The sequence below is a fragment of the Sminthopsis crassicaudata genome, chromosome 2, assembly GCF_048593235.1.
Source record: "Sminthopsis crassicaudata isolate SCR6 chromosome 2, ASM4859323v1, whole genome shotgun sequence".
NCBI classification, from domain to species: Eukaryota; Metazoa; Chordata; class Mammalia; order Dasyuromorphia; family Dasyuridae; genus Sminthopsis; species Sminthopsis crassicaudata.
The window spans coordinates 137,527,036-137,781,095 of record NC_133618.1 but is presented as its reverse complement, the minus strand read 5'-3'; the positions used below and the strand labels follow the sequence as shown (position 1 = coordinate 137,781,095).

The 254,060-nt window shown below is 34.8% G+C and overlaps 3 protein-coding genes and 1 pseudogene across 17 annotated transcripts; 3 read left to right on the top strand and 1 right to left on the bottom strand.

The window, feature by feature from the left end:
* Window positions 1-21,985: 21,985 nt before the first annotated feature.
* On the bottom strand, window positions 21,986-119,916 carry HOOK3 (hook microtubule tethering protein 3). 2 transcript variants are annotated; one of them, XM_074287386.1, is made up of 22 exons: window positions 119,565-119,916; window positions 109,473-109,558; window positions 86,090-86,162; window positions 79,640-79,690; window positions 79,174-79,306; window positions 70,053-70,120; window positions 69,101-69,163; window positions 57,898-57,981; window positions 55,980-56,143; window positions 51,189-51,329; window positions 49,490-49,691; window positions 47,837-47,947; window positions 42,000-42,087; window positions 40,461-40,530; window positions 37,706-37,846; window positions 35,515-35,602; window positions 31,931-31,965; window positions 29,341-29,423; window positions 28,760-28,860; window positions 26,863-26,967; window positions 26,469-26,540; window positions 21,986-23,456 (listed from the first exon to the last, which is right to left on the bottom strand). In XM_074287386.1, exons 1-22 carry the CDS (start codon window positions 119,619-119,621, stop codon window positions 23,316-23,318), a joined length of 2,157 nt encoding a protein of 718 aa, XP_074143487.1. In that variant the 5' UTR covers window positions 119,622-119,916; the 3' UTR covers window positions 21,986-23,315. The 2 variants fall into 2 exon arrangements, with proteins under 2 accessions (XP_074143487.1, XP_074143488.1); XM_074287387.1 differs by lacking the exon at window positions 119,565-119,916 and adding an exon at window positions 118,629-118,767.
* Window positions 119,917-120,138: 222 nt separating this feature from the next.
* Window positions 120,139-170,520, top strand: RNF170 (ring finger protein 170). 11 transcript variants are annotated; one of them, XM_074287395.1, is made up of 8 exons: window positions 120,423-120,647; window positions 136,962-137,102; window positions 147,877-147,952; window positions 150,574-150,685; window positions 155,599-155,750; window positions 159,557-159,630; window positions 166,728-166,838; window positions 168,167-170,520. In XM_074287395.1, exons 2-8 carry the CDS (start codon window positions 136,969-136,971, stop codon window positions 168,201-168,203), a joined length of 696 nt encoding a protein of 231 aa, XP_074143496.1. In that variant the 5' UTR covers window positions 120,423-120,647; window positions 136,962-136,968; the 3' UTR covers window positions 168,204-170,520. The 11 variants fall into 11 exon arrangements, with proteins under 11 accessions (XP_074143492.1, XP_074143489.1, XP_074143496.1 ...); XM_074287396.1 differs by having other exon boundaries at window positions 120,559-120,691; window positions 150,577-150,685; XM_074287394.1 differs by having other exon boundaries at window positions 120,559-120,691.
* On the top strand, window positions 162,162-163,085 carry LOC141554945 (splicing factor 3B subunit 2 pseudogene; annotated as a pseudogene).
* Window positions 170,521-191,831: 21,311 nt separating the features above from the next.
* THAP1 (THAP domain containing 1) lies at window positions 191,832-205,185 on the top strand. 4 transcript variants are annotated; one of them, XM_074287383.1, is made up of 3 exons: window positions 191,832-192,426; window positions 201,626-201,821; window positions 202,160-205,185. In XM_074287383.1, the coding sequence occupies exons 1-3, from the start codon at window positions 192,356-192,358 to the stop codon at window positions 202,532-202,534; spliced, it is 642 nt and encodes a 213-aa protein (XP_074143484.1). In that variant the 5' UTR covers window positions 191,832-192,355; the 3' UTR covers window positions 202,535-205,185. The 4 variants fall into 4 exon arrangements, with proteins under 4 accessions (XP_074143484.1, XP_074143486.1, XP_074143483.1 ...); XM_074287385.1 differs by having other exon boundaries at window positions 191,888-193,849; XM_074287382.1 differs by lacking the exon at window positions 191,832-192,426 and adding an exon at window positions 192,632-193,859.
* The last annotated feature ends 48,875 nt before the right edge of the window (window positions 205,186-254,060 follow it).

Sequence of the window (254,060 nt, the reverse complement as noted above, 5' to 3'; positions counted from 1 at the left end):
AGTCAGCAATCAATTGAGGAATGATCTATTCAGAATCAGACAGCTTGTTGTTAGATTGGGAGTATGGGAAGTCCCTGAGGATTATTGACTTACTGTTAGAACCCCTCTAAATTCAGGGGACCTCAAATGCTATACTACATCACAACACATTCAGTCATTCTCCAACTGATGGACATCCCTTGAATTTCTAGTTTTTTGCCACCACAAAAAAAGCTGCCATAAATATTTCTGTACATTTAAGACTTATCTCCATTTCTTTGATCTCTTTTAGATATGACTGTTTAGATATGATAGCTGAGTCAGATGGCAAACACTGCTAAATAATTTTTTGTGTATAATTCTAAATTGCTTTTCAACATGGTCATAGTCATTCACTAGTTTACCAATAGTTCATTAACTTGACATAGCACCTCTGATATTTATCATTTTTTAAATCATCTTTTCCAATCTATTGGATGTAGAGTCTCAAAGTTGTTTTCATGTCATTTTTCTAATTAGCAGTAATTTGGAGCATTTTTTCTTATGATTATATATATCCTAGATTTCTTCCCTTAAAAACTGCTTGAGATTTTTTTATCATTTAAAGAATGGCTCTTATCAATTGGAATCAGTTCCTTATGCATCTTGGATTAGAGATGTTCATTAGAAAAACTTACTGTAAATATTTTTTTCTTAATTGTTTGCCTGATCTTAGTTTTACTAAGTTTTACTTAATTTTACCATGGAGATACTAGAATCATTTTGGATTCTTTAATTATGCTATTCTGTGATCTGCAAAGAATATGATAATTTTATGTCTTCTTTACCTATGCTTATTTCCTCAATTATCACATCAAATAGAAGAGGTAACACTGGAAATACTTGTTTCACCTCTAATTTTATTGAAAAGGATTTCTAGAATCTCCATTACATATCATGTTAGCTCTTAGTTTTTTTTTTTAATTTATCTTTTTAAGAAGTTTCATTTATTTCTATATAATCAAGAGAATTATATATAGATGTGTGTATGTACATATATATGTGTACATAAATATATCAGAAATATATATTATATATTCTATAATCAGGAGGACAAAAAAGGAACAGAGTATGTGTCTTAAATAAGTTCATTTAGAAATTAGGTTTCATGGTGTCTCTTAGCCTAAAGAGATCTATGTCCCAAAGAGATTATAAAAAAGGGAAAAGCAGTGAAAGAACTCTGGGAAAGGAGTGTGAACTACTACATAGCATTTCTAATCCTTCTGTTTTTGTCTGCTTACATTTTTTACAGGTTAATTATGCATCATTTCAAAGTCTGATTCTTCTTGTGTAGCAAAATGGATATGTATACATATATTGTATTTAACATATACTTTAACATATTTAATATGTATTGGTCTACCTACCATCTGGGGGAGGGGGTAGAGGGAAGGAGAGGAAAAATTGGAAGAAAAGGCTTTTCAATTGTCAATGCTGAAAAATTACCCATGCATATATCTTGTAAATAAAAAGCTACAAATAAAAAAAATTAAATAAGGACCCACATTTGCAAAAATGTTTGTAGCAGGCCTTTTTGTACTGTCAAGGAAGTAGAAAGTGAATGGATAAACATATACCATTCTTCTATACATTATCATGCTACACAAGAAAAATCAGATTAAAAAGGAAAACAATGAGAAAGAAATAAAAAAACAAGCAAACAACAAAAAAGGTAAAAATACTATGTTGTGATACACATTCAGTGGATCTCTCTGGATACAGATAGCTCTCTCCATTACAAGTTTATTGGAATTGTCATGAATCACTTCATTGTTGAAAAGAGCCACATCCATTGGAGAATGGTTGGGTAAATTATGGTATATGAAGGTTATGGAATATTATTGCTCTGTAAGAAATGACCAGCAGGAGGAATACAGAGAGGCTTGGAGAGACTTACATGAACTGATGCTGAGTGAAATGAATAGAACCAGAAGATCGCTTTACACTTCAATGTTGTATGAAGAGGTATTCTGATGGAAGTGGATATCTTCAACATAAAGAAGATCCAACTCACTTCCAGTTGATCAATGATGGACAGAAACAACTACACCCAGAGAAGGAACACTGGGAAGTGAATGTAAATTGTTAGCACTACAGTCTATCTACCCAGGTTACTTATACCTTCAGAAGCTAATACTTAATGTGCAACAAGAAAATGGTATTTATACACATATATTGTATCTAGGTTATATTGTAACACATGTAAAAAGTATGGGATTGCCTGTCATCAAGAGGAGGGAGTAGAGAGGGGAGGGGATAATTTGGAAAAAAATGAATACAAGGGATAATGTTATAAAAAAAAAATTACTCATGCATATATACTATCCAAAAAAAAATTATAAATAAAAAAAAAAAAAGAAGAAAAGAGCCACATCCATCAGAATTGATGGCTGAATAATTTATGGCATATGAATGCTATGGAATATTATTTTCTATAAGAAATGATCATCAGGATGATTTCAGAAAGGCCTGGAGAGAATTACATGATACTAAGTGAAATGAGTAGAACCAAGAAGAACATTGTACACAGCAACAACAAAATTATGTGATGAGGTAGGCAGCTCTGCTACTTTGCACTCCCTCTTTCTACCTCTCCTCCATAAGAAGTGGGGATAGTAGGGGGAAGGCTCAGGATCTTTGCCCAAACCATCTTGGTGATTTTATAGTGAGATTGAGGGACCAACTATATAAACAAAAACAAAAACAAAAGCACGGACAGTTAAGGGATTTCTAAAAGCTTAAACTGCATTCTTATTTTGATCTGCAGCCCTGACAAGTGGGGACATGCCTATCCCTAGACCCTGCCTCACAAACAGATCAGTGACTGTTTTTAATCAAGGTCCTCATATTAACCCCAGGGATTCAGAGCATTTAAAAAAAAAAAAAAAAAAAAAAAGCCTATAGACAAAAGTGGCTTATTAAAACCTAATAGGTATCAAGGCCTCCTGCCTAGCCTGACTCTCTGAGTCCACACCCTTAATCCCTGTCACCCTGACCCAAACCCAGGAGAAATTAACTTTCCTGGAAATTGGAGTGAAAGGGCTAAACTTTTTGCTCCTAGCATTTTCTCTTATATTTTTCTTTGGCATTCGATATTGTTAGAGAGGCCATCAGCATTCTTACAGGCAGCCCACAGAAGGGACCTGATGCATTTCTTGCTAAAGGCCGCATTCTTGAATGTCACCATCTCCACCCCGGATCACACCCCATTTTTAATCTGCTCCTGAGATCTGTTTTCTCTAAGCTTCAAACTTTGGATTCTCAACTGCCCTTCAGCCAGGAGAACATGGGATGACTGATTGGGGACGACTGACTGGGACAAACACCCCTTAGATGCCCTGCTGCCATCCCCAAACCCCACACCTCATACCTTACCTCCTGGCATTAACTCTCTGAAAACTTTATGACCCTTCCCAGCTCAAAGCAGTTCCATGGAGATCTTCTTCCCTTTATTTCAAATGCATTTGGAGGTGACTGCTTGAGGGAGGAATGAAGAGGGGACCCCAAAACTCTAAAAATCCTTACAGAAAATCTCCTTCAACTCTGCCTCAGTGAGGGACCTTGCCCCGAGGGACAGTTTCATCCTTGTTATCTGGATGGGGTTCGGCTCAATCCTGAAACTCATTGAATTCAATTCAAATTCCAGCTCAAGCTGAAACCCATTGAAGAGCCAATTTGGGACTCCATCTACAAGTTCCCTTCAGCTTGTAGCCAAAGCTTCTATTATAAAAGAGCCAAACTAAAACCCTCTCTTCCCAGAGGTTCCAAACATGCTAGTTTGCTATGCTATGCCATGCCATGCCAAGGAGCCTCTGTCCACTGGAATACTCTTTCCAGTGCCATCCTCTCTTTATCTCACCTATTTCCTAACCAGACTTTATGTCTCTCTGTCAGGATTTCTAATCTTACTTCCAATTGCCATAATAAACCTCTTTTTATCAATGTAAGTTTTCAGTCTGTAAATTCTTTTACAGAGAACCTCTGCACTGCCAGAAGGGAATCGCCAAAACTCTCTCTCTTTGCGCCGAATCCCAAGGGGGTGCAGGGGAGCCAAACCTCTCCATTTGGTTCCCTGAAACCAGAACATGCCACTAGACCTTATCATTTAACTCCCTGACTACTAGAAACCCTAATTTCATTTTGATTCTCTAAATCTAAACCTTATCAAAAACACTCTGTTCCCACAGTCCTCTTTCTGGATACATATGGTTCTCTGTATCACAAGTCTATTGGAACTGGTCTGAATCTCCTAATTGTTGAGAAGATCCATGTCCACCACAGTTGATGATCACATATTCTTATTATTACTGTGTATAATGATCTTCGGGTTCTGTTCACTTCACTCAGCATCAGTTCATGTAAGTCTCTCTAGGCCTTTCTGAAATCATCCTCCTGATCCTTTCTTACAGAACAATAATATTCCTTAACATTCATATACCATAACTTATTACATTCATGTACCCATAATTTATTCAGCCATTCTCTAAGTGAAGGGCATCCACTCAGTTTCCAGTTTCTAGCCACTACAAAAAAGGGCATTTTTGCACATGTGGGTCCTTTTCCCTTTTTTATGATCTCATTGGGATATAAGCCCAGTAGAGACACTGCTGGATCAAAGGGTATGCACAAATTTGATAGCCCTTTGGGCATAGGAACCAGTATCTTTGTTCCCTCTGTGAGATATACCCCATCAGTAAAAGGATAGAAATATGTATCTTCTTTCAAAACAGGTAATAGATGAGCACAGTACCTGGCACATAATAAGGAGTTAAAATGTTTCTAGAAAGATAAAAAAGAACTTAAAGATTATTGAGTCCAATTATCCGCTTTATAAATAACTAAAGTAAAATCCAGAAAGTGATCAACAGCCTAGTTAGGAGGGTAGAAGATTATGTTGGGGTCTATGAATCCACAGATCACTGTTTAGCCTGGTACTTAGCAATCTGCTATACTTAATTTTATCATTCTGAGCTTCAAAGAAATCTGGGGGCATCAATGAAATTTTTCTTATTAATGAAAATTTAAACCTCTCTCATTAATTAGCCCAATCTTTCATCTAATTATTTAATGAACTAAAAAAAATCTTCCTTTCCCAATAGTAATTTTATTGTGCAGTAAATATTAAAGTGATTGAATATGTATATTTTGAAATGTTGACCTTTTTACAAAAGTTGTACTCTGTATAATCAACTGATAAAATCACAAATCACTGAAGTGATTTTAAAATTTTTATTAACATAGAAACTACTTTTAGTTTTCTATCATAAGCCTAAATTAGTTAAAATGAAATTTTAAAAATTATGTTCTCCTTGCCCCAATTTTATTATTCATTAATGATGCTAGCATGTAATTCTCTTTTTCTAACTTATCATTCTTTGGTTTAGGGCACAGATCCTAATTTATCTTAAATACTGAGTAAAATGCTAATTTTTTCTACTTTTGAAAGCAAATAATAATGTAAGGATTATTTTTAAAATGATTTTGGTAGGCAATGTTGCAACAAAGGAGACAGAAAAAGAATAGTCAGATAATTAAGAGAAGAATAAAGAAAGAACAGAAAGAAAACCAACAGGAAAATGAGTAATCAATAGGAGAGGACAATCAGTAGCATTTAATGCTGGAGTTCAAGCAGAATGAAAATTGAAAAAAGGCCCTCAGATTTGACAATTAGGAGATCATTAGTGACTTTGGGTAATATTAGCTGGGTGAAGACATTAGAAGCCAATTTGCAAGTTAAGTGAGAAAAGAGGAAGTAGAAGCAATGAGTACATATAGTTTCCCTCCTGCCTCCAGATTTGGGATATAAAAGGATAACTTGAGAGAATGTTTGGGTTTAGTAAAGTTTTCTCTTTATAAGAATAGGGAAGGCTTCTTTGTGTTTATAGGCAGTAAGGAAAAAAGCCAGTAAATATGGAACAATTTTTTTTGTGTGTGTGTGTGTGCGGGGGAGTGAGGGCTATGCTAAAGACAAAAGGTAGGAGTCAAACAAAATCCACCCAGGGAGGTTGAACTTTGCAGTGAGAATGGCTACCTCTTCAGAGACTGAAATAAAAGGAGAGAATGAGGAATGGTGCCAAAGGGTTTTGGAATATGCAGGAGAAGAAGGGATCTATGGTTAATAGTTTATATTTTTTCCCTTTTTATTAAACAAGAATTTAAATATATTTTTCCAGTCACATGCAAAAGCAATTAACATCTTAAAATTTTGTGTGTGTTCCAAATTCTCTCCTTAGGAAGGCAAGTGTCTCAATATAGACAATGTATATGTAGTTATACAAAATATATTTCCACAGTAGCTATGCTATGAAAGAAAACACAGACTATGAAAATAAAGTTTTTAAAAAATGCCTCTGTTTGCCTTTCAACTCCATCAGTTTTTTTTCTCTGCAGGTGGATAGCATTTTTTCATCAATAAGAGTCCTTTGCAATCATCTTGGATATCAGCATCCTGATAGCTATTTTTATTTCTACCATTGCTGAAGTAGGAGAGAAACTGTTCCCTTTATTGGGAATTAAATTGTGTCCCCTTTTTGATCTCAGAGATCAGGATCTCCCAGGCTCCAAGGAGTCTAGAGGGCCCATCTTCCCAGGATGAGAGAGGCAACACTATTCAAGGGCAAATCAACTCCCACTGATCTTTTTGAAATTCTAAATTCTCATTCATTTGAGAAATCCTGTTCTGATCAGCTCAGGCTGTCCCAGCCCCCCACCAAGAGCTACCCATATTCCTTTAAACTCACTCCTTGCAAAAGGCCTAACGTAGCTTGCTCAGCTGCTAGGACTCTCTATCCGCTGAGAAGGCATTCTCAATGCCACATTCCATTTCCCTAATAGGACTCTGCCATTATAGAAGTCAGTCTCTTAGCAAACTGGTTTCTATTCAAAAATAAACTTTCATTTTGCAACTAATAATTCGGGAATAAGTGAATTCTTTCACTTTGAACTTGCAGCCGACCAAAAAGGGGGCTTTTAACAACTCTCTTATTGCCACTAAGCTCATCATCACCGGGAATTGAAGGGATACAAACCTCATCAATTTCTAGTGCAAAAATCATACTGTTTGGAAAAGAAAACCAGAAGCAAGTTCAGTTCTTGATCTAAACATGATTGATAAATTGCTTTTTAGTCTCTATCTAGGCTTTTAATCACTAGACAAATGTACATATGGATCGTAATGGGTTGTCATGAATAGGATACCCTAACTCATCAACTAGTGAGCAACCTATCTCTCCATATTTAATTGGGTTGTGTGTGTTTGTTCAGAACAGAAGATTCAATCCATACCTGGGACTATATTCAAAGATCTATAATGGCTAAACTTGCTCAAACTTATATTCCTCTGGCATAGCCTTTGGGAGTCCGGATCAGCATAAGCTGCATTAATACATTTCCAATGCACAAAGTGATTTATCATTTAGGAAATGTGAAGAGACAACTAGGTTTTTCCACCTACCAGAATAGAACCCAAATCAGATTTTGATGTTGACAGATATGCATAATAATGTGGGGTAAGTGATAAACCTGCTTAGTTTACCTTTGTTCTACCTCAAATTAATTTATATACTAGGTCAAAAGGATCTTAGGAATGTCTAATCATGAAATAGGGATTTGGCTATAGGTCAGCTAGTTGGCTTATTTGCTATTCCTCATACATGTCATTTGTTCCTAACACTTGGAATGCACCCCTATTTCACCCATTTCCTTCCATCATTATCTTAGATGCTTATTTTTTAAAATTTAATTTTATAAATTTTTTTGACAGTATATATGGATGAGTAATTTTTTTTATAACATTATCCTTTGTATTCATTTTCCCACATTATCCCCCCCTTCCCTCTACTCCCTCCCCTTGATGACAGGCAATCCCATACTTTTTACATGTGTTACAATATAACCTAGATACAATATATGTGTATAAATACCATTTTCTTGTTGCACATTAAGTATTAGATTCCGAAGGTATAAGTAACCTGGGTAGATAGATAGTAGTGCTAACAATTTACATTCACTTCCCAGTGTTCCTTCTCTGGGTGTAGTTGTTTCTGTCCATCATTGATCAACTGGAAGTGAGTTGGATCTTCTTTATGTTGAAGATATCCACTTCCATCAGAATACCTCTTCATACAGCACTGAAGCATTGATCTTCTGGTTCTATTCATTTCACTCAGCATCAGTTCATGCAAGTCTCTCCAAGCCTCTCTGTATTCCTCCTGCTGGTCATTTCTTACAGAGCAATAATATTCCATAACCTTCATATACCATAATTTACCCAACCATTCTCCAATTGATGGATATCCATTCATTAGATGCTTATTTTCTTCAGGAATCCTTTCTTGTTTCTTAGTTGCTTGAATCTCCCATCCCTTGGAAATTCTTTTTAAATATTTTATATTAATTTATATGACTACATGTTCCTCTATAAAATAACAAAAAATGCTTGGAAGGCAGGAACTATTTTATTTTTGTTTTTGTGTATGTCCAGTAACTGGCGGGTAGTAGGCCTAAAAGACAATCTAGCTAATTTTTGTTAAATGGTTGTAGCAGCTATGACTAAAAAGCTTTTCACTCATACTTCACAGAGACAGGATCTAGTCACTCCATCCTAGAAATCTGGAGCTAAGACAGAGCTTTTAGGTAGTTCTGAAGGTCATAGTGAGAGAGATATGGGCTTAAAGTTGGAAAGAGCCAAGTTCAAATCCTGCTTCAATGTCTGGCTATGTATGTTTGAGCAAGTCAACTTTTTTTAGCCCGTTTTCTCATTTGAAAAATGATGGAGTTACGCTTAGTGGCCTCTGAGGCTGCTTCTAACTTTAGTTGCCAGCAGCCAACACGAGACCAGTAGTGCAATTCTCAGACCGTAAGTAAGCTCAGCACAGTCACTGGCATTCAAGCATAGGAAGCACTTGGGGAACAATTGTAGTAGAGGTTTCACACCCAGGGGAAGATGGTGCAATAACATCATCAGGAGACAGATCTGAGTTGCCTTTCTACATACACTCTAGTCACAATGTTCCCCATCACTCATCTTGCTGGCCCACTCTCCTAACTAATGGATTCTGACAATATCTAGCAGTGACAGAATACTCCCCATGACTGATGAGGTCAGATGAAGAAACCTCTGGGACACCGGCCGCAAATCACTTTGCCTTTTATTTCTTACTTAATCCATAATTTTATTACATTGCCCATAGATAATTGCAACTTGTTTCATCCACTGTTTCTTCTTTTCAATTTAAGCTAGTTTTTATGTTACACCAGATTTTCCTTAATTTCATTTATGCCTATTATCTTCAAAGATGAATTGGTTTCTAAGGGGTTTTGATGATTTTAAATTGTTCTTTCAAATAATCTTTTAAAAAATCCTTAATATTAACTGCACTCTTGCTCTTTTATTTCTTGCTAGTCTTAGAGGACAATAAAAATCTAGTATATAATCAACGTTAAGTTGTGTGACATAGCCAAGCAGCTTTTTGAAAGCAGGGTGTTTTTCATTTTATCTTTGCATCACCAATGCTTTGCATATTAGGAGATGCGTTGATAAACAAACAAGAGTCAGATCAGTTTGTAGGAGATATATGGGAATTAGATGGACAGGATTTGAAAAAGTAGGCAGATTATTGAGCAAGGTAAGTCTTAAGATAAATGAACCCAGGTAAAAATATGCTTGTAGCAAGGATAAATGTGCTTATGGGATATTAAAAAGTTGGCTTTATGGAAATAAAAGTTTCTACTGGACATGATAGTAGGAGGTGAGCTGGGGACAGATTATATATGTGGTATAAAGGATCAAAGAGCAAAGTTCAGACTTGATGAGAGGGGAAGAGAAGGGAATAGCATTTGTGTAGTGCTAACTGTGTGGCAACTCTGTACTAGTCACTTTACAAATAGAGGACAAGAAAAATTAGAGGATAGAATGCTGATCTTGGAGGTAAGATACTTATTAAATGACATTAAAAAAAATCCTCTTAACCACATACACACAAAAATCCAAACTGAATTTTTATACAAGTCTTTATTTACAACTTGTTTCACAACTGTACACTTTTTGCAGCCTTGAAAACATTAATGTATTCATAATGGGAAAATATAGTTTGACCAAATCTTGTTTTAGGTTTCATATACACATAGTTTATATGTATATATATAAACACACAATATCCTTAATAATACCGTAACAATTTGGCAGTTATAAGACTAAAATGAAGACAAAAAGCAATACAATATTTCAACATATTACAAATCCATTTTCTGATAGATTTCTGGACAGTTTTGGGGGAAAGGGAGAGGTGTACATTAATCAAAGTTTTACTGAAGACTTTCAAACAAATTCCTGCTCAGAAAATAAAAATGGAAAATTCAACGATACTCAGCATACAATAAATCAGCAAGTTGGAAAAATGCTTAGACTCAATTACATATAGATAACTCCATCATCAAGAAGAGCCCTGTATCATTTACAACCATCACTTTCAATCATGAATGAAATTCTAGCATCATGTTTGATTTCCAGCAGGAAATTAGAACACTATATCCAGCAACTTCCATTTAGAAAGAGGCAAAATTCAGGGTGGTTATAAACTGTCAGATTACAAATAAACAACAATCCACAGAAAATTCTACAATATTTAAGACATAAATAAGGCTATACCAGAATTGGAACTGTAAGTAAAATACAATTCCAAATCTAATGTATTGTCATTTTTCAGATCATCTGAAAAGCTTTTAGCACTAAATGGCCCCCCAAAAAAAGAAAAAAAAAAGAAAAAGAAAAAAGTTTATTTTAAAAACTCAGGTTTTTTGTTTTTTTTTTTAAACTATTCATTTATCTTCCCCCCAATCCAAAGGCAAAAGTAGATTAAGGCAAATTATTAGTTCACGTTTGAATTTACTATTTCATGTCCAAAATTAAAATCTTAAGTGATGCAAACTGGTAGATGCTGAAATATTAAAAATAATAAACGACAGTTTTGAAAATGAATCTCCCCTGATAGTACAAAGAACTGTGGTGCTTCTGTACTGGCAAATGTGACATCTTAACAGAAAATGGAATATTTTAGTGCATTTTAACATTAAACAAGACTTGTTAAGGAAAAAAATTGTGCATTTTGAACTAATTTTTTTGTATTTATGCTGATTTATTTCTCTTAAGCAAATTGAAATTTTTCCTTAACCAAAAAAGTTTTTCAGTAAAACATGACATTAAACTAAGTACTCTATTAACCAATGCTCAAATCTAAGACTTTCATGATTTGATTTATATGGATTTGAGTTACAAGAAAAATTTATTGTTTATCTAATTTGTTTTCTTTAAAAATGAATAGACAAACACAAAGACAATAGGATGGCTTGAGGTAACAGTAACTAAATTAATGGAAAAAATCATTAGTAATCTACATCACTTCACCAAACATCCTTAACAGATCAGCATAGATCTTTATGAATATACAAGTGCTTCAGTAATAGGATTTATGTTATTTCAAAAATGTTAAAAGATGTATTATCCCAAGTTATTTGCTTTACACATAAAAGTAAATGATAATGTTAATAATTCAAATTAGACTACAAAGATAAAAACTACCAATAAAAACATTAAGAGTTTGTTTGAATTTCACTATACTTTAGTAAGGGTGAGAGGCATTAGACGACTTGAAAACTGAAGACAACTGAAAGAGCACTAAATCAGTTGAAAAAGAAAAAATGTGGCAAATTCCATTATGCTGTAATATACTACAGAAACAAAGCATTTTTTGACGTTTTAAAGACAAACTTGAAAACAGATTATGTACTTAACAGTTGGTGAACAAATCATATTATAGTTATATAACCATTATCCCAGACATAATAATAATAAAATCAACAGTTAACCACTATTAAAAATGAAAACGGTTCACAATATTTATGTGATGGATAAAGATCTACTTCATTGAGAAATAAAGTGCTAAGAAAACATTAATTTTCAGTACAGGCCACATAATTAAAAAAAAAACAACCATATTAAAAATGAGTTTAAAAGGTGCGAGCTTCTTCTTGTGACTTAAAAGGCTAGGTATGAATTTCAGGAATAATAGGTGAAACAGCTCTTTTAATCTGTGGTACAAGATACCCTAAATGGCCTAAACTAATGAGAGGACTGCCTCTCATTCCTTCTGGGATAAGACATTTCTCTAGTTCTCTGAACACCAAAAATGGAGTACAACTGCATGCTAACTAGTTCAACAATATGCTACATTAAAAGCTACATAGAGAAGGGATTTGAACCAAAAATGCTATTTGGCCCCAGTTGTTATTTTTAAAAAAATATCTTAAGTTCTGTTCATTCACTGAAATATCTGAGCAATTCCTAGACAAACTCATGCTCAGTGATGCCTATTCCAAAACAGTTTGAATTCCTTTTCTGAACAGATTTCAAATAACAGATTTCCTATTTTTGTTATAAAATAGCATTGCTGTTGAAAGAAAATAGACATCTTTTGCCCCACTATCTGCCTCTCTTCTACCAGATCAGATTCATTTAATTACCACAGAATTAGAAACAATACTGCAGATAAACAGTGGAACAAGTAACTAAGCCCAAGAAAATGTTGTCTATTACTCTTATTAACTGACTCTTTGGCAGTTACTAGAAAAAGCAATGCTCTATGGAGCATATACATTCCAGTGATTTGATTATAATGTGACTTTTACCTTCACATTGATTCCTAATATAAAATTAGAGATGTGATTGGAAGAGGAGTGGGTGGCGGTGGCAGCTAACACAAAACTCCTATAATAGACTGAGTTGAAAACTTTGGCAAGGAAAACATTAACGTAGTAGCCAAGTTTACCAACAAAAACATTAAAACACTTTAAGGAGGCCATAGCTTCTCAAACTTTGCTTCCCTTTTTATATTTATGATGACATAGAATTCTATTCAGAACAAAGTGAGATCTTTCATTTTAAAAATCTCCTTATGTTAAATGTCTACAAAGAAAGTTTTAAAATTATCAATTCAATGGGGAGTGAGTTTGGCGCTTGGTTAAGTACTTTTCTTTGTTAACAATTTAGAAGAAAAGAGACTCTTATAAGTTAGTTTCTTTTTTGGGAATGGGAGGTGGCAGGAAAAGATAACTCTAGGGTGTGATCAATGATTTGCTTTTATTCTGCAAGATTCAGGAAGGATTTCTTTTAAAGTTAACTTGATGTAGATCTGTAAATGCAAAGCTTGATGATCTAACAATTCAAAGCTAGCAAATAAGTGCTATATAATTATAGCATCAGAAAAACATATGGCTACTAGGCCTATAGTTTAAAAAGGACTTCATACTTTCTGCTAAATTGATGTGCTCTATTAAAATGGCAACTAATTACTGAAAAGGAAGATATTTTTGTTTTAGGCTTAGAATTTCACTCATTTAGCAATACGTAACATGTTCATTATTTGGGCCATCCCTCTAGATTATTCTCGTGGAAAAAGACAGAAATACATGTGGAGAAATAAAGGGGGAATCAAATGATGTATTTGTAAAGTGCAATGAGTGTTGAAGAAAAGTATAAATAATATGTAAATGATTAATAGGTAAAACATTAAAGACTCACTTGTATTATTATGAGTGTCTATACAACTTATATGTTGAGAGTATATAGAATGTAAATATATAAAGGCCATGTAACAAATATACTACAAAGAATATTTCTCCCAGTTCCCTCTTTGTATTTTAATATTAGCACCTCTTCGGAAATCAAACTATCACTTTTTGCAGATGACATGATGGTATACTTAGAGAACCCCAAAGACTCTGCTAAAAAGCTACTAGAAATAATTCAAAATTTCAGCAAAGTGGCAGGATACAAAGTAAATCCACATAAATCCTCGGCATTTTTATATATCACTAACAAAATGCAACGGCAAGAGATACAAAGAGAAATTCCATTCCAAACAAATGTTGAGAGTATAAAATATTTGGGAATCCATCTACCAAAGAAAAGTCAGGAATTATATGAGAAAAATTACAAAACACTTGCCACAAAAATAAAATCAGATTTAAATAATTGGAAAGACATTCAGTGCTCTTGGATAGGCCGAGCGAATATAATAAAGATGACAATACTCCCCAAACTAATCTATTTATTTAGTGCTATACCAATCAGACTCCCAAGAAACTATTTTAATGACCTAGAAAAAATAACAACAAAATTCATATGGAAGAATAAAAGGTCAAGAATTGCAAGGGAACTAATGAAAAAAAACTCAGAGGAAGGTGGTCTAAGTGTACCTGATCTAAAGCTATATTATATAGCAGCAGTCACCAAAACCATTTGGTATTGGCTACAAAATAGACCGGTAGATCAGTGGAACAGATTAGATACAAAGGACAAAAAAGGGTACATCTATAGCAATCTAATCTTTGACAAACCCAAAGATTCCAACATTAGGGATAAAAATTCATTATTCGGAAAAAACTGTTGGGAAAACTGGAAATTAGTATGGCAGAAATTAGATATGGATCCACACTTAACACCATATACCAAGATAAGATCAAAATGGGTCCATGATTTAGGCATAAAGAGGGAGATAATAAATAGATTGGAGGAACAGAGGATAATCTACCTCTCAGACTTGTGGAGGAGGAAGGAATTTATGACCAGAGGAGAACTAGAGATCATTATTGATCACAAAATAGAAGATTTTGATTACATCAAACTAAAAAGTTTCTGTACAAATAATACTAATGCAAACAAGATTAGAAGGGAAATAACAAATTGGGAAAATATTTTTAAAAACAAAGGTTCTGACAAAGGTCTCATTTCCAAAATATATAGAGAACTGACCCAAATTTATAAGAAACCGAACCATTCTCCAATTGATAAATGGTCAAAGGATATGAACAGACAATTCTCAGAGGAAGAAATTGAAACTATATCCACTCACATGAAAGAGTGTTCCAAATCACTACTGATCAGAGAAATGCAAATTAAGACCACTCTGAGATACCACTACACACCTGTCAGATTGGCTAAGATGACAGGAACAAATAATGACAAATGTTGGAGGGGATGTGGGGAAACTGGGACACTAATACATTGCTGGTGGAGTTGTGAAAGAATCCAGCCATTCTGGAGAGCAATCTGGAATTATGCCCAAAAAGTTATCAAATTGTGCATACCCTTTGACCCAGCAGCGCTACTACTGGGATTATATCCCAAAGAAATACTAAAGAGCGGAAAGAGACATATATGTGCCAAAATGTTTGTGGCAGCTCTTTTTGTTGTAGCTAGAAACTGGAGGATGAATGGATGTCCATCAGTTGGAGAATGGTTGGGTAAATTGTGGTATATGAAGGTTATGGAATATTATTGCTCTGTAAGAAATGACCAGCAGGAGGAATACAGAGAGGGTTGGAGAGACTTAAATCAACTGATGCTGAGTGAAATGAGCAGAACCAGAAGATCACTGTACACTTCAACAACAATGCTGTATGAGGATGTATTCTGATGGAAGTGGAAATCTTCAACATAAAGAAGATCCAACTCACTTCCAGTTGATCAATGATGGACAGAGGTAGCTGCACCCAGAGAAGAAACACTGGGAGGGGAATGAAAATTGTTAGCACTAATATCTGTCTGCCCAGGTTGCATGTACCTTCGGATTCTAATGTTTATTGTGCAACAAGAAAGTGATATTCGCACACATGTATTGTACCTAGACTATATTGTAACACATGTAAAATGTATGGTATTGCCTGTTGTCGGGGGGAGGGAATAGAGGGAGGGGGGGTAAATTGGAAAAATGAATACAAGGGATAATATTATAAAATATATATATATATATATATATATAATAAAAAATATAATAAAAAAAAAAAAAAAAAAAAAAAGAAGTAGACTCCCAAATATGTTATATTGTCTATATTATTATTCTAAATGTAATTTCTCTTTCTATTTCTTCTTGTTACTGGGCTTTGTTGGTAATATAGGGAAATGTGGGGGATTTGTGTGGGCTTGTTTCATATCCTGAAACTTTGTTAAAGTTATTATTTCAAGTGGTTTTTTTAGTTCATTCTCTAAAATTCTCTAAGTGAACCACTATCATCTGCAAATCATGAAAGTCTTATTTCCTCATTATCTAGGTCAATTCCTTCAATTTCTTTTTCTTTTCTTATTGCTCAAGCTAACATTTCTAGTACAATATTGAATAGTAGTAATTATCATGGTCACCCTTGCTTCACTTATGGATCTTTTGGGGAAGGCTCCTAGCTTACCCTCATTAAAGATAGTGCTTGCTGATGGTTTTAGATTAGATGGTACTTATCACTTTCAGGAAAACCTCATTTATCCCTATACTTTTTAGTGTTTTTAATAAGAATGGTAGCTGTATCATTGCTGTTATTGGGATTATATCCCAAAGAAATACTAAAGAGTGGAAAGGGACCTGTATGTGCCAAAATGTTTGTGGCAGCTCTTTTTGTTGTAGCTAGAAACTGGAAGTTGAATGGATGTCCATCAATTGGAGAATGGTTGGGTAAATTGTGGTATATGAAGGTTATGGAATATTATTGCTCTGTAAGAAATGACCAGCAGGAGGAATACAGAGAGGCTTGGAGAGACTTAAATCAACTGTTGCTGAGGGAAATGAGCAGAACCAGAAGATCACTATACACTTCAACAACAATACTGTATGAGGATGTATTCTGATGGAAGTGGAAATCTTCAACATAAAGAAGATCCAACTCACTTCCAGTTGATCAATGATGGACAGAAATAACTATACCCAGAGAAGGAACACTGGGAAGCGAATGTAAATTGTTAGCACTACTGTCTATCTACCCAGGTTACTTATACCTTCGGAAGCTAATAATTAATGTGCAACAAGAAAATGGTATTTACACACATATATTGTATCTAGGTTATATTGTAACACATGTAAAATGTATGGGATTACCTGCCATCGGGGGGAGGGAGTGGAGGGAGGGAGGGGATAATTTGGAAAAATGAATAAAAAAAAATAAAATTAAAAAAAAAAAAAAGAATGGTAAAAAAAAAAAAAAAAAAAAAAAATATTAGCACCTCTTCCTAATCTTAAGACATCAACCATCATCATCAGTTTTTAGAGCTCAGAAAGGCCATTACTCATCTATAGAAATAGATATGTTTGCATATATGTATCTTTGCCTATCCTTTTGCCTAGTTCTTCCTGTTTTCACTGCTGTGATAGACAACTTTCTTCTCACTATGGCACTATTAACTATTCTTAATCTTCTAAATGGGCATATAGGCTAGAGGATTTCCAATCATATTAAGTTCATTCATTTTAATCCTCAGAACTCCTTAACACCTAGTGCCCACACTCTAATGTCTAATGTAGTCTTGGGGTAGGGCCTGGAAAAGACAGCAGAGTCAAATTAAATGACCACATTGATTTTTAAGGTGCTTCTTAAGTTGTTACTTTGTGGAAACCTATAGTTCATGAGAAGCCCTTTTGAAAATTGGAAGAAGAAAGTAGCAGGAACAGAAGGTAGTTGCTTTAAGGAAACCTGAGAACCAATTTGGCCATGCTTTCCAATCATCAAATCATTCTCACCATATCATGGACTGTAATAAACTAAGGAGAATCTTGGAAATGACTTTAGAAGAGCACTTGAATTGCTCACCAAAAAACATATGATTAATGTATACAGAAGTAAACAATTAAAAATTCTATAAACAGTGCTTCTGTCCAAAGATTTATTAAAAAGGTTAAATATTTGTTTCTCTAAATAACAAATGAAAGGAACAGCGCATGAAAATATTATCAGAACTGAGGAGGAGTAAATGATGAGGAGTAAACTGTGGTCTAAACCGAGATGGGTCAGTTCCTTTTCTCTCTCTCCTTCCTTCCCCAAAGTAACCAATGGCGGGTTCAGCAGCAAAGGAATTTGCTACTTAATGCTGTATGGAAACATAATCTTTATTGATTAGAATGGAAACACCGGAGAGCCGGTGGGCAAAATAACTGCATGGTACAAGGCCATTTTTGCCAAGAGCAGATCCCCGAGTTCTCTCTTTTATACAGTGATGTAAATAAGATAAGGATTCTCTTGTTATCTTTTGAGTAGAGACAGAAGTCTCTTCCCCTGCTGTGACATTTGGTCTGTTTGAGCAGATTAGAATGGGGGGCTGTAAAACCCTGGCCAGCTCAGATAGCCCAAACTAGTTTGACCACATCAAAGTCCAAGTCCCAAATGGAGTTGGAGATCAAACAAGGAATACCAAAGGGCTACCGCCCTCAACAAGAACTAATTCACATCTGCAACAGAAGCATAACTTTTTTTTTTTTTTTTTTACAGAAATATTACTTTTGGGAATGTATATAAGTATATAATGTGTTAAATCTTATTTCCCCCTATTATTGGACATTATCTATTTCTTATCCAAATAAGTTCCTTTCTCCTGAATTTTGTCCCCGATATCTTATTCTCCTAGTTATAGATCTAGAAAAGTATCCTCAAATTACACCTGACTAGTGTGATGTTACATAAAGATTTCTGGATCTCAGCATTTCCAAAATTCATACAATTGCCAAGGCCAGCTTGGCTTTCACTTCCTAAAGAAGTGATTGAGTGACATTTTTGATGTATCTTATTGTAACACAAGAAAAGCAAGTAGTTCCCTATTTCAAAAGTATCATGCAACATTTTTATAAATATTCATATCCACAAAGGTAACAGCGCATGAACACTTGAATAAATAAACAATTTTAGGAGTGGGAAAAGGTTATTAATAATGATTACATAATTCCTCTGGGCATATGCATCATTAAAAAACAAACAAACAAAAAACCATGAAGCCATTACTACTTGTGCCATATTACAATTTACTCTCAAAAAGGTCACTTTTATTTTGCCTTACCATTATATTTAACTTTATCTTTTCTGTGGGTGAATTCAAAGAACAATTTGTTACAAAACAGAAAAGACTAAGGATTTTTTTTTCTCCTAAACAGAATAGTTCACCCTTCAAATTGGATGAAAATTTCCAACAAAAGGAATGATGCTTTAATGAAAGAAAAAATTAGTCATTTAAAATATTTTCCCTTCCAAACTATATGATGCAAAATAGTTTAGTCAAATATAAATATAAAGAATTACACAAAATCCAATTTTATTATACAATAAAAAAAAGAACCAACATGAAATAAACTGCCATTTTGGCAAGCTGATGACTTAGCAGGAAATCATATTATTTTGATTTAATGGATTGCTCAGAAACTCTTTATTCTCTTGAAATGGCTTTAAGTCAGCTTGCTAATGAAGAAAAACACAGAAAGTATACCAAAAAATATGCCAAGAGTTTTGCTTTCTTATTTTCCCTTTAGTTTAAAAGTCTCTCTTAAATTTATGTGAAGCTGTTTTAATTTTTAACAAGCCTACTTGCTTTAAAGAAACATGACCTTATAATGCAGAAATATTCTAAAGCCTGGAAAATTTGGTACCTTTTCCACAGTTTTATAGCAAATATATTCTCTATATAGCTGTAAAACTAGTTTGTTCATTTTTTTGACTCAGTTTGAATGGTTTCAGATAAGTTTCAAACATAGCAACTGAATATGTGAGAGGAAAAGGCCTTTTCTGTTTCTGAGGCCTAAGATTTGTATACTTGTGAAATTAAGATTTCTGTTCCAAAGTAGGTTTCACATTCTCAAGATTAATAGATGGATAAGAATGACACTTATCTAAACAAGAGGATCATAGATTTAGAAGTGGAAGAACTTAGAAATGAATTGAGAAAACTAAGGTCCAGGATATTGTGGAAAGATAAGTATGGATTATATAGATCCAAGACCACACAACTACAGAGGGAGGATCTAAATCCAGATTCAGTTTTTCTTTCCCCTATTTAATGAACTGTTATTTTAGAAAGTTTAAATATATAAGTACTTTCTATAGATTCAATAGATTTTCAAGATGACATCTAATCTTAACAATTACTGGGCTTTAGCCAAAAAGCTACTTAAAAAAAAAAAAAAAAATCAATGAAATAATTCATCAATAGAACATGTTCTACCCTCAAATGAAATCAAAATTAATTTAAAAAGGATATCAATCAATATTCTAGGCCCTTGGGAGATAACAAATGGTACTGAGTTCCAGATGTTACTAGTTTTTTTTTTTTTTTTTTTTTTTTTTTTTTAAAGCTGGAACCTTGGATAACTGGATTGCTAGGATAAAATTCTCTAGAGGATAGTTTACATAGTGATACTTCAATGCCATTCAAATTCTACTCTCACCTTTTGTTATTTTTCATCTTATTCCTCTGCTCAGAAAAATAATCCTTTGTGTAAAAATGGGTACCTGTGCTTATAAATTCCACTTGCTTATACTAATAGCTCACCCCAACTAAATAGAATAATACTGTATTTTTACTCACAATTAAATCTCCAGAAACAGATTATAACTGCAAGTGGACAATACCCATAAGAAATTTATGAAAGAAGGAAAAAAGTAATAGCACTTATAAATGTATAATTACGAACTTCTAACCTCATGATTCTGAGCCATTATTTTATAGAAGAGGAGATATATAAAGACTCTCAACAGCCTTGTGATTAGGAACAATAAAGCTGAGAGAATGAAAAGTTAAAAATGTAACTCTTGGCCCTCAAACTTATAGCATATTTAGATCCTGGTTCTTATAAACATTATGAAAAAATAGAATTTTTACAATTTCTTCTATGTATCAAGACATTATATATTAAATGGAAACAAGAATTCAAAAGAAGGCCAGCATTACAAATATAAACACATAGATAATAGCATGCAAAAAGATGCCAAAGAAACACCAGAAATAAATCTTCCTGCTTTAAGTTTGACATCTTCCCAGGCCAACTTCTGTCCCTAGGCTGACAGTGGTTACAGAAATAGCAAACTACAATTAAAATCTAGTTATTAACTAACTCACAAGATCCTCCTTCCTTTTAACGTATCTTAACTAGACTTGCCAAGGCCTATCTTTAAAAGTAGTTTCTGTTTCCAATTCTGTGTTAAGATACAAGAATAAGTTGCAACAAACAAAAACAAAAACAAAAACACCTCCCCCAAAACAAACCAAAAAGCCCTGTCAAATTCTATTCCCATTAAAATATTATGCATTTTATAATTTCAATAGCTTGAATCTATGGATCTCCAAGAATATTCCTCTGTGTGTATCTCCTCTCCTATCATCACCTCTGTTTTCTTGCTGATGAATGTATGATCTAACTGAAAATATAGATTCTCAGCAGACAATTGACAGAAAAGGTGTTATAATAATGTTAATAATTTGCATATTATCGAATGTAACTTTCTTTGCTTTTAAACTTGCAAGATAAATATTACAATACAAATAAAAAAATTAGGGCTTCTTTTGAATCATTTTAAAATATATTCCAATACATTATTCTATCTTTCCTTGGGAGTTTAAAAAGATTTTTTTTAAACTACTATTTAATATTTGCATGGGTGTTGTATATCAAAGAGTAAAGTACTGAAATAAAATTTTTTGAAAGTCTGAATTAAACTTCAGTCTTTGATAATAAAATTATAAAATTTTCATTAATTAGTTCATGTATGGAGTTGTGTTTAGAAGCTCAAATATAGTGCTTTATGTCAAATTCAAACTCAAACTAAACATAAATTGTTGTACATAAGTACTTAATAAATGTTTACTGAAGTAATGTTTCTATCTCTATGTTATCTGGGCACAGAGGTACTTAACATAACCAAACTCAGGCAACAAATATGATCAATTCATGAGTAATGAACAGCTTCTTTCAAAAAGAAGTTATTATAAGGAGATTCATTTAAAAAATTACCCCCAATTTTACATACATTGTGCTCTTTTAAATTAGGCCACCTTTTGAGAAAAAAACAAAACAAAACAAAACAAAAAAAAAAACAGAGGGATGATAAGGAAATTATACAATTAAATTACGGAACTTAATTCAACAAAGTGAAGGCATACAATTTCTAAATGAATGACATTTAGCATTTATATAGCACCTCATACACTTATTCCAAGTACTTTCCAATCAACACTTATTTTACAATCATTCCTTATATAGGTAATTATGACTTACAATCTGTTTGTCATAAATGTAAGCACTTTGAGGCAAACCAAAAAAGGATATTCTGTAACAAACCCCCAGACTAGTAGACTTAGATGGTATTAAGAAAAATTCTTAGCCTGCAAAAAATTATACATATGCACAAATTATACAAGACTTTACAAGGATGAAATCAAAATGGAATATAAACACTGGAAGCCAGTCACCTATCTAAAGGTGCTAAAAAAAAGATTAAGAAATAAATGATCAGGAAAATAGTAAAACAAATGTGGGGAAAAGTCAACAATGAAAATGCTTAGAAGACTATTTGTAAATATATTAAAGGAATCTTTTAGTTGGTGAGGATAGGTGAAACCATCAACATTAACAACAGCCAAATAGAGCTTGAATCTGTTACTGCAATAATCTACAATTAAGAGTTAAATAAAAGCCTTCATTTAATTTCATGATGCAATAACCAAACATACTTCTTGATTTTGCTTCTAATAAAGTATTCACTTCTGCCAATAAACAATATAACAGGAAATAAATGAAAGTATTAAAAAAACAACAACTGGCTATTAGCCAAAGTTATTTTGTTTTTATCAATGTTTCATGTAAGAGAACAAGAAATTCTGCAAATCAAAGGAAAAATTCATTTTCTTTGAAGAAGAGTTCAATCAGGTGCTTCAGATAAGATTTAAATTTTTAGCACCTCTGCTTATATAGTCAAGTCTTTGCAAAAAAAGTACATTTCTTAATCATTTTATGAAGTATACTTATTATTTGAGGAGCTTCCAGAAAACAATTTAAAACAGATTAATTAATATATCTTAAAAAGATTATTTCCCTTTAAACAAAGACATTCTTATAAAGCATGGTAACATATAGGAACAATGAAAAATATCAATTTCACATTAATTATTGACAGGAAATTTAGTGTAATTACAAAGCTTATATCATTGGGCAAGTGGTGACATTTTTATACAAATAAAGAAAATGTTATACAACATTCTTTATTGGATATCTCAAAAATTTTGGCACATTAAAAGGAAGAAAAAAGACTCAAAGGAAATAACAGACGAAACTCATTACAGATATAGAAAAAAATGCCTAAAATGCAGAATAATTGAGCTATTACCATCATACAGAGACAGAAAAGAAGCTGGCTGAATTTCCTGAAATGTTGTCACGTGCAACAGAAGCCTGATTTAAAGGGAGGTTGGTTACTTTTCCAATGGCCATAATGACCAGGCTTCTCTACCTTGCTGTAGCTGGCTGGACGTGGCCAGGGTAAGACCTTCTTGCGCTTGTTGCCTGCCTTTGTCTGGCCAGGAAGGACTGTCCTGAACCTGTACTAGCAAGTCTGTCTTCAGCTGCCTTTTTATGAAGTGTCATTCCCTAGAAAATTGAAAAATGTAAATATAAGTTACTGAAGCATAGTAGCATTAAAGTTCCTCATGCAAAATTTGCTTCTTTGCCTTATTATCAGAAACAGGAATGCAGAAACAGATATCTTAGCTCAACAATTAGGTGCAAACCTTCCTTTTGGAAAAAAGTACTTAATTTTATAGTCTGCAGGGAACAAGCAATAGATTATGAAGGCAGAAACATATATTAGAATATATCTTATCCATTTTCAATTATAATCACCTCAGAATTAAGCTTATATTGATTTTATAAGAAAAAAAATTATATAATCAATTAGTAGCAGTTGATTTGTTCCAAAAGTCTATAAATCATGAGAAAATACAATTGCTTGTATTTTAGAAGTTGGGACAACAAACATGGGGCCATACATACCACTATGCTGTTGTTGCTCGTTTCTGGCATGCTTGTGTTTTGAAACAAATTAACAAAGTTCTTGAGAGCCCAATACCAGAAGGTCCAACTGAGAAGTTAAAAGGTATTTCTTTAAGAAGTGAAAAAACTGCTAGACTAACTTGGAAGGAAGAAGGGTTCATATCATCAAGACCATATTCAATTCATGGAGAGCCAAACTGTTGAACCCATAACAAAACCAAGGGGAAGCATTCTCAAAGGAAACCTCTGAGTTCAGAGGAAAAAATACCAACGGCAGGAGTCTGTGAGCAGATCAGAAAAGAAAGTGAATGGGAATAATATTAGCTAATGTTCCTTTATTCTGTCAGGGCTGAATACAACTAAGGAGGAGATAAGGAAAAAAGAAATGGGAAGTAGGAGGAAAGGCAAATGGCAACTTCAATAATGTGAAAACAGCTAAAGACCTTATTATCTAAAAAGAATATCTGTTTTGAACAAATGATTCAATCCAGAAGAGATGTTAGTTTATCTGAATTTGTGCAAGGGCCATTAAATAGGAGGGATTACACTTCTATATCTTTTTTCCTAAATATTTCTGTTCACAGAATAATTTTGGTGGCCAGACACAGTGGAATATAATCATCAATCAAGGCTGGTGGATCTTTTAAGCCCCGGAGCTTTGAGCTGCAATAGGTTAAGTTGATGAGATGTGTACAAGTCGGACACTAAACAATGAGCCTTCAGGAGCTAGAGATCCTATTAGGCTACATGGGGAAGGGTGAGCTAGTTTAGGTCAGAAATATAATACATTAAAACTCTTGTGCTAGTCATAGTTGGATTGGGCCCATATACAGACATACTCTCCAAAAAGAAAAGGAAAACCCAGACTCATTGTCTCTCTATCCCCTTTATCACCCAATTCTCCATCATCACCTGCAACTAATCGACTCAAGCAACAGTCATAAGAATGTCTCTATGTTTTTAAGATTCTTTAGTGATGATTTTTACAGAAACCTTATTTAGACAAAGACCGAGTCAATCTACTTTTATTCATGGATTTACCCACTCTGGAGATTTGTTAAAAATGATTGCTCCAGAATATCACACCAGAAAATCAAATCAGACCTGAAAATATAATAATACATAAAAAACAAACAAATCACACTCAACAGATAGTATGAAATCATTCTTTTGGGATGTTACAGTTCAATACTAAACTACAGATGATGATAAATAGTACATTCTGGTTTTAAATTCAGATAAAAAAATGCATTACAAAGAGGCCAAATAAGAAAGATGTCCTTGAAAGTCTGAGTTGATTCCTAATAACATTCCTTAGAGATAAAATGTTAAAAGCAGGACAGAAACAAACAACAATAAATGGAATGAAATTTCTTTTGGGACTGTGTGGCAAAAACCCAATTATAAATCCACAAGGACTGTCTATTTGAACCTTCCAGAAAGAAATGGATGTTGATGGTAACAGCAAAAAATGAAGGTAATGGGTAATAAAGATGTTTAGAACCATATTTGATTAAATCTCTTGGTTCAGTAAATATTATACGTCTATATTATAGAAAGGCATATTCTGACAAATTTAGTCCACTGGCAACATTCAGACTACAAAAAGTTAAAAATAGGAATAAAGGAAAGGGGGAGAGAGCTAAAAGAAAAAATAATTGACAAGTACAAGGAGAAGAATCGGAAAAGTTTACAAAGACACCAAGGAGAAAATTGCTTTCCTCTTGCAAGCACCGTTCCTTTTTTCTTTTGAAGAATAAACTTTCATAGGAAGCTATTTTCTGATAAGCTGAATTCATTATCCCTTCTCAAAGAATACAGGAGTATTAGTATGATAGATCAGGGATAGGAAAAGGAAAGAACAAATGACTTGGAGAAGACATAATTGTTAGATGTAAAAGAAAGCAGAAAAGAAACCATAAAGAAATGATAGACTCAATAAAAAGAGGCCCAGTAGCCTTCAAATTCTCTAGCCATTCACAAAGAAAATGTTATACAAGTATCCAGAATTACAGGTTAGCACCTTGTTCCAAAGTGCATTTAAACTATTTATATCAAGGGAGGTCAATTTAAAGTACCTTTCCCAGAAGAATCTGCTCAATGGTTTGATACTGAAAAATTTCCCAGCCTATTACAATGGAAGAACTTTGGAGAAGAGGCTGATTTTACAGCACTGCAACTATCAGTCTAATCCTAAATATGAAGGCTATTGTTACAAAATGGAGCAGTGAAGCAGAAATCATACCATGTTATAGAGTCCTCTCCTTCTCATCTTACACAACCACAAAATGGCTTAACAAAAAGGGTACCAGACTAATGGTATTTACTTTCTTTCAAGTCCCATCTTGGTCTCTATTATAATGCCATATATAAGCTGTCCTTTCTAAAATTAATTTATGGGATGTGAGCCTATCATTTATTCACAGATTTGTTTCTTAGCTCCCAGGGCAGCATCAAGCTTTTGTTAGTGTGGGTTAGAAGAGAGTATTCTTACTAAAAAGCAACTGCCTTCAGATTCAGTTGGTAGTGGTACTTCTAGAGTAAATTCAATAGAGCTTCTATAAATTATTGGAACCTGGAAATCTATTTTTGAAATGTTATTTTTCTTACCATATTGTACCAGGCACTAACAATAAATTTTTCTTCCATCTCTCTTTGACTCTTCGTTTTCTCATATTCTTTCTAATGATAATAATAAAAAAAAAAGGGTATTAAAGAGTTTGACAATAGTGCAAAATTCATAGGATGCAACTGTATGGGACAACATTGCAGTGTGCAGTGGAATGAAAAACATGGGATTAAATCTAGCTATCCTATTGTGTATCTTCAAGATAAATAAACTGTTTCACCCTCTACACAGCCTGTTTCTTGTTTATAAAACAAGGGGTTTGAACTAGCTAGTCTGTACACTTCCTTCTAGGTCTTAAAACCCATGATGATTCTAAGATACCTAAATAAAAAATGCCCCAAAACACAAATACTAACTGAAGAGTATAGAAATTACCTCTAATGAATGGAACATCCGGTCTCGCTCTTGTAATTGGTTTTTCAAAGCCTGTATTTCTGGAGCTGCTCCTTGATTCTGCTTAGGATCTAAAGTACGAATAACCTATAAAAATGAGAATAGAAATTATGCCAAAGTTTGTAATACAGGGTTGTAGAACATATTGATGTGAGGAATTATAAAACATAGTAGCTAAGTCTTATGAGAAACTATTATGTGTACTATGAAAGGGCAGTTTTAATAAAATTACCAATTATTCACTATAATCTGAATGTAGCACATAACAAATAAATAAAGCAATATAAAGTGCTATGAGAAAAACTTCTCAGCTTTTATTCTATTCTACTTTGGTCATCTACTGAGCTGGCCATAACATTATCATTCATAAACATGCTATTTCTAATTTGTTTTAATCGATAAATTTTAACTTTAAGTGACATATCTATATCTTTATCTATATATATATATATATATATGAAACATCCAAATAGTTAACAAGATTATAAGTACAAGCAAAACCAAAAACAAGAATAAAAAAACCCCCAAAAAACATTAAAAAAAGTCCTCAAGTTAATCAGGATATAAAGTGTTGGTGAATGATTGTACATACTTATGCTAGAAATCCAGTCTGAGCACAATCTCGCCTGACCTTTCTCATAGAATCACTTTTACTGAATTATATTTTAACCTTTGAAATCATTACCTCAGCTCTCCACTCCCTGATCATGTTCCTCCTCTATCACCTTTATTGCACAAGCTTCTTGTTATTCCATGTTAAGTCATTTCAATCTCTTTTCTGCCTGATACCTTGCTAAACCCAATTTGTGGTTCATTCCCACCATATACTTTTCTGTTCCCACTACAATGTTGCTGATTCTCTTCTGAGTCTCTTCACTTTCAATAGCATTAAAAATATTTCTAATTCCTGCATCATTAATACACCAACTCCTTCCCTTTTATTTGTTTTAAATGACCTTTCATCAAGTTTCTTGATAGCAGGTGAAGCACATTTCAAAAATTAATACTGGCTACAGGGCTTTATAGTTCTATGTATTAACTTGCTACTCTGGATCAATATTAGGGGGATAAAGAGAAAAAAGAAACAATAGGCTTTTGAGGAACTAGCATTCTAGTGAGCAAAAGGCAGAGAGTTTGGAACCAGAGAACACTTCTCAGGTAATTGGACCAAATTCATTGCTGCCAGAGGGATGTAGGGGCTTTTATTGAGTGGGTGAAGGTTGATGCATTTTTTTGGAGGAGCCTCAAGAGGTCCTCAGAAACTTCATTTATATATCTGACTGAACACTCACGTTTTCTCTAATTAACTGAGGTTTGCCACGGTTGCTTCTCCTAGTTTTCAGTGTCTGCTTCTCATCTCCATATCATTCACCTCCTTCTCTTAAAGCCCTTGGAGGCTGGGTAGGCAGTGGCTGAATGGCACGCTTCCCTTATGGTGAGTAAAAAGGGGGAATCTTGCTTCTCTAAAAGGCCTTCTCAGAATGCCTCACAGTAATCTCAGAGCTTCATTTTTTTTTTTTTTTTTTTTTTTGGTTCTCTGCTTAGCAGCTTCTCTGGCTGCTGCACTCAACAAATCAGTGGTTTGAACCATTTTTTGGGGGAGAGGGATGGAAAGGGTTATAACTATATAAATTTATTTATGGTATAGTATTTTATTTTTCCAAATACATGCAAATATAGCTTTCAACATTCACCTTTGCAAAATCTTATATTCTGAATTTCTGTCTCCCCCTTCTCCCAAGCAAGCAAATATAGGTTAATTATGATTTGTACAATTCTTGATGTTTGCAGCTACCAGAGGGCTGACCTAAGTGAAGTTTCTAAAACCTCTGAGTGACAGAAGATGAAGCACAAAGGGAAGACACATGAAAACACCTACACTTTTGGCCTTCTCCAAGTACTTCTTATATCGTTCTTCCATTTGCTTCATTTCTTCTTCTTTCTTTCTCAAAGCTTCCTGTAATTCTTCAATTTTTATTGCTATACAAAGAAAATCAAACAATGAGAAAATCACTTTTGGCTCTACAACCCCTAATTCACATAGTAATGGAAAAATTTCAAAACTTTGGAATCATTTAGGGAATTGCCTGGTTTATTATTATAATGCTAGATTCTAAGTTTACAATGCACCCCAAACTACAGCAGTGTTGAATATGTAAAATGTTTTCCTTGTTAAAAGTTTTTAAAAATTCCTAATACGAATACATCTTAGAAATTGAACACATTAATATGAGTTCTTCAATTAATATACTAATAGAGAAATCTATATATATAAAAATAAAGTGTCTCATTTCTGGCTGATTGGTGTAGTAAGCTGGCTTTTATCATACCCATGTTGTTTATAATACATTTTCTTTTTACAGTCAATTTAATTTGGAGGCAAAATTATCAGAGAGCTCTGTGATTCTAAAAAATTATTTATATATATTTTGAAAGTTCTGTTCATTATGAAAAACTCACAGCTGTTATTATATCTTGGTTCCAGGTCTTCAATAATGGCTCGTTTCTTCTGTAATTCATTATTAGCTTCATGTAGCTTCTCTCTGTTATTGTAAAACCATATGTCAAATATTATTGGTTTTTATCTTTTTCCATCTCAAGTGAATATCTTCCTGAAATGGAAGTTGCACAGCAAAAGGCATGCTTTGAGCAAAAAGATTTAAAACATTACCAACAAATAAGATTTCTAAAAAACTGGAAATGAATAAAAACAAGTCAGAATCTCTTCTTTCAGTCATATATATATTAGATATTTTGCAATATTCCAAAAACAATAACAGCACTCTAAGGTTTGGAAAACATTTTATGAATATTGCCTCATATTAAACTCATGACTCTCGGGGGAGATATTTTATCTCTATTTTATAGATAAGGAAACTGAAAAAGCCTGAAGCTAGGTTTGAAATTCTATCTTCCTGATTTTAAGTCCTGTCCTTTATCCACTGTATAATTTAGCTGCCTCTAAAAGAAAATTTTTATATCTTTTCTATTCCCCTGCCCTTGCCAAGGAATTAGAACCATTTAAAAATCAAATTTCAAAATCTCCATAAGGAACACACTGATGTAATATACTGATAGAAATAAATGTAATTATGAAAATGAATAAACATAATTAAGTCATCAATGTAGCTTTCCATGTGGTAGGTCTTCAAATAAATAACTGAATTTAGCAATCATGTTCCCCTTCAAACTAATCTGTTTCAACCTAAGCATACTAAATAGCTCCAAATAGTTTTTATTCTATGTGAACTTAGGATACTTTTTACTATTCTGATAACCCTATTTTGGCTTTCTTCAGCTTATTTACATTCTAACCAAAATCTAGAGCCCAAACCTTATAATATCTGGAATGACTAGGGTTGACTAGAGAAGAATACATTTGGCCTGTTAGCAACCTAGAACTAGACACTATACTTCTCAATTCAGCTAAGAAAATACTATTTTGGGGGGGCTGCTATATCACTTTACTGATTTTCATAAATTCAAAAATATTTATACTTTTCAAACACAATAAAATTCTCCTTACTCTCTTTTTGCTATTGTATGAGTACTTCCTAATTTTTATAAAGAAATGTAAAAATTCATCAAGATTTTGTGCTACTGAGATGCAATATATAGTTGCAATATTTTCTAATGTTCTTCTTTAGGTATCAAAAATAAAACCACATACAGTGATAATTTGGTGTTAATCAAAGTGCTCTAAACTGGGAGTTCAGTCTATATATAGCTTCCATGTCTGTAAAAGGGGCTAGGAGGAGGTTAGACTAGATCTCCTAGATTCTTTTTAGATTTAACATTTAAAAATATATTTTAGAGCAGAAGTTTATGAACTGGGATCTGTGAACTTAAGAAAAAAAAAGTGATAATTGTACTCCATAGCTGATTTTTTCTGTAATCCCACTGTTTAAACTAAATGAATAAAAGTATGCATTTAAAAAGATAATTCTCACTATTGATTAGAGAAATGCAAATTAAGACAATTCTGAGGTACTGCCACCCACCTCTCAGAATGGCTAAGATGACAGGAAATGATAATGATAAATGTTAGGAGGGATGTGGGAAAACTGGGACATTAATACATTGTTGATGGAGCTGTGAACTGATCCAACCATTCTAGAGAGCAATTTGAATCATAAAAAAGGAAAAAGGACCATATATGCAAAAATGCCCTTTTTATAGTGGCAAGGAATTGGAGACTGAGTAGATGCCCATCAGCTGGAGAATAGCTGAATAAGTTATGGCATATAAATATAATGGAATATTACTGTTTAATAAGAAATGATCAGCAGGATGATTTCAGAAAGGTCTGGAGAGACAGGAACTTATGCTAAGTGAAGTGAGCAGTACTAGGAGATCATTATACACAGCAATGGCAAGATTATACAATGATCAATTCTGATGGACTTGGCTCTTCTCAACAATGAGATAATTCAGAGCAATTTTAATAGACTTGTGATGGAGATAGCCATTTACATCCAGAGAGAGGACTATGGGGACTGAGTGTGGATCACAACATAGTATTTTCATCTTTTTTGTTATTTGCTTGGTTTTTTTCCCTCATTTTTTTTCTCTTTTTGATCTGATTTTTCTCATGCAGCATGATAAATGTGGAAATATGTATAAAAGAATGGTACAGGTTTAATATCCCTGGTAGGGATGAAGGAGATTGCTGTAAATCTTCCTTGCATTCTTACTCAGTTTCAGAATGGATTTCTAAAAAATTTGCACTGCTATATAACACAGCTAGAATCACAAAATTAAAATTGCAAAACTAGAAAACTCTTATGCAGACTTTTTTGAGAGCACAAGGATTTGAATTACAACCTCATGAAAACAACTTGTTCCAAACAAAAAAAGAACAACCTGTCAAATAAAACAAACCCTAAATTTTTAGATTTTAAAAGCACATTTTCCTGGTGTATGCTTTATATTTTTCTCATCTAAGTTTCCTTATCACTCCCTCTGTGCTTCCCCTAGCAATTCGCTAATGTGGGTACACAAGACACTTAGAAAGAGTTCAGTTAACAAGGAGGAACAATTCCATACTTACAAATGTTCTTCAAGCTTCTTTTTCAGAAGAACTGACTAAAAATAGAAAATAGTCTGTTACTTCATACTATAAGTTTAGATTAATTCAAACTTTAATAAAATAATTTCAGAAATGATTTGGTTTTATATACTAACTACATTTTTGCCTGCTAAATATAAACCTGTAGGAAACAGGTTAAAATTTTAGTACAGCAAAATATTCTTCAGTACCATGTCTGTGTCATAAAAGAAATTTGGAAGTAATTCTCCTTTCCCTGTTTTTTCAAATAGTTTGTATAATATTGGAGTTAATTGTTCTTTAAATGTTTGGTAGAATTCACATATAAATCCATCTGGCTCTAGAGATTTTTTCTTAGGGAGCTAATTAATAGTTTTATTCTATTTCTTTTAGGTCATCAAATTTAGTGACATAAAGTTGGGCAAAATAACTCCTAATTATGAGCAAAATATTCTTTATTACCACATTATAACAAAAATAAAGGAAACTACAAAACTGTTCCCATTATAAAGAAGCAGACTGGCTGTATAAATTAGGGCTTCTTAAACTTTCTCCACTTGTGATCCCTTTTCACCCAAGAAATTTTTACATGACCTCTGGTATATAAAATAGGTAAACAAATAAAATATTTACTGCTAATAAATCACAATTTTGTGAACTCCGCATTCAGTTACAAGACCCCCCATAATTCTGCAAACCACTAAGAATCTGGGATATAAATGACGACACTTATTAGTTCTAAACTTTGTATTTTTCAGAAGATATACCTTCCTAATATTGCCTGACCTATTAATAAAATATGTATTCTCTTGGACACATACCTAAATGAAGATGGAGACAAATAATTCAAACATGTTGATGGACTAGAAAACTTGTTTCTGAAATCTATTGTAACTGGACATATCAACTTAAAATGGAGACAGAATAATTAAGATAGACTAATTAATCAATTAACTAAGGCAATATGGATCAAATGCCCACTCTTTGGTTTGGTCATATGTTTACTAATACTTGATAATAATAGTACCAAATGCAAAGGTTAAAAACTGAAAGGTTAAGTTATATCTAAGAAACTATTATGCATAAAGATTCTTTAATTTCATCCATCACTGTAATCTACTGTGATGCTCAATTCATGTATTTCTAACTAAAAAAACTAAGTAGGGTATAGTGTCTAATAAACAGGAATAAATAGAAAGCCATACTTACAATAGCCTTGAGCAGAAACCCATGCCAAGAGACAGAGAGGACATATTAGTATGAAGCAAACACAGCAGCCAAGAGAAGGAACGATTTAGTAACTCATGAACAGAAGGAAAAGATATGCATTTTTTTTTTCAGAAATGTACATTTTTCTTTCTTCTATGTTCTCCTCATCCTGTTTTGTTCTCTGCAGTTTTATACACTGTGGCTAGCTCAAATTATCCATGTGACTGGATATAACAATGCTTTTCTGCATCCATGCTAAAAACAAATGACATAAAAATAATAATAAAAAATATGTAAACCAGCCCACTCTCAAGACTTCTGGTCACATGAAAGGACAGTCTGTTTAACAGAAATGAGGCTGCTCTTTCTCAGAGGATCACTTCGATTTGGGAGGCAGCAATGTATGTTATATATTCCTGAGGAACAACTATATGTTAGTGAGGAAAAAGAAGAATAAGATTCAAATGCTGAGAAGGAAAGATCATATGTCTTGTATTTCACTTAACACTACTTTTTTGGTTGCTTGAAAATATAGTTTAATTATGATGTACTTGGCTCTTTTCATTAATGAGATGATTCAAGACAATTCCTATAGATCTGTGATGGAAAAAGAGTCACCCACATCCAGAGAGAGGAATACAGAAACTGAATGTGGATCACAGTATAGTATTTTCATTTTTTTTTTTTTTTTTTTTGGTTGTTGTTTGCTTTTTTTTTTTTCCCTTCTCCTTTTTTCCCCTTTTGATTTGATTTTCCTTGCATTAAATGATAAATGTAGAAATATGTTTAGAATAATTGCACATGTTTAATCTATATTGGATTACTTGTTGTCTAGAGGAGAGGGAAGTGAAGAGGGAGGAAGAAAATTTTGGAACACAAGGTTTTGTAGGAGTAAATGTTGAAAATTATCTTTGTATGTATTTTGAAAAACAAAAAGCTATTATTTTTTAAAAAAAGAGAAATTATAGTTTAAAAAGGAGGTAAAACTGACCAGAGTATCTAGAAATAAATTTTAAAATTTATTTGAATTATCAGTATCTTGTTTGAAAGGTACATCATATCGCTTCATATTAGAGAATCAACAATACCACAAATGTTTTTATAACTTTCATTAAAGAATCTAGTCAATTCTTTTATAATATAACCCCAAAAGAACAAGTGTACACACATTAAAAGCTCTAGATAAATTGTGACTGGAAAATTATAGAAAACTTTTATTTTAAATAAAGTTTTCTATATCCAAGTATAGCTAAATGGAAATGGAAAAGGGGCACACCTGTAAAGAATAAAATACCTGCCATAAGTGGACAGTAGTCATAATGACAATTAGCCTCGGGGGTATAAGGCTAAGTTCTGTTCCCATTCAGTTACCTCTAATATTTATAATCAATTAGGTTCCACACTGGGCTTGCATACTGTAATGAGAATTGGGTTATTTAGGTGAGACAAAAATCTAGTCTAGAAATTTAAATAAGGCAGTGCCCCAATAAGCTTTTATTGAATGAATGCACTTATAAAAAAGAGAAAAATTTGTGGGTATTGCTATACCTTTAGAGACATGACAATTACAAGAATTTAGATGATAATATCTTCTCAGCGTATCCACTATTTTGAGAAATCTCAGAAGATACTGTTAGGGAATATGAGAGGGCTTTAGAAGGCAACAGTTATATGAAATAAATTATTTGCTTTTTAGAAAAACAGATTTAAATGCCCATCTTAGCATCAAAATAGACCCTGAGCCCAAAAGACTTGGGTTGAGGTTGGATTCCCTAAAGTTCTGAAGCAAAACATACAAAATTGGATCCTTCTAAGAAATGGTTCTATTTATGCTACAAAATGCAGTCCAAAAAGATCAGTCTTTGTAAGCAAGTCAAAAGACAATCCAATTATAATTCTTCAGTTTTCTGCTGAACACTAAATAAAACTAAATTCTCCATTCCATACCAGACTGAAGAAGTTAACAAATGTTAAGGTCTTATTCGTAAGTTATAAATCTTAATCATAATCACAAAGTCTCTCATAGTAGAAGAGGAAAAACTAATTTTTGCTTATGAATCCGGATGAATACTATCAACCCATAGCACATTCTTTTGCACATTTTAAAAGGTGAGATGGAGAAAAGGACTGCATTTTCATATTAAGAAAATGCTGTCCTCTTCACAATACGCTGTGACAATACATGTGGTAGAGTCAATCTAAGAAAGAGTCCCTATGATACAGCAGGGAATGTTTCAAAAATAGGAAATATTTGTGATTTTTTTTTCCCAGAGCCATGGGAAATTATATAAAAATTAACAAAACAGAACAACTAGTTCTAAATTTTCTTATTAATATGCAATTGCTAAAACTTCTAAATATTTATTATGAACACTTACGTCTTCTGCTTTTGAGCCTTGTTCCTGTAAAGATTTCTGTAATTCTTCAACTTGTGACTGTACTTCTAGAAGTCTTTGATTCACCAGTCTAGAAATAAACAAACACCTTATTTTGGGGATTCAGGATAACTTATGCCTTTTTTTAATGATCCAATGTTGGACAGAGGAGATAGTAAGGCACACAAAAATACCCTTTTATGTTGTTGATGGGGATAGACTATAGATCATAAAAAAGTCTCACAAATTATAATAATTGAAAATACACAAAATGTTTTTCTCATAAGAACTTTTTATCAAGTAAAGTGCAAAAATAATTAACGTGATTTAGTATGAAAAAATGGAGACCCAGAAAGGTACAGATGAAATGTCTTGCTCCAAATTGTATATAAAGTATGTCAGAGGGCTATTCAAACTCATTCCCTCACTGCTTCCAATTCAAGTGTGTTCTTTAAAGTACAATAAAGCAAAAATGTAGGTTTAAAACTTACAAAGGCATTGTTTAATGGATAGCTGAGTTGGAACATCTTTACAAGTAAACTTAAAAACAAATCCAAAAGAAAGAATAAAAGTAAGCGTAACCCAAAGAATAAAGCACCAAAAATAAAGATGGATAATTTTGATTACATGAAGCAAAAAATAAAATCAATGCAACCAAAATTAGGAAGATAGCAGATAACTGGGGGAAAAAAACTTTATAGCAAATTTATCTGAGGTCTCATTTCTAAGGTATACTGAAAAGTTACTCAAAGAATAAGCCTTTTCCCAACTAATAAATGGTCAAAAGTTATAAATGGGTAATTCTTAAGAGAACAAGTTCAAGCTATCAATATTAATATGGTAAGATTATTCAAGTGACTAATAATTGGAGAAATGAAAATATCTTCTGAAGTTCTACCTCACACCTATATGATGACAAAGCTGACAAAAGGAAAATGATAAATGTTGAAGGACTATGGGAAAATCAGATACATGAATACTGTTTGTGGAGTGATTCTGGAAGGCAATTTGGAAATAGTTACTAAAAGTTACTAAGCTTTGACTGACATATAACTAGGTCGAAATCCCAAAGTAATCAAAGGAAAGGTAAAAGGATTCATATTTCATAGAAATTGGGAAAGATTTGTAAGAATCAATACAGAAGAAACTGAGTAGAAACAGACTAATTTATATAACAATAATGTAAAAACATTGAGGGGCTTAAGAACTTTTATCAACTCAATGATTAACCATGACTCCACAGGAACCATGATGAAATACACTCCCGACAGAGAATGATGTCCTCAGGGGACATCATTTTTTGGACACAGTGAATATAGGAATTTGTTTGGTGACTGCACATGTTACAATGGGTTTCTTTATCTTTTTCTTTCTTAATGGAGAATGGGATGGGAATAGGGAAGAACTAGTAAGAGGGAGAAAATGGGCTTCTTTTAAGTGAAAGAAATAAAATTTAATTTAAAAAATTTTAAGCAAAATATCCTCTACCATAAAAAGGAAAGGTGTTTTTCAAGCATATTGGAAAATATAAAATGTCTTATTATGAATAATCTATTTATCCCTCTCCCACAATCCCCCATCTGAAAAAGAAAAGAGTAAGTTGAAGATTCTAGTATTTCTATCATTAGGAATAGAATAAAGTCAATAATAAAGTCAAATTAGCCTGGGGGGGAAAAAAGGGACATTGTTTAACAACCTAGCAAAAACCCGTCAAAGTGACCCAGGGGTAAAAGATTTTGGAATTCAATAATTTATTAATTGCTTATATTTAATCAGTAAGAATAAAAATGAGAGAAATAGGATGGTTCAGATATTGCTACAATGTGACTAACAAGGAAGCATATAGAATAAATTCATAAAAAATGTGAACAGGCACTTTCTTTAGCCTACTGTACTTAACCTACATTGCTTAAAATCGTTTACGTTCTTATTGAAGGGAAGAGGTGAGGGAGGAAGAGGGAGAAAAATTGGAACTAAATTTTTTAAAAAAGAATATTAAAAATTGTTTTTATGTGTAATTAAAAAAAAACTGAAAATAAGACAAGTCTACAAAAGGTCATGGAAAAGTTTAAGGCACTCTGAAGAAGAAACAATACTTGCTTCATCTCTAAAAATTTAAATACTGGATTTCAAACTAATCATGTTCATATAATAGGAATTACTTAAGTAATTAATACTATTAATATCTTCCTACCTGTTTTCTGTCTCTAGTTCATTCTTACGTAGATTTGCATCATCAAGCAGACTCTGCAGCAATGCAATCCGTTCATTGTCAGAACCCTCTTGATTAAGTTTTAACATCTTATTTTCATGCTGAAGACGAATAAGTTTCTCCCTGGATAAGTTAAAAAAAAATTTGAAATGCATTAAGTGTTTAATACAATTATTAAAAATATTCAATATATAGCCATGTATTCAAAGCAAAGACTGGATTTCAACTAAATGGAAAAAGGATTATTACTGAAGACACTGGCTATGAGATCAAGGTGTTTAAACCATTTTTGTTTACCACTTTCTGAATTTTTCTAATGAATGGATCTTCTTTCATTTCAGATTTAGACACTTGGATCTTAGATATGTTAACATAATTAATTCTTTGAAAAATTTTATACTAAGTGCCTACTGAATAAAAGACTGGGAAAAGTACTGTGCTAGATCTTATAGGCTCTGTGACACAAATCTGTTTCAGTTTCCTCATCTGTAAAATGGGAATAACATCAGCCATTGGTTGCTGTAGGATCAAATGAGATAATAATAGTAAAGTATTTTAGCAAAGTGTCTGGCACATAATGTGTGCTATATAAATATTAGCTATAATTACTTCCAGTAAATAGAATAATTACCTTAAATATGTAAAATATGTTTTCACTGATGAGAGGAAAAAATATTTTTCTTTTATTCCCTCATAATACTTTTTGTATTTTTACATGTTCAAAAGTTTCTCCATGATATTTTTTAAAATTATAATTTTAAAAGGACATAGCTACTTACTCCAATTTAATAAACCACAGAGTGCCTCTACAAAAATAAAATAAGAGAGTTCTTCCCTTCCAGAAGCTTAGAGGCTGATGGGGAGAAGAGATATATACCCAAAACTACGATAAAGTCAATGGGCCATAGCATATAGATGTAGATGGGACCTAGAAATTATAGTGTAGAGAGGAAGTAGGAACCATAATCATTTCAAAACATCTTGATTTACTAATAATGCAGAAATCCTTTAATTGCTTAGTGGCCTCAAAGAGAAAATCTTCAATTTTTACTAAAAGAGGAATAAAATATAACAAACTACGCAAAGACAAGATGAAGCAAATGGTCCGATTCATTACTGTAACAACTATTTGTTGTCCTTAGATAAGAGACATTTGAAATTTTGTCTAAATGGACTTATCGTAAAAATATTTGGTCATCTCCCTGTGTCTTTTACCCTTGAACACAATTAAGTTGTGTTTTTATTATGATAATAAATTGTGACAGTTTCTAAATAGTTCTCTTTTCTCCTTTGAATTATTCCTCCTTTCTCTACTTTTCTCCCTGTCTATGAAAGTCTATATCTAATCTAAATTACCACAAAATACTGCTGCCTGGCTGTTATACTCTGAGTGACCCTGAAAAATGATAAAAAACTAAATAGGTCCCCTAGGAAACTAAAGCTTCTATTAGAAAGCAGTCTCCCTTAGCAAGCTAATGAATTTCTTTGCTTTCAATTTGGTTTCTTATTGTTGACCCATATTCACTGGATTTCTTCTGGCAGTAAAGCAGTAAATCTTTCCTAAATCTTTATGAAGTCCTTTCTTAGGGTTAAGAGAAATAGAAACCATCCTATATACCCGAAGTATTTGCAGCAGCACTTTTTGTAGTACTGAGGAACTAGAAACAAAGTAGATGCTCAATAATTAGATTTCAACATATATCTCCCATACTTCATTAAAGAGATAGAAAACTACCAATGTAGAAGTTCATATTTCAGAATTATTGAAAATAAGAAAAATATTCCTACTTTTTGTCTCTAAAAAAGTCACTAAATTTTTAAGTGCTAACCATGCCTCAGGTAATACCTACAAGGGTAAGAACTTAAACCTGAGCTGTTTTCTTTTTTTCTTTGTTCCTGAGGAGATAAGAGGGATAGAAAGTATATCGTGAGAAATTTAGGTGATGAATAAAAGAAATAATTCACTTGTACCCTTACTCTCTAAGGTCCCAGAGCTGTGAGATGCAGATTGTAAGTTCATTAATGATAAGAAATTAACTAAAGGATCTTCCCATCCTTGTTTTAATTTGTCATGATGACCAAGCCCAATGTGGCAGAGATCACAACTACATGGAAAGTATCCCATGTATGTTTGGACCAATCACTTGTCTAACAGGAGTAGGACCATCTTATGATCATTTAGATCATTGACTGTGACAGCTTGCACCATTTTCTTGTCCTGAACCTAAGAACCCTGTCCATCTTGTGTGGAATTATTTCTTGCTTCACCTAACTTTTGACCCTGCTGATGTTATTTTGCTTATTTAATGAAAGTGCTTTGTATTGACTAGATATGTTCAGCCTTATAAAAATAGGGTCCTAAAAGGAAGAGGCATTATAGATCATTAGGAAGATCTGAGGTCCACTTCATTGAACCATAACTCAGAGCTCTGTGTCAGTCTCTTTTAATATAGTTGGGATAATTTTAATCCCCACATTAGTTAAATAAATAAATAATAAAAAAATTTTTTTAAAAATCAATTTTCAGGAGAAATCAACTGAAGAATTGAAGTCAAGGAAGATTCAAGGAAGAAGAAATAACTTCTACCTGAGGGTTATCAGGGAAACAGCTAGTACTCAAGTTAAGGCTCAATGAAAAAGAAAGTTGTCAATAAGAAGGGTTCCTTTCACATATGGGAGATGGCATGTGTCAAAATACTCTGCATAGGGTAACTACAAACCATTATAGTATACTTACTTTATTTCAGGTGTAACAATCTCTGCTGCCAGACTGTCTGAAGACTCTTGACTTCCCAGAGGCATTAACCCTATACAATAAAAACGATACATATGATGAAACAGAGTAGTTAGAAAAAAAGATGACTTTTTTCCTTTATTTAGGTTTTTCCGTCCTCCTTCCTGGATAAAAAGCCCTTCTCCATGTGCACAGCTAAAAGCCAAAGTCTTTTATGTTTGGTTCATCATAATAATCATTATAAGTTTTTTGGTGGGAAGAAGAAGAGTTACTTGAGAAGTGAAAGTTGTGGTCTTTCTTGTTCATAAAAGTTAGTAGCATTTAAGATGTAAAAACTCTTATGAATATGAAACATGAAGATCAAACTGTGGAAGAACATTTCCTTATGTATTTTTTATATTTTTCTAAATAAATCAACTATTGGGATCTTGTTTCAGATATTTGATATAGATAGAATTAGTTTTTCAGAGAACAATTTTTGAAAGGCGCACCAAAACAAACATTCCAAGCATTTTCTCAACCTCTTTCTCAAAGTTAGTCTGCATTTGTCCCATGAGTATAAATTCCCTTTGGGAGGCCAAGTGGAAGAAAAATTAACAATGCAGAACATAATGAAGTAAAACATTATAGGAAGGTAAGCTGTATGCAGGAGGAAATGGAAGGGATACACAATCTCAAGCGTACAACTAACAAAGAGACCAGATACTTGACTATGACACAGTGAATTATTGATCAAATTTCCTAATTTATTTCTATAATATAATGATGAAAATAAAACTAAATTTTCACAATTTTTAATACTTTGCAAAAAATAAAATCCCATTTTATTAACATGAGCTAAAAATATCTTCCTATTAAGAAAGCCATTCATATAATGTTTATATAAAATGTTGATATGAGATGAAAGTTAAATCTTCTACTTTTACAGGGTTTCATGCTCTAATAAGTAGTGGAAAATTGTTGAAAAGATTTTTGTGAAGTCACTTAACAAATGTTACTCTATCTATTTAACGTTTCCTATAAGAATACTACTAGATTACATTTAAAAAACCAGATTCAGCAACTATGCTCATAACTCAGGAGCTCTAGCCTTAAGCTTTCAAATCTTTGTTTTGTTTAAAATAGTTCAACAATTCCTTGAATGGACTAACTTTCCCCCTCTAGTAAAGGAAAAATCTTTAAATAATAAGAATCAAGAGTTCTTGATTTTTTTTGTGTTATAGATGCTTTTGAGAAGTATGTAAAAATATTCTCTTTACATACTGAGAAGAAGTATGTAAAATATATAGGATTATAAAGGAAATCAAATATTGAAAACATGTAAAATTTCTTCTATCCAAGGTTCACTGAAGTCCATGAAATTTATCTATTGACTTCTAAGGAGACCTAAGAACTACTTTAAACAAGTTTTCCTATATAAAAAAATTATTTCAATTAAATTTTAGTTAAAAGAAAATTTAAAGAAAACATTTTGCTTATACTTGCACTACAGAACTTAAAGTTTAATATTGTTTTCAACTCAAGGTATTTAGGGTTGGCTACCTTGTGTAGTAAGCTGTCCTTCTTGAGCCTGTACACATCTAAGTTCTTCAATAGTTTCTTTAAGAGAATCCCGTTCAGTTCTTAATCTCTACAGAAACAAAAAACAAGAAAGATTAAACTTAGATTAATTAATTAAAAATAAAATGTAAAAATCCAGGTATCAAGAGTTATTTTTATTGGTCCACTGTATTTGCCTTCAGAAATACCATACTTTAATGTTTGAAGTAATATTAACATTACTAAATTGTATTCAGAAGAATAGTTATTGGGAACTCATGTACTTTTAATGTAATACAAACACATTTTCACAGTCCATTTAAAAACTGATCCCTAAGACTTTAAAAAATAGAACAAAACTTCTAAATGGACAGTCACAAATGAACAAATATTACCACAGGATTATAGATTAAGAGCTAAGAGGAACTTTAAATACTGTCTAATCCAAGCCCTCCATTTTCTCACTATGATTGAAACAGAATTTAAAATGAGGTCCTTTAAACACTGAGCTAAGTCTTTTCCTATTACATGGTATTCAGTCAGTGCCTGTTTTATGCAGAGCCCTGTTTATAAATAAGGCCTAGTTTCTACTTTTACAAAGCTTACTTCAGCAGATGGAGAAGATACAAACATAGATGACACAACATTAAATTATTGTTGTATAGAAGCTGAAAAAGTTTACTGTGTGAGGTCAGAACAGAGAGGTTGTTGAGAGAAAGGCTTTGGAGCAAACAACCTTTAGGCAGGGCTTTTATTAAAGGATGGTGTCATGCAGTGAGTAGGTAAAGTGGGAGGGGGAAAAGAGTTCTGAACAAAACAGCAACTCACTGAGGTGATACTGCACAAGATACCAATTTGGTAGCAGTGTTGTCCATATATATAGTTTCTTACATTTTTTAGGAAACATTAAAGCTTGATCTGAAATTTTCAATTAATTTGATTTGTTTTTTAAACATAAATTTTATAATATAAATTTCACAAAGCACTGTGCTATGTTGAGGTATATCAATACTCATCATTTTCTTTATTCATATTATATCTCTACAGCCTACAGATGGCTCTAAAGAGACTTCCCCCCCCTTTTTCATTCTGATATTTTGGGGTTTACTGGCTAGTTTTCTTTCTTAAGGATCAGGCCTTAAACCAAAACCAATCTGATTCTAATTGGCCAACAATAGGTCCTAGGCCAAGCTCTATGTGCTTAAAGTTTTTTAAGGGGGGGGTGAGGTGAAAGAAGATTTTTTGCCTCAATTATTACTTAGCTTTAAGCACTGAATTGGTACGCATCAGTCAAACTGAGACTAATTGAAGACCTCAGCTTAAAAAGCCCAAAGTCTCCCACTGCATCCAGGGTCATCTCCAGTCCTCTTGATCTTTATGTGGCCACTGGACCCATATGGCTCTAGAGGGGAAAGTGAGACAGGTGACCTTGCACAGCCCTCTCTCACTGAAATCTAATTTACTGGCATGTTATAGCATCACTTCCCTGATGTTATGGTCCTCTTTGAAAACAAAGGACAAATAATAATAAGAAAAAACTATACTTCTATCTCTATCACTTCTTAAATTAAAATATCCCCTCCTCCCTATCACTTATATGTGTTATGTTATTATGCTAAGCTATCACATGCTGGGACTATCTAGCTTTTGTATTGTTATTGATAGCACTTAGCATATAGTTCACTATGGTACAATGTTTTTTCATTCATTCATTAAATCTGAAGAAATAAGAATTACAACTCTTCAATCCATGGGCAAGAGTTTTTATAAAGTTGAATGAACTGACATAATAGTCTTTTGATATTGCTAATGTCAAAGCAATTATAATAATGATTTATGGAATGCTTAGATACAATATTTCAGTAACTTTGATTCTTTTATAAATAATGAGTTATAAGTGCCGCTCTTGAATGTAATTTTAGTTACATTTATAAATAAGAAATAAGTCTGAAACCAAAAAGTCAAAATAAGTTTCTCACTGGTCCTTATTTTATTGTTGTTCTAACACTTAAGGAAAAATAAAACCCTGTTTTCTTTTTGGTTGGAATTAGTTTTTATAAGAAAAAAAAAAAAATTGGACCCTAAAGTCTTTTAAACAAGCAAATTTCTTAGTGTTTTTAATGTTTAAAATAAGAAATGACAAAAGTTAAGATATCTTAAAGTACTATATCAATTTGTAAGATATTGTAATCAATAACTTGTTTGACAACATTTTTAATGCTTGGTAGCATGGTCCATATAAGTGAAAATTAATATTGGAAACATTTTCCCTCCCTGATTTAACAAATGTTTTTGTTATTGTGGCTCCTTATCACTTTGCTCACTTTGATGTCAATTGTTCTGGCCTTTTATTTCTAGTCAACAGTTCCTAGATAAAATTAGCAAAAATTGCTATGAATTAAAAGCAAGAGAATTTTATTACTTTTTACGTTAGAAATCAGCATTAGGCCTGGGAAAATGCCAATGCAGATAGAAGTTTAGAAGAAACTGTAGAAAGGAAAAAAGGCATTTTCATAATGAGGAAAAATAATCATAGTAGAGCTGATGAGGTATGGGGGTGCAGAAGCATCAAATCTCCAAATACATGGGATCTTAGGACTCTCCTGTGCCAAATATATTGGTGTTTAAGGCCAAGGTGTCTCAAAAGAATTTGTAGCCTCAAACCATTGCCAAATCAAGAAGCCATGGTTTCCTTCTAAATCACTATTGATTAGAGAAATGCGAATTAAGACAATTCCATACCTCAGATTGGCTAAGATGACAGGAAAAGATGATAAGTGCTCAAAGGGATATAGGAAAGCTGGGACACGAATACATTGTTGGTAGAGCTGTGAACTGACACAATCATTCTGGAGAGCAATTTGGAACTATGCCCCAAAGGCTAGTGAACTAAACTTTTTGATCCAGTAGTGATTCTACTGGATCTGTAACCCAAAGAGATCCTAAAAAAAGGAAAAGAACCCATATGTGCAAAAATGTTTGTACCAGCCTTTTTTTGTAGTGACAAGGAATTGAAAACTGAAAACTGAGTGAATGCCCATCAGTTGGGGAATGGCTGAAAATAAATTATAGTATATGAATGTTATGGAATATTATTGTTCTATAAGAAATGATAAGCAGGCTGGTTTCAGAAAACTCTGGAGAGAATTACATGATGCTAAGTGAAGTGAGTAGAACCAGGAGAACATTGTACACAGCAAAAAGATTATGGATGATCAATTGTGATGAACTTGACTCTTTTCAACGATGAGGTTGGGGTTCCAAACTGGTATTGTGAGATGTCACAAAAAAATTTTTAGACTTGAACCCATCTCCAAGTCAAGAGGCAAAATTTATTATAATTGTAACGCCAACTGAAGCGGGCTGTTCCAAAAGGATTTAGCAGAGAACCAAGAGCAAGAAGATAAATTTATAGAATAAGTTAGAGAGACTATAGCTTCATATTACTTATTTGCTAGTTTTAAAGCTTACAGGTAGGTGAGTAGTCTATTCACTATTCACTATTCACTATTCAGGAACTTAGCTATCACTGACCAACAAATTGTTTATCTGACAGTCAACAATATTTATAGGACTATACTATTATTCCTAAGGCCAGGAGGCTTTAGAATCATTGACAGATTGTTAAAACAATAGCACTCCTAAGGTCAGGGAGCCTCAGAATTACTGTTATAGTTTCCCTAGAAATTTTCCCTTCACTCCATCAGCAAGAGTCATATGTATCCAGAGAAAGGATTATAGAGACTGAATGTAGATCACAACATAGTATTTTTACTTTTTTTTTTGTTTTTTTGCTTCCTCCCTCCTCCCCTGACCTATTTTTCTTGTGCAGCATAGTAAGTAAATGTGGAAATATGTTTAGAAGAATTATGAGTGTTTAACCTATATTGGATTACTTGCCTTTTGGGGGATGGGGGAATCTGGAGCACAAGGTTTTTCGAGGGAGAATGAACTTGCTGTCATAAAGCAGGCAGTTCTTAATGAACCTTCAATAAGATAGGCTAAATTTCTAAAGTTAAAAAAAGGGGCAACTGAATAAAGACTCACTTAAGGAGAGATAATCCTTTCAGCTTTTCTTAGCTTGCCACTGGGAGTAGCCTGAATTCTCCACAGTTTACAATATTTTAGGCCCTCTCCAATTAATGTCTCTCCACATGACCTATCCAGCTACTAAGGACCTGGGGTCAGAGAGAAATAAGATGAGAAGAAAAGGAGAAAAACTGAGTTTAGTTTATTTCATCTGTAGAATAGAAGAGCAATTTGTTGAGGGCTTGAGCTAATATATGAGAGAAAGAAATCTTCTGGACATGATTTTAAGAGCCTCAAGTGAGAAAACATGGGGAGATTCCCAATTAAATTAATTTTATTATTCAAGGGATTCTTGATCAAGTTTATCAGAAAATTTCCTATAAATGATCTTAATTTTTCAGAGGTAAGTAAATAGAAAGAAATGAAAATTAAACATAAAAAAATAAAATCATCAATAGATTTTGAAAGTAAAAACAATATGCTTCTTTAAGTGATAAAATAAAATTATATACTCTATTAGAAATGTTTTTCTTATCATCTGTTCTGTTACCATTATCCCATTTCTCCAAACCTGGAGCTATTATAGAGAATCCATGGTCCAGTTCCTGATTTGAAACTCCTGATTAGGGAATAGGCCAGTACAAACTACAAATGTTAGCCAGCCCCAAGACCAAGCTTTGGTTCACATCCTATCAAGTCTTATATCCAGGTTATCTGGCTCTATACAACAACTATGCAAAAACCATAGCCCTGCCCATTTCTTGCTCCAGGCACAGCAACCAAACAATTAATACCTTTGGGAAAAAGGACTGACCTATGAAATATGATATACCCATAACTCCCTAGGGAAACACACACACACACACACACACACACACACACACACACACACTGTGGTCTTCCCCCATTAGGATTCTTGAGGACAGGAACTTTTTCATACTTTTATATGTGTATCCCAAGTCTTAGCATAGTAAATTGCACATTATAAATGTTTAATATTTTTAATTCATTAAATGAATGTGGCTTCAGGCCCCTTTAACAAACTTAAAAATTATGGAGGTGGAGCAGCTAGATGACACAGTAGATACAGCACTGACTCTGGAGTCAGGAGGACCTGAGTTAAAATCCTGCATCAGACCCTTACTAGCTGTGTGACCCTGGGCCAATTCACTTTACTCTGATTGCCTCCAAACAAAACAATAAAACAAAAAATAAAATATAAACTTCAAATAACTGAGGACCTTGAAAGAGCTTGTTTATAAGCTATGCCTGTCAATACCTACTTTCATTAAAAACCAAAACTAATATTAGAAAAAATCTATTAAATGTTAACATACACAAAAAGTGAGAAGAGTTGTACAAGTCTTACATATTTTCCCACATTTCTTTAAGTTCTGGCTTAATAGATGCTAATTTCTTGTATGTGCTTCTGCATCCAATTTTTTGCAATGTTGTTTTGCTTGAAATACATTAGAAAATCAGGCCTCACAGAGAAATGCAGTTGGAAAAGAGAGGAGTATTATAATAATAATAAAAAAAGAATTTCTTATCATAAATATTGAAATACTTTTGACTTACCTTATGTCTGGGACTCTTTGGGGTTTTTGGACTATACTTTGAGAATGGCTGCTTTAGACTAAGATTAAAAACAATGACCTGACAGGTTAGTCCCAGAGAAGTGGTTTGCCTGGGATCATATAATTAAGTGACAAAGGCAGAATTCAATCTAGATATTCCTGATTCCAACTTCACATTCTAATCATCATGCCAAGTTGCTTCAATTTATAAGAATAATCACAATTTTTACTCACGTCCTTTTCTTTTTGAAGACTGTCCACTTTTTCTTTCAGTCGTTTATATTCAAAATCTAATTTATCTGCTTTCTTTGATTCTTCAGATAATCTATTTTGTAGTTCTACTACCTGTTACAGAAATAGGATGTTATTAATAATAACAATAAAAATTATTTAAAAAGAGAACTATACATACACATATCTTTTTAAATATTATTTCTCAATCAAATGTGTACAGAGAGTCTGATTTAAACGAAATGCATTGGAGAAATAGGTCAACATAATTATTTTCTCTAAGAGACCCTTTAGGAAGCTTTATTTATTGTTCTAATTATATTTTCAATAATGGTTCACTTTTCATAATGCTTTGAGGCTTACAAAACTTTCCTTAAAAATACCTTGCTGGGGCAGCTAGGTGGCGTAGTGGATAGAGCACCAGCCCTGAATTCAGGAGGATCCGAGTTCAAATGTGATCTCAGACACTTAACACTTCCTAGCTGTGTGACCCTGGGCAAGTCACTTAACCCCAGCCTCATTTAAAAAAAAAAAAAAAAAAAACAAAACCTTGCTGACTTAGGTGGTGGCATATAATATTATTACTATTTTAAAAATGATAAAACTGAAGCTCAGAGAGGCTTGCTGTTGTGTTGCACATGTAGTATGTGATTATGGGCAAATTAATATTGATCCACAGGGAAATTAATCAATCAATATTTCCTTTCCAGAAACAATAGTACTTAACCCAATTCCCAAGCCATTCCCTAAAATGGGAATAACATTATAAGGCCCAAATAAGAATGTTTGCAAAATGCTTTGTGAACAATGAACCATTAAAAGGATGTCAATTAATCAATTGATCTTTGAGTACTTACTGTGCTGGGTGCTGAGGATATAAATATAATCAATTAAATAAGTCTTGCTCAAAAGGAGCTGCAGTCTAATGGGTGGGACAACAAGGAAATATATAAGCTTTTAGAGATTAAATATAAATATATAGAATTGTCATTATTAGTACACTATGTTGCCTGAAACTTAAATGAATAATGAAGCTGAAAAACTGGATTTAATCTACCTAATGCCTCACAGACAGCTAACCAGCACAAGGTAATAGAAGAGGTCTGGGTGTAAGAATTTACTGGGCAGATTCAATTTTACCTAATAACCAGAATTTTTAAAAAATCTATCCAATATAGAGCCATGCAAATGAGCACTAGAATTAAATCAGGTAAAACACATTTAAAAAAAATTATTATAGCTTTTTATTTACAAGATATATGCATGGGTAATTTTACAGCACTGACAATTGCCAAGCCTTTTGTTCCAATTTTTCCCCTCCTTCCCCCCACCCCTCTCCCCTAGATGGCAGGTTGACCAATACATGTTACCTATGTTAAAGTATAAATTAAATACAATATATGTATTCAATATATGTGTCCAAACAGTTGTTTTGCTGTACAAAAAGAATCGGACTTTGAAATAGCATATAATTAGCCTGTGAAGGAAATCAAAAATGCAGGGGGACAAAAATAGAGGTATTGGGAATTCTATGTAGTGGTTGATAGTCATCTCCTAGAGGACAACACATTTTTAAAAAATTTAGAAGAAATGTCTTGAAAATGGGCACTGTGATAAAATAGCAAATTTAACCAATATAAAAGAATAACCTCTCACCTGTCTCTTATATGTTTCAAGCTGACTGCGAGCTGCGTTGGCTTTCCTTAACTCCTCCTCTAGACTTACAGTGTTCTGCATGTACATTGTGTTCTTCTCCTCTAAGAGTTTCACCTGACGCCTCAAATCACCAAGATCTTCTAGTTTCTTTTTATATGATTCTACTTGGCCTTCAAGTTTAGCCACTTTATCAGAAGAATGCCTGGTGAAATTGGGAATTAAAAAAAATCAGATATATGTTAATCTTTCCCTTATCTGAACCACCCAGAATCTTGATTACAGAATTTCAGACTTGGAAAGGGCTCTCAGTGATCTCAGGTTTTCAGAACTTGAAAAATAATCCCCTCCAAGATAAATACACCCATAAGTAGTTATTTAGCCTTTGCTTGGAATCCTCCCCCCCCTCCAGTGTGAAAAACATGCTCCTTCATTAGGGAGCCCACCTCAGTTTTACTCAGTACTAGGAAGGTTCTCTTTTTATGGAAGATAAATATGTGCCTTTTACAATTTCCACTCACTGGTCATAGTGTTGTCCTCTTAATAAGATACTATTTCATGTTACAGCTAGATAGCTAAAGTTAACAGGCCTCCTAGAAGCACTTCCTATCCTGGCTAAACATCTTCAGTTACTCCATCATACATAATAGACTAAAAAACTTTCAACATTGGCATCCGTCTCTTGGACGCTCTATGATTTATCAATGGCCTTCTTAGAACGTAGATAATGGAAGACACATTCCCAGAGCTGATGAAGCCAAGAGAGGGGACACAGGCATTATCACCTTTCACTTTTGAAATTAAAGTTAAACGGAGGCACAAAGTTCTAAGCACAGTAACTTATTGGCAAGGCTAAAAATGACTAATATAAGAGGTCTTTTGACCCTTCATTGTGTCATAACACTATAAAGTAAGGTTTACTAGCCTTCCTATAATTTTAGGAAGGAGGAAGGACAAGAGAACAGACTGGGGAAGCATAAAGTACTGACTGGTTACAAAGTCTGAAGTACCATAAATGATGTATAACAACATGACTGGATGTAGGTCAGGAAGGCCGGACTAGCATTAATACTCCTTCCATTTTGTGGCTCTGGCAAGCTCATTGGCGATGTCCACCTGTACTGTTAGCTGCAGTGATAACAATGAAGACCTTCTTGAAGGATGGCAAGCACTGAAGAGAGAACATTCTGCCTGATGCCGATCTGCATCTTGTAAGGATTTTTAGTGAGGTAGCAGATCTCCTTAAATTGCTATATATCTATAAATATAGTCTTTGAATTCTGAACTTAACTCAGAAATAAGAAATATGGCTTAAGCAATTTTACAACATATTGAAGATGATAGAGAATAGAATAAACTACAAAATAGAAAATTGATTTGATTTTCTCTTTATTCTGGGGTTTTATACACATCTCAATGCAGTCTAAGGTTTTATAAACTTTCTTTTTCTTGGCTATCATACCAAGTTTAATTCCAAAATGCTGTGATTACTTTCTAAGTGTTTTAGATGTGTCTCTTTACTTCTATACAAAATCTAGGGAACTGTCAAATGCTTTTTTATTTCCCCAGGCCAGATCCAAATCTAGAATGCTCCCCAACAATGAGTATTTATAAAGTCAACGAATAAACCTTGATAATTGGGCAAGATCCCAACTGACTAAAAGATTTTAAGTTTCAAACGGGATTGAAAAATGCTGCTTACCGAAGAACATCTATTTCATCTTTTAAAGACTGAGCTTCATCTGCCAAAGTGGTTAGTTCTTCATTTTGTTGCCGGAGTTCAGAGATTTCTTTGTCCAATTCTTCACAGCGTATTCGATAATCATCTTTGGCTGCTTCTAGTCTGGAAATCAAGACAAAATAAACACTATTTACTACACAAATTTCTTTTGATCATATTAGAAAACTATAATTTAATTCAACATTTACTAAGCATGAAATGAAGGAAAAAAAATATCCTCCCTCAGATCTCTCCCTGCTAGAGTATGTTAATGATGGTTAATGATGACATTCTTATTCCTTCACCTGAAAAGAGATGCCACTGAAACAAAAAGGATTTAGACCAGTGAAAATAAATTATTGCTCTCAAATACCAGAATATATATGTTTAAAAGTTAGATGTTTAACAATATTTTATTTATTTATTTCAAAACTTTAATTTATTTGTAACAGAAATTGTCCTTAAGAAAAATATAAAGATATGTTTTATCTTCAAATTGTTCCCTTTAAGTTACATGAAGATAATGCAATATTTTAACTACTGAGTCATAATGTAACTGATAGAATCAAAATTATGAAATCAGAGTACCACTATAACATACATGTTTTTTTTTTTTTTCCACTCACAATTTTTTTTATTTGATTCCAGGTATGCAGGATATAAAATAGGCATACAAATCAATGAACCATAAATAAATTTATTTTAAAGCAATTCTTTGCTATAAATATAATTTTCTACCCTTTATAAAAGATGAAATCAAATTAGAATACTAATGATATTTGTGTTTTGTCTAAATAATTAAATCTTGGTGGAATATTTGATAGTTTTTTTTTGTTTGGGTTTTTTTTTTTTTTTTTTTTTACTGTTGACCAATTTTCGGGGACCACCATATTCAATTAAGTGACTCTATATGGAGTCATGACCCCATGGGTTAAGAACTTTTTTTTTTTGTTTTAATTTTTATTTTATTTTATAATTATAACATTTTTTGACAGTACATATGCATGGGTAATTTTTTACAACATTATCCCTTGCACTTACTTCTATTCAGATTTTTTCCCTTCCTCCCCCTCCCCCCTCCCCCAGATGGCAAGCACTCTTATATATGTTAAATATATTACAGTATATTCTAGATACAGTATATGTGTGTAGAACCGAATTTTTTTTGTTGCACAGGAAGAATTGGATTCAGAAGGTAAAAATAACCGTTTACATTCATTTCCCAAACATACATGTTTAAGGGCATTCTAGAATTAGGATTCAGGTGTCTAAGGATGAATCCAAAGGGCATATATATTTATAAAGAACAGTATATATTAACAAAAAATATAGATACCTAGTGCAAAGAAAATATTTCCTTTCTTTTAACACTCTGGACTTCACCACTGGCTGCCTTCTAATCTTGATACATCTCTATCATGATGGTACCCTTCTCTCACTGGTTAGTCTTTTTCCTGAATCTCCATTCTGGATATGGGTCCCAAACTGGTCATGTTTCATTTCCCTTCAGGGTGCTTATGATTCTCTAGCCCATACTTTGTCTTCTTCCTCTCCAGTTTTTCAGTGTCCTTTTATGTATATTCTTCCCCCTTTAGAATGTAAGCTCCTTGAGAGCAGGGACAATTTTTCATTTTGCTTATATTTGTAACACTAGCACTTATAGTTTACTATATGTCTAGCTGCATAAAACTTTTATTTGCTTTACAATGAAAACTCAAGACAGAAACAATTTAAATTATTTTTAATTTAAAAATTATTTAAAATTTTATTCAGACACTATAGAAGCAACAATAAGGTTGAAATAATGCTAGAATTTACTATTAATTCTGTTACGTATTATGGGATAGGGATAAAAAAATCCCTCAGTAAACTTCCTCTAGTAACATGCTACTTTTATCTTACAAGACACCAATGTCTTATGTGTCTTGCCCAGAGCCATGTAAATAATACGGGTAAGAGATAGGACTTGAACCCAGATGAATCCTAGGTTTGGGAAACAAATTTTTTGACACTTTTATCACTAATGGTAATGAAAAGGACTGGATTTAGAACTGAGCTCAAATTCTGCATCTGGCTAAACTTACTAACTAGGTCACCTCAGTTTCTTTGTGTGTTAAACTGTGATAACTGACTCACTTAACAAAATTGTTATGAGGCTTAAATGAGATAATGTACATAAAGTCCTATAGAAACTTTAAAGCACTGTCAATTATTATTTTCAAAACCCTTGTCGGACTATTATATTATTATTCCTATCTTACAAGTAAGAAACTAAGATCGGGGACGGAGGGGAGAGAAGAGATTAAGTGATCTGCCCATGATCATGAAGTTAATAAAAATTAAGAGCTGGGATTTGAACCTAGGTTTAAAGACGAATCTTCCCTGGAACAAGGACTGATAAAGGTAATCTCCTTAGGTCCTTTACACAAGGCTCACAGGCCATTTCATCGATTTTGTTATAAAACACATAACCTAGAAATCTTGGCAGAGCCAGGTAACATCTATAAAAATACACTTACATTTATAAGGGGCATAGATATATCTATAAAAGGTAGAAAATTAATGATTAAATCTGGCCCATACTTTAGATGAAATTTGAGGATTTATTCATTATTTTTCCCTTTTGTGAGTCTTCTATTAGATTTTAAGCTTCTAGAAGGATTCTTTTTTCTTATCTGAATCCCCAGTGCTTGACACAAAGTAGGTGCTTAATAAATTATTAATAAATTATTGAACAGATTTAAGAGACCTTAAGTAATCAGTCCAATGCTATCACTGATGATGGATGAGGAGGAAACTGAGGTCCAGAGAGGATAAATGTTTTACCTAAAACCCCATAGTAAATAACAGAGCTGATATTTGAATACAAGTTTGACTAAAAATTCAGGGTTCTTTCCAATGTATCATGGTGCCTCTTTTTTTTTAAGGGTGGGGGGAGGTACAGACCATTTTACAATACCTTTCAATCTCCACTACATAAATGCAGATTTTACTCACATTGTAAAATGAGTCCAGGAAATGCCATTTTTGAATCTGAATGCTCAATATAGCGTCTTATATAAAATACTTAATAAATGTTGAATTGAACTTATCTCAATTTGGTTGGACAAATATGTACAGTAGAGAATTTGAAAACGATCTTACTGTTGTATTGATGGCTAAGAACAAGAAACTCTTTTAGGAACTGAAATAAAATGTAGCACAATTCCCAAAAGGATAAAAAAGAAAGGAGAAAGCCCATTCTTTAATGGGAGTATGATAAATGCTGTTACTGTGCATGATGGCATCCTGAAACCATGATACATGACAAATTTTGCATATCTGTGACCTTGTGTAGAGACCAATATAATGGCTAAAATGTTTTCATCAACATTTGATCTTTATAATTTTTTTTCCTTCTAATAATCTAATCTTTTAAAATAATTAATAATTTAATAAATCTAATCTTTTTTCCTTCTAATGTGCATAAGGATATGGTTTTGTTTACTAGATGTGGCCATGTTTCCTTACTCTGAGAAATGTAAATAAATCAATACTGTTTACTACCAAATATATTCATTTACAGATAAAGCTATATTATATTCTATTACATTATATAAAATCATATCAATAAATGCGGTTTTTACCTCCAAAATATTTTGGAAGTTTTTAACTTTTGAAATATGAAGTACCATATTTCATATTAAGAATTCCATGAAAGTCTCTAACAATTCTTCACTTGGAAAATTTCTTTTCTTTTTTTTTATTTAGAATTTTTTTCCCCACAGTATATATGCATGAGTAATTTTTTTTTTATAACATTATCCCTTGTATTCAGCTTTCCAAATTATCCCCCCCTTCTCTCCACTCCCTCCCCCCAATGACAGGCAATTCCATACATTTTACATGTGTTACAATATAACCTAGATACAATATATGTGTGTAAATACCATTTTCTTGTTGCACATTAAGTATTAGATTCCGAAGGTATAAGTAACCTGGGTTACATTCACTTCTTCACTTGGAAAATTTCAAACCACTCTTCTGCTTCTCCTCCCTTGCTTTTGCTTTTACTTTTAAAAACATACAGAACGACCTGAATTCAAATCTGGTCTCAAGACACTTGACACTCCCTAGCTGTGTGACCCTGAGAAAGTCACTTAACCTCAATTGTCTCAGCAAAAAAAAAACCCTCCCTCCCAAAATCCCAACAACTCCATGACATAAGATCACCTATAACAAATCACTACTCAAGATTCCAAAGTGAAATCTGGAAGATGAGTTTTCAGAATACATTCTTTCTTCTATGAATTAACATTCTAGAATACCCCCAAAGAAAGGAGCCTTCCTATACAAAGTAGGAAAACTGAGAAGTCACCTTTGTAATAACCACATCACCCTAGTCTGTAGAACTGCTATATTAGTAGCCCAATTCATATGTATATTTGCAGGCCTGTAGCATTCTACTCCCATCCTCAAAGAGCTGTGAATATTTAAAAATAAACCTCTTTAAAGTTTCTTTTCCCCCTCATTAATAATGATATGTGAATTATAACACAGTAACTCATGAGAGATATTTCACACTAAATGAAAGAAGTGGAAGCTAGGGAGAACTTATTTGAATTGCTACAGTGATCCTAATTGTATCCTGTACATTTTCTTATTATATGTATTATTTTCCTCTGAATTTCTACAATATTCTATACTATTCATTTGTTCTCTACAGAGATAAAAAAACTTGAGTCTGATCAAATAAACACCCCCTTCCCTCTTCCTTTTTTTTTTTTTTTTTACCTGAATGTTTCCTCTTGGAGCTGCTCTAATTGAGTCTGTAGCTGAAGATGTCTTCGGCCAGCTGGACTATTAGGATCCTCTATTGAATCAGATTGGTTCAATCTTTCCATTAATATCTGATTTTCTGCAAGTAAACTACTTTTTTCTTCTTGCAATGCTGCAACCTATTGAAGTAAATAGGAATTTTGATATAAATTGCAACTGTGCCATCATTATGACAACATGGTGAGAAGTCTGAAGAATATGTCATATAAGAATAGAACGAATGAACCAGGGATATTGACCCAGGAGAAGAAAAATTTTAATAGGGTACATGATACCTGATTTTGTAAGGAAACTGAAGCTGAGAGGTTAAATAATTTGTCCATGGTCATATATCTGGGTACTTATTAATGAGATCCATCCTGAATCTGAACTTGTCTTCACTTAAGTCTAAAGTGTCTTCTATTAGACTACATGGTTATCAGAAGACCACCTATGAAGCTGTATAATCACTTGCAGTAGCATCAGTAACTAACAATGCTGAGATCAGTTTTAATGGAGTAGTTCAATTAATGTAGTGGTAGCCAGATGGTTTGTTTGTTGGACAGAATGTTAGACTTGCAATCAGGAAGACCCGAGTTCAAGTCATGTTTCAGAAATTTTTAGCTATGTGAATATAGGCAGGTCATTTAGCCTTCCTAAATTTCAGTTTTCTCACTTGCAAAATGGGAATAGTATCATATACATCTTAGGGTTAATGTGAGAGTAAAATGAGATACTTTTATTGAATAAGATGAATAGAAGGTAGGGAGAATTTCATTCCATTGAAGTAGAAATGTCTTCTCCCAGGGAAGAAAAAGATAAAAGTATATTACACAGGGATAAGACTGCCAATTACAGAATCTCAAAATTGGAAGAGACTTTAGAAATCACTTGGCCAAACCTAATTCTGGAAAAGAAATTGCTTTACAACATTCATAAATGGTTTCTGAGGATTTGCTTAAAGACTTCCAGTGAACACTAGATGTGGGGAACCCATAAGATCCTGAAACAGCATACTCTATTTCTGGATAGCTCTATCTGTTAGGAAGTTTTTTCTAATATCAAATCTAAAGCAAACTTTTGGTAACTTCCACCCAATGTTCATTAGAGCTAATTCAAAGCATTGCCACAATGTTTTCATAATAGTTGATATAAACCATTCTGGAAAGCAATTAGGAACTATGTCCAAAGGGCTATCAGACTGTGCATACCTTTGATCCAGCAGTGTCTCTACTAGGTTTGTATCCCAAAGAGATCTTTGGAGGAAAAGGGACCCATATGTGCAAAATGTTTGTGGCAGCCCTTTTTGTAGTGGCAAGGAATTGGAAACTGAGTGGATGCCTATCAGCTGGAAAATGGCTGAATATTATCGTTCTTTAAGAAACGATCAGCAGGATGATTTCAGAGAGGCCTGGAAAGACTTACATGAACTGATGTTGAGTAAAATGAGCAGAACCAAAAGAACACTGTACAAAGTAACAAGATTATGTGATGTTCAACTAAGTTTCTTCAACAATGTGGTGATTCAAGGCAATTCCAACAGATTTGAGATGGAAAATGCCACCAGCATCCAGAGAGAAAACTACAGAGACTGAATGTGGATTAAAGCATAGCATTTTCAACTTTTTTGTTGTTATTGTTGTTTGCTTATTTTTTTCCCTTTTGATTTGATTTTTTCTTTCATAACATAACAGTTTAAAAGAGTTACAAATATTTAAACTATATCATATTGTTTGCTGTCTTGGGGAAGAAGGAGATAAGGGGGAGAGAGAGAAAACACAAAGTTTTACAAAAATGAATATTGAAAACTATCTTTCATATCTGGAAAAATAAAATACTATTGGGGAAAAAAAAAAAGAAAAAAAATTGATGGTGTATGCACTAGACTCCTTACCTGCATATCTAATTCATGGCACCTCTGTGCAATCTCTTCTTTTGCTGCCAAAGCTTCATTCAGTTCCTCAGTAGTTTTCTTCAACTTGTTAAACATAGATGAAATTAAAAAACAAAACAAAACATATATTCCATTATTAGACAGAAGGAATTGGGGTAAATTGTGGAATTCCAAATAGTCCTCTACCAGAAATATTTTCTTCCCATTTCTAAAATTAAACCAATTCTTTGCAATATTCAAAAGTAAGAGTTATAAGTCCAGTTGTTTTAGGATAAAATCTTATTTTTCTACTTTCTTAATCTTTCATCAACTTTCTAATCTTTTTATATATCAAAATCATTTAGATCTTAATTTACTTTTATTTTGATAATAAAAACAAATAGGACACCTCTCAATTATGCTTCACATTTACTTACATTGAAGCTAAGTCAAAACTACAATTAAATTATACCAAAGCATTTTATTCTACTCACTCAAGTATCTGTGGAAGCATAGCTATCTACTCAACTTTAAAAATGTCTAAAATATAAGAATCTAAACAATATCACAAGTTTTGACATTATAAAACCAAATCTAAAGAAAATGACATTGGAGAGAGGAAGACCTAGGGGTAGGAAGCAGAAGGCAAGAAGACAGAAAATCAAAGTGTAGCCAATTTGACCTCTCCTTAAGCCAATCACTTTGCTCTTCTGACTTTCCCTGCCCATTCCAAAGGTACTAAATGTTTTTAAATACTGTAAAACAGAGAATTAAGTCAAAACCTTATTAAAAATTTTAGGCCCTAGCTCCAACTTGGAATGTCTTAGGGCACAGTTGTGATTAGCAAAAGAATCACCTTCCTTTATTGATAAAGCAATAAAACATTCAAGGATATGAATACTATTTCTTTGTACAGATAGGAATCATCATGAACTCTATAATGGAGCTAGAAAAATAGCAAATACATGTTCCCCCCCCCCCCTTCAATAATTGGCCCATGTTTTGCCTTAAAAAAAATCTAATAATGCTGGGTAAACAATATAATTGGGTATTTTTACACTCATTGAAAAAAGATATCAAGAGGCAGCATAGTATACTGGATAAAGGGCTGGGTTGTTGGTTCAATCTTGCTAATTTTGCTAATTCAAAATGGCATGAGTTTTGGACAAATTGCTAAGATTCCAGTATGGGGGGGGGAAAGCTGCTAGGCAGTTCTCACAGTAACAAACTTATTAGTCTTTGCAAAGCTGATTTTTTTTTTTAAAGGAAAACTGGAAAAAACTATTAGAAAAATAAATTTTGGCCTAATATCCAGAGGTGTCTATAGACACGTTATTTACAAACCTCCTAACGAAGAGACTTGATTGGTAACTACCAGTCAGTTCTGGAAGTTACTAGAAACAGTTGCTTTTAAGTCAAACATCAAAAATTTCCTTCCTGAGAACAATCTGGCTACACAGATTGCTTTTAGCTAAAATAAGTGAAAACACAGGATTTAAAGTCAGAAGGACATGGTATTAAATCCTGGTTGTGCCACTTACTGGCTATTTGACCCTGAACAAATCATTCTTCTCTAAGTCTATTGTCTTGTGTAAAATTTAAGTGGTTAGGGGCAGCTAGATGGCTCAGTGGTTAGAGCACCAGCCTTGAAGTTAGGAGGACCTGAATTCAAATGTGTCCTTAGATATGTATCATTTCCTATCTGTGTGACTCTGGGCACATAACCCCAATTGCCTCAGCAAAAAAACCCAAAACAAATAAGTGGTTAATTACTTCCACTACCTTTCTCAAAGGGCTGTAATAATATTAAATGAAAAGGTATTAATTTTGTACCCACGAGGTACTTTATAAATGTGGATTATAGGAATATCCCTAGAAAATACCTAGGAAAATTCCAAGTAACTAAAAAGTTGGAACTCATACTTAATCAGTTAATGCACGATTAACTTTCTCCCTAGGAACCAAAATATGTGATTAAAGTTATAAAAAATCATTTTATTTCTTATCTAATTTTTATGCCCCAAATCAGGATACAGGAACTAAGAAGCTATTGTATTAAGTCTGAAGATCACTTGTTTTCTTTTTTACTGTTGTAACAATATTATGAAAAAGACAAGTGCTGAATATGTTTACTAAACTGAGTAATGCTTACAATTAGAAAAATCTGAATCCTATGATTATTGTGCCTATACTTATTATTGTAACATAAGCCCATGGAATGTACATTAACTGCATACTCAGGTGAAGGCAAAATGTCATAAACCTATACATATGAAAACAAAATTCCCCTATCCCTACCCTCAAGGTCCCTCGAGCCAAAGTGTGAATTACTTTATAATCAAAGATATTAGAACTAGATGCATCCTTGGAGACCACCATTTCCAAGCCTTTCATTTTACAGATGAGGAAAAAAGTCTAATTATGTGAAGTTACCAAGCATAAACAAATTAATGGAAACATTAGGACTAGAATACTCAAGTTTCTTGAAATTATTAATGTTGCCCTTTGAAAACAATCATGATCTGAGTTTAAATCTTGTCTCAGTCATTAATTCTGTGAAGTTAGGCAAATCATTTACCTTGTCTTTAGTTTTTAATCTATAAAATGGTGATAATACTTGCCGCCTTAGACTATAAAGTGCTTTAAAAATGCTAGCTACTATTATTATCCTTTGAGATTAAAAACTTGGTTAAACTATACTTTAACATATTTAACATGTATTGGTCAACCTGCCATCTGGGGGGAGGGGCAGGGAGAAGGAGGGGAAAAGTTGAAACAAAAGGTTTTGCAATTGTCCATGCTGGAAAATTACCTATGCATAAAATTTTTATTAAAAATAATTAAAAAAAAAAAAAAAAAAAACTTGGTTAAATATTGCTAGAATTGTCTGTAAAATCTTTATTATTTCTTAGAGCTCAAAATGAGAGCCAACCTCTTTATGCTTCATTTTTCTCTTTTTTTGGAAGAGGAAGGCAATTGGGATTAATTGACTTGTCTGGAGGTAGTAGGCCAATAAATGTCTGAGGCTCTCTCTCTAGCATTTAGCAGACTGTGCTTTGCACACAAAAGACATTTAATAAACCAAATATTGACTACTATGTATCTTGCATGTACCTATTTGCATTTTCTTTCCCCAAAGAAAAGATGAACTCCTTAAGAACAGGAAATGCTTTTGCCTTCTTTGTACCCCCAGTGCTTAGTAAATACTCAACAATGCTTTTTGACTAACAAGTATTCTCTGGAAGTTTAGGAATAAATTACTCTTATTTGTCACTTAACTTAAATCTCAGACCTCAGAATATGGAGCTTTCTTCAATGCCTCTTTAACATGCTTATCACACAATCTCTTGTATAACACAGATACCTGTTTTGTAGTCCTCTACTAGATTGTATAATCTCATAAAACCAGATTCTATCTCTTCTACTGTCCATCTCCCTCAGTACCTATTCCAGCACAATGATCTGTACCCAAGCAAATATCATCTCACCTTTGAGGCCTATTTCCTTATCTATAAAAGTAAAGGACCGGAAAAAAGGGATTCTTAAGGGTCCCTTCAATCAAACTTTTTTATGATTCTCACTCAAATGGCTGTTTTCAAATCCATTAGGGAGTTCCCTCCAACTTTGCAAGTGACAACCCATTTAGGCCTGCTTATCCTTTCTACATTTGTCCCAGCTCTCACAGGAAGTCACCACAAGGAGCTCACCTGAGGTGCTAGAACACTTCTTGACTTGCCTGACATTTTGACACTTAGCAGCTTTCATTTTCTCCACATAAGATTCTTTCAGAAAATTCTTTAGTACTGTTATTCTTTTCTCTTGGGAGATTCTCATACATATTAGTGTATAATAGCCCTTCAAATCCCCACTGTTTTCATTCTTTGGCACTTATTGTATTTTATGTTTGCTTCCATATAGTGACACCAAATGAAATGTTAATATTACAAGATGGTTCTTTGCTTTTATTGGAAGCTTGGGATCAATAAAAGTATGTAACTTATCAAAAACAATCTAAAAGCAAAGCCTTTGAGGAAAACAGGAAAGGAAAGAATCTGTTTTCACCTAGATAAAAGATATATCCACTGATGGCACAATGGAAACTCATATTCCTAAGTTCAAATCCAGATTCAGACCCTTGCTATTTGTGTGACCCTGGATAAGTCACTTAACCCTGTTTGCTTCAGTTTCTTCATCTGTAAAATGCACTTTATCTATAAAATAAGGAAATGGCAAAGTGTCTTTGCCAAGAAAACCCAAAACAGGGTCCAAAGAATCAGACAAAATTGAAAACAAAACAACAAAGTTAAAGACATAAAGCAATTGTGCTCTGAGAAATAAGAACAAAGCATGCATAATTTCATCAGCTAAATCAGTCAGTGCTTTCCAATTCTTTTCGGGTTATGCTTGCAAATTTTAACACAATATGAGAATAACAACTGTCTGTTTCCATAATTACTAACATTACACTAAGACAGAATGCTGAATGCTTGAAGGCAACAGGTTTTTGAAAGGAAGATAGATAGCATAATAAAACAAAATTCAGCCTCCATAAAAGGCTATTTGGGGAAGAAGTGACCAAATTAGATCTGATTAGTCTCTGTACCAAAAGTGAACATTATATTGTATTTTGATTTGAGAAGGAACTCAAAGAAGTCAATCAATTTGTGGTGAGGGCAAGGGAGAAAGAAAGAATATAGGTCAGATTCTACCCAGCATTAGGAAAAGGCCAATTTATTGAGAGAAATATGCAAATTTTGGGCATCATTTTTGAAAAATGTTGCCTTCACTTTTTAACTAAATTTTGTTTTACAAGATCATCTTTTTGATAAGATGTGGTATATTAAAGGTCATTCATTAAGCACAGATTTAATACTTATATGATTTTCATAGGTAAATAGAAAATTATTTTCTTTTAATGATTTTTCTCCTAAAATGGAGCAACCATAACTGGTTTCTACCCCTGAGTCTTAACCTTATATCTAAAAAGCCAGGTATGTCTTATCTCAAAGTTCTAAAATCACCAGCTCACTTTTAGATGATGACTTGGGGATGTTTCCTTGCATTTCTGAAGGAGCTATTGGATCTCTTTTCCTTATGATCAGGTAAGCTCTAATGTGAAAAGCAAAATTCACAAGTGCAAAAAAGAGGTTAGGCAAGAATCTAAAATAAATACATTTTCAAAGAAAAGGCTGAACCTCACGTTTGCAATTCAATTTAATGTCCAAGTAATTAATAATGGCCAGTATTAATACAATGCTTTGAGGCTTGCAATTATATTTTATATTGACAACAACTCTGGAAGGTAGTGCTAATATCACCCTCATATTACAGATGAGGCAAGTCAAGCACAGAGAGATTAAGGGATTTGCCTAAGGTCACATAGCTAGTTTAGTGTCTGAGGCTGGATTCAGAACGAGTTCTTCTTCACTTCAAGTCTAGCACTCTGTAAACTGTGCCAACTAGCTATCAAGAGAATAATTTAAACATTTAACACAAAAGCACACATACACAAACACAAAATGAACTATACAGAAAAGGAAAATCACACACAGATATATGTGTGTGTGTGTATATGTCTCTCTCTCTCTGTATATTTATCTGTCTATATCTATCTCTATATATATATATCTCAGAAACTAAATGGCTAATATACTGCATTTGTAAAACAAAGCACTCAAGAAAGACAGATTTTGTTTGAGAATGAACTTGAAATAATAATGGAACTCTCTAATCAAAGTTGTCTTGGTCAATCAATTGAAAGAGATTGTTATTAATGGGCTACAAAACCCTTTGCTAAGACAGAAGGCAGAGTGGGAGGAAGCATTTTAGACTAGTCTGCCTAGCACAACTTCTAGACAGATCCAGGGCAAAAAGAGTCATGAATCCTAACAGAGTAATAAGAAAGGAAATGAGTTTTGAAAGCAAACTACAGCTATATGATTCTGATCCCAGGAATGGTAACCCTCAATTCTATCCTTTAGTCCAGTTTGTAAGCCTGTGATTAAATAGCCAGGTCAGGAGAGCCAGTAGTTTAGTCACTATGAACGTGGAGAGTTGGCTAATAGGCATAGTAGTCCCTATGACAAGCAGAAAGACCTCAATATGGTCAGGAACTTGATAGGAAAACAGAGTATACACACCTCACCTCACATCACTGAGTTATGAAAGCAGATCAGGCCAGACATCCTCTTCAGATGCACACAGAACCCAAAACTAACATAAAACCCTAAAGTCAAGAAGGAGACTAGAAGAATGAGTAAACAAAAAAAGAATGATACCAAAAAGAGCTATTATGGCTACAGGGAAGCTCAAGATACGAAGACAAGAATATCTATGAACAAAAGATAGCTTGCATAAGAATTCCAGAAAAGTTAAACCAAGTGTTTTTGTTTTTATATTTAAAGAGCTAAAAATGGGAAAAGTAGAAGTTAGAGAAAATGATGTGAAAGGAGAATTAAAAGCTTGGAACAAGAGGTAGAAAACTTATAATGCCTTGAAAATTAGAACTGGCCAAATGGAAGCTAATGATCTTCTAAAACATCAAGAAATAATAAAGTTAAAAAAAAAAAAAAAAGAAGAAGAAGAAGAAGAAAAGAAAATGTTAATGATTTCATAGAAAAAAACAGCTAACCTGGCAAAATGGATGAGGGGAGAGATAATTTAAGAATTACTGTACTACTTAAAAGCCATAAACAACAACAAAAAATAGTAAGACATAGTTTTTCAAGAAATCCTTAAAGTAAACTGCCCAGATCTCTTGAACAAAGTAGAAACCGAAAAAATAAATAAATAAATATATATATATATATATATATATATACCAGTTACCTCTTAAAAGAAACCTCAAAATTAAATTATTTTCCCCTCAGGAACAAAAATAGCTAAAAACCAGAGCTCTGATCAGATCAAAGCAACCAGAATTATTCAAATACCAACTAGCCAGAGTTAAATTAACATAAGACTTAACAGTTACAACTATCTGGGAGTAGAGAGCTTGGAACACAATATTCCAAAAGGCAGGTTTAGAACCAAGCAAAACTGAATTTAATTCTACAGGAGAAAAAACTGGAACCTTAACCATTAACAAAAGAGAGATTTTGCAAACATTCCTGATGAAAATCAAGAACTGAGTAGAAAATTCACCATACAAACAGGAATCAAGAAAAGAATAAAAAGATAAATAGTGAAAAATGCTAAGTTACTAAGGTTAAACTGTTTACATTTTTATATGAATAAGTGATCATGTTGCTCCACAGAACTCTTATCAGTATCAAGTGGTCAGAGAGAGAGAGAGAATTTAACTGGACCAAGAACCTTGAATATATTTTGATGAACTCAAAAGAATGTAAGAAAAGAACATATTAGGAGAAGGGGTCAGAGAAGAAAGAAAGAATCTCATATAAACAGGGTACAAAAAAGGGAATTTACATTAGGAAATGGCAGAGGGGGCATGCAACATTTGAATCACACACTCATGTGAACTACTTAAAGGAGGGGAAAATATACATAACAGAAATATATCTTGTGCATGGTCAAATAGAAAGGAAAGGGATTAAGGGAATAGGGGAGTAAAAAGGAGAAAAAGCAAAACAAATTCTTGAGAACAGGAAAAAAAGAGAAGGAAAACATAAGAGAAAAGGATGGAAGGAAACACAATTAGCAAAGATAACAGTATGAATTAGATGAACATACTTAATAAAAGAGAATAGCCAAATGGATTAGAAAACAGAATGCAATAACATGTTGTATACAATAGTTTTAAGTAATACAGTATAGTTGTATACAACAAGGATGTACACAATTAAATTAAAAGATGGGAGTAGAATCTATTATGCTTGAGGTAAAGTAAAAAAGGCAAGGGGCTAGCTAGCAATCATGATCTAAGACAAAGCACAAGGAAAAACTGACCTAATTAAAAGAGATAAACAAGGAAACTTCATTTTGCTAAAAATAAATACTGGTATCAAATATTATAATACATACACAATAAATACATTATTACAAATACCTGTATTATAATCAAATATATACCATATAATATTAATATCAACATTCTTAATTAACATCAATAATATTAAACATATGTATCAAACAGCATAGAATTTAAAATCTTAAAAGTTAAATGAGATGCAAGAATAAAAAGACAATAAAACTTAGTAGCGAAAGCCTTAATCCCTCTCAGACTTAATTTAATTTTCATTAGGGTGGGAAATATACATTTTCTTTCACAACTTGATTTGTGTGGAAATGTTTTGCATAACTTCACATGTGGTTTCTTAATTGTGGATGGGGGATAAGGGCAAAAACCTAGAATTCAAAAATTTTAAAAACTAATGTAAAATTTTTTTTTTTTTGCTTTGCATGTAATGGGGCAAAAACACTAAATAAATAAATAAAGCTAATGTTCCAAAGAGTTATTTGAAATGCTTCTTAGAAGTGCAAGTTATTTACATGCCTTTGCAAACTTCTCTCACCTGGAATCCCAAAAGCTTGGCTGTAGGAAAAACTTAATTTAGGATATTTTTCTTTGATATTTAGGGAGATTATCTTGGAACATATAAGTTACTCACAACTATTTTACTAAGCCACTTCAAGATTTTCAACATAAGATAGCTGATAGGAAATAATGTGTATGTTTTCAGTGTTATGCTGAAGTTTTCAGCACTGTCGTTCTGAATAATTGGAAACTAAGTAGAGGATGTCAGAGCTTATTTGACTGCCAAACCCAATAGTTTGAAGAGTATCTTTTTATACCTCACATCCAAACTAATTATGATGAGGCTTCAAGATAATCAGATCCTTGATGGTGTTACTGGCAACAGACATCTTTTGTTTAGATATATGTCTTTCAAGCCACTGAGATGCTTCTACATTCTCTAAAAGATAGGGAAGACAGCCCCCTCCTAAAAAAAAACCCTCAAAAATACATTTAATTTCAGTGAGATGTGATCACAATGTTTTTGAGAAACAGATGAAAAGATTTTTCTTACTTTAGAATATAGCAAATTCATTTCAGGAACAAGAATTCCCTTTTTAAATTCTATTATGTTCTATTGTCTTGGTTTAGATTTACCCCACAGAGAAATGATAGTGGTGGGTAAATCAAGTGAATTAGGCTCACTTCAAAATGTGTTGTTTTGTGCACAGTAGAACAATCGATATTTTCCTGGCAATGCTTATATTCTACAAACCCTTATCACATATCCCTTCGAGGTTTGAGGGTAAGATGGGAGTAGCAGAATGATATTGAAACTGCTGGATCTGAATGACTTGGAAATTCTCGGCTGGGAACAACCTATCTTGGCCTTTCAAAAACCATGCTGATCCTAAAATATTTTTCATACTTGCTAAAGAAAAATGAACTTGGAGCATAAAGGAACATGGGCCAAACAAGTTTTTAGGGAGAATTAAAAATGAGCTGTGTAGAACTTTTGCCTTTTCTCCATATATACACTTTCATTGTTATCTGTCCCAAACCCAATCATTCCAGAATGACAAAAAGTAACTGTCAAGAGACCCTGGAAAAGTAATAACTAGACATATTTACAATGGAGATAAGCTGCAGCATGCCTATTATGAAGCCTGGCATTCATGAAGTTTCCAGAATTCATGTTTTGCCACTCCTTAAATAAGAAATAAGAACTGCTGAAGTATACTGATACAGTGAAAGAGTTAGAAAATAGAGTTCAAAGTAAAGAAAAATGATTTTTTTCATGAGATTTTCAAAATCATTTGAAAGATGACCAAATTAAGAAAACCCCAAATGTCAAGACAGAGGATTTAATCCCAGTAGTAAGATTAGCCTTGTTTCTTGCTAAAATGGTTTCCCCCCCCCCCCACAAAAAAGAAAGAAAGACATACTTTGCTAGAAGGAAAAAAGCTAGTAGTAGTAGTGAAGTAATACTTCATATTTAGAGAAATGAAATATGCTATGTTACTTTTAATTTTTTACACACACTATTAAAAAAATAAAATATTTTTTCACTTACATCTCTAATGAAACCAACTTCTCTAATTTCTGATAAAACCTAGACAAACATAACACTTCATGATTTTCTGTATATGATTTAAGTTTTCTTGAGGGAGATGTAAAAAGTGGAATTGGAATGGGAAATGGTAAGATAGTACAAAGTGAAATGAATATTCTGAAAAAATAGTACATAAGCTTCACATACTGGTAACATATCTTTTAAACTTATGTAAGTGTATTTATTTTAAAAATTGCCTAGTAGAGGCAGCTAGGTTGTGCTATGAATAGAGCACCATCCCTGAAATCAGGAGGACCCGAGTTCAAATCTGACCTCAGACACTTGACACTTCCTAGCCGTGTGACCCTAGGAAAGTCATTTAACCCCAATTGCCTTGGGGGGTGGTGGTGGAAGGAAAGGCCTAATAAAAACAGTTAAATAAGTTATTAAAATATCAAAAAAAATTTCTACATAATTCTTTCAAATTATAGCTATTCTTAATGCAGGCTATATCTCCTGAGAGAAGATTAACTCTATGGAGAAGTATGTTTGGGGAGGAACACCCCCCCCCACTACATTGTTGGCAAAAATGTTAAATCAAAATGAAGATAAAATGAACCTAAACACAATTCAAACTATAAAAAACTGATTGATAAATGTGACTAAAGATTTCAAAGAACATTTCAGGAACATACCATTTAAGTGAAATAGGTCTGTAATAAAGGGACAAACTACCTGAAACAAAACAAAACCTTTAATCCTATGTTAAGTTAATAAAAGTTAACTGATTTTTAAAATAAGTTATACAAGGGAAGCAGATGGTTATATTCAATTATAGACATACAACATCCAGTAAAGAACTGCTTTTGTTTTCGGTAATAAAGACATATCGATCTTAATTCTGAAGTTGCATTGTCAAGGGCTAAATCCATTACATAGTTTCCCCCAAAGTAAACTTTTTGTCAAAGAAGAAAAAATTGAACATTAAAGTGTGGCACAGTAAAAGAAGACTGAACTTGAGTCAGAGTAGCTGATTAGGGTTCTGTCACTAGCGGATATGGACTCAGTAGGCATGACATTTCACCTTTCTGAAACACAGATCTCTCATCTATAAAATGAGAAGAATAATTCACAAGATTGTTATAAAGATCAAAGGAGACAGTTTCATGACTTGCAATTGACAAAGTATTCTTTATGATACTGAGTATAATTATTGAAAAAACAACACCACCACCACAACATCCAATGTTAGGTACCTGGCGGTCAAGGTCAACATAGGCATCATTTCCAAGAGAAACTGGAGATTCCTTGCTCATCAGCTGAAATGAAGATATCAATGATTTCACTTGTGAGATATAACATTAGAAAATGTTATATGGAATATATTCTTCATACCATTCTAATGCACTATATGACAAGTACAAGTAATTGATGCCAATAACAATTACAATTAGAAAACAAATAAAATACAAACAGAAACCTTTTAATATTTGCTATTGTCTAGTGAAATGTGATTTTCATATTAAGTTCACATCCATGATTTAAATCCAGATTCAGTTTAAAATCCAAAAATCCAGCATAACCTCAGTCATAATAATCTAACATAATTTAAAAAATACAACAAACAACTTATTTAGAATTTTCCCAAATATCCTAAAAATAATTTTAATCAACATAATTTAGTCTTACAATGAAACAAAGAAACTACTAAATTCAGTTATTATATTCATTTAGGAACCAAAACAGAGCAAAGGGAATACCCGATAACAGCCAAATTAAATGTTACATATTTTCATTTTTTAAAAAGAGATAGCCATAATTTATGAAATATAAATGAAAGCTAGGCAAAAACTTCATTTTAAGATTAACTAAGAAGGAAAAGTACTTTATGGATACTTCTTTTTTCTTCAATTTACCTTGTACGTATTTACTTACTTATATGCTACATTCAATAAAACTTAAGTTCCCTTAAGGCAGAGACAACATCATGTTTGTCATTGTATTCTGCAAGTCTAGTCTAAATGCCTTTTGTGTAAGTACATAATTTTATTTAAGTGGAATAATTTAAAACATGCTCCATAATAGGATAACCAAGCTCAATTATTTAGAATAACGTACATCCTTTAGAATTTCTATATCTAATTCTAGTTAAAATGAAATAATCCATTAACTCAGAAAAATATGAAAAATAAAGAGTTCAATACATACCTCTTGAATAGCTGTCATGACAACATGCTGAACAGACTCTTCCATCACCATAATGGCCTGGATGTACTCTGTAAAGAAGAACGCTCTGAAATGTCACTGTACAAATTAAGAACTCTTTAAGAGACTGAAGGCTAATACCTTATGCATCTGTTGAAAAACTTTTTTTTTTTTTTTTTTTTTTTTGGCATTAGGTTTTTCATAGGGAATTCAAGTATATACTATGAAATAAGGGCCATCTTTTAAACTACAAAATAATTTTCTTTTCTCACTACATAAAGTTGTTGGATATACACAGCTGTTTTAGTGAGAATTGGTTTCAAGTAACAATGTAGAAAAAATATTTATAATAGGGTTGATCAAGCTCTACGTTAACCTACCCAAAAAATTGAAAATAATGCTTTATCTTTGTCTATGCTGTACTGTTAAAAATTAAGTCTACTTGCAGGTAGATGAAAGCTATTTGGTTTCACACAATTACTCATTTTTCGTTTTCTTTGCCTTGAAAAAAATTTAAAGATCTAAGAAACTTAGAATAGCCTTTAAAGCAATGTTATTCAAATAATGGAAGCAAAAGCCATCAACCTGTAGGGGGCAGGCATTTCATAGAAATGAAATTGAAACTGGTATGCTCACAATGTTTTCAACTGAAACTGATTTGTCAATTTTAAGATTGTTATTATTAACTAAGAATCATTTTTTGACTATTAATAATGACAGTTTTGAGCCTGCTTATTACAAAATCAGTGGAACTAATTTCATACTGGGGTTTAATATGACAATATTGTTGGTGACAAGGCTAAAATTATATAAGACCTAATTTTCAAAGTTGTTTTTTCTGCTAATTCTCTTAATAAGAAAATTTAAACATAAGACCTGCTTTAGCATCATTTAGATAATATGCCATTAGATATTACAGTAGATAATGGTTTACTGGCTTAGAGACTTTAACTGTGATAAAAATGAGTTTAAATTGTGAAAAACAGGTTTATAACTAGATATCACAATCTCCTATTATGTAAGTTGTAAAATCAGCAGCTTCTCAGTTAGAATTGCACATGAGTGTGATTCTAATCAATGTAGGCTATTATAAGGATAGCCATTTGCAAAAACCTAAATTAAAAGCATTAACAAAAAAATCCAAGCTACTATTCTTTCAATCCAATGTAATTTGGTGGCATTTTAAAGCTTTTAGTTTAATAAAATGTTATATTATAAAAGCATTCTGATAAAAAAAAAAACAACATAGCAGCTCAATCAAATGAATATAAAGCCCAAGCCAAGTCTTTTAAAAACACAGCCATTTACAAAGTAATATAGAGAACAGATACACAATACTTTTTCATGAGATGATCAGATTCTACTACATTCTTAAGTTTTGAGCTCAACACTTCTAAAAAGTAGCTCCTAAATCATTGTTGAAACACAGCAACAAAAGTAATTTAATACCTAATTTCAAGTTTAAATGTAGTAGACATACTAAGAACAACACTCCAGAGACAGAAACAGAAACAGCAACAACAGTGTAAGGGAAGCTAATGATACTATATTGGAGAAGAGGAAAAAAATGACATTTTGAATAGAGAGGGTAGAAAGTTAGTAAGGTGTGAGAGGGGAAGCGTTAGTTAACAAGCGGTGTTGCCACGTCAAGGCCCTTCCCCGAGAACACCGTAAAGTGCTAAATGAAAAAATGATCATGAGTATTATTACATCGATATATCATATTTTACAAACTTGTAAATCCAATGCTTCCTTGTGAGTTGCCTCATTATGACATGAGTGATGCTGTGTTCTTAAAGGTTCTGTCTGTAAAGTAAAAGCTCAAACAAGTTCAACATTGAAATGTCTTTGAGGATGTGCCCGAAAAAAGTTCTATGTTGGTTCTCTTTTTAAGTGATTGGCATTAGAGGACAAGTTAAGAATTCAGTTTTTAGACTATAAAAATATTAATTTCATTTTTATATTCTAAATGTGATATCCTTATCTGTAGAGGGCAGAACTTTGGAGAAGTCTACTTGAAACAATAAGGTATATAAGGGCTAACAAGGACTGGAAGAGAGACATTCTATCTTTGATCAGCCTCATGGGGGGCTTTCCTGCCTCTTGCACTATCGGGGAGACTGGTTCAGACTGAGAGACTGAAGGAGACAATAAAGACTTTGGACTTTATTCCTGACTATTCTCATGGTGATTATTCTGCTGAGACCAAGGCTGGTCCCAAGGCCGGACATTACACTTATCCAGTGAGCAAGTATGCATATTATTGAAGAACTGAATTTTAGCCAACTTGGCATCTATATACAAAAACAAAAGACAAAAGAAATTGTAACAATGGATTAGCTAGCTTGGCAGCTTCTCCTTGGAAAAGTAAATAAAGGAGTTGGCAGAAATTATTTTATTCTATCATAAAAAAAAAAAATTCAGGGGAACATTTGATCATCTTGAATTGTAAAACTTATGATAAGCATTTGTTAAAAAGAGCACTATGAAAATAAATGTGAATTGTGCCAAGACCAGTTAAAATAGACAAGGAGGCAGAAAAATTCTACCAAGAATTCTGTAAGGCTATCTGAACTTAATCAACACCAAGTTCAATATTTAACATTTAAAGGCAAAGATGGTCAGAGATGGCAAAGCCCCCCAAAACAAAACCCCAAACCCTACCATTGGAAAAAATAATTTAATATTGTGGTGGAGGTAGTAGTTTTTTAAAGGTCAATGGCTTTTAGCATATTAAGATTACTTCCCTGAGAATTGTCGGAAAGTGCTAGACATAATAAGCACCAGTTAAAATTATTTTTAAAATTAAAATAGACAGGAAATTGACCTCTGAGAGAAAGTGTCACTTCTGAATTATCTAATAAATTAAGTGAGACCACTGTCTTGTTAATGAAAGATAAAAACCAATATAAAACTCAGACATAAAATTGAGATAAAGAGATTACGTACAATTAAGAAAGCATCAACCTACCCAATTGTAGGGAAAAAAAAATATATATATATATATCTCAAAACACAACTATTATTGTCTGACGAAGCTAAACTGACCTAATTAAGAGGAAACTAAACAAACTAACAAACTGGTTTAGCCATATACTTAATATCCTTGCTGAGGAGAAAACTATGGCAACCAAGGGCAAAATAAGCCTAGAAAACAACTTCCTTTGTAAAATCTTGTAGAGAAAGAAGGCAAAGGATTATAGATAGTGTCATTTTATGTTAACTAAGTGATGAGAACAAAAAGTTTAGGGAAAGTAATCAGCATCAATACTCACAGAATCTGAAAGAGGATTGTGTCATGTATTGGGAATGCTACATCCACAAACCTCAATGCCTTCAGGACTATTTTGTTAAGTTGATTACATGGCCAATCTCTCTCTAAATTAGTTAAATTCTGGCCTATCTAAACCAAGTTAGTGAAAAATGTCTTGTGGAAACTGCCAGAGAAACAACTCTGTTTTAAGTGATTGATTCATTAGTATATATATACACACACACACACACACACACACATATATATATATATATATATATATATATATATAATCTGGGACAGATAGTGTTAAATATAATTGAGTGGGATCTATAACTGAACAAGAAGATGATGAGCTAGATCAAGTAATCAATTACTAACTGCTTAGGGAATAACCTAAAGCCATCTTGAATTTAATATATCCAAAGAAACAGAACTCATCCTTCACCCACAAATTCTCTCTTCTGAACTTCTGTATTACTGGTGAAGGTACCACCATCCTCCCAGTCACTTAAAACTCACAACTTTGGTACCATTGATTTTTTCACTCAAATTCACACAGAATATCTAATTTGTTGCCAAGTCCTATTTCTACCTTCACAATTTTCCCTTGCCCTTACTGACATACCTAGTAACTTAGAAAAGAAGTCATTGGTTCAAGTCTGGACTAGTGCAACAGTTTTTAGCCAATATCTCTGCCTTGGATTTCGCTCCTATATGAATTTTGTGTGTTGATTTTCTAATATGATTTGGATAGATAAATTAGAAAACTAACAGATGGAGAATATACAATTTGAAAGAAATTAGGATGCATTAATTTTAAAAATTTCTTAAATAGATAAAACCAAACTGAAATACAAAAGACCTTAAAGCAATGGCCAAAAAATATCTTCGTTTTACCAAGGCTGATTGCCATCAAATTTATCATCACTCTCCTGGGGGAAGGTGGGAGATCTAGACTTGTGAATTTATTTGGAACTCCCTCCTTTGGATATCCTTTCTATCTAATGCAGATTAGAATATCTGAAAAAAGCTGGATCTTGATTTACTAAACCATTCTGTCTCATCATTCTAATATTCTTATCACTAGAATTCTAGAACACATGGGCAGTATTAAAGTTTTAGAGCAAAGAAAAAGAAACACTTATTTTTATTTGTTTTAACCCAGTTTCAAAAGTAAAATAAATCATAGACTAATGAAAACAAAATTTCAATATCTACTAATGACCATTGTATAGTTTCTAAACCCAATAGTCTTTTTTTTTTGTCATTTAAACTCCTTAACCTCTTTGGAGTACTTGACAAAGAGAAAACCTTTGTCTTTTTGATATTTTCCTCCTTTGGCCTTCATGACACCACCCATTCTAATTACTACAACTCTTATTTTTCTACCTTCTTATTCTTCCCTACTCCTTTAAATGTGGGATTCTCCAAGATTCTGTAGTTGATCTTTTTTTGTTCATCCATTCACATGGACTGAATGATCATCTCTAAGCAGGTACTTGTTATATCTTTACCCATAAGTATAGCTGCCCCGGAACTCTGAAAGGATGGACTTGAATCTAAGACTGCAAGGTGCTTGTAGTTAAGTGCCAACTTGGTGTGAGATGATAACTAAGCACATACTTGATGTAATGTAATGATGTGGTCAATCTAGTTGGTGAATATTTAGGATATTGTGATGATGTGATGTTCTACAGCTGCACATGCCCAGTGTAGTGTGGTGATGTAGTCATGCTGAGGTATTTAAGGGAGTCCCAGAAACAGAGGCTCTCCAGTTTCGGGGATCTCGGCCACAGAAAAGACTTCAGGCTCCAAACTCCAAACTCCAGACTCCATCTTTGACTAGCCATGTGGCTGCTCTCCTGCTTCCTTCATTTCACTCCCCCACTAAGCCCAAGGCCTTGGGCTGATCCTGAGGCCCACCAGAGAGCTAACCCCGATATTACACATAACAATGTCCCAGAGCTTCAGTCCCACATTTTCTACTGAGATGAAAACTCCTACCTAGATATTCACTAGTACCTCAGATGCCATGTGTTCAAAACTGAAATCATCCTCTATCTACCACAATAACCCCTTCTCACTAATCTTTCTACTTCTACCACAATTACCCCTTCTCACTAATCTTTCTACTTCTGTTGATGGCATCACTATTTTTTCTGTTTATCCAGGATTTAAATAAAGACACATTAATTTTTCTTTCTTTCCTCTTATTCATCACCTTCAATCAATTGCCAATTCTTGGCATTTCTATCTCCACAATCTATTTCTCTAGCTTTTCCCCTTCTACTTTCATACAAACTTTCTTGCTTCAGGTTTACTTAATATTTGCCTGGCAAAATAATTTTAACAGAATCTTAATTTGTCTCCTTGATGCCAGTCTATTTTGTCCCTCCCTAAACTAGCATTTTATTTTTCCAAATACATAGTTTTCAATATTGATTTTTGAAAGATTTTGCATTTCAAGTTTTTTCTCCTTCCTTTCCCAAGACAGCAAGCAAACTGCTGTAGGTCATACATGTACATTTATTGTATTGTGTAAGAAAAATCAGACCAAAATGGGAAAAGACACAAGAAAGAAAAAACAAACAAAAAATGTGAAAAAACTATGCTTTGATCCACATTTGGTTTCCATGGTTCTCTCTCAAGATGCATATGACATTTTCCACCCCAAGTCTATTAGAATTGTCTTTGATCACTGCATATACACATACATATACAATCCCCTCCCCCCATATATATTTTGTCAATTCCAATTCCTCAAATAACTTACCTCTCCCTCTTCCTTACTCAAGGACTAATTCAAATGACACTCTCTGCATCATCAAATTCTTTATACCATTTTTTCACTTTTTACTCTATCCTGTATCATTTATTTCTGAGTATGGTTTTTTCCCCTGTTGGATTCTAAGGTCCTGGAGAAGACAATTTTTGTCATACTTACATCTTTGTATCTTTAATATCGTGCTCAGTACTGTATACATGGTAGTTGCTTAATAAATATTTGTTGAAACGAAGAAGAATTTGCAATAGGCTATTTAAAGTTTTGAGACAAAAAAGAATAGTGTAAAGTAGGATTTTCTTCGAAATCTCATTCACTTCACTGATACAAAATTGCCACTCCTGTGATGACTACCAAATTTATACACCTGCAGTTCTGACCTTTTTTCCTAAGCTCCAGATCCACATTTCTTATCCAGGATATCACAACTGGGACATGTGGTCATTCTCTTAAACTCAACTGTTTTTTATTAAATTGAGTTAAATGTTTAAAATTTAATACCCTAAACCAGTTCTTCCTTCTGACAATGATTTCTACCGTTTTCTCTGTCTTAACTATGATCTTAACTTTTGGCTTGATTTTCTTTCTCCTCTTCACCTTTTCCACCCAAATATTTAACAAACATTGTTAATTTTCTAAAGCAAATTTTGGATCTTCCCTTCCTCTCCATTTTTAGTGCTTTCACTCTAAACTAAGGTTCTCATTACTATCTCCTTAAACAACTATAAAGGAATCTAAGTATTTTCTTCACATAATCTGTTTCTTCATGTTAAAGTCAGACTATCTTATATATAAATCTGATCACATCACTATGCTAAAAAAAAAAATAAAATCCAGTGGCTACTAATTAAAGTACAAATAATTAAAATAGAAGTTAATATGCACGGTACTCAAGGGTCTCTACAATATGGTAATACCTTTTCCAGCAACAATTAATATGACTCCTTTCCTTTATCCTATACTCCTGCCAAATGGATAAACAGGTGTATCTCTGTTTCATACATTGTGTTCTTGCTTCCATACTTTTCTTAAGCTGATACTTAAACACATTCATGCTCTTCTATTTTTTGCTTGTTGAATGAATTTCTTTATTCATCAATTAAAATTCAAATCATCTTCTAGAAGCTTTCTTTGATCCTCTTGGGGCCATTTAACCCCTTGGTAGCCCCAGATTTTTTTTACAGAACTTAATTATATAATCTTTTAATCCACTTTTCATTGCATCACTTATACAGGATCCCTCAAAAGTCTTGGATCAGTTTTATACCTTACTAAGCTTAACAGTGCCTTAATAATAATGGAATACCCTGTATATATTGGTCTTATCTTTTACTAGACTATAATTCTCCTAAAGACTTTGTTATGTCTTGCTTACTGCCTGGCAAAGTGCTATGTATACAATAGGTGCTTAATAAATGTGCTTTGCATCACAGTATATTTTGATAGAGCTGTAGAAACAATAATTTATACAGCATCTATAAAAAACAATCTATTTGATCAATATTACCAATTACAATTATAGAGAATCAATAATGAAGTATGCTACCTACCTCCTAACAAAAATGATGGACTCAGGGTAGCTAGGTGGTACAGTGGATAGAGCACCAGCCCTGCAGTGAGGAGGACCTGAGTTAAAAATCTAGCCTCAGAACACTTAACACTTCCTAGCTGTGTAACCCTGGGCAAGCAAGTCAGTTAACCCCAATTGCCTCAAAAAACAAAAACCAAAACCAAAAAACCCCGACAGACTCAATGAAACATTTTTGGGGGATATGGCCAATATGAAACTTATTCTGCTTAACTATGCATATTTATTATTAAGAGTTTTATTTTTCTTTTTTTAGTAGAGAGAAGGGTATGTGTAAGACAGTAACAGAATAGAAAGAAAAATTAAAAAAAATTTTTTAAAAAAGTAAAAATGTAAAACTGTCTAAAGTTATACAATAGCTATAACTTATCCTTAGAAAGAAATTATAATTTTTATTTTATGGAATTTTTTCTGTCTCAAATATAATTTAGATTAGTTAACAAATAAAAAAAGTGTATTATAAAACCCTTATCTTTAAGATCCCATTCAACAAATGAAAGATTTTAAACTTTTCCCACTTCAGAGTTCATACAATGAGGCTGTTAAAATACTTTTCCCATCTCATTATATGTACACTTATTCATGCCCATATGCCAAGTTTTTAGTTATGCAATCATAGATGTTATGCCAATTCTTACTGTGGCAATCTTTGTTTCTCTTCTGAGTATACATGTTAGGAGTAGTTTTTGTAGGGATAGATGAAAACCTAAATGGTGGTTTGTGTTATTACAACTTGTTCTAAACTTTCAGATGGAATGTAAGAAAAAAAAAAAGGACTTTAATTCATTCACTAAAATGAAATGCACAAGAAATTAAGATTTGTACTCTTTTACATACTAAAAAAGAAGAGGCAAAAGCAAACTAATATTAGTAACATTTGATCAAATTCTGACAAGATTCATAAAGATTCAAAGAATCACAACTTCTAAGTTGGAAAAGTAGCCACATAGTACAATCCATACCTGAGAAAGAATTCCCTCAACAACATGCTTAAGTATTTGTTGGCTTGGTTGGAAGCTCTTTAAGAGGAGAAAACTTGCTACATTCTAAGGAAACCTCACTGTATTTTGGATAGAGCTCATGACAAGTTTCTTTCTGTACCATGATTAAACTTGCCGTTCTGTAACTTCTCTGTACTGGTCATAATTTTAATAAGCTATTAATCACATAAATAAAACATGTCAAGGAATAACTTTAGGAAAAAAAAAACTTTTGTTATATTAACTGGGAAATATGTAATCAGTATTTGAGATCAGCCTGCCAGAAGTACTACAGAAAACTCATAATGTGGTGTGTGCTTAACAATTTGCCATCATTTTTGTTTTGTTTGGTAGCATATCATTTCATTATTGGCCCTTGGTAATCCTTTACACTTGGCACCAGGAAAAGGTCTCTGAGTAGTTCAAATGGTTCAGGTCCTGGATATTCCGCCCTATTTTTTTTCCTCCTCCTATTTTTCTTAATTAAGACCACACATTGTAACTTCCAAAATGTTTACCTTGTTTCTGTTCACAGTTCACAGCACATCCCAAAATGAGCTGAAGCATCCTTCCAAGCTCTGCAGCATCCGAGTGTTCTCCAATGAGATTAACATCAGGAAGTGTAAAATCATTAATCTGTTGTCCTAAAATCTGAATAGAGGGGAGAAAAATCCTATTTATATATTCGTTTAAAATAGAGAGCAATCAAAACAAAATTTTCAAATGAGATACCGACACCAGAATCTGGACTTGGTTGTAAGGGGTAAGTTGTATAATTCAAACCCATTGTCTTGCCCCACACCTATCTATCTCTTATATCTAGTTACTGCGCCTTGTACATAGTAGGTCCTTAATAAACACTTGCTCAAATGTGTAGACTGCTTTAAGGATTCCTTATTTTCCTAATTTTTTCCATCTCTTTCAAATTTAACATGTCCAACAGTTATGTTGGTAAATTTAAAACAAGTCTCTCAAGCCTCTTACCTCATGGTTGTAATCCAAAATTCCTTTTAAAATTTTCTTCAAATTGCTTATCTATTAAAAGAAAGAGAAAGGATAGTTGAATTATTTCAAGATATTTGTGAACAATTATTTTAATCAGATAAAGTGATTATTTTTAAAAGGATTTTAAAATCCTGCCACCATGTTTGAGGGTTGTTGCTTTGATGGTATCAAAGAATATATTTTCTTTATGTGTTGATACTGTTGTAGAAAAAGAACAAATCTCAAGAGCTAACAATTGAAGGCTAAGCCCTAGCACAGTGTAGTAAAAAAGAGGGCATAAAGATGAATATTATTTATTGTTCAAAAACATTTCCATGTCAAAAGTCCTGAAAAAGATTATATATAAACTGTAAATTTATTAATCATATTGTAATTCTAACATGAATTACATTTAACCATAGCAGTATGAACATTAAGACATGAAGACACATGTATACATCTTCCTTCTGTTCTCTTTTCTGTATTTTTGAAAAGTTTCATTAACATTTTTTTTTTCTAAACATCATTATCTTTCACTCCAAAATATCTTCCCTTATCCACATATGCAAAAATGTTTATGGCAGCCCTTTTTGTTGCAGTCGCAAGAAACTGAAAACTGAAAACTGAATAGATGCCCATCAGTTGGAGAATGGTTGAATAAATTATGGTATATGAAAGTTAGGGAATTTTATTGTTCTGTAAGAAATGACCCACAGGATGACTTCAGAAAGGCATGGAGAGACTACACATGAATGCATGCTAAGTGAAATGAGAAGAACCAGGAGATCATACATGGCAAAAAGAAGACTATATCAATTCTGATGGACATGGTTCTCCTCAACAATCTACACTGAGAGAGAGAAATGTGGGAACTGAGTGTGGACCACAACATAGCATTTTCATTCTTTCTGTTGTATGCTTGCATTTTGTTTTCTTTCTCAGGTTTTTTTTCCCTTCTTGATCCGATTTTTCTGGTGCAGCAAGATAACTATACAACTATGTAAACATATGTTTGATTTAACATATATTTTAACATATTTAACATGTAGTGGACTACCTGCCCTCCAGGCGAAGGGGTGGGAGGGAAGGAGAGGAAAATTTGGAACAGAAGGTTTTGCAAGGGTCAATGTTGAAAAATTACCCATGTGTATGTTTTGTAAATAAAAAGCATTAATTAAAAAAAAAAATAAAGAAAAAAATTAATACAACAAAATATCTTCCCTTGTAATAAAAAGCTTCTTTTGTACTAAATCAGTAACTATCATAACAATGCCATGGTCTTTTGGTCAAGTTTGAAAATATATGTACTTGTATCAATACTCCAATCACTTCTCTAAGAAATTTCCAAGAAGCACGAGTCACCATAAGTCTTCTGGATTTGTGCTTGGTCACTGAAATTGTTTGCTAATTAAAGTATTTGGAGATAAAAAGTTATCCCATATGTAATGTTTTTAGCCACATCCCCAAAATTGTGGCATGTTGACTCACTGTTATTTTCCAGTGGACTGGTAATGGAGAAAGCCATCTGCATCCAGAAAGTGGACTGTGAGAATTGAATGTGGATCACAAAATAGTATTTAAATTTTTTATTTTTCTTATGCAGCATGATAAATGTGGAAATATGTATAGAAGAATTGTACATTTTAACATATATTGGCTAACTTCCTGTTTGAGGGTGAGGATGAGGAAAAAAAATTTTGGAACACAGTGTTTTGCAAAAGTGAATGTTGAAAACCAGTCTTTGCAGATATTTTGAAAATAAAAATCTATTATTTAAAAAAAGAAAAGCTGCTATGCCATTCATTATACTATATGTATACGTATATATACCTACACATATATGTAGTATTTTATCTGTAAGCATAATATAGCTTTTCAACTTAGCACTATTTGAAATTTTTTTTTTATTTTCACTTAAAATACAAAATGAAAAGGGAAAAAAATTGCCAAGTACACAGCAGACCATAAGGATTATATATAAAACAATAGGTTTAAAAAAAAAAAAACCAAAAACCTACAGTCTATTAAGTACACAACAATTATTATATCTAAAACATCACACTATATAATTTAAAAATATACCAAAGCTTAAAAATGCTAACCATTATCTCAAGCTTTCAGCAAGTTATAACCTTTATGCTGGTGGAAGATGGCAGCTGGACTGAAGATTGCTGATGGTTGAAGCAGTTGTAGCAATTTTTCAAATAAGACAAAATGCTGCGTGGATTGACTTGTCCTTTTACTTAAACACTCAGAGACCATTGTAGATTGTAATTGGCCTAATAATATTATTATATCTCAAAAAACAGAAAGATCCGAGGAGACGGAGAAACAGGATCAGCAGGTTGGTGAAACAAGTCAGAACACTCTATTAAGTTTATTGTCTTAGATGGCAATGGTTCATATGGCCCCAAAACAATTATAATAGTGTCAATAAAAGATCACCAATAGCAGATCATCATAACAGATATAATAATAAAAACTTTAAAATATAGTGAAAATTACCCATAAGTGACAAAGAGGTGTAATGTGAACATATGTTGAAAAAATAGTGATGAAAGACTTGCTTGGGTTGCCACAAATCTACAATTTGTAAAAAATATAATATCTGCAAACTACAATAAAAGGAGGTATACATGACCAAGTAGGATATATACCAGGAATTCAGGACTGGTTCAATATTAGGAAAACTATTAGCATAACTGGCTATATCAATAACCAAATTAAAATACCATATGATCACCTCAATAGATGCAGAAAAAGTATGATAAAATCCAACATCTATTCTTATTAAAAACACTTGAGAATATAGGAATAAATAGACTTTCTCTTAAAATACTCAAGAGCAGATATTTAAAACTGTCAGTAAGCATCATCTGTAATGGGGATAAATTGGAACCATTCCCAATAAAATCAGGAATGAAACAAGGATACCCATTATCACTATTACTATTCAATATTGTATTAGAAATGCTAGTTGGGCAATAAATTGAGAGATTAAAGGAATTAAGAGTAGGTAATGAGCAAACCAAATTATCACTCTCTGCAGATAATATGATGATATACTTAAGAGAACCCCAGAGATTTTACTAAAAAGCTATTACAAATAATCTACAACTTTAGCAAAGTTGCACGAAACAAAATAAATCCATTTAAATCCTCAGCATTCTTATACATCACCAACAAAATCCAATAGCAAGAGATACAAAGAGAAATTCCATTTAAAATAACTGTCAATAACATAAAAATATTTGGGAATCTATCTGCCAAAGGAAAATCAGGAACTATATGAGCAAAATTACAAAACGCTTTCCACACAAATAAAGTCAGATTTAAACAACTGGAAAAATAGCAAGTGTTCTTGGATAGGCTGAGCGAATATAATAAAGATAACAATACTATCTAAACTAATCTATTTATTTAGTGCTATACCAATCAGACTCCCAAGAAACTATTTTAATGAGCTAGAAAAAATAACAACAAAATTCATATGGAAGAACAAAAGGTCAAGAATTTCAAGGGAGTTAATGAAAAAAAAAATCAAATGAAGGCAGCATAGCTGAACTAGATCTAAAACTATATTATAAAGCAGTGGTCACCAAAACCATTTGGTATTGGCTAAGAAATAGACTAGTTGATCAGTGGAATAGGTTAGGTTCACAGGACAAAATAGTCAATAACTATAGTAATCTAGTGTTTGACAAACCCAGAGATCCCAACTTTTGGGATAAGAATTTACTGTTTCACAAAAACTGCTGGAAATTAGTATAGGAGAAATTAGGCATGGACCCACACTGAACACTGTACACCAAGATAAGATCAAAATGGGTTCATGATCTAGGCATAAAGAACGAGATTATAAATAAATTAGAGGAACATGAGAGGATAGTTTATCTCTCAGACCTGTGGAGGAGGAAGGAATTTGTGACCAAAGAAGAACTAGAGATCATTATTGATCACAAAATAGAAAATTTTGATTATATCAAGTTAAAAAGCTTTTGTACAAACAAAACTAATGCAAACAAGATTAGAAGGGAAGCAATAAACTGAGAAAACATTTTTACAGTTAATTTACAAGAAATTAAGCCATTTTCTAATTGATAAATGGTCAAAGGATATGAATAGACAATTTTCAGATGATGAAATTGAAATTATTTCTAGTCATATGAAAGGGTGTTCTAAATCGCTATTGATCAGAGAAATGCAAATTAAGACAACTCTTGAGATATGACTACTCACTTGTCAGATTAGCTAAGATGATAGGAAAAGATAATGACGAATGTTAGAGGGGATGTGGGAAAACTGATACACATGTATTGCTGGTGGAGTTGTGAATGAATCCAACCATTCTAGAGAACAATTTGGAACTATGCTCAAAAAGTTATCAAACTCTGCATACATACCCTTTGATCCAGCAGTGTTTCTAGTGGGCTTATATCCCAAAGAGATCTTAAAGGAGGGAAAGGGACCTGTACATGCAAAAACTGGAAAATGAATGGATGCCCATCAATTGAAGAATGGTTGGTAAATTGTGTTATATGATAATGTTATAGAATATTATTGTTCTATAAGAAATGACCAGCAGGATGAATACAGAGAGGCTTGGAGAGACATGAACTGATGCTAAGTGAAATGAGGAGACCCAGGAGATCATTATACACTTCAACAACAATACTATATGAGGATATATTCTGATGGAAGTGGAATTCAGTTCCAACTGATTAATGAGGGACAGAATCAGCTACACCCAGTGAAGGAACACTGGGAAATGAATGTGGACTACTTGCATTTTTGTTTTTCTTCCCACTTTATTTTTACCTTCTGAAATCACTATTTCTTGTGCAACAAGAGAACTGTATGGATCTGTACACATATGTTTTATTTAAGATATACTTTAACATGTTTAACATGTATGAGACTGGCTGCCATTAGGGGAGGGGGGAGTGGGGAGTGAAGAGAGGGAGGGGAAAAGTTGGAACAGAAGTGAGTGCATGGAACAATCTTGAAAAATTACCCATGCATATGTTCTGTCAATAAAAAGCTATAATAAAATAAATAAATTTAAAAAATAAAAGGAGGTACGCCTGTTATTTTTTCACTGTTTAGTGTGTTTTCAGATATTTTCAACTTCAATTCTAGGACTGAGATTCTGTGTTTGGACTAATCACTCCTGGTAGTCTTGGATGTCTCAGATGGCTACTTGCCACTGTAACACCCACATGGATGGGATGGTGGCTACTATTAGGCTCACCATCTTCAATGGCTGGTTTGGGTCTCAGGTTTCTGGGTACACCAGTGTAGGTTGAGGCTCAGATCTCTCTTACCTAAGAGGATGCAACAAGATGCTAGAAACCCCGAATTTAAAGCCTTTTACAGATTTCTTCCAGCACACAGGTAGTGAGGTGGCCCTACCTCCTAGCATGGATCCTGTGCTCTGAAGAGAGTATAGTGGAGCCAATTCCTTGCTTCAGTTAACTGTCCATTACTTCTATTCCAACACACCAGCCTAGGATCTAGTGCTGGCCTATTATACCTTGTTCAGAATACCAATTGGCCTCAAGTTTACTTTCAGGAATTCTCCCTAGCTTCCTTTTTCTCTTCAACTCTGCTTACTTCTGGCTCAGGTGTTAGAGTTTAGGATTCTTTACTTGGTAAAAAACCTGTCTCCCAAGCTCCAACACAATGTTTACTTTAATTACCTTTCCTGTTCTTATTCCATTGTCAGTTTCTGTATTCTAAGCATTTTTCTATGCAGTTCTGGACTCTATAAAAGTTTGTTTATAATTTCCTTCTGCATTTTTAAAAAATCATCATTCCATGTGATCCCTTTTTATGATTTTGGAGTAAAGTTCTGTGGGAGTCCTGTGTCTTTCTGTGACTTTTTATGTCACCATTTAAAACCAATGTTCAAGGTTAATTCTTGCGAGAGAAGGCTGTATTTATAAACTAAGTGGTTATTATTGGAAGAATAGTCTGGGGCTAAATAATATAGAGTTGACATGGGCATACAATTCAGGATTATAGCTATATTAGCATCAAGCCAATTAAGTTAACCAGAGAAATCCTAAAACATGAGGAATATTTGGGGGGGAGACCCGATGTTATTTTTCAAAAATCATCTTGATTTATATGATATCTTGATAGTATTATGATTTAGTGACATCTTCAAAACAAACACACTAAGTTATCATAAGTAGACGCAAAGCCCAAACTAAAAATATAAGCAGTCATTGTTCTCTTCTCAGGCCCTGCTAATTTCAGTCACTTTCCAAGTGCCAATGTGTGAATTAGAACTCAGATTCCAAATTTGGTAAAGGGATCTTTTTACAATACCGTACTCTTCCAAACCCAAATAGCTCACAGGAAGCTACATTAAAATACATTAAAATAACTAAATACCAGAGAGAAAAATATGTAATACATTTGTAGGTGGAAAAAATAGAAAAATACCTTTAATCTCCAGTTGTCTCCCACTTCAGTTTTGATTCTATTTAGCCAATTTTCATCAAAATATACAGGATCTCTGCAAGTAAAAATTGGTTTATTAACAAATTTAAAGATCAAAGAAAGTAGGAAAATTGAATCTCTATAGCACTGTAGCAATTTGACATAAAAATGTTTTATTAAATCAATAAGTAAACATATACATGAGCTTACATATAATATTTTTCAAAAAATTAACGTGAAGTGTTAAAAGTTTATATATTATGAATTTTATCAAAGCAACCAAAATAAGAAGTAAATCGCAGCAGAGTAACATTTTTAAATTAACAAAATCAGTTCCTATAAAAAGAAGTACACTAAACTGGAATGTGATAGGATACACATAGCACGATAATGTCTAAATATATTTAAAAGCAACTAAAATGTTCTTTTTAAACAATTAAACAAATTAAATTAGCCTCAATACCTCAAGCAATGTCATTTTATAATAATTCAGACATCAATGTCATTATTTTATACTTTTAAAATTCAATTTTAGCAAACACCTACAGTCTATTAAATATGTATGCTAAAATCCTCACATATACTATAGCTTCAACTGTGCTTTGGTCAATTCATATATTTTTCTTTACAGAGTAATGTACAGCAATCTCTCAGTAAAAGTCATATCCATATTGAAAGTTTTGGGTGTCTCATTATTACAATCAAGATCACTTATATGCATATAAATGTAAAAGTCTTGACTTTTAAGTTAAAAGATTTTCTTCTATTCCTACCTCTAGGCTTTACTACCTATATATGGATAAGTCACTTAACCTTTATATATTTGCAGTTTTGTGTAAATTGATGAGGGTTGGGGTCCCTTTAAGATTCCTTTCTAATTGTCCAACCCATGGCTGACCTTGATTCACAAATCCTAGTCAAAGGCACCCTTTGAATATCTGGGCCCAGGCCCCATCAGCTCAGCTTCCCCCAGCCCTCACCTGATCTGAGCTAACTGAAAAGCCCACCGAGAACTTGGAACTGCCCACAATCTTTTGGGTATAAAAGAGGTGAGCTGGAACTCCCTCATTGCAAGAGCCCTCCCAGCTAACACATGGTATCCTTCCAGCAATGTAGGGGTTCCTGCCCGCCTAGCGGCCACCTTTGGCCCTGGCATCTTTCTAACTGAACTTTACTTCCAAATTTCTACAATAAACCTTTTATTTATCAATCTAGGTTTTTGGGCCTGTAAATTCATTTTACAGGGGACACTGCGCCTCATGGGATTATCTTATTATCTAGGTGCCGAGAAATAGTGTTCCCCCTTTCCTTTCCCTCATTAAAAGGAAGTTCTGAAAAATGGAATCCTTGCACTCGGTCTACACCAGCCTTGTGCCCGCCAACTGGCATCCCCTTGCCAGGCAGTTTGGCCTTCCTGGAGGCCAAATGCCTGTCTATCCCTTTACTATCAATAAAGACTTTGTACAGCATTGAGTAGTGAATTCATTTGCTACCGAACCTGCCCTTGGTTACTTTGGGGAAGGACAAAGGTAAATCAGACCCAGGAGAAGAGTTGATCCATCTCGGCTTAGAGCCACAATTTACTCCTCATCATTTGGTGGCCCTCGAATGGGAAATTTTATGGAGGTAAGCTGGAAATATCTTCCTTTTATAGCGGATGGCAGTTTAAAAATTCCTAGGAAATAGTGGCCTTAAACTGTGGGGAGCTTGTAGAAGCTCTGAGGACAGTTTGGCTCAGGACACTGGGTGCAAACGAATTCCTGTTTTTGGACAAATAGTTCTCCTGAGACAGGGGAACATTTGTTGAATCTGACAGAGACGTCTGATCAGGTTGAGCTATAAAAGTGGAAATTTTGGGGCTTGTGTGGTGGCAAAAATGGGTCAATTCTTCTCCTCCATCCCTAAAGATTCACCTCTGGGATATCTCTTGAGAAATAGAAAGAAATTCAGCCTCAAAGATTTAAAATTAAAAAGTCTTATTCACTTCTGCAATGAAGTGTGATCCCCCTTTATAATCTGGAGAATTATGAACAGTGGCCTATTTATGGATCTATTAATTTTTCTACTATTAGGGAATTAGATCTATATTGCAGAAGACACAGCAAATGGTCAGAAGTTGCATATGTACAGGCCTTCTGGTCCTCTCCAGGGATCCCAAACTACGGTTAACTTGCAGGATGTTTCTGTCTAAGTTTACAGAGGTGGAACTGGGGAGAGACGCTGATCCCCAGAAGGACCCTCCTAACTTACCCTAACTTACCCCCAGAGCTGGACTCTGGGAATACTCTAATGCTTTACCCATCTCGGCTGAGAAGCAGTGATCCTTCTTCCTCACCCTGCTCCCTCCTAGCTCCTAATCAGGTTTCCCTGCTCCACCCTCCTACCTCTCCCACCCAGTCTGACTCTATTAAGCTGAGGCCCAGGACTCCGATTTAGCAATCTCTAAGCCTCCGGAGAGAAAAGGCCAGCTCTTTGGGGGAAACGCTTAGAGTGCAAAGGCCCCTCCCTTTATGGGATTTTTCCCACATAATGGAGAAACTTATTGAGGGGTTTACAGCCATTCCTTTTCAGAGGGATCAGTCCTGGGGAGATGTTATCTCTTATTGCACAATACAGGAAATAAGAATGGTCCCGGAGCTAAAGCAGAGGTTTGCTAAAGACATGACTGGGAGGTACCAGGCGGGGGTCCTTGCTATTCCCTTTGCAAATTCCGGGGGGAACTATGAAGAGGAGAGTGGGCATAGAGAAGAGGGGAGTGGGAACATAGAGGAGAGGAGTGGTGATACAGAGATGAGGGATCATCTCCTAACCTGTCCCATTGAAGGAATGAAAAAAGGTATATAAAAAGCAGGTAGATTACAAGAAGCTTATGCAAGCAACTGATAAGAATCCTACTTTATTTCAGGGTCACCTTGTAGTAGCCATTAGAAAATTCACTAGCTTGCACCCCACTTTTCTAGAGGGGATTGCTGTCATTGCCATGCATTTATCAATCAGACTTCCTCAGACATAAGACTAAATCTGCAGAGATTGGCTCTAGAATCCCAGACTTCCAAGACTCAATTATTTGAAGTCACCTTTGGGGTATGTAATGATAGAGATTGGGAGGATGGAAAGATCGGAGCAAAGAGCAGACAGCAGACACAGATTCTGGCTACTGCTAGTTTCCATGAGCCCCAAAGTTTGTGCTTCAGATGCAGTCAGCATGGTGGCCACTGGGCAAGGAATTGCCCTCAGACTATAGGCCTCTACCCTGAATACAAACGGGAAGGACACTGGAAGAGTGACTGCCCAGAGAAGGAAAGGACCACAGACTCCAATCTCACCCCCCCAAGCCTCTCCAGACTTGAGGTGGCATGTCCCTGGACCAGGCCCACCTTCTACTATCAGCAAAGCCAAGCTTCCTGGGGTAAATTTGGACTTAGCAGGTGCACCAATCTCATTTTTTGATATGGAAGCCCCTTTTTGTTCTGTTCCTCCATTCAGATCCTACTCGCTGATCCCCCCCCAAGGTGCTGGAATTAAAGGGAGATATAATCACCATACCCTCTCACATTCTCTGTGAAATCTGGGAGGAAATAGAAGTTTTAAGAACAAGGATTAAGAAATTTGGGAATTGGTTATTTACTTGTGTCTTTAAAATTTTAATCTGTTGTACTAACTTGTAAGTGAATAGAACTTGGCTATTTTAAAACTGACAGGAAAGTTTTTTTCCTTAAAGCAGTCTTTAGAGCCTGCAAGAGTAAAGGGCAATAAAACCTTATCTGATCGAAACTCAGGCTGTCAAAAAAACCCAAAACAAAACACTTGATTATGAGAAATAATTTGACTATTGCCTTTGCAAACTAGATTGTTTAGATCTTGGAATTTGTTTGAATATTGATGCATTTACTGCTAAAGAGGTTTGAAAAGAGCAATTAAAGATTTGCAAGGTATTAGAAGGCATTTGGGAATAAGAAAAAGAGGTGGGGGAGGGAGACTCACAAATCCCCACAGCTTTCTACATCTAGTCAGAAAAGTTGTTGGAAATTAAGGAAGTGAATAAACTGATGGGTAAATAAAAGGGGGGAAGGGTGGCCCCATATAGAATCCTCATCCCCTCCCCCAGGTGTACTCCTGCCATTTTAGTAAAGATGCTGCCATAGCAACAAAAGGGTGATTTGGATTGATTGAATATTTGTTTCTTGATGCATAAGGGTTTTATTATTTAAGAAATATGGTCATAAATGCAATCCCTACTGTGGTAGGATTATTTCTAAAAGTTTAATTGTTATTTTTAAGAACTTCTTTTATTCTGTTATGTGGTATTTGGATATTCTGTATAAGTTTAAATATAAGTTAAACAGATTGTATTATATTGGGTCATTCTGAGATTATTTAGAGAACCTCTAAAATAATAGGGTTTTTTTTGTCCTTTTGAAAATGTTTCTGACAATATGCAATTTGGGATATTTTCTATGTAATGGGTATTTTAAGAGCAAACAGAATTGTATGTATAATGTTCACTTATGAAAACTTATGAAACATCTATTTGGATATAATTGTTTAAGTTGTGAACTTATTGAGACAAATTCCTTTCTGTTATCAATATAAGGTTATGATTTAGAATTTATCAGAAATCTGATTGATGGAATCTGTTAGTGGGAATAAAAATTTTCTTGAGCTTATAAGTTAATGCTGTTTATGAGTTTTAAAGCTCCACCCTCTAACAGTTAGTGGAATTATTGACTGGAATGGAATTGGATTAAAAGCTATTTCATTCTATGTACTTAAAGCTGAGTTTTAACTACTCATGTTATAATTATGTTCTTTTATTTTTTCCTCCTGTATCTAATTTTATGATCAGAGCAATGGTGAATAAAATTGTTAATGCAATTCAATTATGTCATTCCTTGCTATTTTCAGTCTGATTATATGTAATCATTGTATCCTAAATGCTTGGGCAAATCAGTTTTTTTTGTGTTTTTTTTTGCCTGGTCATTTGTCTGCTACTGGATATTTGTGCTTTGTTTTTTAAGGGTTTTAAATAAGAGGACAATTAACAAAAGTTTGTGAAACCTAATTGCTGTTACAGCCTGATCTATAAACTAACCTTTATTTGTTAGATTTATGTTTGTGCTCTAGATTTTGGTCAAATTACAGATATTGACTTGCTTCAGGTCCTAGATCAGTTTTGATCAGCTTTGATTGTCAGCACAGCAGTCAGAAATGCAAACCAGTTCTTCTTTGGAACTTCCAATCGTATCTCAGCCAGCATCAGCTTTAGAAGAGACAATGGACTAGAAACCCTGCTTCTAGTGAACTTTGGGCTGATGTGGAGGACTTTGGGAATGATTGATGAATGACTGTTAAACCTTGTCTGGGTTATCTATTACTGTGTGTTTAAAATTTGTAATGGGAGTTGTTAAAACATTATGGCTATCTCTTTGAGATCTCAACTCTCCCCCGCTCTTCTCCCCCCACCCCTTTCGATGCCCCTTTCCAGCAGGAAGCAGCTAGATAATCTTCGATGCCCATTTTCCCTACCCCAAAAGAATTTGGTTCCTATTATTTGAGGGGGAGAATGATATGGTCAAAAAAGAGATAGTTCAAGATAAAAATAATTAACAGGAAATTCTTGTCTGAGGAGGGGTTAAAGGAGATAATTTGAGATACAAATGACTAAGAGAAATTCTGTCTTATTTACAGATATCTCCGGAACATCTCTGTGCAAACGTTGTTTTGATGACTCTAGTTAAGTATAAAAGGAAGTTCTGAAAAATGGAATCCTTGCACTTGGTCTACACCAGCCTTGTGCCCACCAACTGGCATCCCCTTGCCAGGCAGTTTGGCCTTCCTGGAGGCCAAATGCCTTTACTATCAATAAAGACTTTGTTTTGATACAGCATTGAGTAAGTGAATTCATTGGCTACGGAACCTGCCCTTGGTTACTTGGGGAAGGACAGAGGTAAATCAGACCCAGGAGCTGATCCATCTCAGCTTGGAGCCTCAATTTACTAGGGCTCAAAATGGCAGAGAAAAGCCAGGGATGTTGCTCGATCCCTCAATTGTTCTATAAAACAATGCTAAAAATCAAGCTTTAAAGGGATTCTGGAGTGACAGAACCAAAAAAAAAAAAAAAAAAAAAAAAAAAAAAAAAAAAAAAAAATTTATATATATATATATATATATATATATATATATATATATATATATATATATATATATATATATATATATATATAAACAATTTTCTAGCTTAAGATAACTTAGAGGGATTTCAGGAATAGTCTGCTTCAGTTGGATAAAAGTTTAGACCCAACATAGGCATAGTACTGTGGCTCTTAATTACAGAACACATAAGCATCTGAGACACTTTGGTCCTGGCTCAGCAGGCCAGCTGTGAAACTTCCAGCCTCAGCACAGAGGGCAAATTGCAAGCCCCAGAATTGTGGCACAACAGACTGGATTAAGCCAATCCAGCCAACTAGCACCTCTAGGTCCAGAGAAGAAAGCGAGTGATGAGTCCCTATCTTGCACCAAAAGATATCTGGGACAAAGTTCTAAGAACAGGACTCAGATTAAAAACAAAAACTAATCCTAAACAAAGAAAGCTACTATGGCAACAGGAAAGATCAGAATACAAATTAAGCTCAAAAAGTTTTCTTGAAAGAACTCAAAAAAGGATTTAAAATATCAAATTAAGAGAAGTAGAAGAAAAAATGGGAAAAGACATGAAAGTTATGCAGGAGAATTATGGGGGGGAAGTCAATAGTTTAGAAAAGAAAGCACAAAAATCAATCTCTTTAAAAGGAGAATAGTAAATAATCAAATAAAGCTAACTGGAAAAAAATCATTAAAAATTGGAACTGAACAAGTTGGAAGAGACATCAAGAATAAGTCAAAAAAAATTTTTAATGAAAAAATAGAAGAAAATATGAACTACCTCATTGGAAAAACAAATTATCTAGAAAACAGATGCAGAAGAAATAATTTAAGAATTATTGAAAGCCATGACCCAAAAAAGGGCCTGAATAACATTTTTCAAGAAAATATCAAGGGAAAATGTCTGTTATCCTAGAATCACAGAGCAAAATAGTTATTGAAAAAAAAATCTACTGATCAGCTTCTGAAAAGAGATCCCAAAATTAAAACTCCAAGATCAAGGAGCAATAGTCAGGATTACTCAGGACTTTAGTAACAGCTTTCACATTTAAGGATCATATTCCAAAAAGCAAAAGAGCTTGGATTACAGCTAAGAATCAACTATCCAGCAAAACTGAACATAATCTTTTAGGGAAAAAGTTGGATTCAAAGAAATTGGGGACTTTCAATCATTTCTAATGAAAAGATCAGAAGTAAAGAGAAAATTTGATCTTCTCCAACTCACTTCCAGTTGATCAATGATGGACAGAAACAACTACACCCAGAGAAGGAACACTGGGAAGTGAATGTAAATTGTTAGCACTACTGTCTATCTATCCAGGTTACTTATACCTTCGGAATCTAATACTTAACATGCAATAAGAAAATTGGATTTACACACATATATTGTATCTAGGTTATATTGTAACACATGTAAAATGTATGGGATCGCCTGTCATCTAGGAGAGGGAGTAGAAGGAGGGAGGGGAAAATTTGGAAAAATGAATACAAGGGATAATGTTATAAAAAAAAAAATTAGTCATGCATATATACTGTCAAAAAATGTTTTATAATTATTATTAAAAAAACACGAAAATTTGATCTTCAAATACACAAGTCTCAAGAGAAAGTTAAATAAGAAATTAAAAAAAAAATAATAATTTAAAGATTAAAGTGTGTATATCCCTAGATGATACTTATAACTCTTGAATACTGTATCATTCTTAGGGCAGTTAGAAGGGGTCTATAGATAAGACAGAAAGTGTGGGTATAAGTTGACTTTGATGGAAGCATATGAAAAAGTGATTAAGGAGTGGAAAAGGGATTGTACTGGGAATACATAAGCAACTTCGAGAACCTTTTCTGTTTTGCTTTTGTATGCCTCGTTTAACACAAATTGGGTCCTTAATAAAAATTTACTGGATTTGAATAAAAGATAGGCAAACCATTATTTTAGGGGAAAAAAAAAAAAAAAAAAGATAAAAAAATTTTTTATTATCAATTTCTTTACTGAAGAACAATGAGTTATCAGACACCAACAATACATTGGTTTTAAGATTCTTTAAAAAAAACAACCCAATTCTAAACTAAGAACAACATATACTAAGAAGACCAGCAATAATACATCAGAATTTGTAATATACAACTGGAAAATTCACTTTTATTTTCTGGTGACTTATTTTCAGTAACACTATTGTTAAATTAAGAAACATGGCTTATTTTAAACCACTCTGAAATATTATTAAGGAATAGACATTTAAAGTGTAGTTCCAAAGTGCTATATAGCCAACGATCACCTGGCAAAAAAGTATAGTCCTAGGCAATTACCAGGTTAATTGAAACTGATCATTTTGCTTCAATTATTAGAATTTTCAGATGTAAAATGCCTGTATAACAATCACAAGATATTTAAATATTTAAGAATTTAACATTGCCTTTTCTCTTAAATCCAAAAAAATCCCATCCAACTCAGTAGTCTACCTTGATTAGCTCATTTTATCCCTATCTTATACTACAGTAAGCCTATGAAGAAACTCCTTCGCTATCAAGAAATGGCACAACTCACAGTTAACTAACTGGAAACATTTTTAAAATATTTTCTACATTTTCAGAACATCTCCATACAAAAGAACAGGTACTACTATGACAGAACTTGGATATTATTTGATTCTCTTCATATATTGGGCTTCTAGTTGTACAGTAACTAATTAACATGTTTCTATGTTCGAATGTTGTTGGTGTGAACCTGTACCAGTGTGCTTAAGAAAATCTTTCCATTTAAAGCTATTTTAGAAACAGTAAAAAGAACTAGTATTCAGAAGAGAAACAAAAAGATAATGTTTGTGTAGACTTTCCAAGAAAATTTTACATCCACAAAGATACATCTTGTTTTCAAAATTAGCAGTTTTTTTCTTACCACAGATAACCGCTATTTTAACTTTTAGGCAGAACATTGATTTCAATACACAATGCATCATAGTGCAGAACTTGGAATAATTAAGAAATACTACTAACTGCAGTATCCCATAGATCACTCAAAGTCCTTATTCCTAATTTAAATGCTGAACTCTTATTCAAATGCTGGATTGTATGTATACAATACAAAATGTACAGAGAGGTTGATTACCAGAGCATGATTCTATATTGTATATCCTGTTTTTCCAGATAGTAGGATTTTAAAAAAAATAAAATGTCATTGAAATAAAAAAACAACAGGAACAAAACCAAACCCAACAGTGACCTATCCTGACTTAAATATTTTAATTAACAGTTATCATAACATTTAGGTTACAATTTCTTTTTAAAGAAAGTTATATAAAATATAGTATGCAAAGACAAAATAATGAAATGGAAATGATAGAACTGGAAATCAGAAAAATCATTAAATCCAGCACTAAATCATATTCCAGCTACAAAGCCTTTGATAAACTTGCTCACCCTCCATAGCAATTACTTCATGAATAAAATGAGCATAATAATGTATATTTTACCTATGATAAAAAATTTTATGAAGATGAAATTAAAAACACATATGAAAGTAATTTGAAAAGCACTAAACAATTAATTTTAATATATAATTTTAATATTCCTTTTAGGATGATGAAGCATTTTGCAACTGTGATAACATTTGGGTTACAAATGTATTATGCAGACGCCCCAGTTAATACTATTTCCAACTGATAGAAATAATCCATAAAAGTTGTTTTTGTAAAATCTGCTTCAAGTTATCTAATCACAATATTCTTATGACCAGATTTTTCATTTACCATAAGATTATAGATTTAGAGCTGTAAGAGGTTCAATTCTGGTTCAATCTCTTCATTTTGAGAAGAGAAGCTGAGGTACAGAATGTTCCCTAAGTCATTAAGAATCTAGATTCAAAATCATTTCCACTTCCTCCAAAACTAGCTCTCTCTCCACTGCACCATTCTCCTCTCAGAAGAAACAGTGTGATATACATTTCCAGACACTGGACAAAATCAGGACATGCTTGTTTAAACCTTGCCTTAGATCATTAACTAGCTTTATAACCTTGGGCAAGACATATCATAAGATACTTACGTACAATAGCTTCCTGCCTAGCATACTTATTTGAATGTAACTTCAACTACAGTTTCTCATTCTGTTTAAATAAGAAAACAATCATAAATTCAAGATATATAAATTTTAGGACATAACTAAAAATACAAAAAACAAACACTGCCTCCCCTTAAAAAAAAAACCAACCACCAAAAAACCCCCCAAAAACCACACACACACACACACACAACCACCAAGAACACAGCTGAACATATGTTTCTCAAAGTTCTCGGGAAAAAACCCCACACATAATTTATACAAAATAAACAAAAAACTAGCATTGATATAGTACATTAATATTTGAAGGCATTTTATATATTATCTAAATTTCTGATGGCTATTTTTAGATCAAATATTATTATCTATATTCTATATGTGAAGTATCCAATCGTATTTACCCTTGACTACACCATATTGAGAAACTAAAGCTAGAGTTTAAGATCAATGGTACAATGAAGGAACAATTAGATTTGGAAAAAACTTAGGTTCAAGGTTAGGTTGCCTACTTACCAACTGTGTGTCCTTAGGGAGACACTTAAACCTCTCCAAGGAAAGCCTCAAATTATTCAACTGTAAAAAAAAGATTATACCTATCTACTCTTTTGAGTTGTTATGAGACTAAAATAAGCAGTTAAGTAGCACAATGACCCAGGACCTAGAGTCAGGAAGCCCTGAGTTCACATTGGGTCTCAGATACTAACTGTATGTTCTGAAATATTACTTCACCCATATTGGCTTCAATGTCTTGATACGTGGAATAATAACTACTATTATAATAACTAATGTCCAATAGACATTTGGAAATATATGACTATAGCTCAGCTAAGATTAGGTATAGATTTGTAGATATGGTAATCATTTGCAGAGAGATAACTGAACCCATGATTGGGGGGAGGGGGGAAGGAAGAGAAGAGAAGGGAGGAGGAGAAGAGAAGGGAAGAGGATCCAGAACAGAGTATTGACTGCCCATGATTTCTGGTTTGTGACATGGGTGAAAAATCAACAAAGGAGAGCTTGGAGGAATTTTGGGTCAGGCAGGAGAACTAGAAGAGAGCAATCCCATAAAACTACAGAAAGGAGAGAATAGTCCAGGAAAGGTAATTGTGTCAAATTCTTGAAATGGTCATTAGATTTGGTAATTAAGAAATCATAGATAACTTTGAATAGGATAATTTCAGTTAAATGATGAAGTTAGAAACCAGATACCAAAGAATTTAGAAGAGAATAAGAGGAGAAAAAGCAAAAAACAATGAGTGTAGATAATTTTATTAAGAAGTTTTGTCACAAAGGAGAGGAGAGATACAAAAAGACAGCTAGCAGGAAGGATAAAAAAGGTGTTTCTTTTCTTTCTTTAAGGATGGTGAATATTTGTTCATGTTTGTAGATTGCAGGGAAGAAGTCAATTGATAGAGAGAAACTAAAGGTAAGAGACAGTGGTGTAAGACAGTATAGGCAATTTACTGGAGAAGATAGGAGATATTAGAGAATGGAAGAGGAAAGGAAATAAGCATTTATAAATGGGATCAAAAGTATAGTAAGTTGAAGTGTTGGACTTAGAAACTTGACTTGTTGGTCAACCCAAAACTAAAATGGAAGAGAAAATAAGTGGAGGAAGAAATCTGAGGAAGCGCTGGAACCAAAGGAATATAAAATTTGATCGCTGAAACCTTGCAAGGTATCTTGGGCTTTTTGGGCTAGGACCATGCCTTAAATTCAAATCACTCTGGCTTTCATGGATTGAGATCAATAATAGGATGCAGGCCAAGCCCACTGGATAATGGTTTGGGCTCAGATTAGCTCAGGGTGTATATAAATAGCAATCATTTCTATTTTGAGGGTCTTCCCCTCACAGACTGATTTCTTTTTTTTTTTTTTGGGGGGGTGGTGGGGGGCCTCTGTAAAAGAGGCCTATTTCTTACCTAGCCTTAATCACTGACTGGAACTGCCTCAGTCAAACTGAAAGCAAATAAATACCTTAGTTTAAAAAGACCCAAGGTATCCTATTGCATCCAGGGCCATCTTCAGTTGTTCCATCTATATGTTGCAGATGGCTTTGGAGGAGAAAGTAATGCTGGTGACTTTATACAGTTCTCACTCACTTAAATCCAATTCATTTGCATGTCATAGCATCATTTCTTTGATGTCATGGTCCTCTAGGAAAAAAGGACAAACTACAATAACCCTAAATGCTTAGGAATCTAATGTTTATTTACTGACTGAGGACCTCACAAAAAGGTGAGCAACAATTAATGCCATAAGCATAAATACATAAGAAGAGAAAAGAACAAAACTGGAAACAACAATCAAGAGGCAGCAAAGGAAAATGTTGGTAGTTGCCTTCCATTACAATTCCCTCCCGTTCCCCCCCTCCACCTATTTCTTCCACTTGCCGCCTTTTTTTTTTTTCTTCTGCTCTATTTTTTTATCCTCTATTTATCTTGTACCTCTGGGTATATATTATTGAGACCTTTAGGGTCTCAATGAAATTTCTTACATTAAAGGCTGCAAAAGAAATTAGCCCCTAATTTAATCCTGATTCAAAAGAAAGAAGTAGACAACTTTTTTGTAGGTAGGGTGTAGAGTAAAATATATTGTTTTAAAGCACCTACAAAACAAAATTCAGTCAAAATCAAGGATAATAAAAACTGCTATAAATACATTAAAGGACGAGTATCTGACTTTTCTAGTCTTTTCTGAATTTCACATATCAAGAACAAAAATAGCAACACTGGAGCAATTTTCCTTTGTATGAAAAGGTTTTTTACATGTTTAGCATGTATTAGACTGTTAGACATCTGGGGGCGGGGGGGAATTAGAACAAGGGATTTTGCAAGAGCTAATCTAGAAGAATTGTCCATGCATGTTTTGAAAAGTGAAAAGCTTTAATAAAGGAAAAAAAAAGTTATTTAACAGATACAAAACTCATCAACTATGAAACAAATTCAAAAAGCTTTAAACCAATGGCTTCAGTTCAAGGCATACAAATAGGATGAGATAACTAAAAATGAATTAATGGAGAAGATTTCAAGAAAGAACAAAAAATCCAACTGACTCATCCTTGGATACTGATTATCTAGTCAACATCACAATGGCTAAATATCCTATAAACTGTACATAAATGAATGCATGTTTTTTTTTTAAATAATTTTATTAAGCATTTACTATATGCCATGCACTATACTAAAATTACCTAATTTTTGTTTTTAAGTTACAAGCTTGGACATTACCAAAAGAGAAACAAGAAATAGCTGAGATTTGGTTGTAAATTTATAGGGGGTTTCTTAAATGATCTTTCCTATTTCCAACATATACACACAGAGATGCCCAAACAATCTTGTTTCTGTAACAATAATCAAATTAATGTAACCAAAATCACATGGCACTGTCCACATGCACAGAGGTATGGGGCTTGTATAGAAGGTTAATTTGCGAATCATGAGTGCACAATCCTGGGTTTAAGAGCATACAGCCTTGCCATTTCCCCCATACCTATTAGAAGAGTACTCTACATAATTCATCAAATTTTCATTCAGTTCCGAATCTGAATACTTTATCCTGTTATTAGTTTGCAAAAATACCTAAATAAATTGAAACTTTTTGACCAGAAAATAATGCTCTTCATTATTTTAAAATACAGTCATATTCTGGTCAATTAATAAATGGTATCCAGAAGGTTTAAGGCACAAAAAGAGAAGCACTAAATGAATAAAAAGGGAAAAAAAACAACAACCCACCCTTATTTATAGCAAAATGTTATAAACAGAAACTGCTCAATTAACCTTAGTAAAGAATCCAACTCTGGTATCTAAAATAAAAGAATGAATTTTTTTTAAGTGTGAAATTCTGTTCCCTCCCACTCCAGCCCCAGTAAATTGCCAAACTTGGCCAGCACTTTCCCCCCTTAGAGTAATTCAATTATTCTCCACTGCTCTATGAACTGTCAATTCATTTTGGTTACGAAGGTAAATCAGATGCTTTATTCCACACTCAAGTACATGAAGATCTTGGTAAGATGAAACACAAACCATTTTAACTCCTGCTCAAGCTGATAAATTGATATGATCAAATGCCACAGCTTATCTGCAACCCTACTTGATCAATGCTAAAGTTCAAAGCCATTCTAATTCAGAGATAACATGAGTCAACTGCAGGGCATCTGGAAAGGTCTGGTAGTTCTAAGGGAGCAAATGAATACTGTTGGAAAGGCTCAGGATATCCTTATGGTAATTGGCAGGTAAAATGGCAAGGCCTGCATATTCTAAGGCCAAGTGGTCTACTATGTTACCAAAGGCATTACAGTTGATGATTACTAAACCAATGGTTTGAATGTCCATATCATTCCACAGAAGGCTGGAAAATGGAAACCTAACTCACCCACAATTTAGAAAGAGAGAAGGAGTTTGGAATTTGAGTAGATACTCTGAATCCACTTCTATATGGGAGTGAAAGAATAACATTTAGCCAAAAGAACAAGGTAAGGTTGGGGGGGAAAGGAGAGAAGGATTTTATGTAGTGTCTCCTTTTGTTGGGTCCTAGAATCTGGCCAGAAAACAGTCTGGGGATAAGGGAATGAGAAAAGGAATGGGGATGAGATGAAGCACACTGCATGTGTGCTTGCTAGAATATTTCAGGTAATAATGAGTTAGACTTATTAACAACTGAGGTTTAAATATTATACAGAAAAGCTTAAAATCTCACACAATTCATCAACAGAGGGAGATCATATTAGAATCTATCAACTGGAGAAGTACAACCTTTAAAAAGTCTATAGACATATGTGTAGATCTTTATAAGATATGTAATTATTATTACATGTCCTATACTTAAAAAAAGACAAGCAGATTAAATTAACTGGCTATACTTCAAGGAAACTCAATCTATAACTAGTGTGGTGCCCCTATTCTTATTTCAAGCTTCTAAATACTCAATATTACTATTATTGCAAATGTCTTTGAGAAAGAAAAAGAGGGAAAGGGGGAAAGGGAGAGAGAAGGAAAGGCTAGAGGAAACAAGAAAGGAAGTACGAAGCAAAGAAAGGAGAGAGAAAAGAGAAAAAAGTTGGGGAGCGAAGAAGAGACAAGGATGGAGGGAGAGAAGAAAGAAAGAAGAAAGGAAAGGAGGAGGGAGGAAGTCTAGGATCTAGAAAGACCTTAAAACTGATTCCACAGGGAGAATTTGTGGGGCTCAGCCTAGAGCAGTTCAAACTAGAACTCACAGGATCTAAAAAGAACTAAGACAATGTAAGTGAAGCAAACTGCTAAATTCATAGCAAATAAACCACAGGAAAGCCCAGGTATATCACTACTTCCTTAAAGTTATAGACATGAAAAAGTTAAGCCATGGCAAAGAAAGGATATCCATTATATGGTCTACATCAATGTTTTTTTTCAAAATACTTTGGTACATTTCAAATTCTCAAAAATAAAATATAAATCACCTCCAAAATAAGTTCAGTGACACATTACAATGACATAGGATAAATTCTGAACCATCAATATATATGAAATATGTATATATTCGTTCAAATTAAACATTTTAACAGAGAATTGTAAATGTGCATATATGTAAATCTGCAATTTAATAGGACACACAAAATAAATACAGGGTTATTTTGAAAGGAAAAGGAAAGCGGAATTAGCAAAGGTTAGGTATTATCTAAAAGGGAAGTGGGACACTAAAGAGTGGACTGTGAGGACTGCAGTATATTCTAGACACAAGGAAAAGTCAAAGCAAAGGCTTAAAGGAGGAATGTTGCATGTGAAGAGCAGTAGAAAGCCAATTGCTTACACTGTGGAGTTCACTGAATTGGGGAACATCAAGTTCAGATATTTACTGTAGGAAATGCATTTAGCATTAACTTGTATCCTGATTCTTTCTTTTCTGTGCAGCCAAGGTTGGAACTCAGACCCTGCCACTTATGCCTTGAAGACCAAGAGGAAATCACTTGACTTTACTGTGCTTCAATGACTTTATCATAAAATATGATGGGTTAAACAAGATTACTCCTATAAAATTATTTCTTGAACTCAAGTCCCAAATCACTAATGAAGCTCTGAGAATTTCTACCTTGATTGTCCAAAAGCACCTCAAACTTGTGTATAAAAACAGTTACTGACTAATGGACCTCACAAAAAGGTGCGCAACAATTAAAGCTATAAGCAAATACATAAGGAGGGAAAAGAACAAAAGTGGAAGAGGTAGCAAAGGAAAATGCTGGTAAATTGGTTTCCATTCCAATTCCCTGACTTTTTCCCCTACTTATTTCTTCTGCTTGCCTCTGTTTTTCTTTTTTTCTGGTGTTCTTCCTGCTTTATTTTTTCATCTTGTACCTTTATATTTCTTCTACCTGAGATGCCTCTGGGATCTCAATGAAATTTCTTACATTAAAGACTGAAAGGAAATTAGCCTCTAATTTAATCTTGATTCAAAAGAACTCACTTCCTTTCCCTCAAAATTTGCTCTTTTTTTTTAAACGTGTCTTTTGCTATTAATAAGTCCATACTCTTATAGCACTTAATATATATGCCAGACACCATAAACACTTTACAATGATCTCTCATTGCCCCCATAACCAGTTTTCCACTTTCCTTCCATAATGTTTTTTTGCATCTGCTCCCTTCTCTCTATCTACACTACCAACACCCTTGTGTAATAAGAGTATTGGATTTGGATTATCATAAAAGTCTTTTAATTATCCTGGGTTCTCTACTTTTGGGTGATTTCCTTGTTTCCTATTGTGTTCAATTTATCTCTGCACAGTCAGTTTCTCATCTTTTTTCTCTTCATAGATGTCAAAATAATCTTCCTAAAGCACAGGTCTGACCCTATCACTAGTGAAATGACGTTTTAGAGATTCCAGTGTTTACTCCTCATCACTTATTTCATGTCATTCAATTGCTAAGCCTCAAATAGACAATTCCTCTCCTCTGCTTGCAGCTCTGGAGATGCTGTCCATCTACCTAGAAAGAACTCCCATTTCACTTCTGATACTGCCTTCCCTTAACCTCCATCAGGAGGCCTTTCTTGACCATTACTCCTTACTTCCTACAGAGGCATTTTTCTCCTCTATAAATTATCATGTATTCACTTATCTGTGTAGATGTTATTCCCTCCCATAAGGTCTTTGAGGGAACAGAATAATTTTTATTTTGCACTATATCCCTAACACATAGTATAGTGTCTAGCTCATGGTAAGGATTTAATGAATTGCTTGTTAAATTAAAAAATCAAATTGAAATAAATTCATGTAAAATGCTCTAAAATTTTAATAAGGATGCAAATTAAAAGATTTGAATAATATAAAATAGTATTAATAACCCACTGACAAGGGGAGCCCCAAAACTCTCACTCTCTTTCTCTTGGCCTTTGGGGGGAAAGCTTGGGAAAGTTCCTCAGAGAAGATCTCCCCTGAGAGACCTGCCCAGGGGAATCAAGATAAATGGTCTCATTCTGTTATCTGGGTTGAGTCCAGGACTACTCTCCTACTTAGCCCATCCTGGAGATCGAGAACTCTACTGAGTTGGAAATTAGTCCAGGGACACTCATTCAATTCCAAGATTCTTATTCTGATGCCAGCTCAAATTGTGCCAGTGCGCACCAAGACCTGCCCATAAACAAGCTTCCCTTCAGCTCAATCCCTTGCAAAGGACCTAACATGCCATGCCAAGGAACCTCTCTCTCTTTCTCTCCTTGGCATAGTTGCAACTCCCTGTCTGTTGAAAAGACATTCTCTTTTCAGCGTTACTCCCTCTTTTATAAAAACTCTTTCAACTATTTCTCTAACCGGACCCTATTCACCCCTCTGTCAGGATTTCTCTGCTAGATCTTTACTTCTCTGTCAGGAAGGAAGTCAGCCTGCAAAAGCTGACTTCTCAGTTCTAATAATAAACTTCTTTTGCCAGTTTAACTTTTCAGGTCATTTATGAAGGACCTGTACCAAGCAGAAGAGGGTTCCCACAATTCCCGACCCTGCAAGGAACCTCATCACCATTATTAATTAGGATTCAGGTTTTTATTTTCTCATTCAGAGACCAGTCCCTGTGAGTTAGTCAGCCAGTATCTGAATGATATGACTGATAGAAGAGATTGTATATGCTCCTATGTCCTTGGACCAACTAAGAGACCTTACTTCGGTTTCTGTTTAAAGTGTAAACATAATTTAATCTAATTGCGCAAAGCAATGAATTCATGCCCCTGTAACCTCACCACTGGAATTTAGGCTCAGTAAGGAGAAAGGAGAAAACCAAGTGGTCTGGACTGAGATGGATTCCTTTGTCCAGATTATTGGAGATAGCTGAATCTCATAACCAGCCTACATTCTCAACAGGAAGAGCTGAAAACTTTTAGCCCACACTCCTGTTAACTGTTCACCAATCAGGGCTGATTTTCACCTGGCAGAGACAGGTGCTTTTCTAAAAGCAGTCTCTTTATGTTTTTTGATTAGTGAGAAAAACTACTGACTATAAATTTATTATTAGTTACCTTGATTAAAAAATTGGTTATTCATTCTCCAATTGATAAATGGTTAAAGGATATGAACAGATAATTCTCAGATGATGAAATTGAAACTATTTCCACTCATATGAAAGAGTGTTCCAAATCACTACTGATCAGAGAAATGCAAATTAAGACAACTCTAAGATACCACTACACACCTGTCAGATTAGTTAAGTTGGAAGGGATGTGGGAAAACTGGGACACTGATACATTGTTGGTGGAGTTGTGAAAGAATCCAGTCTGGAGAGCAATTTGGAACTATGCCCAAAAAGTTATCAAACTGTGCATACCCTTTGACCCAGCATTGCTGTTATTGGGATTATATCCCAAAGAAATACTAAAGAGCGGAAAGGGACCTGTATGTGCCAAAATGTTTGTGGCAGCTCTTTTTGTTGTAGCTAGAAACTGGAAGTTGAATGGATGCCCATCAATTGGAGAATGGTTGGGTAAATTATGGTATATGAAGGTTATGGAATATTATTGCTCTGTAAGAAATGACCAGCAGGAGGAATACAGAGAGGCTTGGAGAGACTTACATCAACTGATGCTGAGTGAAGTGAATAGAACCAGAAGATCGCTGTACACTTCAATGCTGTATGAAGAAGTATTCTGATGGAGGTGGATATCTTCAACATAAAGAAGATCCAACTCACTTCCAGTTGATCAATGATGGACAGAAATAACTACACCCAGAGAAGGAACACTGGATAGTGAATGTAAATTGTTAGCACTACTGTCTGTCTACCCAGGTTACTTACACCTTCGGAAGCTAATACTTAATGTGCAACAAGAAAATGGTATTTACACACATATATTGTATCTAGGTTATATTGTAACACATGTAAAATGTATGGGATTACCTGTCATGGGGGGAGGAAGTGGAGGGAGGGAGGGGATAATTTGGAAAAATGAACACAAGGGATAATATTATAAAAATATATATATAAATTTAAAAAAATAAGCTATAATAAAAAAATTTGGTTATTAATTACCCACAAAGTCTCTCTCAGACTTTTCATTCATCTCAGGTTTCATCTCATACATACAAATGTAACTTATTAATAATGGAAAGTTATCGTTAATATGGAGGTTGGGAAACAAACACAATAATGAATTACTGGTGGAACTGAGGATTGATCCAGGATTCTGTAAAGAATTTGGAATTATGCCTCAAAAGTTACTACTAAACTGTACAGAGCTTATGACTAAGTGATCAAAGAGGAAAGCATCATTAAGTATAAAATGTATTATAAGAGTGATGTAAATAGTAATGATTTTGAAGTTCCCCAGATTTTAAGAGGACTTCTGTTCTAACAAATCAGTAATCTAAATCTTCTGGCTTTGGAATCTGCTTCAGAGACTTCCCACACTCCCAATATAAGTACAGCAGACTGAGCAGATAGCTTCTGGCCTGGGGATAGTCTCATAGACCAAACTTCTAAAGCAATAGGGATAATCTCAGGGCCTTTGAAGTCAGGAGGATTTGAGCCTCAAACACATAATACTTCCTTGCTGTGTGACCCTGGGCAAATCACTTAATCCCAATTGCCTCAGCAAAAACAAACAAACAAAAATAAAGATAATCTCTGGATCAGCAAGAACCAAAAGTGGGGACCACTCCTGGCTCTGGGCTCTACCTCTGGGCCATAGAATTAGCATGCCAATGATAGAAAGCAGGGATAAAAGGGCCCTCCCTCTCTTAGCATTCTGCTAATTTCTTTTGGAATTTAGCCCACTGCAATTGGCATTACAATTGCAATAAAACTTTGCCCCTAGATTAGGAAATGGGTTCAAGACTACAAATTTTTATGAGACACCTCAGGAAATTGGTCTGTGACTCCACCTTTTGGGGTCCCCTTCTCAACTCCCCCCTCCATCATTAAGACTCGAAATTGAGTCTTATGTCATTGTGATACAGTGAAGGATAGAAAAGAAAAACAATGATCCATGTGCGCACCACTCTGACTCCATCCTTGTCCAAAACTACCTTGGAGGAGAATTATGTTAACTCTGTTCATGCCTATGCCCTAAGTAGAAGTCCTTGATAGGAACTGAGCCATAATCCAAGGCTGTAAATACTAGGTTAACTCTTCTCTCTCTGTGAAGTAAAGACAACAGCTGTAAAATGTTAAGACTAACTGCCTTCTCAGCTTCTGTATCCTGCTAAGGACTCTTTAAAAGTTGCCTGACTCAGTTGATCAGGATCAAATGATTTTTTGAACATGAGTTGGATTTGGTTGGCTAATCTAAACTCTCCACATTTACAAAATCAAAAACTAATCTGTCTTGTTTCTCTGGAATTACAACAATAGCAGAGAACTAGAAAGAAAAGGGATTGTTATGCCCTGAATTATTAAAATTATTATGCTATGTCCTGCATAAAATTATTTTGGCCATTCCCCCCTCCCTCCTTGCCCCATTATGACTGGGAAAATTGAAATCTTGGAACTCTGGTCACTCTCACATTCCTTTGTATCGTGAAACTCCAGGTAACTTACCTCAAGTCTTTGCTGGGACAATTCCCCCTCTGTTTTGAGTATTGCCTCTTGCCTCACTGTCTCCTGCCTTCAACATTCTTATCTTATCCACTCACCCTATGGGGTCCTCACCCCACCTTACCCTTAATTATCCTGTTAAGACTAAGTTATGATCCTTTCTTGGAATCATGGCTTATCGATTCATCCAGTGTTCTCGCCCCCATGCCTTTGTTTCCCTGATAGTCAAAACCCTATAAAGAATCCCATGCAGTCAGCTAGTCTAAATTTAAAATATTAAAAACCAATCTGTCTTGCCTCAGTTTCTCTGACATTACAAGATTTTCATCAATTGAGAAATGTTTGAACAAATCATGGTAAATGAGTATAATGGAATAACATTCTACTGTAAGAAATAACAAAAGGAAGCCTAGGAAAGCTTATATGAACTGATTTAGGGTGAAGTAAACAAAACCTAGAGACCAATTTGTTTGGTAACATCATAAAAATAAACAATTAAAAAAGACTTAAAGAATGCTGGTCAATGCAATGACAAACCAAAATTTCACAGGATCTATGAAGAAGCGTTCCATCTACTTGCTAACAGGAAGTAATGGACACAGTAAAGAATGATTCACACATTTCGAATGAATTTCTTTTGAGAAATAAGACCAAAGTTTCAAGTGTTTCAATCAGTCAACAAACACTTTATGAAGTACCTACAATTGGTTCAATATATACACATGAAGGCCTGAATTAAAATCTGCCCTGGGACACTAATATTTAACTTCAATTTGACTCTTTCCTCAACTGTAAAATGGGAATAATAAAAGCAGCTATCTCACAGGGTTTTTGTCTGGATTAAACAAAATACTTTAAAAAGTAATTACCATAGCTTTTGGAACATGTTAGGTGCCATCCATACATGTAACCCTTTCTATGTGAAATGTGAAATGAATACTTGAGAGAGAATACTAACAACTACAGGACTGGAGAGATCAAGAAAGACATCACATAAGATGTACTTGAATTATAAGAAAACTAAGGGATCCAAAAAACAAATGTGAGAGAGCATTCTATTTATGAGTGATAGTCAATACAAAGGCATAATAATGAGAGTAAGGTGATGTGTGAAAAATAGAGACTTAAATGGTTCAAATGGAGCATTTATGAAAAGGAATGATATGTAAAAAGAGATCACAAAGGGAAAGGTTTTTACTGTCCAAAAAAGTTTGTATTTGATCACAGAAGTAACAGGGAGTCACCTGTAGTATATTAAATATAGGCGTGACAAGGTAGGACCAGTATTCTAGAAAAATCATTGTTGAACTGTACAGAAAATGAATTAGACTAGATGGAAACTTGAGGTAGTAGGAGGATAGTGCAATTGTTCAGGCAAGAGATGACTGGAGGTTGCCCTAAAGTGTTGTCAATGTGAGTGTAAAGAAGTACATAGAAGATGCTGGGGAGATAGAAACCACAAGATCTTGAGAATGATAAGTAGCTGTCTGTGAGAGTAAAGATATTATACTTTGAAACTTAAATAAAAGAACTTTAAAAGGGAAATGAAATCCAAACAATCCCATCAATTACAGTTAAAGCTATTCAATTACTCTTAACATAGGATCTTAATTTTACAACATAATTTAATACACCCAGAAACTTCTTTCTGATGTACCAATTATGTGTAAGGGCTTATAAAAACTAATCATGAATTTAAGAAACGGAAGATCTGAAAATTTAATATAACACAAACACAAAATCACATTAAACCAAAAACACATCACAGGTTTGTTAACCTAAATTTTCAAAAAATTATCTTAAGATAAAAACAAAATTACTAGGTTAAAAGATAGCCACATACCTTAGTCTTTATTGTTAAGATACATGTATTGACTCACATTTAGAATTCCCTTACATAAACATTTTTAACCATTACCATGCCAAAATTTAACTATTCACTTATCTAAAACAATAAAGTTAATCCTCCCAGTTTGCTAGACATCAAGAAAAAGCTTTGTTTCTCTGAAATGCAATGTGGAATTACACCTTTTAATGATCTATTAGGCATAGTGTAAAACTAAATTTTTCCATACCTACAGTTTACTTCTATATTAAAAGCAAATTTATCAGGTCAGTCCTTTTGAATCTTTAAGAAAGTCAATATCCGAATTATTATGTATATTTCATAATTTCTACTACGTAGGTCTTACATCTTTTGAAGCACCTGGGCCATCACAACCCCATTCGTTAAATCTTCCACAGTCTGGCATGGTGCTTCCACATTAAATGTCTGGATCTGCAAATAAGAAATGAAATAATTTTGTTATTTGCCAATCAAATAATAATATCGATTAAAAGTAATTCTTTATTATATTAAAATTAGTTTTCAAAGGTACATACCATATGCTTCATAGCTAAAGCCCTAATTTCAGATGTCAACAATAACCAAAAATGTTTCTTGTAAGTTTGAAAAGAAACACTATACAAAATAAAATACCCCCTAAAGTCAGTTGTATAGTCAGACAATAATGGCTAATGCTCTGAGGATAAATCACAGATTTCAATCAAGGCACATACATTATTCCTTGTTTAAGTAAAAAAGAAAAAAAAAATTTTAAATTCAAGGCAAGGCTCAGTAGTTCAGATATCAAACTATATCACAAACTAGTAATAAAAAAAAAATTTTGGGGGGTACAATTTGATTTTAAAAAGAAGAAAAATTCACCAGTAGAAAAAATTAAGTATTCAAGACTCAGAAGCAACTGAACATAGCAGCAATGTTAAATAATCACGAGTATGCCAAAAAAGTGGTGTAAAGACTATGCAACTAACATGCTAAGAAACACAATTTGGCAGAAAAACATCTAATAGAACATGCTACAATAAATTCTAAATAAATATCTGACGTACCTGTAAAGATCATTTCATAAACTAAGAGAAATGATAGACTTCACAAGTATAGATATAGGATGAGTCCTTGACCAAATAAAGGTTAAAGATAAATGGACAATTACTATATAAAATTAAAAGTTGTCGGGATTAAACAACGATAGTCAACTGGGCAAAAACATCTCTCCATCAGATTTCTCTGATCCACCCTTAACTATTTTCTTAGCTATGTGGCCCAGGGGCAAGTCACTTGTGGCAGCAACACTTTCTTTATCTGTAAATTAGGAGTATTAATAGAGCTTACTTCCATCCCAGGGTTGATGTGAGAATCAAATTAGATGATATTTGCAAAAGTTAGCAAACTTTAAAAGTGCCATGTACCTGTTAATTATTATTATTGTTACTATTTCTAAGACACATAGGGAAAGAACAAGAGCCATTTTTGAATTCATAAATTGTCAAAGAATAGAGACAGTTCTCAAGGGAAGAAATCCAGTCTATAACTATAACTAGTCCAACCTATAAAAAATGCTCCAGATGACTAATGATAAGAGGAATTTAAAGCAAAATAATTCAAAACAATGTGAGGTTCCATTTCACACCCATTGGAAAGGCAAAGATGACAAAAAAGGAAAACAATTACAATTCCTGAACTGACAGGAAACATGCTACCCTACCTCATCAGAGGTGATTACTTCTTTACTTGACTACAGATATCTGTTATAGCTTTCCCACTCCTTACACCTTACTCTCCTGCAATGTGGGGAGGAGGTAGGAGGGACATAAAATATATTTTATTAAAGAAATCAATTTTGAAAAATATTTAAAACACATTTATAGACAATCCTCTTTTTGTATTGTGTCTGCTGCTGTTTTCCTAATAAAAATTTTTTGGGAAAATAAAATGTAAAGTAGAACTAACATCAATATGTTTGTCTATCACCAACCTTCCCATCAGCTAAGGCAGAGAGGCCTTGGAACTTGTGATCACAGGAAAAATAGTTTGCAGACAAAAAACTTAGGAGCTATGAAGATTCTGAATAGCAGAGCTGGAATTTCTCCTATCATAGTAACTTAAAGGTACTTTATGGCTTTGGAATGGAGCTAGGATAATGCTCAGTATACAGACTTGGAAAAGATAATCTAGTTGCAGTCTTAGTTCTATGTCTAAGAGCAGTGTTAACTCTGATCATATCATTTCAATTTTCTGGGCTTCATTTTCCTTTCCTGAAAAATGAGGGGTTTTACTACTAATATTTTTATTTTACAGATGAGGAAACTGAGATAGAGCAAAATGGTTCTGCACATAGTCCAAGACATCATTTAAATAGGGGAACTGATCTCTAAATTCAGTCCTGACCTCAGAGGATAAATGCACAAACAAAAGGAAGCATTATCAGAATAGGTATTCTGAGATTTCATAGGAAAGTCAAATATAGACAGTATCAACAATTTATAAGAAGATCATTTCTGGCTAGAGAGATCAGGGCCAGTTAGAGGGTACAATGGATAAGAGTGCTGGGGCTGGAGTCAGAAAAACACAAGTTCAAATGCCAAAGACCTTATTAGCTGTGTGACCTTGGGCAAATCACTTTCTCCTAGGGTTGTTGGGAGGAACAAATGAGATAATTATTTGTAAAGCACTTAGCTCTTAGTAAGAGTGCTATATAAATGTTAGCTCCTCTTCCTCCCTACTCATCTCCACCTGAACTTGAGATGGACCTGGAAGGTTCTATAAGATTTCACAAGCAAAATGAGGGAATGGAGTCAATGGAAGCTCTCAAGCATCCAGATAAGAAATCCTGGGGTAGCTCAAGGGCCAATAGTCCTATGGTGCTAAAACAATTTGTGGGTTAGGGAGATATGGCTGGGAAAGAAAGGCTAAAGCCAAAATATGCAGGATCAATAGATTTAAAAGCTGGAAGGTAATTTAGAGAATCCAATCCCCTCCCCTTACAGATTGGAAAACATTAAAGTCAAGAGATTAAATGGCTTGTTCAAGGTTTTGGAGATAGTAAATAGAACTCAGATGAGAGTCTTTATTCCCTGACTCAAATCCACTTTTTCTTGATGGTCAGGCTAAGGAGCCTACCTTCGTTCAGTAATAATGGAGTAACAAGATCTATTGATAATTATTGAGACATCAGAATCCATGAAGCTGGATGCAAGGGATAGGGGTAGGAGAGAGCAGACCAGAATCTGAAGACCTTTTGAATTAGTGCTTTTTACATTATATTTGTGAACAGCAATGACGGGTAGACCAGCCCTGGTTGTAGGAACAAAGTGGTCAAGTTAAGAAATGGATGGGGAGATATTGCAGTGATGCAATTAAAAACTTATCAGAATGACATCTGATAAGCTGGGAGGGATGTAAGAGAGAGGGAAATCAAGGGTAACTCCAAGTTTGTGGCTGTAACTAGAACAGTTAATTTACCAACAATATTAGATAAATGCAGTCTTACTATGATCTATTGCAAATCTATCACCTGGAACAAAACACAAATGTTTCAAATCTTAACAGAAGAAACACTCATGATGATATTTGGTTCTTATATTATCAGTTCCACTCATTCATTGCCTTGCCTTTTTGAGTTTAAAGGATATGCTTGAAAATGTCAACTCTTCCTCTCCACCCTGAGTCAAAAACACATCCCTGTTTTACAATTTGCCCTGACAATCCAGACTAGTTTGCTTGAGCTACTCATGGATTTTAACATTCAAATCCCAAAATTTAGAAACTTAAAAAAAGTATTAATGGCAACAAGAGTTTGGACTATCAAAGGACCATAGCAAAAGTTGAAAGAGAGATTATGAAAGACTTTATTCTTTGAAACTGTGTGTACTTAATTATTTTAGTCTGGATTCAAGTTCTGTGTCTGAGGCATACTAGATCTGAAACCATAGGTAAGCAGTCATTTGCCCTCAAGAATTCCCCAAGCAGCTGGAATAAAATTTCGAGACTTGAGGAGGAGACAGAAAGAGGGCCAAGAGAGGAGGGAATTCTCACACCCCAAATGAATTTTACAGTATTCTTAAAGACATCACAGGATTGTCAAGTTTTTTTTTGTTGTTGTTGTTTGTTTTGGGGGGGTGAAAGTTCCCATCCATTTTTATTACTTATGAACATTGTATTTTTATATTGTTCATGTTCTCTAAAGAAAAAATTACAGAATTACTTCCTAATTCATTAAAAACCACAAGAAAGTTGAATTATTTTTAGGCACCAGAAAAGGACTCAAAAATTATCTGCCAGTGAGAATGGAATTAGGGATGTTTAGTGATGGTAAATAGTAGCCCATAAACCAAACTACTATTTCCACTACAAAGGATTAATGCAAAAATAACAATTATTATACCAGTATATTAAAAGTGAAAATATTTTTTAATAGATATAGAATGTAAGTGAGGACCTTTAAATTTGGTGAAAAGAACACTGAATTTTTAACAAGACCTCAGTTCCAATCTTTGCTTTAACTTGAGCAAATTACTTATCCTCTCTTAACCTGAGCCTTTCTGGATTGCAATAAGAAATTGGAGTAAGATTTCTCACACCTAACACTGTGATTATGCTTCGCATGAATACAAAAACCAATGATTAACTAGTAGGATGATTTTTTTTTTTTAACTAAAGGTAAGAGTTAACTAGAATAACTGGATGGATCTTTTATAAAAGGTAAATAACTAAAACCTGCCAAAAATAAAAATATCCCACCAATTATTTTAAAATGTCAATGTTTTTCTTGTTAATAAATAAAAGAGAATACAAGGCAATTTCAAAAGAAATATCAAGCCTTTAATGAAAGATCATTTTGAAGTGTTTCCTAACTTTATAAAAGACATCTAGGTGGCAAAGTATAGACCACTGTCAGGAAAACTCACTTCTGAATCCAAATCTGGTCTCAGACACTTATAAGCAGTGTGACCTTTGGCAAGTCACTTAACCCTATTTGCTTCAGTTTCCCCATCTGTGAAGTGAGTTGGAGAAGGAAATGGCAAATGTCTCCTCCAGTATCTCTGCCAAGAAAATCACAAATGGAATCGTGATGATCTGGACATAATTAAAATGAATGAATGAGTCTTATAAAATAAAGAGATAATAAGACTGGTTGTTGACCCTTCCTTTCAAACTTTTCATTTATAATCTACTTATATTTTTCATAGTCCTCACTGTAGAAATTTTTGCTAAAATGCCATCATTGGCCATCAATGCCAATGCAATGGCCATTAAAAAAGATTATTTTTCAATCTTATTTTCCCTGACTTCTCTACCTCCTCTGAAAATGGACTATTTTGACCTTTTTTATTCTTTTTATTCATTGTAGAATACTTCTTAGTGACATGCCAAGCCATTTGAAAATTTTTCGATATTCTAAATACTAACAAGATTTTCTCCTCTAAAATATATTAAATATAAAATGATGTATCAAGATATTTATAATGTAAAACCTTTTAAAAATCATTAATTATGGGACTGTAACATGCCAGGTATTGTGCTAAAGAGAACAGACATAAAGATAACAGCCAACAATTCCTCCAGTCAGCTTACATTCTATTGGGAAGCCCAAATAAACACATGTGAGTGCACATAGGTTTTGTATATAACCTAAATATAAAGAAGGTTTGAGAAGGGTGTGTGTCAGAAAAGTGTTCATATAACAGAAATAGTTTGTGCTAAATCTAAGAGAAAGTGATGAAGAAGGAATGCATTTAGGCATGGACAACAAAAGGGTGGGTAAAGGTATACAAATTGGAGGTTAAGTTTTATATGTGAGGAATAGTCGAACAGAATAACTGGGCAGTGGAGTGTGTGAAGGGAATTAAAAATGTGTAAGAAAGATGATGGCACAGATTTTGAAGTGTTTTAAATGACAAAGGATTTTGTTTGATCTTTGAGGTAAGAGAGTTTATAAAGAGAGAAAGGAAGAAATATGGTTGCAATTTAGTGATCACTAAAGTGATTTTTCTATGTAAAATAGGGATAAAAGGTGACTTGAAGTAAGGAAAACAATTAGGAGACTAATGAAACAGTCCAGGCAAGAAACGATGGTTGTGTGGAGAACAGAAGCACACATCTTTAGTAAGATAAGTTTTAATTCTTCTATTTTATATCAAAATTTCCCTGTCAATTCCTTTATCTTTAGGATAGCTAAAACCCTAGAGCCCCTGAATCAATATTTATACTTTTAATCACATCTTTTAAGCCTTATCTGTGTCTTTAGATACATCAATTTGAGAAATACTGTTCTAGACCATTCTATTTGCTTTGTACTTTTCAGCCTGTTCCTTCATTGTTAGAAAAATACCAAACTGGTATTGCCTAGGGGTACTTTTCTTGGTACCCTGCATTTCTTTTGCTACATTTTACTACTGTTTTTCACATTTACATTAATTATATCTAAGAGGATCATCTTCAAATTTACCTCTAAATTTTATTCTGATTTGTTTCTGTTAAGACTATTACTATTCAACTGATCTTTGTATCTGCGTCCCTATTTTTCTACCAAAGGAAGGGCAATTTGTCCAGTTTTTGAAGCAAATAATCTCAGATCCTCTCCTTTCTCTTTGTATCCAAACTACTGACAAATATCTACTTCTACATACCATCCAAATGATTCCATTACTCTCATATATCTAATCTTATCAAACCTTAAATCTTATTCCTTCTGATATCAGTATCCCGTCTCCAGTTCCTAGCCTCAAAACAGACTTTTTACACCCACATTCTCACCAGTTTTTAATGTCATACTTTTAGAATTGCCAACTGTAGAAAATACAGTGGAATCACTGTATATTTCTAGTGTTCAATCAGCAAGCATTTATTATGCAACCATATGCTAGACACTGTGCCAGGCACCTTGGGAAACAAATACAACAAAGAGACAATTCCTCTTACATTCTAAACCCAGAAATCATGAACTTGTTTTAAAATATTTTGATAACTGTATTTCAATATAATTGGTTTCTTTTGTAATCTTATGCATTTTGTGTATTTTAAAACATTATTCTGAAAAAAGATTCATAAGGACTGCCAAAGGAGTACAGGACACAAAAAAGGTTATGGTACTTGTGTGATACATGTTCACAAATAATTAAATAAATATATAGTGATATATAAATTAATATAATATAAATTAAATATATAGTGATGGAGGGGTTGGAGCACTAACAATTAAGAAAAGCAGAAAAATCCTTTTGATGTTACTTTGATCTAAATCTAGGGTTTCCAAGAAGCATAAATGAGAATGTAATACAGTATTGGGCATGCTGTGCAAGGAATGAAACAAAATTATTAAATTATATGCCAGGCACTTTCCTAAGAGCTTTACAAGTTTTATGTCATCTGGTCTTCAAGATAACTGTGAGAAAAGTCCTAATATTGGCTCCATTTCACAAATGAGGAAACTGCGATTAAAAGAGATTGTGATTTGCCCACAGAAGTAGTATATGATACAGGTTTTGAACTCAGGTTTTCCTGATTTTAGGTCCAGCAATCTATCCAGTGAACAACTAGTATGTAAATGAGAAATGTTAAGTCACATATGAAGAAATGTACAGTTTAGCTGGAACATATAAGGTATGAAGGGGATTATTAAATCTGGAAAGTTAGACTAGAACTAGATTAATGGAAACTTTAAATGAAAAATCTATTCTAAAACAGTTAAAAAGAGCAATGTTTGTTATAAAAGCAATGAGGAGCTACTGAAGCTTCTTGAGCAGAGGAATGTTAGAGTCAGATCTATGCTTTAAGATCATTTTGGCAAGATGGATTCGAGAGGGAAAGACTATATAGAGGCAAGAGAACTCACAGTTTAAGAAAATGTTGATTAATTATACTAAAGTGTACAATAGTGTGTGAACAGAAAAGCAAAAGAAGCAAAAGCAAAAGAATTGAGGATTAGTGGCAAATAAGAAGAGAATAAAGAATAGAGGATAACTCCTCAGTTGCAAATGAGAGTGACTGGAATGGCAGTATTTTTCAGTAGAAAAAAAGGAGGAAGAAGGTCTAAGGGCAGAGATACTAAGTTTTGTTTTAGGCACATTTAATTTGAGATCGTGGAGGCATCTAGATGGAGATATCCTATAGGCAGTTAGTTGTTGATGGAACTCCAAAGACAGAAGCTTTGGATATAAATACTTCCATAACTACAAAGTATTATGGAAGCTGATGAGATAACATATACAGTGCAGAAAAAAACAAAGAGGTCTCAGGACAAAGCTATAGTTGGAGTGCTAGACAGGAGGAGAAGACTACAAAGGATAGGTCTAACAGGTAGAAAAGAAACATGATGGAAAAGGGTCACAAATATTCAGGGAGGTGAGTACTCAGGAGAAGGGAGTTAATTACTGGCAGATAATGCAGAGAAATCAAGAGTAAAGAAAGAGAAAAAGCTATGAGATTTAACAATTAAGATGTGAGCAGTTTTTATTATAAGGAAGAACTCTCTTTAAAAAGGAGGATGGAATACAAAATGTCAAAACAAACAGTACCAATAAAAATTAAAGAAAAAATTCATTCATGACTATGGAGAATGTAGTTTCAGTTCACTAATGGGGATGAGACTCGCAGGAGCAAGTAGAAGATGAGAAAAAGGAGGTAATGAAGATAGACAGTGAAAGAATGTCTGCTTAGGGGAAAGGTGGTATTAAGTAAAGATTTAAGATTGGGCGAGATCTAAGTATGATTGAAAGCAACAAAGGTACAGTCAGTGGAAAAGAATGGACTGCAAAATGAGAAGAGATAATTGAAGGGGGCAAGTTGCTGACATGAATTCTGTGTAGAATTGGAAAGGAGAGAGAGAGATCCTAATTGATTACTTAAGTTTTTTTTCAGTGAAGAATGAAGCAAGGTCCTTTACTGGGAAGGCCTAAGATCAAAGAAGGGAAGCATGATGGTGTAGGCTGCTTGAGAATAAAAGGTATGGAAAAATAACACCTGAAGAGCAATTCGAATACTGTTCCTAGTAGAATAAAAGTACTGGTGGTCAACAATGAGGACACAGTTGAAAATGCTAACAAGTCTGTGGTTAAAACCAATTGAACTTTTCTTCCAATGGTAATGGGAGATATATGGAGGGTGCATAGGGTATGTAAACCTAAAGATCTAACTTCCAATCTGAATCCCTATCATCAAGCTTTTATTGCTGATAACTGTCCCCCCCCTTTCTCCACAACCCCCCTCATTTAGTTCATAAAAGATTGGAATATATGAATCATGAAGTTATTTTGTATGAAAATCTTCCTTATTATGAACTACTACAGTTTCTCTATTTGTTAGAAAACAATGTAGCAATGTACTGCCTTTTCACAAGCAAGTGCTTTTAAGTTCCCACTGGGCACACTGTACTGGTCTATGTTCTTAAGGAGAATTTAAGAACAAAGAAGCATAAAACAAAGTTATCTGGCTCCAAAATGCTCTATGACTCCTTTACAGACACCTAAATATTCTCCTGATTACTCCATTCCACACTTGCCTTTACCTCTTCCTTTCTGCTCCTTCAACTGCCTTCAAGCACTCCTCGCACCTTCCACAAGCTCAGGACCTCTGAGCACAGTACCACCAAGTACCTCCTAGTACAGAGTCCAAAGGTCCCGACTTTGCTTAGGATGAGATATCTGTATCATTCCTGTGCCTTTTAAGGATAACTTCCCTTCTCACAGGATGTCCCAGAGTTCGACGGCCAAGTTCCTGTTGTTTAGTTGTTTCAGTTGTGTCCAAGATCCCATCTGAGGTTCCACTTCCTTCTCCAGCCAATTTTACGGATGAGGAAACTGAGGCAAACGGGGTGAAGTGACTTGCCCAGGTCACACAGCTAAGAAGGGTCTGATAACACGTCTGAACTCGGTCTTCCTGACCGGAGGCCCAGACCTCTTCTGCCGCACCACTTTTTTAAAGCCCCCTAGCACCTTCTGGGCATTCCAAGGTTTCATCTGAGACAAAGACTAGGACCACTACTACGAATCGGGTTCTGGGCAGCCTTTTCCAGGCTTCACTAGGAGACACTGCTGGAGAAGGCTGGGCGAGCCAACGTTAGCAGCAGCAGGGGGAAGCCCTAGAGCCTTTCACAAGCAGCAAACAAGCTCCCTAATTAAAGACTCGCTCACGCCCGCTCATTAGCCTCCATAGAACCTGTTTTCACATCAGAGATCGGGCTACAGACGCAACTTCGGGTTCCCCTGGAGTCGCGGACGTGGTCCCTAGGCTCCCACCCCATCTCCCCGTCATCGGGGGGGTGCTCTGGGGGTGGGACGGTGGAAGAGGAGGCGAGCCCCGGTGTCTACGCGGCCCCCGCCCGCCCGGATGTGACGGTGCCACCACCCGGGGTACTCCCCCTTCCTCGGTTCCCCCCTCCACCTCCCGGGAATGTGAAAAGCACCAGAGAAGGAATAAACGCCCGGCTCCCAGGGTCACGTACCCAAGTGAGGAGGCTCTCGCACAGCTCCACCCGCTCCAAGGACTCCACGTTGAACATCTTCCACTCTGAGGTCAAGCGGTACCACCCGCCAGACTAGCCGGAAACCGCTGCCGCCGCTACCGCGGCCTGTGTCCGCAGAGTCCGGGCCGCTATGCCGACTCCCCTTGACCACTCCCGCAGCGGACACTTCCGCAGGCCGGTGCAACCGCTTCGGGCCAGTCACCCTTCTTTCCTACGCCCAGCTCCCGCCTGCGTGCCGGCTCTGCGCGTTCACGACCACGCCCGCAGTCCGATGGACTACCCCTCCTCTCCAGCCAGCTTGTGGCTGCGGCCGCTGCCGCCCCCACTGCGCACAATCACATTCCTCGCCGGCCAGTCAGTTCCAGCCGTCAACGACGTAAGCGCGCGACCCTGACACTCGGCGCCTCTTGCGTGCTTGAGGCGCACGCGCGAGGGAGGGATGGTCCACTTACTTTTACCCCGCCCCCTCTCCCTTGCCTAAGCTCGGGAATTGCGCTTGCGCCAGCGGTGGTGGAGAAAACCTCAGTATATAAATAAATAAAATTTGAACCAGTGACTGTTGTTGGGGGAGGGGTAGCAGAGCAAGTCGCCGGAAATAATCCCTTTCTCTGTCAACTGAAATTGACGTTCTGCTTTGTCAGCTGTTGAGAAAGGTACGCGCGCTCCCGCCCCGCCGTCGGCTTTCCTGGAGCGCGCAGCGTCGGCCACGCGCCTTTTCGGTCCCGGGCCAGGGATCCGTGGCTCCTCCCACTACCCTATTAGGCCGGCTCCGCCACACCCCCGCTCCGGACTTCTCTCTGGTCTCTGTTCCCAGCTCCTCCTCCTCCAGGGGGAGCCGGAGAGCTGGAGGGGAGTGGGGCTGGTGAGGAGGAGTTGCGGGTTGCTGGGCAGCCCGGAGGCGGTCTAGGGCATATTGGGAAGCCTTTGCGTCTACCGTATCCTTAGGAGCCTGGCTGCCCGTCGCTGAGACAATCGCGCCTGAGCCTCTTCCGGGCCCGGGACGTCGCGGCCCAGGCCTGCGCCCCCGAAGCGCCGAGCGGGGATAACTGGAGGCTGGACCAGGTGCGCGCCCCGGGGCCGGGCCCGCAACGGACTGGCCGCCCGAGGTGCGTGATGGGGGCCCCGTCCCGCGCCTCTGCCGGCCTTCCCTGGTGTAGAGCCCGGCTGGCCCCTTCCCTGGGCCATCTCATTGATTCTTTGGGGCCTCAAGGACTGGGAGGCGGTGTGGGCAGGTGGCTGCGACTCCCGGTGGTGGGTGAGTATTTAGGCCTGGCGCGCCCTCTCGGGCGCGCAGTTTTGAGAATTGAGCCTTCTTTTCCCCAGTCAGTGGTGCTGCTGGTCAACTCTCCCAGTCTCCAGTGCTTCCTGGAGGAGGAGGCAAGATGTAGTTGTCATAAACTGTTACTGTACTTAGGCGTTAATCATCTCCCTCCTTCCCCCAATCTCTGCAGGAATCCCTTGGTGCCCACCGAGGCACCTTTGCCCTCAGTTGGCGGCTTCTCTTCCTATTCGCCCCACCCCGCCTTTTTTTTCCTTTTTTTAAGCTGAACAGGAATTCAGATCAGTTTAGCATTCAAGGACTCTGCCTTAGATACAAACTTGAGACAAGCCCTTGTGAAGCCTTCTAGGGAGATTGCAGATAGCAGATACCAGTTAATCACATGTTTAAAAGAAAGACTAGTGACGTGTATTGTGAAGTATGGGAAGGCAGAAAAGCCACTCGGGGAAAGATTCGGGGAAAGAGAAGTCTTCCTCGGCTGAGGTGACCCCGAATTTGGGAGCTTATAAAAAATGATGACTGAGGGGTCTGGGCAGGAGGAATGGGATAGACTATTGAGCAAGTGGGGTTATCTTGCCTTTTTTATAAATGATACTCAGTTTCTTAGGAATAAGGAAAGAAACATTGTTGCAAGTTATTTATGGTATGTTACCAAGGTCTTGTTAGAAGGTCACAGAATTGCAATTCACTTTTTTTTATGGCCACTGGATCATAGGTTAGATTAAAAGAATCCCTCTTCCATAGCTTTACCCCGAAATGCTTGGATTGCTCCCCCTCCTCGTATCAGGTACCTGGCTTAGAAGTCACAGAATTGGAATTTCCTTTTTATAATCATAGGGATCATAACTTGAAAGAATAACTCTTCCCTGGCTGACTCTGTGCTTTTGCATTCTAGCTTCCCTGATTTTCTTCCAGATTCACTTTCAAATCCCAATTTAAGCAGGAGGTCTTTCTTATTCCTTCAGTCTTCTACCCCTCGAGTGTCTTCCCTCTAAGATTACCTCCCATTTATATTGTAGATATTTTGCATGTACAGAATTATTTGCATGTTGCATTCCCCATTAAAATGTGAGCTCCTTGAAGGTAGGACTGGTGTTCTTGTATCCCGGTTGCTAGCACAATACTTAAATGCTTGGTTCTTTGTGCCTTGCTTTGTGCAGACTTTGTGGGCTTGTTTAGCAAGTACTACCTATACTTTAACTCAATTTGTCATATTGAGAAAACCTTGACCTTCCATCCATAAAGCTTGCTTTCTTGCCTACAATATGTTGAACTGCCTCCTTGCTTTCTCAGTGTTTTTTGTGGGTCCAGTTACACTAGCTCGATGAAGTATGTTAAAGGCTCCCTGAATGGTGACTGATTCCTGGTAAGGACATATAGCTTATAAATTTCCTTGCACTTCAGCATACAGGGCAATATTTTTTTTTTTTCCTTTGGAAACTCTGGAGCTTATGTGAAATGAAAAGGTTTTAGAGAAAACTCAGGGATTTGGGCAGTAGTTTCTAATACTACCTCCTCACCTGTTAGGAGAATCTAATCATTGTTCCTACATTCTATGTCTGACTTCTGTGAGTGACCATAAATAAAACACTACTGTTTTAAAAGGCAAAATTCAGTGCTTATTCTCTTGTCCCAACAACTGGAGAGCTGAAGTATAGCATTTTTGGAATTTAAAGGCAAAAAAGGAATGAGATTGTGCTGGATTTAGTCATACTTTCACTTCTCTTTTTTATTAGATTTTTTAAAACTCTCCACATACATAATAATATTAAACGTTTTTAGAACTTTGTACTCAAAGTACTTTAACATCTCTTACGATTTTCCCAGAAATTTTGGAAGGTAGTTAGGGTAGGGGATATTAAATTTAGTTTATATTTTGGGAAACCATAGCATAATGTAGAAATATACACAAAGTCTTGAGAGAACAGACCGACTTACTTTTCTCTTTGTATCCACTTTTCTCTTTGTATCCCTGGCAGTTAGCATAAATGCTGTCCACCTAATAAATGTTCAATAAATGCTTTTCATTCATTCATTTCTTATAACTAGTTAGTAAAGGTACTGTTCTTATTTCATCTATGCCTTTATTATTTTTCATTCACATATGACTCTTCCCTATCCCAACTGGAATTTTCTGGAGTGGTTTGCCATTTCCTTTTCCAGCTCTTTTTATGGAGGAGGAACTGACATTAACAGTGTTAATTATCTGTCCAGGGTCACACAGCTAGTAAGCCTGGGAAGGCCTATTTGAATTTGGAGCTTCCTGACTCCAAGCCAGTGCTCTATCTACTGCGCCACCTAGCTGCCTATGTAAGTTAAGCAAAAAGAACTTCCTTTCTAAAAAGATCTTATTGGGAAAAAAGGCAGAGTAATTAAAGCCTTCTTAGTCTTGGAAATGATTTCACAATTGATATTAATGCCATATCTTCAGCTTCTAAGGCACAAAATCTTTGGAGTAAATTTTGTACGTTTCTTCATCCTTTACTCTCAGTCATTTTATTAATTTCACTAAGTTTCTTATTAAATATATATGTTTGACTCCATTTCATTCATAAAGCTTTTACAAAGTAGGGGAGAAGGTGATTCATGAAATTCCCCCCCCCCTTACATAGTTTGACCTGTCAGTTCACATAATTCCCTCTTCACCCTCTCTCTTGCATGAAATACTTGCAATACTTGTAATACAGGAGCCCACAACTAGTTGATCAAGATCTCCAAACTTACCCAATAGATTCTCAGTTCATTCTCATTCCCAGAGGTAAGAACAAGCCTAGTAGCCATACACTTCCCCTTATTCCTAGGCAATGTATACTATCAGTAATTCATACTCTCAGTAATTGCCTACTTTTTTTAGTCAGCATTTTCAATGATTCTTCCACTCTAGTAATTTAGCTATCAGCACCTCTTCTATACTTTAAATTTTCAAAACTTTATGAAATGAAAACTGTCATGGAAAGATCAGGAACTCTGTCCTGTTATGATATAAATGATTTTATATATTTTAATTTTTAAGGTTGTTCTGATTCTGTGTATTTTTTATGCTACTATATGAAGTAAAATCTTAAAGTTGTAAATATATGAAGAGCACTTAATTATTTATGTGATTTACTTTTTATAATAACAGTTCAGTTCTACTTAACCCGTACTGTGCCTCAGAGGAAAGAAAAATATCATCACATCCTATCACATATTCATTAGTGAATATTTAATTTTCTATTTGCAGAAAATGTTTATAATTAGCAATATTGATATTTTTTGCCTTTGCAAAATTATAATATTTGATCCATATTCATAACAATGCTGTTAGATCTTGCTTCTGGAGTTCAATCTCTTTCTTATAAAGCTTCATTCTGTCATTGTCATTGGAAAGACAAAATAAGGAAAAATTCACTTGTAATCTGACTTCTGACCATAGTGCCTGGCACACAGTAAGTTTTTTATAAATATTTATGGCTTGATTATCTCAACTGAAATAAGTTACCAATATTCACTAAATTGTCAAATCTTTCTTGAAATCATAGCATTAAATACCATTGACCATTTCTTCCTTGTAGAGAGCCCATCATCTCTGGATTTTTGTGAAACTGCTTCTTTTTGATTTCCTACTTGTCTGATCATGCCTTCTTAGTTTTTGTTCTTGGAATAACCTCCAAAATCTGCCTTCTATGGGGGTATTCCAAAACTATTATCTAGGTCATCTGCTTTTCTTTGTCTATTCTCTGGAGTCTCCCTTGAGTATGCAGATGACTTCCAGGCCTACATATCTAACCCATGTCTTTCTCCAATCCTATATCATCATCTACCATTTGGACATTTTGAACTGGATTTCTTACATACATCTCATCATAAAAGGTTTTTACATGGAATACATGCATGCATTCCCAGAACGTCTAAGACAAAATTCATTATCTTTTCTTCAAACTCAACCACTTTAACTTCTTTATTTCTGTCAAAGGCACTACTTTTCAAGGTTTGTACCTCTTGTTCTCCTCATTCTCTTTTCATCTTCCATATTGAGGCTATCAAGTCCTAATGAATCCACTTATATAACATTTCTCTAATATATTGTCTTGTCTCAATTACGTAGCTAGCTACCACTATAGTTCAAGCCCTTATTATCTCTCCCTATTGCAATAGCCTCTTAATTCATCTCCTTGCCTCTAGTCTTTCCCTTTTCAGTCTAGCCACCTTTTCTTTAAGGATGGCTTACAAATGGAGAAATGTTAACAAATTCAGCTAATTACTTTGAATTACCTTATCATTATAATTGACTGCTGCTCATATAATTAGGAATTGGAAAAATTTGGACTAATGTTATTTTGAGCTTTACCTTTATTTCTTTGATTTATTTGGAATAGAGGTATAATTTTTACAAATAGCTCATGCAGGTTGTCTAAAATAAAATACATTTTAAACCCATCTGAAACCCCTCCCCCAACAATAACCAATGTGTAATTTCCATATGATTATATATATAGTTTTCATTCCATTCCTATATTCCAATGTCTCTTTGATAAAAGACAAGAAATATCCTTCACTAGAAGTCCTTTGAGGTGATAATTAATCATTGATTAGTCCTAAAGACTTGCAGTATTGTTTTTCTTTTACATAATTGTGATCATTGTATAAATTATTTTCCTGGTTCTCCTTATTTTGTTCTGCACCACTTTACACAAGTGGTCCCAAGTTTCTCTGAATTTTTCATATATATGGTTCCATGTAGCATAATAATTTTCTTACATTCATATATTCAACTTATTCAGTCATTCCATGTTTGATGGATACTTGTAGTCCTTCTAATTGTTTGCTGTTACAAAAAGTACAGCAATGTATATTTTTGTATATATGTATATATATTATGTATATATTAGTACCTTGCTTTTGTCTTTGACATTCCTAGCTATAAATCTATTAGGACTTTGCTTTTGTCTTTGACCTCCCTGGGGTGTCTCTTGATCAATAGGTATGTATTTTTATAATATAGTTAAAAGTTTGTTTTTTAAATATAGTTCTAAATAGTTTCTCAGAAGAATGAACTGACCAGTTTATAGCTCTACCAACAGTGCCAGAATATATCTGTGTTCCCATAGCATTCCCATAGCATTGACCATTTTCTTTTTTTTTTTTTTTTCCACTCTGGAAATCTTTTATGAAAAGAAATCTAAGAATTTTTAAAATTTGCATTAATTTTATTATCAGTGATTTAAAACCTCTTTTTTATGATTGTTGATATCTTGAATCTTTTCTTTTGAAAATTGCTTATTCATATCTTTTGACCTTTCTACTGGGGATCTGGCATATTTCATTGGACATTACCATACTTTTCATAGTTTTCTAGAGACTTTAGCAACAGAAATATATATAGTAGTACTGAAAGTCTAAAGAAATTTCCTTTTCCTGAATCTTAGAGAGTTTCTGAGTATCTGGAAGTTTTTTCACTATTTAATAAGAGATTTGACTAGATAATCTGCGGTGTCCTCTCAAGTTCTAAATTCTGTATTCCAATGAGTTCACTCAGTACCTTCAAAGACATGTTTCCCTTACCCTTCCAGTACTGAGAAATAATAAATAAATCCTCCCACTGGGATCACCAACTGGGTAGAGATAAGGATTTTGCATCTTGGAGCAAGTATATTTAGTACTCTCTGACTTTAGAAATTTTGATGAAAACATAGCATTTTCATCAGTTCTTATAAAGCTTTACATTCCACCCACAACTTTTGTAAGGCCTATTTGTTACTATTGTTTGTTTCATTTTTAATTCATTTGACTCTTTTTTTGGATGAATATATTGAGATTAGATCAATTTCTCTAGATGTCCTTGTCAAAGGTTTCATAATAAGTATTTGAAACCTTTCATTAGCTCCCAATGAATCAGAATATTGCTACATGTAAAACTAATGAAAGCTTCCTTTGATCTATTTAATATTTGTCTTTTTTTTTTTTTTTTAAACCAGAGAGTAATTTTCCTAGTGTTGGCAATGTCTTGGACACTTTTTATAAAAGTGTCTAATTTCTGCCAAAGAGCTTAGTAATGATTATCATATTTACTTATCCAACCCTATTCTTTTTCCTAACCTCCTTACATCTCCAGCTACCTATTGAACTGGTTGTCCCATTTTGATGGGACAAGCTGCCCCAGACATCTTGAGCTCAATATGGCCAAAATGGAACTCATTACCTTTTCCCCAAAATCCTCATCTTTTCTTAACTTTTTTTTTTCACCTAATAGTATTTTATTTAAGTTACATGTAAAGACAGTTTTTTTTTTTTTTATGTTGTTGAGTTCCAAATTTTTTTCCTTCCCTTTTCCTTCTCTTCTCCCCAACAAACAATCTGATATGGCTTATACATGTACAATCATTTTAAACATGTTTCCATATTTGCCATATGAAAGAAAAATCAGTACAAAAGTGAAAACAGTATGCTTCAATCTGCATTCAGGTTCTATAGTTGTAAAATATATAGTATAGGGTATCCATGGTATTTTCCATCACAAGTTTTTAGAATTGTTTTGGATCACTATGTTGCTGAGAAGAGCTAAGTCTTTCAAAGTTAGTTATCATATAATGTTGCTGTTACTGTGTACAATGTTCTCCTAGTTCTGCTCCCTTTACTCAGCAGCAATTCATTTAAGTCCTTCCAGAATTTTCTGAAACCTACCTGCTCATCATTTCTTATAGAACAATAATATTCCATTATATTCGTAGACCATAACTTATTCAGTCATTCTCCCAGTTGATAGGCATCTCCTTACTTTCCAATTCCTTGCTACCAAACACAAAAAAAGTAATAAACATTTTTGCACATGTGAGTCCTTTTCCCTTTTTATGATCTCTTTGGGATACAAGGCCAATAGTAACACTATTAGATCAAAGAATATGCATAGTCTTATAGTCCTTTGAATATAGTTCCAAACAGCTCTACAGAATGGATGGATCAGTTTACAACTCCACCAACAATGCATTTGTACCCCAGTTTTCCCATATCTCCTCCAACATTTTATTGTTTTCTTTTTTTCTGTCTTCTTAGCTAATCTGATAGGCATGAGGTGATACCTCAGAGTAGTTTTAATTTGCATTTCTCCTACCTTTTCTTTTACTATTGAAGGCACTACCATTATCCTAGGCACTCAAACTTTATCTAGGTAACATTCTTGATTCTTCTCTCCCATTCATTATATCCAATCATTTGCTAAAAATCTATCAATTCTAGTTGTAACATATCTTGTATTTATCTCCTCTTCACCTCTGATGCTGCTCTGTTCCTGATATAGACCCTCATCAGCTCAAACTTGGACTATAGCAGACTTCCTGCTTCAGGTCTTTCTCCAAACCATTTCATCCTCCATTCAAGTGTCAAATTAATCTTCTTAAAGACTGTTATCACTTTATTCAATAAACTCTAGTGGTTCCCTCTTATTTTCAATTCTATTTTGCTGACTTAATCAACTTAGATTTAATATTCTCTTTTTTCCCCCTTGTAAACTTCAACTACCACCTACATCCCCCAGAAACTTGCCTAAAGATCAAGCTTTTGTCTTGTAATTACAATTCTTCTCCACTTTTGTGTCATGACCCATTTGGATTTTTCTTGGTAAAGATACAGGAGTCTTGTGTGAGGGATACAGAGTTAAGTGACTTTCCCAGGGACCCAGCTAGAAAGTGTCTAAGACTAGATTTGAATTCAGGAAGATGAGGCTTCTTGATTCCAGAACCAGAACTCTCTCTTAGCCACCTGGCTGCCCCTCCCTATTAACTTTCAAGGTAGTTCTTTATAATCTGACCCCATCTTCCTTCAGTCTTCTTATACCTTATTCTCCCCAGGTACTCTGCAGTCCAGCTGCACTGATCTCCCTGCTGTTATTCACACAAAACACTTCATCTCTCCAAAATTGGCTTATTGTTGCTTGTTATCTCTGTACCTGGAACACTCCCCCTTTATCTCCACATCCTGGCTTTCTTTTCAGTCCCAGCTAAAGTCTTAACTTCTGCAATGAGCCATTTTCTGCCCCCTTACCACTATTACCTTCCATCTAATAATTTTCTCCACTTTTCTCCTCTATATATTTTGGTTTTACATAGTTTCTAACTTTATTGTCATTCCCTATTCCCACACCCCTACCTTTTCTTGGACTGTGAGTTCCTTGAGAGCAGAGAGTTACTTTTGCCTTCTTTTGTATCTGAAGCACTTTCCCCCGTGCTTAGTATATCCGCATGTGCTTAATAATTATTTATTGGCTTGTCTTAACTCCTAGGAAAAACAGTGAATTTAGAGCCATGATCTGTTTACTAACTATAAGAGCTTGGGTAAGTCAGTTAACCTTGCAGAATTTCAATTTCTTCATTTGTGATATGAAAAGCCTAAATAAGCTAGATTATCTCTAAAGTGTGCTTCAGCTTAAAATCTATGTTCCCATGTTCCTCAACAGACACGTTTACCTGTTAAAGATACTATTATCATGAAACCAAAACATTAATTGTTAACCCATCTGTAAACTACATTTTCCTACATTGTGCTTTCTTCTTTTATTATTCTTAGCACTGCTCTTTCCTCCTAATTATCTATTTTTCCACTTTAAATTGTAGTGTGATTTCTAGAGCCCCCATGCTGCAGTGACAAAATATACCACCTGGACTAGCTCTCTGAAGGATTTCGGGACCAGCTTGAATCCTTGGTCTTAGTGGAGGAGTGATGAAGCAGGGGACCCACAAGGATGGTCAAAGATGGAATCTGTTTATTTCAAGTCCTCTCAGCCCCTAAATACCTTAGTATGATTACATCACTACAGCACATTGAGCATGTGCCAACTATAGAACCATTACATCACCACAGCACACTATCTATCTGACAGTCAGCAATAAACTGAAGAGTGGTCTATTCACTATTGTCTCAGGAATTTGATCTGTGGGACTATCCTGAGTCCAGAAGACTTTAAAATAGATTGGGTGTGGCCAGACTCCAAAGCCAGAAAACTTAAAATCAATTGTTAGAACAGAAGCCCCTTAGGGTCTGGGGACCTCAAAATCATTGCTGTCTCCCTAGAAGCTATATTACAAAACTACATAACAGATGAGTCAGTTTTTAAAATTTATATAACTTAAATATAGCTCATAATTTTGTCAGAGTAAGATAGTCCTTCTTGCCCAGCAGTATTTTCTTACTCTCTTACATTCATAAATAAAGGCTAATTAATACAATTTCAAATTTTTTTGTGATCATCTATATTCAACTTCAATATAGCCACCAGGGAGTACTGTTGAAACCATGTCTCAGATCTCATGGCCACCTTTTCACACCAGTGTATTCACAATACTTTTCTTTCTGAGAGAGCCTCTCATTTTTCTTTTGAGTTTCTTAACAAGTTTAGCATCATCTTCCACTGTAGATTTCTTAATGATTGCCACATAGAAATATTGCAGCCAGTTGGTTACTTCCTGTTATGTTCCTCTAAGCCTTTCTTTAACATTTTGCTTTCAGTAGACTTGTTATGGAAAGAAGAAACAAAGTCTGAGATTAATCATAGATGTTTAGAGTACCAAGTTTCTTTGTGAGGTGATTTACAAGCTGAAGTGTGTCCCCAAAAAATGCATTCAGAAAGTTGAAGACACCTGAAATAACACTTAACATGTGAACTGTTTGAAGGAAGTAGAATATGCTTAGCCTGGAAAGGAAACTGAGAAGGAGAGTAAGGGATGATAGTTGTTGAAAGATAATTCTTAAGTATTTTAAAAGTTATCATGTAGAAAAATCTTGAGGCTGGCAATGAGGTGTAAGAATAGAAAATTTTTTTCATCATTTTTCCAAAAAATAAAACTGTCCTCCTGTGAATTTAAGTAACTTAAAAGGGAAAAATTAGACATGATAGAGGGAATAGCTAATTTTATTATTTCTATGGTCAAATCAAAGATAAATTTTCTTTCTTTCTTTTTTGAGGCTGGGGTTAAGTGACTTGCCCAGGGTCACACAGCTAGGAAGTGTTAAGTGTCTGAGACCAGATTTGAACTTGGGTCTCCTGAATTCAAGATTGGTGCTCTATCCACTGCGCCACCTAGCTGCCCCTCAAAGATAAATTTTCATTGAACTCTTATTACTGTGATAGAAAACTGAGGAGACAGTTATTCATTTGATATATCTGTGCTAATGGACCCCCTACCAAGACAATTTATTCATGCCTAGCATATGTTTTGGCTGCCATTTACAAGACTTCCTAGTTAATATATAGCTTTAAACCAGTTAAATGTTTATAATTATTTAATTTCTTCATGAATAAAGTCAGAAAGTATAAGACTGAGGTGTTTGAAGAACCCAAGTAATCTTCATAGCAGTGGTCCTCAAACTTTTTAAATAGGGGGCCAGTTCACTGTCCCTCAGATTGTGGGAGGACCGGACTGTAGTAAAAACAAAAACTCATTATCGCCCTTCAGCCTATTTGCCATAACCCAGCGGGCTGCATCTGGCCATCGGGCTGTAGTTTGAGAACCCCTGCTTCATAGCCACTCATTAAACTTTAAGGCCTGCTATATCGAAGGTATTTCCTAAGGAGCTGGTGCTAACCTTGGAAACAGAAAATACAAGGGTATTTGTCATGTTAATCAGCATGAAAAAATACTATTTGATATGCTTATAGTCTCCATTTAGGACTGCTGGCATTTGTTAATGAATAAGTCATTTGATTGAGAACAAAAGTAGTATAATGAATTTTTGATTCACTGATTGTTGATGAATACCAGTTGGATTTTTTTTTTTTTGGGGGGGGCTGTAAATAGGTGTGTAGTTGTAACCATATAAGTTTTCATGTTCATTCTCATTTTTTCTACTTTTGGTATGTTATCTGGGCCAATATTTTGTGTTCCTCTAATTTCTGTACTAGGGCTCTGTGTGATTGTTTGACTTTAGTATGATCAGGAAACTGTGAATTGTGAAATTATAGCTCTAAAACTGGAAGGGATCTCAATATTTTATCCATGGTCATATTCATGGTCAGTAATTATCAGAGATAGAATTTAAATGCAGGTTCTCTAGCTCCAGAGAAGTGTTCTTTTCCATTGTCCCACATCTCCTCCAAGATTGTGGAAGAATGAAATACTAATTGAAGAGATTTCCTGGAGAATTTTTGGGGGGGGAGGGAGAAAGAAATTATTTCTTCTATCTCATAATGGCAGATTTGCTCTCTTGGAGTACTCTAAAGTGGGTTGTTGTTTGTCCTTTGTTCTCAAAGATGATCATGACGTCAGGGAGATGATGCCAAGACATGCAAATGAATTGGATTTGAGTGAAGGAGGGTAGGCAAAGTAACCAGCCTTACTTTCTCCTTCAGAACTATCTGGGTCCAGGGGCAAGATAAATAGGGCTAGAAATGGTCCTCAATGTAGTGGGAGACCTTAGCCTTTTTAAGCTAAAATCTTTAACAGGTTTCAGTTTGACTCAGGCAAGACTCAATCAGTGATTAAAGCTAGGTAAGAATGAGGAAAAGAATGACCTCTTTTACCTAGTTGGGAAAAAAAACCAAAAAATAAAAAACCAACTAATCTAGGAAGAGAAAACCCTCAGGATTTCTGGCCAAAATAGGAAAAATTGCTACTTACACTTACTCTGAGGCAGTCAGGGACAAAACAAAGACCTAATGGGCTTGGCTTGGGATCTTTTGGTCAGAGTGATTTGAGTTTAAAGCATGGTTTTTAAGAAGAAAATCTAGGATTATTCTGAGAAGATGGTTAGAAAATTCCAAGCCCTCCATATTTCCCCCACAAGCAAAACAGGATTAACATAGATTGGTGAAAAACAAATAAAAATGGAGGCAGAATTGTGGTCCTCCTAGGAAAACCAGAGAAGATGCAAAGAACTGGAAGATTTAGGTTTGCTCTATATGAAGAGCGAACATTCCAGGCTACATGTGCTGAAACTGCAAGTTGGAAGCCATAATGCTACCTGAGTTTGGAAGTAGCTTCAGTCCTAACCACAGGAGCTTTTACATCCTGGTGAATGTGGGAAATTGGGGTTCTGAGTCTGGAAAAACCAAAGGAACCTCTGCTGATAAGGAACATCAGGCCCAATTGTGCTGCTGAGATTCTGCCCTGATTAAGAAGGAAGCAGCACTGGCTTGCTGAGTGCAGAACCAATGAGGCAGGGTTTCTGTGAGCTATGGGAAGATTGGAGTTTTTAGTTTGTGGTTCTAAGTCATAAGGGAGAACTGAAGTGAAGACACCATTCTCCCCACCCCAGAACTAGAGGTGGATAACACTAACTAATTCTTATTTTTACAAAAAATAGTAGGCAAAGGAGAAAGAACCCAACCATAGAAACTTACGATGGGAATAAGGAAGACTGGAGTTCAACTTCAGAAGAATTTACTGAGGTTAAAAAAAATTTTTCCTACCCCAAAGAGTAATATCAAATAGTTAGTTGCCTGAAAAAAACTAAAAAAATTTTTTAAAAATCAAATGAGACATTGAGAGAAAACTTAAAAAAACAAACAAACAAACAAAAACAATGAAGGCAGCTAAGTGGCACAGTGGATAGAACACCACTACTGAAGTTCAAATCTGGTCTCAGAAACTTAACACCTCCTGACTGTGTGACCCTGGGCAAGTCACTTAACCCCAATTATCTTGGCAAAAAAACCCAAAACCCCCAAAACCAGGAAAAACAAGATTATGAAAAGAAAGTCAACCCTAGAAAAGGAGATCCAGAGTCTTAAAGAAAAAAATGACTCTGAACATTAGAATTGGCGAGAAGAGCATGAAATAATAAAACAAAATATAAAAAGTGAAAAAATAGAAGAGAATGTGAGATCTCTCTTAAGAAAAATAAAAAAGGAGAATAGATCATGAAGAGAAAACATAAGAATAATTGAAAGCTACCTGAAAAACTATGACCAAACTCCTCCCCCAAAACCCTTTAATACAATAATAGAAGAAATAATTAAAGAAAATTTTCCTGAAATGATAGAACAAGAGGGGAAAGTAGAAATGAAAAAAAAAATACACTGATTACTATCTCAAAAGATCTTACAAGAATTACAGGAACATCATTGCTAAATTTCAAAACCTTCAGATCAAAAAGAAAATTTTATAAGCAACAATGACAACCAAAAAACCCAACTCAAATATGCTGGAGCTACAATTAGAATTGCATAGGTCCTATCAATGGCTACAATAAAAGACCACAGGTCCTGGAATACTATATATCGACAATCAAAAAAACTAGGGTTGTCACTTCCAGTTGATCAATGATAGACAGAGGTAGCTACACCCAGAGAAGAAACACTGGGAAGTGAATGTAAATTGTTAGCACTAATATCTGTCTGACCAGGTTGCATGTACCTTCGGATTCTAATGTTTATTGTGCAACAAGAAAATGATATTCACACACATGTATTGTACCTAGACTATATTGTAACACATGTAAAATGTATGGGATTGCCTGTCATCGGGGGGAGGGAATAGAGGGAGGGGGGGTAATTTGGAAAAATGAATACAAGGGATAATATTATAAAATATATATATATATATATATATATATAATAAAAAAAATTAAAAAAAAAATAAATAAATAAAATAGAAAATGAAATTGAAAAAAAAAAAAAAAAAAAAAACTAGGGTTGTAACCAAAAGTATTATATTCAGCATCCAGTAACAATATTGGATGAAGAAAAAAAATGAATATCCAATGAAGTCAGATTTTTAGGATTTTTTTTCCCAAGAAACATGAACTCAATAGAAAATTTAACATATAAGAGCCAACATTAGGACTTAATAAGGAAAAACTCTTTGTTTTATACATGGAAAAATAAACCATATTATCTAATATTGTCATTAGTAATTGGGAGGGCTAAAGAAAGATTGTATTAGAACTGAGTATGATGTGACTCTAAAAAGCAAAACCCTGTAGGAAAAGGTAAAAACAGCTGAGTGAAGTGAGCAGAATCCGGAGATCATTATACACTTCCACAACAATATATATGAGGACGTATTCTGAGGGAAGTGGATATCTTCAACAAAGAGAAGATCTAATTCAGTTCCAATTGATCAATGATGGACAGAATCAGCTACATCCAGAGAAGGAACACTGAGAAATGAGTATAAACTAGGGGTTCTCAAACTAGGGCCTGCTGAGGACGTTTATGCGGCAAATGGTTATGGCAAATGGGCTTAGGGGCGGAGACAGAGTGTGAGGTTTTGTTTTTACTATAGTCTGGCTCTCCAACAGTCTGAGGGATAGTGAACTGGCCCCCTATTTAAAAAGTTTGAGGACCACTGGGCTAGAGGATCAGCAGCAAACTTAACTCCCCCCAAACTGCCCCCGCCTAAACCCCTGCTTTGAGTATTAGCAGTCACCCCAGGCCTAGCCCCCCACTGTGCAGATTAGACGCTGCCCCAGGCTGTGCCCCCTGCTGTGCAGGTTTGTGACTGCCCACCAACAAGAGCCCTTAGCTGCAGAATGCTGCTGAAGAGCTAGCTGTGTTATGGTCTGCATTGAGTCACTTTCCGTCGTGGGTGGGCACAGCCAGATCCTGTTAGGCTCTGGTGACTCTCAGTGTACCCTCTACCCTAGGCTCTAATTTCTCTGCTACAGAGTCCACTACTCTGTGACCAAAGCAAAAAAATCAGGCTATGGCAGAGAGGCTTTATGTAAAACTTCCAACCTCAGAGGCCGCCTCGCTCCCGATTCTAACCGGTCTGTTCCCACCACTCAGGACAAATCTTTTCTGGCGATATTCCAGATTATTTTAGATATTCCAGATTATCTTCGGCTGGTGAGTTGTTGTACTTCCAATCTTTGTGAACCTTACTAGTCTAGCGCTATTTTTGAGGCTGATTTTAAAAATTTGTAATGAGGGTATGAGAGAAGCTCAAAATATCCTGTGTTCCTTCTCCACCATCTTGGCTCCGCCAAAATCCTAATTTTTCTAAGCTATTTATAAACTCTATTTTCCATTTCTTCCTTTTTACCTCTTCTTCTTCCCTTCATATTCAACTTTTCCTGTTTCCTTCATATTTTCAGAACTAGGGACAATTAAAAAAAGTGACCCTCAAAACAACTCTAAGATACATGCTGTTATAATCCCCATTTTACAGATAAGGAAATGGAGGCAAATGGAGTAAAATTCAGGATCATACAGTGTCATAATTATGCTTAAGACAGAGAAAGGCTCAGAAGGTATAATAGAGGGGAAAATTTGGACTAGAAGTGAGTGCAAGGGATAATGTTGTAAAAAATTACCTATGCATATGTACTGTCAAAAAAAAAGTTATAATTATAAAATTAATAAAAAAATAAAGTATTAAAAAAAAAGAAATTAATCCTACTGTTGACCTATGAATAAAATGGTATTTCTGTCAAGGCAAAAAAAAAAAAAAAAAGGAAAAGGTAAAAAGAGTAATTATACCATACAAATGAAGTATGATAGCAAGAAAGATACAGAGGAATTAGATGGGGGAGGAGGGCTGGTAGTTCTGAAATCCTGTTCACATTGGGAATCTAGTACATGAACCCCAATATATCAAGGAAGGAAGGAAAGAAGGGAGGAAGGGAGGAAAAGAAAGGAGATGGATAGATAGATGGATAGATGGATAGATGGATGTGTTGCCTAATCCTCAGTAGGACAGCTCCTACTCAAAAAAGGCTGTTTTACTCTAAATCCAATGCTCTTGCTTGTCATGTTGTGACATCTGCTATGAGCAAGGGTGATTAAACAAACCTTTTCTAATAAGAGCTATTATTTCAAAGGAGAAATAATTGTGATTTAGAACCAACTTCCAAGTATTTGTTTCTTCATTTATTTGAGATAATAAGCAAAACTAACCCCTCCTCTTTCTGATTGTTAGGAACAAAAATAAAATATAAATTTCTTAAATTCTGCAGAAGTGAATATGATTGTTAACAAGATAATTTTGGCCAATTCTAAGAAATTCAGGAAGGATTTAATATTAAAATACTAACTGCTGTTTTTCTTAAGTTATAAATTATGTTTGTTGCTACATTAAAATAGTAAAACTCAATTGCCTTTCTTATGTTTTTTGGGTTTTTTTAATTAGCTCATTTCAGATTTAGATCATTCCTTGATTTATTGCTTTTCTTTTTTTAATATTTAGAACTGGAATGGACAAACATCAATCTGGAATTCAGAGTCTGAAACTGGATGATTCAATTATAGAAGGAGTAAGTGACCAAGTCCTTGTGGCAGTTGTGATCAGTTTCGCTTTCATTGCTACACTGATATATATTCTTTTAAGGTGAGACTAATGGTCAGGAGGATTGAATAATACATATTTTCAAGGGCCATTTAAGTTTGTTATTTCTGGTAATGCTTAATATCAAATGTAAAATTCAAGTCAAAAATAGTGACATATTTTTGTTCACATACTTGATATTGCTGCTTATTTTTCTTCTTATGGGTTGTTTAATGCATAATTTGAAACAGTGAACCTTATTTTAAATGAAAGGTCAATGTCTAAAGCTATGGTTATTCTTTAACAAAATAAAATTTTTTCACAACTTAGAAAACTAATGAGTAAATCTGGGCAGTAACTAAATATAAATCTTAGATAGTTTATATAAAAGGACTTGCCTAGAATCAAATAGCTACTAAGTATCAGAAATAGGATTTGAACCCAGACTTTTCTTCCTCCTCACCTATGTTTTATCCCCCATGCCACATCATCTAATATATAAACATTATTGAAATACCTTCATTGGAGAACAGATTACTAAAAAGGTCAAATGGTACTTGAATCAAATTGGTTCACAAATGAATTCCCTCATGTCATCAAAAAAGTAATACCTATATTATATTAAATGTTTTCAAGGAAAGATGGAATTTTACTTAACCTTTCCTATATAGCAATAATTTATAATTCTAGACCTGTTGTAATGCAGAATAAGAAAACTAATGGCCAATGTAATTAATTTTTTGGTAAAGATTTATAGTTTCATATTTATAGTTAAATGAAATTCCAGTAAATTATATCCAAAATGTTCTTTATTTTCCACTAGGATCTGTATTGTGAATATAAAGGTAATTTATTATTGGGAGAAAAAGTACAGTCATTAACAAAAATTATTTTTAAAAAATAGTTATATTAAAAGAGAAAAACATTTGGTAAAATACTGCATACTTTAAAAAAAAATTCTCTATCCCACTTCTCCTTCCTCCCATCCATTGAGAAAGCAAAAAAACAAAACCCTTTACAAATGTGTATGGATGTACAAATCAAATTTTTGAATTAACCATGTCTTTGTTTCACTGAAAGGAAGGAAAGAAGGAAGAATTATGCTTTAACCTGTACTGAGTCTATCAGCTCTTTTTCTGGATGTAGAAAGCATGTTTCATCATGATTCCTTTGGAATTGTGGTTGTGTCATATTGATCAGAGTTACTAAGTCTTTCATAATTAATCATTTTTACAATGTTACTGTTACTGTATAAATTGTTCTCCTAGGTATGTTCACTTCAATGATTAACACAGGTCTTTCCAGGTTTTTCTGAAACCATACCCTTCATCATTTCTTAGAGCACAATGACATTCATATATTATAACTTGTTCAGCCATTGCTCAATGAGCAGGCATCCTCTCAGTTTCCAATTCTTTGCCATCATAAAAAAGGAGCTGTATAATATAAATTTTTGCTAATAGCACTTTAAAAACTCAGGAGTGCTTTCCCTCTTAATATGATATATATTTTGGGGCAGCTAGTTGGTATAGTGAATAGAGCACCAGCCCTGAAGTCAGGAGTAACCAGCTCTAAAGTCTGAGTTCAAATCTGGCCTCAGACACTTAATACTATCTGGCTGTATAACCCTGAGCAAGTCACTTAACCCCAATTGCCTCAGAAAAAAAAGAAGATATTTATTTTTTAATATTTACATATTTAATTTATATATTTAAATATATACAAAATATAGAATATATATATAACAAAGTCATGTTACTAATATTTTAATTAGTATCATCTTTAATATTAAATGTTATATATATCAATAGTTACTATATAACATTGTACATAAAACATAGTGTATATATTACCTAGTAATATAGTGTTAATATATATTACTGTAATATGTTATAAGATATATTTTTAAGTACTTATTTGAAGCCATGTCCTGGTATTTATGCAGTAGGGAAATATTGGAGCCATTCTCACTAACGTGGTTATGAAATAAAATTATCCTCTGTTTTCAGTAATATATTTAATTTATTTATAGTAGCAAGATTAAAAAAAGATGAATATTAGTAAGAATAACAAAATATTTCCATTTATAGATGATACAATTGTCAATTTAAAAAGAGTTGAGGGTAATAATATTAGGAAGATAGAGAAAAATAAGATGATTTTTGTAGTTACATGTGCATATCAGAAAGCTGATAAAAAGAGAAATATCATTTATAATAATGTTCCAATATATCCACTATTTGGCATAAATTGTGTTGGATATAAACAAATCACTTAAATTCTCACTGCCCCAGACAATGAATTCTGAGAGTTTCCTATATAAAAGAAATCATAGATCCATGTCATCTCCCCAAAGTGGGCATTAACCTACCAAAATAAAAGTCAAAGTTTTATGAAAACAGTGTAAAATTCTGACAAATAAAAATGTATTTAGTTAATAGGATATCCCATGTAACATTATTCATATGAGACACTATACTAAAAATACCAATTCTCAAATTAATTTGAAGATTCAATAATATAGATTCAAAACACCAATTGACCACTTCTTAGAATTAAATAAAAGAATAATAAAATGTATATGGAAGAGTAAACAAAAACATTAAAAAGGGAATACTGAGAAAAAAGTAAAATTGATGAAGTCCCCTTTCAAGTCTCATATTATACCATAAACTATTATCAAAATTAGTAATTCATAAGAAGGAAAATTAGATCAGTGGTATAAGATTAATCAAAATTAATATTAAATAAACCCAAGATATTAAAATACTTTAAAAATAACATTTGTGTACACTTTAAAGTTTTACAGAGTGCTTTCCTCAATTTTTCCCACAAAGGTAATGCTGCAAGCATTACTGTCCTAATTGTGCAAATTAATACAGTGAATGCCAGAGATACTAAGTGACTGGTCCTTGGTCATAGTAAGAGTTGGGGCTAGGACTTAATCTAACTATCCTCTCAGTGGTTATGTGTCACTCAATAATACATTGTGGGAAAGAATAATCTTTATTGCAGTTGGGGAGAAGAAGAAAATTTCCATTTCATTGAGGAAATGAAAAACTTATAATAGAAGAATAGAATAGAATACACAAAAAATAATTGAATATAAAATCAAAAGAAAAACAAATTTTGGAAAATCTTTTTAGTAAATATAGCTGCTAAAAATGTGACATAGCCAACATTCATAAGGATCTGATAGAAATTTATAGGAATAATAATGTCCATTCGCTATGGGTTGTCACAAGTTGCCAGATAAGACATTTCCTGTGCATATGTAAAAAAAAAAAAAATCATATGAGAGTTCTTTGAAATATAAACAACAACAGAGATAACTTAAATTTTCTGACTGTTAACTTCATCAGTGAATAAAACTGATTCTTGGGAAAGGACTTTTGCCATCTTCCTGGAGGATGTCCAATCCCAAGCAAATGGGAAAAGTGATTGTAACTAGGGAGATCCTTCAGAGACTGTGTTTATAGATGATATGCTATTGTATTGAATGTTAGGATATTACTGAGCCTCAGAAATGTGATCCATAATCACTTGAGAATTCAGCTTATCTAAACCAAGTAGATGAAGAATGCTTGTTGAAATCATGATAATATACTATGGGAACTGAGTGTGGAATACAACATAGCATTTTCTTTTTTCTTTTATTAATTTTATAATTATAACATTTTTTGACAGTACCATATATATAGGTAATTTTTTACAACATTATCCCTTGTACTCCTTCTGTTCTGAATTTTTCCCCTCCTTCCCTCCACCCCCTCCCTTATATGGCAGGCATTCCCATACATATTAAATATGTTATAGTATATCCTAGGTACAATATATATGTGCAGAACCGAATATTGTTATTGTTGTTGTTGCAAAGGAAGAATTGGATTCGGAAGGTAAAAATAACCTGGGGAGAAAAACAAAAAAAATGCTAACAGTTTACACTTATTTCCCAGTGTTCCTTCTCTGGGCGTAGCTGATTCTGTCCATCATTGATCAATTGGAATTGGATTAGCTGTTCTCTATGTTGAAGATATCCACTTCCATCAGAATGTATCTCATATAGTATTGTTGTTGAAGTGTATAATGATCTCCTAGTTCTGCTCATTTCACTCAGCATCAGTTGATGTAAGTCTCTCCAAGCCTCTCTGTATTCATCCTACAACATAGTATTTTCATTCTTTCTGTTATTTTGTTGCATTTTGTTTTCTTCCTTCTTGATCTGATTTTTCTTGCACAAGATAACTGTATAAATACATATATATATATATATATATGTATATATATAAACAAAAGGTTTTGCAAGGGTCAATGTTGGAAAAATTACCCATGCATATGCTTTGTAAATAAAAAAAACTTTAATTAAAAAAAGAAGAAGAAAGAAATCATGATAATATATGTTGGATGGACAACCCATAGAGGAGGTAAATTAGTATGCATACCTTTAACAGATACTGCTAATGGACAGAGAACTGGGACCAAAATTGAAAACAAAGAAATATAAGAAGCCATGAAATGATGAGCAAGGAAAGCAAAATGAGAACCACATAGGCACTTAGACTATATATTTTTAATAGTATTTTATTTTCCCAATATATGCAAAGATAGTTTTCAACATTCACCTTTGCAAAACCTTGTTTCAAATTTTCTCCATTTTCTCCACTCTTAAGACAGCAAGCAATCTGATATAGGTTGAACATGTGCAATTCTTCTAAACATATTTCCATATTTGAAATGCTATGCAAAAAAACAAACAAACAAACAAAATCATCAGACCAAAACAGGGAAAAGAAAAACACAAGAAAGGAAAAAAAACCCAAGTAAACAAATGAAAAAAAACAAGAAAATACTATGCTTTAGTCTATATTCAGTCTCCATAATTCTCTCTCTGATGAAAGAATTTCTATCATAAGATTTAGATTGTATTTTAAAACAATAATAGAAAAATGTAAGATAAGACAGTACAGGAGCAGATGAACTATTTTATTAAAAGTTATACATACACACACTATATCTCTCTAGCCTTAGTTTGGTTTTATAACCACACATTATTTGGTAGTTTTTTAAAAATAATAAATGTTAATGGAATAATAAGAAAAATTAAGTAACATTAGAGAATAGAATCTTATCGAAATCATACAATTCTATATCTGCTCTTATACGTACCAATAGGAGTCATTTAAAATTGTTTAATGACTAAGTGAATACAAATACATTTTTTAATTAACCAAAAAACTCCAAGAAAACAAACATTGTTTTCTTTTTTATATGGCATCTAGACTAGTAGATTAGATAGATGCTGCAGATGAGTGTCTGTCTTCTCATATTCTTATATAGATAGCTGTCTTATAAGATAGAGAAATGTGAGCTGTATGATAGTAATTTTAGGTGAATTCATAGCTGCTTAAACAATCATATTCCACAAGAGTATCAATGAAGGATTTGATAATAGCCAGGTGACAAGTCTATCATCATGAGCTACCAACTCTGCCTGTTGACTTTGTCATCACTATTTTTATCTGTTACTTGAAGTTAGAATAGGCCTTATTTTTAAACTTGAAGATGGTTAAAACTGTGATGAATAGCTAAGATTTTAGAATGAAGAATCAAGATTCAGAAATATCTCAACAGTCTGGAATGATGGACTGAAAAATAAAGCAAAATATAAGAAGGGTAAAATTCTAAATGTAATTGTGATCTATGATCCATCAAGACATTTGTTGTCCTTTCATATGTTCAAGTTTGCAAGTCTAGGACTCATAAGTTGCCTGCAATTTAGATAAACTAGCTCATATTAGGTAATTGCAGTACATTGGCAATACCACTTTAATCTTCATGGTAGATGTGCTACAGATATAATTCATATGAATTAAGAATAAGTATATGCTTAACAAAGAGATAATCCTTAAGCAGTTTTACCAAACATTGTTTAAAAAGATATAGAGCAAATGCCCAGGACCAGATGGATTTACATGTGAATTCTACCAAACATTTAAAGAACAATTAACTTCAATGTTATATAAACTATTTGAAAAAATAGGGAATGAAGAACTCCTACCAAATTCCTTTTATGACACAGACATGAACTAATACCTAAACCAGATAGGTTGAAAACAGAGAAAGAAAATTATAGACTAATCTCCTTAATGAATATTAATGTTAACATCTTAAATAAAATATTAGCAAAAAGATTACAGAAAATCATGCCCAGGATAATACACACGACCAAGTAGGATTTATACCAGGTCTGGTTCAATATTAGGGAAACAATTAGCATAATTGACTATATCAATAACCAAATTAACAAAAACCATATGATCATCTCAATAGATGCAGGAAAAGCATTTAATAAAATATAGTATCCATTTCTATTAAAAACACTTGAGAGTATAGGAATAAATAGACTTTTCCTTAAAATAGTCAGTAGCATCTATTTAAAATCATCAGTGAGCATCATATACAATGGGGGTAAATTGGAACCATTCCCAATAAGATCAGGGGTGAAACAAAGTTGCCCACTATCACCATTACCATTCAATATTATATTAGAAATGCTAGCTTCAGCAATGAGTTGAGGAAGAGATTAAAGGAATTAGAATAAGTAAGGAGCAAACCAAATTATCGCTCTTTGCAGATGATATGATGGTATACTTAGAGAACCCCAGAGATTCTACTAAAAAGCTACTAGAAATAATCTACAACTTTAGCAAAGTTGCAGGATACAAAATAAATCCACATACATCATCAGCATTCTTATATATCACTAACAAAATCCAAGTTAGAGATGCAAAGAGAAATTCCATTTAATGTAACTGCCAATAGTATAAAATATTTGGGAATCTATCTGCCAAGGGAAAATTAGGAACTATATGAGCAAAACTATAAAACACTTTGCACACAAATAAAGTCAGTTCTAACCAATTGGAAAAATATTAAGTGCTCTTGCACTTATAATATAATATTAATATAATAAAGATCGCAATACTACCTAAACTAATCTATTTACTGCTATACCAATTAGACTCCCAAAAAACTATTTTAATGACCCAGAAAAAATAACAAAATTCATCTGGAAGAACAAAAAGGTCAAGACTTTTAAGGGAACTACTGAAAGAAAAATCAAATGAAGGAGGCCTAGCTATACCAGATCTAAAACTATATTATAAAGCAGTGGTCACTAAAACCATTTGGTACTGGCTAAGAAACAGACTAGTTGATCAATGGAATAGGTTAGGTTCACAGGTCAAAATAGTCAAATGATTATAGCAATCTAGTGTTTGACAAACCCCAAAACCCCAGCTTTTGGGATAAGAATTCACTGTTTGACAAAAACTGCTGGGAAAATTGGAAATTAGTATGGCAGAAACTAGGCACTGACCCACACTTAACACCATACACCAAGATAAGATCAAAATGCATTCATGATCTAGACATAAAGAACGAGATTATAAATAAATTAGAAAAACATAGGATAATTTACCTCTCAGACCTGAGGAGGAGGAAGGAATTTGTAACCAAAGAAGAACTAGAGATGATTATTGATCACAAAATAGAAAATTTTGATCATATCAAATTAAAAAGCTTTTGTACAAACAAAACTAATGTAGACAAGAAGCAATAAACTGGGGAAACATTTTTACAATTAAAGGTTCTGATAAAGGCCTCATTTCCAAAATATATAGAGAATTGACTCTATAAGAAATCAAGCCATTCTCCAATTGATAAATGGTCAAAGGATATGAACAATTTTCAGATCATGAAATTGAAACTATTTCCACTCATATGAAAGAGTGTTCCAAATCTCTACTGATCAGAGAAATGCAAATTAAGACAACTCTGAGATATCACTATGCACCTGTCAGATTGGCTAAAATGACAGGAAAAGATAATGACAAATGTTGGAGGGGATGTGGGAAAACTGGGACACTGATGCATTGTTGGTGGAGTTGTGAATGAATCCAACCATTCTGGAGAACAATTTGTAACTATGCTCAAAAAAGTTATCAAACTGTGCATACCCTTTGATCCATCAATGTTTCTATTGGGCTTATATCCCAAAGAGATTTTAAAGAAGGAAAAGAGATCTGTATGTGCAAAAATGTTTGTGGAAGCCCTCTTTGTAGTGGCCAGAAACTGGCAACTGAATGGATGCCCATCATTGGAGAATGGCTGAATAAATTGTGGTATATGAATGTTATGGAATATTATTGTTCTGTAAGAAATGACCAGCAGGATGATTTCAGAAAAGCCTGGAGAGACTTACATGAAGTGATGCTGTGTGAAATGAGGACCAGGAGATCATTGCATACTTCAACAACAATACTATGATGATCAGTTCTGATGAACATGGCTCTCTTCAACAATGAGATGAACCAAATCAGTTTCATTTGTTTAGTAATGAATTGACCAGCTACACCCATCGAAAGAGCTCTGGGAAATGAGAGTGAACCACTACATAGCAATCTCTCTTTTTATCTGCTTCCATTTTTAATTTCCTTCTCAGGTTAATTTTACCTTATTTCAAAGGCCAATTCTTCTTGTGTAGCAAAATAACTATATAGATATATGTGTGTGTGTGTATGTATTGTATTTAACATATACTTTAACATATTTAACATGTGTTGGTCTACCTGCCATCTGGGGCAGGGGGTAAGGGAAGGAAAAGAAAAGTTGGAACAGAAGGTTTTGCAAGGGTCAATGCTGAAAAATTACCCATGCATATATCTTGTAAATAAAAAGCTATACAAAAAAAAAAAAAAAAAAAAGATATAGAGGAAGCATTCAAGGAAAATAGCTACTTAGGTTTGATTTTGTATCTTTGTCACTAATTTATAATCTATAACATTCGTAAGTTAATCCAGCACTAGTATTATTCCTAGATTTACTAGCTTATTTAAGTCAAACAGGTATGTACGTACAATTTTGTATCTTTATCACTAACTTATCCACATAAGGAAGATATTAGAATTAAGAAATTAGAAAAGCCATCTTGCAAAAGGGGACTTAAACTAAGATTTGAAGGGAGCAGAGAGACAGAGATAGAGAGTTGCCACTCTAAAGATAAAGTATTTAGTATGAAAAACATAGTATGAAGAAGCAAGGAGGCCAGATTATAGAGGACATGTTTGGGAGAAAAAGGGGTAAGGTATAAAACTAGAAAGGCAGCAAGGAGCCGATTTTGAGGGCTCTAAAAGCCAAACAATACACTTTCTGGACCCTAGGGGTAATTCCGAGCTAGTGGAGGTGGGACAGCAGCTGAGGTGGGAATACAGTAGGGGGGGTTAGAGACTTGAGGCAAGGAAGTCCATCAGCTAGTTACTGGAATGCTCCAGGAATGAGATTGTGAATATTGTACCAGAATGATGGTGAAATGGCAGGGGGGGGGGGGGGGGGCGGAGTTGTGTACAAGAGATTTTACAAAGGTAGAAATAATAAATCAGCAACTATTATATATGTTGGGTGAAGGAGAGGGAGTTGAGAATGACAGCTAGGTAAGGTACCAGTTTGGATGATTAGGAAGATGATCGTACCTTCCTCAGTAATAAGAAAGTTAGGAAGAGGAGTAGGAATGGGGAAGAGGGGAAGATGATTAGTTTTGAGGTTGTTTAATTTAAGATACCTGTAGGACATCTAAATTGAGATGTCCAATATGTAGTGGATGAAAAACTAGAATTAGGAGAGGTTAGGGATGGACAAATATGAGAATGCCTGGAGAGGATAATTAAATACTTGACAATGAAAATACCAAGACAGTTAGTTAACAGGGATGATAAAAGATGGTCTGGGATAGATTCCTATAGTTAATAGTAAGGATTTGATTGAAGAGCCAACAAAGAAGACTGGGAAGAAACAGAAGGAAAATAGGGAGACAGCAGTGCCATAAAAACTTAAGAGTGTTACTGACAGTATCAAAAACTATAGGGGTTATGAAGAAGTAGGATTAAGAAGAGACCATTAGATTTGTCAATGAAGAAATCATTGGTAACTTTGGAGAGAGCACTTTCAGTTGAATTATAAAGTAAGAAGCCAGACTATAGAATTAAGAAGATAGTGTGAAGTAAGGGAAACAAAGCAGCAATTGCAGACAGTCTTTAAAAAGATTTAAGTAGAAAATCAAAGGTGTAAAAGAGAAAGTGTTTTCAAATCATATTTATCTTGAATTTATAATAAAATATTGTTAAGTAGCCTTTAGAATTTCTGAAAGTTAATTCACTTTATGCCTGTTCTTTATTTTTCAAACAAATACCGACATTTTGTCATCATTCCCTTTTCTAAAATTGAAATGTCTTTGTTTCAGTTAGAACACTGAATTTGTGTTTTGATCACATTATATATAGACTTAACTATGGTGAAAGGAACCTTTTTCTTTAAGCAACAATAATATTTGGATTTTTACTAACCACATTTAATTTTAGGAAATTGACCCTGATCTTATGAAATTAATCAAAAAGCTAAGTGAAGTCTCCCAGATTTCCTTTCTCTGGCTTCAAACTAGTAATTACTTATCTTTAATTTCTTTTGTTTTTGTTAATGTGATTATGGTAATGGTCCATGATTATTTTCCTCCTTCTGGAAATATGTAATTTTAATTTTTTTTCTTTTGTCTATAGGTGAAAACTTGAAGAACAGTTAAATTGGACATGAAAAAGTGTTTACGTACATAACAATATGTAAATTTTTATAATTCAAATTTTATCCTGAGGAAACTTAGAATTATGTTGAAATCAAATATGATTCTACAGTTTCAACATAGTTCTTAGATTAAATCTCAGTGTAGAAAAACTGATTCTTGCAACCATAATTTATATTAATAGAAGTTTTATGTTCCTATCAACAGAAATGCAGAACAAAACATTCACCCTGACAACCAAGAGCTAGTACGGGTGCTTCGGGAACAACTTCAGACAGATCAGGTAATAAATGTCCAACTGTACAAGGGAAGGTAACGAGCTGATGAATTAATGAATGTGTAAATGTCACTGCTATTGCAAACTCAAAGGAGTCTGTGACTAAACTAACAATTTACCTATAAAAGTTAGACTTCTTTTGACTTTAAAGGACTCATATATCAAGCTTGTTTTAGAATATAGATTTAAAGAGTAAGCAAATTGTTCCTTTTTAATTCATTCATATGTCAAGACTTTTATTACCTTTCATGACATTTAGTTAAATGAAATAAAATAATTACTTTCTAATGTGTCTTTAAATGTAGTAGAATTCAGTTTTAAGTATTCATCCCTTGATATTGTCATTACATGTTTAGCATTAGATTGATAAGGAAAGAACACATAGTGTGTTTTTATTTGTAAAGTAAATGGGGTTCAGATCCAGTATATTTTCCTTTATTCAGGCAAAGCTAGGGAAAATAACTCCTCAAAGTAGCTTTTTGTTGTCCTTTATTATAGCCAGGGGGCATAAAGTCAGACAGAATCTCATAGAACTAGAATTATAATGCTTTTTGTAGAGAATTGGAAGAAGAATGTAATGTGCTTTCCTGGTGGAAACTTTTTTTAAAAGACAACATTGAAATTTAAGGCCAGGAAGGGGTCTAGTCTAATCAGGAATAGCATCAGGGAGCCTTGTCAAGTGCAAGTGTTGTACCTTGTCCAGAGCAGGGTTTCTTAAATTTTTTCTACTCCTGACCTCTTTTCATCCAAGAAATTTTTATATGACCCTTGCATTATAGGCATATAAAAAAGGTATACAAATCAAAGATTTACTGATAATAAATCATAATTTCACAACACCATATTCAGTTACGAGACTTTTTATGTCAGGGGTAGAAAATGTCCAGTATGGTCATTTGCTAAGGCAACCACATGCAATGATGAACTGAAAAACTAGGCTCAACAATCTCCCTCTTCTTGAGCTCTATAGGTTGTTAATTCTCTATGGTTCACAAATGATGTTATATATATCCAAATGGCTCTTGGCAGATCATCCCTAGGGATATGATTTGGTCTGGGAATTACTGAAGTTAGTCCAGAGAAGATCACTATGGTCTTAGACTTCTGAAATAGATTGTAAGAGATTAGCCATCCAGAAAACTTCCAGGTCAAGTGGATCTCCTGGGATTGTATAATTACTAAACTTGTCTCAAGGCAGGTTTGGAAGGTGGGATTTAGGGCTTTTGGTTGGCCATATAATTTCATTTTGGGGAAGAATCAATGAAAGAAGACAATATGACTATATTTGTCATAATGAGGTATATGGTGTTGGTATTTTGTTCCTTCTTCCACAATTTTCCCCAAAATTAAATATTATCTTTCTTTAGATAATCACAATGGCAAAGGTGCTGCAACTATCACTTTGTATAGGAATTTGAGGCTAATGAATACTAGTTCATTGGATCATTAGTTTACAACTCTGAGAGACTTCAGAGGTCCTTGAATCCAGTACTTACCTTTTATGGATGAGGAGAGGTTTAGTCATTTGGCCAAAGTCATTCAGGTAATAAATAAGCCATAGAGTGAGAAACAGCATTCTCTGTTCATATGCCTCTCATTCAGCCACCTCTGAGAACACCATGCCTTCCATTAGTATAAGCTAGAGAATGTTTTGGTATTTTACTTTAATGATTTACTAGATATGTTAAGTTCAATTCTGCTTCAACCTAGTATATATTTATGTTTACAGTTAAATTTTTAATTGATTGAGATCTTTAGTTCTTAATGGCAAATTCATTGTTAGCCTTATTCTAGATATTATACACAATTAGCTTTGACCATAAGAGTTGGTAGTTAATTGTAGATGTCTCTGGGTTTTGATATTCCTGCATTTGTTCATATTATAGATCCTACATAAATAATATGATAGAGTTTTAAATCAAATGAAAATTTCTTATTTTTATTATGTGAAGGAAAAATTATATTTAAATTCATAATGCTTAAAGGCTTTTTTTGATCTTTGCTTTCTAATTCTAAAAATAACTCAATGTTGGTCATTTTAACTTTGACTTAACTATACAATTTAAGGTACTAGACATTCAGTACTTGTGAAAAAGATTGGTAGAACTTTTAAAATTAAGGATATAACTGAAATTTATAGCTTCTTTCCATTAGTGCTAGAGCATCCTTACAAATAATTGCATATCCAAGGACATTAAAGATTTATTTTAGGTGAGTTTAAAAACAAAGAAATAGAAAAAAAATTCATTTTTCTATTTTAGGCTTCTTTAGGCAGGAAAGGTAGAAGAGGTTGCCATCAAGAAGAGAGCAACCAAAATAGCCACCTCCAGGAGTAGTAGGTTCCCCCCTCATTAGAGGTCTTTAAATAGAGAATATTGGGTTATGTTGTAATGGGGATTTTTGTACCACATAGGTTAAACATTCTCATATTCTCTGAAAACATGGGTTTTTAAAAAGTGGAGAGAACATAGTTTGGGAGTTTATGAGATCTGTATTTGCAAAGCTACATAAACAAAAGCTAATTATTATGCCCAAGAAGATGTGATTTCAGTGCTTCTGAATACATATAAGTAACATTAAATAAAAAATTTGGAGAATTTTAATAGTGTGGTTTTTTTTTTTTCCAGCAGGATGCACCGGCTGTTGTTCGGCAGCAGTTCTACACTGATATGTCCTGTCCAATATGTTTACATCAAGCTTCTCTTCCTATTGAAACAAACTGTGGACATCTTTTTTGTGGTAAGCAACAAGCATAATCATGCTTAGGAAAAGATATTTAGGAATGTATCTAATTATACTGATTCCAAAATTTCTGTTCTAAGTATTTTCTCTATGTTTATTGACTTCAAGAGGGGAAAAACCTGATATTACTGTAGGAATTCATGCTTAGTATAGTAAATTCTCCTTGCATATTTACCTCTCTTGATTGCTATTTTGCTGATTTACATCTTGCTAAGAGAAGGAAGACTACTCCAAAAACTCTGAAAGAAACCCATGGTTAATCCCAGCTATCTACCCTCTTTACATCTTTGGGATCTTTCTAGGGGTAGAATTTAAGAGCTTCCTACCAGCCTGCAAGCTTTCAGAATTACTGAAGGAGGAAAGACTAAAGGATCTTAATGAGCAGCTTTCACATTCAAGCAGTCTTGATTGAGGTCAGTTGGAAGGCCATTTTTCATTCAAGGGTGTCCTGGAACCAGTTTGAGCAGTGCAGAGGAAGCTAATTATTAAATTTTCAGTGTGACCAATTTGCACATGGAAATAAGCTAAAACTCAATATCTTGTTTTATTGGTTGATTGTTTTATAGTTAGCTTATTATCTGTTTAAATGATTGTCCTGAGTAGAGGTCATCAAACTATAGCCACCTAGCTAAATATGGTCAGTGTATTTAAAATTTAAATTTCATTGTATTTAAAAATGCAAAAAACGTTTACATCCATAAATTGTAGGAAAACTGACAGCTGGTTAAATTTGGCCTATTGTTTGCAGAGCTCTATTCAAGATTAAAAAAGTGATGAAAATGTTAGTAATGCAGATTAAACTCAAAAGTGTGTTCTTTGTACATATTTTTCTGGAGAACCAATTGTAATCTCAACATTTTTTTCTTTTTCATATTTATTCATTGCGTTTATTGCAGTCATATTTTAATAAGGAAAAGGGATTAAATTTCTTGTACTTGGGCTCAGAGGGCAGAACTGAAAACAATGGGTGGAATTTGCCAAGTATCTTAGTGTCTTAATTTTCTCATATCCCCTCCTACATCTGTCATTTTTTTCCTGCCATATTGAAGAGGGGACCTCCCCACCAAACTCTAAAAGTCTTTGAAGGAGAAAATCTCTTTCAACCCTGCCTCTGAGAGAGACCACCCCAGGGACTCAAATAAAGTGGTTTACCTAGGTGGGGCTGGTTGAGTCCTGAGCTAAAGAATTCCAACCCTATTCAAATGAAGATTCTCTATTCAATTCAACTCTAGCTGTACCCAGCCCCATCCAGAGCAACCCCCAGCCTGTAGTCAAGATTTATAAAAGAGCCAAACGAAAGTCCTCTCTTTGCAGAGGTTCTAAACATGCTAGCTATGCCATGTTTGCTATTTCTGCCCACTAGAATATTCTTTTCTTTACCTTCACCTATTTCCCTAACCAGACTTTATGCCTCTCTGACAGGATTTCTAACCTTCCCTATAATAAACCTCTTTTATCAATCTAGGTTTTCGGGTCTGTAAATTCCTTTAGAGAGAATCTCTGCACCACCAGAAGGAAGTCCCCAAAACTCCCTACCTATGCGTTAAATCCCAAGGGGGTGTAAGGGAGCCAAACCTCTCCATTTGGTTTTCTAAACCCCAAATCTGCCACTAGACCTTATCATTTAACTCCCTGACCACCAGGAACCTTAATCTGGACCTTATTATTTGATTCCCTTAAAAAGGAACCCCAAAATGCAAACCTTATCACTATGACTCTTGTGAAGGTCTTATCCTCTCACAGCTAGACTCTGGACACACACTGCTAGTTAGTTTCCCTGCCTTAGTCTCTCCCACTTTCAGTCCATTTTCCATTCAGCTGTCAAATTAATCTTCCAGAAGCCCATGTTACCTCACCCCAATTCAGCAAACTTCAGGGCTTCCTGTCATTTCTGGGAATAAATGCAACATCATCTTTTTGTCTTTTAGACCCCTTCCTAGGTTTCTAGTCTTCTACCTTATATCTCTCCAACTACTCTACATTTCAATGAACTGGCCTTTTTGTTCCTTGTACAAGGTATCTCCAATCTCCTGATGGTACAGTTTCACTAATCATCCCCCTGGCTAGAGTTCTCTCCCCCATCATCTTCTCCTTATAGCTTCCTTGGCTTTCCTAACTTCTTTTTAAGTTCCAGCTAAAATTTCACTTTTGGCAAGAAGCTTTTGACATTCCCTCTCCCCTTTTAGAACTATCTCCCTATTAATTACTTCCAGTTTTATTTTATTATGTGTTTGTGTTCATTTTATATATTGTTGTTTATTTTGAGCTCCTGGAAAGCAGGGACTGTTTTTTGCCTTTCTTTGTATCCTCAGCATTTAACAAAGTTCTTTGCACATAGAAACCACATAAGAAATGATTATTTGATTTGGCATCTTTTAGTAAGAAAGATGTTTCTGAAAAATAGTTGCTCTTACAGCATAATTACTAAATGTGAAAGTTATAAGATCAAATATAGAAGATAAAATAAGTAAAATATTTAAGGAATTATAGTAATTTAAAGCTCACATGACTTGAATTAATCACTGTTAACCAGATTGTAAAAATAAATAATTCTCTAATAATGCATTTAATTAACACCTACCCCTCAGCATCGAAGAAGTTTTCATTCATGTATTTTATATTTAACATATTAATGAAGGCCCTTTCCATTTTTTGAATAAGAAAATTTGAAATACTGAAAGACATCTTATGTCATCTCTCTAGTCACTCAGATTTACAACCTCTATGCTATGCAGTCTGGGTTCAAGAAACAATATCAAGCATAGAATTCAGTTAACAGTCAAAGCCATGTTACCCAATTCAGGAGAATCAGATACTCAGATTTTAGGATCTCTTGAACTGTGGCGTAATGATCTGGTTTTCAAACCCATTGCTCAAATGAAATGTTTCTCTAGCCAAGTAGGGATGGTATATGCTTATAATTCCTGCTACTGAGAAAACTGAGGCTAGTAGATGACTTGAATTTAGGAGTTCATAGTTCTTCAGGGCTAAAGCTACAGTCAGGGGTTTATATTAAGTCTGCCACCCATATTGGTGGCCACCAGTCTCCTGAGGAGAGACAAACTGGCCCAGGTCAAAAAGGGAAAAGGTCAAAACTTCCACATCTATCAGAAGTAGCATCAGGGCCTATAAATAAGCATTATGTTTCTAGCCTGGATGAGGTGCCCACTTAAAGTGAGAGATGCAATTTATATATAAATATATAATATTTTTAAAAAGACACAAATATTTACTTATATACATATTTGTAAGGCATTTGTTTTCAGTTTGCTGTGGGGGGGCAAGGTGGGATGGAAGGGAGAGAAGGCAGATTTGCTGATTGAAAAAAAATTTTTATTTTTCTAAATAGATGCAAAGGCAATTTTCAACATTCACCTTTGCAAAACCTTCTATTTCAGGTTTTTCTCCCTCTCCTCCTTTCTTCCACCTCCCCAAGACAAGTAATCTAATATAGATTAAACATGTACAATTCTAAACATATTTCCATATTTATCATGCTATGCAAAAAAAAAAAAATCAGATCAAAAGGGGAAAAAAAAAACACAAGGGGAAAAAACCAAATAAGCAAGCAAACAATAGCAAAAAAAAAAAAAAAAAAAAAAAAGTGAAAATGCTATGCTTTGATCCACATTCAGTCTCTCCCTCTAGATAATTCTCTCTGTGGATGCAGATGACATTTTCTACCCCCTATTGAAACTGCCTTGAATTACCTCATTGTTGAAAAGAGCCAAGTCCATTGCTATTGATCATTACATAATCTTGTTGTGTACAATGTTCTCTTGGTTCTGCTCACTTCACTTAATAGCAGTTCATGTAAGTCTTTCCAGGCTTTTTTGAAATCAGTCTACAGGTCATTTCTTATAGAACAATAATATTACATTATATTAATATACCATAACTTATGCAGCCATTCCCCAAATGATGAGCATTCATGTAATTTCCAGTTTCTCGCTACTACAAAAAGGGCTGCTTTACAAACATTTTTGCCCACTTTTCCCTCTTTTATGATTTCTTTTGCCAGTAAAGACTGTTAGGATTACCAGGTGAGAACTCAGGTTGTCTGGACAGAGACAAGGTGAGAATTCAGGTTGACTTGACAGTTCTCTGGCTCAGACCTTTGGTTCGGGCCTTTAAAGTTCTCGTTTGAATATTTGCTACTACCACCAAGATCTGCACCCGAGGTGGCTCCACCTGGGCCACGCCCTAGGCTTCTAGGCTCCAGATTCAGGGATCTGAACCCAACTCCCTTTCGATCTGCCTAGGGCAATGGAGGCCATCGCCCATCCCTTTGGAACAGCGCTGGCCAATCTCTCAGGACTGACTGACCCATGTTCAACTGCTATTCACGTGGAACCCTTCTCCACTTTGCCCTTCACAGTTTTTAAAAGTTCAGTAATCTCCTCCAAAATTATAATCAATCCTTGGCTTTTCATAACCTTGATGATGCTCTCTAAACATTTTCCTTGAACAGAAGGCGTTTGCCCCATTTCACTATAAGAGATTGCTGGTTTAGCCCTTAACAAGTTAAGTTCCTTATTTGTCTATTAGAACGCTCACTTAATCTTTAACAAAGTTTCCTTGTTACTCATGGTTCTGGGTCAGAGAGACTGAGATCTGGATCAGAGGCTTTTCCACTGGAATCAGGATCGTGCCTGTCCCTGTTCAGGCGCCAAATTGCCATGGTCTGGTCTAGCTCCTCTGAAGGGCTCAGAATAAGGCCTTAAATGCTAAGGTCTGGGCTAGCTCCTCTGAAGGGCTCAGAATAAGTCCTTGTCAGGATAAGCAAAAGTCCTTGCCCCACATTGTGGACGCCATTATGTAAAGTTCTTGAATTGTGAGGGACCAGTTGTCTGCTCAATTATAATCCTTCTCTGGGAGGAGATCTGTAAAATCTTTTCCTCTGTGCGCAGGTTTCTTGGGAGCTCTGAATCTCCTCCAGCTCTTGTCCTTTCTCAAATCAGACTGGTCTCCTTTCAGCCTGCCTGGCGTCAAAACTCTATCCCAGAGTCGATTCTCTCAGACCCAATGGTGCCCTTCTTTTATCCTCCCAGAGAATAGGCAGGTGAGAACTCAATGGGGCGGGGAAATACTTCCACCAATGAATTTGCTCCTCTTAGAATTCCTAAGGTGTAAACTCCCTTTAAAGGCACTGGTTTAAAAATAGAAAAGTGATCTGGTATTACAGATCAAGAATCTAAGCAAGAACCAAAAACAATGAGATTCTAAGGCAGCCTAGCATTCAATAATCCAGGAACATAAATATTAGAAGAAAGGATTCTCTTTAACAGCAACTCCTGAGAAAATTGCAATGTATTTCTTCAGAAAGTAGGTCAGACTAAGCATTGTATACTGTACACCACAATAAATTTCAAAGAAATACAAGACCACAAGCTGTACAAGATCAAAAAGACCACATTAAAAAATAGTAAAAGTATGTTAGAAAATACTTTTCATAGCTATGGTTGGAACCAAATTCTTTTTTTTTTTTCTCCCCTGATTCTTTTTATTTATTATCTCCCAGTTACAAATAAAAACATTTTTAACATTCATTTTTTAAAATTAAAATAGCAAATTTTCTCCTTCCATCTTCTTCAAACACCACCCCCCCCAACATCATTGAGAAGGAAAGCAATTTGATATAGCTTAGGTAGATATGCAAAATATTTACATAAGTCATGTTGTAAAAGAAAACATAGACATCCCCCCACCCACCCACCAGGAAAAAAAAGAAGAAAGAAAAGAGGAAAAAAGAAAAGAAAAAGTTTTAACTATAATCTGTATTCAGACCCCTTCCATTCTTTCTCTGGGGATAGATAGCATTTTTCATATCCTAGTCATCTTAGTTCCTTGTATTGCTGAGAATAGCTAAGTTATTCAAAGCTGATCATTTTATAATATTGATGTTACTTTGTACATAGTACATTTACTTTGCATCAGTTCATATTAATCTTTCTAGTTTTTCCAAGAGCATCCTGCACATCATATTTTTTTTTAATTAAAGTTTTTATTTTCAAAACATATGCACGGATAATTTTTCAACATTGACCCTTGCATAGCCTTGTGTGGAACAAAATTCTTAGTCAAAAAGGGATCATAAAATCATAGATTTACAGTCAAAAGAAATCTTTGAGGTCATCTCATCCAGCTCCTTTATTTTACAGATAATAAGCCAAGCTCAGAAAACTAAATGAGTAGGTCCAGTGTCATATAGAGCGTAAATGGTAGAACTAGGGTTCAAACACAGGTCTTCTGACTCCAAATTTAGCATTCTTTTTTATTGTACCATAGATTAGAGAAGATTGTAGCAGAAAAAATACAGAGGTTCAATTAAGTTTATCAGAATGTCAGTATTCATGAAGTATCTACTAATGCATAGGGCACCTTGCTAAACATTGAGCAAAAACAAACAATAAAAATGAAACTGTCCATGCCATCAGGGGCTTACATTCTATTGGAAAAAACAACATATATGTAAGTATCCGAAATGTGTATTTGCAATTTGCAAAATAAATATAAGGCAAATGGGGTAAAGCCACTAGCATTTAAATGGAATGAGGACAGATTGGTGTCCCTTGAGTAATTTTGATGGAAACAAGGGGTTCTAAGAGGCAGAGATGAACATGCATTTCAGATGCTAATTCAGATGTTAAATTAATTGCAGGACTTACTTTTATATTACTTTGTATATAGCCTCTCAGCATTCATCCCTCTTCACTTCCTTAGTATCAAGGATATAGGGTATACTCAATAAATACTAATTTACAGTTTGTTAAATGACTATACTTTTTCTTGTTTCAAAGCAATAGGAATTGTTTCTTTGATCTGAAAAACTGTGCTTATGGTATTCTTTTAAAATGTTTTGATAAATTCAATAATCTTTAAACATAAACCTTTAAAATATATGGAAACAAAAGATTGTACATAAAATCAACTTTCATTATTTAATGTAACAGACATAAAGTGATTCTAATAAAGTAATGTAGTCTCATTCTTATCAACCTCTATTTTCTCCGTTTGTACATGTATTCCATAATCTATTACTATTATTATTTACAGTTTAACAGACTAGACAAAATGTAAATGATAGTATATACAGGTTGAATAGGAAATAATTAAGAGAAGGGATTATAATAAAGAGAAATGAGGGAAAGCTTCCTGTAGAAAGGATAGTATTTTATTTGAGAGTTGAAGTCAGAAGGATCAGTAGTTGGAACTAAGAAGAAAGAACATTCCAGGTAATGGTAGTCAGCCAGAGAAAATACTCAGAGCCAAGAGATAAGAGTGTCTTGTTTGTGGCACAACCAAGGAAGTAGTGTGTTAGGCAGAAAAGTATAAGACTGAAAAGGTAGTAGGAGGCTAGATTATGAAAGGCTTTGAATAACAAATAGAACATTTTGTAATTGATCCTGAAGGCAGTAGAAAGCCACTAGAGTTTATTGTAGGAAGGTGTCATAATGGGACCTGCCTTTTAGAAAAATCACTTTAGTGGCTGGATGTAGTATATATTGCAGTGAGAATAGACTTGAAGCAGGCAGCCCCAATAGCAAGCTGTCACAATAGTCCATCATATTAGTCCAGGCATGAGATGATGAAGACCTATACTTGAATGGTGGCAGTGTGAGAGTTAGAGGGACCATTTAAGAGATATTGCAACATTTCTTAAATCAACAGGCTTGGGAATAGATTGAATGGGGATGAAGGAATTGACAGATAATGAAGAATGCATTATAACTTATAGGTTGTGAATGTGGGGGCAGGGCTGGGAGGATGGTATTGTCCTCTACAGAAATAGGGAAAGTGTGTGGGAGAGAGAGAGGACAGGGTTTTAGGGGAATGATAATGGGTTCTATTTTAGACATATTGAGTTGAAGATTATCTACTGAACATCCAATTTGAGATTTCTGAAAGAAGTTGGAAATCAGCAGAAAGTTTGGGGCAGAATAAGTAGATTTGAGAATCATCAGCATAGAGAAGATAATTAGATTCATTTTTCTTCCATGTTATATTTCCTCCATGTTATATAATATTTTCTATTTAGGTGTAAAGCATTTGAATTAATTCACACAAAATATTTAATCTTAAAAAATTGCTCCAACAACTGTTATTTTACAATAATATTGAATAAAATTGAATGAAATCAATTATAATTTTGCAAAAATCTGCTAAAATATCACTTGCTAATTGCTTAAGAGAAGTAATTTCTCTCCTGCCATTGTTATTTTATTTGATTGTCATATTTTCCTGAAACCAGTATGAATTTTAGGATATCTATAGCCTATATACAACCTAATTTGTAATTTAAATGAAATCTTAAATGTTAATTATTGCTTAATTTGTATGTATTCATTTGATTATCCATGTTTAGAGAATAACTTTTAAGTTAATTGCTAAATTGTTGGCCTATAATAATATACATATTTATATAGTAAAGTGGTTATCAAAAGTAGAACTAGGATGGTATCTGGTATCCCCCATAGTTATTTTCTCAAGGATACTGACATCTAAGGAGTATTCTTCCTCCTCCAAGTGGTCAGCAATTAGACTGTCCCATACAATGAGTGACTGCTTCCATTGTCTTATCCATTAGTATAGGGCCACTCTCCTCTATGGCCACATTCTTCCTGGATGACTTGTGGGTCAAGTTGCACTCTTCTACTATGACTGCACTCACATGGGACAGATCACTTTCTGTGGCTCCATTTCCCTCAATCCTCCTCCCCTCACTCTACTACTTCACCTGAATTTGTCTAGGGCATAAATATTTCTAGTTACAATTCAGTTGATCATATAAAGATGTATCAAAGCTGATATTGTCTCATTAAATAATGAACTTTAAAATACCTGTCAATTCATGTTTTCTTTTACTAGGTACCTGCATTATTGCATACTGGCGATATGGTTCATGGCTTGGGGCCATCAGTTGTCCCATCTGCAGACAAACGGTATGTTGAACCCATGAAATCTTTTTTAATATTATGCAAGAACTTATGGCAAGGACAAGTCTCTCCCTGATAACCTCAGAGTTAATCAGCAATTTGTAAATGTTTTGATTTTTGGTGTCCAAATTAACCAATTGTTTTTTGTATTGCTAGCAGAACTAAATTTATCTAAAGCTTTTATTTTGCCTTCTTATTCCAGAATCAAAATCAAATATATAATCTCAATGAAACTTTTTGTTATCCTTTGTTAACTAAAGAAGTTAGAAATCATTGCTGCATTATCAAAAAAGAAGTTTCTAATCAGGCTTAAGAAAATTTCCTTTATTTGTATACTTACTACAAACTTCCCAATATGAAAAAATATATTTTTTTTCTTAGTTTACTTTTATGATGTGAAGGAGAGAGCGTCTGAAGAGCTCAACAAAGGACAGATAAACAGAAAAATTTTCTATTTCATGAACATGATGCCTTACCCAAAATAAAATGAAATTTGCCTGTATTCATTGTTGTAATTCGGTATTTGTTTATGTAAAGGAAATATGAGTGAGGAAAATGAGTCACTAAATATCTGCAACTTGGGGAGACTGTCATGATTGAAATGTCAGCCTGGATAATTAAACCTCAACTAGGAGAAAGGAAAGTTTGAAAAGGGGTTAGAGTGAGGGTTACTGCATCATAATTATTACCTCATTCTTTTTATTTTTTTGATAAGATTCAGATGTTTTATTGACTAGTGCACAAGAAGATAACTGCTTTTTGTAATTGAACAAAAATGTTAACACAAGAACTCATCTTTTGTAGGCTTTTTGAGAAATAATCAGTAGCACTCCAACAGATATTATGTATACCTTGTATTGTTTTGAAATGATTTTGGTCTTTTAAATTCTATCTCCATACTTTGAGTTTTCATGTAGCTTTAGAAATTATAAATATTTGGAATGGTGACATCTATTAATCGTTTTGTTCTTATGAATCAGCCATATTATGTCTTGTTATTTTATGTGACTAGACATTTGCTCTAGTGGGTTATCTAAGATGTTTTACTATAGTATGGGGAAATGTCATGTTAGTCCATGAAAAAGTGAGTATAAGATGTATAATCCGAATAGCCACCAAGTTATATCTTGAGGGAGTATTCACTAGGTGCTAAATTTGTATAGTTTGCAGTAGCAGTAGTAGCACTGCCACCACCTTATATTTATAAGGCTTACATTTACAATTTATTCTTTATATATGTTATCTCATTTGATCTTGTTAATAATCTTTTTAGAAATTTGACAAAGTGGTAATGAAATATTTAAGAATGAGATGCAAAACAAATTAACACAAAGAAGCAGCACTATAAATAGGTTCTGGGGCCACCAATATTGGAAGGAAGAGATAAATTCTAGCATTTGAGTTCAATGAGACTAAGGATTACTTTTTTTTTAATATGCCTAAAGAGGTAATATAGTGAAAATGTTTTATAAATTGTAAAGCATTCATGTTAATGAACCAAGGATGTGATACATTATTTTAAAAGCTAACAGTTTTTGGTAGAATGTTGAGCCACATTAGATAATTAATTTCAAAGCAGACAAGCTAGAAAAGTTAGAAAATTCTGCAGCCCCCAAGAAGGGCTTTGAAGAAAAACACAAAGATAGTGACAATGACAGCAATGATGACAGGCAGCCGAAGAAACCTATGGTTCCCAAACACTCCAAGAAGAAATTGCAGGGGATGAACCTTTTTATGGTAGTTGAATTGAAACAACTGGTGGCCCAATCAGAAATGATAGAGATGAATAATGTGACAGCCTAGGACCCCAAGTTTTTGGTGCACCTGAAGTTGAACTCAGTGCCAGTGTTACACCATTGGTACTTTAAGCAGAATTACCTGCAAGTAACTAGAGATTAAGAAGCCACCTTTTGCCAGACTTTGTAAAATGGAATTCAGAAGATGCATGAAGTTCTATAGAAGAAGGAAGAATAGAAGACCGTGAACTATAAATAGGCCAAGTGAGAAATAATAAAAGTTAGGTTTTCACAAGATGTTGCAAGTTTCAAAATGGGATCAGATAACAAGCATCACTTTTTGGAGCTTTCAGAAGAAGAAACTGGCCTAATCACAAAAGTTTCTGAAAAAAAAGGCCAGGTTTGAAACTGGTTTAAAAGGGGCTAATAACTGAGAGAAGGCTTTTCTTCAATGTACTTTATTAATAGGCTCATTGTGTATTATCTGACATACTCTGAGGTTGGAGATAGTCACCATTTTTGACCATGAGATGTATGACCAGGGAGAGGGGAACATGTCTAGGAGCAACATGTAAGGGGTGAATGAGGAAGACCCCAGAAGGCCTCCAGACAACCAGAACTCTGAAGAGGGGAGTAGGACTAACTCGTATGGAGTTTCCACCTGCTTGTATAGGAGCATATTAAACTGTTTCACTCATCCTGAGGTTTTCATCTATTGCACCCTTTTGGGGGCTCGGAATTTTGTTTCCCACAATTGTCATTGATTGCCAGAAACTATAAGATATCTTATTGTGACAAACTATGCCAAAACTGACAATTTACAGGGATCTATAATTTGAAGGGAAAGTCTGAGACTCAGTTGAAGGAGAAGCCAGGAGATTTGTTTAACGAGTTGTGGATTTCATTGAGGATGCCAGTTGGATCAAATGCCCTCCAAATTTCTCTTTTATGGTTGATTGCTATCAGTAAAATGGAACTTACTCCTTCCTACCCTAACCTGAAGATCTATGAACTGAATTCTCTCATTCCTGAGAGCTGCTCCTTCGGTTACCAAAATTCCTGTGAATGGGATGGGAAACTGCTCTATGGAGATGTGGTTGGAACCAACATAACAGAATTCCAGAAAGAGGAGAAAGAGTGTTGTGGAGTGCTGGAGACTTCTGATGAGGAATCAGAAGGAGCAGGAGTAATGAAAATAAATAATGAAACAAGTATCATCTCTGCATGCAGTAGTCTCGTCACCCAGTGGACTTTTTGTCAATCTTAGCTGGGTTGGAGACGCCTGAAAATGATTGAACTTTAAAAAAAAAAAAAAAAAAAAAATTGAAGGGGCTATGGATGGTAGTGAGACACCTCAACTGTTTATTATGCTTTCTGAGAAGAAAACAGACACTGTGGGAGGTGCCATGATGGATTCCACTTTTCACTGTAGACATGTCACAAATATGAACCAGAAGGCCCAGCTTCTGAAGTGCAAGGGGTGGAAGCAGCTTTGGCCCAAAGGAGTTGGAACTGGATCCCATGGCTATGTCCTTAAAAAATGAGGAACATATATGGGAACAGGAAGCCTCAGTTCCAGGACAGCTGCAGAGGGAGTAAGAAATACAAAGAATTCAAGTTTTAAACCTTGAAGACTTCTGGCTCATCTCTCTCTCTAATTTGGATCCGGGTCCAAATTCCTCACGATTTCAAGGATTTGTGTTCGTTTTTGTGTTCTTATTTCAGACTTCTTTTGTAAATGAAGCTCTTCCCTCCCAGTAAGAAGATGAATAGAAAATAATAATAGCTATTATTATTATATCTTTAAATTAAAAGGGAAAGCAGAATTCCTCAGCTTAACTCAAGGGCATGGAAAGGTAGCCTTAGGCAGATGCAATTATAAAAGTCAATACAGCATAAAATCAATTATACCGTGGAATGCAGTACAAAATAGAATTAATACTCTGTGAAAGAACTATGGGAAATGAGAGTGGACCACAGCATAGCATTTCCACTCCTTCTGTTATTGCCTGCTTGCAATTTTGTTTTCTTTCTCAGGTTATTTTTAACCTTATTTCTAAAATCCAATTTTTCTTCTGCAGCAAGATAACTATATAAATATGTATACATATATTGCATTTAACATATATTTTAACACAGTGGTCCTCAAACTTTTAAAATAGGGGGCCAGGTTCACTGTCCCTCAGACTGTTGGAGGGCCAGACTATAGTAAAAACAAAGCTCACACTGTCTCCGTCCCTCAGCCCATTTGCCATAAGCCAGCGGGCTGCATAAACATCCTCAGCAGGCCGCATCTGGCCCATGGGCCATAGTTTGAGAAAGTTTGAGAACCCCTGCTTTAACATATTTAACATATGTTGGTCTACCTGCCATCTAGGGGAAGGGGTGGAGAGGAAGGGAAAAGTTGGAACAGAGTGTTTTACAAGAGTCAATGCCGAAAAATTACCCATCCATATGTCTTGTAAATAAAAAGCTATAATAAAAAATTAAAAAAAAAAAAAAGAATAAGAAAATAGAGGTAATATTTTTATCTTTTCATTTCCAAGCCAAATATTCCCTTAAGGCAGACATGCCTATTTGAATGACATGAGATCTGGGGTGAGGTTTGGTACCCTACTGAAAATATTACAGAGGTGGTACCTAAAGTGAAGATTTTTTTGTAGGTGGATTCTGATAAAGAAATCTCTACTATCCTTACTGGAGTCATCTAAGTTCTGCTTGAAATTTACATATGGGGAGATCATTGCTTCCCAAAACAGCATATTCAGTTTTCAAACAGATTTAATTACAAGAAAATCTTTCCTTATATTAAGCCTAAATCTTCTATAGCTTATGTATATTAGTCCTAACATTCTACTCTTTGGAACTCACCAAAAAATTTTAATCCCTCTTATACATGATGGCCTTTTGAATATTTCGGAATTCAGCCTTCATAGTCCCCATGTCTTGTCTTCTTCAAGGTAAAAATCCTCATTTTCTTTATTTGGTCCTTAGGTGGCATGGTCTAAAAGATCTTTTATTATTCTAGTTGCCTTCCTCTGGCTATTTTCCACCTTGTCAGTGTATTTCTTAGAAAATCTTGCTTCCAAAATTGAGTACCGCAACTGTATTCTGACCTTAGTCCAAATAAGCTATGTTTCACTTCCACCGTTGTATATGTTTCTATTTATGTATAGTTTAAGACCATGTTACCATTTTGGTTGCTATGTCTTGCTGAGTTTGCAGTCTAGAAACCAGGTACTTTTCATATAAAGTGTTGTCTAGCTACATTTCAGTCATTTTGTACTGTTAAGTTGATTTTTCACAGACTAGACTTAATATAGTTTTATTGTGGTTTGATCCTTTCCTGTGTTTCTGAAAGGACAATTGACATCACTTATGATGTATTGACTTATGCATAAATTGGATAAGTAGAACAGTTACACCTTCATTAGCTCATTCCCTTCCCTCTTCCTGAGTTAGCAAAGTCTAGTGGCAAGACAAAAGTCAAGATTGCTGGTGGTGGTCTGGGATGCAATGGATGAACTTGGCATCTTGGACATTTGACTAAGCTCTAAATGCTCCACAATATCTGCTTTAGTCACCTTCATGGACCGTTGGACCAAATTGTTCTCATCAACCCATTCTGCTGGGAAAAGTCTTCATACATTTGGGGTAGACAACCTCCTAATTACTGAAAGATTTGAGGCCTGTCAGTTATCCCCAATCTGGTTTAGCCCAAGACAGTGTGGTATGGTCACTGTGCATACCGTAGCTTCTTGGACCCACAGGTGAGAATTGGGTGAATCAGATGGATCAAAGGTACATGAGTAGTTCTGAAAAGGGCCTGGCAAGGTCCTTCACACAAGTGAAGGTCTTGTCTTCCGCCCCATATGTCTCAGATAATAGTTATTTTGTATTTTAAAAATCATTTAATTCCTGAAAAAGATATGAAAGACATGAAATAAAAAGAAGCCAAGTTTAAACAAAAGCTTTTAACATTATAAAAAATTGTGAATGTTTATATATTGTGAATTATTATATTATGAATTATAATTATGAATGCTTATATAAAGCTGCAGCTTGTAACTCTCTTAAATGATTAAAAAAAAAAAGTATAAACTATAGATGCCACACAGTGTGATCACTAATTGTCTAACAAGGAGAAATTTTATTGAACTGTTTTAAATTTACATAATAATTCCATATAGTAGTGTTGGCTGCCATTTTCTATCAAGGTGGGAGACTAAACCATACATTTAATTTATGGCATCTCTTGATGCCAGTTAAGTGCCTTATTTTGTCAGTTCTTTGAAGATTATCATAGAACAGACAAAAACAAAAATGCTGTACAATTGACTTGCTTCCTTCAGTCAGTTATTTCTTAAAAGGCACTTGATTTCTCTATATTATATAGCAAGTTTGTTATTTTTCTATCTTTATCCTAGTGCCTTCTTTCTCTCTCTATTTCCTTTCACTCTCTCCTGCTTTCTTGACTTTCAGACATAGTGAAAAATGACAACAGGATGTTGTGCTGCAGCTTTTTGGCCCCCTTAGTTGACATAAGATAGTCAACAGCTCTCCTTGAAAGGCCTGCAAAAGACTCTCTTCTCCTTCATGACTTTACAGGAGATATCAACTTCTATTTTGCATGTTGTCCTTGGAACCATTATAACTTATTTTTACTAGAATATCTTTCTTGATGCCCAATGGAGTAGATTATTTTTAGCAATCCTTTCTCTTTCCCCTCATGAAGGATCAAGAATTAATGGTATTATGTATGAAAATTACAATAGTGAGATTTGTGCTACAAATAAAGACTGATCAATGTCTTAAGTATTAGTGACTTGCAGGTCTTAAAAGAATTAAAAACACTAGATAATAGGGATATTACCTTCATTTGTTTACCCCCTCAAAATTATCATATTTTTGTGCCATTTTGTATCTTAATGTTTTCTTATCATTCCTGTATCACCTAGTATTCTTAGGCCAAAAAATATTTATATTAGTTCCTCATGGTAACAACAATAAAAAAAAATTAGAACTAGAGAGTAGGTATATTCACTGTTTATATTGTAGGTATTTAAATGGTTGTAAATAGGTACACTGTATTTTATTAAACACATTAATTGGGTGTTTTTTTTTTTCCAGTTTTGCTATTTAAATGGTTGTAAATAGGTACATTGTATTTTACTAAACACATTAATTGGGTGGTTTTTTTTCCAATTTTGCTTTCATCAAAAGAAATAAGCATTTCTTATCCTGATGAATAAAGACAACATGCAGTGCCCTGATGGAAACCAATAATATAGAAAAATGTAATTTATCACTTATATCCCTGAAGAGTTCCAGGAGTAATAAAAATGACTTATTTTCTGTATTATACAGGTTACTTTACTCTTACCAGTATTTGGTGAAGATAATCAGACTCAAGATGTCTCAGAATTGCATCAAGATATTAATGACTATAATCGAAGATTCTCAGGACAACCCAGATCAGTAAGTAACATCAAGATGGCAAAACAATGATCATTTTGATCTTTTCTTTTCCAAAACAAAATATTTTAATACATGTTCTTTGACTAATAAGTATTGACTACTCTCTAGGATTTTGGCAAAAGACATTATGATAGATTGAGGGACTAGACAGGTTAATTTTTAAAAATAGAGAATAACTAAGCTGACAGAAAGGAAAAGGAAAAGTTAGAGATGCTTGGGAGAGAGGACAACTGATGAAGCAAGGTCAAGAAGATGGGAGAACATGGGATCAGAGAATGGCGAGGGTTGGTGATGGGAGCATAAGTTAGCTATGTCAAGAAGGACCATATAAATTATGGCAGAACATTGAGCAGTGTAGATGAGGCAAAGTAGATATTTTGGCATAAGGGAATACTTTTAATATATTTTGTGGATTGGCAAAAATGTTAGGAAAATTTAATGACAGCAACATGTAACAAGACTTATAATTAACCTATTGTAAGTACTAATAAAGGTTAAATCTATAACTCTACAATTATGTATATTTGTTTATAATAATATTTAGTAAAGTATTACTATAGATAACTTTGCCTCATCTACACTGCTCATGCCATCTAAAGATTTTGCATTTTACTAGTAAAAAATAAAATTCATAAATTTTACTTCAAATTAATTTTACAAGGCAAAATTGCTTTTTATCTTTTTTGATGACAATCATCATAACCTGGTGACTCATGTTTCCAAATATCTTTAAAAATCTTTCATTTTGGACAATAATCAAATGACTGGACAGGTCCTGCTCAAATTCAGATAATCATTGAAATCATTACTCACCTGGGCAAGCAAAATAGCTCAAATTGACACTGCTTTTTTTGCTTTTCAGAGTTACCAAAGTGGGGGGGAGAGAGAGAGAGACAGAGACAGAGAGACGCAATGTGGCTGAGTAGTAGGTTCAGGAAAACCCAGGCTCAAATTTTGCTCTTGCCTTTTAGTAGTTATGTGGCCATGGAATGAACATTTCTGAAATTTAGGCAGTAGATTGATATAATTTAGTAGATTTAGAAAAGACTAAATGCAATATATATTGATGGAAGGAGTTCTCTGCCTAATGAAACTACAGAACCTTAGTGTATTAATGTATATTGTCTATGTGTATGTGATTTGAATATATATAACATATATGTATGTAGTACTAATTGTACCCCTATTTTAAAAGAAACCATAATTAAATAAATATTGGTAAATTATAGTTGTGAAGATATGGTGGCAGCAGTATTCTGAATCTTGAGAAATTCATATTGTGTAATACATTGAAAACCAATATAATGTTTGTTTTTCCCTCTTGCCAGATTGTGGAAAGAATTATGGATCTGCCCACTTTACTGAGACATGCATTCAGGGAAATGTTTTCAGTCGGGGGCCTTTTCTGGATGTTCCGCATCAGGATATTACTTTGTTTACTGGGAGCTTTTTTCTATCTGATATCACCTTTGGATTTTGTTCCTGAAGCCTTGTTTGGAATTCTAGGATTTCTAGATGATTTCTTTGTCATCTTTTTATTGCTTATTTACATCTCCATCATGTACCGAGAAGTACTAACACAAAGGCTAAACAGATGAAATAAATGAATGTTGTTTGAGCATATGTGGAAAACCATTCAAGGGAATCATAACAAAACACTTGAATATCATTTTGCAGGTTCAAAAACACTTTAGGAAATTTGGCTAACTGGAACTGTATCAGTGTATTGGAGGTTGTAATACTGAAGCTAGATTTATAACCATCTAAGCAATGTCCATTTATTCAATAATTAGCTATATAAAATATCTTCTGAAAAAGTCTATGTGGGAATTGTTGAATGAACAGGAATATTTTTTATATCTTGATTTTACCTATCCCTCAAAACTAAACAATTTGACTGTGGATAAAGATACTACTAAATATGCAATTTATCTACTACCTTCCTATATGAAATAAAAATATTATAATGGATAATTTTATTATAGCAAAATGATACATAAGATTTTAAAAGTCAGTATCTTTTAGCATTTACTATGTTTTGTGCATATGCAACACTATTTTGATTTTCCATTTCAGCATAATTTTATTAGCTAAAGATTAAAAAAATTTTAATGTTGCACAGGACTCATTTAGTTCATACATTGGCTTAACATAAAACAATTTTTAATAAATTCCAAATTTCATAGCCTAGTATAATGCCTTACAAATAGTAAGTGATCACTAAATCTTTGTTGATGGAACAAAACATATACATTTCTTCTCAATCAAAACATTTAATATTAATAATTGTAATTAAGTTAATAGCTTGATCTTTTCAAAGGGTAATCAAATAACAGTAATTTGAAAAGGGAAAACTGAATCCAGGAAGCTGAATGAAATGGCTAAATCATGGGTCAATCTTATAGAAATAAAGCCAACTCTAATGAACTGACTACAAAACTTAATAACTAAATCATAAACAATACTAATTAAACATTACCAGAAAAGAACCTGCTGATTCGTTCAGTTCAAGCTTGGGATTTATTATGCATTGGTGGCATGACAAAGTGAGAAAAATATTTCTTTTGACATGTAATCTAAAAATTCCTCAATTGACTTGACCTGGCATACTTCTTTAATTTTGTCCCCAAAATGGTAATGACAGCTAGACCCTAATGTATGATAGTGACATTGAAAACTATTAGCCTTATTGATGAATTTATTTACCTTCTACTGTATGTAACATTGTCCTTGGCATCAAGAGGGAAATAATCAAAAAATCCGATTTCTCATTTTAATGTCCATTGTAATTAATTCAGATACCGACATTAACTTGGTACTAACTTTAAAATGTCAACAATGATGGCCTTAATTTCAGCTTTTTCTGTTCTGGAGGACAATAACTGTTGCTGTCTAGGGCACAGCAAAATAGATATGAAAAGTGACTCATCAGAAAAGGGAAGAACAGCAGCCATGAGAATTTTTGCTACTCCTAACATAAATTAAACTGAGGGATTCTGGAATCCTTCAAGTCAATAATAAATTTGACTTAGGGTACAAAATTGAATTGTCCTGTGAAAGAAATAAATTTTCAGTATGTATGCTCTACCTACACTACCCATTATAATTCTGATATTGATTTTATTTTAGTATTTTATTTTAATATTCTGGATAAAGTTATTTTTATCACAATTTGTAGCATATTAAATATTGTGATATTTGAAATTACATCAAGTTAAAGACTCTTGTCATTGCATTCAATTCTGGCAATGGATGTGAAGAGATTTTTAATTTAATGCATTTAATCCCAACAAAGTTAAGTAGTTCACTTTTTAATCACTGTTTAAAATCAGTCTTAATTCCTATGATTCAGAGTAAAAATCACACAAATCAAAGTGTATGCTCCCACACTCATAACAAGAGTGCCCCCCAAGAGTACATAAAAAATAGATCAATTATTTGGGGAGCAAGATAGTCCAAGCAGTTGCTCAAACTCTGCCCATTGGTCAGATATCACAACCACCGCAATTTCTGGCTTCATTACTACAACAAGAAAACAAAAGTGACTTTGACTTAAATCACTTATTACTATGTGGATATCTACCTCACAGTGTTGTTATGGAGAAATAATACTTGACTTTAAGCTTTGAATTTACATGTGCAAAGTAATTCGCTCTTTCAAATAAAAGCAGCATATCTCAAATGTTTGTTTTACTATTACTTCTGCAATGTACTCAAAAAAATTTAAGATAGACATGGAATATACCATGAAATGGTATTCAGTGTAATTATTGTTCCTGCTTCATTTATTACTATGTGTTATCTCATTTCATTTAAAATTTGCAAAAAAAAATTGAAAAAGAAAAATGGGTGTGTTATCCCTTACTAATTGGTTTTACATTCATAGCTTTTTATATTTTATTTGCTTCCACTTTGAAAACTACTGTGACTCCAGATCATGTGTGAATTTTGAAGAAAAATAAGCCAACATTCATGTTTAGTTAATCATGGCTCCAAATTCAAATGTGCAAAAGCTAAAGTGCTTTTTCATTTATTATTTGTATTTATATTCATCATATTTATCACATGTAATAAAACTAGCAGGCTGGCTAAATACAGTATAATACCATGATTCTCTAATATAGAACTTTATACCTTGCTCATTTAACTTTTTCTTTTCCTTCTTACTCTAAGAAAATGAGTTTTCCTTATAACTATTTTACTCATCAAAAATTCAATGAATTTTCTGAAAATTATCTGTTCTGAATGTTATGTTATTTGTACATATGTCATCTTTTGGCTACCTTAAATTACTAAATATGTAAGTTCTTAGGGTGTTTAATCAGTCGGAGTCAGATTCACTTTTCAAGAAAAGAGTATTCTATTTCTTTCTTTGCCTCCTTTTTTAGTGATCAGAATTAAGTCTGTTTACAAAACAGGTCAATAAAACATACATTCTTCCTTTAATAACATCCTTAATCTGCTATGCCAGAAAGGCAGGACTAGGACAGAAGGGTATGTCTCTCTAGAAAGTACCCAATATTAGCACCACCCCACTACCCCTAATGATGATGTTTAGTTTGTAAACTGTTCTAATTTAAAGATTTTTGTAAAACTGAAAATTGAAAAGAAATACCAATTAGTTAATGACATGTACAGATAGCATTTTTTTTATAAAAGAGAAATGCAAGTTGATTACATGACAATCCTATTTCTTAAATTATTTTTATAAACAAGCATTAGAAAAATGCTCTTAAACCCATACTAAAATAAGAATTTTCTATGACTAATTCATTAGCTGGCTCTGATCAATAAGAACAGCTTGGTTTTCCATAACTTATTGTTAATAAATCAAATTAGCATTAGCATTTCCACTCCATATTGCACTTTTCATAAAAATAAAGCTCTTAAAATGGAAAAAAGAGCTAATTCCTCTGATTTGATTTGGGAACAATCCTGTTAACTAGTTCTTAAGAAACTATATTTCGTAAGCCCTGGAAAATTAATAGTTTTTTATTACCCCCTTTCTATTTCTATTCTATACCTTCTTCATAAATCCTAAATCAGCAATACATTGGCATAGCACTAAATTTTTAAAAGTTCTTTACATAACATCTCATTTATCTTCACAATCCTGTGAGGTAGAAGCTATTCCCATTTTACAGATGAGAAAACTAAGGCTGGCAGCAATAACACACCTGTTCAGGGATCCACAGCTATTAATTGTCTTAAGGGTAACAATGAACTTGTCTTCTAACTCCAAGTTTAATGTACTATTTGTCACATCACTTCAGTCACCGTGTTCAGGGGACCTGGGGTTCAATCCAGCCTCTGGATTTTGGATTATGTGACTATGCATGGGCACTGAGGGATGCATAAACAAAAGTAAAACATTTTCTGTCCTTAGGGATCTCACATGTAAGAAGGGAAATATGAACAGAAACAGGGTGTCCTAAAGTCTTGGAATAGTTTAAGTTTACAAATTTTAAGACTGGGGCTTTTTAAGATTTAAGATTGTGTATACATATGTATTCTATACATGCATATACATCTAGATATATAACATATATACACAGTTTAATAAAATGAAGATAATATGAGCATATTCCTACAGAAGATGGTGAGCTTAATCTTGAAGAAAACCAAAGATTCTTAAAGAGAGGAGTGGATTCTAAGTAGAGGCAGACAAGCTAAAGAATGTGGAGGGGAAATTGAACATTCCATGTATAGAATAACAAGTAGGCCTTTATAGTTGCTTTGCTGGGTCAATGTAGGAGAGTGACATTTATGAATGGAAGGTAGAAAGGGACTAGGTTATGAAGAGTTCCAAATGTCAAACTGAGGAGTTACATGTGAACCTAAGAGACAATAGGGACTCCACAGAATTTGATTCACAGCTCTATTACTAACTATAGTCTGAGGGACACAGTAAAACCTGCAATTTAAGAAAATCATTCTGGAACTATATGGAAGATTGAGTACAGTACAGAGAGGCTGATAATAGGGAGACCAGGAGAGAAAGGATATGAGCCTAAACTAGGTTTATGGCTGTGCTGAGAAGTAGAGATGGTATAGATTTGAGGGATATTGTAGACATAGAAATAGCCAACTGACAACTAATTGGATATGTGGTTAAAAGTGAGAGTCAAGAATGACAGGTTATGAATCTGGGAGACTGAAGGATAGTGGATACCTTTGGTAGCAATAAGAAACTGACAAGAGGGTGTGGAGGAAGGGGCAAGGCAAGGAGCTCAATTTTGGACACAGTTAAAATCTGGTCAACAGACATACTTCATCCAATTACAAGGGACTAATTAAAGTCAAACTGTATTAAGACATTACTTGAGTTTAGAGGAAAAGTTTTGGCTTGAGCTGACTATGACACAGTGATTCTAAAAAGCAAAATTGAGAAGGAAAAAGCAATAAAGACCAATTAGCTCATACCAAAAGAGGCTGGAAAGGAAGAATTGATAAGAGGAAGCAGGTGAGAATGGAGGGCTGATAGTGCTGGAACCTTACTCTTATATTGTTATGGGAACAACCTGCTAGAAGCTGCTAGGGATCTGACCAGCAGAATAGATCCCTTCACGTGAAAGGATGATAATACCAGGAGACTGAGAGACAGATGCATTCTCTGATCTCTCTCCTCTTCCCTTTTGCCTCCAGTTCATTTCATTCCCAATTCCCAAGCAACATCCCCGTCAGTAAAGGCTGATTTGCAATTCCTTCAAGTGTGTTATGAGTCACAGCTGTAGGGAGAATTGACACAGGCATGGCCCCTAACATATGATCTGGGTTAAAGAGGGAACATGTACATCTAAAAAAGTATAAAAATCTAAAATTATAAAGAGGACAAGGGGACAGGATAAATGAGACTTTTAGAAAGGTGTGTAGATTAAGATTTAGGAGAATGGGGAGAGAGGTTAAGGGAAGGACTCTTAGAAGGGTGAGTTGAATAAAGAAGATAAGAATGGAACTCTTTAAATGGTATAGGAAAGTAGAGATTAGGAGAAAACTAGATGTGAGGAGGAGGAATAGGGTAAAAAAAAAAAGGCTGAGAGGAGGAGGAAAATAGTATAAGGCTCACTCATGAAACAAACTGATAGAAAAAAAAAACTAACAATACATTGTTACTAGAAACATTTAAAACTAACAGATAGTTGCTTCAGCTGATTGATAGGAAAAAAAGCCAGTAATAATCATGATCTCAGACAAAGTTTAAGTTAAATAGATGTAATTCAAAGAGAGAAATAGAGTAACTCCATTTTGATAAAAGATTCCATAGACAATGGAGGAATACCAATATTAAATCTATATGCACCAAATACTAGGGCATCTAAAATTTTAAAAGATAACATTAAATAAATTATAGGTAAAAATAGAGAGTAGTGCTGTAATAGTGGGGGGCTTTAATAATAGAGGGGATTTCCCTCTATTCCCTCTATTATTATCCTGAAAAGGATCAGAACTAGATAAAACTCACCAAAAAATAAGTGAAGGAAATAAATAGAATTTTAGATTAGCTAGATTTGATATCTAGAGAGAACTGAATGAGTTCATAGTACCTGTACCAAGAGTACCTTTTATAGGGCATAAAAACTTTATAGTTAAAATCAGAAACGCAGAAATATTAAAAACATCCTCTTTAGATCATAAGGCTATAAAATTTTAGTTAATAAAGAATCAAAGAAACAGATTAAAAACTAATTGAGACTGAATAACCTAATCTTAATGAGTTCAATCAATCAATTTAATTAAAGAGAATTAACAATAATGAGGTAACATATGGGATACAGAAAAAGCAATAATCATAGGAAAATTTATACCTCTAATGCTTCCACCAAAAAAGTAGAGGCAAGGAACTGGATATGAGTGAGTGCTCCTCAATTGGAGAATGGCTGAATAAGTTATTGTATATGAATGTAATGGAATATTTTTGTTCTACAAGAAATGATGAGCAGGCTGATTTCAGAAAGGCCTGGAAAGATACATGAACTGATGCTGAATGAAGTGAGCAGAACCAAGAGAACACTGTACATAGAAACAACAAGATTATGCGATGATCAACAGTGATGGACTTAGTTCTTTTCACCAATAAGGTGATTCAAGGCAGTTCCAACAGATTTGTGATAGAAAGTGTCACCTACATTCAGAGAGAGAACTATGGAGATTGAATGTGATCAAAGCATAGTATTTTTATCTTTTCTTTTTTGTTTTCTTGATTTTTTCCCTTGTATTTTCCCCTTTTGATCTAATTTTTTGCTCACCATGATGAATATGAAATATGTTTAGAATAATTGCACATGTTTAACCTATATTGGATTGCTTGCTGTCTTGGGGAGGGGTAAAGGGGAGAAGACGGTAAGAAATTTGGTATACAAGATTTTGCAAAGGTGAATGCTGAAAACTATTTTTGCATGTATTTGGAAAAATAAAATACTATTTAAAAAACAGAGACTGAATCAATGAATTGGGTATGCAATTTAAAAAACTAAAAAAGGCAATTAAAAATCACCAACCAAACACTAAATTGGAAATACTAAAAATTAAAAGTGATATTCATAAAATTGAATATAAGAAAATCAATGAATGAAACTGAAATGGTTTTATGACAAAGCATAATAAAATAAGCCATTGATTAATATGATTTTTTTTAAAGAGAAGTATCATTAGTATACATATTATTCTATACCAAGGCTTCTTAAACATTTTCCACTTATGACTCCTTTTTGCCTGAAAAATTTTTATAAACCTGGATATTTAGATATTTAAAACAGGTACACAAATCAAACATTTACTGAGAATAAACCATAATTTCACAACCCTCACATTCAGTTATATGACCTCAAAGAGGGTCCCTATCCACTGTTTAAGAAGCTCTCTACTATACTATACATATATCACTAGTATTAAAAATGAAAAGGGTAAATATAGCACTAATGAAAATGAAATCAAAGCAATTGTAAGGAGTTATTTTGCACAAATAAATGCTAATAAAATTAACAACTGAAGTGAAATGGAAGAGTATTTGCAAAAACAAACAGCCTAGATCAGCAGAAGAGGAAATGGATATCTAAATACACCTATTTTAGAAAAAGAAATTGAACTGAAAAAAAAATCCCTAGGACTAAATGGCTTTACAAGATCAGATAGAAAACAAAGATGTCCACTGTCACCAATATTATTTAGTACTGTAATAAAAGAAGAAAAACAAATAGAAGGAATCAGAATGAACTAATAAAACTATCTCTTTTTGTAGACAGTATGATAACACTTTAAAAATCCAAAGACTCAACCAAAAAGTTGAAGCAATTAAAAAATTTAGCAGAGTAGCAGGATATAAAACAAATTCATATAAATCATCTGCATTCCTATTTATCACAAACAAAAACCTGCAAGAAGAGACAGTAAGAGATACCCCACTTAAAATTTTTAACTAAATAATATAAAATATCTGGGAATATACTCACCAAAACAAATCCAGTAATTATGTGAACAAATTTTTTTTAAAAATTATACAAATAAAATCAGATCTAAATAGAGAAATATTAATTGTTCATGGGTAGGCAGTGCCAATATAATAAAAACAATTTTATATAAACTAATTTATATATTCAATGCCATCCCAGTTAAATTCCAAAAAATATATATATTTTAATAAATTAGGAAAAAAAAATCCTCGAATTTATTTGGAAAAACAAAAGGTTAAGTATATCAAAGGAACTAATGAAAACAATGTAAAAGAAGAAGGTTTGGCAATACTACACCTTAAATGATATTATTCAGCAGTAATTATCAAAACTATCAATTATTGGCTAAGAAAGAAAAATAGATCTGTAGAAACTTAAAGTTTGGGGGATACGAATTCATTATTTGAGAAAATTTGTTGAGAAAGTCAGAAAACAATCTGGCAAAAATTGAGCTCAGAGTAACATCTTACATCATTTACCTAGATAAAATAAAATCAGATACATGATCTAGATACAAAGATATTACAAGAAAATTTGAAGAATATGGAATCCTATCGGACTTAAGGATAGATGAACAATTTATGAATAAACAAGAGACAATAATGTGAAATGTAAACTAGATAATTTCAATTACATTTATTTTTAAAGATTTTTAAAGCAGTATGCTTTTTATTTATATTTAGATTTCATCAATTCCTTTTCTTTCCTTTTTTTAATAATTAAAAAGTTGTGGGTTTTTTTTTTTTTTTTACAAATAAATGTAGTTAAGATCAGAAGGAAAGCAGAAAATTGGAGGGGAAATTTTTATAGCATTTCTTAGATAATCATCTCATATCTCAAATATATAAAGAACTCTGTTAAAATGGTTAAAGAAGCTGGGGTATATGAATGTGATGTAATACTACTGTGCTATAAGAAATGATGAACTTGATGATGTTAGAAAAATATGGGTAGAATTGCACAAAATAATGAAGAACAAAATAAGCAGAACCAAGAGAACATTATATGAACAGCAACATTACTTTAAGAACAACTTTAAGTGACAAAGCATTTTGACAATTATAAATACCCCTATTAACTACAAAGGATTTATTAAGGAAGATGCTATTTTCATCAAGAGAAAGAACCAATAGAAGTATGTATAGAATGATTTTACACATATATACATATTTATGTCACTTCTAGGATGAGAGGGATAGAGAGGGAAGGGAAAAAATGTTACATGATAACTATTTTATATTTTAAAAGAATAGCAAGTTGTATATAATAATTTGCAATATGTACAATCCATCTTTTCCCCCCCTATTCTCTAATATGTTATGGGAAGACTTGTTTTATTTAAATCCAAATTAAAAAAAAGAAAAAATTAGGGGCAGCTAGGTGGCACAGTAGATAGAGCACCAGCCCTTTAGTCAGGAGGAGCTGAGTTCAAATCAGATCTCAGAGACTTAAAACCTTCTGGCTGTAATATCCTGGGCAATTCACTTAACCCCAATTGCCTCAGGGGAAAAAAATCTGGTATTGGTTAAGAAATATAGTGGTAGGTACCTAATAGATTAGGTACACAATATATAATAGTTAATAATCATAGTACTCTAAATTTGACAAACTCAAAGATCCAAGCCTTTGGGACAAGAACACACCATCTGATAAAAATTGCTGATAAAACCGAAAAGTAACTTGTCAGAAATTAGATATAAATCAACAACATCTCATACAATATGCCAAGATAAAGTTAAAATAGATTCATGATTTAGATATAATGGGGGATATCAAAGGCAAATTAGTAGCGGATAGAAAATTTACTGTCAATTATGAATAAGGTGAACAAATAAAAAACAAATCATTTACAGTATGTAAATTAATTTTGATAACATTAAATTCAAAAGTTTATGCAAAAAAACAAAAACAAATCTAAAAATAGAAAGGAAGCAGAAAACTGGGGGGAAATTTTATAGCAAGTTGATCTGATAAAAGTCTCATTTCTCAAATATATAGAGAAAAGAATCAAATTTGTAAGAATACAAATAATTCTCTAAATAAGTGGTCAAAAGATATGAATAGGCAATTTTCAGAAGTAGAAATCAAAGATATCTACAGTCATTTGAAAAAATGTTTTAAATCACTATTTATTAGAGAAATGTAAATTAAAATAACTCCAACTTATCAGATTTCCTAATATTATAGAAAAGGAAAAGGAAAAATAGTGGAGGGGATGTGGGAAAATTGGGATACTAATGTACTGCTGGTATTCTGGACAGCAATTTAGAACTATGCTTAAAGGCTAAAAAAGGACCTTTGACCCAGCAATATCATTACTATGTCTATATCTCAAAGAGATCAAAAAAAAATGAAAAGAACCAATATGTACAAAAACATTGCTAACAGCTCTTTTTGTAGTGGAAAAGAAATTCAGGGGAAATCCATCAGATGAGGAATGACTGAACAAATTGTGGAATATGATTATAATGGAATATTACTGTACCATCAACAATGATGAACTTAAAGGTGTCTGATTTCAGAAAAACATGGAGAAGACTTATATGAATTGATAAAAAGTGAAGTGAGCAGAACCAGAAGAATGCTGTACATAGTAACAGCAATATTGTTCGATGAAGAACTGTGAATCATTTAGCTATTCCCAGCAATATAATGATTTAAAACAATCCTGAAGGACTTATGAGGAAAAAAAAAAAAAAAAGCTAGCTCCAATAAAAGAACTAATGAAGTCTGAATGCAGATAGAAGCACACTTTTTTTAAAACACTTTTTCTTTTTTTGGGTGGGGAAGAGGCCTATATTTTCTTTTGAAACATGGCTAACATGGAAATGTTTTGTATGAATGTACAAGTATAATCTATATCAAATTGCTTGTCTTCTTAAGGAACAGGGAGGGAAGGATGAAAAAGAATTTAGAACTCAAAATTAAAACAACAAATTCAAATGTTACTAAATTTATCATAGAGAAAAAAAAAATTTAAGAAAAAAAATGGCAACCTCCTATCAGTTTTTGCTTCTGTCAAGTTAAGATGTTGAGTCACTTTTACCATCTATTAAAACTTTCTCACAATGTGCTTCTCCAACTTACCTATCAGTCCCCTTGGGATTGGATCTTCCTCAATCTCTAGATCATGTCCACTAACTATGGGTCTCTTAAGCATCTGTCTTGGGCTTCTCTTTTCCCTAAAATTGTCTTGGTGAGATGAATGGGCTACACTCTTCCCCTTGATCTTCTTTCTATTCCCTACTGGTCAAGACAAAAATCATTTTAGGAGTCCATTCCTTGAACACATCATCACAGACTTCAAGATATAACTACTGCTTTTGGAATACATGTTTTTGTTTTTGCTTTTGTTTTTTGGCTAAGGCATTTGGGGTTAAGTCACTTGCCCAGGTTCACACGGCTAGGAATTGTTAAGTGTCTGAGACCATATTTGAACTCAGTCCTCCTGACTGAGTGCTCTATCACTGCGCCACCTAGCTGCCCCATTACATGAGATTTTAAAGGTCTTCTCTGATTTTATCAGTGTCACAAAGTGGAAGAGTTTAATAATTCCAAAAGCCATTTACTGAAAAGTTTACTCCAAAGTCTTCATTAAGCCGCTAAAGTGATAAGATTAAATAAACCTACAACTGATGGAAATGCTGACATTAAAAGTGAAATGGAATACCCTTTGTATTATTGGCAATGCAATGCAGTGGGAAGAGAGTGAGCTAGAAGATCAAGTCACAAATCCTGGTTCAACTATTCATGTGAAATAAAAATATAGGATTGTGATCACTTTATAAACATAATATCAATATAACTTATGTAATATATATTCATGTGAAATTAAAAGACTATCACCTTAAAAAAAAACAACAAAAAACTATCTTGGTGATGTCAGCAGCTCCCACAAGTTCAATTATTAACTTCGTGCTGATTCTTAGAATTATTTGACACCTGACCTCCAGTCTTACATCACCAGCCTTCTCTAACTGGATATCCCAGAGGCACCTCAAATTCAACATGTTTGTTACCTACCCTTCAAACAATCACCTTTCTAAACTTCCTTATTACTGTCAAGGACAACACTATCCTTTCAAACTCCAAATCTATGTGTTATCCTTGATTCCTTATTCTCCCTCACTCTGCATAGCTAATGTGTTGTCAAATCCTATGGATTTAACCTTTGCAATATTTACTGTATATATCCTTTGTCTCTTCTGACACTGCTATCACTCTGGTTCAGGCCCTCAGCACTCAAACCTGGATTACAACAACTACATACTGGTTAGTCTCCTTTTCTCAGGTCTCTCTTCACTCAAATCCTCTATTCATTAAGCTGTCAAAGTGATCTTCCTAAAGTGCAGGTCAGGCCATGTCACCTTCCTATTCAATAAACTACAGAAACTCCTTATTACTCCTAGGATCCATGATAAAATCCTCTTTTTGTCTTTTAAACCCTTTACAACCTGGCTTCTTCCTACTGTTTCCAGTTTTTTTGTTTGTTTGTTTTTTTTATATACATTACTCTTCTTCATGAATCTAGGGTTCTGTGTCATTGGCCAATTTTCCATTCCTCACACAGGACATTCTACCTCCTGTCCCTCAAGCCAGAATGCTGTTCTTCCTTACCTCCACTTCCTAACTTCCTTCAAAATTTGACTTAAATCCCAACTTCTCCATCCTCTATTTGTGCAGTTGTTTTTTTGACCCCAAGTACATACATGACTTTAGGTTTGTCTCAGTTCAGTTTTATCTTACTACATTTATGTAATCAATTCTTAGCCTGTCAAGTTCTTTTTAGCTCCTTCCTGATATCTAATGTGTTAACTATCCTCCTCTACTGATATTAAGGCACATTGTCTATAATTTTGTCAAAAAAGGTAACAAGGTTAATCTGAAATGATTTCTCTGTTTTAGTAGGTAGTGTGCAAGGATAGTGGCAGAAGGAAGAAAGAGTATATGATGTTGAGATTCTGGAAGAGATCACTTTTAGGATCCCCACTTTTCAATTAGATAAAGGATCCCTAGGAGAGAAGATTAAAAAACCTTTATAGGGCTTTGAAACTTTAAAAAATAAGTTTAAAATAAATTTTTAAAAATAATTTATTGATTTGCATTGATAAAAGGGGTTCCTCAGTAGAAGTAAATACCAGTGAATTCAGAGAGCCTACATTAATTAAAAAAAAAAAAAATAAAGTTATATTGATTATTTTTCCTTTACATCAAAATCATTTCTGTATCATCTTTCCTTCTCTGCTCTACCAAAGTAAACTCCTCCATTTTGGCCAACAAATTGGGTTTTTTGTTTGTTTGTTTTTAATGAAGCTTTTTATTTACAAAACATATGCATGGGTAATTTTTCGACACTGACTCTTACAAAACTTTGTTCCAAATTTTTCCTGTCTTCTCCCCACCCCCTCCCCTAGATGGCAGGTAGTCCAATATATATTAAATATGTTAAAAAATATGTTAAATCCAATATATGTGTATTTATATAGTTATCTCGCTGCACAAGAAAAATTGGATCAAGAAGGAAAAAAAAAAACCTGAGAAAGAAAACAAAATGCAAGTAAACATTAATAGAAAGAGAGAAAATGCTATGTTGTGGTCCACACTGAGTTCCCACAGTGCTCTCTCTGGGTGAATATGGCTCTCTTCATCACTGAACAATTGGAACTGCTTTGAATTATCTCATTGTTGATGAAAGCTATGTCCAGCAGAATTGATCATCTATAGTCTTGCTGTTGGTCTCCTAGTTCTGCTCATTTCACTTAGCATCAGTTCATGCAAGTCTCTTCAGGCTTCTCTGAAATCATCCTGTTGGTCGTTTCTTACAGAACAGTAATATTCCATAACATTCATATACCATAATTTGTTCAGCCATTCTCCAAGTGATGGGCATCCATTCAGTTTCCAGCTACTACACAAAGGGCTGCCACAAGCATTTTTACACATGTGGGTCTCTTTCCCTCCTTTAAGATCTCTTTGGGATATAAGCTCAGTAGAAACTGCTGGGTCAAAGGGTGTGCACAGTTTGATAACTTTTTGAGCATAGTTCCAAATTGCTCTTCAGAATGGTTAGATCGGTTCACAACTGCACCAACAATGTATCAGTGTCCTGGTTTTCCCACATCTGACAGGTGTGTAGTGGTATCTCAGAGTTGTCTTAATTTGCATTTCTCTGATCAATAGTGATTTGGAACACTCTTTCATATGACTAGAAGTAGTTTCAATTTCTTTATCTGAAAATTGTAAAAAGAGGGAGATAGAAATAGAAGAGAGAGACAGAGAGACAGAGACAGATCAGGGCTTTGAAATTTCAAAAATTTTTAATTGAGAACCTACTATATACCAAGAAGTATCTAGATAGATGAAAAACAGCCTGCCCTCAAGGATGTTTGTAATGCTGGAGAAACTGAGGCAAGATAGAGATTAGACTAGTTATAATAATTTATTTGAAAGGGAGAGATTTACTGGGGCCAAATGGATCCATGGTTTGGTCCTAGGGCTGAATGTCTCTATCATCTCCAAGAATCCAGCAACTAATATTTGATAAAAAGATTCTTTTATAAGGTAACAAAAACTATGACATAATGGGGGGAGACACCTAGGATATGGATGACATAATGGAGGGAGGTGTTAGAGATGAGGAGAGGCTCCTGATATTCTAATGATGTCTAAGATATAAGACCTTTATACAATCAAACATTCTAATGATTAAGAGGGACTACTTATACATAGCCTGAGGCAGAGTAACTGAGGTAGGACAATTAGGGAAACTGGGTCAGGACTTTAAAAGGGAACTGTGGCACAACTTGTTGTAACCTGATTGGGGATTGGGGGAATGGGGTGTGGTATGATAAGGCTAAAACAGTAATATATATGAGAGCCAATCTGGCATTATAGGAACACTAGATTGGGTAGCTCAGGAAACCTTAGACCCTAGCTCTGCTTTGTCTTTTGGCACTGACTGTAATCTTGCTTTACCTCATCTATAAAATGAAAAAGTTTGACTAAATGATTTTCATCCAGTTAAAATATATTCTAAGTCTGTAAATAACCATATTCTAGTTACTATAAGATAGATTATACTTTAAACTGTTTTGGACCTACTCCCAAAGGACTATAAAACTGTGCATACCCTTTAATCTAACAATGTCATTATTGGGTCTGCATCCCAAAGAGATCTTAAAAGAGAGAAAAGCACCCACATAGGCAAAAATGTTTGTAACAGCTCTGTTTGTAGTAGCAAGGAACTGGATACAGAGTGGATGCCTATCAGTTGGAGAATGGCTAAATAGATATGGTATATGAATATAATGGAATATATTGTGCTATAAGAAATGATGAACAGTCTAGACTTTATAAAAGTCTGGAAAGATCTACATGAACTGATGCTGAGTGAAGTGAGTAGAAACAAGAAAATTATGTGAAGATCAATTGTGATGGGCTTGGCTCTTGTCAACAAAGAAGAGATTCAAGGCAATTCCAATAGACTTGGGATAGAAAATATCCTCTTCATTCAAAGAGAGAACTATGGAGATTGAATGGATCAGAGCACAGTAATTTTACCTTTTTTTTTTGTTTGTTTGTTTTTTCCTTTCTTGTATCTTTTTCTCTTTTGGTCTGATTTTTCTTGCACAATATGACAAATATGGAATTATATTTAAGTGTTGAGGTTGAGAAGGGGGACCAGTGCCACATGGGGTCTCAAAAGAATTTGCAGGCTTGAACTCATCTCTTAGTCAAGGGGCAAAATTTATTAAAAGCAATGTGAAGCCATTACTGAACAGGCTAAATTCTAAGAATTCAGCAAAGAGAATGAAGCAAGGAGATAACACTTATATAGCTTTCAATCATAGATATGTTAATTCTATGACCCAAGGTTAAGGCTAAGAAGTAATCTCCAGATTACTTAAGGGTGGTTTTCAGATAGATTGGGTATGCTCAGTTTCCTGAGACAGATTCCAAAGCCAGAAGACCAAGGACTCATTAGAATAGAATCCCCAAGGTCAGGAGACCCCAAAATCACATTACATCAAAAGGACTGCATACATTTAATCTAAATCACATTGCTCACTGTCTTGGGAAAGGAAAAGCTAAGGAAAGGGAAAAGAGAAATTTGGAACACAAAGTCTTACAAAAATAAATACTGAAAACTGGAACACAAGATTTTGCAAAGGCTAATGTTCAGAATTATCTATGTATATGTTTTGAAAAATAAAAAGCTTTAATAAAAATAAATGAATAAATACTTATAACTATCTTTACATGTATTTCGGAAAAAAATACTGTTGAAAAAATTTAGGTCAATGAAAACAGTATAAAAAACAATAAAACATAAACAACAACAAAAACAAAAAAAAATGTTTTGGAGATTTGAAGGAGTAAAAATAAACATCACACAGAGAAATTTTTTCTTAAAACTTAAAGTTTTATCTGATTTCATTTTGCACAAAGTTTGAATTGAGTTTTTATATGGATGGAACACATTCAGAATGATTTGAGAAAGTTCAGGGACAAAAAGAACAATAATACAGGGTACTTCTGGGGAAAAGTTGTACATTAAATTTAGCTGGCTTAGTCCCAGACAAAAAGGTGGAAATTGCAAAAAAGTATATTTAGGTGTGATGAGGTCTAGATTTGGGGTACCTAAATGAAATTAGGGTTTAATTGAGGTCTAGTAGCAGGTTTGGGGTACAGGGAGTCAAATAGCGCTCCCCTGCAACCCCTTTGGATGCAGCGCAAGGATACGGAGCTAAATGAGGTCTAGTTGCGGCACAAGAATTTGCCTGTAAAGGAATTTGCAAACCCGAAAACCTAGATTGATAAAAGAGGTTTATTATGGGGTTTGGAAGTAAAGTTAAAGTCTAGTTAGGAAAGTTGAAGATAGAGATAAGAGGGCACCGGAATAGTGTTCCAGTGGGCAGAGATTCTTGGCATGCCAGGCATAAGGTTGCCATGTTTGAGATATCTGTAAAGAGAGGACTCAAGCTTTACTCTTTTATAATGAGATTTAGCTAAAGGGGCCTGCAGGTAGAGTCCCAAGTAGGCTCAGATCCTATGGGGGCTGGGAAAGCCCAGATCTTCTATTGTAATTCAAAAGGGTGCTTTTGACCAGGATTTGTGAATCAAAAGTCTTAACTTCTTGAATTGATAATGCATCAACTAGGAGGGGTTGGGAATCAGAAAGGAATAAATGAATCTGAAAGGACTAGTTTCTTAAAGGTGAGGAAAAACTTCCTGACAATTAGCTCCAGTCTACAAGTGGAGACATATGCATTAGGGTTAGTTTTCTCTCTTGGGATGTCTGGAAAAATTCCTTTCTAGGCATGGATTGGCCTAAATAGTCTCTGAAATCCCTTTTAATTCTTTGATTCTGGGAGAATCCTGGGAAGGTTGATTAAAATCAGAACATGAAAGGCCTCTAAAATCAAACTGAAGAATCCTGATTTTATCTGTCAGTTAATGAAACAGCACTGAAGGTTTTTAAGGAGGGGGATAATATAAACTAAGCTATGCTTTAGGAGGGCTAAATGCACCAGCCCTGAAGTCAAGAGGACCTGAGTTCAAATTTGTCCTTAAACACTTAATACTTCCTAGCTGTGTGACCCTAGGCAAGTCATTTAACTCCAGTTGCTTCAGCAAAAAAAAAAAAAAAAAAAAAAAAAAAAAGTATAATACTGTTTTATCTCATTTAATCCACACAACCACTTCAATATTCCATATTATAGATTACCAACCTTAGAAATGAAAAGACTAGTTTAGGTGTCTGTGCAATAATCCAGCTAACAGTTAATGAGGGCTTTCAAGAGGTGGTGGCAAAGATTGGGAAGAAAGGACTGTATGGGAAATACTACATCAGCCAAATGTTAGAATTTGTTGTCTAACTGGATGTGGGAAGTTAGAGGAAAGCATGAAGTAAAAAATAATACTATGGTTTCTAGCATAAAATGATGTGGGTTAAGATTCCTTTCTAATTCCCAGCCCCCGTGAATCCCAAGGGGAGATATCCGGGCTCTCCCAGCCCCCATCGGATCTGAGCTAACTTGGACTGTCCCAGCCACTATTCTAATGATCTGCTCAGGTTTCCCCGACCTCCACCCCCAGCACAAACAGCTCCTTATCTAAAAACCCATTGACTTCTATTCAAATTCTAACCCTGGCTGAAACCAGCCAGGAGCCCACCTGGGACTCCACCCACAGGTCCCTTCAAGATTACCAAAAGCTCCCCATTATAAAAGGGGGAAATTAGAATCCACTCTTGGCAGGAGCCCCAAACATGGCATCCTTATGCTGGCTATGTCAAAGGTTCCTGTCCACCTGGTGCTAGCTCTGGCCCTGGCATCTTTCTACCTTTACCCTTACTTCCAAACCCCAAGTAAACCTCTTTTATTAATCTAGGTTTTCGGGTCTGTAAATTCCTTTACAGAGAACTCTTGCGCCATTACCAGACCTCATTTAACTCTATATCCTTGCGCCAAATCCAAAGGGGTTGCAGGGGAGCTCTATTTGACTCTCTGTACCCCGAACCTGCCATTAGACCTCAATTAACCCTAATTTCATTTAGGTACCCCTATACCTAATTCTCATCAAAACACTGAGTAAATGGAAGTGGCAAGTTTAAACAGGAGGCCAAAGATGATATATAGATCACTTTTTTTTTTTTTTTTTTTGAGTGCTGAGCACAGTTTGTTTGTTTGTTTGTTTTTTTTTGTTTTTTTTTTTTTTTTATTAAAGCTTTTTATTTACAAAATATATGCATGGGTAATTTTTCAGCATTGACCCTTACAAAACCTTCTGTTCCAATTTTCCCCCTCCTTTACCCCATTCCCTTTCCTAGATGTCAGGTAGTCCAATATATGTTAAATATGTTAAAATACAATATATTATACATATTTATACAGGTATCTTGCTGCACAAGAAAAATCAGATCAAGAAAGGAAAAAAAAAAAAAAAACCTGAGAAAGAAAACAAAAAATGCAAACAAACAACAGAAAGAGTGAAAATTATAGCTCACATTTTTATGGTGTTTTAGTTAGTAAAACACTTTCTTAACAATAATCCTGTAATCTGTTACTAGCCCCATCTCTCTCTCTTTTTTTTTTTTTCTCTCTTTTTTTTTTTTTAATTTACCAAAGGTACATCCAAGATGTAAGGAGTGTAACTTTTTTAAGATCACCTGAATAGTTCATGAAAATGTTAGAACTTAAAATCCAGGTCTTTCAACTTCAACTTCTAGTAACCAAATCACTACATCAGGTGGCCTCTCAAATCACCTTCCTCCAGTATAGAATGCTTAGGAGTAAATATAAATCATTGTGTTTGAAATGAGAAGCCACTAGAGCAGAGATCAGATTTTTTAGTCTTTTTTTTTTGTCACCTCTTTTGGCAATCTGGTGAAGCGATCCCTTAACAGAATAATGTTTTTAAATACATAAACCACATAAGATTACAAAGGAAACTAGTGACATTAAAATAGTTAACAAAATATTTTTAAAAAATAAATTCATAAGAATTGTATATATTTAACCTATAACAGATGGCTTACTGTCTTGTGGAGAGGAAGAAAGATGAGAGGGAGAAAAATCTGGAACAGGGTTTTGCAAAGGTGAATGTTAAAACTATCTTTGTATGTATTGGAAAAATAAAAAACTATTAAAAAAGACCCCTTCAAAAAATAATACAAACACCAAATTTATAGATCCCCCCTGCTATGTATTATAATAATCTAGGTGGATGATAACTATGTCCTACTTTTACATTTTGTCACTGATATTCATTGATTTGCCAAGTCTTCTTGAATGAGATGAGGTGAGATCTTTCAAGACAGTTGTGAAAATTGAGTAAGGCTTCATCTACGTCAGTGTTTGAGTAGGCCTGAAGGACTCTGAACATCGAGTCAAGGGCATAATTTCGATCCTCTCCCATGATATCATTTCCTCTCTATTTCAGCCAAATATGGGCAACTATGTACTTATTGGTCAAGTTCAATTTCATGGGTAGATCTCGTGTTTGGAATCTAAGACTCTCAGCCAATGAGGATGAGGGTCAGTGGTAGGAGGGGGTGTTTTGTGTTAGGGATTAAAGGTGCTGTCCTGACCACAGGAGGCGCTTCCTCTCTTCAATTGTCTGCTGGAGGGGTGGGACGCCCTTCTTTCCAGAATGTACAATAAACTTTGATTTTTTTCTAGAGCTCTCTCCAGCTTTTTTTTTTTTTTTTTTTTTTAATTAAATGGTGATCCCTCACCATTTCCGTACCACACATTCTCAATTCACTTTCCATAAAATCCATCTCCCTCTTTCCACTCAGTCACCATCAGAATTCAGCCCTTCAAAATTTCTTGCTTATATTATTGTTATAGGCACCAAAAATGCACTCTCTGTTTCTAGTAATTCCTTTCTTCAGTCTCTCCTTCATTTCCCACTTGGTTGCTCTCCTAAAGATCTCCAGAAACTTATATTTTGCAAAAAGAAATCAATTCTGAAACTCACACTTCCCTTTAACCTTGTAGCCCCTACCAGGGCTCTCTGGAGCTCAAAAGGGGAGACATTGGAGAGCTCCTCTCAGATCCTTCACCATTCCAAGGAAATGACTTCATTATTTTCCAGTCACTGATATTATTTCGTTACTTTTAGAAACTCATAATTCTACAAAATGAATTCAACTGTGTAACTCATACCTCCTTAGATCAGTTTCCATCCCAGCTATGGCACTATCTATCCCCACTAGATTGTGAATTTATTGAGGGCAGCCCTGTCATATGCCTTTCTTTAAATTTCCAGTGCTTAGCAGTGTCAGCTTAGCATGGTGTCATGTACACAGTAGACATTTCATAAATGCTTGACTATTGACACAAGCACCAGAATCCCCCCTGCCTCTAAGATAAAATATAAATTCTTCAGCCTCTTCTTATTCCCTTCCTGAGCTCTATATTCATATTAAATAGGACTACAGTTCCCAGTATCTTTCCTCCAGTTTGAGCATTTGAACACATAAACTCAAGCCTGAATTCATTCCCACCTCATCTCTACAGATAATTCTTTTCTTCTTTCAGTGTGCCCAACCAGTAAAGGCTTATACTTCCATAATTTCCAATTGTTAATGAATTCTCTTCTCAAATTACTTCTGACTTGCCTGTGTACATGATACATCCATCATTGTAACATGTAAATCACATAACATTTTTTAAAAGTTTTTTTTTATTTTCAAAACATATGCAGATAATTTTTCAGCATTGACCCTTGCATAAGCTTGTTTCAGATTTCCTCCTCCATCTCCTCCCCTATGTGGCAAACAATCCAACATATGTTATACATGTTAAAATATAAATCACATAATACTTAAGACAAAGTAATTTTTGACTCTCCAGAAACTAACCCAGTACCTAGAGTAGAAGCTTCATAAGTATTTGCTGAATTAATTTGGATAAAGGTTAGAATGCTGCTTACAAGATCTTACTATTTACTATTTATCTAGAGAAAAAGTTTATTACTTCCTCTTCCTTACGTCAATTTTTCCATACCTCAAAAGATCCATTAAATCTTCCTTCAGGCTACCTCTAATTACCAATGCATGCAACAGACTCCACCAAATCAGCATTATCATAGGTTGCAATAGCACCTCCTCTTGCAATCACATAATAGGTCCTGGAGCTTTATTTAAATTTATCCAATTTAGCAGGTTCAGCCAAAAATTGTGTTCCATTGGTATGGTGTTTTTTACTTCTAAATAATGATAAAACTTTACAGTAAAGTTTCCTAGAGAAATGTTAATATTCCTCAAGGCTAATGATCTCTAATGTTAACATCTTTTGGGGTGGGAGGAAAGCAACAGGTTATATGCTTTGCCCATTCCTGACTCTAGGATTGGTGCTTTTTCCAAGGGGCCTCAGTTATTCCTCCAGAGAGTGGTATAAAGTCCTGAAAACAAAAGGTGTTTCACAAATATTCTGAAGTATATGTGAGGCATCATCCATCATTATGAGGTGGGACAATTTTACTCACCTTTGAAAAGACTGAGAATTAGCCCAATTCCAAATAGGAGTTTTTAATTTATGGTACATAAACTTTAAAAAAAAAAAAAAAAGGATTTTGATAAGTAATTCAATATAATCCTATATATATATTTTTTCTTTCTTTCTTTTTTTTTTTTCTGAGGCAAGTGGGGTTAAGTGACTTGCCCAGGTCATGCAGCTAGGTTAGGTGTCTGAGACTAAATTTGAACTCAGGTCCTCCTGACTTCAGGGCTGATGCTTTATCCACTGCGCCACCTAGCTGCTCCCAATCCTATATTTTTTAATTAAATTTTTTTTTTTTTTGAGAAATCTAGGTAAGCAACTAAGTGGCACAGTGAAAAGAAAACTGGATGTAGAACCAGGAAGATATTAATTCAATTCAGATCTCAGAGACCAGCTATGTGACCACGAGTAACTCACTTAGCTTCTGTCTGCCTCAGTTCCCCTTATTTGCAAAATGGGAATATAAACAGTCAAAAAGCTTATTAAAAAACCTACTTTGTGCCAGAAAAGTACTAGTTACTGAAGTAAGACAGGATACTCAAAGGATACAAAGAAAGGAAAAAGCTCTGAAGGAGTTCTGAGTATAATGGGGGAAAACTGAAAACACTTTTGTGCAAGGGTAATTAAGTGACCCAGGGGACAGAGTCCCCTCTGGAGTCAGGAGGACCCGAGTTCAAATGTGACCTCTGACACTTGAAACCAGCTGTGACTGGGCGAGTCACTTAACCCCACTGCCTCACACACACAAAATCAAAAGGCTACCACTATGTACGAACAAGTTATATACAAAATAAAATGTAAATAACAGAGTGAGGGCACGGGAATTAAAAAGGATGGGGAAAAGCTTCCTACAGGATTTTTCGTGGGACTTAAGCCAGAAGGAGTAGATGGGAAGACAATCAGTGAAAACGACCAACTAGATTATCTTCCACAAAGAGTAGCAATTTGGAAATGTTTTGCATGACTGCACATGTATTATAATCTATGTCAACACATAAGGGTGCTGGCGCTTGTCTTCTGAGGCAGGAGGAAGGGAGGTTGGGAATTTGGAACTCAAAAATCATATTAACGAATATTAAAGTTGTTGCTACCGGTATTAAAGAAAAAAACAATAAAAATATTCCTAAAAAAGAGCAGCGAGGAGGAGGATGTCAAGTAAGAGAGAAATGGGCAGGGTTGAGGAGGTAGGATGTCATAAAGCTTTCAACTCCCTGAGGACTTTATATGGGATCTTGGAGATGATAGAGAGCGGCCACTGGAGCTCGAATGGAAGAATTGTGTGTGGGATACGGGTTTGTGCCATGTTTAGGTGTTTCCCTCGGTTTCCGTTTTAAATACATTTAATATGCCCTTCCTCACTTAAATATAATTCACTTGCACGTCACAGCACTATCTCCCTGAAATTATGGTGCTCTCCGAGGGACAATAACAACGCCAAACGCTGGCTACAGCTCAGTCTCAGAGATACTTCCCAAGAGAGAGCAGGGAAGCGGGCGGGGCTTATACTTGCCCCGCCCCCTGCGCGCGTCAGCCACGCCTTCTCCTCGTGATTTTTCTAACTCCCTCCCACGACGGCCCCTCTCCTCAAGCCAATCTACAGCCCGGCCTTCTCGCAATAAACACGGGCTTCGCAGCGGCGAACTCCGCCCCATCCCGCCAACTCCAAAGGCTCCGCCCCATTTCTCCTCGGCCTCCTAAGAGGGGGGACAGCGCGTATCGAATCAGCTCTGCGCGAAGGTGTCGGGACTCCGCCTGCTGCCCGCATTCGAAGTGAACGTTACCTCTGGGCGACAAGCCAATCAGAGCCGTCTCCCTCAGCTCCTCGCGAGAGGTGAGGCTGAAGCTGCCTCCGCCATCTTGGAGATGGGAGCAGACGGGCGATGGCTGTGGTCCTGCTAATGCAAACAATACAGGCGCACTAAAAGCGCCCTGGAGTGAGTCGGACCTCCTCCGCACCTCCCTGTCAGCGCTAAAGAGGGGAACGAAGTGTCTAAGTCAGGTGTACGGTGGCGGCGGCAGCAGCTGTTCCTGCCCGCCCCTACGGCCCCAAGCCGGAAGGATGGTGCAGTCCTGCTCCGCCTATGGCTGCAGGAACCGCTACGACAAGGATAAACCCGTTTCCTTTCACAAGTAAGTTTCCGAAGCGCGGCACAGGAACGGGATCAGTCTCAGCCTCACCGGGGGCTAAGGGGTACGCGGAGGGTCAGGCAGGGGGGCGGAGCCGGGCGCGTGTCCTGGCGGGCGCGCGGCGGCGGCGGCGACTGCCGGGCAAGCGCGTGCGTTAATGAGGGGGCGGGCCCACCGAAGGGGTGGGGCGGGGCCAGCGTGGCTTCAAGAGGCGCGACGCGAGATCTAGATCCTCGAAGATGCTTTCTCTGGACTCTGGCCCTAGGGCAGCACCTGTATTACCTGAAATGTTGGTGCTGTCTCAGCTCCAAGTGACCATTCCTTGTGTTCGAGGCCACACCCCCGAAGAGTATGTCCCCCAAGTCAGAAGGCTTTGGTGGCCCAGGTCACCCCCAGTGGGAAGGAGAAGTTGGGCCTCGTCCTTTGGAATTCGTCCTGGGCCTCCCCTGGCTTCCTGGAGCCCGCTCCTGCAGCGATAGCAGATGCCTCCCCATCTAAAGCGGTCCGAAGGCGGACCGAGACCAGAAGTCGTCTGCAGAGATGAGGCGGGGGCCTCCAGGAACGCGCCGGAGTTCGTGCTGGGTGGCACAACGTAGTCAAGAAGCCGAGTGCAAATCCATCCTCAGATAACTTCCTTAGCTGTGTGACCCTGGGCAAGTCATTTGTGTTCTCCGTCTGCCTTGGTTTCTTTCTCTGTGAAATGGGGGTATCGATAGCAGTTACCTTCCGGGATTGTCGCAGGACAAGTCAATCACACGTGTGTGAAGCGATGTGCAAACTTTAAAAGTATCGGATATATCCTGGCTGTTACTGCTACTAGTAGACTGAATGGCTGGCTCGTAAGGCAGGCAAGCAGGCAGGTATTTATCAGATGCTTACAGTGCGCCAGGCACATAGGCTACACAATGTCTGTCATTTGCTTTATATGATGTCAGTGGCGCAGCTGGGGTGTGAGCCACTGGATGTCTTTGGGAAGACCAGTGCCCATGCGCCTCAGTGTTAGGGCTGATTGGGAAGCAGTGATTTTGGTTGAGAGTCTCCGCCTTGGCTTTAAAGCTATAGGTATGTCACTTTCTGGGAATCATGGGGTTCTTATCTGTAAAACATGGATATAAGCAGCCGTGATTGGCTGTTAATTTCTCATCTATCCCCCATCAACAAAAAAATCTCTGTTCCTGGGGCTGTGGAAATACTCAAAGATACTCAAAGAGGCTCCATTCTGCTGGGGAGTCAGCAAGTGCAGCTATGAATACATGCAAAGTGATCTGGAAGTGGAATAGGCTTCAGCAGCTTCCAGGCTCTACAAAGGCTTCGTGTGACCTGAGTGAGCTGTGTTCTAAAGGAAACAAGGATTTCCGAGGAGTGGAGATGAAGAAGGGCATTCCAGGAATTGGCACAAGTTCTAGGAGAAAGCAGATTGTCACATGTAAGGAACAGTAAGTAACAAAGCCAGTTTAGGTGATTCAGAGTGTGGGAATGAGTGATGTTGTGAAAGGCTAGAAAGGTAGGTAGGTAGATGGGGGTGGGGTTGTAAAAGGTTTTAAAAGTCAGAGGAGTTCTATTTGATCCTGGCAGAACCAGGAGTTGACAAGAACTCAGGGCCTGGAATGGTGAGACATTTGAGGCCAGGAGACTAACTTACAGGTGATATGGTACTATGAATAGACAGACGGAGAGATGTGGAGGTATGTAGGACAAGATTTGGCTAATGATTTTAGAGGATGAGTGGAAGGATGGTGGTGCCCTCCACAAAATAGGAAAGATCTGATGTGAGAGCTTTAAATGAGATCATGTGTTTTCTTTATAAACCTTAAGAAATATATAAAATTCAACTGTTGTTATTAAGGGAATAGCATGGGGTGGGGTGAAGGGAATGTAAGCAGTCTGCCAGGGATTCCTAAATATCACTCAGCAAGCCAGAGCAGCACATAGGCTGACAGTATTTTGCCCATGAGTTTTCTGAACTCTGTGTGTGTGTGTGTGTGTGTGTGTGTGTGTGTGTGTGTGTGTGTGTGTGTGTGTGTGATGGACTTATATGATAATCTGGTAAAAAACAAAATCCCTCTTTTTGGAATAATTTTAAATATATAAGATTATAAAAAAATCAATGAGAGTGAAATCCATTATCAAAGTAATTTTAAGTTCACAAACCAGATTAAAAAGTTCTTTCTAGCTGAGAAAGTTTGCTTCTTTGAAAGGCATTTTCAGTAAGGGTTAAAATTATTTTGTAGATTTTATATTTACTATATCAGCAAATTGAATTTGATTTGTTCAATGAATTATTTTTTAATTGATCCTTTTTATTTTCAAAACATATGCAAGGATAATTTTTTACCATTGATCCTTGCAAAAGCTTGTGTCCAAATTTCCCCCCACCCCCTCTCCTAGATGGCAAGTAATCCAATATATGTTATACATGTCAGAATATGTTAAATTCAGTATGTATAAACATATTTATACAATTCTCTTGCTGCACAAGAAAAATCAGATCAAAAAGGGAAGAAAATGAGTAAACAAAAAAAAAAGTAAGAAAACAAAATGCAAGTGAACAGCAACAAAAAGAGTGAGAATGTTATATTGTGATCCACATTCAGTTCCCACAGTCCTCTCTCTGGGAGGTGTACATGGCTCTCTATCACAAGATCATTGGAATTGGCATCAATCATCTCATTGTTGGAAAAAGTCAGGTTCATCAGAATTGATTATCCTATAATCTTGCTCTTGCCATGTACAATGCTCTCCTGGTCCTGCTCATTTCACTCAGCATCACTTCATGTAAGTCTCTCCAGGTCTCTCTAAAATCATCCCGGTGATTATTTCATATAGAACAATAATATTCCTTAACATTCATATACCATAATTTATCCAACCATTCTCCAACTGATGGACATCCATTCATTTTCCAGTTTCTAACCACTACAAAAGGGCTGCCACAAACATTTTGGCACGTACAGGTCCCTTTCCCTTCTTTAGTATTTCCTTGGGATATAAGCCTAGTAGTAGTACTGCTGGATCAAAGGGTATGCACAGTTTGATACCTTTTTGAACATAGTTCCAAACTGCTCTCCAGAATGGCTGGATCAGTTCACAATTCTACCAACAATGTGTTAGTGTCCCAACATTTGTCATTATTGTATTCAAGACAATCCTAGGAGATTAATGATAAAGCATACTCTCTGCCTCTAGAGAAAAAAACTGATGTCTGAATATTGAAGTGTGCTATTTTTCACTTTCATTTTTTTCTTTTATTCGGGTAGTCTTATACAAAATGGAAATATTTTACATAATTGTACATGTATAACCTATATCTGATTGTTTATCCTCTCAGGGAGGCTAGTGGGGAGGAAGGGAGGATAGAATTTGGAGCTTAAAACTTTAAATAAAAATATTTAAAAATTGGGGGGAAGGGGGGAAGGGCAGCTAGATGGTTCAGTGGATAGAGCATGGGGCCTAGAATCAGTAGGACCCAAGTCCAGCTTCAGATATTTAACACTTTCTAGCTGTGTGATCCTGGGCAAATCACTTAATTCCAATTGCCTCACTAAAAACAAAACAAAAGCAAAAACAAACAAAGAATTGGGGGAAAATTTTTAAAAATCAATGAAGTATTTCATTTTGCTGTTAAAAAAATAAACTGAGAATTTGAAAAAAATTATAAGATTTAAAATCCAATTTTAACCTGAGAAATCATCCAATCTAATTCTGTTTTATAATTAACTTCATAAAAAAAAAACAACTTTAACAATATATACAAGAATTTCAAAAAGGAGTCCTTCCCTCTATATTTTTTCCTTCAAGTATGTATTTTGGCTAGTGTCCAGAAATCAGTGTTTTCATTGTCACATGAAGTTAGCCTAAGTAAACTTTTAACTGTCTATATTCACTAATTTGCAGAATTGCTGATTGACACGGACTGGTACAAATACATGTAGGAGTTCAACATTGGACACTCCAATTAGTAAGAAGGTTCAAATGATGAAATCAACCAACATGCACTGGTGGAGTTCCTATCTATATATGTCCTATATATGTGTGTGTACAGTACTATGTATGTGTTTAGCACTGTGAAGAATACAGAAGTGTAGGCTTTCAGAGGTTTTCAGATCTATTTAGAAAGAATTGGTATTTGTCAAACAATAGTAGAACATTGTAAAACAGTAAGTTGTATAATATCTACATCTCTGTAGAAGTTTAAAGGCAAGGGTTAATTAAAGGTATTTGAGCTTGTTTTTAGAGACTTCATGTAGGGAAAAGAACATAATTTTCCTTGACTATCAAGAATGAAGGAAATTTGAAATAGATAATAAAATAAAACATATTTGCTAAAGTTTTACTAATAGTTACCCCTATAAAGAGAGGAAAACAAGCATTACCAGAATTTCAGGGATTCTGACAAATTTTATGTTTTAAGGGTTTTTCTTTTATGATGAGTACAGCATACTATTACTTTTTTTCTTTTGGTTATATGATACCTAAAAGTAAGATATTAAGTTATTATAAAAATTATTAAGAGAGATCAAAACATTTTGTAGTGAACCACATAGCTAGTTTGGTATGAAGATGCATAATAACATTTATGCATCTTAGAGTCAGCAAAGCCCTGTATCTTTTTCTTCTTTTTTTTTTTCCCCCTGAGGTAATTGGGTTAAATGACTTGCCCAGGGTCACACAGATAGGAAGAGTTAAGTGTCTGGGACCACATTTGAACTCAGGTCCTCCTGACTTCAGAGCTAGTACTCTATCCATTGCAGCACCTAGCTGCCCCCAAAGCCCTTTATCTATATTTCACATTTGATCTTCACAATCCTGGGAAGTAGGTGCTATTATTATCCCAATTTTACTTATCCATCCATTTATTTTTAAAGACTGGATCTAAATCTTTCCATTTCACCCAAGCTGGAAATGTAAGTCCCACACTGATCAGCACAGAAGTTTTGATCTGTTGTATTTCCAACTGAATGATTTGCTCTTAGGTCAATGTGTACCTTCCATCCCTTTCTTCCTTTTCCCTTCTCCACATCACACTATTTTAACCTAGAATAGCTAGAACTCCCCAGCTAGAGACACCCTTTCTTCCCCTGCAAATCCTGAACATCCTTGGCAGCTGGGATTACAGGTATGTGGGGCATATTATCCATTTTAAAGATGAAGAAACAGCCAGGAAACAAGTGACTTGCCCAGAATCATACATCTATAAGTTTCTGAGATAGGATTTGTACTCAACGTCTTCTTGACTCTTAATTCTAGCACTAATTGTTCAACCTAACTAATATTTATATAAAATAGTAATTTAAATTTTGGGAAGCACTTTTTATGCTCTCACTTAGCCCCAACAGTCCACTGAGATAGGTATTAAAATTTAGGCTTATGGAAAAACTTGCATGAACTGATGGTGAATGAACTAAGTGGAACCAAGATTACATTGTTCACAGCATCAATAAGATGGTGTGATGATCAACTTTAATGGACTTGGCTCTTTTCAACAATGAGGTGATTCAAGGTGATTCCATTAGACTTGAGATGGAAAGAGCCATCCACCTCCAGAGAGAGAATTGTAGAGACTGAATGTGGATCAAAACATTGTATTTACACTTTTTGTTGTTGTTTTTGTTGCTTGTTTGCTTGTGGATTTTTTTTTCCACCTTTTGATCTGATTTTTTTTGTGTGTGTGCAGCATGACGAATATGGAAATATGTTTAGAAGAATTGCACATGTTTAACCTATATTGAATTGCTTGTTGTCTATGGGAGAGGAGGGAGGGAGGGAGGGAGAAAAATTTGGAACACAAGATTTTGCAAAAGTGAATGTTACATGTATTTTGAAAAATGAAAAGCTATCAAAAATAATTTTTTTAAAGGTTCAAGAAAAAAATAAATAAAATTTAGGTTCACAGTAGTGGTAGTGACATATATCCCAGTTGGGATTTGAATCAGATCTCAACTGATTTCAGCATCCTGTTGGATGATATGTTGTCAATGATATCAGTAATGGAGTCAGGAAGACTGATATTTGCTGGCTGTAGGATTGTGAGCAAATACTTTTTTATGTCTGTTTTCTGTAAAATAGATGTGCTCTTTATTACCTGTACTGTGTATTCCACTTGAGAGATTCAGATAACTAACAGGATTGAGGAGATTTTAAAGCATCAGAGATCAGCTGTTAGCTTGCTAACTCAGAGCTTTTGGTCTGTTTGGCTTTCTCATTTGTGTTGCATGTAAGACAACTGAGGCTCAGCAAGGGGAAAGAATTTGTCCGAAATCCTATAGGAGGCAGATAGAATGGCTAGGCTTCTTCTGACACCATATTCAGGGCTGTTTCTGCCACTGGCAAGTGTCAATCTTTGTTGAGATATGCTAATTATGAGCAAATACATATCCTAAAGGGAAACTTTAATGCGGCTAATCCATGACCTTGGCACAGAAGTCCTGAAGTTTAATCTGGGTACTATTAGTAATTTAGCATTCAACCTTGGACCAGTCATTTCTCTGGGTCTCAGTGACTTCATCAGTAAAATAAGTATGATCTCAAAGATTCATTTCATTCCTTTTTTTTTTTTTTTTTTTTTTTTAGGAAAAGCCATAAAATTATGAAACTTGACAATTTGAAGAGACCTTAAAGGTTATTATGTGATAGAAATAATGTTGGATATATTTTTAACATATTTAATATATATTGGATAGCTTGTCATCTAGGGGATGGGGGGTGGGGGAAGGAGGAGAATATCTGAAACACAAGACTATGCAAGGGTCAATGCTGTCAAATTATCCTTGCCTATATTTTGAAAATAAAAAGCTTTAAAAATTAAAAAAAAAATTATGTTGGATTTGGCAGAGATCCTGAATTCAAATTTTGTCTCAGCTGTACTTGTATCATTTACCCCTAAGATGAAATGCTTGCAGGTATTATATATTTTACAGTTGGAAACAGATTCATAGCAACTTATCCATGATGATATAGTTAGTGTCAGAGGCAGGTTATAAACCCAAGTTTTTGGTGTTTTTTTAAACACTGGTTCTAGCAGTTTATCCACTATATGCCAAAATGCCTCTCAAATCCAGTCCCCTTCTTTTTACAGATGAGTAAATTTATTTGTTACTAGATGTTTTATTTTTAATCTAGACATCGTAAATTGTCAACAAATTACCAGTTGAATACAGTCTAATCTCAGGCTTTAGGAATAACATTTTGATATCAGTGTCCAAAATGCTTCACGCCCATTAATACAAGCACAAATTTCTAAAGCAGATTCTTCCTTTACATAAACACAAATTTTTAGGTATTTGTGGAGAAAAAAAAAAATCATCCAGAATTTTAAATTTGAAAATCAAATCAATTAAACCAAGAGTAAAGAAATCCTCAACCTTTCATATTCGTTTTCAAAGGAGCTTTTTAAACTTCCTACTTTTCAAGAATGATTTTCAGTTTGGGGAAATAGAAACCAAATTTGGATGGGTCTCAGAAAAACAGGAAAACTTAAATCTATCTTCCTAGGAGTCCTGCTGGCAGGTTGGCCAAAACATGGAAGGGGAGAGGAGCTCAGAAAAACAGAGTTTATCAGCCAAAGAAGTTATCTTTTTCTGGTTCTCCTATTCTTCCTGTTGTAGGAACAGTAGTAGTCAGAATGATTCTGAAAGGCCTTCATTCTTTTCTTGTGGATTAGGAATGAATTAGGTGACAAAATACAAATGATGTTCTTTTCCAGTTTTTAGAAATTTATATGATTATGGAAAGAGCTTTAGATTAGTTCTAGTTTCATCATCTTTAAAAATGAGGTGTTAGACTACATAGCCTTTAAGATCTCACTCTACTCCAAGATTTTTTTGTTTTTGTTTTTGCTTATTTGTTTATTTAGATTTGGAATAGTCAAAGGCATTTGTAATACACAGGCAATCATTTTATGTTTAGTCCCATAAGATTTATCTTTACTTTCCGTTAGATGATTCCTACTATTTTCCTGTTTAAGTGATAACTAGGGATGATTAAAAGTTGGCTAGAGTAAATCCTTGTACAGAAACTTGTTTAGAAACTACTTTTTAAAAAATTTTAAAAACTACTCTAAGAGCACAAATATACATTTTTTAGTTTTGTGCATTCTTGAACTTATGCTCTATAAATCTTTAGAGAGCAATATGGAATGAGTATTGAAAAATTATGTAATTTAAGAATAATAGAACTTTTTTTTTTTTCTTGGCTCCTATTGTTCATTGTCCTGGGAGCTATATAACTGAGCCAGAAAATTGTTTACTACATTGCCAATAATAGCTGGCCATTATGCATCTAATTACCAAGTTAAGTACAATCAATGATGTCCTAAAACACATTCTTTTTAGTTTTTTTTAAAGTTTCATTATTGATACCTCCTATCTAACATTTCATGCAGTTTAAAATGAGGTGATCTAATATTATATTTATATATATAAGTTTATAGTTTTTATCAAACTGAATGTTTTACATTATGCTATTGCATAAAAACTAATTTTTCACTATAATTTTAATAAATGAAACTGCTAATGATTTCCTGCTGCATCGATTGTCTTTCCTATTCTTTTACTATCATTAATAATTCCACATGTTTAGTTCTTTGGAGAATGTTTAGCTTCTGAATTGGGACTTTTTTAGTCTTTGGGAAAAGGAGATTGTTGAATAATGATTCTTTTTCTCTGAAGGTACTTTACTTCAAATTCTCCCTCCCTTTATGTCTTGTGGAAGATAATTACATTCTTCTGGAATGAAATTTAACTATTACTTACTCAAATGCATTTTAGTTCTCATGTAAGTTGTATTGGGGGGGGTCTTTTCTTTGTGAATCTTTTAAAGAATAAAACCAAGCTTTTAAAAGGTAATGTAGAGAAATGCATTTAGGCTATCTACCTTGGCTTTGTTATTTTCTTCCTCTCTGAAGCCCTATTCCTATTGGCTTTCTCTTGGCTTGGAGGTGACTGATTCCTGGTTCTTGAAGACTTTCCCAGTGGAACATAAGCTAAACTAGTTATAGCATTCAAAAATAAACTATATATATGTCCAAATGCTGGCCTAGCTAAATGCATATTATATCACCTCATTTTAAACTGCATGAAATGTTGAATAGGAGGTATCAATAATGAAATCTTGGAGCTTTTAAAATTTAAAAGCTAATTTTCATAATTCCTTTAAAAAATTAACAGAAAGAATAAGTTTACAGAACTGAATTATTCTTTTGTAGGTTTCCTCTTACACGACCTGATCTTTGTAAAAAATGGGAAGCTGCAGTCAGAAGAAAAAACTTTAAACCCAGCAAATACAGCAGTATTTGTTCAGAACACTTTACTCCAGACTGCTTTAAGAGAGAGTGCAACAATAAGCTACTGAAGGAGAATGCTGTACCCACGATATTTTGTTTTACGGAACCACATGACAAGGTAATAATGACTTTTTAAGTTAAAAAATGTGTTTATTAATTTTAAATGGTTTCATGCTTAGCTCTTTATTCCATTTTTTTCTTACTCCAGAAATTATATATCTAAACAAATTTGATGCTATACTTCAATATCTTTTCTTTCTTAAATGATTGTCCAAGAATCTTTAATTTTATACTCCACTTTACATAATAAAAACAAGGTTAAAATTTTTAAAACTTCAGTTCCTTCAAAAGAACAGTCTTAGGTGTGCTTCAGATAATGGCATTTAGGTAATTCTTACTGGTTATTGCAGTCACTTTTATTTTGAATGACTGAATTACTTTGCCTTATTGTTTTAGAATGAGGACCTTCTGGAGCAACAAGAACAGCTCCCACCCCCTCCTCTAACACCTCCAGTTTCCCAAGTTGATGCTGCTCTTGGATTATTGATGCCACCTCTTCACACCCCTAATAATCTTGCAGTTTTCTGTGACCACAATTATACTGTAGAAGATACAGTGCATCAAAGGAAAAGGATTCAGCAGCTTGAAGAACAAGTGGAAAAACTTAGAAAGAAGCTCAAGACTGCACAGCAGCGATGCAGAAGACAAGAGCGGCAGCTTGAAAAGCTTAAGGAGGTTGTTCAGTTTCAGAAAGAAAAGGATGCATTATCTGGAAGGGGCTATGTAATTCTGCCCAATGACTACTATGAAATAGTAGAAGTTCCGGCATGAAAACATCCACACACGTTGATGGGGCAGGATTATAGGGCCTTATCAGAAGAACAGGAGATTCATTTGAAAAGTTAAATATTTTTAGTTCCTTATGTAAAAGCACTTCAGGACTTTAAAACAATAAAATTGATATGTAATGTTAAAATGTAAATTTTTTTGTCCATAGTAATTTTAGTTTTTTTACAATTTGACAAATTTTAAAAGTTACAGACTAACCTCAAAGTTGACATAAGTTTTAATACCTGTTTCAAGATAGAGGATTTGGTTTTTTCTATTTTCAATATTTATAGAAATAGTGTAAAATCTGAAGTGAAAAAAATTTCATGCAGCAAAAATTATGTAAGTCTAAAATGAAAAATTATTGGAATATGTTGGTTGAAAGAAGTACTGATGATTATAGAAAGTATGGATCAAATCATGAAACATATCTTGCCAGCATAAATTGACCATATTTTAAAATTAGAGAATTTTTTCATCTCTCTGCATCAGTTGCCAGGCTGTTTTTGTATAAAAGGTTTAGTTATCTCTGAGAAGAAAAATATTAAAATGTCAAATTTGACAGTTAATTTTGTTCTCCATTCTCTGCATACTTTTGCTTAGATTTTTTTTCATTGTAATGATACAAGAATTTTTCAACATTGATAATATTCTAGCTCTCTTGACCATAAAATGAATTTTTTTTAAGGATTCTATTTCTCCACCCCTTTACTCCATTCCTATTATAACACATTTCTACAAGGGGAAAAAAAACAACCTTTTAGGAAACTTAAAATGTTTTGGCAAGGAAGGGGTAAAGATGGTAACTAGATCCATAGCATAATCTTAGATCATTTCTCATCTTTTTTGGACTGATTTTTATAATGTGTTAATAGTGCTAATCAGTAATATGTTTCAGGAAGTAGTCCATTATAGACTGTAACTTAAAATTCCCTTAAGTTCCTTTTAAACAGGAAAAAATGTTTTTCAAATTCCCTACTTTATTATAACAATAGTAAAATTATAATAGCTCACTTTTTTATTTAGTGCTAAATTCTTCATGTTGAGTTTTCTAAAAATGAGGGGAAATAGATTAAAAGATAATCTGATAATCTTCATTCACTCTTTTTATTAAATGTGATTTAACCACAAAGATTCATAGTAGAACTTATAAGAACTGGAATTTGACTTAGATTTGCCCATAAAGAAGATTGGTGAAATAAGACAAGGGCCATTTCATGAAATAAAGGGGAGATGCATTCCTGGGCAGCTAGATCATCAGCAAGTGTTTATTAAGTACCTACTATGTGCCTAGCATTGTGCTGGTGATTTAAAAACAAAAACGAAATCCCTACTCTCATGGAACTTACATTTTATTTGGGAAAGAGTTGTATATGTCTAAGCATTTAAGAGACGCAATGCAGTAAAAAATTTGAGAGTCCCCCCTTAGCTTTACTGTCCTTTCTCAGGACTACCCATCTTCCTAACTGGTGTATTGTAGTGATAATCTCTGGCATTTTATCTTGCTAGAGTACATATGCCAGATTTTATAGCAATATTTGAACCTAAAATGTGTTCCAAACCACTGCCTACATGGAAAAGTTTGAATAGGTCCTTGAATAATGATCCTATTAGAGTTAGAGCTGGACTGGGATAGGGGTTAGAGCTGTTATTTCATTAGTATAGGGAATTTGGAAGTTGAAGGAATCACCCATGCACCTTGGCATTTTGCCTACAACTTAAAGTTTTAGTTGCCTAGAAGTTAAATGATTTATCCAGAATCACACAGCTGGACCAACTCTATGCACTCTATTACACTGCCCAGTTAAAATATGGAAATCACAAGTTCTAAATAACTTATCCAGGCCTAGTCTTTTGGACTTGGATTCACGATGGCTTAATTTTTCTAATGAATCATCAAAAAATTAGAAGTATTAAAAATTGTTTGAACAATATTCATTCTTTTCTGATAGCTATATTACTTTTGAATTGAAATTAGGAAACTATCTCTAGCCATGCCCGGACCTTAAGCTATTAATGAAGTAAAAACCATTGCTAAGCATTAATTTTCTTTCATGTGTTTCCCCTCCATACTTGTAAAGAATTTGGATGGTAAATGATTTACTCTTATTTTCTTTACATCATCAACTTGAGGTTGTGTCTATGCAAAAATCTGTCACTGTTTTCAATCAGTATTTTCTCTCAAATGTCACTTTAAATTAGGACTAAGGATTCAATTTAATATAGAGATGAAAACCACAATGACATGGCATTTTATTTTTAACTCTCTTGCCTTATTAGATATAAGTTCCAATTGAAAGAGAACTTGAATTATTAACATCTATTTATCTTTAAAATCTATTAGTGTTTTATTGTAGGAATTCTTAATTCTCCACCTCCTACTCCCTACCCTCTTTCTTTTTTATGTGTAATGGACTCCTTTGGTAGTCTGATGAAGCCTATTGGCTCTTCAGAATAATGTTTCTAAATGTATGAAATAAAATACAAAGGATCACAGAAGAAACCAATGATGTTGACATACATTTATAAAAACCTTTTCTAGCCAGACAAGTTCATGGATCCCTGATTGATCTTTGATTTATAGGATGAATTTGGAGTTCATCTGATTGTTTCTGATTTGAGATAACTATTAAAATGCAAATTGCTGATATAAACTTTGTTATGTTGATGTCAAAGAAGTAAAGGACTGAAAAATTAGTCGGAAAAAAGTTTCTGTAAAAGCACCATACAGTAAAACTTCATTAATTTGGACAATTTGAGGAGAATAATATGAATTGTAGAATATCTTAAAAATAGATGCAGTCACTCATGGTGTAGTAGTATATCCTTATAATCCCTTCTAGTAGAGGAGGCTGATTCAGGTGGATTATTTGACTCTGGGAGTTAAAAACAGCAATAAGTCTAAAGTCAATCAGGTGTCCATAGTAAGTCCAGTGCCAGTATTGGGAGACACTGGGTTCACCAGTCTACTTAAGGTGGATGGGCAGGGTCAGATCAGGAATGAGTTAAAGTCCTCATATTGCTCAATAAATGGATCAACTTGTCAATGGATACTACTCTTCTAACTGGACTAGATGGACGACTCAGACTCAAGAAATGTCTTAAAATTTTTAACTACCCACTATTTCTATTATGTTCCATGGGTCCTTTATCTTAGAAATGGCCTACTAGATCTGTTTCATTGAATACATAATTGATTTTGTAAGTATCACGATTACAGGTAAGCAATTTAATAAAATTCTTAACAATTCATTTGAGTTACATTTGCCCTTTATAATCTTATATAACATTTTCTAGTAGAGCCTTTTATATTTTAATGCATAGCTCAAATGAACATCTTCCAGATTAGTCCAAATCAAGGAGGTTTTACTGTAATCCAATTTAGAAAAGTATTTTAGTCGTTTTCTTACTGAATTCATGTTATATGTACTAAAAATTAACTCCCTGTCTCCTTAAAATAGGGAAGCATGATGTTTACAAATTGTCAGCTGATTGGCCAATTCCTTTTATTCGAAGGAAGAAGAAAATAGTTTTGTTTATGTTTTGTTTAAAAAAAAAAAAAAAACTTTAACAAGACAAATATGTGATTCCTTCCCCTAGGGGGTCATGCAGTAATGCTGAAGCCAGATTGAGATTTGCTCAGATTCTGAGAATATTTAATTATATTTTAAAAACAGCAATTCCTCAAGCTCCCAAAAATTTACTTTGCCATCATTCTCATTTTGACATAAATCACATAAAAAAGTGCCATCATTCTCATTTTGACATAAATCACATAAAAAAGTGATTTACTTAAAAATAAATAAGGCATTCCAGAATTTTTAAATGAAAGATGTCACCAATTGGTAACATTAGCATCTAAAAAGGCAAGACCTACAGCCAGATTTTCCTGCTTTGCTGCCCATCCAGCTTTTTCTAGTGTAAAAGTAAACCTTTGAAGAGTCCTGCTTTCGGTTTAACCATATTATTCCAGGTCAGTATTATGTATAGTGCTGTGTTTAAATATTTTAAAATGTTCATGTGACAATAAATATGCCAAAGAACTTGCACAATGGTTTAAGAAGTGAAGATGGACTATACAAAAAACAAAAATAGTTGCACTTAATTAATAAATATCCTTTTCTAGGATGTGTGGGATTTAATTGAAAAGATTTTTTTCATGTGAAGGAATCTTATAAATATTTTTAAAGTTATAACCACCTGCTGACAATCTTAATTTTCTTAATTATTCTACTGTCTTGACGTTTTATACTTCTTGTCTTAGTTCTTAAGCCAAGGTTTCATAATTAATAAACACTGTTAGAGTTGTGTCAGGCTCAGTGGTACTCAATGAATAAAGGTGTTTTAGGTGATAAAATAGATTGTTGCTGACAAATTTCAGACTTGATACTTAATATTGTTTTCAAGAACAAAATTTCACCAAATGAAATATTTGCTTATGCTCAAAACTACTTTAATAGCAAATTAAATATTTTAATAAAAAAGTTTAAAAATATTTGGCTACAAGAATTCAACCAGTCATTTATTAAGTATAATGAATGGCAGCACCATTCTTCTCTAATAATGCTTTATTTTTAGAACAGAAAACATCCCAAAGTGCGCTCTAAAGAAACTTCATAATAGGAAATAATTATAAATACATCAGGAAATCTGAGTTCAATTGGTAACTCTGTCGCCTAGTTTCTGTATAAGCTTAAGTCAGTCATTAAACCTCTAAATTTATTGCAAATGAGGAATTAGGTCCCAAGGGAGGTTACAGACTTCTAAGTTTCCTTCAGACTCTAAAACAAGGCTTGATAAATCCTGATACCAACAATTTCCCTGTGGCAACCAGAAAGAACTATGTGTTTCTGTGTGTGTGTGTGTGTGTGTGTGTGTGTGTGTGTGTGTGTGTGTGTGTGTGTCTGTGTTTTTAACCAGAGTGCAACTGTTAAAGAAGAATTCCATATTTTCTTAGGAGAGGGGGATGTATATTAGAAGTTGAAGGATGGGCCTGCTGTTTGTGGGCAGGGAAATACTGGCAAAAATACCTCTCCCATATACAAAGAGGGAGGATGGAGAGATGTTAAATTTTGCAGGACTAAGTTGACAATAGTTCAGAAATAACATAAATGAAAAGAGATGACCCAGAAGAAGACCTTATGCTTAATAACCTTGTTGCCTACAGAATTTTTCTAAGCTTCCTAACATATGTGATTTGCAGACTACTCCCTATTTCACTATTTATAAGGAGATACTTTTTCAGGTCTCACTGATCCCTATCACAGCTCAGTAATTACTTCCACTAGTTCTAAAATAGAGTCTGCCTAAATCTAATAACTAGAAGTTTTCAAAGTACAAATGAGTTCTTTCTTACCTCTATAACAAATTGATAGTTCTTAAAACTTAGACATTCCCCTGCTTAAGAAACCTCTGTGGCTTTTCTTTTAGGATAAAATAGAAATGCTTTCCAAAGCATTCAAGTTCATTTATTGTCTGGCTTCAACCAAATTGATCTCATTCACTCTTCCTGTACTCTGCTCTATCTACCTATTCTACTTTCTATTCTCCATGCAAGATATTTTTGTTTCCTTTCTGTGACTTTGTGCTAGCTAACTACCAATTACTGGAATGTGTTTCCTCCTTACCTTTACTTCTTGGAATTCCTACCTCTTTTCTAGGTTCAACTCAAGTGTGGCCACTTACAGGAGGCCTTTCTAGATTTCCTCATGTTAGTGTTCCAACACCACAAATTATTTTGTGTACATTTTGCATTAACTTTTATACTTATCTTGGTTTTTTCCAGGAGAATGAAAATTGCACTTTAATATATTTTGTTAAATATTTTCTAATTATAGTTTAATCTGATTCAGTCTTTGCTTAGGAGTGTTGCAGGCAGCAGTACCCTTGTTTGACATCTTATTCATATTTTCACTCTGCCTTACAAATGTTTCATCTCCATAATCCACAAATTTGGAATTCCTTTATCTGGCCATACCCTCTGTGAAGTCCTAAAATAAATCGAAATCATGAGTTGAAGAATAAAGCATCTTTAATTGAGATAACAGCAAACCTGCCTCCCTGGAGGATGTCCAACCCAAGAGACCCATGAGAAAATTCTTACAGTTTTTAAAGGAAAGTGAGAAGATATAGTATGAGGTAGCAAGGCCTGGTCATAAGGCTCCAGGGGCCATTGGCAATCTGAATAAGAAAAGTCACTTTATTCTGGCTATTTTGCCTTTTGTGACATAAATCCCAAAGGAAAGAGGCTAGGACATTAATTGTCTATATACAACTTGAGCCAGGTTCTCCCATAAAGCAATATCTCAGGATCTGGCAACCTAGGATATGTTTTAGTTCAACTTAAGAAAGAGTAAACATTTTAAGAATAGGAAAGCAAGAACATTACTGAAATTTTGACATTACAAGGAAGATTTAAGGAAGTACCAGTCCATGAGACATTTGATATTAACAATTAGTGAGATTCATTATAAGGCTGGGCTGATCCTCATCAGTGCCTTTCCCTGCTTGCTTCAGGGAGTATTATAATCCTATCAGTGTTTCAGGCTTTCTTTGCCAATGGCCCAAGACCTCATCACTCTTACTGTCATATTGATAATTATATTAACAATTTTGTCACATCTGATCCTTTCATCTCTGCTAATGCCTCAACTTTACTTCCTAAACTTCTGTATCCTCACCACAACTCAATCATGTCACTGTTACTTTGTCAGATTGGTGGTTCAAGCCTTGCCTTTGACTCTTATTTGCTGTGTGACACTTTGTAAATCACTTAACCTTTTCATCAAATCTCGCTTTCATAAAACACTTACTATGTATCACTGTTCTAAGCATAAAGGAAAAGCAAAACCAAACCTATTGTTACTCTTTATTTATTTATTTATGAGAAAGACTACAGGGAAACAATTATCTACAAAGGATACATGTACACAGAATAAATTGTGGGATAGTCTTGATACCAAGATTTGTATTCTGAACAGGAAGAGGAAAATTGGGAAGTCAGGTATGGGATGGGTTTTGGAGAGATGTAGTTGAGTAATGTCTGCATATGAAAAAGTCAGAAATTAACTGAAACACAAGCAGAGACAACTGTTTCCTGGAAATAGGTTGCTTTTTTACCTAGGGTGCACCTGCTTATTTAGGAGAGCTAGCAAAAACCTTAAAGCACCTGAGAAATCCTGAGCTCTTGAACAAAGAAGTTGTTCTGTGATTATTGGACTATAAAACCACAGTCTTATTTATGGAATAATTTACAGAGATGCAAATTTAGATATTGATTTGGATTGATTCTTTTAGCCCTAGTGTGGCTTCTTACATGGGAAACTAACCTATAACAAGAAAGAAGATGGAGAGAAAAGGGCATTGACTTTCTGCTTCCTCTTCTTTGTTCCAGAGATCTGGGCTTTGGAGGCTAAAATTCTTCTGCTTTTGAAGTACACAACTAGGGAGGCTTCAATTGGGTCTTAAGAAAATTAGCAGATTAAAAAGTTTGGGTGATACCCTAACTGAAGTCTAATGTTTTTCCTTTATTATTTAAAAAAAATTATCCTGCATGAATTTAGTTAGTACATACTTTTTTTGCATGTAATTTCCTACTATTAGACTGTGAGCTCTCTGAGAACAAGGACTCTGCTGTCATTTTTTGGTAACCCTAGTGCTTAGCACAGTACCTGATGAATATATTGGGTTGGACAATCCTAATGAATCCAGTCCAAAAAGGGTGCAAAACGTGTGGGATTTGAAGATTATTGAGAATGATGAGATTAGGTTCAGAGAACCAAAATGATGAGATTGGGCTTCCTGGTGGTCAGGAAGTTAAATGATGAGATTAGTGGCAGGTTTGGGGTTCACGAAACCAAATGAAGAGGTTTGGCTCCCTTAAATCCCCTTTGGGATTTGGCACATGATAGGGAGTTATGGGAACCCCTTCTGGCAGCGCAGAGGTCCTTCATCAAGGAATTTACAAACCCCAAAAGCTAGACTGGTAAAAAGAGGTTTATTATTGTCATTGGGAAGTCAGCCTCTGCTATGCATGAATAGAAAGACCTTAGTGGCAAGGTCTGACAAAGAAATAAAGTTTCTAGTAGAGAAATCCCAACAGAGAGGTATAAAGTCTTGTTAGGGAAATAGGTGAGGATAAAAAGGGGGGGTAATGCTGAAAGATAATATCATTTCAAGTGGGCAGAGATTGCTGCTATGCCAGGAATGACATATTCGGTCCTCTGCAAGGACTGGGTTTAAAATTGGTTCTTTTTATAATAGAAGCCTTGGCTACAAGCCAAGGCCTATACCCAATGGGGCTGGTGGGTGGCGTTTGAGCTGGAATTGGATAGAATTAAATGAGTCTTTTTATTTCTAGGCTTGATCTTTAATTCAATGGGAAGCTTAATCAGTAGTGAGGGTTATCAATGGGGGTGGTACCGTTTCTCAGGATCTTTTACAGAGGTCAGGATTCAAGGATAATCTGTCCTTCAAGGAATTTTAGAGTTCCTGGGTTCCCCTTGTAAAGAAGAGGCAGGAAAGCATTAGGTGATAGACCCAGTGGTCATAAATTTTTTGCAAAGAGCAGAGACAAGATGGTGGAGAGTAGACAGGGCTTTGCTTGAGCTTTTCACAGATTCCCTCAAAATTAATGGTAGAGCAAGCCTTTTGAACAGATTTTGAGTAATAGAACTCACAAACATTCAGGATATAATAATTTTCCAGCTTAAAATATTTTGGAAAGACTTTAGAAAAAGTCTGTCTCAATTGGACAGGGGGGAACATGATCTAGTGCAAGTGTGGTATAGAGAGTCCCAGTATGGGGAATTTAGCCCAAGGATCTTAGCCAAAATACTGTAGTATTGGCTATTGTGCCCTGGCTAAGAGGGCTAGTAGATCAGCTGGCCAGCTGTGAGACCTCCAAGACAACCACAGAAGGCAAATTGTGAGACCCTGAACTCAAGCATAACATGTGGGACTTAATCAGATCAATCCAATGCAGAGGGAAAGCCTGTAGCACCATTAGCCCCAATGCAGTCAGTGAGAGGCCCTTGAACCCCTGCAGAAGATGCTTGGACAATTTCCCATGTGCCAAAAAGAACCCTGACCATAAGAAACTACTATAGAGACAGGAAAGATTAGAACACAAACCCAGAAAAGAACAATAAGGGCAAAACACCTTTAGGAGTTCAAAAAGTTCTCTTGGAAAGGATATATATCCTAAAGAGAAATAGAATAAAAATGGGGGAAAGATGCAGCAGAACTATGAAAGTCTTGATGGGGAAGCCAACAGTTTGGAAAAGGAAGCACAGAAATTGACAGAAGAAAAAACTTCTTAAAAAATAAATTTGGCAAAATGGGGGAAATATATTGAAGGAAACAACTTGTAAAAATAAATTTGGTAAAATGGGAAAAAAAACTTCTTAAAAATAGAATTGGTGAAATGGGGGGGGGGCTCCATTGAACAAAACAACTCCTTTAAAAATACAATTGGCCAAAAATGGAGGAAAATATAAAATATTTCATTGGAAAAACAACTGACCTGGAAAATAGATCCAGGAGAGACAATTTTTTTTGACACTTGTTTATTAAATAAGTTTTTTTTTATATAATTATAAAATTTTTTTTGACAGTATATATGCATATATGCTCCCTCTACTCCCTCCCCTAGATGACAGGCAATCCCATACATTTTACATGTGTTACAGTATAACCTAGATACAATATATGTGTGTAAATCCAATTTTCTTATTGCACGTTAAGTATTAGATTCCGAAAGTATAAGTAACCTGGGTAGATAGACAGTAGTGCTAACAATTTACATTCACTTCCCAGTGTTCCTTCTCTGGGTGTAGTTGTTTCTGTCCATCATTGATCAACTGGAAGTGAGTTGGATCTTCTTTATGTTGAAGATATCCACTTCCATCAGAATATATCTTCATACAGTATTGTTGTGAAGTGTACAGCGATCTTCTGGTTCTATTCATTTCACTCAGCATCAGTTGATGTAAGTCTTTCCAAACCTCTCTGTATTCATCCTGCTGGTCATTTCTTACAGAGCAATAATATTCCATAACCTTCATAAACCATAATTTACCTAACCATTCCAGGAGAGACAATTAAAGAATTATTGGATTACTTGGGTGTCAGAAAGCTTGGACTATAACAAAGAATCAACTATCCAGCAAAATTAAACATTATCTTTCAGGGGAAAAGATGGACATTCAATGAAATAAAGAATTCTAATCATTTCTTATGAAAAGATCAGAGCTCAACAGAAAATTTAATCTTCAAATATAAAACTCAAGAAAAGCATAACAAAGTAATCAGGGGGAAAATGCTTTGTTTTTTAAAGGTTAAAATGTTTACATCCTTACATGGGAAGATGATACTTGTAATTCTTGAGAACTGTATCTTTTTCAGGACACTTAGAAGGTATATACTTAGAGTATAAGTTTAAGTTAACTTTAATGTGCTGATATAAAAAAGAAATTAGGGGTGGAAAAAGGATTGTACTGGGAGAGGAGGAAAGAGAAAGTAAAATGGGGTAAATTATGTCACATGAAAAGGCATAAAAGATTTATTAGAGTAGAAGGAAAGAAGAAAGGGGGAATGAGCATTGTTTGAAAGAGAGAATATCATACATATTTAGTTTGATACAGAAGTTTGTCTTACCCTATAGAGAAGTTGGAGAGTAAAGGGAAGGCTTATAGAAGAGAGGGCAGAAGTAGAAGGGAAAAGGTATAAGAAGGAGGGGGCTGAAAAAAGAGAGGGCAGATTGAGAGAAGTGGTGGTCAGAAGCAAAATACTTGAGAAGGGAAAGGGCAAAAGGAGGAAGAAAAGTATAATCTGGGAAAAGTAGGATGGTGGAAAATGCAGAGTTAGTAATCTTAACTGTGAATATGAATGAAATGAACTCTCCCATAAGATGGAAGTAGATAGCAAAATGGATTAAAAGTCAAAATCCTCCAATATGTTGTTTACAAGAAGCACATTTGAAGAAGAAAAATGCATACAAAGTAAATGTAAAAAGCTAGAGGAGACTATATTATGCTTCAGCTGAAGTTAAAAAAAAAAAAAAGAAGCATTCTAATTTCAGACAAAGAAAAAGCAAGAATAGGTTTAATTAAAAGAGATAAGGAAGGAAACTACATCTTGGCAAAGGGTAGCATAGATAATAAAAGTAATATCAATGTTAAACATATATACACCAAGAAGTATAGCATCCAAATTCTTAGAGGAGAAGTTAAGTGAATTGCAAGAAGAAATAGACAACAAAATTATACTAGCCGGGGATTTCAACCTTTCTCTATCAGAACTAAATAAATCTAATCCCAAAATAAATAAGAAAAGAGTTAAGGAGGTGAAAAGAATTTGTAGAAAAGTTAAGATATGTAGACCTTTGAAGAAAATTAAATGGGCATAGAAAAGAATATACCTTTTTCATAGAGGTATGTGGCACTTACACAAAAACTGACCATGTATTAGAGCATAGAAACCTCACAATCAAATGCAGAAAGGCAGAAATAGTAAATGCATTCATTTTCAGATCACGATGCAATGAAATTTACATATAGTGAAGGGCTATGGAAAAATAGACCAAAAAGTAAATAATAATCTAATCTGAAAGAATGAGTGACTGAATTCAAATAGGCTTGTTATGGAAAATTCCATTCACATTCAGAGAGAGAACTATGAGACTGAATGTGGATCAAAGTATAGTATTTTCACTTTGTTGTTGTTGTTTGTACGCTTATTTTTTTTCTTTCTCATTTTTTTTACTTTTTTATCTGATTTTTCTTGCACAGCATGATGAATATAGAAATATGTTTAGAAGAATTGCACATGGGTTCCGGTCAAGATGGCGGCGTGGAGGCAGACAGCTGCTTATTAAGCTCCTCGTTTTCTCTCAGAACTTACTTCATGACAAGCCTCTGACTTAATGCTTGACCCAGAAAGAAATCCACAAATAATCACCAAGAGAAGACATCCTTGAAAGTCGCCAGAAAAGGTCTGTGTTTGCTCGGGGGAGGGTCAATCAGACTGGGCGCAGACTGAGGGCAGACAGCCAGAGCAAGACAGGCAGCTCACACAACTCAGACCGGAGGGGGAGGGGTGTGATCTCTGCCGTTTCTGTGAAAGGGCTTTTGCCCCAGTGTGGATGCTCCGTCTTGGCAGCAAGCCAGGAGCAGCGGAGAGGGTGTAAACACCGGAGGTGAAGATTAAAACCCCAGAAAGCCAGCGTCTCTCAGAGCCCGGCCACCCCCAACCCCCACCTGGACTGACTGGGTGCATTCTCAGAGCCTCAGAGCGCAGACTCAGTACAGTCATCGCTGTTCTGTTAGTGGCTCTCTGCTGCCCTACCCCCAGTCTGTAGAGGAAGCCCATTAATACCATCCAGCCCCATACCCCGCAAAACAGACCAATTGTTTCTCTTGTCAGTTTGTTTTCTTTGATTCCTACTCTGACAAAATGAACAAAAAATTCAAAAGGGCTCTAACCATTGACAGCTTCTGTGTGGAGAGGGAGCAGACTTCAAATGCTGAGGAGACTAGGAACAGACTGTCCCCAGATGTATCCCCTGGGAGGGATATAAGCTGCTCCTCAATACAAAAGAACCTCATAGAGGAAATCAAAAAGGCTCTCACAAGAGAGCTGGAAGAGAAATGGGAAAAGGAAAGGGAAGCTTGGCAAGAGAGCCTGGAGAAGTCATCCCATGCATTCAAAGACAGAGTGGATAAAGAAATCAAATCATTGAGAAACAAGATTAGTGAGCTGGAAAAGATAAACAACTCCAAGGAAAACAGGATTAGTGAGCTGGAAAAGGTAAACAACTCCAAGGAAAACAGGATTAGTGAGCTGGAAAAAGAAATCAGCTCTCTAAAAAATAAAATGGAAAAAAATTCCATAGAAGATAAAAACTCAATTGGACAATTACAAAGAGATATAAAAAAAGTGAGTGAAGAAAATACATCATTGAAAATTAGACTGGAACAAGTAGAAATGAATGACTCAAGGAGAAACCAAGAGGTAGTCAAGCAAAACCAGAGAAATGAAACAATTGAAAAGAATGTCAAGTACCTTACCAGAAAGACAACAGACCTGGAAAACAGATCCAGGAGAGACAATTTGAGAATAATCGGACTCCCTGAAAAATGTGAGGAAAAAAAGAGCTTGGACACCATTTTCGAGGAAATTTGTGACAAATTATTATTATTTTCTTTTTCTCCTCTCATTACCCACCATTTCTAGTGATTCTCATATTAGATTTTTAAAATTATTACACAAATGAGGTAAAAGAATCAGCAATATCTAAAACTTTATTTGTTATCTGGAAACTCATCATCCTGGGAGGTGATACTCATAATTTATACTCTTGGTCCTCAGAACTTGTCCTCTTCCCCCTGATTGAAGGTTTGGATCTTTAATGCTTAATAAGTTGTCTGGCTGCATGTAGGCAAAATAAATGTTTACTGACTGACCTTGTGACCACCATGTCTACTCCCAGCAATAAATCTCCTTTTGTCACTGCAATGGGAATTTTGTTTTATTAACATTAATTTTATGAATTTTGTTAATGTTTGTTTATTATTTGCCTTCTGCAATTTTTGGTGAAGCAAAACCCCATCTTCTGTTAATATTAACCTCACCTAACCAAAAACCTGTCCCCTAAGATGTGAACATTTATTTAAGGTCTTAAACGTTCCTTAGATGAGAAGCCAGAGGAAGAATCTCAACTATGTCTGATTCCATGGTGACATATAAATATTTTTCCTCAGTCAGCCTCTTTGTGAACTCTTAATATGATCTGTTAAATATCAAAACTTATGGCTTTTTCTCAAGCCTTAACTTCTTGTTTTTTAATTATTGATTTATTTAATATTTTCCCCCCAGTTACATTCAAAACACTTTCCTGATTATTTCCTTGTGCTTCTCTAGAGTTCTGTGTTTGAAAATCAAAATTTCCATTCAGCTCTGGTTTTTTCATCATGAATGCATAAAAGTTCTCAGTTCATTGAATGACCATCTTTTCCTCTGAAGGATTATACTAGTTTTGCTGGGTAGGTGATTCTTGGTTATAATTCTATCTCCATTGCTCTCTGGAATATCGTATTCTAAGCCCTCCAGTCTTTTAATATAGAAGCTGCCAAATTTTGCGTTATCCTGACTGTGGTTCCACTATACTTGAATTGTTTCTTTCTGGATGCTTGCAATATTGTCTATTTGACCTGGGAATTTGGCTATAATGTTTCTGGGAATTCATTTTGGAATCTTTTTCAGGAGGTGGTCAGTAAATTCTTTCAGTTTCTATTTTATCCTCTGGTTCTAGAATATCAGGACAGTTTTCCTTGATAATTTCTTGAAACATGATGTCCAGATTCTTTTTTGTTTTTGATCATGACTTTCAGGTAGATCAATGATTTTTAAGTTATCTGTCCTGAAACTATGAGCATAATTGATTATATCCCTAACCAAACTAACAGAAATCATATGATTATCTCAATAGACGCAGAAAAAGCATTTGATAAAATCCAACACGAATTCTTATTAAAAACACTAGAGCATATAGAAACAAATGGAGTTTTCCTTAAAATGATCAGTAGCATCCATGTAAAACCATCAGCAAGCATCATTTATAATGGGGATGAACTAGAAACATTCCCAGTAAGATCAGGGATGAAACAAGTTTGTTTGCTATCACCATTACTATTCAATATTCATTAGAAATTTAGTAATGAGAAGAAAGAGAAATTAAAGGAATTAGTAGGTAAGGAAACCAAATTATCACTCTTTGCAGATGACATGAGAATACTAGAGAATCAACTAAAAAAATTATAGAAATAATTCACAACTTAAGCAAAGTTATACAAGTTTAGCAATGCAGAATATAAAATAAATACACATAAATATCAGCATTTTTATGTTATTAACAAAGTTCAGCAGCAAAAGATACAAAGAGAAATTCCATATAAAGTAACTGTAGTTAATATAAAATATTTTGAAGTCTACTTGCCAAGACAAAATCAGAAACTATATGAACACAATTATAAAACATTTCCCACACAAATAAAGTCAGATCCAATGAATTGGAAGACTATCAAGTGCTCATGAATAGGCTAAGCTAATCTAATAAAAATGACAATTCTACCTAAAATAATCTATTTATCCAGTGCCATACCAATAAAATTCCCAAGAAATTATTTTACAGAGCTAGAAAAATAATAACAAAGTTCATCTGTAAGAACAAAAGGTCAAAGATTTCAAGAGAATTAATGAAAAAATATTATTGAATGTGGTCTGGCTGTACCAGACCTAAAACTATACTATAAAGCAGCAATCATCAAAACCATTTAGTACTGGCTAAGAAATAGAGTAGTGGATCAGTGGAATAAGTTACCTAAAGAAGACAAAATAGTCAATGATTATAGTAATCTAGTGTTTGATAAACCCAAAGAGCCCAGTTTCTGGGATAAGAACACACTGACAAAAATTTCTGGGAAAATTGGAAATTAATATGGCAGAAAATAGACATTGATTTACCTCTAACACCCTATACCAAGATCAGGTTGAAATGGGCTCATGATTTAGACATAAAGAGTGATACTATAAGCAAATTAGAAGAACAAATGATAGTCTACCGTTCAGCTCTATAGACAAGGAATGAATTTGTGACCAAAGAACTAAAGTATATTATGGAATGCAAAATGGATAATTTTGATTATATCCAATTAAAAAGATTTTGTACAAACAAAAAACCAATGTAGACAAGATTAGAAGGGAAGCAAAGAAGGGAATAGCAGGGAAGAAATAAAAAGTTTGTATCCAAGGGTTCTGATAAAAGCCTCATTTCTAAAAAATATAGAGAATTGACTCAGATTTATAAGAATACAAGGCATTCTTCAATTGAGAAATTGTCAAGGGATGTGAACAGATAATTTTCAAATGAAGAAATTAAAACCATTTGTAGTCATGTGAAAAAAAAGCTCTAATCACTATTGATCAGAAAAATGCAAATTAAGACAACTCTGAGGTACCATTACGCACCTCTCAAATCGACTAAGATAATAGCAAAATAGCAAAAGAATGTTTGAGGAGATGTGGGATAAGTGGGACACTAATATATTATTGGTGAAGGTGTGAACTGATCCAACCATTCTAGAAAGTAATATGCAACTATGCTCAAAAGGCTATCAAACTGTTCATACTCTTTGATCCAGCAGTGCCATTGCTGGGACTGTATCCCAAAGAAACTATAAAAAGGAGGAAAGGACCCACATGTGCAAAAATGTTTGTAGTAGCCCTTTTTGTAGTGACAGGGAACTGGAAACTGAGTGGATACACATCAGTTGGGGAATGGCTAAATAAGTTATGGTATGTGAATGTTATGGAATATTATTGTTCTATAAGAAATGATCAACAATATAATTTCAGAACATCCTGGAGAAACTTACAAGAACTGATGCTAAGTGAAGTAAGTAGAAGCAAGAGAACATTGTACACAGCAACAAGATTATATATGATGACCAATTCTGATGGACATGGATCTTTTCAATAATGAAGTGATTCAGGCCAATTTCAGTGGTCTTGTGATGGAGAAAACTGTCTGTACCCAGAGAGAAGACTATGGAGACTGAGTGTGGATCACAACATAGTTTTTTCACTTTTTTGTTGTTTGCTTGCATTTTGTTTTCTTTTTCTCTCTCTCTCTCTCTTTTTTTTTTTTGATCTGATTTTTCTTGTGTAGCATAATAATTGTAGAAATATGTGTAGAGGAATTGCATATATTTATCATATATTGGATTACTTGTCACCTAGGGGAGAGAATGGGAGAAAGGGAGGGAGAAAAAAAATCTGGACTACAAGATTATGCAAGGGTGAATGTTGAAAACTGTCTATGCATATGTTTTGAAAATGAAAAGCTTTAATAAATGTGAAAAAAATTATCTCTCCTGTATCTATTTTCCAGGTCAGTTGTTTTTCTAATGAGATATTTCACATTTTTTTCTATTTTTCATTTTTAAAATTTTGCTTTATTGTATCTTGATTTCTCATAATGTCATTAGCTTCCATTCACTCAATTCTACTTTTTAATTATTTTCCTCAGTGAACTTTTGTACTTTCTTTCCTAATTGGCCAATTTTGCTTTTTAAAGCATTCTCCTCATTAGCTTTTTGTATTTCCTTTTGCATCTTTCTCAATTCTTTTCCTAATTTTTCATCTATCTTTTTTACTTGATTTTCAAAATCTCTTTTGAGCTCTTCCATGGCCTGTACTCAATTCTTATTTTTCTTGGAGGCTTTGGATGTAGGAGCTTCAACTTTGTTATCATCTTCTGAGTGTGTTTTGATCCTCCTTGTCAGCATAATAATTTTCTATGGTCAGAAACTTTATTTTGTTGTTGTTCTCTGCTCATTTTTCTAGCCTATTACTCTGCTTTTAATTCTTGCTTAAAGTAGGGCTCTGTTTCCAGGGTTGAGGGTGCACTGCCCAAACATCAGGGGTTTTGTGAAACTGTTTTTAGGAAGCTGTAAGATCTAGTGTGCTGGCTGGGACTCTGTTGAACAGGGCTAAGCTAGGATTATACACCAGACTCCCACTTCATTGACACAGACCCTCTCTGCTGACCTTCCAAGTTCTCCTTGGAACTTCTGGGTTGAGAAGTCCAGAAGCCTCCAACACTACTGCTGATTCAGGGATCTTGCCTCACAGAGGCTGGGGTCCAGGTTAGAGCTGGAGCCAAGGCTGGATCTGGACTGCGATTGCTGGATTCCCACTCTGATTCCACAGACCTTTTCTGCTGACCTTACTGTTCCTGTTTGGTGTCTCTGGGCTGAGAGGTCTGGAAACCACCAGTACTGCTGCTGATTCAGAGGTTGGGTCCAGGCCAGGGCTGGGTCTGGGTCTGGGTCTGTGGTTCTGCATACTGGACTTTCTTCCTGATATAAGATCTTTTCTGCTGAACTTCTAAGTTGTCTTCCACTGAAAATATTCTTCTCCATTTTCTGGAATGTTTTGATGCTCTAAAATTTTAAAGTCATTATTTAAAGGAATGCTGATATCACCACTGATGACCCTTTCTTCTCTGGATTGTTGCAACTTTGCTGTTTCTTAGTATTCTTCCTTAAATGATCACTCCCTCTCAGTCACTTTAACCTGACTTAGTTTACCTATGGAGTAATTAGGTTTGTTCTAAGTTTGTTCAACTTTTTAAATATTAACAGAAGCATGGGGTTATGGGTTAATCTTTAACTTTTATGCCTAAGAGATATGTATTTTATAGCCTAAGAGGTATATATAAGATTGCAATATGTAAAATTATTATTTCTCTGTCACTCTGACATGATTCTGCCTATATGTGGCCTTGATGGAATCCTATCTTGGTTGTTCAGGTTTCGTGTTTTCTCTGAGACACGAATCTATATTTGAGCATAATTTTAAAAGCCTAGCTTTTTATACTCTATAGTTTCTATCTTGTGATGACAAATATATTTCTTTACCAGATGAGTAATTATACCACATGAATCCAGAGAGGAGATATTTTTCATAGTAGCATTAATCAATTTCTTTTCTTGTCAGTTGGGTTACTTACTTTAACCACCAGTCTAGGAGACCCACTGGTGAGTGAGATTCTCCTTGTGTTTTTCAAGGACTCAGGCTGAAAAACTCCTTTCCTAACCATTTTACTATTCAATAGTAAATTAAATAGTAAAGATGGTTTGATAAACCATCTTTATTCATAGTGTTACCTCCCTGCTCAAACACCTCTTGACTCCTATTTCCTATTACATTGTCCAAATTCCTTTACTAGAAGATGAATGTTTATTAAGTGCCTACTGGATGTTCCAAGCTTTACCAAGCACTGGACATATAGAAACAAGCAAAAAAGGAGTGCCTGCCTTCAAAGAGCTTGCTTTCTAATTTGGGAAGATGATATAGTACTCTTCCTCCCTCTCAATGGAGAACCCTGGAAAGAACTCACAGTAAAATGGAGAGAGACCAGGATTTAAGGGCTGCTATTGTGAGGGGGTGGAGGACTGTCTAGAAAAGGTCCACAGAATCTGACTGAGATCTAGTTGCTCTAGATGTTAGCAGGGAAACTATTCAGGATGATACCTCCAGACTTGAGTTAACTCCAAGTACACTAGGAGTACTAGGAGGACTATGAAAATGGATAATTATTTGGCTTTCCTAAGACTCTATTCAAATGCTAGAAATTTAAAAAAAACAAAAAACAAACAAACAAACAAAAAACAAAAAAACTTGTTCAGTTGTTGTACATAGCGCCAGATATTCAGAAGATAGGAGTTCATTTAATAGAAAGACCCATGTACTTGGGAGTCATGGAAGGAAGTACGGAGAATACTTTATTATATTGTTCAGAAAACTTGTTTTTGTACTTTTGAAATCTAACTTTATGTGACTAGAATGACAGTGTGTGACTAGTGATTGCATGCTATCCTATCCTTAGGAACTCTTCAGAAATGCCAGAGAAGAATACAGGGAAGTTGGGATTCCCTCAGGTCCTGAGTCTACCCACCCAGATGTCACTTCTGATCTACCTAAGCTTATGTTTTGGGTTCTTCTTGTGCTTTGGCTTTGCCTAAAATTTGTTAAATGTTTGTATTTACTGATGTCCATCTCAATCTATCTTGTTTTCAAGATGTCTTTTTGATAAGATTGCTTAACTGTGAGTATTTGGTTTGGGTTTGGGTTCTCTTACCTACTTTCAAAGCCTGGAAAAGAGGGAGTCCTACCATCTTCCTGCTTATTCTTCTCTATCAAACAATCTAATAAATTTCTTTCTAAAACTATTTCATATTTTGGGGTCAATTCTCTTGACTAATAGAAGGAAGGTAGGAAATAAGCATTACATGCCCTAATGTGTTAAGCATTTTACATTTGTTATCTCATTCACAACAGCTATGGGAAGTAGATGCTATTATCCCCATTTTACAATTGAAGAAACTAAGGCAAACAGAAATTAAATAACTTGTTCAGAGTTGTACCTCTAGTGAGTATATGAGACCATATTTGAACCCCATTCTTTTCCACTCCAGGCTTAATCCTTCCTTCACTGAACTACTTAGCAATTTCCTGGGAAACTCACTAGCACCTGGTTTTGAATCCTTGCTCTGATACTTGCTACCTGTGTGACTTTAGGCAAGTTACTTACTTTATCTAGATCTCAGTTTCCTAATATATGTGTTGAGAATGTTGGAGATGTCCTCAGAGAGGTCCCTTCCAACTCTAGAACTATAATCTTATGACCTGTCACTTTTCAGCTTAAAAAATTTAAATGGCTCAGGCAACCTGGTGGAGTAAATAGAGAATTGGCTTTGGAGTGAAGGTCAAGACTTGCCTTTGACATATACACACTGGCTGGTGACTGAGCAAATCATTTAACCTCTCAGCATCCCAGGCCAACCTAAGGTATCATTCTCTCTATTATGTATATATCTTGTATGTACAGATTGTCTCCCTAGTTATTTACATGTTGTGCCCCACCTCTCCCCATTACCACTATCTCTACCCTATAAGAAACAAAGTATCTTAGCCTGAATTTCACTGACTGACTGACGAATCCTGGAAAGATTTTATTTTACATTCTTGCAACAGTGAGCTAGTAGACACGTTTTTGAAGCCACAAAGCCACTCTTTATTTCCTATCCTGAAGCAAGTCCCTTCCCTGATTCTCTATAAATTGGATGACTCTTGGTTCTTGGTTGTTGTCCTTTGTTCTTGGAGAGGACCAAATTAACATCATTATGCTAGAGTCTAGTTACAGTGTATCTGGGGCTGATCAGATCAACAGGAGCTTGGAATGCTCTGCCACAGGTCAGACACAAATTGTTCCTATGAACATTTGGGGTAGACTCTCTAACTTTGTGCATTTCACATTTCTCCTGAGCTAATTCAATTCTACTTTGGTAACAGAGAACAGAACTTCTCTGATGAGGGCACGCTATATTAGACAGTCCTATGCCAGTGTTTCTCATGTCAGATAATCAGTTCTAAAGTTTTTAAGAGAGACCCTGAGAGTATCCTTGTAATGCTTTTTTCTGATCACCTTCTGAGCACATATCTGTTCTTCATAAAATAATCTTTGTGGTAAGTGTACCTTTGACATGTGAACAATGTAGCCAGACACAGGTACTTCATCAGCCAGCATCATGTCACCCATATATAGAACCATCAGTTATAGCAAATGGTGAAGTTTTGAAGGCTGTGGATAAGTTCTTACCTTGGCAGTATACTATCCAATATTGATAATGAGATTGACACACTCATTGTCAGAATTAGCTCAGTGTTTGCCAATCTCCAAAGGAAAGGGAGAAAGGAGAGTTATTAGACTAATTACAAAATTGAAGATCTACAGAGCCTTTATGCTAACCTTATTGTTGTATGCCTCTGGTATACAGTGACAATATACCAGCACCATGCCAGGAAATTGAATTGTCTTAGAAAGTTTCTTAAGGTCTCCTAGTAGCATAAGATGTCAGACACTGAGGTCCTTTCTTGAACTAAACTTCCAATTGGATGTTACAGATGTTACAGAGTGTGAATCTCCACCTTTCATTACATCTCACCAGTATCTCCGATTCTATTTCTCCACCCTTGATTACATGCTGTTATTATGTACCAAGCATTGTGCCAAGCAAACCCAGGGAATACAAATACAAGCAGAAAGAAAGCCAGTTCCTGCCCTCAAGGAACTAACATTCTTATGAGGGAAGATAACACATGGAGCAAAGTCCAGAGGGTTTTTTTTTCATATCTAAAACCCCCATCCTTGATTACATTCTTTGTTCTGGATCTCAGCCTTCCATTTCTTAGGTTTCAATTTTCTAATTTTAATTTCACTTTGTGAGAAATCTATAGAATTATATTTTCATATAGAGATAAAGACTTAAGGCTGTATCAGTTGATCTGTAAGGGTCCAAGGTCAGGCAAGCTCAATTGAGATGTAAGTGGACCAATGGTCTTTATCCCCAGATGTGCTTAAGAGTTGAGTACTTAGGGACTTCCTTCATGGGTGGGACCTCCACCCCTGGTGGGAACCTAGATCTTGCTCTGAAGTCTTGGTCAAGTTCGGGATGTAGACTTCATCGTTGATTGGCTTGTGTCTGTGACCAAATTGACTTTATTTATGCTCAAGACAAGGAGCATCTCTCTCTCTTTTCCTTTTTCTCCTTTCTCTTTCCACCTGGAGCCTGGACTGTGAAGTCGATACTAAGGTATGTGCAGGAGGTCATAGGGTAGATGTGATTTACAGGAATAAAGTTTAAGATTGCTGCTCATTTAAACTCTCAGGTGCTCTGTTATGCTTCAACTACTTTCTATGAGATAGTAGCCAGAGGATTCTGAAGACCTCAAAATAGAGGTGAGATTGATATTATTATTGATATTATATTTACCAGACTTTTTCTGATAGGCCTAGGAATAAGGACAGATTAGCATTAGTTAGGGAGAGGAAAATATAACCCTAACATTGATCTAGTTAGTTATACAAAGCAAAATATTATGCTATTGAATTGTTAAACTGATACAAATCATTCAAAAACAAGAAGTAGGTGAAAGGTAATTGCAAGCACTGAGTGTGCATGCTTAATGAGTTAGTAATTCATTTTCCCCAAATGAGGAGTTTTCTGCCATTTTTGAATATGGATTGTATGATGAAGGAAGGGGAATATATCAAGGAGGAACATGGATTAGAAAGGATTAGAAAGTAGGATTAGAAAGTCTTTTAATTGTATCATCCTGAATGGGAACAGGTGAAGATTTCTCAGAGGTTATAGGACCTTAGACTTAAGCTTCAGGAAGTCACTGGATCCCTATTCCCAGAGGTCTGTAGGGTAGAAGAGATCAGACTGTAGGCCTAAGCTTCATGAAGTTACATGACCCACAGGAAGTAGACAGCATTGTTGATCATTGGTCAATGATATTTCTTTTTCAGTCCATCCAATGAAATCAAGTCTTTTTTTCTGTATAATTCACTCCCTGTTTCTGGCCCAGGACCACACACCATTCTGGGCTGTTCAATTGGTGTGCTTGGACCTCTCCTTCCAAGGATTGAATAAATGTTTTCTGTTTGTATCTGAAGATATCTTGAGTAGTCACTTTGGGTAAGTGAGTCTAGATCCCCTCCCATACAGTTTATGGGACTCACTCTGGCATCTGAGACTTCCCAGAGAGATGGCTGTGTTCTGATGCAAGACAGGAATCAAGTTTGAGTTTTCTCTAACTGTCCTTGAGATCAGACTCTCAGCCTCCTTCTCTGTGAAGTGTGGGCCTCAAGAGAGGCATCCAAACAAACAGAAGCAGAAGTCTCTGAAGAAGCTAGAGAGAAGTCAGGTAATTTGTATGTGTATAATCCAGAGATAAGAGCACTGTCTGTGCCCTTGGGCTGTCCTTAGGCTGAAGAGATCTTCAAGGATTGGTGATCCAAGGTAAGGGGTAACCCTATTAAGCCAAAAGGAAGTCCTGATGTAAATGGCACAGAGCAGGGGCACTCTGGATGACTGCTGGATGGAGACAACTTCTCTGAGTTTGGGGATCCCAGTGGAGAGGTCGGCTCTGTGCATTACAGGATCACAAACCATGAGACTGGAGCTGCTCTCCCCAGAGGGAAAGGGGAAGGAGCAGTCTAAAACCAAATATTCAGAGCAAAAATCAAAAATACCACTAAATAGTGCACTTGATGAAATAATGCAGTTTTGTGTGGGAAAGGGATGGTTCTCTTCCACGTAATTTTTGTCTCTGTTGGTGTCTTTGTGCAGAATGTCTGTGTCATATCTGTTCTGTGAGCTAGGTTGTTACCTGGAAAGATTTAAAATACAGCCAGAAGAAAAACTTCTATGCTGCAATTAAAACAATGGAAACGATTTCTTAATACCCTCAACTCATACCTTATCTGGGGAAAAAAAACAAAAAAACAAACAAAACAAAACAAAACAAAAAAACAACCTGACTCTTTTCTGGGGATGTTAGCTAATTTTTGAGAAAATGATTGGGGAGTTTGACAGTTGGTTATTTCAAGATTGCAAAAGTGCTTAGCATAAAACAAATGCTCTATGAGTGTTAACTTCTTTATTGGATTTAATTGCTTCATATTTGACAAATTTATATGGGTTTTTAGATGTGACCAATATACAATGCCAATGTTGAAATAAATTAATTTTGTATGTGTAAAGTAATTTGGAAGGAAATGCAACTAAATTAAGGCCTCCAAGAGGAAGATAGTGCATAGAATAAAGAGAGACTTTTTTTTTTCTCTTTCTTCTCTCTTCCCCCATTCCCTGACTCCTGAATGGAGAAGTGAGAGAGAGAGAGAAAGAAAATACACTCACTCAGTTTAGTGAAATTTGCTATCTGAGATATGACAGTAAAAGCAGTTTTATGTAAATTGTAATCTCTTTGCATTGACTGTTAACAGAAGATTTAAGAGTTTGGGAATTTTAGGGAAAACAGAAAAACTCTTGACTGCTTTTAAAACCTGGCAGCAAACAGCTTAGTCTGCAAGCTTTTTCTGATTCCTAGAGGAAAGAGAAAAAGATTTGTGTGGATTGGCAAAAACAATCAAAGGTAATAGTTTCCTTCTAAAATTGTAGAACTGAAATTTGGCTTGTAACTAAAAGTTTATATCTGGGGAGGGGGAGGGGAGAGAAACAAACAATCTTTTGTCTGCATGAAGTTTGCATTAAAAGTCTGGAGACCTGAGAGTATACAGCTCTGAATTGGGGACAGAAAAGTCAGGGAATAAAAGAGACCAAAGAAAGCAGATGTCAAACAAAGAAAGTAAACAGACAGGAAGTGGAGTCTTTTTCTGGAATTCCTCATAAATTGTAAATTTGTTAAGCTTCTTAAAACTATTTTGTAAGATTGTTATCCCTGAGAAATAACTTGTTTTGAGTTATATAAGTTCCAATGAAGGATGAGTTTACTGATAATCTTTAACTTTTTAAAGAACAATTTCTAACGATTGGCTTTTACACCAGGAATGATGAGCCTAAGGCTATCAAAATGAGTTGTAAATTTTATATGATGAATCTCTCACTATTCCAATTACATGGGACAATCACTATGTACTAGAATTGTGAATTTGTTTACTTGAAGCACAAGATCTTAGACATTTGTGTGCAAATATTGAAACACTACTTGAAATTAAAATCTGTATTTGATTTGATTTTAAGTTTAAAAAAAATAGGTTATTAAAACAAAGTTCTGATCTTAAAGGAAGGAAAGGGACCCACATGTGCAAAAATGTTTGTGGCAGCCCTTTTCATAGTGGCAAGAAACTGGAATGTTTCTTGAATGGATGGATTCTTGAGTGAATGGATGATCATCAGTTGGAGAATGACTGAATAAGTTATGGTATATCAATGTTATGGAATATTATTATTCTATAAGAAATAATCAGTAGGATGGTTTCAGAGAGGCCTGGAGAGACTTATATGAACTGATGCTGAGTGAAATGAGCCGCACCAGGAGATCATTGTGATGGGGTTGAGGTCCCTTTAAGATTCCTTCTAATTGCCTAACCCATGGCTGACCTTGATTCACAAATCCTGGTCAAAGGCACCCTTTGAATATCCGGGCCCAGCCCCACCATCAGCTCAGCTTCCTTCAGCCCTCACCTGATCTAAGCTAACTGAAAAGCCCGCTGAGAACTTGGGGGTACCGCCCATATTCTTCTAGGTATAAAAGAAACGAGCCAGAGCGTTCTCTTTGCAGGAGCCCTCCCACCAACACATGGTATGCTTCCAGCCATGTAAGGGTGCCTGCCCGCTCAGCGGCCACCTCTGGCCCTGGCATCTTTCTAACTGAGCTTTACTTCCAAACTTCTACAATAAACCTTTTATTTATCAATCTAAGTTTTCGGGCCTGTAAATTCATTTGCAGGGGACACTGCGCCTCATGGGATTATCTTACTATCTATGCGCCAAGAAATGGGGTTCCCCCTTTCCTTTCCCTCATTAATTGTACACAACAACAAGAAGATTATATGAAGATCAATTCTGATGGAAGAGGCTCTCTTCAACAATGAGATGATTGAGACCAGTTCCAATAATCTTCTGATGAAGAGAGCCATCTATATCCAGAGAGAGGACTATGGGAACTGAGTATGAATCATAACATAATATTTTCACTCTTTTTGTTGTTTGTTCGCATTTTGTTTTCTTTCTCATTTTTTATCTTTTTTATCTGATTTTTCTTGCAGCATAATTGTATAAATATGTATACATATATTAGATTTAAAATACATATTTTTAATATGCTTAATATATATTGGATAGTCATCCAGGGGAGAAAAGAGGGAAAGATTTGGAACACAAGATTTTACAAGGATCAATGTTGAATAATTCATGCATATGTTTTGAAAATAAAGAGCTGTAATTAAAAAAAAATATGGTCCAAATTATTTAGATATTAACTATAGTGTGAATCTTTAAGTTTTTTTTTAAAGGTGATTTTAAAAACAAGTGACAAGAAAGATTGATTTGCAAAAACAATTGACAGTTTGAATGGAACATCTAGTTAGAATATCACAAGGTAAAGTATTGATTTTTAAAATAACTTTAAAAAATCGGTATGTTAAAATTGGAAATGACTGCAAATTACATGAAATTCCTATTTATTTTTGTAATAGGCTGTGTTATGTTTACTTGTCCATCACTTATAAAAATTGTGAAATTGCTAATTAAGTAAGAGTTATTGTCATAATAATGAAACCTAAAATTGTTAAGGATTATTGATTTGATAGGTTTTGGGGGAGGTAGGGGAAGATATAGATATTTTGGCTGGTACTAAAAGATTGTTCTAGGACCCAAAAATGGAGGGATGGAATAGATACCAGGAATGGTGTATGAAATAGAATGGGAGAGCATAGAAAGTAGTTTTAATAATTAATGATGGAAAGAAAGGGCAAGTTCTTTAGTGGAAGGAATTTGCCATTTGCTTGGAGAAAGGAGGTTGGGGCATGCCCTTAGCTGGCAGGCTAAATCCTGAAAGGGACTTAGTACCCTAAAAGAGTTAGCTATAAGGAGGAGAAGTGGGGTTGAGAAGCACAGTGAAGTCAGGGAAGATACCATGTGGCATAGGGGAAGGGGAAAAACACCATGAGGTAGAATGCCTTGGTGGGCTGACCATGACAACAGCCAAGGGATGGCCCATGGGTAGATTTTGTGAGGGGGATTTGGCCCCAGAAACATGACTGGGATTTCTGGTTGGACAGGCTGGGGATGTAGACTTCAGTCCCTGATTTTTTTTTTTTTTTTGAGGCAATTGGAGTTAAATGACTTGCCCAGGGTCACAAGCTAGGAAGTGTTAAGTGTCTGAGACCAGATTTGAACTCCTGGCCTCCTGAATTCAAGGCTGGTGCTCTATCCACTGCGCCACCTAGCAGCCCCAGTCCCTGCTTTTTGAACTTGCCAGGTTTGGAAAAACCTGGATTCTGAATGTAGAGTTTCAGTCTCTTCACCTCTAGGTTTCTGGAAGTTTTTGATTGGGATTTTGAGTAGCTAATCTAAAATTTAGGATTGAAAACAGTATGCTAGTTATTTGCATGAAGGTAAGGTCATTTTTGATGCTGTATGAAAGATTCTATTACCTAGCAATGCAAGAAACTTAAGAGATTTGTTAGAACTGCAAATTCTCTGAAAATGATTACTTCTACCAAGGTCTCCATCTATCTTCAACAAAATTATTTAATATTTAAGTGCATAATGGTACAGGTTATACACGATGATTTGTAAGTTTATACACACACACGCAGTATATATATATATATATATATGTATACACATACAGAGACAGACAGACAGACAGACAAAGAGACAGAGACAGAGCAGAGATCTGAAGTCGAAGTCTCTGGTGAAATTTGCTATTGAGATGAAATCTCTTGGGATTGTAACTAATATTTTGAGTTTTGAATTTGGGCATGATTGCCTGATGAATCATTAAGTCAGTTACCCACTCCTTGTTACTCAGAAGGATGCCTTCTCTGGACAAGAGCTGGGAGGACAGCCTACACCTCTGCTTAAGGTGGGATTTTTCTGAATCAGTTTCCCAGTTCTGTTTCTTTGGTTCTCACAGGATTATTCCTGAGTCTGGCTATGAGATGGAATTGTTATTGCATGATTGCTATTCAGAGATAAGGATGCTTTATTCTGTCCTGTATGTGCTCTCAGGCTGAGGCCTCAAAGGATAAATTGTGATGTTATTATAATCATGAACCTCCTTTTTCCTCTTATAGAAAATTTCTGTAATCAGAACAAGTGGTCAGTAGAAGACATGAGCACAATACAAGTATGTAGATCATATCTTGATGTGCAACCCAGCCTGGAGGCTTCTCTGGCTGTTGCTATAAAAATCCTTAACTTTCTTGATTTCTGGGGGAGAATTTTTTTGTTTGAAGGCCCATTTTGCCTATCAGTTTGTTAAGTATTTGGGCCATGAATTAACTCCTTTTTTTCTCATAGCTAAGAGGAAGCAGACAATCTTATCATCCCTGATCAGTCCAAGTCTTTTTAAGACCTTGAAAGCTAAACTGATCTTTTCCCTACCTTAACCCTACCTAAAGCCTTTGACTGTGTATGTAGATGAAAGGTGGGGCTAGGTCCAAGGGATCTTGACTCAGTCTCTGGGATCTGATCCCAGACTCTGCTTACTTTTCAAAGAAACTTGGTGTCTTTGGGATGACCCTTCCATGTTAGAGTAGTGGTTTCCATAGCCCTTCTAATTGAGGAAGCCCCTAAACTCATTCTCAGCCAATCATTGGAGATTCTGGCTCCCTATCAGTTTCAAAGCATTTTTGCCCTCATCAGAGTTTTAGAATTGGGGAAAGGAATGAGAGTGAATATCTATATTGACTCCAAATGACTTTCATGTTCTGCATGCTCATGGGGCTATATGGAAAGAAAGGGGATTTATATATTTTGACGAACAAATATTTCCCCAGTAAGAATATAGGGGAACAATTTATTGATGAGATTAGATTCAGGGAACCAAAATGATAAGATTTGAGTCAGGGAACCAAATGATGAGATTAGATTCAGGGAGCCAAAATGAGGAGATTAGGGTTCCTGGTGGTCAAGGAGTTAAGTTGATGAGGTTAATGGCAGCTTCAGAGAACCAAATGAATCCTAAATCCCCTTTGGGATCTAGTGCAAGGTAGAAAGTTGTGGGAACCCCTTTCTGGTGGCACCGAAAAGCTAGACTGATAAAAAAAGGTTTATTGTTGGCATTGGAAGTCAGCCTTTGCTATGCATGAATAGAAAGGCTGAATTCCATAGTGGCAAGGTCCTGGCAAAGATGTAAAGTTTCTAGTAGAGGAGTCCCAATAGAGAAATATAAAGTCTCATTAGGGAAATAGGTAAGGATAAAGAGGAGGTAACACTGAAAGAGAATATTCCAGTGGGCAGAGTTTGCTGCTATGCCAGGAAGAGAGAGAGTGTTTCCTTGGCATGGCATATTAGATCCCCTGCAAGGATTGAGCCTCAAGTTGCTGTTTTTATAAGGAAATCTGAGACAGAAGTTTCAATTGAATGAGATTCCCTCAATGCTGTCACTGCCCCCAGGCCTAGATGAGACCACTTACTGGGAGTGGTTTTGAACCAACAATAGGTGTAGGAAATCTTGGAATGGAATACTTCAACTAGTCCCATCAAGATAAACCACTTTATCTTGGTTCCTTGGAGTGGGTCTTACAGAGACCACATTTCTCCTTTAGAATTTCTCCTTGAAGGAGTTTTCAAACAGTTTCGGGGTCCCTCATCATTACTGCAAGCTGTTCTTAGACTTAGAAAGTTTCTGTCATGTTTTATAAAGGACAACAGAAGGGGGATTTGCATCAGGCCAAGGGAAAAAGACTTGCAGATTCAGCTGCCTGTGATGCTGCCTGTTTGCCCCGACCATGGCACCTTTATTCTCCAACTAGTGAATCCTACACTCCCTTATATAGCTTCCAGGTAAGTAAATTCTGAAAGGGCTGTTAAACCCTCCTATCCTGAAGCCTAGATGAAGGAGGGATACATACTTAGAGGAGTGACAAATGGATTTTGCATATATGCCCCCTAGCAGGGGCTTCAAACTGCTTTTGGTTTTTGTTTACACTTGTACTAATTGGGTAAAAGTCTTCCTTTGTTAAGACTGAAAGGGCTCTAGAGTTTTTGCTAAAGGAGATCATACTCATTTAAGGCCACAATATTCCACACATTGCCCTATCTCCTTTTTCGGAAACAAAATTAGGAATTTGAGGAAAATGTTCTTTGGTATTTATTCTAGAAAAAGCTGTCTGGATGAGAGACATTTATGATAGCCTCATCTTCCCCCCAGCCTTCCTCAGGATGGGGTTCTTGTTACTGTCCCTAGTAATCCCCATACTAACTCCACTTTTGTTTATTCTTTTTTCTTTTGCTCTTATTTAGTCCTTGCATTTTTAATCTGCTTGTGAGAGTTGTTTCTTCTAGACTCCAAGCCATAAAATCACCTGAGACCTGATTCTGACATTCAGCACCAGATGCTCCTGATACTACCTTGTCTCCCTTCTTTAGAGTGGACCCCACTGGGTAGGGCTGGCTCTACACCCCTTGTCAGCTGCCAAAGATGAGACCTTGGTCTCCTTGTCCCAAATGAATCTGGGTCTGGACTGCTTGAGGTGGGGATGATAGGACAGTGGCCCTTAGGCCCCCGGGCCTCCATAGTGCTGGAGTTCTATGGCTGGAATGACGGTTTCCAAGAGAGATGGTGGGAGTTGGTAGAAGCAGGGTCTCTGATTCCTGCTCATTGCTTTAAGTAGCAATATCCTGTCACCCGCTTACTTATTCACTTAATCACTAGAATAGTTTGAGATTTCTTAGCTAAAATGGCTCCTGAAAGCTTCCACTGATGTGCAGGCGGGTTGGTTCTAAATGGTAGAGGGCAGGTTACAAGTACTACTGAAGAAAGGGATGAGCCTGAAGGCCCAGGTCACAAAGATGCCCTAGTGAAAGAAATATATCAGGATTGGGGTGAGAAACCTTCAAAGGTAGGAAAAAGAGGAGGGAGTGAAAGGGACCAGGGGAAGATTTCTCAGAAGCTGTAAGACCCTAGGCCTAAGTTTCAGGAAGTCACCAAATCCCTATTCCCAGAGGTCTTGTAGGGCAGAAAAGGTCTGACCTAGGCCTAAGCTTCCTGAAGTTACATGACCCACAGGAAGTTGTTAGGTTCTTACTAGGTGGTAAGTTGGTACTTGGCAATTCTCTAGCTCAGAATTCACACCTTTAGTTCACATCTTTAAAAGGAGTTTACACCTTTGGAATACCCATAAGCCCATTCTCTGGGAGGATAAAAGGAGAAGTTAGAGTCTGGATTGAGTCAAAGAGAAGACATCCCGTGGATTCGGAAGTCCAGCAATCCCACACTTTTGGAGGGGAAGCCTTCCAAGAAACCTGCTCACAGAGGAAAAGATTATATAGAAAAGAAACCTCCTCCCAGAGAAGGATTACAATTAAGAGATGACAGAGCATTACAATTTGGCGCCCACAACGTGGGGCAAAGACTTTTGCTTATCCTGACTCTGGCTGATTCTGAGCCCTTCAGAGGAACTAGTCTGGAGCTTCACAGGAAGTGGACAGCATTGCTGACCATTGGTCAATGGTTACTTCCTTTTCAGTCCATCCAATGAATCCAGGTCATTTACTATATAATTCACTCCCTGTTTCTAGCCTGGGGTCCCACACCATTCTAGGCTGCTCAGCTGGAGTGCTTGGACCTCTCCTTGCAAGGACCAAATAAATGCTTTCTGTTTGTATCTGAAGATGTCTTTGAGTAGTCAGTTTAGGTAAGGGGGTGTAGCATTCCATCCCACACAATCCCTAGCCAATGGGGCAATGAAGGAGAGACCATGTGCTTCAAGACAGGAAATTAAAGACTTATTCACATGTCTGTTAGGGTGGATCTACCCAGGGCCTTGCAAGAACGGTAAATAAACTAACTTATTTCATATACCTCCTGAGTCCTTTTTAATCTTTGTAGTGAATTTCTAACAATTCCTCTGTATTTCTTAAATTCAATTTTCATAACTCTGAAAACTAAATCCCTATCCAATTCTCATATATTCCCATTTGATTATGAATTCCTTAAGGGGAGGGACCATTTTTATTCTTAAAATGCCTGTTAGTTGTAAGTGCTTAATAAATGTTTTTTGATTAAAAATAATTCAATAATATATAAATTCTCTTAGAACATTGACCTTTCTACTTACTACATATATTTTTACCTTTTTCTTTCTAATATCTCATGCATAACAGGTATTGAAAAAATGCTTATTGTATTTAATTGAATTGATTCTCTACAATGGTGGCAAAACATTATGCAAAGAAACAAAGGAAACTGTGGAGTAGCTAATAGAAATTGCCACACATGGTTATACCTGAGGAGAGGTTGAGTTGGAGGGAAATGCAACTGGATGTTTTAATGCCTGGTTCTTTCTTCTGGGATCAACAATGCTAGGAAACAATCAATAAACATTAAGCTCATCCACTTTTGGAATCTATCTGGCACTCAACTCTCACCTGTGGCTCCAACAAACTATAGCATGTGCAGTGGTCATCCCCCTGGTAAACCATTTTGACAGATGAACCTATAAACCTATGGACCTCAGACCCTTTGGTGAATGGGAGAGTGTGTACCCCAACCATATATGTACTTTCCTCCACAGAAAAGGTGGATAAGAACAATTTGTTCCAAAGGCTACTGAAGGCAGCTGAAGCAGGGGCTGGGGAATGCTTACAGCTTGATCAGACATCAAAGACACCAAAGTCATCCACTTCCTTTGGGATCATTGTCAATTGTCCTGACTTTGTCTTGCAATTGGATTTCAATGAGTCAGAAAGAGAGAGTGAGGCTGATGATTTAGTGCAATTTTACCTTGCTTAAATCCAATTCACTCTCAAATTAAGACATCACCTATTGGTCCTCTTCAAAAATGGAAGACAACAATTAGGCACTTTCTATATGTGAAGGAGTTTGCTAAACACTGGAGATAAAGACAAATATTGGTCAGTCTCTGCCTTCAAGGAGTTTATTTTCTTCTAGGAGAAGACTAGATAACATATTCAAAGATAAATAAATTCACAGATAAAAATATAGGATATATATATGTGTTTTTATTAATACACACATATGTATGTATCTGTGTATGTGTATACGTATGTATCAGACAGACAGAGAGGCAGAGATAGAGAGACTGAAAGAGAGAGAGACAGAGAGAGTAATAAGAATTTTTCATCTTCTTTCTGTTTGGCTCCAGCATGGTTATTTTAATTATCATCATATGCTAGATTTACTGAATACAAAAATTGATGAGCCTTGAACAGCAGGTTCAGCAATATAGGTGTAAGGAAAGCTGTTTCCCACATGTAGCATGGAGGTATTGTGGGCTTTCTCTCCCCTATTCCTCTGTAAGGAAGACTTTCATTCTTACCAGGAGGGAAAATAGGAAGTTTGGGCTGGATGCTTGGCTACCCTGCTCTTCTCAGAGAGAGGAGAAACTGAGCTAAAATTCTATCAATCTGCTCCCCTAAAAATTGTTAGTTGAGGGGATGTGGTTTCAGGTTAAATCTAACTTCTAATGACTGATTCATTAATGGAAGAAGCAGAATCCCAAGCTTTATATATTAGGCTTGACCCCTTTCCCATAGAATACCAGTTAAACAATGAACTCCTTTATCCAGGTGAATAGCAAAACATAAATCAGAAAAAGTATACATATAAGATATATACAGAGAGCTGGAACCCTCCTATTGGTAGTGGTGTAGCTCAATTCAACAAAGAGAGAGACAGAGACAGAGAAAGAAGAGAAGGAGAAATGGAGAGACAGAGACAGAGGCAGAGGGATCACCTAAGGAAAAGTTCCTAAAGTTACTAGTGTAGCAAGTTAGGGGGTAAGAACATAATGGGGACTGACAGCTTCTCTCATGTTGGCTTCTTCTCGAGTCTTAGTTTCCCTTCAATGAGTCAGCATTGCCCATCTTTTCTTTCAAAGTTAGAAGCCAGAAATGACCAAAGAGACCTGAGAGACTTTTCTAAGTAAACACCCTGGGTAGAGCTGGAAGCAAACTAACCATTTCTACAGTTTGATGTCTCAGTTTGATTTTACACCCATGAGCTGTTTAACTTTAGTAAATGACAGCAAGAAAGTGAAACCAGAAATTTCCCTATCAAACTAGAGAAAAATCATACAATGATCTTGACTGAGTCTATTACAGATTTATGCTACACAAATTCAAGTGGGTACTTGCTTTTGCTAGACAATCCTTCTGCATTATCAACTTGATTCTCCACAATGGCTCTTCCAAACCTTTTTGTCCCTCTGCAAGCCTCCCAAGTTCCTTTCCCTCCCCCCCTACCCTTTCAGCTAAGAACCTTGCTTCTTATTTTAAAGAGGAAAATGGATGCCAATTCTCCATGAGTTCTCTTATCTCCCTTCTTGCTCAACTCACATCACTCAAATGCCTTTTAACTATCTTCTTCTTCACTTCTGTCTCACATGAAGAAGTGACCTTTTTCTTTTTTGTTTTGTTTTTGTTTTTGCTGAGGCAATTGGGATTAAGTGACTTGCCTAGGGTCACCCAGTTAGGAAGTGTTAACTGTCTGAGACCAGATTTAAAAAAAAATATCATAGCTTTTTATTTGCCAGATATATGCATGGATAATTTTATAGCACTGACAATTGCCAAGCCTTTTGTTCCAATTTTTCCCCTCCTTCCCCCCCCAACCCCTTCCCCCAGATAGCAGGTGGACCAATACATGTTAAATATGTTAAAGTATAAATTAAATACAATATATGTATACATGACCAAACAGTTATTTTGCTGTACAAAAAGAATTGGACTTTGAAATAGTGTACAATTAACCTGTGAAGGAAATCCAAAATGCAGGCAGACAAAAATAGAGGGATTGGGAATTCTATGTAGTGGTTCATAGTCATCTCCCAGAGTTCTTTCGCTGGGTGTAGCTGGTTCAGTTCATTACTGCTCTATTGGAACTGATTTGGTTCATCTCATTGTTGAAGATGGCCACGTCCATCAGAATTGGTCATCATACAGTATTGTTATTGAAGTATAAAATGATCTCCTGGTCCTGCTCATTTCACTCAGCATCGATTCATGTAAGTGAGACTATATTTGAACTCAGATCCTCCTGACTTCAGGGTTTGTGCTCTATCCACTGTGCCATCTAGCTGCCCCATGACCTTTTTCTTAAGGCTAACCCCTCTACTTGCACGAGAATTCCTACATCCTATCTCCTCTGTTTGCCCCCTCTGCATACCCGCTTACTTAATTTCAATTTCTCCCTCTCTATGGTTCCTACCCAATTTCTTTGGTTTTTGTGGCTAAACTTTTCAAAAGGTCACCTACAATTGGTGACTCTTCTTTCTCTTCCCCACTGTCTTCTGAGCACTTTACAATCCATCTTCTCAACCTCATCATTTGACTGAAACTGCTCTATCCAAAGTTATCAGTAATCCCATCATTGACAAACCCTTTTTTCTTACTTCTTTTTCTCCTTAACCTCTCTGCAATCTTTGACACTGTTGATCATTCTCTCATTTCTGATTCTCTTTCCTCTGGGTTATTGGGATACTACTCTCTCCTGGTTCTCCTCTTACCTCTCAGACTGCTCCTTCTCAATCCCCTGTTCTGGATCCTCATCCCACATCATGCTCTTTAACAATAGGTATCCCATAGGGTTCTGTCTTGGGTCCTCTTCTCTTTCTCCCCTATATTGCTTCATTTGGATTCTCTGTGCTAATGATTTTCAAATCAATCTATCCTGTTCTCTCAATTTCACTGACTTCCAAATTTGCATCTCTGACTCCCTTCTGACATCTTGAACTGGATGTCCCATAGGCATCCTAAACTCAACAAGTCCAAAATGGAACTCATCTCCACCCCTACATCTATATCTAAGTTATTGCCAAAGTCTGATGATTTCATCTTTGCAACATCTCCTAAATTTGCCCCTTCTTTCCTGACATTATCGTCAATTTGTTGCAGGCCTTCATTATCTCATGCTTGGACTATTGCAATAGTTGGTTGGTGGCTCTGGCTTCCTCAAGTTTCTTCCCATTCCAGTCCATTCCCTTTTCAGCCACTAAAGTGATTTTCCTAAAACCCAAGTCTGATCATATCACATGCAAATGCCATGTAATAAATTCTAATGTCTTCCTACTGCTTCTTCCAGGATTAAATACAAAAATGCTGAGCCTTTTGTAACCTATCCCACTCCTATCTTTCCAGTTTCCTCATTTCTCATTCCCTCAATAATACTCTATAATCTAGTGACAATGGCCTTGTGGTCATTCCATGAAAAAAAGATACTCTGTCCCTTGACCCTGAACATTTTCTACTGTCCTCCATTCCTGGAATGCTCTCTTTTCTCTTCTCCAACTATTGACCTCCCTGGCTTCCTTTAAGTTCCAACTAAAATCTCATTTTCATTTTTTTTCCTTATAGGTAGTGATCTTTAGCAATAAAGGGAAGACGCACATCAATGAAAAATACTGAAATATAAATATGGGAAAAACTCCATGATAATTGAAACTAATCTGAAGGATAATGGGCTTCTTTGGATGTAAATAAGTTCCTCTTCAGCAGAAGTTTTCAAACAAAGTCTGGATAACTACTTGTTAGGGAAGTTGTAAGATGGATTCTTTTACAGAAGCAGCCCGTCTCTCTGGTGCCTTCTAATTCTGAGATAAAATCTCATTTTCTACTGGAAGCCTTTCCTACCCTTTCTTAATTCTAGCACCTTTCCTCTGTAATTATTTCCAATTTATCCTGTATATGTCTTGCTTGTGTATATTTATGTATTTGTTTGTTGTCTCTCCATTAGATTGTGAGCTCTCTGAAAACAGGGAATATCTTTTGCCTCTTTTTGTATCTTCAGTGCAGTTAATTAAGGTCTATTGACTTCCTGTTACAAGGAAAAAGACATAAGTGGCCCAAATGGTTGAGACTAATTGAGACCTGGCTGGGGCAGGGGAAAGAAGAAGGAAGAGAGATCAGAGTTGGTAATTCAAAGGGGATATTTATGATGATATTCACTGTATCCAGACAGATCACCACTTCTGCCAAGTTGTCTTATTTGCCTACAATCACAAGAGCAGTTTGTGTCAGAGAAAGGACTTCAACTCAGATCTCTCTGACTGAACATCCAGCTCTCCACTTACTAGTCCAGAGCTGCCCCTCTTTGTAATACACAATTACTAGTTTTATTTTTTTTTGTTTGTTTGGTTTTTTTTACTTTTCCTTTTTTGAAATGGAATTCATTAAAACTTTGGATAAGGGTAAGATTCAGTCATTTTTTTTTTCTTGAAATAGTAAGCTATTTGGTGAAAGAACTTCCCCTACTGAGCTATACTTCGACAATCACCAATTCTAGACAGATGAAAGTGAATCCATGAAATTACAATATCCAGCATGTAGATGGCAGTGAAAGCTAGTGAGTGAGAGGTACTCCAGATCAGGAACAAAAACAAAACTGCATCAAAATAATGTCTGGAGCAAAATCTATGATCACCTAGTTTTCATATTTAAGTCTTAAATTCAGGGTGATTTAGTGGTCTTGGTTCAAATACAGTTGCATTTTGATATTCATCATTCCTAAAAACTTACTCTTGACTCTCAACTTATAAACTTAATGAAAATTTATTAATGTATTTATTGGCAAGGCATTTGGGATTAAGTGACTTGCCCAAGGTCACACAAGCTAATAAGTATTAAGTATCTGAGGCTGCATTCAAACTCAGGTTCTCCTGATTCCAGGGCTAGTGCTCTGTCCATTGCACCATCTATCTGCCCCCTTATTAAATTTTTATCAACAAAAGCAATCAAATAGTATACAAAATCTGTTGTTGCCTTTAAGAGGGCAGAATCAAATGAATTAAGAAATCACAAGCACAAACCTAGTTCAAGCCCTCACTCACCTTTCTTGCCTAAACTATTAAAAAATAGTCTAAGAAATCTCCCTGCCTTCTGTTTGTCCTCTCTCTGTTCCCTTCTTGACTTAGTTGCCAAGTTTATTATTCTAAAGTAGAAGTTCTTAACCTGGGGCTAATTGATCCCTAAGAAGTTCACGCATATGAGGTCCATAAACTATGGCAGTAGAAAAATACATCTTTATTTTTACTAAATGAAATTTAGTATTGCTTCCAATTCTAAATGTAGGTAACAAACATTATCTTGAGAAATTACTCATAAGCTTTTTATCAGATTTACAAAGGCAGCCATAACACAAAAAGGGTTAAAAAATCCCTCTTTTTATGGTTTTTGAAAGCAATATTCTGTAATTCAAAACCTGAATGATACAGATTTTGAAATGCTTTTTACATCAGAGACCAGCTATTTCTTTATAATTCAGTACTTATCACAACTACTACCCCCTATTTCTTTTCTTGAAAGTTGTACAGGTATGATTTTTCTGAGTACTCTACAAGCCTTTGTTCCATTTCTTTTCATGATTTTGATGTTTCCCCCGTGTTGTCTTTTGCCTTCAAGTCCCCAATGAGTATCAAAATGTTTATTGATTTGTGTTGAACAGTCTTACAAAGATGTTTAGAAAAATTTTCCCCTTCTGCATATAAGTACATTAATGCATTGTTGGAGCTGTGAACAGCTTTAACAATTCTGAAAAGCAATTTGGAACCATGCCCAGAGAGTTGCTAAATTATGCATACCCTTTGACCCAGCTATAATCACTACTAGATTTACATCCCCAAAGAAGTAAAAGAAATCAAAGAAAGAGCAAAAGGATTTATTAGTACAAATATATTCTTAGGTTGCCCAAAATTGGAAATATTATTAGGGAAGATTAAATTATACTGTGATATATGAATGTAATGGAAAACTATTTTGCTATAAGAAATGATGAAATGGATAATTTCAGAAGAAATTGAGAAGACCTCTATGAAATGATGCAAAACAAAGTGATCAGGACTAAGAAAATAGTTTATACAATGATAAAATTATAGGGAAAAACAATTTTTAAAGACCCAATGGTAAACCCAAAAGAATGGAGACAAAACATTCCTCTCTTCTCCTGATGGAGAGGTGAAAAACTTAAATACAGAAAGCAATAGAACATTTTTGGACTAATATGTGAATTTGATTTTCTGAATTATGCAGCTATGCATTGAGGGATTTCTTTTTCTTTTTAATTTGCTCAATGTGAGGAAGTGACTCTTAAAAATAGTTGTTAATTGAAAATTAAAAAAAAATAATTATTTTTTCAAAAAGAAAGATGCAGTTAATTCCTTCATCTGCAGCAGGTGTTGACCCACAAGCTGCAATTATTTCAATTATGGCAAGGCAGTTGGAGGTTAAGTGACTTGTCCAGAGTCACAGAGATAATAAATGTTATATGTATGAGGCTAGATTGTTAAATGTCTGAGACTGCATTTGAACTCAGGTTCTCCTGATTCTAGAACTGGTGCTCTATCCACTGTGCTAACTAGCTGTGCCTTAATTATGTTCCTGATGTGTTTTAGGTTGAAACAGGAATTCCCAGAAAGCACAGAGAGACTTCAGTTCAAATATGACTTCAGATTTCCTTAATTATCTGAGTTTGGAAAAGTTATTTAACATTTGTCTGCTTCAGTTTCCTTATCTGTCAAATGGGCATAATAATAGTACCTGTCTCTGAAGGTTGCTATGAGCATAAAATGAAATGATACTTTTAAAGTGCTTTGTAAACCTTAAAATGCTTACATAAATTTTAGTTATTATTATTATTATAATCTGCAATTCATCTTGTTTGTACATAGTTGTTTGCATGGCTATGAGCTTCTTAAGGACAGGAACTAATTTTTGCCTCTCTTTCTATCTCCAACGGTTCTACAGTATATGGCAGATAATAGGAGCTTAATAAATGCTTGTTGAGCTTATTTAAGAGGAATAAAAGTAGTCTTGATCTTGACATCTGACTTTTTGTTTTCTCTCCAGAACAGTCTGTCCATGGAGGATGTGGCCACTGTGGGGCAGCCTGAATCTAGTCAGAATGAGAAAATTTCTCTTCTGGAGACTTCCTTCCGGGCTTTGAGTTGGGAGGTAAAGATCCTAAAAGACCACTCAGTTTCTACCCTTCTCATCTAAGCAGGAAGCTCTCTTCTGCTTCTTATATTCAGAGAGACATTGACTGATGTATTTCTACCCCTGTTTATGCTGAAGGTTCACTTTGCTTTTTTGCTGTCCCTTTTCTGCTCTACTTCATTTTCCCCAAGACATAAAATTAATTTAGAGTGTCAAAATCTAAACAAGTTGAGATGAGGATTGGGTAGATTCCAGGAGTGGGAAACAGCCTGTGCAGATAGAACAGATGAGAAAGTATAGGACAAGATCAGGGAGCAATTAGTAATATAACTTAAATGGAATGAAAAGTGTATGAAAGGTAGTAATATGTTTTATCCTTTAGGTAATAGAGCCAATGAAGATATGAAGAGTGGGGCAGAGGACTGACAATATGTTAGAGACACCAGCATCTATCCAAGTTCAGTTGCAAAGGATACCATAAGCATTGGACCCTTGACAAATGGAGGTTTATTTTGCCCTAACATAGTAAGGAATTACAGAAAGGCTACGAGGGCACTGCATTTCTTTCTTTCTTTTGAGGAAGTCTGGGTTAAGTGACTTGGCCAGGGTCACTCAGCTAGTAAGTCTCTGAGGCTGGATTTGAATACAGGTCCTCCTGAGTCTAGAGCCAGTGCTCTATCCACTATGTTATCTAGCTTTCCTAAGTTCTTAGTTTCTGCAGACCCGGTCCTTTTCTTCTCTAGAAATGGAGAGTTGATTGTTAAATTTTCAGCATGAGCCTTGATGATACCTTGGAAATTGACAAACTACAAACTAGGGCTTGATTTATTGTTTTATTGATTGTTTAGATCAGTGGTATTAAAATAAAATAGAAATGGGGCCACTATATAGTTCTCATAGGCTATATATTGACTTAGAACCTACTTATCAATATTATGTGTTCTACTGGATTTTTACTTATTTCGTTAATTACTTTCCAATTGCAGACTTCATTCTAGAATATTGTAGGCAAGTGCTTACTGTCCCTGTGTTTGACACTTCTGATCTGGTCCTAAAAAAGTGATGGAAAATTATAAATAATGCAAATTAAATTTAAAAAGGCATCTAACACTCATCGTGCACTGCTCTTAATCATTTCTCTGTATACCCCTGCCTATTCTTCATTCCTTACCTGTGGAAATTCATCAGGTCACTGGTCCAGGATATGGTGACCCCAAGGTTTTTGGAAATCTTCCAAGTTGGAGAGATCCTGACTCCAAGTGAGTGAAACCTTTTCTGTCTTAACATGAACAGAAAGAATCACATGGACTCACACTTAACACTATTATATACCAAGATAAGATCAAAATGGGTCCATAATTTAGGCATAAAGAACGAGATCATAAATAAATCAGAGGAACATAGAATAGTTTACCTCTCAGACTTGTGGAGGAGGAATTTGTGACCAAAGGAGAACTAGAGATCATTACTTATCACAAAATAGAAAATTTTGATTACACCAAATTAAAAAGCTTTTGTACAAACAAAATTAATGCAGACAAGATTAGAAGGGAAGCAACAAAATGGGAAAACATTTTACAGATAAAGGCCTAATTTCCAAAATATATAGAGAATTGACTCTATAAGAAATCAAACCATTCTCCAATTGATAAATGGTAAAAGGATATGAACAGACAATTCTCAGATGAAGAAATTGAAACTATTTCATTTCCACTTATATGAAAGAGGGTTCCAAATCACTATTGATCAGAGAAATGCAAATTAAGACAACTCTGAGATACCACTACACACCTGCCAGATTGGCTAAGATGACAGGAAAAAATAACGATGAATGTTGGAGGGGCTGTGGGAAAACTGGGACACTGATGCATTGTTGGTGGAGTTGTGAAAGAATCCAGCCATTCTGGAGAGCAATATGGAGTTATGCCCAAAAAATTATCAAACTGTGTATACCCTTTGATCCAGCAGTACTACTACTGGGCTTATATCCCAAGGAAATACTAAAGAGGGGAAAGGGATCTGCATGTGCCAAAGTGTTTGTGGCAGCCCTTTTTGTAGTGGCTAAAAACTGGAAAATGAATGGTTGCCCATCAATTAGAGAATGGTTAGGTAAAATGTGGTATATGAATGTTATGGAATATTATTGTTCTGTAAGAAATGACCAACAGGAGAAATACAGAGAGGCTTGGAGAGACTTACATCAACTGATGCTGAGTGAAATGAGCAGAACTAGGAGATCATTATACACTTCAACAATGATACTGTATGAGGATGTATTCTGATGGAAGTGGATATCTTCAACATAAAGAAGATCTAATTCAGTTCCAGCTGATCAATGATGGACAGAATCAGCTACACCCAGAGAAGGAACACTGAGAAATGAGTGTAAACTGTTTGTATTTTTGTTTTTCTTCCCAGGTTATTTTTACCTTCTGAATCCCAATTCTTCCTGTGCAACAAGAAATTCAGTTCTGCACACATATATTATATCTAAGATATAATATAACATATCTAACATATATAAGACTGCCTGCCATCTAGGGGAAGGGGCAGAGGGAAAGAAGGGAAAAATCGGAACAGAAGTGAGTGCAAGGAATAATGTTGTAAAAAATTACCCATGCATGTGTACTGTCAAAAAAAGTTATAATTATAGAAAAAAATACAAATTGAAAAAACAGAAAAAATTATTGGAATAAAGAGAGGACAATCAAGTCTGGAGGACAGCTTTGTTTACTTTTAGGAAATACTTTTTTCTGCTTATTGTGAGAGAAAGAGAAGACCCAGGTAGATACTGATCCTATCTCACATGTTCATATATATACAAGAAGATTAATTTGGCAGCTGTGAGAGTGAATGTGGGACTAGAGAGGGAAGACAGACAGTTAGGTAGAGCAAAAGAATTTTGGACTTAGAATCAGGAAGATCAGGTTTCAAATCCAGCTCAGGCAACTTACTGTGTTACCCTGGAGAAGTCATTTTATCTTTGTCTCAATTCTCCTTATCTGTAAAATGAGGAGAGTAGTATTTACTATAGTTTTCTAGGATTGTGGAAAGGATAAAATGAGATAAGAATATAAAGTACTTTCCAAAGTTTAAAACATTATATTAATGCTACCTATTGCAATAATCTGGGTTAGAAGTGGTTGTCACTTGTCTTTAACTCTGAGAAATTTTCTTTCTTTTTTATGTATAATAATAACTTTTTGTTTTCCAAAATACATGAAAATAATCCAGAAAGAAAATTGTGGGGATTGAATGTGGATCACAACATAGAATTTTCATTCCTTTTGTTGTTTCCTTGCTTTTTTCTTTCTTTCTCTTTTTCCCCCCTTTTTTTGATCTGATTTTTCTGGTGTGACATGATAAAGGAAGAAATATGTATAGAAGAACTGCACATGTTTAACATATATTGGATTATTTCCTGTCTAGGGGAGGAGAGGAGGGTAAGGAAGGGAGAAAAATTTGAAACACAAGGCTCTGCAAAGGTGAATGTTGAAAACTATCTTTGCATGTATTTTTTAGAGGATTTAAAATTTATTTTTTAATAATAACTTTTTCTTTTCAAAATGCATGCAAAGATAGTTTTCAACATTCACCCTTACAAAATTTTATGTTTCAATTTTTTCCCTCCCTCTCCACTTCCCCACTCCCCAAGATGGCAAGTAATCCAATACAGATTAAACATGCAATGCTTCTAAACATATTTTCACATTTATCGTGCTACACAAGAAAAGTCAGATCAAAAGGAGGAAAAATGAAAAATAAAAAAAGATAAGCAAGCAAACAACAACAACAACAAAGGTGAGAATACTATGTTGTGATCCATATTCAATCTCTATAGTTCTCTCTCTGGATGCAGATGACTCTTTGCATCACAAATCTATTGGAATTGCCTTGAATCACCTCATTGATGAAAAGAGTCAAGTCCTTCACAGTTAATCATCACATAATTTTGTTGTTCTCTTGGTTCTATTCACTTCAGTCAGCATCAGTTCATGTAAGTCTTTCCAGGCTTCTCTGAAATCATCCTGCTGATTGTTTCTTACAGCAAAATAATATTCCGTTATATTCACATACCATAACTTCTTCAGCCATTTCCCAACTGATGGGCATCCACTCAGTTTCCAGTTTCTTGTAAAAAAAAAAAGTTTGTCTGTTACAAACATTTTTGCACATGTGGCTCCCTTTCCCTTTTTTATGATCTCTTTGGGATACAGATTCAGTAGAGAGAGTATTCACAGTTTGATAGCACTTTGGGCATATATGCAAATTTCTCTGAGAAATTTTCTTTCTTTTTTTTTTTTTTTATTAAAGCTTTTTATTTTCAAGACATATGCATGAGTAATTGTCAACATTCACCCTTGGAAAACTTGTATTCCAAATTGTTTTTACTTCCCTTCCCCTCACCCTCTCCCTTAGATGGCAAGTAATCCAATATGTTAAACATGAGCAATTCTTCTATATATATTTCCACAATTGACATGCTGCACAAGAAAAATCAGATCAAAAAGGAAAAAAAAATGAGAGAGAAGGCAAAATGCAAGCAAATAACAATAAAAGAGTGAAAATATTATATTGTGATCCCCACTAAGTTCTCATAGTCCCCTCTATGGCTGTCTTCATCACAGACCATTGGAACTGGCCTGAATCATGATAAATTTTCTTTAAAAAATTTCTGTTTCACCGGTATACATAGCAGTGTGGTAGGATCAAAAAAGTGTTTTACAGTCAAGGGAGCCCAGGGCTAAAAATTCCTAATTCTAATACCAGCTGTGGGATCAAGTTATTTTGCCTCTTTGAGTCTTTGTAATGTCACATGTAAAATGGGGATAGTAATACCTGTTGTAGATACCTCCCATATTTGTGATAATGTTCAAATGAGAAAATGTATATATATTAACTTTATAAAAGTTTAAGTGTTATATAAATGTCAGCTTTTATTATTGAAATATCAGATTTGGAAAGGTCTTCAGAAATCATCTAGTCATAGAATCATAGAATTATATATCTAGAATTGTAAGAATCTTCAGAAATATCTAGTCTAAGTCTTTACAAATTGGGAAACTGAGGCACAGGGAAGTTGTAGCTTGTCCAAGGTCACACAGGAAATAAACATCAGAGGCTGTATTTGAACTTAGGTTCTATAACAATACTTTGATTTTACAGATCAGGAAATTGAGGCCCACAGAAAGGGTGTGAGCTACTTAGCATTCTATAATGAAAGTAGATTCAAACCTTAACCTTCTGACTCTTCCCTCCAGGCCAGTATTTTCTTAACTACCCTAGGGTTACTATATACTTTCTAGTTCCTTTGTTTTTATTATTTGTTTTTTTCCTTCCCTCTGACTTTAGATGGATTATCTGGTTTAAATTTTACAGCTAAGATCAAACAAGAACAAAAGTTATCTTCCGTTTAAAATGAATTGTAGATCTAAGCTAACACTTTTGGCCAGAGGCACAAGAATTTTGTGGGCCATTCTGCCCCAGAAATGTCTAACTCTATGATGTTCACAGAATCATGCACTACCTGATCTTAAAACTTTCTTTCTGAAGCTCTTGGGAGCCATTATATAAACAAACTTGAAATTGGAGCATTTCTGAGAGAGACAGACAGAGATAGACAAAAGAGAGAGATTGAGATAGAGACAGAGCCAGAAAAAGAGACTGAGAAAGAACAGATAATTTCACATTAATGGATGGTCCATTTTTTTCTTTCTTCTATGAACTTAATCTGTTTTCTAGTATGTTTACTTTTGTACATGTCTCATTTCCCCCATGACACTGAAAGCTCCATGAGGGCAGGCAGAAACCATGGTCTTATTTATGTTTGCCTCTCTCCTCAGAGCTGATCATAGTGTTTTAGTGCATGATGGTAATGAATTTTTATTTCATAAATAATCATCCATCTCCTCTTTCCTTCTAGGGTTCACTATCACCTAAATCACAATCTTACTTGAAGAAAATACTTTATTGAAAAATGAAAGTTGAAATCAATAGTCAGTTTTTATATATGTATACTCTTGATTAAATCATAGAATATTAAAAGTTGGGAGAATTCTCAGATGTCATCTGTTTTGGAAGCATGTTCTTTTGTTTGGTCATTTCATCATGTTTCACTCTTCATGACACCATTTGGATTTTCTTGGCTAAGATACTGTAATACTTTAGCATTTCCTTCTCTAACTCATTTTACAGATGAGGAAACTGAGGCAAATAGGGTAAAGTGACTTTCCTAGGGTCACATGGCTAATAAGTGTGAGAGATTGAATTTGAATTCAGATTCTCCTGATTGTAGTGCCAGTGCTCTATCAATTGTGTCACCTAGCTGCTTCCGGTTCACTTTCAGATGACCTGTTTTCTTGTCACATTCTCTTATGCAGTTGCTTTTTTTTTTTTTTTTTTTTTTTTTAAGCTCATACAAATTTCCTTATTTGTAAAATAAGTTTCTTGGATTAGATTATTTATAAATTTCTTCATAGCTTTAAATCTTATGAACCTCTAGGCAAAAATCTAATTTTCTAATTCCCCTTATAAACTAATTTGACACTCTTTCAAATGGGCAGCCCAGGATCACCAAAAGCGTTTGTCTGATATCTATGTTCTTCCAATAAAAGGAAGTCTACCATACCTTAATAAGGGCACTGATGAGGAGCTTCCTTTGGGCAAGGCAGCATTGCAAAGTTTTCAAACTGGTTTAAAATACTATTTCATTTTATCCTCACAACAACCCTGGAAGGTGGTTGCTATTATTATCCCCATTTCACAGATGAGAAAACTGAAGCAGACAAAAGTTAAGTGGCTTGTTCAGAATCATGTGGTTAGTAAATATTTGAGGCTGCATTTGAACTCCGGTTTTCCTAATTCCAGGTCCATCTAAATGCCTTTTATAATGGTTAATAATAATAATATCTTGGCTATATATGATCTCCATGAAAATGGACACCATGATTGGATGAAATGAGAATTAATATTGAAATTAGACACTTAGATTCAAATTATGGTCCCTCTACTAACTGTACAACATTGAGGAAATTACTTCCTCTCACTCCCAAAACAATTATTTCTCTTCCCAGATTTATTTATTCATTCCTTTATTTATCCATTTCTTCATCCATTTATTTATTTGTTAATCCATCCATCCATCCATCCATCCATCCATCCATCCATCCATTTATTTGTTTGTTTATTTTGGACAGGTTGAAGAGGAGATTCTTTGCCTCAGTTCTTTGCCTCACTTTAACTACTGAATGGGTCCTGCCTCAGTCAAACTGAGACCTATTGAACACCTAAGCTTAAAAAGGTCAGTCTCCCATTACATCAGGGCCATCTCTAGTCAACCTGATCTATATCTGGCCACTAGACCCAGATGGCTCTGGAGGGGAAAGTGAGGCAGGTCACCTTTACTTAAATCTAATTCACCTGCATGTCACAGCTTCACTTCCTTGATATCATGATCAGAGAAGCAAGGACAAACAACAACAATTCTCTCTCCCTGGCCTCAATTTTCTTATTTTAATATTTCTTATTAAAAGTATAATATTTTCTAGCAATAAATTCTGTTATCTCCCATAATGTTCACAATTCTGGCTGGATATTTCACCACTTAACAACATATAACACCTTGTGGTTTATGTTTACACCTTAAAATAATTAGTGATGGGCCCCGTAACATTAACCTGAGTTTCTGCCATGATTAACTAGCTATTCATTAAATGTCACCTTGCATTTTATTTGCATATTTAACCTACTGCTGTTTTGTTTTTCCTGTGTGGGAAATGTCAAATGTGGTAGGTGTGAAATATGAGTGATGTGAGACATTGAACATGTGAGAGTTAAAGGAAGCAGTTATTAAAAAAAAATAAACATATGGGGTCATTAAATTATTGATGTTGGGTTTTTTTCCATAGTGGATTTATAAATAATACATGTTTTCAAGGTTATTTCCATTACATTTCTTTAGGGACAACTAAAAAGTCTTCTCCTTTTGAGGTTGAAGAGAACTGACAGTTATGGAAAGGTCACCAAAATGTTCATTCATGTAGGAAAAAAGAGTTCCTGTTTAAAAAAAAAAAGTAATTATGACCCAAAGCAATTCTTATATAACAATACACTCAGCTCAGTTTTATGAAAGCAGGAGCTGCAAATAGGGTAGGGATAAGCAGGGCTCTGTCCTAGTCTTGAGACTCACGAAAATGCTGACAACATTTACAATCCTTCTGAGGCACAGCTTAGTGCCTGATTAGCAAGAGTAATTAATAAAAGAAGCAGATTCTCAAACTACTTCCAATCCCCTCCTTCTTTTTGTCTCTTCAGTAGCAGCCTTGCAGTGTCCCAGGGACTCTTTCTTAAAAAGGTTATTGGAAGGTATCTTATTGGAAGGTATCTTTTTGGCTGCTTGCCCCAGGTGTCAAACAGGTCAATAATAGCTTTGATGTGATTCATTTGTCTTATTCTTTTCCTCCTGAAAAAGATGTTAGCTGGAAATTAAATTTTCCTCCAGAAAAGAAATAAGCTGAATGTAACACATTTTCTAATTAAACATAACTCCACATTCTTCTAAGAAGAAGAATCTAACTAAATCTTCCCTTGGGAACCAGATATATATGGTTGAACTTAATTTAGGGAATGGTTTAAACAGTGAAAATTGGATGATGAACCATCCCTATATCTTCAGAGAAATGTGAGTTATTGTTATCATCTCTGGATTTAGTAAAATCCAGTATGTGCATGGTTGTCAAGGCACTAACCTGCTCTCTTAAAAATGTTAAACAAAACATCATGTTTCCCTATATCACCTACAAGGTGTCATATATCCTAATGTTTGGGCTAACTTTCTGGAGGACCTCTGGACCAGTCTTGATCTTAGTGGAGGAGTGCAGGAGAGCCACTGAGACGATGTTCAAAGATGGAAGGTCTCATTTCCCATCCTTCTCAGCCCTTAAATACCTTGGTATGATTACATCATTACAGAATACTGAATATGTTGTGTGAACTAGAAAACCATTACATCACCATACTAAATATTAAGTATATATGTGAACTAGAGAAGGATTATCTCATTAATTCCACTGAGTTTAACACCTTGTTTCAAGTATACTGCTCCAGAATTCTGGCGCTATACAATATATGGTTGTGTCTTTTGTCATCTTTTTAGAAAGGAATATTTTTAAAGGTAATAGTAGATCAGTGACTAATGCTAGTCCTAAAACAGAATTCTGCTGCAGGCAAGAAATGTCTCGTTCCTTTTCTTCCTCTGTCTGCTCCTTAGAATATCAAATACCTTCCAAAACCTGCTAACCTCTCTGGTTCCCTCATTCCCTGTTTAACTCTGCTGTCCTCCAGAAGCACTTTTTCCCTGCCCCCAGCTCTAGACACAGCTCCATGTTTCTGACCTCCAAAGCAAAACTTAGTATCACAGAACTCAGACTTAACAGTAGAAACCTTAGTCCAATGTCCTATACCTTGCAAGAATTCTCCCGATAGTACCACATAGCCCTATCTAATGATCATATGTTTTATTTAAACCTCTGATTACAGGAAACTGACATTCTCCAAAGGCAGCCTATTTAATTTTGAGAATCTCCTATTCCTTTATTTCCGGACAGTGCTACTTGATGATAAGTAATCAATAGGTGAAACTAGTCCCTATAGAATGCAAGTGTGGTTGCAAATAATCGCCTTAATCATTGAGGATTGAGAGAATGTTGATAATTTCAGGCATCCAGGAATGCAGATGGGGGAGGTATTTTTGTTTATGGGAAGGTATCCGCTCTTACCAGGGATGAATGAACAATAAACAAATAAACAACTATCTGGAATAAAAAAACAAGATCATGGACCAGAACAAATTTAAGAATAGAACAAACTGATGACATCAGAAAATGCTGATAAGATATGGTTGATTAACTCAATTAGACACACATATAAATTATATTTATTTATTACTTTGAGGTACAAAAAGTATAGTTGCTAATTAATTTACAAAATTGTCATCCATCTCTCTAAATTTAGGAGTAATTGTTAACAATATTATACAAGGGGCAGCTAGGTGGCACAGTGGATAGAGCATCAGCCTTGAATTCAGAAAGACCAGAGTTCAAATCTGGTGTCAGACACTTAACACTTCCTAGCTGTGTGACCCTGGGCAAGTCACTTAACCCCAGCCTCAGAAAAATGAAAAAAATAAAATTAAAAAACAATATTATACAAGATGTCCCCTTTATATAAACAACCCCATTTTTTAAGTCTTCTAGATTTATTTAGTGCCCCACTACTTGGAGCAGCCTGAGAGACAAAAACATTGTTTACTGAGGGAGAGGGGTGAGAAGGATAAGAGAAAAGGAGCTTTTTTTTTTTTTTTTTTTAATGGATAAAGAATCATTAAGATGGAACAAGTCATTTCATATCTATGGGGCTGTTTCCCAATAACAAGGAATAGGAATAAGGAGCTCTAATATGCTATCTTCAAAATGGTGATCTTGAGGCACAGCAAAACCTTGAAACATCAAAAAAATAAAATAAAATAAAGCCAAACACTATTTATTATATTGTACTTCTTCACCAAGGGACCAAGGACAAGGCATGATCTTTTTGGATCTCATGTCCTTGTCTGTAAAATAAGAATGTTGGATCAGACTTTAATGTTCTTTCCACCTCTCAATCTATGATCCTCTCCTAGCTTTTATCATGGTGTGCTGGTTCTTGAATCATAGACTTTTAGAATTGAAAGGGCCATCTCAATGGCCATCTGATAGAACTCATACTTGAAAAGATTCCCTATTATGACACGCTCAACAAGTGGCCAAACAGACTCTATTGGTGTTCAAACTCTAACAAATCCTACCAAGCTAGAAATGCTTGAAGTAGGATTCCAGCAATGGACTAGACTGTAGTTATTTGTACTATAAATATAATTAACATGGAGAGGCTTAAGAGTGATTTGGAATTCTCTGAGACCAGTAGAGATTATTAACGGAGGGATTATCCATCCCAATGGAACTGTGCATTTATATTTGCTAAAGAATTTATGAAAGACTTTCAAAAATGCATGTCGAAAAACAGAAGATTTCCTCTTAAATCTTTAGTTAAACCTTCCTCACGGAAAGCCTATGAAAGAGTTAACTGAAAAACAATCAGAACTTCATATTTCAGAATTGTACATACAATATGTGGTCGATAAATATCTATTAACTGATCACCTCCCTAGATGATTCGGAAAATGGAAGTTTGGCTATGTCAGTAGATGGATTCCTCCTGTAATCTTGCCTGTAACCTGCTTTATTGTGTAGCTCTTACTGCCTTCCTTCCCCATCCAGGCACTAAAGGAGAGCCAGGGTGACTGGAAACGTGATGAGTCATCTGACATCAGTTTGATTCACTTTTTTGATGCTGCCCTCAATGAGAGCTTCACTCTCTGAAATCAGAGACAACTGTGTGTGTTTTGTAAATGTTATGATTTCAAAGGAGGCAGTGGATAA

What these genes read in the sequence shown, in the direction of transcription:
- HOOK3 (XM_074287386.1), bottom strand. Translation starts at nt 119,621, where the DNA reads ATGTTCAACGTGGAGTCCTTGGAGCGGGTGGAGCTGTGCGAGAGCCTC. An exon ending in GTCTTCAAAAAGAAAAGGAC is followed by an intron (nt 42,088 to 47,836) that starts GTGAGTAAAAAT and finishes TTGTTTCTGTAG; the next exon opens with AGATTAAGAACTGAACGGGA. An exon ending in AAGGCTCAAAAGCAGAAGAC is followed by an intron (nt 31,966 to 35,514) that starts GTAAGTGTTCAT and finishes TTCTATTTTTAG; the next exon opens with TCAGTTCTTCTGAAAAAGAA.
- RNF170 (XM_074287391.1), top strand. Translation starts at nt 136,969, where the DNA reads ATGGACAAACATCAATCTGGAATTCAGAGTCTGAAACTGGATGATTCA. An exon ending in AACAACTTCAGACAGATCAG is followed by an intron (nt 147,953 to 150,573) that starts GTAATAAATGTC and finishes TTTTTTTTCCAG; the next exon opens with CAGGATGCACCGGCTGTTGT. An exon ending in GTCCCATCTGCAGACAAACG is followed by an intron (nt 159,631 to 166,727) that starts GTATGTTGAACC and finishes TGTATTATACAG; the next exon opens with GTTACTTTACTCTTACCAGT.
- THAP1 (XM_074287382.1), top strand. Translation starts at nt 193,669, where the DNA reads ATGAATACATGCAAAGTGATCTGGAAGTGGAATAGGCTTCAGCAGCTT. An exon ending in ATTGTCACATGTAAGGAACA is followed by an intron (nt 193,860 to 201,625) that starts GTAAGTAACAAA and finishes ATTCTTTTGTAG; the next exon opens with GTTTCCTCTTACACGACCTG. An exon ending in TTACGGAACCACATGACAAG is followed by an intron (nt 201,822 to 202,159) that starts GTAATAATGACT and finishes TTATTGTTTTAG; the next exon opens with AATGAGGACCTTCTGGAGCA.